The sequence below is a fragment of the Ovis aries genome, chromosome 15 (genome assembly GCF_016772045.2).
Source record: "Ovis aries strain OAR_USU_Benz2616 breed Rambouillet chromosome 15, ARS-UI_Ramb_v3.0, whole genome shotgun sequence".
Lineage (NCBI taxonomy): Eukaryota > Metazoa > Chordata > Mammalia > Artiodactyla > Bovidae > Ovis > Ovis aries.
The window spans coordinates 53,197,276-53,458,610 of NC_056068.1; the positions used below are offsets into that span (position 1 = coordinate 53,197,276).

At 51.2% G+C, this 261,335-nt stretch overlaps 5 protein-coding genes, 1 long non-coding RNA gene and 2 other non-coding genes across 33 annotated transcripts; 4 read left to right on the top strand and 4 right to left on the bottom strand.

Moving 5' to 3' along the window:
• Nucleotides 1-3,772: 3,772 nt before the first annotated feature.
• On the bottom strand, nt 3,773-80,980 carry ARRB1 (arrestin beta 1). 8 transcript variants are annotated; one of them, XM_004016327.6, is made up of 16 exons: nt 80,900-80,980; nt 30,628-30,658; nt 28,790-28,850; nt 25,746-25,790; nt 24,814-25,010; nt 23,464-23,523; nt 22,591-22,658; nt 19,616-19,751; nt 18,546-18,630; nt 18,045-18,117; nt 16,953-17,090; nt 15,550-15,633; nt 14,311-14,334; nt 12,105-12,175; nt 11,257-11,308; nt 3,773-9,953 (listed from the first exon to the last, which is right to left on the bottom strand). In XM_004016327.6, the coding sequence occupies exons 1-16, from the start codon at nt 80,917-80,919 to the stop codon at nt 9,842-9,844; spliced, it is 1,257 nt and encodes a 418-aa protein (XP_004016376.1). In that variant the 5' UTR covers nt 80,920-80,980; the 3' UTR covers nt 3,773-9,841. The 8 variants fall into 8 exon arrangements, with proteins under 8 accessions (XP_004016376.1, XP_011951457.1, XP_011951455.1 ...); XM_012096067.5 differs by lacking the exon at nt 80,900-80,980 and adding an exon at nt 44,256-63,405; XM_012096065.5 differs by lacking the exon at nt 80,900-80,980 and adding an exon at nt 33,503-63,405.
• On the top strand, nt 79,043-107,748 carry LOC121816702 (uncharacterized). Of its 3 annotated transcripts, none has more exons than XR_006056379.2 (3): nt 79,043-79,359; nt 84,359-84,581; nt 96,908-107,748. It is a non-coding gene; the product is annotated as an uncharacterized LOC121816702 (long non-coding RNA). The 3 variants fall into 3 exon arrangements; XR_006056381.2 differs by having other exon boundaries at nt 79,043-79,168; XR_006056380.2 differs by lacking the exon at nt 79,043-79,359 and adding an exon at nt 81,208-82,028.
• A 13,853-nt stretch (nt 107,749-121,601) lies between these two features.
• RPS3 (ribosomal protein S3) lies at nt 121,602-126,252 on the top strand. Its single transcript, XM_004016328.5, has 7 exons — nt 121,602-121,661; nt 122,499-122,629; nt 122,901-122,994; nt 123,876-123,970; nt 125,022-125,209; nt 125,636-125,832; nt 126,181-126,252. Exons 1-6 carry the CDS (start codon nt 121,632-121,634, stop codon nt 125,827-125,829), a joined length of 732 nt encoding a protein of 243 aa, XP_004016377.1. The 5' UTR covers nt 121,602-121,631; the 3' UTR covers nt 125,830-125,832; nt 126,181-126,252.
• LOC114118624 (small nucleolar RNA SNORD15) lies at nt 122,204-122,353 on the top strand. Its single transcript, XR_003591860.1, has one exon. It is a non-coding gene; the product is annotated as a small nucleolar RNA SNORD15 (small nucleolar RNA).
• LOC114118623 (small nucleolar RNA SNORD15) lies at nt 125,385-125,528 on the top strand. The gene has a single exon (XR_003591859.2). It is a non-coding gene; the product is annotated as a small nucleolar RNA SNORD15 (small nucleolar RNA).
• A 609-nt stretch (nt 126,253-126,861) lies between the features above and the next one.
• KLHL35 (kelch like family member 35) lies at nt 126,862-139,895 on the bottom strand. Of its 2 annotated transcripts, XM_015101082.4 has the most exons (8): nt 139,766-139,895; nt 136,340-137,212; nt 135,194-135,378; nt 134,398-134,516; nt 133,356-133,544; nt 131,922-132,110; nt 130,815-130,999; nt 126,862-130,698 (listed from the first exon to the last, which is right to left on the bottom strand). In XM_015101082.4, the coding sequence occupies exons 1-8, from the start codon at nt 139,771-139,773 to the stop codon at nt 130,557-130,559; spliced, it is 1,890 nt and encodes a 629-aa protein (XP_014956568.3). In that variant the 5' UTR covers nt 139,774-139,895; the 3' UTR covers nt 126,862-130,556. The 2 variants fall into 2 exon arrangements, with proteins under 2 accessions (XP_014956568.3, XP_042089179.1); XM_042233245.1 differs by having other exon boundaries at nt 130,674-130,999.
• Nucleotides 139,896-142,138: 2,243 nt separating this feature from the next.
• GDPD5 (glycerophosphodiester phosphodiesterase domain containing 5) lies at nt 142,139-230,362 on the bottom strand. 16 transcript variants are annotated; one of them, XM_042233255.1, is made up of 21 exons: nt 229,600-230,362; nt 207,801-207,901; nt 207,568-207,649; nt 197,663-197,709; nt 195,244-195,331; nt 191,263-191,409; nt 182,856-183,032; nt 169,225-169,328; nt 166,036-166,129; nt 165,109-165,168; nt 159,516-159,614; nt 159,136-159,229; nt 158,615-158,760; nt 154,065-154,147; nt 152,580-152,730; nt 151,818-152,036; nt 151,037-151,194; nt 150,656-150,803; nt 149,386-149,468; nt 146,502-146,614; nt 142,139-143,771 (listed from the first exon to the last, which is right to left on the bottom strand). In XM_042233255.1, the coding sequence occupies exons 7-21, from the start codon at nt 182,970-182,972 to the stop codon at nt 143,623-143,625; spliced, it is 1,818 nt and encodes a 605-aa protein (XP_042089189.1). In that variant the 5' UTR covers nt 182,973-183,032; nt 191,263-191,409; nt 195,244-195,331; nt 197,663-197,709; nt 207,568-207,649; nt 207,801-207,901; nt 229,600-230,362; the 3' UTR covers nt 142,139-143,622. The 16 variants fall into 16 exon arrangements, with proteins under 16 accessions (XP_042089189.1, XP_042089183.1, XP_042089187.1 ...); XM_042233249.1 differs by lacking the exon at nt 207,801-207,901; XM_042233253.1 differs by lacking the exon at nt 197,663-197,709.
• On the bottom strand, nt 216,947-225,156 carry LOC101106881 (small ribosomal subunit protein eS24-like). The gene has a single exon (XM_027979546.3). It carries the CDS (start codon nt 217,531-217,533, stop codon nt 217,138-217,140), a length of 396 nt encoding a protein of 131 aa, XP_027835347.1. The 5' UTR covers nt 217,534-225,156; the 3' UTR covers nt 216,947-217,137.
• Nucleotides 230,363-261,335: the final 30,973 nt, after the last annotated feature.

A 261,335-nucleotide genomic window follows, 5' to 3' on the forward strand; every position in this document is an offset into this window, starting at 1 on the left:
ATGGGAATGCCTGTAGCTTCTCCTCACTTGCTTAACTGCTTCTCATCCTTCAAAAGTCAGTTGAAGGAATGCCTTCTCTAGGAAGCTTGCCTTATTTCCTACCCTACTCACCCCTCCTTAGTGCTCCATGGCATGACATGAGTGCGTGTCAGCCCCCATCCCCAATATCCCTCAACATCAAGTCCAAATCTTTGTCGTCATGCCTTATATTCTTGTGAATTTGTGAGCTCCTTGAAGGAAAGGATTATCTTACTTATCTTTTTGTCCTCAGGATCCAGCATTAGCCCCAGCAAATGGTACAAGCCCTATAAATATTGTTTGTAGTTTGTGAGCTATAAATTGTTTAGTTTACTTTTTTTTTTTGCTTTTTATTGAGATACATATTTGCATAGAGTAAAAATACACTCTTTTCTGGCATACAGTTGATTTTGACAATCAAAATATGAAACAGTTCCATCACCCTCCAAAGTACTTCCTGCTACCCCTATGTAGCCAACCCTTCAGATCAAGTCCAGCCACTGGCTACTAGTGGGCTGTTTTCCATCCCCATAGTTTTGCCTTTTCCAGAATGTCATATAAATAGATGCATATATATTTGTCCTTTTAAGTCTAGCTTCTTTCACTAGCATGATGCTTTTGAGACTCATCCTTATTGTATGTATCACTCATTTTTCATTTTTATTGCTGAGTAGTATTCCATTGTGTAACTATACAATAGTTTATCCATTCACACTAGCTTGAGCATTTGGGATGTTTTAAGCTATGTGTACATCCATTATTTATGTTCACATACAGGTTTTTGCAGGGACAGAACTTTTTATTCTGGGAGTGGAACTTCTAAGTCTTATAATAAGTATCTTTAATAGTGGTAAAGAACCTGCGTGCCAGTGCAGAAGACCTAAGAGTCACAGGTTCAGTTCCTGGGTTAGGAAGATCCCCTGGAGGAGGAAATGACAATTTACTCCAGTATTCTTGCCTGGAGAGTCCCATAGAAAGAGGAGCCTGGCGGGTGACAGTCCATTAGATCGCAGAGTTCAACACAACTGAAGCAACTTAGCACACAAGCAGACATATAAGATTATAACTGCCAAATTGTTCTCCAAAGCATCTGTACCATTCTGTATCCCTACCAGCAGTGTTCCAGTTCCTTCACAGCCTCACCAGCTCTATTTATGGGAAAGAACAATTAGATAGCCTTTGCACCTTTTTGGAAAATCAGTTGATATGTGCTGGCCTATTTCTGGATTCTGGAGTTCATTTCATTAATGTGTCTGTTTTTTCACCAGAACCACCCTGTCTTAATTACTGTAGCTTCACAGTTAAGTCTTGAGATCAGGGAGTAAACAACTCTAATTGTTCTTCCTTTTAAAAATTGCCTGGCTAGTCTAGTTCCTTTATTTTTTCCATATAAATTTTAGGATTACCTTGTCTATATCTGTAAAAAAAGATCCTGCAGAGATCTTGGATTGCACTGAATCTATAGTCAGTTTGGAAAGAATTGCTACCTTAACAATATTGAGTTTTCTAATCCATGAACATTAGTACATGCCTCAATCTGTTTCAGTCTTCTTTCATCAATATTTGCTGGTTTAGAAATGTACATAGTCTGTGCACATATTTTGCTATACTTACACCTAAGTATTTCCATTTTGGTGCTATTGTAGGTGGTATTATCTTTTTATTTGGCATCGTCTTTTAAATTTCAAGATCCAGTTGTTTAATGTTACTATACAGAAGTACAATTGATTTTTGTATATTGAGCATGAATCCTCACTGAAGGCTTCCCGGGCAGTGCAGTGGTAAAGAATTTGCCTGCCAATGCAGGAGACTCAAGAGATGCGGGTTCGATCCCTGGGTTGGGAAGATCCCCTGGAAGAGGAAATAGCAACCTGTTCGAGTATTCTTGCCTGGAAAATCCCATGGGTAGATGAGTCTGGTGGGCTATAGTCCAGGGGGTTGCAAAGAGTCAAACACGACTGAGCTACTGAGCACAGCATGTCCTCATTGATCATTCTTCCTCTTTTTCTGGTTCTTTGTAGGTTAATTTCAGATTGTATCTTGGATTCTGTGAATGTTATATGGTGTAGACTCTGGGTTAATGTTGGGTTTTGTTGTTGCTGTTGTTTTAAGAAGAAATCAACTAATTTAGTTTCAGACCCAAAGTTGTGTCTCACCTTCTGTTGGTGGTGGTTCTAATTTCAACACAAATCCACAAAAGAAGAGAGAAATAAAAGGGAAATTTAAACCATGCAGATTACTTTTCCAAAGTTTTGCTCCTCTGGACCACCTGCCTGCTTTTGTTTGATTTTCAGAGTCATTAGGTAGTTGTGTTTTGTATTTTTGTCCAGAGTTTTTATGTAATCGGTAGGAGAGACAGTTTCTAGTGGACTTTGTCTCCATCAGAATTTGAAACACCTATGCTGAAATTTTTAAAAAGCTAAGAGAAATGAAGTCTCAAAATACCATGAAGACAGTGACAGAAGGAGAAAAGCTCAAAACTAAAGAGACAGTAGTAAACCCCTCTTCCTGTTCAGATGTCAGGGCTCCTAAATGGTCGTATCCAGGCCAATAGGCTTATTTCTGTTTTTTCGATGAGAGATTTAAAGAGCTGGTCATTTGTCTATTTGGTCTCAGGTCTAATCTCCTGATTTTCCCCTGTTCTATATTGCAAGGCATTGACCATTGCAGGCAACATTTCCCCAATTCTGTGAATATTAGCTTCTAATTAAGAGTCTGCCAATAGGAGTGCAGGAGAGAAGAAATCAGAGTATTTCTCCCACTCTCTCTGCTTTGGAAGCATCCCCCGTCCCCCTCCTCCCCCCGCCCCAAGGAACAGAGGTCTTTCTTCTATGGTCTGGATTCACCAGATACCCTCTCCCTCCACATCCCTGCTGGGCTTCCCTGGTCCTTGGCTCAGTAACACCACCTCCTCTCCCTGTCCTTCCACCCTACAGGCGGTAGTCATTTCCTATTGCACCTGGGTTGCCCTTTTCAACTCTTGCAACATTTTTATAACCAGTTTCTTTGTAAATACTGGCATAGACTTTGTTTATCTGGACTTGGACTGACACAGTCCATGAGGGAGGGCAGAATCAAAGCTCTAGCTCCTGTCTCCTGACTCACACGTCAGCCTTTCCACCACCCTTCTCTAGCTGGAAGAGAGAGTCAGAGGAAATAGACCAGCTTCTGGCCAACCAGGAGGGCAATGCACTGATCTAAACTACACATTATTTTACAGGAGTGTACAAAAAAAATTGTTTCACATATATGACCAATTTCCTAGAATTATCATCTTGTAATCCAGCAGCACCTTCCTTTCGTATGAATACACTATCCTGTCATTTAGGACTCTGAATCTTCCTCACCTGTACCACCACTCCTCCAGGAGTTCTTTTGAAACAGGCAGTGGGTAAGTCATAAAAAATCCAAGTGACTTTGGGGAGATCCAACAGAGCAGAAAAGACCTCAACGAGAACCAGGCTGGGACTGGGGCAGGACTCCAGCTGAAGAGGCCAGAAATGCCGAAGAGAAGATGGGATGGCTTTATCCTAGGAGCAAAGCAGGAGTCACAGGATCCAGTGGTGTCTGAGACGGGTCAGCTCACCAGGCCCTAAGGCTGCTATGTGGCAGTGAGGGGAGGAGAAGCCGTGAGGAGCCCGGTTGGAGTGGGAGCTAACACCAGACCCAGCCAGTCCAGGGCAGCCGGACAGCATTTTCTGGCCTATGTCCTGCCGTGGGCTTATGAGACAGAAATAAAAGCACAGTCGGCATCTGTCACAAAAGACCTTTAATGGTCTCCTACTTATGGTTCTTTTGTTCGTTTGTCCTGTTAAGAGTCGATAAACTGTAATAACTTATCTGACATAATAAGGAATGCCACAGGTACAACAGATGAACCTGGAAGATGGCCCAGAAATAAGGGTATCACGAAAGAATCACTCAGCAGAAGGACCACAGACCTGGAGACCAGTCTCACACCGGCTCCCACTGGGAAGGAAGAGGCAGCCCCCTCCCCCAGCAACTGTGGCTAGACCCCAACACTGAGCAGAAATGCTCCAGGAAGATGGTCATCCTACACGGATCCCAAGTGCTCTTGGATCTGCAGAGCAGGCCATGATGCATCCTGAGTTTGTGAGTCCCCCTCCATACCCACCTCTCCCATGACCCTTGCAGTAATCCCTTTGAGGCGGGCAAAGCCTGACACTATCTCCACCTTACACAAGCGGGAACTGACGTCAGGACCTCAAGAGCACACTTGGACTGAACACAGAATAGCACTTGGCACTTTTCCTCCCATGCCACGTGGCTTGCTGTGTCCTAAGTCTCACATTTTCACCTGGGATTCCCTGGGTGGGGGCCAGGCAGGATTCTGTGTCAAGGGCTGGTCCAGGTCTCCCTAAAGTGCCCCCCTCTCAGTCAGCCCTGGTGAGGGACCTGGGCAGAGGGGCAGGCCAGCAAGAAGAGAATTCAGGGGATGGCAGGTAGGGGGACCAGCCTCTCTTCAGGGACCCGCCTGTAGCCCACACACTCAGTTGATTGCAAATGTGGGAACAAATCCTATTAGAATTGCTTCAGGGAGATTTGCTGCTTAAAGGGCATCTGGAGGAATCCTGCCTTCATAGGAGGGACTTTGGTCATAAAGTCGTCCCGCAGCATTTCTTTTTTGAAATCTGGACTTTCCTCCACCTGGCTGTATATTAAAGAGGACCCCAACTCTATTTTCTCTTCCTATCACACTGCTCCTCTCTCATCTCATGGGCCCAGGTCAGGAAAGTCAGGTGTCACACTGGGGCACAGACACAAGTCCTGGGGTGGGACTGGGCCTCTTTGCTTCATTCACGGTCCCCCACACTGCCTGGGAAAATATCAGGGACAAGACCCATCCTCACAGCACCAGGCCCCCGCCCAAGTCAAACCCAGGCCAGAGCTTCAGTGGGGGTGAGCTACAAAACCATCAAATGTTTGCATGTTTATTACATGTGTGTACGTGTATGTCTGTGTGTGTGAATAAGCAAATGCTTGGGCCTGGGTCTGTGATGCAAGTTCCAATACGAAGATACTTTGAAAAGCAAGAATAGAACCTGTGCTTGCTGGTCTAGGATCAAACCTCAGAATGGTGGTTTGAAGTTTTTTTTTTTTCAAGAGAAGTTTGAAGGTGAAACCTTGATAGGCAAGACAGATAAAAGAAGAGTTGTTCTGGTGGAAGTAGGAATGAGGGGGTGAGGAGGGCTGGAGACATAGCCTTTGCCTCCACCCCATCTTCCCACCTTAGCAGCCCCTGACAGAGCTCTGTGGAATACAGGGGTTCCACAGCACTTGGTTAGAAAACAAGTGCTTCAGAGTCTATGGATCATGGGTCCCGGGGACCTGTGCTTTGACTTCCCTTTTGGGGTGAAGAGTTGGAAGAGAGTGATGGGTGGTGGAGGGAGAGGATGCTCCCCCTTCAATGGGCCTCTCCCTGGAGCCACTGTGCAGTGGGCCTGCAGGGGAGTGGTAGAGGTGGGGATCCTGCTCCACAGTTAGGCCCCTGCAGTCCTGGAAGGAGGACAAGCGGTGGAGCTGCCTGGGCCAGGAGAACAAACTGCCAGGCCCAAGGCAGGCTTCCGCGTGAGGGTGGGGAGAGTCTGGTTTGGTCCATGTTGACTTTAAAAACATCAGAACGATTATAGGCCTATGTCCAAAGGACCCTAGGAGAGTTCAAGACTGGGGCCTAATGCCTTCCTCCAGGATGGGTGGAGGATGCTCAGTCCCCAGTCGCTGGCAGGAGGGAAGCTGCCTCTGTGGGCTGCTGAAACCACCAGGGATGAGTCAGCTGGGACTCAGATCTCAAGAGTTAAGAGGCCTGGGCTTTCCTCGAGCCCAAATCCCTCCCATGTGTCACCAAGAAGTGACAATTGGCAGCTCTGGTTGATCCTGGAGGGAGCCTGACACTTTGAAGGGGCAGGCAATTTCTATTCCACCTCACCCTTGGGGTTCTTCAGCAGGGTAGTTGGGGGTTCAGCCCCTCTAAGCCTGGGGGCTGGAGGCTCTTCCTAACCTGGGATCTGATCCAAGCCTTCTTGGCCTCTGAAACCAAGATGTACCCAGCTCCCCAATCACTGACACTATCCATGTCTCTCTGTTTTGGTTGCTGGGATCACAGCCTGAGGGGGCAGGCATTCCTGAACAGTGTCTGAATTTCTTTCTCAGCTGGCTCATCAAAGCCAAACTGGCCTCCTCTCATTCTGGTTGACCTCTGCCTAAGTGAGACGGGAGCAAGAGATGGAGGGGGTGGGTGGGAGGGCTCAACTGGCACCACACTTCTTGTGTGACCCACGGCCTGAGCAGCCATTTGCAGATTACAGAGCTGATTTTCATCTCCTTTGGGCCTCACAAGTCCCTTGAGTTGGGCGGGAAAGAAATGACAGTCCCATTTTACAGTTACAGAAACCAAGCCCAGGGGGTTGAATGAGACATTCAAGGCTCCTCGGCTGCGTAGAGACAGCCAGTGGGGAGAGGCATCGTGGACTTCTGGGCCAGGGTACTCTTCACTGCACCATATGGTACCAGCTTGTCAGTAATCCCCCAGCGAACCAAGACCCAGGTGAGCTCACCTTGCCGGTCTGGGCTCTGAGACCGAGGAGGCCGGTGGAGTCCAGCCAAAGAACTCAGTCCTTATCTTCACAAGGACTGCACTCCTCTCTTGGTTGGGAAGGTGAGGAAGTCCAGCTGACTCTCTGCCTGTAGACTTTCACTCAGGTCATGCTCTTTCTTCCTGCCCAGACTGCTATCTACATGCCACCCACTGCAAAATCTCAGTGTGCAGAGATGTGATCAGCACAGGTCACAAATGTGTGGACAGAGAGCGCCAGGACTGTGGGCTGGTGCCTGGAGCTGAGTGGGGCTCCCCACCCTGTTTCATTCCAGGGGTTCACCGGGACAGGCTGACTCCAGATGGAGAGGGGCCCTGCAGAGAAGGGGCTGCAGGATTGGGTGGGGTATGGAGACAACCAGAGGCTTGGAAAGATAATCTGGGCCTTTCTCAGGAAGCAGCCTGTGTGTTCACTGTGCTGCCATGCATGGGTATGCAGGAGGGCACTCAGCTCAGGGACATGTGGGGCTGAACTCCAGCCTGTGACCACTTGGGAAGCTGCGCATTCCTAAGGGGGTTGAATCCACCTGGAAGAGGCACTGTTTCTAACTCACATCAAGGCACCGTACGGGCTAGCAGCAACCATGGAGCCCTGAAAGCAATGGCCCCTCATTACTTCCCCTGTAACTTCCCCTTGACCACTTTCTGAGGCCAGGGGCTGGGACTGACCCAACTGCGTCTCCAGTGCTTAGCACCAAGTGGAGAAGTTGTCAACCAAGCATGGTTAAGCCAAGTGAACTTGACCACTGCTCTTCTGTAGTCCTGGGCCCAAAGAGGAAATAAAAGGTTAAATAGGCCCATGATGCTTTTTGCAGCTGGAAAATTTCAGTTCAGCACTGTGATAAACCCAAAATGGTCAGTGTGATTTTGAGGTGGAAGGAGATTAAGAAACCAGCCTGACAAAGCTTTTGTGTGACTGCGTTAGGGACATGGAGAAAGGTCTATTTGTAGGTAAGTGATCACCACATATCCTAAAGGGTCTTGTACCAGCCCCAAAGGTTCCAGAAGGCAACCCTGAAGAGCGTATGCTTGCCACACCTTGTTCCAACAGTTCATTAACTCTCCAGCTGCCCAATGAGGTACAAACTGTCCAGCAAGCTCTGGGAGGGACTGGATGCAGCTGGGACCCTAGGATTGACTGGGGGAGTGCGACTGTCCCAAGCTGGCTTGTTTCTGACCTAGTGTGGGGGTCCCTGGAGTGAGATTCAGCAGGGAAGGGCGGGGGTGCAGTGCCAGGCATATGAACTGGGTAATTTCACCATGGAAAAGGGTTGCAAAGTCCATCCCAGGAGGGGCTGAACTGAAGAGCTGAGATCCAGCTTATATAATAAAACTTGGCCATCTGCCTTTTCACAAGTATGGGACACAGACAGAAAGGAGGAAGAGATCCCCTTGCCCTGCTAATCAATACATCTGCTTGGATATGAGGCAAACTTCAGGACATCCAAAGAGGGTGTGAAGTAGTACCGTGTCTATCGCAAGCTCTCCTCCCCTCCCCCTGCCACGCCTCAGCAAATACAAGCAAATACAATACCTTCTGTAATACTTGGTCCCTAGGGCCAAGCGGCTCATGCTAACTACAGCCACAGCTTGACATCAGGCAACCCTTCACCCTGGCCCAGTCTAGGGACCTTAGAAGGGCCCTTCTTCGGCCTGGAGTGGGTGTAGGGTGGTGGTGCTAGGTGCTGTCTATTGCCCCACCACCCCTCGGGTTCAGTGATCCTCACTGGTGGCAGACAGACCAGAATCAGTGGTTCTGGCTCCACCCACCAGACCAGAAACTCTAATGCTCACAAATTCTTGGAGGCAGAGCTGGGAGGGCCCCTTGTGATCATCTGCTCGAACCCCTTGGTTTTCTAGGTGAAGTACTGAGGCCCAGAGACGGAAAGGAACTTGCCCAAAGTCACACAGCAGTGAGCATCAAAGGTCAGAGAAAAACAGTTAACTTTTAACACTTTCTGCCTCATCGTCTGCCTGCCCCGTTGCCCTGGAAGTATGCCCCATGTCCTAATCACACCAACATCAGCCCATGGGTACTGTACACCCATGACAGTGGGAATCACTGTGTGTGTGTGTGTGTGTGAGTGTGTGTGTATTGGCGGGGGGTGGTCATCAGCTCCCCAAGGAAACAAAAGAGTCCCTCTTCCTTTTAGGTAAGGACAACTCAGTGGACCTTGCTACCTTCTATGGAAGGACCCCCTTTGACTGTGGGCACGGTGGTCTCAGGGGCTCTCTTCCAGTCCAGCCCTGGAGACCTGCAAGGGCAGGAAGACATTGGTGGCCTCAATCGTTCTGGCCCTTCAGTCTTGCTTCCCACCAGATCGCTGATCCCTCTTAAGGAAGGGAGCTGGGCAGACTCTCATCTTCTCACCCCACCCCCATCTCATAGTCACCCTTCAGGACACCTCCTCAAGACCTTGGTGCTTTCCGAAGGCCCCTCCCTTCTCTCTGTCGCACTCTGTGCATATCTGCGGATGACACACAGGCAAGATACAGGCAGCTAGGATATTACATCCTGATGATACTGACATAGACTCGGGCTACTTCACACGACTTGCCTTAGACTAGGTAACTGCAGGTAAGAAAGTCAGCCCAACTGCTTTGCTCCATTCCTGGGGTCTACAAACCTTCACCAAGGTCACTGTCAGTCACAGAGGGACGGGGGCAGGGACGAGGGAGGAAGAAGACAGGTGTTTGGTGGGTCCGAACTTCGAGCAAAACTGTGTGGAAAATCTATCCATGGGCCTGTCCCCTCCCAACCAGAGGAGGGTGGCCTTCAAAGCGGTCATGTTTTAGCTGCCAGAACTGTATTCATCACCCGGGACAGTGGCCTCATCCTCTCACGTGTCTTGAGCCTCCATCCCCACCCCGCCAAGCCCTTGTGCCCCATCTTCCCCTTTCTGCTCCCCATCCCAAGTCAAATTCTAAGGCCAGAGCCGTGCTGGCCTGTCTAGGGGTCAACAGGAAAAGAGGAGGGATGGAGAAGTGATGCGGTGAGAGGGTGAGGGTGTTGCCTGTGGCCCAGTTGGCATGGTGATGGGGGCCAATCCTGAGGCCAGGGGTTCCCATCGTGACCTGGAAGACCGCTGGGCCCCCTGGTAGAAACTGGAAGAACAAAGGGGAGGGGGAGTCAGGACAGGAAGAAGACGAACAAGCATCCTAGCGCATGAGAGTGGACCTGGAGCTGCCCGGAGGGAGGGCGGCTCCAGTCTATCTGTCGTTGAGCCGCGGAGAGCCGGTACCATCCTCCTCTTCCTCCTTGTCATCCTTCATGCCTTTTAGTCTCTGGCGGGCAAAGTCCTCAAACACAATGTCGTCATCGCTGGTGGGAAAGACAAGGAAAACAGGCGTGTTTGCAGGGCAGGGAGAGGAGGTTTACTCAGAGGGGTCGGAGGGCCTGCACAGCCCAGCAGGACCCAGAGGCCGGCCTCTGGGACTGGTCTTGGATAGAAAGGCCTGCCAGGCCAGCACATCTGGATGCCCATCAATGACAGTGGGACCAGCCAGTTGCAGAAATACCAGAGGGAGGCCTGAGTTTGCTAAGGGCTGGAAATCGACCCAGCTCTTGAGAAGCTGGGGTTCAGGCACACATCAAATTGTGGGTGGGGGCGGGGAGTGAGGCAGGGTTAGGGCCAGAGGAGGAACTTATTTCCACAAAGAGGCCAGGCCGACAGCAGTTTCACAGCATATTCTGAGTCCCCCAAGAACACGCCCCCACCCAAGAACTACCCTCAGGAAGCATTCCTGTTTTCTGAGAAAACCCCAAAGGCCCTTTCTCCAAGGAAATGTCAGCTCACATTCTACCCTGAGGGATATTGGATACACAGGGTCTGTGGGGGCTGGGGTGGGGGCTAGGCAAAGCCCAATAAGGGTGGGGAGCAGAAAAAATATGAGTGGAGAAAGAGGGTGCCTGAGAGGGGTTCCAGAGGGGCTGCCTCTAAGAACAGTGAGCTCCCTTCTACTAATAAAACATGTCCACATGGGCCCACTCTCCAGGCCCCAGCCCCACAGAATTCAGCCAACTGCACGGGGTATCCTCCATGGGCTGACTTAAGACCCGACACATCTCCTAGAGGACAAAGGAAGCATAGATTTGGAGCTGGAGCGAGAAAGCTGCTTGGACCTGGAGGTGGTTCATGTTTGCCCAGGTCCTCCCCTCTGGCCACTGTCCTGTGAGGTGACAGCCTTTGACCACAGGGCCATCCATACTGGTCCTCACGAGTCAGAAACAAGAAGATCCCCAGAACCTTCCCCACCCCACAGCCTGATTCCACTGGCTGGACACCAGCCAAGTAGGAGGGTCCCAGCCCAGGGCCACAAACCAGCCCTGTGACAGCCGAGCAGGTGCTGTGGATGGACGAATGGACTGACGGACTGACGGACGTGCAAGGACGAGGGAGGAAGACAGACCCCACCAAGGCAGGAGGAAGAGGAACAGGCACCGAGGGTCCTTCAAGTCACATGCAGGCAAGCGGGTTGCTGAAGAGGCGAGCAGAGGCAGCTCTCAGCAGATGGGTTAGACCACTGCTCCTCGGGGTTAATTAGCATAAATGCATATAACCAGGCAGCCCCGCCCACCTCCCAAGGCCCACCCCGCCCATGTCTGCAGGCAGGGTTCTGCTTACTTGGTGTCAAGTTCTATGAGATTGGTATCTACTGGCGTCTCGTGCTCTGGAACTAAACACAGGGCAGATGACCGCCCACGGGTTACTGGCGAGTGAGTGAGGGGGCAGGTGGGCACAGGTCCTCACCCCGGGACAACTAAGCTAAGGTAGGGGAGGGAAAGGAAAAAGCGGGAGTGAGGAAGCCAGGGCTGGTCCCTGGTCTCAGAAACACCTCAAATCAGCTTAAATGCAGGGAGGAGGGTCCAGGGAGAGCCAAGGAGGGCCAGGGAGCAGCACCAGGGGAAGGGAAAATCTCTGGACCCTGCTCTTTTTGGCATGTCTCCAACACAACTGAGATTCCTTTGTTGCATGCCTGACTCACTAACTCTAATATAACTATTTACTCACATTTTCACATCTCTGAACTTGCGGTTTGTTTTACAGTCATTGGCATGTCATAGTTTAATTATGGGGACATTTTTCTTTCTTTGTAGTACGTGCTACAATGTCTCTTTTGACTGAAACAGTCTTAGGTTTAATGAAATATGACCAATCTGGTATCACTTGGAAATATCACCGGGATGGTGTGCCCAGATATCATCCTATCCATGCAGACCATTCAACTGTCCCTGGATGCGCGAGACAAGGGCTCCTGACATGGCCCTTCCCACCACCCTCACCACCCCCAGCCCACAGAGAACAGAGCCAGACCTTTCTGTCTACTGGGGAGTCAGATACAAATAGGAGTGTGGGCCTCACAAAAGATCCTGTGAACTGGGGAAGAGGGGTGACCCTGGGCTGAAGGCTGACTCAGTGAGAGGCGGGGTGACAGGGAAACCCTATCCCAAGAACCCACAGATTCTGCTTACCTTCCCGATGTGAGGGTTCCTCTTTGGGCTTGGGGTGCATTAGGGTGAAAGGCAGTTCCACGGCCACATCGCTGGAAGAGACCCAGACAGGTTGAACCTTGAGTCCAATCCCAGACTCAATGCCCCATCAGTCTGAGGACTGGGAAAGGTTTTGTGATCAGAGGAGGTAGCTCTGGACCAAGTGGCAGGAAATCCCCGGTCCCACCAGTCTCTGAGCATCAGCCTATCTGGGATACCTCTTCTGGCTCCTGAAAGAAGTGGAAAGTTCCCCTTTCCCGAGAAGGCTCCTTGAATTCCCATGAGCTGGGAGGTGGCACGGGGCAGTGAGCATGCTTACCGGGTGGCTCCAGAGGGGCCCCAAGATCCTCCAATGGTCACAGCCCAGCCTCCCCTGCCACTGCCCTTCTCAATTTCCTGATTGAAACTCCTCCCACCCTCACTCTCCTATCTCTCAGCATCTCCAGGGGGGCCTATGACAGTGCCCCCTGCAACCTAGATGATGTACTGCTGAGGGCAGTTTAATCAAATTCAAGCTGGATGGGACCCAGGTCTCAGTTGTCTACACAGAGTTGTCTACACTGTGCTCAGAGACTTGAAGCCCTATGGGGGTGGAAGGGTGGAAGAGGTGGTGCTACTGGCTAGTGCTTCTGACCAGGCTTCTCCGCCCTTGGCCCTGATTGACAGAATAATAACAAGAACAGATACTGACAGGGTGCTGACTTTACACCAAGCAGTACTCTAGAGTCACTCTTTTTAATCTTCACAACAACCCTACTATTATACCCAATGTACAGATTGGGAAACTGAGACCAAGGAGAAAACATACCTTGTCCAAGGCTCTACAGCTATTAAAAGAAAGTGACAGGCTGAGGATTCTGACTCCCTAATTCACACCCTTAACCCTGCGTGATAACAACTCAGAACTGAGAAGGTGATTCCACCCACCCTCTCTCTCCACTCTGGACAAGAGCAGTCTGGAAACCTCCTCTACTCTGCAGGGAAGTGTCACCCTACGAGGCCCTGTCAACCTGAGCACCTCCAGGCACATCACCTTGCTGACTTTGCTGCCAGGGCCGAGTTGAGGGGAGGATGGGGCAAGGGATGAAGTGGTCAGGGGAACCAACCATACAACCAGGAAGGGATGTTCCCCTAGCCCCTCTATTCACTGAGGAGCAGTTTACATCTTTAAGTCTCACTGAGCTCACCTAGAAAACAGTGCTAACTCTACTCACCTTCTAGAACCACTTCCAGGAGGTAAGGTAGGTAAAAGGCTTGGTTAAACTGTGAGGCTTGTGCCTGCCAGAGTCATGACTTCCCCTCAACAGGGACATGGAGGTTTCATAAAGCTATTGAAACAATGTGGCTTTTTTGTTTGACTTTGGTTTTGTTTTTTGCTTCCATAGAGGACAGCTTCTTCAGTTCACTTGGAAAAGTGAGCTATCAGAATGGAAGCTGGTGGAAGATTGAGACTGCCATTCGGAATATGGATGGAAGAATGTGGACCTTAACCTTCCTTCCACCAGGTGACAAGCAATCATGGGCAGGGAGTGTGTCTGATTCCTCTCTGGGACCTCAGTCTCCCTCATAAGGCTAGGCTCAAGTCCGGGTTCAAGAACTCCTTACTGAATTAGAGTGAATCAAGTTGAATTGAATTAATTTCACTTCTCCGAACAGACTAAGGTTTCTTGGGATGAGCAATATTAGCTTCCTGGGACAGGAGGAAGCAAAGCCACTGGGTTTGGGGCACATGAATTTGTGGAAAATGCATGTGGATCCAGCTGGTTCCAAGGAGTCTTGTCTACAGAAGCAGAGCTCCTCAGGACTTCTTAGCAACACTCAGCCAGCAGTTAGTTCTCATTCATGTAGAAGGGTTTGAAAGCCACGAAGCCCGAGTTTATCCAAAACATCCTGTAAAACAGACTGACTGGGGGCCACTCCCAGATCACCGAAGCCCACTTTGCTGTCTGCAAAGGTCCTTGTCACTTGGATGGGATGGAAGAGCAGGGCAAGGTTTGAAAGGAGAAACCGCACCCCCCCAGCCCCTCCGGAGAGAGTCCTAGTCCCCATACGTGCCTGAGCCTGGCAATCAAAAAACTGAGTGCTAAGCGTCCTTCCTACCCAGGGCCCATGGCTCTGGACAGTCAGGACAATGCTCTCTGGGCCCTTCAGGAAGGTGGGTTGATCAGGTTGAAGGGAGGGGCTTTACCTGGATGCAAGATCTCCCAACAGGCTGGGTGGGTCAGAGGAGGCGGAAGAAGTGGTCAGGAGAGAGTTCAGAGAGGAAGAAAACAGAAAGCAAGTTCATTCACCACACTTTGGGGTAGATTAGACCCAGGGACACACTCCACCCACCCCAGGTATAACCGCTCATCAGGGATATACAGAAGTGGTGTGAGCCCTGCCAGGGGGACTGAACAGGCCCGGTTCAGCCAAACTCCCTGCGAGGGCAGCCCCACGGTCCTCATCTGTAAAGGAGACACACAAGTTCAGCCCTGTGCTGCCAGCTCTGGGGAAGCTGGGGCTATCCAATGGCAGAAGGAAGTACTTTAGGATGCCCTGAGGATGCCTCAAGAAGGAGCCTGAGGCACAAGACCCCAGGGTCTTGCAAGAGTCAGAGGACACAGGATTTGAGATCTGCAATTCTGAGATGTCCTGTAATACATCGCCAGTATTATACACCACCACCACAGGAGGCATTTTCTAAAAATAAAGGAGACCTGATATCTAATGCTACTAGCTTTCCAATCTTTTCAAAGAAATTTATGAATTTAAAAAAATCCCTCTGACAAATTAGAAATCCTAATTCTAGGTTGACAGCAACCTATTGGCTCAGTATATGGGGAAAAGCGCGAGTTCTTTCTGGGCTTCCACCCGGCTCTGCTCTGATCAGGGAATATGTTTGGTTTACTGTCGTTACCCCAGCACCCAGCCTGTGACCTGAGGTTAGAGAAGGAGATTTGGGGAAATGTGTGGGGAACTGTTTTGGCCTCTGTTTCCCTGTCTGTAAAATGGGACAGTCAGAGCACCCTCAACCCAGCTCTGGGATTCTGAGCTCCTTGAGCCGCTTCCCCAGCAGATCACCCTGGGCATAAGTGGGGGTATGGTGGGTGCTGTGCCCTGAGATGTGATGAGGGGCACAGCACCCCTTGGAAACCCCACAGCACAGACTCAGGAAGTTCCCGCCACCTCCCATGTGCCCAGACCAGGGACGGGGAAGAGGAGGAGGAGTTAAAAGAGGAGGATGAAGAAAAGGGGGAGGAGAGAAAGAGGGGAGGGAAAGAGAGGGGCTGAAAGCCTCTGAAGCAGAAAGGGAAAAGGGTGGAGGAGAAGGAAGAGGAACAAGGCAAGATCCGGCAAGCAGGCAGAATGGGGCACTGGGTGTGGCCGTCAGGGACCTTCCCGCCCACCGTTTGGGGGCTGGGCTGGGCTGGGCTGGAGCACTCACCCACCACGAGACACCACCAGCTTCACCTTCACTTTGTAGGAAACAATGATGCCCAGGATCTCCCGGTTGGCTCCTTCCCTCAACCTGCAAGGCGAAGTAGGGAAGCCGGTTCATGGGTCTTGTGAGACACGGCAGGATGGGGTGAGCCAGGGCAGCACCACAGGTCCCTCTCCTGACCACTCAGCCACCAGGTGCAGGCGGAGCCCGGTGTGTGAGAAAGGCGAGGCCTGCCCTTGCGGAGCAAGAACTCAGAGCGCTGGGCCCCAAGTCTGGCTGTGCTGCGCTGGGAACCAGCTCCTTCCCTCCCAGAGCCGAGTCCCAGCAAGGAGGTGAGGGGTGGGCTCTTCCTGCAGGGTGGCTTCCCTTTCTCTTGCTGCTGGCAGAGAGGAGAGGGCAGTGGGCAGACGAAGGGAGGGGAGCCTGCACAGGGAAAGACCCTGCAGGAGGTGGTGCGCTCACTAGGTGTTGAAGGCAACTAGGATTTGAGTCAGGGAAGAAAAGGGAAGTGGGTAGCACATGCAAGGGCGGGTGAGACAGCGTATGGACTAGAATCGGGAGCAGAAGTGCTGCAGAGGTGGGTCAGGCCCCAAGAAGGGCCAGACCTCAGCAGGCAGGGCAAGAGGGGTCCTCATAACCCCCGGTGTCCATTAGAGCAGGGTGGCCTCAGAGAGGCAGTGGTGATCTTGGGGTAAGATCCCTGGGATCCCTTCCTTCCAAGACACCTCCACATGTGGTTGAGCCCAGCTCACCACCCTCATCTCTCTGGACTCCCAGACCCTGTCCTCATTCATCCTCTCCTCCCAGGACCCTTCCAGAAGCCCCTCCTGCCCTTCCTTCCTTCTTTCCATCCTTCCTTCTTTCCATCCTTCCTTCCAGCCTTGCTCTGCCTCAGGGACGCACTCTATCCAGCTGAAGACACGACCAGGTCAGGAGCAGCTGCCTCCTGCACAAAGCCTCTCCATGTCACCCTCCCCAGGGCAAGGCACTGACTAAGGGTGCCGGGTGGAGTGGTCCATCGTGTTCTCTGGGTGCCCCTGGAGAGGGGTGGGATTGGGCGACAGCTTCCCTGGCAGTTCAAGCTCATGAGGACGGGCCCTGGCCAATGGTCAGGGAGAGGGTAGCCTGAGCCTGTGCTGGCCCTGCTGGGACCAAGGTGGGTGTGGATCCATTTGGGGGAGGATGGTAAAGAATCTGCCTCCAACTCAGAAGACCCGGCTTTGATCCCTGGGTGGGGAAGATCCCCTGGAGGAGGGCACGACAACCCACTCCAGTGTTCTTGCCTGGAAAATCCCACAGACAGAGGAGCCTGGCAGGCTGCAGTCCATGGGGTCACAAAGAGTCAGACACGACTGAGCGACTAACACACAGTGGGGAGCCTGGGACTAGGGAGGGTGGGTCCTCACAGGGTGCTGGAGGCCAGGTTTGTGTCCTCGTGTTTGAGCTTCCCATCCAGGGCGAGGCCCCGCTTCTCTCGATTGTTGGCCAGGAAGGGGGTCAGCGTGTAGACTTTGCAGAACGTAGAGCTGGGTGCCACTGTGTCACTGGAAAGAAGGGGACTAGTGTGGAGATGCCCCCAGAGCCACCCCCAGCCTCACCCCCGGCCCACCCAGGACACAGAGCCCAGCCCTGCTCTAAGCCTCCCTCCCCTGTGAAGGGCCCACCCTTAGGACCAGCTCTGGCAGGGAGACCACTGCCACCCAAAAGGGGACATCTCTGCTCCACATGCAAACAACAGGGACTCTGAGGTGATCCATCAGCTTCATTCGTGGTTTCTAAGCAGCTGCAAGTTTTTAAAAATTCATTGTACTGTTTGGCCCTGTGCTGTATGACTAGGATAATTTTTTTTAGTGGAGAGAGTGTGGCCTGTTTTTCCCCTAACGTATTACTATGAAAAAATTTCAAACATATAGGAAAACTGAAAGAATTGTGCAGTGATCACTCACCTCCTAAGTTCTACAGTGAAGACCTTACTTGCTGTATCTCATCTCTGTCCATCGTGTGTAAGGTGTTTGGGTTGTTCAGTTTTTACCTACTTTTGCTCCACCCCGCAACCCCTTTTCAACAATAAGAGAGCTGGGGTGCAGCAAGCCTTGGAGCCCCAGCTGCCACTGGCCAGCCCTGTGAGGTTGAGCAAGTCACATCTCTCTGCCCCCACTTCCTTCTCTGCACACTGGGGGCAGCGGCAACCCCAATTCAGAAGGCTCCAGGCAATCTAGGTTTCCACAGCCCCACTCCTCGCAGATTCACTAGCTCTTATTTTGCATTCTAGTTTTAGTGGGTCTTTACCCTGACTGAAGCATGTATTTCCTTGTAGCTAAACCAAGTGGCTGGGTGGTTTTTAAAAAAGCTATTCAGGGCCAACTACGCTGAGCAGCAAGTCTAAGGCCAGACCCTCTGCGAGGTGGAGAAGAGCTACTGGACCTGTAACTGGACCCAGGGCTTCTCTTTTCCCCAGCTGTTTCCACCCGTCCAAGGCTGGGCTTGTGCTCACTTACTCAGCCTCTTCCATGGCCACAGGGCACTTGTACTGGGCTGTGTTGAACAGACAGATGTCTGCATACTGGCGCACTGCAGAGAAAGAAGGAAACGAGGTGGGTGAGTCCAGGGGTCCCAGGCTCTCTGAGTTAGGATGTTCAGCCCCAGCTAACAGCCAGAGGCCACCAGGAGTTTCTGCAGGAGATGGACCCCATCCTCCACCCAAAGGGCAGCCTGAACAGGCCCACTTCCTTCCATAACCAAAAATCTCCCCCTCAAGGACAGCTCTGTCGAGGGAACTTAGAAGAAGGGCTTCAACAGGAAACTCATTACCTGGCCAGTAAGCAGCCTGCGTTACCAGCCTCAAAAGCCTTACCCTTCAGCGTAGAGCAGGCCTTAGTCTTCCCTTCAGGCTAGTAGTTATTTACAGGGCTGTTAGCAAAGAGAGAGCCTTCGGCTGCCCCCAACCTCTGGAAGGAGTCCCCTTGCCCGTCCCCTGGACTGGCCCTCTGCCTGGGTACCCGAGATCTTGATCTTCTTCACTGTCTTGTTGGTGTTGTTGGTGACATGGACATTGACGCTGATGGGTTCTCCATGGTAGTAGATCTGGGAGGTGGAAGAAGTAGCCAGGGAGAGGGGAAAGATTCCAAAGCTTTAGATGAAGGGGAGGGAAATGAGGCCCCACACACATTTCCTGGGGTTCCCCAGGCCTTGGCCACTCTGACATTGGCCCCAAGCTCATCAGTCACTTCCCACTGATGCTAAGCCACCAGGCATGTTAGACTTAAGTTCCTCTGTGGACCTTGAAAGATAATTGAATTAGAAGGTAATAATTCTAGGCTCTGGGCTTCCCTGGTGGCTCAGATGGTAAAGAATCCATCTGCAATGCGGGAGACCTGGGTTGGGAAGATCCCCTGGAGGAGGGCATGGAAACCCACTCCAGTATTCTTGCCTGGAGAATCCCCATGGACAGAGGAGCCTGGTGGGCTACAGTCCACGGGGTCGCAAAGAGTTGGACATGACTGAGTGACTAAGCACACTACAATCCTGGGTTCCAGTCCTGGGTTGGTCACCAAAAGTAATGATAACAGTAATACTAACAATAATAAAGATGAGAGTGGTAAGGCCTTGGACAGGCTATCTAAGCCTCGGTTTCCCCCGCTGTCCATTGGAGGGGCTGGAGTAAGTGATACATCAAGTCCCTGGCTCTGAAACCTCACTGAAGCCTCAATTTGTATCTCGGCCCAAGCACTTGCCTTCACTGTGCCCCCAAGAGGGAGAGGGGGTGCTCACACTTCAAAGGGGGATGGGGATGCAGGGAGACGGCCAGGACCCAGGACTCTTCAGAAGGCACACTGACTTCTGAAGTCAACCGCATCCTTCAGGCTCATGCCCCTCCTCTGTCACCCCTTCAGTCCCCAGAGGCTTCCCCAAATCTCCCAAGGAGGTCTCAGCTTCCCTGAGTGCTGTGGTCCTCGGGCTAGAGCCAGAAGCTCCCACCTGGGGAATCCCAGAGGGTGTGAGAGAGCTGGGATCTAAGGCTCCAGTCCTGGGAGGGCAGCCCCACCCATGCCAAGCCCCAACCTCCTACCTCCTTGTCCAGGGAGGCCTCCAGATGCAAGGGCTTGTCCGACATGAGGAACTGCCTGGTGGTCTCCGCCGTGGGCTGGGGGCCAGGCCTCTCTGGGGCATACTGAACCTTCCGGATGACCAGGCGCACAGAATTCCTAGTGGACGTGGGCAGAGCAAACGATGACCAGAGTCCCCCGCCTCCATCCCCTTCCCTTGTGACCCTCACATCTTTCTCTTGCTCAGGAGATCGCCATGGTTCTCATCTCCTTGGACTCCAGTCCAAACTGCAGACGTTGGCATAGCGCCCTGTTACCAGCTGGTCCCACTCCAACCTCCTCCATCCTGGGAGTCCCTAGCATCCTCTAGATCCTCACTCTCACGCTTGATGGTCCCTCTAGCACTATTTCTGAAGCTTTGCATACCTTGGGTCACAACCTATAACACTCTCTTCTGGCTTCTGCCCTCATTTGCTTCCTTCTGCAAGGCTCAGCCAAACACCTGTTCTTCCAGGAAACTTCCTGGATCCATCCACTCTGATCTTTTCCTGGTCTGAACTCCCACCACATCAGAGGCCAAGCCATCCCATGGCAGTACTGTGTGTGGATCTGTGTTTTGGTAGCCAGCAGGATGCTTCCCGGGTGGCTAGTTGATAAAGAATCCACCTGCAATGCAGGAGACCTGGGTTCGATTCCTGGGTCAGGAAAATTCCCCTGCAGAAGGATCTTGCCTGGAAGATTCCATGTATTCTTGCCTGGAAGATTCCAGTACTCTTGCCTGGAAAATTCCATGGACAGAGGAGCCTGGTGGGCTACAGTCTATGGCGTCACAAAGACTCGGACATGACTTAGCAACTAAACCACCACCAGCAGGATGCTAAGAAAGAGTACTTTCCGCATCCCTTATGTCGCTAATGGTATGAGCCCTTTAAGGGAGGGGTTCCCAACCTCTGGTATCTAATGCCTGATGATCAAAGGAGGAGCTTATGTAAAAGTAATGGGAAAATAGTGCACAATAAATGCAACGTACTTGAATCATCCCCAAACCATCCCCCACCCACCCACCCACCCACCGTGGTCCATGGAAAAATTGTCTTCCTGTTCAGAAATCTGTTCAGCCAGAAACCAGTTCCTGGCTCCACAAAGGTTGGGGACTCCTGTTTTAAGGACAGAAGTTTTTGTCTAAATTGTTCATTACTGTATTCTCAGTATCTAAGACAGTGCTGGCTACCGTATAATAAATGCTTACCCAATAGCTATTAAATAAAAATATACACAGGGGACAAGAGCCCCAGGAAGATACGAGGGCATGGAGAGGTGATGGAATTCAGTGACGGGCGTGTGGATTCCATTAGGGGAAGGGAGGCCAGTACAGAGAATAAAGACGCAGTGAGAGGATGGACACTCAGAGACGAGGTGGGGCTCAATGAACATGATGGGCTCAGGGAGGAAACGGGCCAGGAAGATTTGGTGAGGGGATGGGGACTCAGTCAGGTGGTGTCCCAGCATTCCCATCTCTCAAATAAGCCACCTCCATTTCCCACAGCTGGATAACCAAGGTTGAAGTCCTTGCTCTTGGACTTCCCTGGCAGTGCAGTGGTTAAGACTTTGCCTTCCAACGCAGGAGGTGTAGGTTTGATGCCCAGTTGGGGAGCTAAGATCCTACATGTTTCACGGCCAAAAAACCAAAACATAAAACACAGGCAATATTGTAACAAATTCAATAAAGTCTTTAGAGATGATCTACATAAAAAAGAAATCATTTTTTTAAAGCCCTAATTCTCCCCATACTGATTATATGACCTTGAGTAAATGAACCTCTGTGCCTCAGTCTCCTCATCTGTAAAATGGTGATGATAGCAGGACTGACTTCTTAGGGTTGCTGTGAGGATTAAATTAGTTTGTACATGTTCATCACATTGAACTGTGTCTGATGCCTAATAAACTGGTAAGTGTGAGTTGCTCTATCATTATTAGTAAATTCTGGTGTGGACTTAAAATGTCAAATTGGCAATAGGTTGAGAGTGCTGGCTCTCAATGTTGCCTCCCCTTCCTTGCTCTAGGTAGGCTACTTAGCACAACCTACACCCCTCTTCCTTTCTCTTGGTCGCAAGTCTTAAGAAGAAACGGGGAACAGAGAAGCAAGGGACAAAGGTCCCATCTCCCTACACGCTGTAAGTTGTCCAACTGGAGTTGGAGAGGTGCAATGCATCATATGACCACCAGGTGGCAAACTCAGCCCACTCCCTACGAGGATGCTGCGTCCTCTGGAAGCCTGCAGCAGGACGCAGAGTTGGGGACCCTGGTCAGCCTTGCCAGGAGGCAAAGCAAAAACCCGACCCCGAGAGGGGCAGGTATGAGAGCAGGGTTGGGCAGCTCACCCTATAAATCAGGGCCAGCTATTTCTGGCTGCTAGCCTGGTCTGTCTGTCTGCCCAGGGCTGTGTCTCTCCAGGAAAATGCTTCCCTCTTTGAGACATGGCAGACCTCCTCTGTCTGCCCTGGGTGGGTTCACTTTCTCCACTTCCCTTCCCTTCCCTTCCATTGACACCCCTTACCCCACCCCCACAACCTCCTGCTGATGACCTCCCAGGAGAACTGGGAAATGGGGGTCCAAGCTGGCCGGGAAACATCTTGCTCACTGTTTAAAACAATCTGAATTTCAGATTTTTTTCCAAAACAAAATTAAAGGACATGCAGTCTGGAGAGGAAGAGATTAGAAGCAGGGCGATAAGGGAAGCGGGTACAGTGATGCAAAGGAAAAAGTGCTGAGGCCTGAGTCAGGGTAATGGAGCCACCTCCCCCAGGAAGCCCTCCCCACCTGCCAGCCTTCCCCAGTGCCCTTGGAGTTTCCAAGGCTGGAATGCAAGGCCCCTCCTCTCCCACTTCCAGGCATTGTTACTTCTGTCTTCCTCCAACTGAACCGTGCCTGTCCTGTCTCCCTCCCTCTGCCAGCAGGCAGCCCGCACCCACACGGATAGAAGCTGCACCCTCCTCACCGCTTGTGGATCTTCTCCTCCAGGTTCTCCGCACAGAAGGCTTTCACTTCGTAGTCCACACCGCAGGCCTGCAGGGGAGGGTCGCTGACCTCAGTGGAGAGGGCCGGCTCCACTGAGCATGGCCTACCCACCCTCTCATTTAAGAAGGCCGCTGGATGCGAATATCAGGTCCCCAGGCCTGATGCCCTCGTCTGAGTAGGAGCCCTGCACTCAGCCTGTGCGGAGCTGCCTCCCTCATCTGACCCTCCCACAGAGCAGCTCCCTGACCAGCTGGGCTCCAGAGTCCTGGCTGTCTGGGGGGCACTGTCCTCAATAAGGCAGTTGCCCAGAAATAACAACAAGCTTTCAGCAGCCCTATATAGGACCACCCCCACCCCCAACCATATAGACCCTGCCCTGGGCACCCCTTCAGCATCTTGCCCTACCCTTTGGACCAGATGATGAGGTACATCCCACCACATCCATTTCACAGATGAGGAAACAGGCTCCGAGCTCCGAGGCCTGGAACACTCGTGGGGTCACCTATGTCCGAGCCTCAGTTTCCCCACCTGTGAGACAGTGATGACTGCACCTCCACACAGGGTTTGTGAGGCCGGACGGTTTGCCAGAGAACATTCTGCAGCCAACACCGAGGCCAGCGAGAGTGACTTGGGAGAGGCCCTGGGCACATAACTGAGTGTAGGGGATGAGGGTGATGCCATTATGTGCCGCCCTGTCTGAAAAGACTGCTTATCTGAGGTGGGATCAGCCTAGCTTACACACAAGGAGGCTTCTATAGGGAGCATTCCAGCACCCTCCAGACAGAGAGAGAGCTGGGGACCTGGGGACACAGTGTCCTGAACCCAGAGAGATGCTCCCTCGGGGATGACCCACCTTCCCTGTATCTTCAGGTCCCGGCTGCAACGTCACAGAGCATGGGAGGTTCGGAGGGATCTGTTAAGAGGACAGAGACACCTGTCACATTCACCGCTGACCTCCCCATGCCTCCCACCCCCACACACATTCATCAGACCTGGGCCCCTAAGGACTGACCACGTCCCTTCCATCAGACTAGGCAATTCACAGGACAGACCATGTTTACCCCATCAGAACATGCTAAGCTATGCCTCATGTTACACTAGAGGCCCCTGCAATAAAGCCAAGGATTTCAGTGCATCGCAGCCCCCCCAGAACAAGAGCTGAAAAGGTCTTTCTACGATGTGCACTGTTGTAGGTAGAATAATGGCCCCCTGAAGATGTTCACATTCTAATCTCCAAAACCTGTGATAATGTTACCTAAAAGGGCAAAAGGGTCTTACAGTGTAATTTGGTGAAGCATCCTGAGATGGGGAGATTACCCTGGATTAGCCAGGTGGGCCCACCATAATCACAGTGTTTTAGCAGCGAAAGCAGCATCACAGTGATGGGATTCGAGAAAGACTGGACCGGCCATTGCTGGCTTTGAAGATGGAAAAGGGCTGGGTCAGGGGCCAAAGAATGTGAGCAGTTTCTAGCAGCAGGAAAAGGCAAGGAAGCAGTTTCTATCCCAGAGCTCCAGAGAGAATGCAGCCCTGCTGACACTTGATTTTAGCCCATGAAAGCTGTTTTTGACTTCCGACCTTCAGAACTGTAAAATAACACATTTGTATTCTAATTGGCAGGTTTAATTACTGCTAGGTTTGCAAGGGTTCATTACAGCAGCCATCATATGTCTATAACAGAGAGGATGGCTCCTTATCCTCTCTCCTCTGACTTGCACAGTCAGGGGATTTCACTGAATCACAGAATCAGAGTCTGAGAAACAGGAGGTCTGAAAATCCAGAATCCTGGAGTGGAAAGGCGGCTGCGCAGGGAAATCCAGTACTTGCCGTTCTTGTTTGGGAGTTGGGTTGAAGCAGGGTTAGTGGGCAGCCAGTATGAAGGAGGAGACAGCCTTGCAGTGACCCGGGGGCCAGAAAGGACTTCTTTCTCTGCAGCATCCCCCTCGACCCCTCCTTCTCCCACTGATGACCTGGACTTGGGAGGGTCTGGGTAGCAGTGCAGAGGTAAGGGTGACACCTCTGGCAGCGGCCAGAGAAGAGACACTTACCAGGCAGCATAAGTGCCAGTGCCCTGGCCCCAGGGTACACTGGGGAGACTGCATGGCCTGGAGCTGCTGCCCCAGCTGCCCCCGTGTGCCTGCCCAGAGGGCTTGCTAGAGGTGATGCTTCTGGAATGGGGCCCCAGGGGCTGGCAGTCCCTGACCTCAAAGGTGAAAGGGTAGGCATGCTCGCCCAGCTTCTTGATGAGGCGCTCCTGCAGCCGGGTCAGGGGCTTCTTGTCCTCCGGGGCCGGCGGGAAAGACTGCACGTTGGCCACAAACAGGTCCTTGCGAAAGGTCAAGCCCAGGACATCCAGGTCCTCCCGGCCGTAGCGGAAGGCGCAGGTCAGCGTCACATAGACTGTGGGAGCAAGGGGGTGCTGAGGAGGGGCCAAGAAGGGTAGCAAACATGCCCCCCACCCAGAGTGCCAGCTGCAGCCTGGGAACTGGCTCCCTTGCCAGTCTCTCGGAGGCACACATCTGTCCCAGAGCTCCTGCAGGGAGGGCAGTGCTGCCCTTGGGACAAGGGTGTCAGGTGCCTGGCCCAGGGAGGAGGCGAGGGCTGACTGCTGGATGGGTTCCTTCCTTCTCTATCCCCACTGCAGTCCACGGCGTGTGTGCAGAGGGCCTGACAGGGTCAATGGGGGCCTGGAAGAAGCACGCTGGGGAAGATTAGAGGGCAGGGAAACCAGTGCTAGGTGGTGTCTGGAAGGCCCAGTGTCTTGTTCCACCCAACCCCCATCTCCCGTCTTCCTGCTGACCTTAGACAACCCCTTGACTGCCTCAGGAATAAGTCTTCTCTTCTGTACAATAAGACCCTGCCTCCTGCTCCGTTTGCATCCCCAAGCCTTGCAACAGTCACGATGGGCTGATGTAAAAGGGCTCAGACATGGAAAGGGTCTCCTAAAGTGGGTACAGGTGGGGCTGCCCCATGGGGCCGGAGCACCTGCTCTGATGCCGACTGGAGCCGTCATGGGAAGAACCAGTGGGGAGGGGCAGGGATGGGCTTGTTGCCTCTCTTATTGCCAGTATTCTGCCAGAGAGTCACAAAGGCCCCAGGCTGGAGGTCAGGCTGGGGGCAGGGGCCACAGCTCACCTCTCCTCTCCTTGAGATACTCCGGATCCACAAGAACCACTCCATCTGGAGGAAGGACAGGGAATGAGCAGACATGACCTCAAACTTCTGAGCCCCAAAAAGTGAAGTGAAGTCGCTCAGTCATGTCCGACTCTTTGTGATCCCAAGGACTGTAGCCCCCACGCTCTTCCATCCATGGGATTTTCCAGGCAAGAATACTGGAGTGCGTTGCCATTTCCTTCTCCAGGGGATCTTCCTGACCCAGGGATCGAACCCAGGTCTCCCGCACTATAGGCAGATGCTTTGCCATCTGAGTCACCAGGGAAGTCTGAGCCCCAAACACCATGTTAAATTCAAACCCAACCATTTGTCTGTTCACAAGCATCATGAGGGCTCCCCCGGTGGCACAGTGGCGAAGAATCCGCATGCCAAGGCAGGAGACACGGGTTAGACCCCTAATCCGGGAAGACCCTACATGCTGCAGCGCTGCTAAGCCTGTGTGCCACAGCTACTAAGCCTACGCTCCAGAGCCTGGGAGCCGCAACTACTGCGCCCTCACACTGGACATACTAAAACCCGAGCACCCCAGAGCCCATGCTCTGCAACAAGAAAACCACCACCACGAGAAGTCCGAGCATCGCAGCTGCAGAGCGGCCCAAGCTCCCTGCAGCTAGAGAAAAGGCCAAACGGCAACGAAGACCCAGCACAGCCAAAAATAAATAAAATCATTATAAACAAAACAAAAGCATCATGACAGAAATGGGAAGGCCAGCAGCCAGTGAATGTTACCACCATGCCCCCTCCACCCATTGACCCAGGCTGGCCTGATAAACCCAGCTCACGACTATAGGCAGGTTATTTAACTTCTCTTTCTTCATCTGTTAGTCAGAATAAGAAGATGAGTTCAAAACCCCAGTATCAGGTATACTGTGGAATTCAGAAGTTTTGAATTATAGAAAGGCCATGTGGTCCCTCTTCTGTATCTTCTCTAATGCCTTCTGCCAGCTCTGGGGCAGCATCCCTTGCCTAGCCCATTAAAATCTCTGCAGGGAAACTATTTGCACCAAGAGGTTAACTAAGGCATCAGTCACCTCCCATCAGTCCAGGCCAGGCTGCCACTAAATGAATTCTGTGTCAAACTCATGAACAATTAGGTGCTCTCAGGGCTTCTGGATTTAGGATTTGCAGACCTGCAGTACCCACCTCATAGGGCTCCTGCGAGGACTAAATGAATTAACACGTTTAAAGTATTAGCCGGTACCTGGCACATGCGACCATGGAGAATGTCCCAAGGCCTGACCTTGAGAGTACAGAGTCCAGTTGAAGACAAAGGATGCTCTCTCTGCTCAATGATGTAAGGGAGAAGTTTTTCTCACTGTGGGTCATTTGATCAACTTGGTATGACGCCCCAGGACTCACTGGGATCTACAGGGTCTAGCACAGGGCCTGGCATGAAGTAGGTGCTCTGTGAACACTGGCTGAATGGTGCTCAGGGTGCCCACGTGTACTAGGGGAGCCAGATCCCTCCTGCCCTTCTCCCCAGACCCCGTGATGCCCAGCCCCCGTGACCCCGTTACTATTCTTAAAGGCTAATGGGTGTGAACAGCCCTGGCCTCAGACAGCCCATAGGAAACTGCCTTGGCCACAGGTGAGCAGGCCACAGGTGAACACAGGGATGTTTGCTCCCCGCCTCCAAATTCATGGGGGAGATGGAAATGGCAGAGAGGCTGGTGAGCTTCAGAGAGCACCCGACAGGCTGGGAGGAAAAGTAGGGCTGTCTGGCTTCAGGCCAGGAAGGGAAGGACTCAGAGTAGAGCTGGACACTGCAGCCCACAGCCTGCAGAGCGACCCCAGGGACTTGCCAGGCCTCCCGCCCCAAGGTCACAAAGACCTTCCTCCTAGCGAGCTGACACCTGGCTCTCTGCTCCATCTGCTCCCACCTGGGCTCTGGAACCACACATCTGTCCTGCCCTCTTGGCCCCAGGACAGCTCCCAGGCCACATTTCCTGTGAACTTTTCCCCCAAGCAACACATCCCACTTTCTTCATCTGGACTTAGCCTCCTGCGGTTTCCAGGACCCAGCCTCCCAACCTGTCACCTTCTTTGGTCTCACCTGGGTTTGTTCATGTCCCTCTTCAATCATTTAACCTCTCTGGGTCTCACTGTCCACATCTGTAAATTAGGGTTAATCCTAGGCCTCCCTCCCTCAAACAAATTGTAGGAAGAGACAACGAGATTGAGGTTCTTTAAGGAAAGCTACAGTTTTTAGAATCCTAACCGGAGGTGATTTTGCCCCCCAAAGGGATATCTGGCAATGTCTGAAAACATTTCTGATTGCCATGCTGGGATGGGGGGCCTCCCAGTGTCTGATGGGTAGAGGCCAGGAATGCTGCCAAGCATCTTTCAACACATGGGATGGCCCTGCCAGCAAATGATCCAATCCAAAACCTCAGGAGTGCTGAGGCTGAGAGAAGCCCTGAAGTGGAAAAAGTCCTTGGAAGGTGCCTTCAGCCACAGCCCAGCCTCCTGGTAAGAACCCCATGTCAGTGAAGACAGCCTCCATTTCACAAGCCCCTAGGTTTTCTCTCCATCTCCCCACCCTTTGCCATCAGAAGGGAGCAGAACGAAGTATCTGTGGAGCCAGACTGCCCAGGTTTGAATCCAGGCTCCTCAATCTACTAGCTCTGGGACCTGGAGGAAGTCACTTAACCTCTCTGTGCTTGGGATGGTAATAATAGTAGTTCCCCCAGTGTTGGGTACACAGTTAAGCCTCATGCTAAGTGGCGGCTGCGGTCATCAACATCCTCATCGTCCTTATCGTCAGGATGCTTGCCCCACTTCCTACCTCTGCCCTTCCCACAACGTCCTTTCACAGGCCCCTCGGCTGAAGAGGAAAGCAGCTGCTTGGTTAGTCTTTGCTGACTAGAGCCAAAAGCCACACACATCCTATTCTTGGCACCAGGCCCCTCTGGAGACCTGCAGGATATTCCTGGGCCACTTCAACCTGCCCTTTTCTGGGAGGGGTCAGGCCACCGCTCCCTGCCCCCCGGCCTCCAGGGACTCACCCACGGGCTCCACGAGGTCGATGTGGTCCACAAAGTCCCGCTTTCCCAGATAGACGGTGAGCTGGGGAAGAAAGGTACAGAAGGCGTTAGCAGCTGTGGGCCCCTGCCCTGGAGGAGACCCTGGAAGCTGCCCCTGAACTCCCTGGACCCAACCCTAACCCTCATCATCGAAATCCTAACTGGATGTGGACCTGATCCCCAGTCCTAATACTAGGAATAACAAGGCCTTGTATAAATTTTAAAGCACCTGTTTATCCCAAAACCCTGCAAAGCAGCTCTTGCTCCCATTTTGCAGATGAGGACACTGAGGCCTGCAGGGACCTTCACATCAAGCACCACTGAGTGTGGAGTGGCAGCAGCAAAGGTGCTTGCTGAGCGGGAGTGCTGGGCGCATCCCTGAGAGGAGGGGGGACCCTGAGCAGGGCCAGTGGCACCGGGAGGTGAGGGGGCTCTGAACACTGAGCTCTGAGTGTTCCCCGCCTCTGTGCAGCCTGCAGGGATCCACGCAAACAAGGACTTGTTCTCCAAGGCTGTGAGCCTGTGCCCTGCTGGTTGCCAGCCTTCAGGGGAGAACCCCAGAGCTAGAATCCAGGGCGTCATTCCAGATGGTCTGTGCTCCTCCACAATGCCTCCACGCTGACAACTGACCCTCCATCAGATTTCTGTCTCCACAGCCACGCCTGACAGGATTATGCACCAGCTCCTTGGTTATCTACTGCCTGGAGCTCCCACAGCTGGGACCTTTCTCCCCACCGCAGCCAGACTGGTCACCCTAAAACGCAAATCTAACCATGGAAGTCTGGTCTGAAAACACTCTGATGGTTCCTCAGTGTCCAGAAGCAAGAAGACAACCACATTCCATTCCAAATGTCAACTCTGATTGATTGGTAGGGGCTGCCTGGGGCCCTGGGCTGAGAAGAACCCAAGATGGAATATCACCTCAACAGGAAAAGGTGGCCAGTGATTGGTGATGTCTGCTGTAGGCACAGAAGGGGGATGTGAGCACACACAAGGATGTCATCTGCCAGCCTGGGCCAGGAGTCCAATCTTCTGAGCCCAACTCCAAGGCTCCAGGACCCAGCTCGGCCAGCCCCCCACCTCAGCTCCTGCTCCCTCTGCTCCTGCTTGGCACCCAGATGCCCTGTGATTTATCTTCATGCCTCGTATGCTCTTTTCCTCCCTACCTTGCCTGGGAGTGCATCTCTCCCCAGGAAAACCATCCCTGACCACCCAGGCTGGGTCTACAGCCCCCATGTACCCCCCTATCGCACACTTGCACTTTATATTGATCAGTTTTTCTATGTCTGCCTTCCCCATCTGGCTGTGCCTTATTTTTATCTCAGTATACCCTACTCCAATTCCCACAGGCTCAGCCCAGACCTGACATGGAATGATGTCAGTCATACCCATTTGCTGACCTGCGAGGAAATCAGGATAGGGCCTGAGGCTGTGTTAAGAAAGAGAGTGGGGTGGGCCCTGGGAGCTGCCCCAGATAATAGGGCTCAGTAGAGGCTCCAGGGGCCGCTCATGCCAAAGGACTAGGTTTCCCTGAGGCCCTTGGCACTGGCTCTAATTATTGCACTCACAAGGCAAGGCAGCCTCTCTGGGATAGGCTGTGTTTCCCCATACCAGAGTAGGGGTGCCCTAAAGTCCAGGGGGGTTATAGTGGCCCCCCTCAGTTTGCTGAGAGTGTCCCTGTCACTGTAGCTGAGGGAGGACAGGGCTGTGTCTCCTCCTCAGAAAGGATGTGCCAGTCTTTCACGGCAGTAAAGATGCCCAAGAAAGAAGGAGAGTTTGGGGGACAGAGAGGAGCCGGGGTGGGGCTGCCACAGACTCACCTTTCCATTGGGGCTTGCCTTCTTGAACACCCTGGGGAGAGAAAGAGTGGGAAGGTCAGGTTAGCATATTCCGCCCTGGGGGAAGGTGCCTGCAGGGCATCTCTCAGCAGGACCAGAACAAGGGGCCTGGAGTGACTTGCAGGCTCCATACAAGCGCTGAGAGCCGGAACAGTGCCCAGCACCATTGGGTCTCCCCATCTCCACCATTCTGAGACACCGCGCCTGCCTTCATAGCTCCCCTGGGTGCCCTTGACAGCTCCCTTGGTCTATTCCTCACCCAGCAGGTGGAGGGAGTCTTCAAAGACAGGTCAGACCACCCCAGCTCATGCAGAGGCACAGCCTTGTGTGTCTGCCCGCCTCCTTTACCTCTCAGCATCACCTCTCCCACTCCCCTCCCGTCCCCTCCAGCCACAAGCCTGCTTGCCTTTCCTCCAACACAGCAAGGCACTCCTTGCCTCAGCAGTCAGTCCCTTTTCCCTGGGACGCTCTCCCTGCATAGATCCGCCTGCATCCGCTGGCCCAGCCCCGCACCTTATGTGATGAAGCTTCACCCTGCACCCCAGGAATGCCAGAGCTCTCGCTGTACTTGCCCTTCTCCCACAGCACTCACCGCCCCCTAACCCACTGCACAGCTGACTCTGGGGTTACATGTACCCGTCTACTAGCTCCACAAGGGCAGGAGTCTTTGTCTCTCGTCCTGTGTTGCATCCCAAGCCCCTAGAATGGCACATCTGGTAGGTATTCGATACACCTGTGTTCATGAATGGCAGGAAGCCAGCAGCCAGTAAATATTAGTCGAGAATACGAATGAATGACTTAGGGGAGGAAGCAACTGAAGCACGAAGCCAGGAAGGGAGCGGATGTGCCTGGGATGGCACAGCAGAGCACAGGACTCGGAGTCAGGCAGAGGTGGTCCCCTGCAGCTCCTCCTGGTCTCTCCCTGAGCCTGGTCTGGGAGTCCCTCGCCTGTCCCCCATCATCCAGCCCCAGAACTGCTCTGAGGAATGTTGAGAGGGGAGAGAATAAAGGCAGAGACAGAGGGTGTTAGAGGAGGGCAGGGAGGGAAGGAGGGAGAGGAAAGGGATGCTGGCCCTGGAGTGTGACAGTAAAAGACGGAATGAGAGATCATAAAACAAACAAACAAGAGAGGAAGAGATAGTCACGGAGAGAGAGAGCAGACACAGAGCCGCAAAGCAGCCACTAACAGGGGCAGGAGGTCCAGCAGGCCTCCAGGGCAAGGCGGGGTGAGGCCCCAAGTGTCAGCAAGTCCTCCCAGAAGGAGACTGAGGTTGTGGCTCTGTGCTGCCTCCATAGCACTGTCCCCCATCACTCCCACCCCTTACTTCTGGGGCCCAAGGGGTCACTGATGGGTCTGAGCTTGGCTTGCAAATAGGAGCCTAGCATATCCCTCCCCCACTTCCCCTAGGAGTTCTGGGTTTTCTCCTCCTCGTAAATATTTATCATTGTTTGGAGTGTGAAGATGCCACACTGGGGCATAATAACTACCAAAGTGAGAAAAACAATACAGATGACATGATTTGAACCAACAACTCCCAAACTAAGGCTGGACCTGCAGAGGAGACCAGGGAAGTGACATGCCACCGAAATCCCTGCTGCTTCCAGAAGCCTCAGTCCATCCCTTGGGAGCCCCGGGTCAGAGGGAAAGGAGAGGCCACAAACGCCTGAGGCCACAAAGAACTGAGTCAGGAGAAGCCATCCCAGTGACCCCTGAGAGGGACTAGGGGCACCCTGGTGACAAGAGGCCGGTGGGGGGGGGGGGGGGGGGGCAGCTAGGAGGAGTGATAGAGAAACAGGGAAGGGAGGCGGGAAGGAATTAACACTTAAAAGAAGAGGGAACTAGCATTAGTTGCGTGCCCAATTAATTACTTCTCATTACAGCACTGTGAAGTGAGCATTATAATTCTCATTTTACGGATGATACACTTAAGGTTCAGAGAGATGTAGGAATTTTCCCAGAAGCACACAGCAAGCAAAGGGCTAACAAGTCAGGATTCAGACCCAGTTCTGCCTGGCTGCCTTCTGACAGTATACAAGGAGATAGGTAATTTTATGTTCAACCCCGCTGCTTTCCTAAAGCAGGTGTTTTCATCAGCATCAAGAATAACAAAAAAGAGAGGAATTGAGGACAGGAGGAGGGGGACACAATGAAAGAGTGAGTAAGGGGCAAGGAGGCGAGTGAAGGCAGGAAGCCCGGCCGGCCCAGCACTGGGGGACGTACCACTGCTAACTCAGTCCCAGGCCACACTCTCTGGGAGCAGGATGCTGATGGCTTCCTCAGGCAACAAAAGCAGCAGCTGCCCGTGCCCTCTAGGCTTGTACACCCTTGTCATGGTCATTTCTCTGAGTATTTTCCCCAGAACACTGCTGTGGATCCTTCCACAATCCCATTTCAGAGATGAGAAAACCAAGGCTCAAAGAGGTGAATGATGGCTGCTTGTCTCCAAAGCCTGTGTCCTTTCCACTCTATCCCACAGCCAAACCATCCCTGAAACAACTCCACTGGCTTCCTGACCCCAACACTGTCAGAGAAAAAGGCCCGTGTAGGGGTGCTTCCAGCTCACCAGGACCCCACCTGTGCAGCACCTCACAGATGGCTTCTGCCTGTCCTCTTGGGAGAACAAACACAAACATGCAAGACTGAAGCCAAAGGCAAACTTGGGACTGTGGGATGCCTGGGTTTGGTTCATCCCCAAGTCCCATCAGTGCCCCGCAAGCCTGATCCTCAGAGCCAAAGCTGGGTCTCCTACAAGAAATGCCAGCAGCGTTCTAGCTGAGTAAGGCTCCCTGGAGACAAGGAATAGAAACCCACCACGCAGAACTCAAGAAAAGGAGACAGTAAAGAAAAAAACCTCACGGGAAGGATATGCAGGCAGGACGCGCGGGGGCTGGAGCCAGGAACGGGGAAGCCATCCGCCCCTCAGGCAGCGCCTCTCTGTCTCCACCTTTCCCCCTGGAGACGCACGTTCTCCTGCCTGCGCTGCTCTCCTTGCGGCTGCTCCATTGTCTCTGTGGACCAACTCTCTCTGCTTACTCAGGGCTTTTCTGCCCCTCCATCATTTTGGCTTCCATGTGGCTCTCACTCTGACCCTGTTTCTACTCTGCCTCTGATCTGCTTCCCACTGTTAACTGGCTGAATGGCCCAATTCCAAATTCCCAGGAGAGGAATTTGATTGGTCAGTTTTGGTCATGTGTCCCACGCCTGGGCCAATCAGCTAGGTGAAGGGTGTGTCATGTAGCTCTTCAGGCATGGTCAGAGTAGGGTCGGTAGAGCAATGTGTTTCAAACCAGGGGCCACAATCCATTTGTTGACACTGAAATCAACTTATAGAACTGTCACTAGCACTTTTGCTGTTGTTGAATGAAATAGAAGATATAAGAATAAGGTGCAGATGGCAAGTAGTAGATATTATTGTATTTACCAATATTCCATCCCTTCTAAGGCTGGGCATATGTGTGGATCAAATTTCTCTTGTGAAGTTAGATATGCCCATACAGCTTGCTCTGGCCAACGAAATAGGAACAGAAATGCCATATGTCACTTCCAGCCAGAAGTATTTAAGGGCTGGTGCATGATGACCCCATGCTGTTTATATTCATTTTCTATGGAAGCTACAATAAATTATCACAAACTTAGTGGCCTACAACAGCATAACCTTAGTACCCTACAGTGTTAAGTTCAGAAGTTCACTAGGTTAAAATCACGGGGCTTCCCAGGTAGCTCAGGGGTTAAAAAAAATCTGCCTGCCAATGCAAGAAATGCAGGAGATGGTGATTTGACTCGGGGTGGGGAAGATCCCCTGGAGGAGGAAATGGCAACCCCCTCCAGTATTCCTCTATGACTGAGCAACTGAGCATGCACGCACAGGTTAAAATCAAGGTGTTGGCAGGGCTGCATTCCTTTCCAGAAGCTCTAGGAGTAAATGTGTTTTCTTGCCCTTTCCATCATCATTCCATGTCTCAAGGCCTCTTCCTCCATCTTCAAAGCCAGCAACACCAGGTTAGGTTCTTATCACATTGCATCACTTTGACCTCCTCTTCTGCCTCCCTCTTCCACATTTAGAGATCCACTGCATGAATACATGCAGCTCCCTACTTTAAGATCCACTGATTTTAGGAAACTCAATTCCATCTGCACCTATAATTCCCCTTTGCCAAATGATATAACATATTCAAAGGTTCCAAGGATTAGGATGTAAACATTGTTGGCGGGGTGGGCGGTGGGGGGGTTCTTCTGCCTACCGTGGCCTCTTTCCTCTGTCATTGAAACCAGCAATGATCTGGATGGGGAAGCCTTTAGAGACTAAATTCCAGGGCTCTCCTGCTAAATGACAGACAGCATGAGAGAAACTTCTTGAGCCACTAAGGTTTGGGGGTTATTTGTAACTACAGCAGACCAGCTTCTCCTAATGTTTTAAAAATTTAAGTATCATTTAGTAAAATTTCTGTTTCAGGTGAACTGAGTTACAATGTAAAATGAACACCATGGTACAAATTTTTAAATGTTTAAAAAGCATGCCTAAAACAAACATGCTCTATCAGTGTCTGTGCAGCCTGTTAGATCCTATTTTCTGATTCTGCTGCTTTTCTGTGAGCTACCAGTCCTCCCAAATATCTACTTGTGCCTGTAGGGAGAAGCCTGCATCATGAGGGACCCAGAACAAAGTACCTTCCTGGATAGATTACCCAACATTCAAGAGTTTATCATTTTGTACAGTACAGCTAAACAATGGGATATTGCATAGCACTGAAATTATGCTTGCATCTTTCATAACACGGGGAAATGCTTATGATAGAATATTAAGCAGAAATCAGCAATCAAAACAATATGTTTGGCATGAGCTCAAATTTATACTCAATAAATATCCAAAAGAAAGAAGGAGAAGACTGGAGGTTGTTAAGATGGCTACACTCCTCAAACTTATCTATGAATTCAATGCAATACCTATAAAAATTCCAGCTGGATTTTTTGCATTAATTGACAGGCTGATCCTAAAATTCATATGGAAATATAATAGTGAAGACAATCTTTTTTAAATATAATTTTTATTGTAATTATTTGCTTGAGTGTCTCTCTCACTTTGCCCTCTTTTTTCGTCTGTTTTGTTCTGGCGATTTCTTGAGGCATTGTGGATCTTAGTTCCCTGACCAAGGATCCAACCCGTGTCCCCCGCAGCGGAAGAGCAGAATCCTAACTACTGAACCACCAGGGAAGTCCCAAGACAATCTTGGGGGGAAAAAAAAAAACAACAAAGTTGGAAGACTCAGACTTCCAAATTCAAAATTTACTACAAAGATACAGTAACCAAGACTGTGTGATCTTGGCATAAAGACAGACATAGAAATCAATGGAACAAAATTGAGAGTCCAGAATTAAGCCCATATATTTACAGTCAATTGATTTTTAACAAGGGAACAAAGAGAAGACAAAGGAGATAAAATAGTCTTTTCAATGAATGATTCCTGGACAACTGGATATTCATATGCAAAAAAATAAACCCCACAACCTCACACCAGTTCCGTCCCTGAATGGGGAACTAAGATCTCACATGATGCGAGGCCCAGCAAAAGAAAGAAAGAGAGAAAAGGGAAAAGCTATAAAACTCTTAGAAGAACACATATATATAAATCTACATGACCTTGGATAAGGCAATGGTCTCTTAGACATGACATCAAAAGCACAGGCAACTAAAAAAAAAGTAGATAATTGATCTTTATCAAAATAAAAAATTTTGGAGTTTCAGAGGTCACTATCAAGAAAGTGAAAAAACAATCCACAGAATGGAGCAAATATTTTCCAATCATGTATCTAGTAAGAGTCTAGTATCCAGGATATATAAAGATCCTATTATGATTCAACAACAAACAGGTGAATAACTTGATTAAAATCAAGCAATGAGTTTGAATAGTCATTTCTTCAAAGAAGGTATACAAGTGGCCAGTAAGCACATAAAAAGATGATTAGTTACTGGGGAAATGCAAATTGAAGCCACAACAAGGGTATTCCCTGGTGGTCCAGTGGTTAGGATTCTGCGTTTCCACTGTCAAGGACCCCAGTTCGATCCCTGGTCAGGGAACTCAGATCCCACAAGCTATGAAGCATGGCCAAACAAACAAAAAAGCCACAGTGAGGTATTTCATACCCAGTAGGAGACCTATAATAATAATTTTAAAAAAAGGACAATAAGCCTGTGTTATCAAGGATGTGGAGAAACAGGAACCCTCACGCTTTGCTGGTGGTTAGCAAAGGGGTGCAGTCACTGTGGCAAACAGTCTGGCAGTTCCGCTCAACAACACTGAGCTAACATATGACCCATCAATTCCATTCCTAGGTAGAGACTCAAGAGAACTGAAAATGATGTCCACACACACAAAAATGTTCATAGTGGCATTATGCATAACAGTCATATGCCACCAACTGCTGAATGTGTTTTTTATCTGTGGCATATGTATTCAATGGAATATTATTCAACCATAAACAGGAAGGGATGAAGCACTGATTCATGCTACAACATGGATGAACCTTGAAAGGATCAACATTATATTTTAAGTGAAAGAAGCCAGACACAGAAAGCCATATGTTGTTTGATCCCATTTATTTGAAATGTCCAGAACGGGCAACTACACAGAGACAGAAAGCAGTTTGGTGGTTTCCAGAGGCTGGTGGGAGGTGGGATGGGAAGTGATTGCCAATGGGTAGGAGTTTCTTTTTGGGGTGCTGAAAACTCTGGAATTAGTGGTGATGGTTATACAACCTTGTGAAAATACTAAAAACCACTAAAACTGCAAATACTATGGTATGTAAGTTATATCTCAGTTTTAAAAACAAACCCAATAAATGAGTATAAGGAAAGGAAATATGCCCAAATATTAACAGGGGTTAAGGGATATTCCATCCGTCCACCCACTCACTCCTTTATATCCCTTATTTTTCCATGTTGTACAGTGAGCACCAATTACTTCATAAAGATGCACGGCTTCCCTAACAAGATACGTCTCCAGTCTTAATGAAAAAATATCGCAAGTGAAGTAGAGAAAATACGGATCCTATCATTCTGAATGGATGTTAGAATCTCTGATATTGCAACTTTGCAATCCAGAGTCCATGTCTCTGATTCCTCAGACCCTTCCCCAGACCTGCTGTGTCAGCTGTTACAACTGTGTGCCGTGCCTTCTCCTCAGTGTTCTCCTTCTCCAGGAAGCCTTCTCTGACTTCCCCAAATTGGGATTAGATGTACCCTGACTCCCACACCCGGTGCGTCCCCATCACAGCATTTACACACTGTAAAAGTCTGTTTACTAGCCCTGTGTTCCCTTACAACTGGATCCCTGGGGGCACAGCACGATGCCTGGGCCACAGGAAGTGCTCAGTAAATAAATACAGGTGGAATGCTGTCCAGTGAATGCCCTAAGAGGGAATTAGTCACGAATGAGGATGAATGAAGTTTCAAAAGATGGTGGTAAGGATCCTTTGCCCCGGGTGAGTGGACTCCACAGATTTCTCTATGCTTCTCTTTGGCTGTCAGATCAACAGGCACTGGGTTTAGAAAATACTTCACAGGGGCAGGGTCTCAGCCAGCATCAGGGTGAGCCAGGAAGACAACTGATACACCCAAATGGGCCTCTGCTCAGCTCTGACCAATGGCTCTTCCATTTATCATTCCCTTACCCAGTAAACAGTCACACACTCCTACCACTGCCAGGCTCTGCAGGCACCAAGATGAATAATTCATGGTCACTGCTGACAAAAAACTGTGGTATAGCCAAGTGAGACAAACCCATCAACCACAACGGCCACCACGCATTAAGCTTTCACTGTAAGCCAGGTGCTTTGCTAAGAACTTCAGCATATTAAGATATTATTCCATCTAAACATTCCCATTTTTCAAAGGAGAAACCTGAGATTCAGAAACCCTAAATAGCTTAAAGTCTCAAAGCCAGTACCAGAAAACTCATACAGGAGAGAAACCCTATGAATGGGCCACCTATGGGAAATCATTTAGCCAAACATGTCTTACACAACATCAGAAAATTCATCCGAAGGAGATTATCCACGAATGCGGATTCACTGCCAGAGAATTGAGAGAGCACTGGCAACAATTCAAGCCTTTGTGAGCATCCGAAAATTCATGCTACGAGTACAGTGAATGTGGGGAAAACTTCAGATAGTAATCTCAATCGGCAACAGAAATCTCTTCCAGGAGAGGAATCAGGTGCCAGTCACTGCTCTAAGTGTGTCTTAAATATGAACTCACTTGTTTTTCCGACAACATTTGAGAAGGTATGGTTGTAATCCCATTTCTCAGATGAGGAAACTGAGACACAGAGAGTCTAAGTCATTTACTCAAGGCCACAGAGCTAGTAAGGGGCACAGCTAGATACTGAAACCCAGGCAGTCTCACTCCAGAGATGACACTTTTCAGCATTCACAATACTACGCTATAGATGGGATTGTGTGGTTCTGTCTGGGGGACCAGGAAAGGCTTCGAGGAAGGCAGTATCAATGAGGGGGATCTTCAAGAACACACACAGGTATGGAAGAGGTGACGGCACTGCTCGTGGAGGCCTGGGGAGGGCAGCTGAGTCCACTCAGTGTTTGGGAGATAGTGGGCAATCTGAAGTACGTCCCAAGTGCCTAGGAAGGGTACCAGGGAGGAGTACGGGCCTGAGAAGGGTCCACTCCCCTCCCTGCTAGTCACAGAGCACCTCCAGACCCCAGGCCCCGGGCTAGGTGTGCAGGGTCTCGAATGCCAGACTAAGGAACTCAGACCATATCCAGAAAGCAAAAAGAGCCATAGACACCTAGTGGGGAGAATGGCTGGGGCTGTCTCTTGGACGCAGAGATGCCATAACCCCACCCCTTTCCCTATCCCTGCCCCTGATGGCAGTCATGGTCAGCTGGGCAGGGTGGGGGCCTGCAAGGGGGCGTTCGCCCTCAGGTACACCCGCCCTACATTCTGACCCACTTTCCTGGGTGTGAGAACAGCCATCAGGGAGCAGGGAGGTGTGAGGAGCAGGTGGCTGTGGCAGCAAAGAGGTTTCTAGGGCCCTTATCACACTCTCCCTGGTAGTGGGGTTATTTGTGTACAGGCTGCTCTGCTCTTCCAGGACTGAACAGCCCTCCCTGCTTCGGAACACTGCCTTCCTGTTTACCCACCATCAGCGCACCTGCTTCTCAGGACAGCCCAGGAGAGGGGCAGGAGGCAGGAAGATAGGAAAGGTCACCCCTGTTTCACAGATTTGGGGAGCGTGCAGCCCGCTTTATTTCCCAGATGGAGAAACTGAAGCCCAAGGGCGAGAAGAATCTTGCACCCAGGCCAGGAGACTAAGGCCCAGAGAGACTGGTGTGCCCAGAGTCGCAGACCAGGAGGAGAGCCCCAGGCTGCTGGTTCTCTGGGCACAGGCCCGAGGGATGACGGGCAGTGGATGGGGGTCTGGCCAAGTCAGACTTCTCACAGGCTCCGAGGCATATAGCTATTGCTTCAGCCTCCTGCCCACATTCATGTGTCCACTTTTCTAGCCATGATCCGTATTTGTGAATACTTTCAGGAGCTGCAGAGTGAGGGAGGAGAAGAGCCACCAGGTGGCCACGGAGGTGGGGTCGGGGGGTAAGCTTCTTAAAGAAGCCTGGCCCATTTTCTAGTAATCCATAAAACCAGAGGTCCGAAAATCAAAGGCTAATAAAAATTTCACCAAGCAGGCCGACAGCTGGATCCCAGAGAGCCCACAGACCACACCTGAATGCTGTCCCGCCTTCTCGGGGGTCGAGAGGCAGGAAGGGAAGGGTGCTGGCAGAGGAAACAGTGTGGATGCTGAAGCAAGCAGACCCCGCCTGGGTCCTGCGTGACCTTGACTTTCGCTCCCTCTCTGAAGCATGCTTTCAGTTGTCTGGAAAATGGGGTTGATGTCTACCCCACAGGTGAAGGCGTATACAAAGCCTTGGGACCTAGTAGGGAATGATAAAGGAAAGCAGATGTCGTTGGTACGGTGATAACTATTGTTATTATCACTCTGCCTTCCCTCCAGAGCCCAGTGGAGAGTTCTTGCCCAGATGTCCCTTAGGTGGGTCAGGATGGTTATGTTACCTCCTTTGGAGAGAGAGAAGATTTTTTAGTTGGCTGTCTCCCTTCCTGTCTCAGATAGAAAACAGCAGTTTATGATATTCTTTTCCTAGTTTAGACCCTCACATTCCAGAAATCTCCAGGGACACACCCTGCTATTCCCTCTCTCTGCAACAGCCTTTCCACCCGTTCCCCTACTGCAGTCCCTCCCATCCTTCCTGCTAAATACCACCTCATTCAAGAAGCCTTCCCTGACTGCTTCAGCTTAAAGTGGCCTTGCCCTGACCCCTTCCTCCTTCCCTCTTGCCACTTATCTTGGCTACTCCCCTCCTTGCTTTTTGATTATTTTTGTTTTTCCAATCTTTGAGCCTGACACTGTTCTTACCTCCAGGAGATATAGGCCCCTGTGTCCTGTCTCCAGGGCATCTACACTCTGGAGCAGGGGAAGAGACAGAGAGATCCTCCACCAAGAAACAGAACCCTCTGTTAGAAGCACAGCAGGGGAGTGGGATGATTCAGTGTATGGTGTGCCCAGCTCGGCTCCAGGCACACAACTTCCGTCCTACACACACACACACACACACACACACACACACACACACACTCTCTCTCCAGGCACACAACCACCATCCTACACACACACACACACACACACACACACACAGTCTCCCTTCCCCTCCTCCACTCTGTCCGTGTCCCCTCAGCACCCACACAAGCCTGCACATCTCCGCTCCCCAGTGGACAGCATGGAGCTGATATACTGACAAACTCCAGAGAGCAGAAACCCCTTTCTCCATCATCTTCCTTGGTATATAATTGGTGCTGAGTAAATATTTTGAATGAATGAATAAACAAATAAACAAAAGCCGACTGCTGAGCTTGAAGATGGGTAAAAGCAGTACCTGAGCCTAGAGGCGAATCAGAGGCGGACAGCCTGGCCACCAGAATGAGACATGGGTGTGCGCGACCTTAACAGGAGCACCTTCCATGCAGGGCGGCCCCAGACCTGCAGCAGCCATGATCTTCCCTGTGGGAAGACTTTATCCAAAATTTTATTTGCTTGAGGCTTTTGGGGGGACAGAGCTGTTTGTCTGTTTGCTTGTTTTTCCAATTTGAACATATGAACTTTTGGGAAAGAGCATATTATATTAAAACTAAATATTAATTCAGAAGTATTACTTTCCTCACCATTCTCACATTTCATGGAACATCAGAACAATTTAGCACAGTGGTGGATCTCCAACGCTTCATCAACCACTCTGGGGACCAGTCAGGGGCTGAGAGCCCTCCGCAGTCAGAGAGCCCTCTGTCCAGACTGACAGCTACAGCTTAGGGTAGCGGCTCTTTCCAGAGAAAGAATTGCGGAGAGAAAAACCTAGGCCTTCTATTTAGCCAGACACAGTGGTCATGATGTGCTGAAACTGGCTGGTACAGGCTCATTCAGAGCCAACTGTCACACTTGTAGGAATTCTGTCATCTAGTTGTTAAACACAGCCACTGCCAATGGCTGTCTACTGGGGTTTATATAACTATCCACTGGGTTAAATTTGCTCCCCCAGGGGACATATGGCTGTGCCTGGAGACATCTGGATGGTCATGACTTGGGGGAGGGGTGCTACTGGTGTCTAGCGGGTGGAGGTTAGGGATGCTGTGCGTGTAATGAAGCCCAGCCCCCTCCCTGCCCCCAACAAAGAACCTCAAGGCCAAATGTTAACCGTGCTGATGGCGAGACAGCCTGAACCAAGATTACAATTAAATAAACTATATTAAAAACAGAGAGGGGGAGGCTTCCCTGGTGGTCTGGTGGTTAAGAATCCGCCTGCCAACGCAGGGGACACGGGTTCCACCCCTGGTCTGGGAAGATCCCACATCCCACGGGGCAACGAAGCCCAGGGGCCAGAGCTACTGAGCCTGTGCTCTACGGCCCAGGAGCTGCAACTACTGCAGCCCCGGTGCCCACAGCCTGTGCTTGGCAACGAGAGAAGCCACCACAACAAAGAGGAGCCCCTGCTCGCCGTAACTAGAGGAAGCACTTGCCCAGCAACAGAGACCCAGTGCAGCCAAAAACAATAAATAAATATGAAAAATATTTTAAAAATCAAGGGAAGACATACTCAAAACTTACCACTTACTATCTGTTATTTTACTGAATTTTACTATAAAGATGGAGACCCACTGTGCATCTCCTCCCAACTCCATGTTCAGGATCATCACATTAGTAGGGTGAAGGCCTTGGTGGGAGAATCTACACCACGGAAACTGGCAAACGCCATAAGCCCCCCCACCCCCCTTTTTCTGGACGGCCAGTTGTTACCAGTGCACCGCTGGGGGCGACCTGAGTAGAGAAGGGAAATCCACAGGTCTGGTGGACGCTTCTGAGTTTTCAGCCCAAGCAGATGACTCAGCACCAGCCTCCCATATGCACTGCGGAACAAGGATCTGAATGTGGCCACATGGACAAACTCTACACATCACACACACACACACCACGCACACTATGCCCACAACACACACACAAAGACACACATAGCCCACACACATCTACAGACAACACACCTATGTAAAGCACACCACATTATGCTCACACGCCATGCACACCTGCACCACACACACACCATGTATGCTTCACACCTCATACCACATGTACATCCCACACACACCAATACTAAGCACACTCCATGTGCACACCGGCATCACCCGCCCCATACACACGTCATCTACAGCTCTCGCAACATAAACCACATACGCACCACACAAAAACACAAGCCAGCAGGGGACTAACTGAAACCATGAGAACGAGAGAAGGTCAAGCTGGAACTTCCACGGCGATCCAGCGGTTAAGACTCCACACTGCCACCGTAGAGGCCGTGGGTTCGATCCCTGGTCAGGAAACAAAGATCCCGCATACCTCACCGTGAGGCCAAAAAGAAAAGAGGATGCCAGTCTGACTGACCACCTTCTTTGATGTCTAGCACCTCTGCAGTATTTACTGCCTCCTCATCCAGTGGCCCGTCTTTCCCACAGACCCCTACACCTAGCCTGCCAAAGCAAAGGTCTCGACACCCCCCACGAGCACCATGCAGGGACCCCATCCCAGGCCCGTCTCTCTTGGCCACTGGAGCCCTGGCTGAGCGGTCGCCCATCCCAGCCCTGTACGGAGCTCTCTGCTGCAGCCTCTGGGGCCTGGCCTCCGCCCCCTCCCAGGACCCATGACAAGCAGTTCCCTTGGTGACTCTACCCACCCGCCCACTTTAGCTGCCACCGGATGCTGTTAAGCCAAACCTCCGTCTCCAGCCAGACCCACTCTGACCCCACAGCCACTAGCCTTGGGACATGCGTACTCCAATGTCCCCAGATTCTTCAGACAAGTCCCAAACAGACTTCCTGTCTGCCCACACCTGTTCCTCGCCTACACTGTCCCCGCCCACCCCAGAGGTCAGCACACAGGAAGTGCTCAAGGTGAATCCCAGAGATAAGGGAATGCACTATGTAAATCCTATAAAGAGATGACAAAACAAACTTCCTCATGAGGCAGATAGGAAGTCTTACCCCATTTTACAGAAGAGAGCACTGAGTCTCGGTGGAATTAAGGGACCAGCCCAGGAGCAGAAGCTGAGGCAGGCTGGGGGCTGTGTGGGGAGGAGGGAGGTCGTGGAAGACCCCAGCGCAGGGGGCTGCAGGCAGCCGCAGCAGGCCAGAGCAGGCCCAGCAGGATCCAGGATAGGCTCTCCCCAGCCCCGAGTGAGTGGGTTAGGTACAAAGAAAAGGAAAAGGCGTTCCTGATACGCGTCCTGTTTCCTCTTCTCTGGGCTTCTTAGGTCTTGGAGGGCGGATGTCTCTGGGCTCAGAGCGCTCAGCCGGCCCACAGACAGGCAGAAGGTGAGAGTCTCCCAGGCTCTTCCCACCCCAGCAGTTTAGCCTGCAGGCAGACAGGGGCTCCCGAGTGACCCTCGAGTTTTGCTTTCCAGCCGGGAGGAGGGTGCCCGCTTACCCCCAGTAAGTACTCATCACAGCTAGCCACCTCCTTCCATCAGACTGTCACATGGGAAGCCTCCGGTGGCAGCTGAAGTGGCGGGTGGGTAGAGTCACCAAGGGAACTGCTTGTCACCTGTACTTGCTAGGGGAGCCCCTCTGGGAAGAAGCACCCCCTTCTTCCCTGCCCCACAGCAGCCTAGCCCAGTATTCTGCCCAGCTCTCTCTGTGGCTCTTGCCTGTCGACCAGGGCTCCCCATGAATCAGGCCAGGAAGGCAGGGAGCAAAGGCAGAAGCCGTCAAATGGGGCTTCTTGAGTGAGAGAACAAGATGAACCTCCCCCATCAGAGAGACAAGGGGCCTTCCTGAGGACAGAGGTCGTATCTCCTCTATCAGATAAGAATTCCCTGGGGAAGAAAGTAGCCCCGACTCCTCCATCAGATAGGAGGCCCCTGCAGACAAAGTTAATGCCTCCACCCTCAGATAAGGTGCTGCCGGAAGGCAAAAGGGCTATGTCCCTTCAGTAAGATAAGAACTCCCAGGAAACAGAAGCCACATTCACCTCCCCACCAGCCCCGCCCTCCATCAGACTGGTGCCTCTCCTGAATAAGACCATGCCTCCTCCATCTGACTATAAACCCCAGAGGGCAGAGAACGCCCTGTCTGCTGCCTCCTCAGCAGTTTTCAAAACAGACTTCATTTCAGTCTGAGACACAGAGAAGGACTTCCTCCTAGGGCAGAATTGGGGGAAGTCTCGCCCACATCTTCTCTTGCGCAAGACCCCATGCCAACTTCCCATTCATGCCCATGACTGAAAGGAAACCGTTCTGCCATCCTTAAGACAGCTGTGTGTCTGGGCAAAGGCCAGCATCTGTCTGTTTCAGTCAGGAATGTTGACTTCTTGAGAGATGGTGATGGAGCCGACTGGGAGAGCCTTGACAAGAGGATGCCCAAGACAGGCTGTGCCCCCAGATCTGGGTGGAAGTGACCAGATGTGTGGGCTGGATAGATCTATGCTCCTGACTCTGCCATGAAACGGGCAAATCTTTTCCCTATGTGGCCACTAACACTCCCCATCCATTTCCAAACTCTGTCGGCACCCACTGCTGGCTAAAGTGGCAGGAGGCAACAGGGAGGAGCGATGGATATCACTGCCCTTCCCCAAGGGCCGCCCCTGAGCCTAGTGCAAGTTGCCTCTGTGATCATCTTCCCTACGCGTGCCAGCTCCAGGGAGCTGCTATTAGTTAGCATCGATCCACAAAGTACTTTGCCGACACTTTTTATGAACTCAGCCTCACCCGGAGCCCTGGGGGCTAGAAGCAAAAGGCAGAAACCGAACAGGAAGCCCAAGTCCCTGGGCAGAGCCAGGAGCAGCTGAGCCCCAAGATCAAGACCCAGACAAGCCCAGGACCAGCCAGTACTTAGTGACTGTTAGCTGAAGAGTATTGGCTGAAAAGCAACCTGACTGGATTTAGTAACTGTATCTGGGTATATTTTCTTATAAAGAAATAGTAGTATTTTCAATATAACATATTGTTATTGTTATTTAGTTGCTAAGTCGTGGCTGACTTAGCAACTAAATAACTTCTGCAACCCCATGATTTCCCAGGCAATACTGGAGTGGATTGCCATTTCCCTCCCCAGGGGATCTTCCCCAACCAGGGATCAAACCCATGTCTCCTGCATTACAGGCAGATTTTTTTTTACCACTGACCCACCTGGTCAGGTGCTATTCTAAATATTATATTTAACTCATTTAATCCTCACAAGCACCCTGTAAGGTAGGTACTCTCATTCCCCACTCTATATATGATGAAACACAGAGAAATTAAATTACTTTCTCAAAGTCACAGAGCAGAAATAAGAAATATAAGCAGTTCAAACCATCTACTTGATATATGAGGAAGTAAAAATAGAGTAACAACACTTCTGGGTTTTAAAAGAATTAGATACTGTTGAAAGAAACAATTTATCCTAAGTGTGCTCCAAACCAAATACTTTCATTATTGGTCATCCTGCGGTATAGTTCCAATGTAAGAGGTTCTCTGAAATAGCTGTATTACAGATATAAAATGTGCACCTGTCATCTCAAAATCATGAAGAAGTTACCCTTCTTTTGAAACTTTTAACTGAGTAGTTTTATTAAACTTGAGAAAACAAACCCCAAAAACCACAATAACAATATTTTAAGATTTATCATGTATTTTTTGTCATATGCTAAGTATTTGATCTATTCCTCCTGTTTAATCTTGAGGACAACTCAAGTAGGGAAAAAGCATTATTCCTTCTAGGGGCCCTTTACCAAGCCTCCAGGCTGAGTGTACTATCTCATACACCTCCTGTGCGGGCGTGATCCAGTGGGAGTTTGCCCCCCAGGATGGGAGCTACTCCAGGGCAGGGAGGACTGTGCGCAAACAAGGGGCAACATAAAGGAGTTATGGGCTGGGGTTAGGCAGGCCTGCTGCCTCATCAGCCTGTGCTTCAGCCATCTAGTGTTCAGTGAGGCGCTGGCACACAGTTAGAGCTCTGTCAGTGGTGATGATACTTACCATCATCACTATCCCCCACAAGAAACACACTCGCTGGGAGGCCCTGGACAGGTCCCTGATGGACAGGGTTCAGCTGGATCACTGGCTCTCAGTGAGGGTCACATTACCTCGTATGGGTCTGGGCAGCAGAGAGGAGGTGATGGGTATGAAGAGTTTCTGGGAGGCCAGAGTGCTGGGCAGAGACCAAGGCCTGGTATTACTGAGCATTTTTAAGACATGCATTTCCATTATTTCCAAGAAGAGAGTAATTGGGAACAGATCTCTACCATGGCACTTCATGGCTCCTCACCTCACCTATCCTCACCTAGGTAAGACCACCTCCAGGGTGTGGAGGGGAATGAATGGGCTGATGTCTGCCTATGCCTGGAACATAAGCCAAGTTCACCGCATGGTAGGACTAGGGCACTGAGAGGCACCAGAAGTGCCAGGATGAACAAGGCTGTCCAGGGCTCTGGGGAGACAGCGGAAGACAGAAAGGAGGTGGAGGCACCTTTGGCCACCATGCCGCATCTCCCAACATGTATCCGCCCTCTCTGTGTATCTGGTGGGCCTGAGGCACTGGGATATGAGCCTGCTGGGGATCCTGGAGTGTGAGTGAAAGCTGCTCAGTCATGTCCAGCTGTTTGTGACCCCATGGACTATACAGTCCACGGAATTCTCCAGGCCAGAATACTGGAATGGGTAGTCTTCCCCTTCTCCATGGGATCTTCCCAACCCAGGGATCAAACCCAGGTCTCCCACATTGCAAGCAGATTCTTTACCAGCTGAGCCACAAGGGAAGCCCAAGAATACTGGAGTGGGTAGCCTATTCCTTCTCCAGCAGATCTTCCCGACCTAGGAATTGAACTGGGGTCTCCTGTATTGCAGGCGGACTGTTTACCAACTGACCTATGAGGGCAGCCTAGAGTGTGGTAGGTGAGCTTATGGAATACGCTCCTTAGGGCCTAAACAGCCTCTCCCCCTCCGTTGGCTCAGGTTTCACTCTCTTCCGGAAAAGTCATGGCCAACATGGCCCTTTGGTATCCTGATTATGTCTAGGAGGTCCTGGGCAGCAGGCATGAGTATGTGCATCACAGAAAGTGAAGGGCTCTTATGCATGGATGAATGGCCACCTGCTTTGAGCAGAGTCCCTGAATCTGACTTGAGTCCATCGTGGCAATCTGCTTGATTCTAAGGACTGGACTGTCACGTGGGGACTTTGCCAAGGCCAGACTCCAGGAGGTCAGCTCCCCAGCGCCTTCACCATCCTGCCTCTGCTCTACCACAGCCACTGTGGCCTTGAGAACTGGAGGGGCCGTGGCGAATGCACTTCCTGCAAACAGCGGGGGAGGCCCACTGTGAACAACTATCCTTGCATAAGGCACCCACAGAGGGTTAGAGAGACGGTAACTCGGGGCAGGGAGCAGCTTCGTGTTCCCCAGGGGGACAGGGGGCTGCTGAGAGAGCTACAAAGAGCAGGTGACACTGGAGCTAGGACTTGAAGGGTAATTAAGCATTTGCCAGGTCGTCAAGGTGCAGAAGAGAGAACGTCAAAGTGATGTGCGTATGCACGGAGTCACACATCCTTATATAGCAGAGTGTACATTTCAAAAATCACCATCTCATTTGAGTCTCTCAAATCCCCTAATGGTGTTATTACCCCCCTGACACACACACACACACCCACACCCACACATGCAAATAAGAAAAGAGAAGTGCAGTGAAGGCAGATGATGAACCAAAAGGTGACCAATTTCTGGGCAGAGGGAAGGGGCGGGATGTATGCTGGCTGAAATGGCCCTCTTCTCAGGAAGGAGAAGGTATTCCTCTCTGGCAGCAATCTCTCACTTGCAGTTCCTGCTGGCCTGTGGCATCCCCCTCCCATCGCCAGCATACATACACACTCCCCCGGACCCCAGGGCCTCTCAGGAGGGGCAGCTGGTAGACACACGGAGCAGCACGGGCCGGGGCTTCAGCGGAGGAGGCTGAGGAAGGGCTGGCAGTTCTCCAAGGCTCGGCCAGGAGGCCCGGCCTCACCCTCTCCCACTCCCCCTGAGTGCTGATAACCTCAGCTCTCCCTCTGTAGATCTCTGCCCTTCTCTCCAAGCAGCTGCCGCCAGCCTCTCCCTCCCCTCCCTCCACCCATCGCCCTCCCCAGGGAGCAGTGAGCTCAGCCTTTCCCATCAGCCATCCCTGGGAATGATGGGAAATGCTCAGCAGGCCAGGAACTGAAAGGAGGCCTGCCTCCGAGAGGGAGGGGAGAAGGGAAGCTTTTCTGAGGGCTGTCGGGGAGCATCCTCAATTCTGCTGCTTCCTATGAATCCCGGGCTAAGGGTGCAGTCTGCCTGACCATAAAACACGCTCGATAGAAGGTGGGATCCAACTGCTACAATGGGCCTCTTTTTACAGCTGGGGAGCCAGAGGCCCAGAGAGAGGACTGAAGAAAATGTGTCTAGGGACTGACTGCCATGTCCCAGGTACTGTTTGATCCTTTCACATTTCTCGTCTCATTTAATCCTCATAGCTACCCTGCAAGGAAGTGACAGGCTGGATCATGGCCCCCTGAGATGCTCACATCTCAATCCCTGGAGCTGTGAAGCTGTTACCCTACATGGTAAAAGAAACTGTGCAGACATGATGTTAGTTAAGGATCTGGAGATGGGGAGACAACCCTGCTTTATCTGGGTGGACCCAGTGTAATCACAAAGGTCCTTGTAAGCAGGAGGCAGGAGGGTCAGAGGGAGAAAAGGCAAGGTGAGGATGATGGAAGCAGTGAGAGAAACTGGAAGATGCTGTGCTAATGGCTTTAAGATGGAAGATGGGGCCAGAAGCCAAGAAATGCAGGCAGCTTCCAGAAGCTAGAAGAGGCAAAAGAATGGATGCTCCCCTGGAGCCTCCAGAAGGAACGCAGCCCTGTGATAGGACTCTGACATCCAGAACTATAAGAGGATAAATGTATGTTGTATTAGGTAAAATTTATGGTAATTTGTTACAGGAGCAAAAGAAGACTAACAAAATAGGTAACCCCATTCCCATTTTGCAGATGAGGAAACTGAGGCTCAGAGAAGGCACGTAATGTTCCCAGGTTCTGCATGCTTCCCTCCATACCACACTGGGTTACCGAGCATCTCATGAGCTCTTAAGGCTGGGAGCCCCCTGGTCAGGGCACCAAGGCTAGGAGAGAGTTTGAGGAGGAGGCAGAGGTCTGTTGCTTGTAGCGTCAAGACCAAGGACAGAGGAGAGATCTGGGGAAGGTAAAGCCCTGCCTGAAAGGGGCTGCATTGTGACTGGGGGCTTCTGGGGCCGGTGGACGAGTCCTACCCTGCCCCAAACTGGGAAGCAGGCAGGCATGTGACGCAGAGGAAGGGCCCTGGCTATAAAGCTGGGCTCGGGGAGCTAAGTGTCTTCAGGATTAACAGAGATGAGATGAAATCCCCCCATTATCTCTCTTTGATCTTGAAAAAATCCTTAGGAGAAGGTTCCATATCCTTCTTCCTACATTACTGGTGTGAAAAAGGAGGTCCTAGGGTTTCGTGACTGGCCCAAGTTCTCACAGCGGCTAAGAGTAGAATCTGGGTGTTCATAATGTCCCATATAACAAAAAGCATCAAACCATGATGAACGGCTTTGAATGCTGCATGCCTGACACTGTGTTAACTATCATTGGCATTTTTCTCAGTCATGCTAGACACAGACTTGATCAAGTCCTTTCTCTGCCTCAAACCCCTTAACTGCTCCCCACAAGCCCTTCACAATCTGGCCCCTGCTCAGCCCTCCAACCCTTACTCCACCACACTCCCTTGCACCCCCATATCTTGCAACCACACTGTCGGTCAGTCCTCTGGAGCCATCAAACTTTTTCCCAGTCCCACAGGGTTAGGCACCCCTGCCCCCTCTGCTCCAGGCCACTTGTGGTAGAGAAACCACGGGTCCTGGCCATTCCTACTCCTCCCTGTGGGTAAGAGACAGAGAACAGGGCCAGGGGTCAGGATGACAGGCCTGGGAGGCTACAGCTTAGAGGGCATGGGTAAGCTGGTATTATTCCACACAGTAAAGAAACAGCAGCCTGGAAGTGTGTGGCAGAACTCCCCTGGGGACAGGCCCTCCCAGAGACACAGACCATAGGCCACTGCAGCTGAAGGAGCCTCTAAGAATGGCGGGTCCCATCCTTCAGGGCACAGAAAAGTCTGGACTTGACCCCAGTTTCACAGTGTGTCACTATGAAGTAGGAGGCAAAGCTTTGGGGTCTGCCACTCACTAGCTGGGTGAGCCTGGCCAAGGAGAGAGTCGCTCTGGTCCTCCCCTCTGAAACACGAATGACAGTGCCTTTCTCCCTGAGCGCACAGGAAGCGCCTGGTCCTGTGAGGACGGCGATAAATGAAAGCTGTGTTCACTGCTGAGAGAGCAGGACCTGAACTCAGGATGCCCATAGGGGAGCTCACTCCCTCTCTGTGACACAGCTGGTGGGTCTGATTTAACCTGGGAGAGCACTGGAGAGGTGGGCGCTCAGCTGGCTCCAAAGCCACTGCTTCTGGGCCCCCAATGCTGGTCAGTCCTTGATCATCTCCAGAAATGGGCTTGTCAGCCTCATCTGTCTTACAGTTAAAGAAAGGCTCCCCCAGGTGAGCTAGCTTAGGCTAGAGGGGCTCCTAATTAAAAACCTGGGCTTCCCTGTGGTCCAGTAGTTGGGACTCCACATTGCCAATGCAGGGAGCACGTGTTCAATCCCTGGTCAAGGAACAAGCATCCCACATGCCATGCAGCTCCGTCAAAAGATTAAAAAACAAAACAAACAGCAAAACCAGGGCTCCCACTTGCACACGGGCAGAGGGAAACAGGAATCAACTCTGTACTGAGTGCTTCCTGCCGGTGGTGCTGCGGTGGGGCTTATGTGTGTTCATCTCACTAGACCATCACCACTGCCCACCCAGAGGGGATTAGGAGGCCCATCTACTGAAGAGGGAGCAGAGGTTTCCGAAGGGTGAAGAACCTGGCCTGTGGCACCAGCCGGCAAAGCCACGTTCCCACTCTGCTCCAGGAGGCCTCTGGGCAAGGGTCCATCTCTACTACAAATTATTGAGGTTCTAGGGCCTCTGTGAAGGGAAGAGACCCAGACTGGGAGATGCGGCCCCACAGCAGCCTCCTGCTCCACCCACAGCCTCTGCGGCCCATGTCCACCCTGCAGCCCTCTCACCTCACCTCAGCCTCCCCAGAGACCTGTGGTTAAAAACTGTGAAAATACCACAACACTGTCCAGCCCCACACCAAGTTCTCATCCAATCCAGCTCAGATTTTTGCTCATCTGGCACTTCCTCAGCTTCCCAGGTGATGTTAGTGGTAAAGAACCCGCCTGCCAATGCAGGAGACGTAAGAGGCATGGATTTGATCCCTGGATCAGGAAGATCCCCTGGAGGAGGGCATGGCAACCCACTCCAGCATTCCTGCCTGGAGAATCCCACAGACGGAGGAGCCTGGCAGGCCACAGTGCATGGGGCCCAAAGAGTCAGACACGGCTGAAGCAACTTATCACACATGCACATGGAAAGCCTTTGGGGACCCCCAACTAGGGCGGATCCCCCCCAGCACCCCCAGAGCACTCTCACAGCATTCATCTCTTGTGTCTGGGTCCCTGCTCCAGCCCGGAAGCCCCATTGAGCCAAAGACAGTGTATGTTTGCTATCATGGCATCTCCAGAGGTGCGGGCCACGTGGCCTCTGGAAGTTACCCCATACAAGCCCGGGCCAGGCCCCACGCCAGTCACACTTAATCCTCACCATCACTCTGGGCAGTGGAGATTATCACTCCCCTGTACAGATGAGGACAAGGACGCTCAAGAAGGAAGTGACTTCCCCAAGGACACCCTGCTAACCTGGAACGTGCTAGGTCCAGCTTTAATAATCTGTGGTCCAAAGTGCAAAGTGAAAACGCAGGGCCCCTTGTTCAGATTTCAAGACAGAGACAGAAGCGCATGAAACCAATCAGAGGTCCTCCTGAATTCAGGGCCCTGAGTGAAGGCACAGGCTACACACCCCGGAAGCTGGCCCCTCGGGCACCCATGTGCTCTGACTCCAGGCCCAAAGCCAGGGTCCTCCCACTGAAAGGCCCTTGGGCATCAGACAGTGGTTCTTACACTTGAATATACGTTCAGAATCACCTGGGAAGCTTGCTGAAAACCAGCTTGCTGAGCTCCACCTCCAGGATTCCCATTCAGTAGGTGAGAGGTGGGCCTGGGAATCTGCATTTCTAACCACTGCCTTTCTAGAGGTGATGTTGCCAAAGCTGGTGCTGTGGCCTGAGCACAAAACCACTACCCTAAGGAATGCATACATAACTGGGGCGTTTTGAATCCAGGGCCTCCAGGAAGGAGAGGTTTCAGGTGAGTTATCAGGGCTGAGGGTGTCCAGTATCCTTCAAATCATCCTCAGGCCTCAGTCTAAAGGCCCAGCTCTGCTAAGAAGGAGAAGAGGATGGGGAGGACAGGGAGAAGCAAGGAGGAAAAAAGGAAAGCTTTGCACAGGTTACTTTGTTAATTGTTGTAACAATCTTGAGAGGTAGCATCTATTATCTTTATTGTAGAGGAAACGGCAGCGTAAAGAAATCAACAATTTGCCCAGGGTCATAGCCAGGAAGTTATGGACACCACAACTGAACCTAGTTCTAGCTTACGAGTTGTCACAAAGCCTGCTTCAATCAGCTGGCCCTGATGTGTTCTAATCTCACGACCAACTTGGCCCAAGGGAGCAGAGCCAGTAGCCTTGGTTAGAGTCATACAGTCCCAACCGCTGAATAACTCTGACAAGCCCTGGCAACCCCCAGGGCCCTCCACACATGGTGCCCTTCAAGGCCAGGCCTAAAGCACAGACCTGGGACCCAGCCGAAGGGGCCAACTTCTAACAGCATTTCAGCAGGTCAGGGTGCCCACTCCCAGACTGAAGGTTCCTCCCATATCCAGGCCCTTTTCCCCAGTCTCCTCTCTGGTCACTTACGCACACTCTAAGCCCTAGATCACACACCACCTGTCCTAGGATTTGCACAGGCTGTGTTCCTTCTTCCTGGAATGTGCCTGCCGGTGTGTCCAACTCCTATCCATCCTTCAAAACCCCAGGTCATCTCTGCCTCCTCTGAGAAGTCCTCCCTAAGCACCATCCTGCCACCTTCTGCTTCCCTAGCTGCTTGCCAAACATTCATTCTACAAATATTTACTGAGCATCTGCCCTGCTGCAGGCACAGTGCAAGGTGCTAGGAGGCAAACGCCAGACCACGCTCCATGAGGTCAGGATACAGGTCTGCTTTACCCCATGAGCCTCTGCCAGGGGGGCAGACAGGGCAGGGGCTGGGTGAGCAGAGAGGGTTCTCCAGGGAGTGATGTCAGCGCAGCCGGAGATTTGGAAACGTGAGGACATGAGAAGTAGTACAAACTCTACACTCCAGGCCCCTGCCAAGTTGTGGGGAGCAGCTCCCCAATGCCCTTGGCAAAGCAGCACAAAACTACTACCAAATGAACGTAAGACATGCTATGAGCCTCTGTGCCAAGGGGCTGTGCTGGCTGTGGGCTCCCCAGGAAATCAAAGAGAGGGAGAAGGGATGAACCCCAAGCAGGAGGCAGCCCTGTTGGGCCCCTCTGCCTCCTCCACCAGGAGATGTGGGCTTTCAACAGTGGAGGGAGGAGGAGGCAAGGGTGCCCTCCCTCTGATGTCCTTGCCCTGTGGACCCCTCCTCTGGGGGAGGAAGGTATTAAGGGCACACTCTGGAAAGCCACAGCCCGCAGAAGCCCCAGGCAGGAGAGGGATGGCTGCGGCCTGCCCAGGGAGGGGAGAGGCTGGAGTGGAGCCAGGCTGGCAGAGGAAACATCTTGAGAGGCAGGAGGGAGGAAGGGAGGAGGAATGAGAAAGGAGGAAAGAGCCAGACATGCAAACACCTCCGCCTCCTCTTTCCAACCAAAACAGAATCCCCAGCAGACTGAGACCTGTGGGGAAGGAGACAAGAAATGAAGCTGGGGCCTCAGAGGGGCGGGTGGCTGGGAAGGCGCCCAGGGGCTGGAGCCTCTGGAAGTTCAGTAGCCCTGTGAAGCACGGGGTAGGGGCGGGGGAAGCCCCCTCCATCACCAGAGCCCACCCAGCTCTGTGCCGCAGGAGCCAAGGCTCAGGGAGGAAGGGGATGGGGACTCGACCTGGTCACTTCTATTGCTCCTTCAAGGACCACTCAGGTACCAACTTTTCCCAAAGCCCCTGTGCTCCACCCCACCTCCCTGGGCTAGGCTGGGCTCCAACCCCAGACAGAACACAAACTCAGAAAGTACTGTGCTGCAAAACTGATCTGATGGGGGAGTCCAGGCCCAGTCCTTAGAAGGCCCACAGCCTGGTGGGAAACCCAGGGAATTCAAAGGAGGGAACAGTCCCAGGCCGTGGGGTGGCTCTGGACTCCCAGACGACCAGGACCTGGCAAGCACCTGGGGCCAGTCCACAGAACCTAAGGGAGGTCTTTTCCTCTAACAGGACACATGGCTGGGATGGGAGTCAGGACGGAGGAAGAGGGAGGCATCATCTCTAACACACAGCTCCATGACACGCACGGGCACACACACACACACACACACACACGCTCAGCACCAAGAGCTGAGGGGTTTCCAGGGACCTGGGCTCTGGGCCTTGGACAAATCAATCCCCTGATGTCTCCAGGTCTCTCCACTCCCTCACCTGTACCATGGGGGCGCCTGTCCCCCACCCCTTCCTCCCAGGGAAGGATAGACCTCCAAGTGGGTGAGAACTGAGGCCTCTGGTATGGCTTCAGCACTTAGGAGAGAACCTTACCCCCACCCCACTCCACCCCATCCCTGCCGGCACCCTCCTTCCTCAGGCCTCCACCCGTGGTACAGAGCCTGGGAGACAGAGGCTGCAGACAGAAGAGGAGGCGCCCTGGCGCCCAAGGGGAAGAGTGGCCCCAGAGCAGGTCCACCTTCCGTCTGGGGGCCCTTCTCTCCTTCCTCTCTCTCTGCTGGAGGAAAGCCCCGCCTCCCCACACACCCTCGCCAGCAATGCGATGATCTGCGTCTGGGTTTCCCCTCATCTGACTGACTCTAAGCTGCTGGAATGCAGGGGTTTTCTTTCATTCATGTTTCTTTTATTTATTTATTTATTTTTTTGGCCACACTGAACAGCATGTGGGGTTTCAGGTCCCCAACTAGTGACTGAACCAGAGCCCCCTGCATTGGAAGAAGGAGTCTTAACCACTGGGCCACCAGGGCAGTCCCTCATTCACTTTTTTATCACAGCGAACTAATCCGCCTCAGCTGAAACCTTCACTCACTAGAGGACATCAGTCAAACGACTCCCCCTCCCTCAGCCTATTTCCTCTTCTAAAAAGAGGGGACAATAGGGCTTATCCCATAGGATTGTTCTGAGGAATAAGTGTGCTTAGCACCTGCTTCCCAGTAATACATATTTTGTTGGTGTTGTTAAGTTGCTCAGTCGTGTCTGACTCTTTTGTAATCCCACGGACTGTAGCCCACCAGGCTCCTCTGTCCCTGGGATTTCCCAGACAAGAATACTGGAATGGGTTGCCATTTCCTTCTCCAGGGGCTCTTCCCCACCCAGTGATCGAACCCACCCCCATCTCCTACACTACAGGTGAGTTCTTTACCACTGAGCCACGAGGGAAACCCTAATGCATGTCAGCTCTCAGTATTAATCCTCGTAATCTACAGATATTCAGCAAACCCCCTGTTGTGTGTAAGATGCTACTGGCCACAGTGACTAGGGCAGATCCACGCAACGGCCCCCACCTGTATGAAGTTTCCCTCTGGTGGGAAAGGCAGCGGGGCTTTGTGTTGCCCAACTCTGGGAGGGTGCACAGCACAGGCCATGGTGCCTACGGCATCCCCTGTACGTGTGCAACACAACAGCCCGCAAGAAAGACAGCAAACAAAGGGGCCAATAGTACACACTGACTCTCGGGCTCCATGCTGTCAGGGGCAGGCCTCCACCAGTGTAGGATACACGCCCATCAGCCTGAGAAAGTCAAGGCTTCCCTAGCAAGTGACAGGTGATTTAGGAGCTGAATAAGAAGCAGTGATGTAATTCTGAAGGGGGCCAGGGTGGGATGCTGCACTGAACCAAAATGAAACAAAAAAACCTTCAGTGGGAAGGCTCTGGGGGAGGAAGGCGCTGAGGGAGACCGGTAGGTGAGGCCAGCAGGGGCAGGGCAGCAGGTGGCCTCGGTCAGGAGGTGGATTTCACTGTCGTAGTGATCAGACAGCGGCAGGGTTTCAGTGAGGAACAGACGTTCTGCAGCTGTACTTTAATGAGCTTGCTTCGGCCACTGGCTGGAGACTGGAGGGCAGAGAGGCCATAACGCACACAGGGAGACTAGTAAAGGGGCGGAATTAATAAGGAGGCTGCCCCAGGTTCAGGTCCCGGATCTGCCATTTATTTGCTACAAGAGAGATCGCAACAGCATCTGCTTCCTTGGGTGGTTGTGAGGATTAAGTATTTTTAATATACCTTTTGGCCATGCAGTACATAAGATCTTAGTTCCATAACCAGGGATTGAACCAGAGTTCCTTGCCTTGGAAAGAGGCTTCTTAACCACTGGAGCACCAAGGAAGTCCCTGTTGTAAGGACGATACAAGCGATTTCGTGTGTGTAAAGAGCTTTGGACAATACCTGGCTCATGGAGAGTGCTATAGTTGATATTATTCATCTATAGTTGATATTATTCATCCAGGTGAATTGATAGTTGATATTATTCATCCAGGTGAGAAATGAAGGTGGCCTAGGTTAGAGAGGCAGCCATGAGAGAGAAAGAGTGGGACAAGGCCAGACGCGAGGGATAAGATCACCAGGTCTCGCTGGAAGCACTCAGTGGCCACAGCCCCATGCCAGCTGCAACCACAGGAGAGGCCCTGAGCTAGAACTGGCCAGCTGAACTCTCCCCATCTTCATGACCCATGGAAACCGGGAGATAAAGAGATGAATGTTGTTGCTTGAGCTACTAAGTTATCGGGTGATTAGTTATGTAGCTAACGATAATAGGAACATCTCCTGTTGAGAGTTACCTAGAGGGAAACTCCTTTCCCCCAGAGGGAAGAAGGTGGCACTTAGGGGCAGGGAAGGAAGAGGTGGTGGCGTGAGCCTGGGGCCTCTGAGGCCTCCAGCATTCTGCCCTCCAGAAGCGGTCGGATGACTCTAAAGCTAATCATTCCGACATTATTTACCATAGCAAAAAACCGGAAATAACGTAAATGCCAAATAAGGCGATGGTTCAATAAACTGCTGAGCAGTCACATGAGGAACTCTTATGTGTCATTAACAAACACGGATATTAGGATAAGTTAATGACACGGGAAATGCTGAAGGAAAAAAGCAGTAATCCAAATGTCATACACAGCTTAAGCACAACTGTGTCTGAACACAGGTTCATGCATGCACACGAGGATACACACAAAATAGCGAGGATCGCAAAGACCAAAAACAAATTGTTTTGTAAAGTTCTAAGTCACAAGATTACGGATGCTTGCGATCTTCTTGTCCAAATGTGAAGCATTTTGTGTTTTTAAAATAATTCCCGAATGATAAATGTCAGCTCTTTTAAATGACCCCTCAAAACTCTGGTCACTCCCGTCTCTAGGATGGCAGCCTGGTGAGGCTGGTGAGGGTAAGGACTGTCACCTGCTTTGGTCATGCTGGTGTCCCAGTGTTAGAACAGTGCCAGGGACGTGGCAGGCACTCAGCCAGCATTTGCTGAATGAGGGAGTGAATGAATGGCACATATCAGAGGCAAGGCGTCTCTGTGAGCACAAAGCAGCCTCTCTCATCAGCCCTCGGGCAGGAACCAGGTCCCACCCCACTCTGTCCCCAGGGTTCAGCACAGGGCCTGGCACAGAGCAAAGACCGATGAATGAACGAAGGGCTGAACAAAACGAACCTTCTGGCAAAGAAACCCTCCCTGATCACAGTGTGCCGAGCTCTGCAGGGCCGGCAACCGTGTCTATGAGAATGAGATGCCTGTGTCTGTGAGAAATAAGGGGAATACGAATACATCGGGGCTTTCCAAGACCCAGAGAGCCTGGCTTGGCCTGGCTCTGCCCCTCCCCTCCTCTCCTAGTTCAGCTGCCTGCTTGGTACCTCCTTCCACCACCAGGGGGGCAGTTCTGGAAGGCCCGACTCAAGATACTCAAGACATAGCTTTGTTTTTAAAAGGAAACTGAGACAGCAAGCTCCTTCCTGGAAGGACTTTTCTGTCCTTCTGCCCTGAGACAACCTCAGTGACAAGCATCTGGGAAGGGAAAACAACAGTGGAGACCGGGCTGGGATGGGGGGCAGAGGGCAGGTGGCTGGAGAGCCAGGGACGGTAGGGGGTGGTGGGGAGGGATCCAGATGTTGGAGGATGAGAAGGGGGAACAAGCACTCAGCAAGATTTTGCTGGGGGTGAATGGGAGTGCAAGTGGCCAGGTGATTGTGTGTGTGTGTGTGTGTGTGTGTGTGTGTGTGTGTGTGTGTGTGTGTGTGCGTGTTGGTTGTCCCAGTGAGGGGGTAGGGCATATGACCGTGCAGAGGTGATAGACTGTGGATGGCAACAGAAGAGGTGCCCACAGGGTGGCAGCGAGAATCAGATGGTTTGAGTCTAGGAGAGCTCTGGTCAGACTCTGCCTGAGTGATTACTGGGGGGTAGGGAATACTGATGGGGGCTGGTCATACCCAAAAGTGGGCAGGAGCCCAGTCCTTGAAGGTTGAAGCTCAGGAAGTACCACCTGTCCCCCCACTCCCTGCCAACCCCTACTGCCCCAGAGGGCAGCCCAAAAAAAGGCTGTCTATTTTTTATAAATTAAATCTCAGCAGATGTGACACCTTAGGCCCATCCCAAAGACAGGCTGGTGAACTATGTGACTCAGAGGTTTGGAGGCCACAAGAGGCTGAGAGCAATCCCAGGGCACGGCCAGCCTGTCCTCCTCTTTGACAGGTAGAGGAACTGAGGTCCCGGCAAGCCCTCCCTCCAAGTCCAAGGCGCGAGCCCCCAAACCCAGGGGGAGTTTTCAGGAGGAGACCTGTCTGATCCCAGGGGAGACAGTGCCTGCTTAGGCAGCTCCGGAGAAGTGGGAAGTGATGAACAATTTTCATTAACAGCTGAAGCTGCAGGCTCGGCCGGACGGGAGGGAGCTCCTGAGAGCCGACCCTGAGTCACGCTCACAGCTGTGTCCCCAGAATGCAGCCCCGGAGCCTGGCTCAGCAGGGGTGCTCAATAAATGAACAAATAAATAAAAATGTGAATGAGCCATAATAAACGTAGCTAACACTTATGCAGACCTTACTTTGTGCCAAGCACTATTCTAAGCGCTTCACAAATATTAACTAGTTTAATGCTCAAGAAAACTGCTAAGCTTTCCATTATAAAAGATTTCAGTTCAGTTCAGTGGCTCAGTCATGTCCGACTCTTTGCGACCCCATGGACTGCAGCACACCAGGATTCCCTGTCCATCACCAACTCAGAGCTTGCTCAAACTCATGTCCATCAAGTCAGTGATGCCATCCAACTATCTCATCCTCTGTCGTCCCCTTCTCCTCCTGCCTTCAATCTTTCCCAGCATCAGGGTCTTTTCCAAGGAGTCAGTTCTTCTCATCAAGTGGCCAAAGTATTGGAGCTTCAGCTTCAGCATCAGTCCTTCCAGTGAATATTCAGGACTGATCATAAAAGATTTAGATTGCCATAATAAAAACTTAATGATTCCCGTTTTCCAGAGGGGAGACTGAAACAAAGAGGGGTTGAATAACCCGCCCAAGGACACATCTTTGCCCCCAACCATTCTTATTCTGGAACCTTGGGTCCTAATCAGGCTCCCAAAGTGCCGCCCACTGGACACCTTTCCCGTCACAGCACCCCCCCACCCATCCTTTCTCCGGCAGCCTCACCCCTGAACACCCATATCTCATCTCCAGGGCCTCCTCCTCACAATGCTGCTTTTATTATTAGCAATTAAAACAATAATTTATTGAGGTGAAATTCACATAACAAAATTTACCAGCTTGAAGTCAACAATTAGCAGTATTTACTGCAGTCACAACGCTGTGCAGAACTACCACCTCTACTCCAGATCCAAAACACTTCCACCACTCCACACTAAAATCCGTCACTCTCGAGTGGTTTCTTCTCCCAGCCGCCCCTCCTCCCAGGCCCCAGCAACCACCAATGTCGGCTTTCTGGGTCTATGGACGTATCTATTCTGGACATTTCATATAAATGAAATCACACAATATGTGACCTTTGTGTCTGGCTTCTTTCACATAGCACAATGTTTCCAAGGTTCATGTTGCAGCATGCATCAGTACTTCATTCCTTTTTTCGACTGAATGATGCTCCGTGGTATAGACAGACCTCAATTTGTTTACCCACGCATACACTGATGATCATTAGGGCCACTGGTTTCCACTTTTTGTCCGCTGTGAATAGTCACTCGCTGCCTTTTGAGCCTCACCACAGCCCTGAGGGTGAGGACTATTGTTTCGCCTCAGTTCCCAGAAGGTCCATTCCCGGGAGAGAGAGTGCCATGGGCTGAAGCCCCCTGCCTCCCAGATCACAGTGTCCTTCCTACGTGTCCCATCAGCTGGTCACTTCTCCCCCAGGTCACACGTTTCCTGGGCATTGGTTACCACACATCAGGCTCTGGGCCAGGATTAGGCAACATGCAATGGATGGCTCAGCCTGGGCCCTAGTCTCCACCGTGACCTGAAGCCAAGGGGTTCCAGGATCCAGGCACGCTATATCCAAAACAGGTACCCTTTCCTCCCTGGTCTCAGCTCTCCTCTCTGCAAAGACAGAAGATGGCCCCCGGCAGAAGGCTCCAGAGAGCTGCATGGTGGGGCTGTGGAGGGGAGCAGGAACTGCTGGGCTGGAAGAGGGGCCTTTAGAAAACACAGAACTCACAGTCCCTCCATGGGGCAGGGCCGGGGGATCAGGAGAGCAAGGAGGGCTTCCCTTGCCAATCAGCCATTTCCCTCTCAGACATAAACAAGGGACCCTGCTATTCCTGGAGATAAACCTTTTCTGAGGTTTCTCAGCCCAAAGGCAGGGGGCCAAGGTTCTGGGATTCCACATTCCAGGTTGGGATAAGGAGGCTGACCTTAGAGGCTACTTCCATTGGAGCCATCTCTTGGCATAAGATGAGGTGGTTATGACCACTAGAGACTCAGAGAGGCCGCCCCCTTCCTAGCCCTCCAAGAAACCTCCTTCAGCCAAAGCTGGTCTGTTAATGGGACATCCTGAGGGAGTTTCCAGCATTCACTGGGGACCAACAGTCTCAGCCCAGTCACTAAGAGTCACCACCGCCTCTTCACGGCCCCTTCACGCGCAACAGGGGCCGACACAAACACGATGAATGAATGACCAATCGATCAAATGAATATTCATTCCCTCAGTGCTTTCCCACTGTTGTCCTCTCGTCTCTAGTCTATTGCTCTACACAGCTGCTATGGGAACCCTCAGATCCTGCCCCTCCTGCACGCTGTGTGTCCTTGGTCAAATTCCTTAATTTCCATGAGCCTCAATTTCTTCCATATTTCTTCATCTGCAAACAGGGACTCTACTTGTGGGGTCCTGAGGAAGATTAAAAGAGAAGGCAGATGCCCAGCACCTCAAAGGCTAAGGTAGGGGCCCAGGAAAAGCTGCTGAAGGAAAGCTGTTTCTCTTTAGCCCCACCCCTCACCCCATCCCAGCCCTCCCAACCCTAATCCTCTAACCATTCTCTGCTCTTGAGGCTGGAAGAAGGAGCCTAGCCCCTGGGCCGGCCCCTGGCTGGATGTAAATGTTTATGCCAAGCCCAGCCTCCCAGGGACAAGTTATTTGCTTGGCTAGTAATTAATTGCAGAAGGCCCAGTTGGGTAATAAACTCTACTGGGGAAACATAAACAGTTTGCACAGAGCTCCAAATCCATTGTGAGACCAGTGCAGAGGGTCTGTGAGGAATGGAATGTTCTCCCCAGTCTCCTCCCAGCCAGAGGCAGTGAGGTCACTGAAGGTCAGAAATGGGAGGACCCTTGGAGATCATTTTAAAAACAGGAACTGATGTGATGGAGTCCTTCCCTTGCTCCAGGCCCAGCTGATCACTTGATTATCTGGGACCACCATTATGCTCACGTTAGAGATGAGGAAATTGAAGCTGAAAGAAGCAGGAAGACTTGCCCCAGCTGGAAAGGGGTTGGGCTGGGAGGGATACCAAGCCTGAGCTCAGAGAAGGGAAAGAAAAGGACAGCCAACAAAAATGTATGTGTGTCCCCTGTGCCAGGCACTAGGACCTGGGGACACAGCTCCCGTGGCCCCTTGTATTCCAGTGGGAAGAGATGGATCTTAAAGGCTGACCAAAGACTGGTTTGATTACATGAGTGCTAAGTGCTTGGGAGAAAAGAAGACAAAGCCTCCAGAGCAGAGGAGTCCAGCAAGTTACAAGCAGCCACTCAAGCTCTGCAGAGCAGATTCCACACAGTAGGCCTCGGCAGGAGCACACAGTGGATGTGCACTGAGTTTCCAGCTAAAACTTAGCCCTCTTTTCTTGCGGCCAGTGCAGCTTCTTGCCAACCAATTCAAAGTGCATTGAAGGTGCTGTGCCAGGGCTGGAGCATAAAGGTGGATGAACTAAACACAACAGATGCCCCCGGGGAGTTCGCAGCCCAACTGAGGGCACTCTCAAAAGGGTAAAGGATGGAGTGCAAGATAGGATGATGAGGTTCACGGGGCAGAAGAGAGGGACAATCTGCATTTATTGAGTACCTACTGTGTGCCAGGCACTGTGCTTAGCCTACATTATCTCATTTAGGCCTTACAGCAACCCCGGGGTGTTGGGGGAGGATATTATCACCTCCATTTGGGCAGAGGGTGGGGGAAGCATTATGGCTTGCCTCTTGCAGGATCTTAGTTCCCCGACCAGGGATCAAACCCGGCCCCTGGTAATGAAAGTGCCAAGCCCGAACCAGCGGACTGTGAGGAAATTCCCTTATCAACCCTATTTTGAAGATGAGAAAACTGAGGTTCATAAAAATTATACATAATTGTCTCAAGGTCACAGACATAACAAGCAGTAAGGGTGGGATCTGAAGCCTGGCCTGACACCAAAACCCATGTTCTTTCCTCATAGCTCCCGCCTGAGCTCCTCCTTCCCCCACTCCCTGAAAGGGGCACTGAGGTTGGAAGTTGGAAGGGACAGGATGCAACCACCACTCAGCCACCTTTCCCCAAATCTGCAGGGGGAAGCAATGCACCCTGCCGGCCTACCTTCCTTTCTGAGCAGGAAAGGTCAGCTCAGCCCACACAGGCAGCTTTTCTCAGGCACAAACTCAGCTAGGCACCTCACCACCACCACCTCCCCTGCACCTGTGGGAAAGGACAGTCCAGACTTCCACCCTGCCCTCCCACACAAAAGGGCCACTCAGTTGACAAAGAGAGCTGTACTTCACAGCTTATAAACCCTTTAGCCCCTCTTAGCTCATCTGACCACCACCCCCTGCCCCCACAGCCTGCATCCCCAGAGCCCAGCACCAGGCATCGTACAGTGCAGGTGAATCTGACAGCTAGCAACGCTATCCCAACAGAAGGGATGGGCTCCCCGCATCATGTCCATCCAGCTTCTGCCAACATTTACTGAGCTCCCATGACAACCTTTCCGCAGCCTTTTCTGGTAAGAGCTATGCCCATTTCACAGATGAGTAAGGTTGAGGGCAGAGAGACCTTTCCAGTCTGTTACTGACAGCAAGCAAGAGCTATGAGCTTGTTGTTGTTCAGTCACTAAGTCATGTCCGACTCTCCGCAAAGCCTGGATGGACTGCAGCACACCAGGCTCCTCTGTCCTCCGCTGTCTCCCAGAGTTTGCTCAAATTCATGTCCATTGAGTCAGTGATGCTATCTAACCATCTCATCCTCTGCCGCCCCCTTCTCCTTCTCCTATGAGCTTGGCCTGGCCCAGAACTGGCTCTCCCAGACGTCTTTCAGGTCCTGCCTCAGCAGAGAGGGCTTTAAGTGATGACCAGGTCCACAGTGGGATGAGAACTCCCTGAGGACGTGCAGTGACGTGACACCAACCTCCTGGCACAAAGGACTCCTGGTCAGAGCAGGGGGAGATCCAGGCTTGAAAGAGACTGAAGCTCATGTAGTTTGGAAGCTCTCTTATAAAAAACAAAAATATCTTCTTCCTTTTGCACATTTCTCAAGCCCTCTGAGCCCGTGGACACATTGCTGGGCCTTGGAAACGGCCCTGGAGCGTGAAGGCCTGAAGTTGAAGCGGCACCAGCCTCACGGTGAATCCGCCTCTGGGCTGGAGGAAGGGCCCAGAGGCGATCTGAGCACAACCCGCCTTCACAAAGGCCCTGCCTCCAGCCCAACAGACAGACGAGGCTCCGGAACATTCCTTCTTCTTGTCCCGCGTCCTGCTGCTACTAAACCCTGCCGTGTCTGTCTAGCCATCTCTCTCCTGCCATGGTTCAGAAGGAGCAGAGCCACCCGAGCACAGGGGCTGACACAGGGTTTGTGTGGTCACATGGACAGCAGTGCCAAGGCACACCCCAGAGGGCCCCTCTACGCCTAGTGGGCAGGGCCTGCCTCCACCTGCAGCTGGAACCCCGGGGCCGGCAGAGGCAGCTCTTCTGAGACCCCCTCCTCCCCAAATACTTAAAGGCTATGACATGGCTGACAAGTGTTCCCACCTCCTACATCCCACTGGGCCCACACGGCAGTCCTGCAAGTTACAGAGCCAGTTTTAGTGTCCCCATTTATAGACGTGGACAACCAACACCACCAGTTATGCACATACTGGGCTTCCCAGGTGGCGCTAGAGGTTAAGAACCCACCTGCCAATGCAGGAGACACAAGGGACACGAGTTTGATCCCTGAGTCAGGAAGATCCCGTGGAGGAGGGCGTGGCAACCCACTCCAGTATCCTTGCCTGGAGAATTCCATGGACAGAGGAGCCTGGCAGGCTACAGTCCATAGGGTTGCAATGAGTCGGACACAACTGAAGCATCTAAGCACAGCGCAGCACATGTGCATAGTAGTGTTAGACACACCACAGAGACTTCTACAAGTGACATCCCTCAAACGCCCTGGCAGGAGCGGCTGCCTCCCCAAGGAACAGGTGGGGAAGTGGAGGCCCCACTCTCTCTGGGCCTGAGCTGGCGAATGGGGCTGCAGCCCTGCTCTCCCACCTCCAGGCCCAGGCCTCCACTTCATCTGGAGTGGACATTTCAGAAGGCAGTGGACAGACTGGTCAAACAGGGCAGGTGGAGGAGCCACAGCCTCCAGCTTCAAAGGCAATGGAGAAACTAGGAGCTCATGACAGACTCGCCGAGTGAAAGTGGCTTCAATGACTGCCTTCTCCCTGGATGAGTCTGACGAAGAGCACGTGGGTCTTGGAAGCCGGAAACCCACTTGAAAGCAACAACTACAGACTCAGGGCCTCTGTGTTCCCTGCAGAGCAGTAGAGGGCCCTGTGCCCGCCTCCCACCTTCTACCTGCTGGGCCTTCTAGACCCTTCACAAGATCACTTCTCGTGCCACAAGCCAGCCACTTAATGCAGGCTTTTGCTCTCCAAGTCCTGACTCTGTCCCTCATGATTTATTCATCCATATACCCATATTCTTGGAGAAGGAAATGGCACCCCACTCCAGTACTCTTGCCTGGAAAATCCCATGGAGGGAGGAGCCTGGTAGGCTGCAGTCCATGGGGTCCCTAAGAGTCGGACCTGAGTGAGCGACTTCACTTTCACTTTTCACTTTCATGCATTGGAGAAGGAAATGGCAACCCACTCCAGTGTTCTTGTCTGGAGAATCCCAGGGATGGGGGAGCCTAGTGGGCTGCCGTCTATGGGGTCGCACAGAGTCGGACACGACTGAAGCGACTTAGCAGCAGCATATCCATATTCTACAAACCCTTATGGAGACCATGGTATAGGGTGACCAACTAACGGTCTCCATTCACCCAGGACTGAGAGTTTTCCCTAGCTGTGGGACTGAGACAGAGCAAGAAAACTGGGATAGTTGATCACTCTAATGTACTGTGTGCCTGGTCCTGTGCTGGGCAGAGAGGACACACTGGACACGTTCCCCACCCTCAGGAAGCCTGCAGTCTGAGAGCAGTGCTCGCTCCATGATGGACCACTGTCAAAGGCACTTGTGCAGCTCCTCATACACATTACAAAGTGCAACCTTACTGGGAGTGTGTTATTACCTCCATGGTGTGCATAGGAAGGGCTTCCCTGTTGGCTCAGTGGTAAAGAATATGCCTGCAGGGTAGCAGACCCAGGAGACACAGGTTTGATCCCTGGGTCAGCAAGACCCCCTGCAGAACAGCATGGCAACCCACTCCAGAATTCTTGTCTGGAGAATCCCATGGACAGAGGAGCCTGGAAGGCTACAGTCCATGTGGTTGCAAAGAGTCAGACACAACTAAGGCAACTTCACATGCACGCATGCATAGGAAAACTAAGGTTTAGAAAAATGATGTGACCAGTCCTCAAGTCCTGGAGCTATAAGTGACGTGCCAAGACTTGGACTCCAACAAGACAGATAAAGGGAAGGACAGGCTCCAGCATGAACATTAAGACAGAAAAATACAAAGACATGTTTTATTTCATCAGTTTTTGTAGCCCTAGTGTTTGGCATCTCCTCGAGGTTCAGAAAATGTATATGGAAGGAAGGGAGGAAGGAGGTATATACCTATTTAATCATCTCTAGGCTAGGAGATCTCAACCCTTAGTAGAAAATGTATGCATTTCCCTTTCCACAGTTTCAGCTGTTTGCTTTCAGTCAGGCTCAGGAGGGAAGTGAGAAGAAGGAAAGAGTGCTTCTCCTTCAGGTCAGCAGCCCAGGGTTCACTTCCTCCAGAGAATTTTCCTTGACTCACTCCTTACCCAATACCCAATTTTGGCCCCCATTTCTTTGAGTATAACAGCTGTGTGTGTGTGTGTGTGTGTGTGTGTGTGTGTGCGCGTGTGTGTGAGTGTGCTGCTTGTACTCCGTTTCAATGCACTTCTGCAAACCCAGACCTTACCCAGGTTGGTCTCACGCACATCAGGAACTGGAGGTCCACTAGGTACCAGACACATGCCTGCCCTCTAGCACTGGCAATTGACATGCCAGTAGCCAATTACAACACAATGCTCTGTCTTGGAAACCTATAAGGCTCCAAGGGAGCATGGAGGAGCGCACTGACTCTGCCTGGGCAGTGAACACAGAGTGAAGGGAAGGTGTCGTGTCCAAGCACACAGTAGGTACTCAATGCAGCTCAACTGCACTGCATTTAGCTGAACTGCACTGAGCTCAGGTTCAACCTCAAGATACAAGGGAGATTTCACCAGGCAGGAGAGGAATGCATAAGAGACTGGCTTGAACAGACACGTATGTGTAGAAAAAGTACAAAGGCTGTGGGGAAAGATCCAAAAAAGTCAGTGTAGCCAGAAAGCTAGCTGTGTGGTGGGGAGAATCAGGATAGCAGCCTGAGAGGAAAAGGCCTCCAGTGCCATTGGAAGAATACGACCTTCTCACAGGAAACAGAGGAAACAGATCGGTGTTTTCTTTGGCCGTGCCACGCAGCATGCAGGATCTTCCCTGACTGAGGATCAAACCTGCGCCCCCTGCATTGGGAGTGTGGAAATCTTAACCGGTGAACCACCATGGAAGTCTCTGATTGGTTTTTAAGCTGGGGAAGGACCGGGTCAGATGCGAATTTCAGAATGAGAGGAGGGTTTGAGGGGTTTAGACCAAGCAGAAGACCACTGCAATAGTCCATGCCGGATGTGGGGGTTGGACTGAGCTGGTGGCTGTGGAATGGGGAGAAGAAGGGCACTTTGGTGATGGAACCATGCAGCTATCCATCACCATCAGGCTGAGTGCCCTCAGGGTTAGGAGAGGGTTTCTTTTCTCCATGGAGTTCGGAACCTTCCCCACCACCACCCCACCTCTACCATCCGATGAAAACTCATCTGTGCCAGGGCTCAGTTTAGGACTGGGTCATGGCTCTTCGTTCGAAAGTTCTACTAAAAAACTTTATTATTAATTTTTTTGGCAAAGTTGACTCTGCAAAGTTGTGAGCATCAGAGATGGCCGAAATGTTTCAGGTATGCCTAGCAACTGAACTGAACTGAGGGAGTCGCTGCTGCCAAAGTGAACACTCTGAATAATATGAAAAATGAATATGTGCATATTAACCATTCCATTATGCCGTTGTGATCATCTCTGTCATTTTTAGGATATTAAAATCTGTTTCAAAAAGAGAATGTTCTCCTTACTGAGTTTAAAAATGCTTCCAGGTTTCTTCCACTGCCCTGGAGCTATAGAGACCCATAATAAAATCAACCTCCTAATGTGCTGGGTGCTTTCATTAGCATAGATACAGAAAGGATGGAAACTTTATGCCCAGAGGCGGAAAAACTCAGCACACAGACACAAAACTACTGATATGGAGGGAAGGTGAGAACCCCAAGAGCTTCCTCTCTCTACCACGCCACTACTTGGCCTCCGTGTTCCCAGATACGGCCCTTGGAGCTGCAGACACGTGCCCCATCCCCACCCTATGACCCCCCAAGGGTAGAGCTGTTTCTCATAAGACATGGTTTCTCTGCTCTTTCATGTCCATCCTCCTCTGGGAACAGTCATCAGACCTCTGCAGGGTCTTCTCAGCTGGAGTGAAGCCTTTGCCCCCCCAACCCCCGCCCACCACCAGAGGAGACCCAGGTAGCTCCTGGTTTCCATGGAGGGCTTGCTGAGCCTGGTGTCTCCTCTTACACCTGCCCCATTTCTTCTGTTCAGGCTCGAACACTCACTCTGATGTCACGTGGCAGAACTTTCATTTTTCACCCCAGATTTTGTGTCCTCCAGCAGTACCACCACACCCTTACTGACAGCAGAGGAAGTTAAGTGTCTGACTCGGGTGCCTGGCGCATAGTGGGTGCTCAAGTTCTGATGAAGGAAGTCAGTCCCCACTGAGAACATCAGTCACAGGCACCGCCAAGACAAGCGTCACTTCTGGTTCAAGTCAAACTCACCCTCCTAAGCTGGCTGCTATGACCTCCCTGCTTCTGCGGAGCTGCCTTTAACTCTTTTCCACTGGGCTTGCTCTGCCCTGGCTGTAAATGAATGGGCTTGCTCTGCCCCTGGTATAATCGAATTCCCATCACCCCACTTCTGACAGCATTCCGGTATGATCTCTTCCCTCTTCCCCAGTGATAGGAGCAGCACGAGGGTGGAGACCTGTCTGTTTCCTCCTCATACCTCAAGGGCCCAGCGCGGGCCTGCAGTGTGGCAGGTACTCACAGGGTGTCTGTCCACAGGAACCTGCTTGGGAGGGCAGGGTTGGGGGCGGGGGCACTGACCAGGAAGGGCATAAACCAAGGGCATAAAGCCCTTTTTTACCAACTGTAAAAAAGCTTAGCCCAGAGGAATCCCCATGCTTCCTGTCATGAGGTCCCTGACACCCCAGAACCCAGGACAGCCAGGCCCCAGTCTGTGAGAAAGGGCATGGTCTTAGCAGCGAGATAGGAGCAGAGCCGCCTCGTAAGTCAGCTGCCCACTGGGAGAGACACGCCACGGCGGGGCCAGGGGCAGAGTGGGTGGGCAGACGGCTTCAGGAACATGCCTTGAGTGGAGGTCTGGGCCTGGCACCCAGTAAGTGCTGGGGAAATGTTTGTGGAACTGAGTTGAACAAACTGGAAAATGCTGATTATCCGTTCCTCTAGCTGCAGAGAGGTCAGCTTCCCTCCGGGGCACTTTGCAGGCAAATTATCTCAGGACACAGCCTGTTTCCTCTAATGAGGCTTCTCCCCTTTGCAGCTCTTCCCCCAGGAGCATGGGAAGGGGAGCAGTGCGCAGAGCCGACCCGGAGCCTGCAGGCGGACAGCGCATGCAGCTCTCCTCCCGAGATGGTGTGGGCAGCGCCTATCACTGCCCTCGGCAGGGGCACGGTCTCAATGACCTCTTGGGCCCGGGGAATCAAAGCAAAGCAGCAAAGCAGCAGCTCCCGAGGCCTCTCTGGGGAGAATGGAAGAAGGAAGCAGGGAGTCCGGCTGAGTTATGTAACCAGCTTCCTTGGAGTCAGAGGCCCTGGCTTGTCACAGCCCAGCACTGCGGGGAGGGGTGCGGGGAGGCCGAGGCGGCTTTGGTCCCCTCCTTTGCTGCCTCTCCTCCAGACCTCACAGACCTCCAAGGCAGGCACTGCCTTCCAAGTGCCCCGGCTTCAAGCAGGCACCTCCCGCTAGGGGTTGAGAACCAGGAAGGGCTGTTGTCTGAGTGTGTGAAACAGAGGTCTGCTGGCTTCCCTGGCAGAAAATCAGGGCCTTGGCTCTATACCCGGCCCCTGGGGGTGGGGATAAAGGAGAGAAGCCTGGGACCCTCTGTGACGCCCTCTCCTGCCCCCAGCTTCCTGACCCCCAAGCTCTCCCCACTTCCCCATAGAGAACCCACCATAAATGAGGGGCCAAAAGGGAGGGGGGCCCCATCTGCCCCAGCACCAACTGCTCCACCCTCCCCTCCCTTGGGCAATCTCACTTCCCTTTCCAGCCATCATCTGACCTTCTCCTCCTGCCCAGCACAGCCCCCCCGCCCCCGCACACCCAGCAGAGCACACAGTCCTGGGCAGGACAGGAAGGGGGAGGGGATGCAGGAGAGAGGAGGCAGAAAGAAAAGCTTGAGTCCACTGCCAGTGTTAAGAGTCACAATGACTTTTATCAAATCCCTACCCTCTCTACCCATAGCAACTACTTGCAATAGAGGATATTATTATCTTTATTTCATAAATGAGAAAACTGACACCCAGAGAGTTTAAGACCCTCACCAAAGGTCACGGAGCAATACTGCTAGAAAACAAAGCCAAGTCTCTGTGATTCTGAGATCCATAGTCCAGACCTGTGGCTTTACCTTCAGGGAACCCCATTCCTACACTCGTAGGGTGCTTCTTGGGATATTTCTAGACTGTTGGAAAAGACACTGCACAACCTTCAACGGTCACTCGCCGAGGACACTAGTTTGGGAGCCACGGGACAGTCAGGAGAACAGAGCAGGGACGAGGGCATGACAGAGGCCGAGGACTTGCCCAATGCCATCTACGTCCTTCCCTCGTGATTAACCTACAGAGCCTCAGTCTCAGGCTGGGTCAGTCCCAAGCAGCCGCTTTCAGAAGACAGGACTGCGAGAGGCCAAGCTACTGGGCAGAAACACAGTCTGCTGTTGACGCCTCCTCCCCTGCAAGCTGTTGAACCGAATCAAAGGGTTCCAGGGACCTTCCAAGCCAACGCTTTTGCTGCTTGACACACGGAGAAACTGAGGTCCAAAGAGGAAAAGCAGTTCGTCCATGATGTCACAGCAACAGTGACCAAGTGGGATCCCTGCCTCCCAGACCAGATGGCTGCTCTGATTCATCTCATTCGAGTGCGGCCCCCAGACAGCACCCTCTCTCATCTGGCTGTCCCTCTCCCTGCCTGCCCCCCACCCTCTCTCCCCATTGCCTGCTTCTTTTCCCAGCTCAGCTCAGCAGGCCGGGTGTCTGAACTCTCCCTGCGTGGAGCATCCCTCTGCTTCCCACGACTCTTCACCACCCCTCTTTCTCCTGTCTGCTGGACCGAGAAGCAGTGTTCGGGTGGTTTAATTAGCTGATTATGACCGCAGCCTGCTGGATCCGGTGCCCAGAACTCTGTCCTCAGTAATTAGGTGGGTTCTGAGTACTTGCCCAGTGGGAAGCCGTGGGGGAGAACTGTGCTCTGCCAGCAGGCCGAGGGAGGGCTCTCCAGGTGCATAAACAGCTCCTTGACCACCGCTGGGTCATCAGAAGCATGGTCCCCTCCTCATGTCAGGTCAAACCACACTGGACATACTGTAGCCAGATTCAGATGTCCATCCTAAAGGGTGATGGACTACCCAGACCCAGGAGAGGCTCCATCAATGTCTGAGGATGGGTGTGGGGAACAGAGCCCACCCTCTCCAACCGGCCAGGAAGTGATGGCTGGGCACGTGTTGAGGAAGTAGAATTTGGACAAGCAGAGAGAAGAAAGGATAACATTCTTGATGGTGGGAGCAGGAGGAGCAAAGGGCCCAGAGGTTGGAATGAGCCACCGACCCCTTCGCCAGGTTGCCTGAACACACATTCTCCTAGCAAAGGTAAAGCCGTCATCCTGTGCCTTCCGTCCTTTGGATTACAGAGAATAATTGAAAGCCTGTGACTCTGGGCCATCGTTAGACATTTCAGAATCAGCAATGGTGTCCTTCTGTCCTCACCCACCACACTGCCCTCCCCAAGTGTATCTTTTCTCGGTGGAACACCTACATTAGCCTCCTTCACTGAACAAATATTTATGGAGCTCCAGGTCTACACAGGTGCAAAGGGACAACAGACTTGGGCCAAGTGCCCTTGGTCTCACACAAAGGACATCATGAGTGTGCAAATAACCAGGACCTACAAAGAGACAGAGGCATGAATGCCAAAAGAAAGAGAGAGAGAATTAATATACAGTTAAAAAAAAAAAGTCACAAGGCACTTGGAGATCAGTGAGGGCTTCCTAAAGGAGGAGGTCATGAGTGATCCATGAGTGATCCAGGCTTTGAAGGACAGGAAGGGCATTGTGAACCAACCTCACTTGTGCCAGGGGCATATCTCCTAGCTGTACCTATTTTAACTCATTTAATCCTTAAGACAACCTATAAGGCAAACATCATTACTACCCCATTTTATAAGTGAGGGAGTTTCAGCAGAGAAGAGGTTAAATAGCCACCAGAGGTTGCCAGGCTGGGAAGTGGCAAGCTGGCATTTGAAACCAGGAAATCTGGTTCTTCCTAGAGCCTAACCACTATGCTAATAAGCCTTTAATATATGCTAATCAGATCACAGAGGAGGCTGTGGGCACCTGAGGAGGGCATGGCCTGGGCAGAGAAAATGAAATGTCCCAGGACCTGCCTGCCTGCCAGTTCCTGCAGGTGCTTTGAGGGGTGGAAGGCTGCTGAGGCAACGACCTGATCCCACAGGGAAGAACGCAACCCACAGCCATCTAGGCCCAGCTCCCCAGTGATCTCAGTCCCACTGCTGTGTGACAGAGGCCTGAACTGCCCACTCCCCCATTTCTGTCCTCCAGAAGGAAGGTCACCCCCAAACCCACAACCAGCACACAGGAAACACTGACTCCAGGAGAAGAGCTTCATACCCTCTGGCTGATCTGACTTCCATAGGGACAACAAGTTTCAGAGAGGGTGAATGTTGTGCCCAAGGTCACACAGCACTGAGAAAGCATTAGAGCGAATCTCTGACCCTCCTGGGATGGCACAGCCTAGCAGTCCACTCCCCACCCCTTCTGTGGTCCTCTGCCAAAAAGCATCCACGCCCACTGATTATAATGGCTGGGAGGGAAGAGGGCGAGGCTGCAAAACGATGAGGATGACCAGTTTGGGGCCAGAGTCTCAGGGCCAGGATGAAGGGAGCACCTGCCTTGTGTGGGGCCACATTCATTCACCTTCTGGGCCTCGGAGAGCACCTGCAGAGAGAGGCTGGAGCCAGCATCACCACCAAACCACTCAGACCTTGAGTAAGGAGTCCTGCCTCCTGCTGCCCAGACAGGACCCCAGCACCCCCACCCCCACCCCTGCTCCAGATCCCTCTCGGGTTACAGGAGGACCCCCTGGCTATGGTCTCAGCCAGGCCAGACCCAGCCCCAGGCAGGGGAACAGCAACTCCAGGGCTGTGGTGGATTCGATCACACAGAACTCCAGGACCTGTCTGGTCTGATCCCTGGGGCTGGGCCTCCCAGGGGCCTCATCTGGCACTGGGTCTCTTGGGAAGGAACAAGCAGTTCCTCTCAAGTGGGACTAAAGACGGGGCCAGGTCCAGGAAGGGGGTGGGGGGTGCGTCTCCAGAGAGATGGCCCTGCCAGGGCCCCTTGGGAGGGAGGGGGGAGGGGGCTGGGACAACAGTGTCCTTTGTTCCCCTCGCTAAAGCAGCCACCCTGTCTTGTCCCACCCCCTCTGTTCTATATCCCCCTACTAGGACTCAAGCCACCCCCAGGGTAGGACCCATCCTGCACATAGGAGGGAAGGATGATGCTCAGGACCCATCAGGGTCCCTGTTCTAATCCCAGCAGGGCTTATCTTGAAGACATGTCCCACCCCCAGAAGTCCCCTGCCTGATGTTGGAGTCAAGGCTCCCACCTGCAGAAGCCTGTCCAATGGGGGAGAACCAGGCTTCACTTGCAGGAAGCCCATTCTGATAGGAGTGGTACTCTTCTCCTTCAGGACTTCTCAATCTGATGGAGGCGTCCCCAGCACCAGGTCTCATCTAGGAAATATGGCTTCCATCCTCAGCATTCCCTAATGGGAAAGACCTAGGGAGCCCCTGGGCTGACAGCAGAGGCAAGAAGGGAGGAAGCAATTCAGTCCAGCCAACACATCCCCGCCAGGCATCTCCTATGTACCAGATCCAGAGCTGGACAATGAATGAGCCAACAGGAAACAGAAATAGCCCCAAATCACAAGGAGCTCACCAACTGGGGAACAAAGACACGTGAGGTATGAAAACCTGAGTAGAAAGTGCCTTGAAACCTACCCACTTCAGCACCCAGACCCCACTCGCCATGGCTGCTGCCTCCCTCCTCACCTGCACGTGGACCTAGGCGCTTCCTTTTGTTCAGAATACCTAAGCCTTCCACATGCCCCAGGACCCAGTTCAGGGGGCATCTTCTCCCAGGAAGCCTTTCTCAAGGCCCTTTGCCCAGTTCAGCATGGCCCCTCTCTCTGGAGCCAGCACAGACATTCCCTGCTGTGACCATCTCACACCTCTGCAGTGTCCCTACCAGTCCTCAGCTGAGCCTCACCCCCCAGGTCCCCACACCCAGAGCCCCCAGTGTCCCCGGCCCAGGGCCTCACACCCTTCTTCCAAGAGGCTCCCTACCAGCTCCAAGCAGAGAAAAACAAGGTCCTTCCCTACTCTCCTCTGCCCATTGTGGCCCAGCTCTGCCCTCATAGCTCCATCAAAACCCCTCTCAACAAGGTACCAGCCACTGCCTTCTGCCTAAATGCCAGGGGTCTTTCCCAGTTCCACCCTCTCCTGGTCCTTCCCTGCCCCGTGGCTCCCAGGACACAGCCTCCCCTGTTCCTTTCCTTCTCCTCCCTCCACCCTTACACACACGTGCTCTCCAAAGCCTCAAATGCCCCCAGCCACCCTCTCTTCAAACTCTATATCCTTCTCCCTGTGCCATGTCATCCACAATTGCCAAGTCAAATACCATCTCTAAACTGAAGACTCTCATAATGCTTGCCTCCCATGTCCATCCCTACCCTGAGATCTGGACCCATCTATGCAGAAGACCCCCGATATCTTCAACTTCCAGCCTGGCTGCCTGTCAAGCTGCCGCCTACTGCAGGTCTCCTTAGATGGCCTGCATAGTCACTGCAGAGGATGGCCTGGCAGAAGCCAGAGGCCACTCAGGGTGTGCTGACTCCCGGCCTGTTATTCTTCCATTGCTGCATCCCCAGTGTATGGCACACCCTCAACTCAGGACCCCTGAACCCATGCCAGTGGGAGGCTTCAACCCTGGGCAAGGAGGCCCAAGCTCAGAAGGAACACAGCTGTGGAGAGGTCTGAAGTCCAGAGGCGAGCCTAGAGCCAGGGATCAGACGATGGGTCAGGCTCAATGCTTCCACTCCCAGCAGTCCCATAAGTGACCCTGGCCAAAGCCACAGGACTTCCCCCATGTTCCAGCCAAGATGGGTCACACAGAGCTTAACCACCGAGACCACAGCCAAGTTTCACAGACAGCTGGTGATTACGTGTCCCCATCACACCCACCCTCCTTCCTTGCCAAAAAAGAAGAGTTCATAAACATCTGTAGAAAAGGAAATGTCACTCCATCCCATTGTCTCTCGGGAAGTCCTTCTTATTGTCTAACTTTGATCCTTTACATTGCCAGTTGAGTTGGTAGGAATAGGGAGAAACAGAAGGGATGCTTGACTTGAGAATGGGGCTGCCAGCGAGGTTGGGGAGGTCACCTGTGAGCCAGACAATCCCCTCCTTCTGGGTGAAAGCACAGAGCTGCAAGGCAGATAGGCCTGGGTTCAAAAGCTCATTGAATGAATGGCAGTGCACAAACTACTTAATCTCTCCTAGTCTGTTTCCTGGTAGAGAAAATGTCCTTGCACTAATAGAATCAGAGGGAGGACCATAAGATCACGCATGTAAACCTGGCACACATCAGGCACCAGACGAGTACGGCTAATGGACTCTATCTCCTTGTTCATCTTTCTCAGCTCCATTCTTGCCACAGCCTTAATTCAAATCTCACTTTCTCCCAGGCTCCTCCTCAGCCTCCCCACTGGGCTCCCTGCATCCAGGCCTGCCCCTCTTTCAGTTCAGTTCAGTCGCTCAGTCTTGTCTGACTCTTTGCGACCTCATGGACTGCAGCACATCAGGCTTCCCTGTCCATCACCAACTCCCAGGGCTCGCTCAAACTCATGTCCATCGAGTCGGTGATGCCATCCAACCATCTCGTCCTCTGTCATCCCCTTCTCCTGCCTTCAATCTTTCCCAGAATCAGGGTCTTTTCCAATAAGTCAGTTTTTCACATCAGGTAGCCAAAGGCCCCTTGCCACTGCCAGCGGCATCCCTCTGCAACACAAATCTGCTCCCATCCTTGCCCTCCCCACACTCCTCTCTGAATCACCAGGGTCTTCAGGAGAAAACGTCTCCTTAGCTTGACATCCCAGGCTGTTGATAACCAGCCTGTGTTCACTCTCACCCGTCACCCTAGCCCAACCCATAGGCGGCACATGTTGCCTCTTGTCTCCAAACCCTGTCACATTCCTCACCCCACGTTAGGAATGACGTCCTCAGCCCCACCTTCTTGCTCCAATGCCATCTCCTTCTCAGGAAAGCATCCCTCACCATGCCCCCTGCCAAAACTGTGTTGGGGACTCCTCCTTTGGCCTCCCACAGCACATGTCACCCTGTGAGATAATCACTCGCTCTGCTCTCAGTCTTTTGGAAACCGAGTAGAGCCATTCATCTCTGAACCACCAGCCCCAGCACTCAGTCAGTGTTTGCAGAATGGCTGTCTGATCGCTCCGTGAGCGCTTGTTAGAAGAGTCAGCACACTACCTGTATCCTATCCTATCCAGATATTCTCTCCTCCCCTCTTTCCCCCCGACCCTGGAACTTCCTCAGGCCCAGTGACTGTTTCTGATTCATTCTCGTTGTCACTTTCACGTGGGGGTGGCGAATCTATGTGCAGAATGGACGCACGACTCCTGACCCTTCAAGTATTAGACATTTGCCGTCTCCTTATCTAAGTCAGAGACAAAGTAGAATCCCATGCTTTACAGAAAAAGGCAAGGCACGGCCTATTATTGATTGTCTTTCGCTTTCAAATTACTCAGGAAATCTGTCTGGAAGGGAGAGGGAGGCCTCCTGGGACTACAGGGGAGCCCGGGAGAGAGAATGGGGCCACCATCCCATGGACTACAGCCAGGTCTAAGCACCAGGCTTCCAGCAGCACTTCCTCCCCTGCCAGGTGTATTCAGAAAACACAGGGAGGGTCCTGAAAATGTTAGGTATGGATAGCTACGATTTACAGGTGGGAAAGCTAAGGTCCTCAAGCTCCCAGTGACTTAGAGACACAGCAGGGAAGTCATGGAAAATACCTAGCTCCAGAGATAGGGTCTCCAACAGGTGCCCACCCTGCTGACAACCTATGCCAGCAGGAGAGCAATGACACTTCCCCCCAGTCACAGAGAGGCCAACCAAGGCCCAGGAGGGGCTGAGTCACCCTGATGGCGAAGCAGCACAAGAGGGACGACGGGGAGGGGGAAGGGCTTCTGGCTCCCTGCAGGGAGAGAAGTCCCACCTCCATGATCAGGAAGATACTGTCACTGGGGCACCTGGACATTGTGGAAGAGATTCACACATGCTCCTCTGAGGACAAAGACCTGGGTCCCGGGTCAGCCGACTGCAAGCGGGCTAGCCATCAAGGTGAATGCAGATGCCTCGCCATCTTCTGCAGCCTCCACCACCAGCTGGGCCTCCACCCACAGAGCCAGCCATCAAACCCGGACCTCAAACCAGGGTCCACAAGGGGCTTGACAGTGCCCAACCGTGAGCTCCAGAGAAACGGATCAAGTAGACTCCAGCTTCTGGCCCCTCTTGACCTTAAGCAAGTCAGGGTAACCTCTCTAAGCTCTGGTTCCTTCTCGGGAAAACAGGAAGAGCAAAGTTAACCTCCTCGCAGAGCGGGCAGGAGGCAGTTTTTAAACCTTCAGAGCACAAGTTATCTCTGAGCCTCGGTTTCTTCTTCTAGAAAATGGAGCTAATCTCTGCACAATTTTTCTCAGGTTGTTGAGAGCGAGTGTCAGACAGCAGAGTGTTACACTGCTTTATCAGTGGTCCCAAAATATGATGGGCACGGGGGCTCTTTCTATGAGCTCTGTGGGGAAGGAATGGGTCTTGCCCACCTTTGTACCCCACCTTATGCCTCATACATGTCAGGTGCTCTGTAAATAGTTATTGGAAGTAAGGAGAGAGTAGGGCAGGGCATAGACAAAGAACAGACTGGGGAGAAGTGGGGTACAAAGACAGAAGGGGGTAAAGGAAGAAGAGAATGAATAAGAGGGTTCATGTCGAAGGGGTAAGAGGAGATATGGGAGAAACGTCTATCTGAACTGAAGGGAGCTGGTGGAGCGAAAGGGCGGATCTAGGGTGACAAAGATGCCTGCCTGACAGGGGCTTGTCCTGGACCCCAGCGCCCCTCCCTTTTCTGTCCCAGTTTCCCATTTCAGAGGCAGACCTCTCCCTTTCTGCGCCAGGGCAGGCTCCTAGGGAGACCCAAGCCCCCTCTCCCCACCCTCCTGCCAGAGGAGATCTGCAGCCCTTGGGGAGGTCAGAGGGAAGGGAGGCATTTTTCCCAGGCTCCAGGGGGCCTCCCACGAGGTGTGGTGTGTGCATTTCCACTTCTCCACTTGTGGGGACTGGAGTGAGTGTGTCAGAGGCCCACTGGGCTGTTGGCATGCGATCCAGGGTGTCTGTCTGGGCATTAGTCTGATGTGTGTCTGCGGGGGTCCGCTCTAGTGTGGTCTTTTGAACGCTTTGCTGGTGACAGACACGCCAACATAAGTGTTCCTGTTGGTAAGGGAGACAGCAGGGTGTCTCAGTGACAGTGTTTGTTACCATTTGCCTAAGTGTATGTATCAGGGTAGGTCAACATGTGTACACGAGCATGAAGGTGTGTTAGCGCTGGTATGTGTTGGAGTGTGACCTGTGTGTGCCCCCCCACACAAGAACGTGTCAGCAAGAATGTACTGATGAGTGTGTACCAGTGAGTGTGTGACAGTGTCACTGGATGTGCTGACATGTGGCAGTCAATGTCAGTGCGTGCCAAAACAGAGCGCCCGTGGATGAGCGTGCCTGTGTGTCCATGAGCGTGTGCCATTGTGTGTCAGCCTGCCCCCTGCGTGCCTGAGCCGGGTAGCCAGTGCTGGGTGTCAGCGAATGAGTGCGTGCGCGTGTGTCTCCGCGGCCAGGTCCCCGCGCCCCCAGCCCTGCCGGCGACCACACGGGAGACCTCGGGTGGAGCAGAGCCGAGAGCCGCGGAGCCAGAGGCGGCGGGGTGGCTGCGCACGCACAGCCGGGACACGGACTAGGACCCCCTCCCGCGCCCTCGCCCGGCTCGCCCCCACGCGCGCCGGACCGGCCGCCGCCCGCACTCACCGCGTCCCTTTGTCGCCCATGGTCCGAGGCGGCCGCGGGGAGGTCCGCGGCGTCAGCGCCCAGGCTGGAAAATCCCCGGCCGACAGGAGGGGCGCGGGCCAGCCGGTTCCCGGCTCCTGCTCCGCCTCCTCCGCGCTCCGGGCCGCCGCCCCCGCCCGGTCCCGCCGCGCCGCACAGCGCCCGCCGCGGCAGGGGCGGGGAGCCGGGGAGCCGGGGAGCCCAGCACCCGAGCGGGGAGGGCCCGCGGGGCCGGTGTGCGCGTGTGTGCGCGCCGCCCAGCCAGCCGCTGGGCAGGGCTCAGGCGCGTCAGGGCCCGGAGGTCGGCGTTCAAGGTCCACACGGGTGCTGCCCCGCGTGTGTGTGTGTACGTGAGGGCGCACGCTGGATGGGTATACGTGCGCGTGTATGAACGCGAGGGTGCGGGTGCGTGTGCACCGCTGTGTGCGCTGCCGAATGGGGTGCGTTCGCCTGGCTGGAGAGGGGTGCTCGTCTTTGTGCAGCGTGCGTGTGTGCAGGCGCGCTCCCCTGCGCACGCCGCGGGGCGGCTGGGGGGCAGCCTTGGCGTGTGCGGGGGCGTGGACGCCGAAGGTGCGCCTGCAACCCCAGGGCGGAGCTCCAGGCGGTTCCCCGGGTCGGGTGGGGGGTCGGTGGGAAACAGGGGGCCTGCGGTGGCGTTCGCCCGACGCCCCACCCTACCCGCACCCCACCTCCCCGCCCTTCTGGAGCGAGAACACCCTACCACACCACAGGGACAGGAAGAAGGGGCTCAGGGGGCTGGCGCAGGCAGTGTCAGCGGTGGGGAACTGATGAGGGTGGGAGGGGACCCGAGGCGAGCCGGGGTAGCTGTGGTGACGGCCCGGAAGAGGAAGCATGGTGAAAAGAGGAGATAAGGAAGGGGGCCTAGGCCTGGCCGGCTGTGGCCTGGGAGGCTGACCTGGCTGAGTTGCATAAGGGAAGAGTCCCTACCTAGCTAGCTTCATGGCCTGTTGTGGGTGACCCTGGACCCCAGCCCTCTCAGAGCCAGTCTACAAACATGTGAAGTGGGATATTAACACCAGCTTGCGGAATCGTCCCTAGAAGTTCGCTGGCCTACCCTGAATGCCTGACGCACAGTAGGCATCCAGTGAATGTAAGCATGTCCTTTTGCAGGCTTCTCTGGTGTTCTGCAAAATCCTGCCTGGGACCCTGCTTTGTCTGAGATCCATTCCCCCTTTGCAGGTGGTGGAAGCGTGTGAGGTCCTTCCCACCCCCTCACTGCTGGGATTTGGCTAATTGACCTTGTTAGAGCCCTAATATTGGTATATTAATGGGAGGAAAGGAAGCTATCATTTACTCTGATGTGATTGTGGGTCTGTAAACATCTCCTGTAATTATGCTCAGAAGCAGTTACCTATGCTGTTTATACATAATTGGGAAAGGATATCCCAGTACAATCACTATAATTGTGTTCAGATGGGCAGATGGTTGAGGAGGGGCCCCGTTGATGGGCAGACGGCGTGGTCCAGAGTCTGGGCAATGTTAGGAATTGGGAGAGTTGGATTAAGGCCCAGAACCTCCCTCCTGGCCTTGGCCTCTGGGCTTCGCCCTCACTCCCACAGGGGAAGGAGAGGAAGCCACCTGCTGTTTCTGCTGAGGTTGGGGACTTGAGAGAAGCATGCCAGAGTCCAGCATGATGACAGGAGGCTTATCAAGTGAGCCAGAGGGGACTTTAACCACTTTGGAGGGGCCAGGTCCACCCATTCTCTGCATCCATTTCCCCACCTAGAAAACATCGGTTCAGCCCTACCAAATGATTTCCAGGGCCTCTCCTCATGATGATGCCTAAGGCACCTGGATTTTAAAATTCAGCCAAAGTCTGCATTTGACGCAATAAGTCTTTGTGTTTAGTTAACTATGAAGCATAAGATCATAATGTTACATGGGGCTTCGCTGGTGGTCCGGAGTTTAAGAATCCACCTTGCAATGCAGGGGACACCAATGTGATGCCCGGTCTGGGACGATCCCACTTGCCATAGGGTAACTAAGCCCTTGCACCACAACTACGGAAGCCTGTGCACCGAGAGCCCACGCTCCACAGCAAGAGAAGCCATTGCAATGGGAAGCCAGTGCGCCCCAACTAGAGAGTAGCCCCTACTCTCTGCAGCTAGAGAAAGCCCATGCCCAGCGTAAAGACTAAGCACAGCCAAAAATAAACACATATATATATATATATGCATTTAAAAAGATAATGTTCTAAATTACTTCCAAGTAAAACAGTCCAGAAAGATGTATCAGATGGTTTCAGGTAACTCCTGAAAGAGCTCCCACATAGCTCTTCCGAGCTCAGTATAGAAAACATGGCTTTAACGTTCTAGGGACATTGAACGTTACAGGGTTTCAAGTACATCCCCCTCTCCACTAACCTATAAACATCATGAGGGGGGTGTATGGGTACCTGGGACTACTTGATGCTCACATTTCTATGAGATCGACATTCTTTTCCTTTTTAAAAAAAATGATATGAGCAAACTGATACTTGGAAAAACTAAGTATTTTCGCCAAATCCATTGCCTCCTCTGAACCTTGGCCTCTGATTCCTCCTCGCCACTGTGTGAGTGCATCTTCAGTCACTTCAGTCATGTCCGCCTCTTTGTGACCCTGTGGACTGTAGCCACCAGGCTCCTCTGTCCATGGGATTCTCCAGCTAGAATACTGGAGTGGGCTGCTGTGGCCTGCTCCAGGGGATCTTCCCGAACCAGGGATTGAACCCGCGTCTCCTGCATTGGCAGGTGAGGTCTTTACCACTAGCACTACCTGGGAAGCCCTCTGCTCCTAGCCCTCCCTAAAGTGAAACTAATATTGGTAGAGTCAGAATCTGGCCCTTGATTCACTCTTGATTCAGTAACTGTTTATTGAATGTGCCATGCATGGTTCTAGGAATCTACAAATCATGGTCAGTAAGACAAATGAAACTGTCATTTCAGTGAGGGTTCCTACTGAGAGAAGAGTTTACTTGTCAGGACCTTTGGATAATATAGTTATTCCTAGCAGAATTAAAATTGATAAAAATGTAGAAGTAGTGATGTGGAGGAGACCTCTATAAATATAAAAAGTCTGATTTCAGGCAGTGATAGGTGTTATAAAGGAAATAAAAGTGATAAAACAAAGAGTGATGAAGGCAACTGTCCTAAGAAAAAGGTTCTTCAAGGAGAGGACCTCTGGAAGGAGATCTGTAGCTGAGGACTCAGCCGTGTGTATCGTATGGGGAGAGCCAGGAGAAGAGCCACCCAGGCAGAGGGAGCAGCAAGTACAGAAGCTGGGCTTTCCTGAAGCACAGGAGCAAGGACAGGGTACCTGGGTTTCTGTGAATAGGGAAGAGTGGTGGGGATTGTGCAGGGCTTGTCTCCGAGGCTGAGGAGTCTGCGGAGCCAGTGGAGGACTTAGGAGATGAATGACTGTGTCTGATTTACATTCTTAAAGGTCACTGGCTGTTGGATGGAGATGTTTTGGAGCAAGACAGGAGCAGAGGCGGGGCATCCCATTATTGGACCAGGTCAGAGAGAACTGCTGGTTGGCCTAAGGTGACGCAGCAGAAATGAAGAGAAGTAAAGGGGTTCATCTATGTTTGGAGGTAAAGTCAACAGCTCCTGCTGCAGGATGGACTGTGGACAGTGGATGGTCCAGGAATGCGCTGAGATTTGAGGTGGGTCTGCTTGTTCCACACTCCATGCAGCCCACCTCCCCACACATTTCTCCAAGGGCGCTGATGCTTGAGAGGACTGGAGGCCCCCTTCCTTCCTCTTTTAGTTTATTTGTAATATATCTTCTGCTTGAAAACCAGAGTGAGTTTTCTAAAGGGTAGATAGATTCGGTAACTGAGGTGGTCATCTCCAGGTATGTCCCAACTTGGGCCAGTCACATCCCTGAAATTTATTACTCACAATAATTTTTTTTTTATCAAGGAGAGAGGGAGGGAGAGATGGAAGGAGGGAGAGAAGGGAAGGGATGAGAAGAGAGAAAAGAACTATTCTTGGTTTATAGATGAGAAAACAAATGCTCTGGGAGGAAAAGCGTCTAAGCCAAGGACATAACAAATAAAATAGCTGCAGCTCACACCTAAAACCTCTGCTTAGCTGGTCAGGTAGCTGAAGGTCAGACTGAATAAAGTGTGAGTGGGTCGGTGGGTGGATGAGTTTTCAGCTCCCTCCTCAACAAAGGATGTGAGGCTGACTGGTACACACCTTTGAGGTCTTAAAGGTGGATAAACTTTTCACCTAATGAGCTTCCCTACCTCTGCCCCGAGCAGAAATCTGCATCTCATCTTTGACACCTCTATTTCCCCCACTCAATCCATGTCAAGCTAGTCCTCTACTTCTGCCTCCTAAGTGTCTCCCAGTAAGCCTGAGATGTAGGCAGGAGCAAGACCATGCTGATCCTCGAGGGTTGTGTTAAGGAATTTGGTCTTTATCCAAAGATCAATAAGGAAGCTTTGAAAGATTTTAAACAGAGCAGTGACATGCTCAGACATGTGTTTTGAGGAGATGGCTCTGGGTGCTCTATGAAATGTGGATTGGACATGGGCCAGAGGGATGTGGAGGGGGAGATCAATTAGGAGGCAGTGTCAGCCATTTAGGGAGGAATGATAACTGCATTCCAGGGAGAGGACACGCAACAGCTGCAAAGCCAGAAGGGAGGAAGGAAAGGGCATGACACTGGAAGGATTCAGATGGATCTCTGGCCAAAACACAGAGAAGGGAGAGGAGCTGCAAAGGAGGATGGGGGCCATATCCTGAGGAAGCAGGCTTACAGATGGGTCAGCTCCCCAATAAAACAGCAGGGGCTGTTACATTTGTCTAACAAGATCTGCAGATTGTCCAACAAGATTGCTTTGTGGTGAGATTATGATGGAGGACAATTCAAACTTCCTTTTTTTAAAATTTAAAGATATTTTATTTTTGGCTGCTCTGGGTCTGCATTGCTGTGCACAGGCTTTCTTTAGTTGCAGCAAGTGGGGGCTGCTCTCTACTTGTGGTGCTAGGCTTCAGTGCAGTGGCTTCTCTTGTTTCAGAGCACGGGCTGCAGGGCGCTGGCTCAGTAGTTGTGGTACACGAGCATAGTTGCCCTCTTGGCATGTGGAGTCTTCCTGGAACAGAGATAGGCCCTGTGTCTCCTTCACTGGCAGGCAGATTTCCAACCACTGGACCACCATGGAAGTCCTCAAGGTTCTTACTTATGATCATAGAAACCAATTCTGATTGATTTACTTATACAGTGAGCTTATTGGCAAGACAGTCATGTAGCTCCCACTGCTGAATGATGGATTCCACAACTTATATCCCCACTATTGCCACAGCCACATCTAGCCCTCTTGCTGCCTTAGAAACAAAATATGGCTACTTCCACCTCTGTCTCTAGATGGATTCTTAGCTGGCTCTGCTTCTTTGAGTCAAAGTCCCCCATGCATCTGATTGGCTGAGCCTAGTCATGTGCCCTTGCCTTAAGTCATGTGATCCCCCCTTGCTATAAGGACACTGAGAAACTGTGCAGTTGGCATTTGTGATCCCATACTGCAAGGCAGGATTTCCCTTACTCCAGTACCCAAAAAGGGGAGGATTCCCCAAACAGGAGTAAGGAGTTTCGAAGCTGAGTAGCCAAAAAAATACAATTATCTGCTTTACTGTGAAATACAGTAGAAGGAACTTCCTCAACTTAATAAAGAAAAACTTTGAAGAGCTTACAATTAACATGACACTAAAGTTGAAATACTTACTGAATGCTTTCCCTGTAAGATCAGGAATAAGGCAAGGCTTTCAGTCCTCACTTCTATTAAACTCGATACAAGAGATCCTATCTATCACAATAGGAATAAAAAGAAATAAAAGGCACAGAGATTGGGAAGAAGTAAGTGGAGCTGTCTATATTTGCAGATGATATGGTTGTTAGCATAAAAATACTACGGAATGTACAAACAGCTACTGGAATTAATAAATGAAGTCAATATATAAAAATCAGTTGTGTTTCCGTATACTAGCCGGAAAGAACTGGAAATGGAATTAAGAATTCTGTTTACAAGAGTATTGAAAAACATAAAATCCTTATGCATAAATATAACAAAAGACATTCTAGATCTTTACCTTTCACTGAAAAGCATAAAACATTGTCTAGAGAAATTAAAAGAGATCTAAATAATCAGGGGCGGAGGCCGTGATGAGCTACCACATGCCTGAACGTCCAACGAGCGGTGGCTGTGCGGGTGCAGGAGGGCCTAGGGGAGCTACTCCACATTCAAGGTCAGGAGGGGCGGCAGTGAGGAAATAGCCCTCGTCCAAGTTAAGGAGCAGTGGTTGTGCTTTGCTGGAGCATCCGTGAAGAGATACCCCACGACCAAGGTAAGAGAAACCCAAGTAAGACAGTAGGTGTTGCGAGAGGGCATCAGAGGGCAGACACTTTGAAACTATAATCACAGAAAACTAGCCAATCTGATCACATGGACCACAGCCTTGTCTAACTCAGTGAAACTAAGCCATGCTGTGTGGAGCCACCAAGACAGACAGGTCATGGTGGAGAGGTCTGACAGAATGTGGTCCACTGGAGAAGGGAATGGCAAACCACTTCAGTATTCTTGCCTTGAGAACCCCATGAACAATATGAACAGGCAAAATGATAGGATACTGAAAGAGGAACTCCCCAGGTCAGTAGGTGCCCAATATGCTACTGGAGATCAGTGGAGAAATAACTCCAGAAAGAATGAAGGGATGGGGCCAAAGCAAAAACAATACCCAATTGTGGATGTGACTGGTGATAGAAGCAAGGTCCAATGCTATAAAGAGCAATATTGCATAGGAACTTGGAATGTTAGGTCCATGAATCAAGGCAAATCAGAAGTGGTCAAACAGGAGATGGCAAGAGTGAACATTGATATTGTAGGAATCAGTGAACTAAAATGGACTGGAATGGGTGAATTTAACTCAGATGACCATTATATCTACTATTGTGGGCAAGAATCCCTTAGAAGAAATGGAGTAGCCATCATGGTCAACAAAAGAGGCTGAAATGCAGTACTTGGATGCAATCTCAAAAACGACAGAATGATCTCTGTTTGTTTCCAAGGCAAACCATTCAATATCATGGTAATCCAAGTCTATGCCCTGACCAATAATGCTGAAGAAGCTGAAGTTGAACTGTTCTATGAAGATCTACAAGACCTTTTAGAACTAACACCCAAAAGAGATGTCCTTTTCATTATAGGGGACTGGAATGCAAAAGTAGGAAGTCAGGAAACACCTGGAGTAACAGGCAAATTTGGCCTTGGAGTACAGAATGAAGCAGGGCAAAGGCTAATAGAATTTTGCAAAGAGAATATACTGGTCATAGCAAACATCCTCTTCCAACAACGCAAGAGTAGAGTCTACACATGGATATCACCAGATGGTCAACACCGAAATCAGATTGATTATATTCTTTTCAGCCAAAGATGAAGAAGCTCTATACAGTCAGCAAAAACAAGACTGGGAGCTGACTGTGACTCAGATCATGAACTCCTTATTGCCAAATTCAGACTTAAATTGAAGAAAGTAGGGAAAACCTCTAGACCATTCGGGTATGACCTAAATCAAATCCATTATGATTATACAGTGGAAGTGAGAAATAGATTTAAAGGACTAGATCTGATAGACAGAGTGCCTGATGGACAGAGGTTCATGACATTGTACAGGAGACAGGGATCAAGACCATCCTCAAGAAAAAGAAATGCAAAAAAGCAAAATGGCTTTCTGAGGAGGCCTTACAAATAGCTGTGTAAAGAAGAGAAGTGAAAAGCAAAGGAGAAAAGGAAAGATATAAGCATCTCAATGCAGAGTTTCAAAGAACAGCAAGGAGAGATAAGAAAGCCTTCCTTAGCGATCAATGCAAAGAAATAGAGGAAAACAACAGAATGGGAAAGACTAGAGATCTCTTCAAGAAAATTAGAGATACCAAGGGAACATTTCATGCAAAGAAGGGCTCGATCAAGGGCAGAAATGGTATAGACCGAACAGAAGCAGAAGATATTAAGAAGAGGTGGCAAGAATACACAGAAGAACTGTACAAAAAAGATTTTCATGACCTGGTTAATCACGATGGTGTGATCACTAATCTAGAGCCAGACATCCTGGAATGTGAAGTCAAGTGGGTCTTAGGAAGCATCACTACAAACAAAGCTAGTGGAGGTAATGGAATTCCAGTTGAGCTATTTCAAATCCTGAAAGATGATACTGTGAAAGTGCTGCACTCAATATGCCAGCAAATTGGGAAAGTTCAGCAGTGGCCACAGGACTGGAAAAGGTGAGTTTTCCTGCCAATCCCAAAGAAAGGCAATGCCAAAGAATGCTCAAACTACTGCACAATTGCACTCGTCTCACATGCTAGTAAAGTAATGCTCAAAATTCTCCAAGCCAGGCTTCAGCAATACGTGCACTGTGAACTTCCAGATGTTCAAGCTGGCTTTAGAAAAGGCAGAGAAACCAGAGATCAAATTGCCAACATCCGCTGGATCATGGAAAAAGCAAGAGAGTTCTAGAAAAACACCTATTTCTGTTTTATTGACTATGCCAAAGCCTTTGACTGTGTGGATCACAATAAACTGTGGAGAATTCTGAAAGAGATGGGAATACCGACCACCTGACCTGCCTCTTGAGAAATCTGTATGCAGGTCAGGAAGCAACAGTTAGAACTGGACATGGAACAACAGACTGGTTCCAAATAGGAAAGGAGCACATGAAGGCTGTATATTATCACCCTGCTTATCTAACTTCTATGCAGAGTACATCATGAGAAACGCTGGGCTGGAAGAAGCACAAGCTGGCATCAAGATTGCCGGGGGAAATATCAATAACCTCAGATATGCAGATGACACCACCCTTATGGCAGAAAGTGAAGAGGAACTAAAGAACCTCTTGATGAAAGTGAAAGAGGAGAGTGAAAAAGTTGGCTTGAAGCTCAACATTCAGAAAACTAAGATCATGGCGTCTGGTCCATCACTTCATGGCAAATAGATGGGGAAACAGTGAAAACAGTGTCAGACTTTATTTTTTTGTGCTCCAAAATCACTGCAGATGGTGATTGCAGCCATGAAATTAAAAGACGCTTACTCCTTGGAAGGAAAATTATGACCAACCTAGATCGCATATTGAAAAGCAGAGACATTGCTTTGCCAACAAAGGTCCGTCTAGTCAAGGCTATGGTTTTTCCAGTGGTCATGTATGGATGTGAGAGTTGGACTGTGAAGAAAGCTGAGCGCCGAAGAATCGATGCTTTTGAACTGTGGTGTTGGAGAAGACTCTTGAGAGTCCCTTGGACTGCAAGGAGATCCAACCAGTCCATTCTAAAGGAGATCAGTCCTGGGTGTTCATTGGAAGGACTGATGCTGAAGCTGAAACTCCAGTACTTTGGCCACCTGATGCGAAGAGTTGACTCACTGGAAAAGATCCTGATGCTGGGAGGGATTAGGGGCAAGAGGAGAAGGGGACAACAGAGGATGAGATGGCTGGATGGCATCACCGACTCAATGGACATGAGTTTGGGTGAACTCCGGGAGTTGGTGATGGACAGGGAGGCCTGGCGTGCTGTGATTCATGGGGTCGCAAAGAGTCGGACACGACTGAGCAACTGAGCTGAACTGAACTGAAGGTGGGTGAAAAGTATGATTGCTTTAATTTGCATTTCCCTTTTTTAAGGTTTTTTTTTTTCCAGCTATACTGAGATACAGGTGAAATATGACGCTGTGTAAGGAAGGTGATGACGTGGCAACTGTATATATTGCAAAATGGTTACCATAGTGAGATCAGCCACATAGTTACCGTGTGTGTGTGTGAGTGTGTGTGTGTGTGAGTGTGTGTGTGTGTGAGTGTGTGTGTGTGAGCGAACTTCTAGGACTTACTCTCAGTCAGACATGACTGAGCAACTGAACTGAACTGAAATAAAGGAAGAAACATACCAAATTGATGGCTTAGAAGACATTGCTAGGCTCCCCCAAAAAATCAATCTATAATTCCATATAATCCAAATCAAAATCCCAATAAGCTTTTCTTTTTTAATAGGCGTTTATGTGAGAAATTTATATGGAAAAAACTAAATCCATCTTGGGGGAAAAAAGAGACAAAGTTGGAGACCCACACCCATGACTTCAAAACCTAATATAAAGCTATAATCATGAACATGTAACAGTCCTGGTACAAGGACAGACAGATAAATTAAGGGAAGGGAAATAAGGCCACAAATCAATTGTCGACATCCCCTTATGGATTGTAAACTTCATATTTGTATCTGAATTTGTTTGGTCCCTTGATTTGTCTTCAGAGTCTAAATAGGGCAGAGTTAATGATTGTAATGTAACAACAGCCAGATTGTAGTACATAGTAGATGCCCGATAAATAATTATTAAATAAGTGCATTTTAGGGAATGAAGTGGGAGTAGCAATCTGGTCTCCTTCCAAGGTCAAACTGTTCTCCGTCAGACATGCAGTTTTGGAGGCAAAGAAACTACTGTACCTTAATCTACTCCACACCGCCTCTCCTAGCTCCATTCCTTGGAGAATGGAATTGTATTTCTTCACCTTAGCCATCCAGAAATCAGAATCACCAGCTCCTGGAGCTCCACCCTGCCTACTCTACTGCTGCAGACCCTCCAAAGTTCAGGAAGCAGATCATGCTGTCAGCTCTAGAGGTGACACCCACAAGTCCTGGACTCCTTGGTCTCCTCCAGTAGAACACAGACTCAGAAGAAGTGACAGGTGAAGCTAGAAATCACCCCCTTAGAAAGGGTGACCAAATGTCTAGGTTTGCCTAGGACAGAGAGTTTTCTTGAGACAAAGGACTTTCCATTTTAAAACCAGGATGTGCTTGTGTGTATGCTAAGTTGCTTCAGTCGTGTGCGATTCTTTGCAACCCCATGGACTGTTGCCTGTCAGGCTCCTCTGTCCATGGGATTCTCCAGGCAAGAACCCTGGAATGGGTTTCCATGCCCTCCTTCAGGGGATCTTTCTGACCCAGGGATTGAACCCACATCTCTTATGTTTCCTGCATTGGCAGGTGGGTTCTTTACCACTATTAAAACCAGGATGTGTTGTTCAGTCGCCAAGGAATGTCCAACTCGTGTAACCCCATTGACTGCAGCACACCAGGCTTCTGTGTCCTTCACCATCTCCCAGAGTTTGCCCGAGTTCATCTCCAATGAATCAGTGATGCCATCCAACCGTCTCACCTTCTGTTGCCCTCTTCTCCTTCTGCCTTCAATCTTGCCCAGCATTGGAGTCTTTTCCAATGAGTCAACTGTTCACATTAGATGGCCAAAGTATTGGAGCTTCAGCTTTAGCATCAGTCCTTTCAAAGAGTGTTCAGTGTTGATTTCCTTTAAGATTGACTGATTTGATCTGTTTGCTTTCCAAGGGACTCTCAAGAGTCTTCTCCAGCACCACAGTTTAAAAGCATCACTTCTTTGGCACTCTGCCTTGTTGGTAGTCCAAGATTTTGTTGTTATTCAATCACTCAGTGGTGTCCAACTCTTTATGATCTCATGGACTGCAGCACACCAGGCTTCCCTGTCCTTCACCATCTCCTGGAGCTTGCTCAAACTCATGTCCATTGAGTCAGTGATGCATACAACCGTCTCATTTTCTGTCATCCCCTTCTCTCCTGCCTTCAATCTCTCCCAGCATTAGGGTCTTTTCTAATGACTGGGGTCTTCATAGTCCAGGACACTGGTGGGCAAACAAGAAGAGTTGGTCACCATACCTCCCAGGATTCCTGCCTCAACCTTCCTCATCCTGAAAAGGGAAGTCAAATGGACTATACCCTTCCCATGGTGGGGAATACCCCTCTAGGGCCAGCAGTCTACTGTAAGGATCGATTTACATTTCAAGAACAAATATGGAGGCATGTCCCCAGCTCCAAAGCAGAGCCTGAAGCTCAGCAAGTGCTAGGTAAGCTGTTGGATGGACGAACATACTAGAAAAGCAGAGGAAAGGGACCCTGCCTCTGGGAACACGTCTACCCAAGCTGGGCTGTGTTCTGTAGCCATAGTTTGCACAGGACCAGCCTCATCCAGACCTATCATTTCCCTTCCCACCCTGCACATTCCATCAGAGACCCAGCTTTTGAACCAGTGTTCAACATTTACATACATTTATATTATGTTTATGAAGCATTGTTTTATAAAAGCAACATATATTTTTAATACTTTAATACAGAATGTTACTAAGAAAAGTCTCCATCTTACTCCACACCATCCCACCCAGCTGTAGGCCTCCTCTTTAGAGGAAACCAGTGGGAATTCCCTGGCAGGTCCAGTGGTCAGGACTCTGCTTTCATTGCCATGTCCATGTGACCAAAAAATAAAACTAAAAAATAAAAATGAAACCAGCAAGATTTTTTTGATTTGAGATGTGGTGGCTTTACCATCACTGAATTCATCAAATCTAATTAATGTGCATATACTTCTATTTCTTGATTTATCAACTGGATTAATATTCATTGACCCCTCCATCATGAAAAAAAAATGAAGACATTTGCTCACTTACACTACTGCTATCTTCCAGTTTTTTCCATGTTTTGTTAGTTATAGGGCTAGTTTATTCTGTTCATTACTGCTTTAAGCTCAATGAATCTTTATTTCCACTTTCATCTACTTTGGCTATATCCTATGATTTCTACTATGTAAAATGAAGAAATTAGCCCCTGTACTCTGCTCCACCTCTCTTCAACCCCCAGCTTCTGATTCTGACTATAGCTATTACTTTGACATTCTCAAGAGTTAAAACTACCATGCTGCTGCTGCTAAGTCGCTTCAGTCATGTCCGACTCTGTGCGACCCCAGAGACGGCAGCCTACGAGGCTCCCCCGTCCCTGGGATTCTCCAGGCAAGAACACTGGAGTGGGTTGCCATTTCCTTATCCAATGCATTAAAGTGAAAGTGAAGTTGCTCAGTCGTGTCCGACTTTTCGCGACCCCACAGACTGCAGCCTACCAGGCTCCTCCGTCCATGGAATTTACCAAGCAAGAGTACTGGAGTGGGGTGCCATTGCCTTCTCCTTAACCATAATTAACTCTTCTGTGCTTTACCTAGAGAGTAATTCTGATCATTTAAATCCAATAAACAGCATTTACAACCTTATGATTAGAAATAAATTCTAGGGAATTCTCTGGCAGTCCAGTGGTTAAGATTCAGCACTTTCACTGCCAAGGGACTGGGTTCAGTCTGGTCAGGGAACTAAAATCCCACAAGCTCTGTGTCATGGCCAAATAAAGAAAGAAAGAAACTCTAATTTGACATTATGTTGGATCTATTAAACAAGAAAAGGCTGTTAGTAAAAAGAATCAGAAAACAGGAAAGAGTTCTGGGAAATGAAATATATGATTGCCAAGATAAAAAATATGATTTAGAAATCTAGAAACTAGTGCCGGAAAGTAAGGAAGTGCTTAAATAAATAGGATGGGGTGTGTCAAAGGGACATAGGAACCAGCCTGAAAGAGCTCTCAATAGCCAGAGCTGGGATAATTTGAGCAACAAAATAGTGGAGTACTAGAGTGTAATCCAGAGTATAACATAAATACACACACACACACACACACAAAAACATAAATACACAAAGCCCATGCTGGTCTAAATAAGTGATTGAATAAATAAATACGTGGAGAGAAGGGACAAATCTTCCTTACGGAAAAATTCCAAATAATGTATGTGGACCCTCCCCTCCAGACAGAGCTTAATTGGCTCTCTGCCTCTGGACTTAGTGACTCACTGCCAAAGAAGAAAGCGTGGAAAAGGAAAAATTAGTAAGTTCACACTGGACAAATCTGACAAACTAATCAAGTGATCAAGGGTACCATCACCAGCTGATTGCATGTGGTGAGAGGGGCAACTCATCCCAGTCATCATGAGAAAAAAGTCCAAATTGAGGGACATTCTACAAAATATCTGACAAATACTCTTTAATACTTTCAAAGTAACACAACAACAAAACAAACTAACAGAGACGAAAAGCAAGGAAAGACTGAGAAAGTATCCCAGAGGAGACTCAGGAGACAGGATAACAAAGTACAGTGGTATGTTGGATTGAGTCCTAGAACAGAAAAAGGATAGCGGAAAAGCTGTTGGAATTCTAATAAGATCTAACAAAGATTTGGAGAAACAAGAACAAAAATAAATAAATGAAACTACATGAACTAAAAGGCTTTTGCACAGCAAAAGCAACTATCAACAAAAAAAAGAACAGACTGCCAGATGGGAGAAGACATTTGCAAATGGTATATTCGATAAGGTGTTAATATCCAAAAAACACAAATGCCTAGAACTCAACATCAGAAAAACAAGCAACCCAATTGAAAATGAGCAGAGGATCGGAACAGATGTTTTTCCAAAGAAGACATACAGATGGTCAACAAATACATGAAAAGGTGATTGTCGCTAATCATGGAAATGCAAATCAAAACCACAACGAAATATCATCTCACAACTATCAGAATGGCAGTTATCAGAAAGACAACAAATAACAAATTTTTCGAGGATGTAGAGAAAGGAGACTCCTCTGTGCACTGTTGGTGGGAATGTAAATTGGTGCAGCCACTATGCAAAACAGTATGGCGATTCGCCCCCCCCCACCAAATTAAAAATAGAATTACCATTTGATCCAGCAATTCCACTCCTGGGTGTTTATCCAAATAAAATGGAAATACTAATTTGAAAAAATATACACACCCTTGTGTTCAATGCCTCTTTATTTATAATAACCAAGATATGGATGCAATCCAAGTGTCCATCGATAGATGAATGGATAAAAAAGATGTCACACACATAGAATGGAAACCCAGCCATAAAAATGAATGAAATCTTGCCATCGAGGATGCCATGAATGGACTTGGAGGGTATTATGCTAAGTGAAATCAGTCAGACAGCCAAAGGCAAATACTGTATGATTTCACGTATATGTGGAATCTAAAAAGCAAAGCAAATGCGCAAACATAACTAAACAGAAGCAGAGTTGTAGATACAGAAAACAAATGGATTGTTGCCAGAAGGGAGGAGAGTGGTAAGAGAAGGGAAACTGGTGAGGGGAGATTTAGGGCCACACACTTCTATTTGCCAAATAAATAAGTCAAGAATTATGCAATATCTTTGTATGATGACAGACAGTAGCTAGACTTATTATGCTGCACATTTCAAAACATATAGAAATTCTGAATCACTATGTTGCATAAGAAGAACTAACATGGTGTTGTAGGTCAGTTATACTTCATATAAAAGGAGACCAAGACTTCCCTCGTGGTACAGTGGTTAAGAATCCACCTGCCAATGCGAGGAACACAGGTGTGATCCCTGGTCTGGTCTGGGCAGTTAAGCCAGTGCATCACAACTGTTGAGCCCACGTGCAGCAACTACTGAGGCCTGTGCGCCCTAGAGCCCGTGCTCTACAACAAGTGAAGCCACAAGATTAAGTCTGTGTACCGCAACTGGAGAGTAGCCCCTGCTCTCCGCAACTAGAGAAAGCCCGCGTATAGCAAAGAAGACACAGCACAGCCATAAACAGATTATTAAATAAATAAAAGAGATCAGGTTTGTGGTTACCAGAGGTGGAGGGTTAGAGGAGGGAGAATTAGATGAAGGTTACCAAAAGGTACAAACTTCCAGTTATAAATAATTAATAGGGATATAATGTAAAACATAATACATATAGTTAACACTGCTGTATGTTTCATATGAAAGTTAAGAGAGCAAATCCTAGGAGTTTTCATCACAAGGAAAAAATTATTTTCTACTTCTTTAATCTTGCCTCTGTATGAGATGATAGAAGTTCACTAAACTTACTGCGGCAATCATTTCATGATATATGTAAGTTAAATCATTATGCTGAACATCTTCAACTTATGCAATGCTACATGTCAATTATATTTCAGTAAAACAGAAGGAAAAAAAATTGAAAGCGGAGGATAATATCATGGCCATAGGTTTTATATTTCTATTTGTTTTTGCTAAGGATTATTTTATATTTTTTTCAGGTTTCTTCCCACTGTTAAGCCCACGGTATCTTAGACTATCAAAGGTATCAAGGGCAAAAGATGCTGCTTTCCCGCCACCTGGAAATCTTGGAATGTTCTTGTTTTTAATCATCATTTGAGAGTTTTCTTTCTATGTAAATTAATCAAATGACATATTTATGGTGTCAGAAACATGATTTGCAATTGGAATTGCATTTTATTTCAGTTAATGAAAATGAGTTAATCTTGATATATTCTTTAAAAAAACCTGAAGTTTAGGTAATAGTAATAAATGAATGTTAATATGTTTATTTTGATGTACTATGGTAATGTAAGATGCTGATTTTATTTTTTTAATATTTATTTATTTGACTGTGCTGTGTCTTAGTTGCTGCAAGATGCTAATTTTAGAGGAAGCTGGGTGAAGGGTAATGGGAACTCTCTGTATTATCTTTGCGACTTCTGTATGAATCTAAAATTACTCCAAAGTAAAAAGTTTATTTTAAAAATGCTTAGAAGCAAAAGCCACAGGGTTCTCTAAGAATATAAACACAAAAAAGAATTTTTTTTAACTAAGGGGGGAAAATCGAATCATAGATCATTTCAAGAGGCCTGATATTTTTCTAATGAGAAAAACAGAAACGAGAAGACCAAAGCAAGAAAACAATCAGAAAAATAATAGAAGGGAAATTCTCAGAGCGACGAAAACAAAAAATCCCAAACCACCTTTAGATTAAAAGTGCCTGTTGACGGGAATTCTCTGATAGTCCAGTGGTTAAGACTCTGGTTAGGTGCTTTCACTGACAGGGCCTGTCTTCAATCCCTGGTCAGGGAACTCAGATTCTATAAGTCATGCTGTGCAGCCAAAAAAAAAAAAAAAAAATCCGAGTGCTGAACAGAATCAAAGGGAAAAAAACACACGCAGCTTTGGGATCATGTTTTCAAACAGCCTAATACCTTCTGAAACATAAAAACAAACAAGCAGGTTTTATGTAAGGAAGTAGAGATCAAGCTGGCATTGGGCTTCTCTGAAGCTAGCAACTATGAAATGACCTGTAAAGTTCTGAGGGAAATGAGTTTGAACTAACTTCATTAAGAGACAGTCGTAGAGGGCTTCCTTGGTGGCCCAGTGGTAAAGAATCCACCTGCCAAAGCAGGAGACACAAGTTTGATCCCTGGTCCGGGAAAATCCCATATGCTGAGGAGAAACTAAGCCTGCGCTCCAGAGCCCACACAACGGCTGAAGCCCAGGTGCCCTAGAGCCTGCGCTCTGCAGCAAGAGGAGCTGCCGCAGTGAGAAGCCTGAGCACCACCAGCTAGAGAGCAGCCCCTGCTCCCTACAGCGAGAGGAAAGCCCGTGCAGCAGTGAAGACCCAGTGCAAGCAAACTAAATTAACAAATTTTTTAAAGTCAGCAATAGTGGCAAAATAGACTTTCACGTCCCATGCATTCATGCTGAAAAAAGTTACTTGAGTTTGTAGTTCAGAAAAATGAAAAAGGAAGATATGATTTACTGCTTTGATTCTCAAAGTATAGTTCCAGAAGCAGCTTCTGGCAATATGTCAGATATGCAAATTCTCAGGACCCACCCCTGATCTATTGAATCAGAAATTCTGGGGGCGGGTCCCAGTGATCTGTGTTTAACAAGTCCTTCTGGGGGATTCTGGCCCATGCTCAAGACTGAGAACCACTGGAGTGGTGGACAGTCCTCTCAAATCCCCTCCACTGGCCTGGTACACCCATTGCCTCTGCTGTGAGTTGCTACACAAAGGCCTCCTTGTCTCAAGGGAGAATGAACTCCAGCATCTGCAGCCAAGAATACTTCCTTGCTTAGCTCTCTTCCCTTCCTCTATGCTGGAGATGGTGGTTAACTGAGAGAATGGTCTCAATTTCACCGGAATTCTTGTATCAGGCTTTGCTTTTGGGGAGCCTGACCTAACACACTCAGTATCCAAGAGACAACAAAACTAATCCAGACACACATTGAAAAGAAATCCCAGATGATAACTGTTTGCCTAGAAGTACTTGCTTAAAATTAGAACAGGAAAACAGAAGGTTCGGAAAATGTCTTCAAAAGGTCTTCAAGAATGAAGTGAATTCCTGTCAATAGATAGTACTATTAAGAAGTTACAAGCTCTGAGTCACATGATAAAGAAGGCACTTGTCTCTTCTCTCCTAAAGGAACAGGAAAGGTGCCAAGAAACTCCAGGAAAAACATAAAACTATACCAGAAAATTGTGATTCAAATATGAAGGAAAAAAAAGTGTAACATGATTTTAAGCAATTGATGTATAAGGGAAGTATTTGAACTGAAGATACGAAATAGTCTACTTGGAGGCCTTATTTTACCTTTATGGAATAATTCTAATATATGCAAAAGCAAGGAAAAAAATAGCAAAAAGGAACATCTACCCATCACTCAGTGTCAACAATGAACAAGATCTGCTTCATCTTAAATATTCAGTCAGTTTTCGAATTTCCCTAAATGTCTCATACTAAGTGCATGCTAAGTCACTTGAGTCGTATCCAACTCTTTAGGACCCTGAGGCCCACCAGGCTCCTCTGTCCATGGGATTTTCAAAAAAGAATACTGGAGTGGGTTGCCATGTCCTCCTCCAGGGGATCTTCCCAACTCAGGGATCGAACCTGTGTCTCCTGCAGCTCCTGCATTGGGCAGGGGAGTTCTTTACCACTAGCGCCACCTGGGAAGCCCTAATGTCTGGTAACTTTTCTTTTTTATAATTGTCTTGCTTGAATCAGCATCCAGACTACTTGTTGAATTTAGTTTCTGTGTCTCCTGACTCTCCCCCGGGCTCCAGGGGACCCTCCACTTAGGACGACAACAATTCAGGGACTTGAAGTGACACCTGGTTCTCTAACGATCCAGTCACCGTCTCAAATGTGCAGGGATTGTTTTATTCCCGCTTTAAGGTCAAATTTCTTGTTTTAATCACTATTATCTTATGAAATAGTCACTGGGTAGTCTTCAAGTTCAGGCTACTTCAAGCTCTCTCAAATCATCAGTTTCTTTAGAGTCAAAAGAATCTCACATTTCTTTCAACCATAAAGGACCTTTGGTTGGTGGTCCCGTCCATATAGAAATCTGAGCTCCCCCATTCCAGCATAAACACTGCGGCAGGTGTCTAGCCTAGAAATCTTCTGGACCTTTCTGTTTACCAAAGTTTATTAGGAACGCCCCTGGTTACACATGCTGTGAATACTCGAGTGCCAGATATGATTAAAGATGTTCAAACAATGCTCTAATTTATAAGTGAACTCCTCAGAAAATCCAGAAAGTTCAGGTTCAAAGACAAAAGGTATTTGGAGCTGCTGTCTCGGATCCCAGATTTTGTTGCAAACAGCCCATTTGACCATGAAGATGAAGGTGGGGCCTGCCCTGGGGCACACAGATTCGTGTTATGGAATCTTCTGTCTCTGGCCCAACCCTGGGCCATGAGTTCTGGAATTTACCCCTTCCCTCCTCTTTATTGGGGTGGTTGGGCATAGGAGGGGCTGGAAGAACAGGCAGGGCTGGAACATGAGATGGAGGCGCTTTGAACTTAGGTGCCCAAGACCTCACGGCTTCTAAGTTGCCAGGCCAGAGTGTGAACCCAGGTTAGTCTGGCTTCATATTTTAACCCCTTCTTCCTTCCCACACCCATGGAAACTGGGAGCCAATAGGAAAAGTCCTCGTGGGACTAGGGGCTTCCCCAAGAGGCCCAAAGGGAATCAGAATGGCCAAGTTTCCTGCAGTTAAACAGTTAGCTTAGACTAATATCAACAGACACACCTAGAAATGTGAAACCAACTAACAAAAGTGGTCCTTTTAACAGATGAGGGAAATCAGGGAATTTTTCAGGTCAACCTCTTCACCGTTGCCATAGAGCCCTGGGTGCTCAAATATTAACTGCTAATTGGGGGGATGGGGGCAGGGCAAGTGGCTATCTTGAACATGCCAGAAGCTGAGTCCCTGCCTGCAAGGAGACTTGCTGAGTGCTCTCTCCCGAAGAATGATGAGACCTGCCAGCAGCCACAATTTTCACCATGCTCTCATCATCTATTCTCATGGCTGGCACAGAGCCAGGCACCAAAGACACACTCACGGACTTCCCTGGTGGTACCATGAATTGGAACCCGCCTGCCAATGTAGGAGGACTTCCCTGGGGGCTCAGACAGTAAAGCATCTGTCTACAATGCGGGAGACCCAGATTCGATCCCTGGGTTGGGAAGATCCTCTAGAGAAGGAAATGGCACCCCACTCCAGTACTATTGCCTGGAAAAATCCCATGGACGGAGGAGCCTGGTAGGCTACAGTCCATGGGGTCGCAGAGAGTTGGACATGACTGAGAAACTTCACTTTGCCAGTGTAGGGTACAGGGTACAGGGGTTTGATCCCTAGTCCAGGAAGATTCCACATGCCTCGGAGCAACTAACCCTGGGTGCTGCAGGTACTGAAACCTGTGCACCTAGAGTCCATTCTCCACAACAAGAGAAGCCACCTCAATGAGAAGCCTGTGCACCGCAGCTAGAGAGTGGCTCCCACTTGCCACAACTAGAGGAGGCCTGAGTGCAGAACCAGAGCCCCAGTGCAACCAAAGATAAACAATTTTTAACATACACACTCACTCCATGAATGAACTTCACTTTTGAACCTTAGCCGACTCTGTCTGCCGCTTGATAATTCTTCAAGTGTTTGTGTATATTATTGGAAACTAATTGTGTATATTATTAGAAAAGAAAACTGGAAATTCCCTGGAGGTCCAGTGGTTAGGATGCCATGTTTCCACTGCCAGGTTCGATCCCTGGTCAGGGAACTAAGACCACACAAACCATGCAGCGCCAAAAAAAGAGAAAAAGAAAAAGAAAACTGTAGTCAGGAAAGGGAATTTAGAGGCGAAATGATGCATGCTACTTAGTAGATATACTTTTTAAAGCTTTCCTGGGTAAAGTAGAGGAAGCAGAGGAGAGAACAACCAACCTTGGGACAGCATCTCTCTGTATTTGCCGAGGGAAAGACTTTCACTTTCTGGAGGGGATGTGGGACCGGCAGGGACAATGTGCTGTGTCCAAAGGTCTCCAACCCTGAGTTCGGGAAAGAGGCCTACTCTAGAATGGCCGTCAGGAGCGAATCTTCAGGTTTCCAGAAATGGGTTCATTCGTTTGCTCAAAATGTGCTTATTGAGCACCTACAAGGTGTCAAGCTTTGTTTCAAGCACTAAGGATATAGCAGTGAACAAAAGTTTAAAAATATCTGCCCTGTCATGGAGCTTATTCTAGACATGAGAGCAATTTTTTAAAAAATGTGAGATGTAAACGCATTTACCCCTTGATCCAGCAAGCCCACTTTTGAGACTTTAGCCTAGAGCTTCATCCATACAATGAAATGATGCAGGCACAAGTTTATTCATCGCACTGATATTTCGCAATAGCAAAAGATTGGGCACAACTCTGAATCTTGAACCATGTGAATATATTATCCATTCCAACCAAAATATTTTAGAAATTCAATAGAGGCTTTATGAGATGATGACAGATGTGTTATGGAGAAAAATTAAGTAGGGAAAGAATTAGATAAAGCTGGAAGGGCTGTGGCTATTTTGATTGTCAGGGAAGGCTTAACAGAGAAGATAACATTGGAGTAACAACTTAAAGGAGATGAGGATGTATTGAGAAAGTGTTCCAGGCAGAGGCAACCGCAGATGCAAAGGCCCTGAGGTTGAACCTGTCTGGCATTCAAGGAACAGCAAGGAGCCCAGCTGGGTTGGAGCAGAGTGGTCCAGGAGCAGAGGGTGAACCAGCATTGCCACCCCAGGTGCTCTGAGTCTGAGGGACTGTGTCTGTGGGGGACCCTCAAGCTGGAAGACGCCTTTCTCATGCTGACCCTGTGGATCTTGTCTGCTGGTGAATATTCGTCATAAACTATGATGCCCATAACTGTGCTGGCAAGTGCCCTCAATGTCCCCCATCTTTGTCTCCAGCTCACCGGCCCCCTCGGTACTGTGTTGCTTGGTACACTTCTTCTTGGGAACTGTTTTCTCCCCTGGCCCTCCAGGTGATGTCAACTCCTACCTACCTCTCTGCCCATTTCTTCTAAGCCTCCTTGCTGCCCCTAAACACGGAGGCTCCCAGGCTCTGTCCTCACCCTACTCTCTCTCTTACGACTCTTGCCACACCACACCCCACCAGGGCTTCTGCTTGCCTTTCTCACCCCAGCCCAGACCCATGACTTCTGCTTCTTGAACCTCTACCCCAAATGTCCCCAGCATCTTGGACTCTGCCTATGTCCAGACCTGGATTCACCACTCGCTGATCACCCTGCACCCTCCCAGACCAGTCAGGCTGGTCCTCTGGGTGCCCTCTCCTGACAGCACTGACTACACCCCCTGCCTGCCCCCTCCATATCTGCACCTGGTCCCACCTGGGCAGAGACCAGTTCGGCCTGATGGCTGACACTTACCCAGCACCTAGTGTGGCTCCTGGCGCAAGTGAACACTCAATAAATGAACTTCATCAAATAACAGGACAGTCTTACCCACTGCTTCCAGGTTCTGAATCTGCACCCTCTCTCAGTGACCCCCGCCAGGCCCAGTGGGCCCGCCGCCAGGGTATCCAAACCCAGAGTGGAGGAGGCCCTGTGAAGCTGCCCGCAAAGTGACTGCAGACCCAGCTGTGCCTCCTCAGCAGTTTCGAACCCCAAGAGGCCCTTGACACCTGCCCACTGGAGGTTCAGTGTTGTTTTCTGGGTCTCAGTGACTTCTGCTTTTTGGGGGACAGAGTGAATAGGCTGTGGTGACCCTTGGGGGGGCACCGTTTGAGTCAGAGGAGGAGGGAGAAGCAGAATCAGGAGCTGAAGGGCCCAGCTAGCACCCAAGATGCCTTAGTGGTACCTATGAACACTGCCTCCAGCAGTGAGATCCGAGATGAGATTTTAAGCCCCATGGAGCAAGCTCCTTCATGTCTGACATCCATGGCAGGGGCTCAACAGAGAACCATCCCTTCACCCCACACCTAGGTTGCCAGATAAAATACATGCTGCCCAGGTAAATCTGGGTTCCGATAGACGATAATTTTTCAGTATAAGTGTGTCCCCATTCATTATGTCCTCTAGGACACACTTATACTAAAAAAATACTTGTTTATCTGAAAGACAAATTCAAACTTAACTGGTGGTCCTCTATTTTTATTAGCTAAATCTAACAACCCTACCCCCACGTGACATTTGGCCATGTCCAGGAGACATTGTGGGTGTCACAACTGCAGAGGGATGGGGGTGTTGTGGGGTGTTGCTCAATATTCCATAGTGCACAGGACAACCAAAAGTTATCCAGATCAAAATGTCAACAGTGTTGAGGCTGAGAAACTGGCCTCTGGATCCCAGAGCACACAGAACTCCCCACCCCACCCCCACCCATACCCCTTGCCCACATGGCTTCCTTCCCTCAGACCATTAAGTGATGTGAAGGGGGACTCACGGACCTGCCACAGATGTCAACCAATGCCAAGTTACAAGGTTATGGGGAAAATGGAATACAAAATTGTGTAACTTCTCAACATAGATCAGGGGTGAACTATGGAGAAAGAAACACACAATTGAGGGAAAATGTCTAACACGTTCGGGAGGTTTACCTTAGGCAACAGAGCTGTTTCTTCCCCTCTGTTTCTTTTCTCTTTCACCCCTCATTTCCTGAGAACCATGTTTGTAAAATATTTTTAACTTTTTTTTTTGGTCTGTGTCACACAGCTTGCAGAATCTTAATTCCCCAACCAGGGACTGAATCCATGTCCTCAGCAGTAAAAGCACAGAGTCCTAATCACCACCAGGAAATTCCCAAAACATTTTAAACTTTTAAACCTTTTATGTAATTATACAAGTAAGGCATGAATACATTCTCTTTGGATTGAAAAGAAATTGGAGATAGTGCAGCGAGGCCAGTCTCCTCTCACCCGCAGTCTGGCCCCAGTGCCCTGCAGAGGTAACTGCTGCACGGGGCTGATGCTGAGCTCGGGTAGAGACACAGCTCCACCTTTGGCTTTGAACTGACCCTGGAAAATAGGATGGTGCCCGCATAGGGCAAATAATAGGTACGGCCAAGTTGTTTTAAAGTTGGCTGTTTCATTTTACTCAGCCACCAACAAGGTGTGACAGGACTGGTATGAGCCAGCACTTGAGACCAGACTTGAAAATGCTTGCCAATAAGCCTGGCTCCAAATAGGGAAAGGAGCACGTCAAGGCTGTATATTGTCACCCTGCTTATGTAACTTCTATGCAGAGTACATCACGAGAAACGCTGGGCTGGAAGAAGCACAAGCTGGCATCAAGATTGCTGGGAGAAATATCAATAACTTCAGATATGCAGATGACACCACCCTTCTGGCAGAAAGTGAAGAGGAACTAAAAAGCCTCTTGATGAAAGTGAAAGAGGAGAGTGAAAAAGTTGGCTTAAAGCTCAACATTCAGAAAACGAAGATCATGGCATCTGGTCCCATCACTTCATGGCAAATAGAAGGGGAAGCAATGGAAACAGTGTCAGACTTTATTTTTTTGTGCTCTAAAATCACTGCAGATGGTGATTGCAGCCATAAAATTAAAAGACGCTTACTCCTTGGAAGGAAAGTTATGACCAACCTAGATCGCATATTCAAAAGCTGAGACATTACTTTGCCAACAAAGGTCCAACAAAGGTCCATCTAGTCAAGGCTATGGTTTTTCCAGTGGTCATGTATGGATGTGAGAGTTGGACTGTGAAGAAAGCTGAGTGCCGAAGAATCGATGCTTTTGAACTGTGGTGTTGGAGAAGACTCTTGAGAGTCCCTTGGACTGCAAGGAGATCCAACCCGTCCATTCTAAAGGAGATCAGTCCTGGGTGTTCATTGGAAGGACTGATGCTGAAGCTGAAACTCCAGTACTTTGGCCACCTGATGCGAAGATTTAACTCATTGTAAAAGACCCTGATGCTGGGAGGGATTGGGGGCAGGAGGAGAAGGGGACGACAGAGGATGAGATGGCTGGATGACATCACCAACTCGATGGACATGAGTTTGGGTAAACTCCAGGAGATGGTGATGGACAGGGAGGCCTGGCATGCTGTGATTCATGGGGTCGCAAAGAGTCAGACACAACTGAGCGACTGAACTGAACTGAACTGAACTGAAGATGGGTGAAAAGTATGATTGCCTTGTTTTAATTTGCATTTCCCTTTTTTAAGGATTTTTTCCAGCTATACTGAGATACAGGTGAAATATGACGCTGTGTAAGGAAGGTGATGATGTGGCAACTGTATATATTGCAAAATGGTTACCATAGTGAGATCAGCCACATAGTTACCTTGTGTGTGTGAGCGAACTTCTAGGACTTACTCTCTTAGCAACTTTCAAGTATGTGATACAGAATTGTTAACTATAGTTATCACGCTGTACATCACATCCCCAGCACTTTTTCATCTTCCGACCAGAAGTTTGTACCCTCTGACCAACCTCTCCTCGATTCCCCCCTTCCCCCTAGCTTCTGACAACCACCTTTCTGTGAGTTTGGACTTTTTGTTTTTTAGATTTCACATATAAGTAAGATCTGTCTGGGGAAGGGCATGGCAACTCACTCCAGTATTCTTGCCTGGAGAATCCCCATGGACAGAGGAGCCTGGTGGGCTACAGTCTATGGGGTTGCAGAGTCCAACACGACCGAGTAACTAAATGCACACACAGATAAGTGAGATCACACAATATCGGTCTTTCTCTGTTTGGCTTATTTCACTTAGCATAATGCACTCAAAATTCATTTATTTTGTCACAAATGGCAGAATTTTCTTCTTTTTATGACTGAAATATATGTATGCATGTATGCATATCTTCTTTATTTGTCCATCGATAGACACTTAGGTTATTTCCTTGTCTTAGCTATTGTTAATAAGGCTGCAGGGAACATGGGCTTACAGATATTTCTTTGAGAGAGTGTTTTCATTTCCTTCAGATTTATCCCCAAAAGTGGATTGCTGAATCATATGGTAGTTCTATTTTTAAGCATTTGAGGAACCTCCATACTGTTTTCCAGAATGACTGTACCAATTTACATTCTCACCAGCTTTGCACAAAAGTTCCCTTTTTCCACATCCTCTCTAACACTCATTATTTATTGTCTTTTTGTTGATAGCCATTTTGACAGGTGTGAGGTGATATCTCATTGTGGTTTTGATTTGCATTTCCCTGATGATTAGTGATGTTGAACATCTTTTCATTGATATGTTTGCCATTTGTATATCATTTTTAGAGAAATATTAACACCAAGACTGAATTTCTTCAGGTGTTAGCTTCTATTTTTAGTGAAAATTTTAATTGATATACATGCACATCATATAGCATTCAAAAAGGAGTAGTCAGTGAGAAGCCAGCCTACTTCCCATGTCTGAAGCCCAGCCCTGCAGCCTTATTATCTGGAATTCCTCCCAGAGGTACTCATTTCACATATAAGCACTCACACATACAACATTTCCTTTTAGTTTTTGCATTCTGCACTCTGAACATTTTCCACATTCTTCTGCACTTCTCTCTCTTTTTGGAAAGTGGTTCCTCCAACTGTACATAGAGCCATGTCATTCTTGTTCATGACGGTATTATATCCTCTCTGATGGATATATTACAATTTGTTTAAACAGCTTGCTCGCATTTGACAATTAGGTAGCTCCCAACCTTTTCCTTCAATGACTTTCTTGTGCATATATAATTTCTCACATATGGGAGAACTTAATTTGCCGAATTTGTAGGTTGGTGCGAATGTAATCGCTGTTTTTGCATTGTTAAAATTTGCTGTTTGATATTGGAATACATTCTTAAATAAATGTGGTTATGTTATACATCATTTTAATGCACATTTCTCGCTTTTTGTTTTTTTGCTGAATATTTATTACTTGCTGTTTATATTTATTTTAAACTATGGAAATGATGTTACACAAAAAGCAGATTTGAACTATTTTCTAATTTGAGTTACAACTCACAACATCAGCAACACATTTGGCCCAGTAACTGCTAACAAACCTACAGTGCAGCGGTGGTTCAAGAAATTTTGCAAAGAAGTGGAGAGCCTTGAAGATGAGAAGTGCAGTGGCTGGCCATCAGAAATTGACAATGACCAGTTGAAAGCAATTATCGAAGCTGATTCTCTTACAACTACACAAGAAGATGCCAGAGAACTCAACATCAACCATTCTATGGTCATTCAGCATTTGAAGCAAATTGGAAAGGTGAAAACGCTTGATGAGTGAGTGCCTCATGAAGAATAAAGTCACTCAGTTGTGTCTGACTCTTTGCAGCCTCGTGGACTATACAGTCCATGGAATTCTCCAGGCCAGAATACTGGAGTGGGCAGCCTTTCCCTTCTCAAGGGGATCTTCCGGACCCAGGGATTGAACACAGGTCTCCCATATTGCAGGTGGATTCTTTACCAACTGAGCCACTAAGGAAGCCTAGAGTGCCTCATGCTGCTGCTGCTGCTGCTGCTGCTAAGTCACTTCAGTCGTGTCCGATTCAGTGTGACCCCACACAGGCTCCCCCATCCCTGGGATTCTCCAGGCAAGAACACTGGAGTGGGTTGCCATTTCCTTCTCCAATGCATGAAAGTGAAAAGTGAAAGTGAAGTCGCTCAGACATGAGCTGACTGCAAATCAAAAAAATCGTCATTTTGAAAGGCGTCTTATCTTATTCTTTGCAGCAGCAACGAACTATTTCTTGATCGAGTTGTGACATGTGACAAAAGCTGGATTTTATACCACAATCGGCCATAACCAGCTCAGTGGCTGAACCGAGAAGAAGCTCCAAAGTGCTTCCCAAAGCCAAACTTGCACCAAAAAAAGTCATGGTCACTGTTTCGTAGTCTGCCGCCAGTCTGATCCACTGCAGCTTTCTGAATCCCAGCAAAACCATTACATCTGAGATGTATGCTCAGCAGATCAATGAGATGCACTGGAAACTGCGATGCCTCAAGCCAGCATTGGTCAATAGCAAGGGGCCAATTTTTCTCCAGGACAACACCCGATGGCATGTTACACAACCAATGCCTCAAAAGTTGAATGAATTGGGCTACAAAGTTTTTGCCTCATCCACCACATTCACCTGACCTCTAGCACTGACTAGCACCTCCAACTGACTAGCGCTTCAGGATCTTGACAACTTTTTGCAGGGAAAAGGCTTTCACAACCAGGAGGAGGCAGAAAATTCTTTCCAAGAGTTTGTTGAATCCCAAAGCTTGGATTTTTAACCTACAGTAGTAAACAAACATTTCTCATTGTCAAAAATGTATTGATTGTAATGGTTCTTATTTTGATTAATAGAGATGTGCTTGAACCTAGTTGTAATGATTTAAAATTCACTACCTGAAACCACAATTACTTTCACACCAACCTGGTATATAATTCCCTAGAAGTGGAATTGCTAGGTCAAAGGGCAGTGTATTTGATGAGTTTCAGGTTGTAACCAAGTTGCCTTCCATATCAATTTACTGTTATGCCATTTTATGCTTGTAAGGAAACTAATGTATGTTTTAATTCAGAGAAACATATAGCACAGTCATTGTCTTTGATGATAAGAAACCAACATTCAGAAAACATCCACTATATATCAGGAACCCTTTTTGATAAAAGCACTCATGACACCTCTGAAGCAAGTGAATTTAAGATTTTTGTTTAAGGTACCGAGGGCATGGCAATCCACTCCAATACTCTTGCCTGGAGAATCCCCATGGGCAGAGGAGCGTGGTGGGCTACAGTCCATGGGGTTGCAAAGAGTCGGACACGACTGAGTAACGAAGCACAAGCACAGCACCAACTAAGGAGGCAGCAGAGCCAGAAATCAGACTTGTCCAGCTCCTTACCCTGGGCCTGGGCCTCGTCACCAGGCAGGAGGCTGACGCCCTGGTATGAGGAACTAGATTCCAGCATAACTTGTGATGTCACGTGACAGGTGACTAGAGTATGACCCAAACACTTCTGGGAACACACGCTAAGGAGTGAGGCTGGGCTAGGGGAAAGGGCTTTACAGAGGAAAGAGCACCAGGCAGAAACCTGTATGGGAGGTGCTTTCAGGGAAGGAGGAGGGCGCTGTAGGTCAAGGCTGTAGACTGGACCAGGAGGGGTCCTTGGTCTGATTCTCACCCTGGGACACTACTGGAATCCTTAGAAGGCCCTCATCCTGCATAAGATACGTACCTGGGAGAAATTAAATATCAATAGTCATGAGTGGCTGTTGAACCCTTGAAATGTGGCTAGTCCAAAAGGAGAGGTGCTATAATAACTAGAAAATACACATCGAATTTTAAAAATTTAATACCAAAAAATTTTTGTAAATTATTGCTTTACAGTGCTGTGTTGGTTTCTGCTGTATAGCAAACATTTTTTAAGTAAGCTATCTATAATTTTTATATTAATCACATGTTGAAATGATAACAGTTTGGATACATGAGGGTAAATTTTAAAATGTTAAAATCAACGTCACTTGTTCCTTTTTTTCGTGTGTAAAGTGGCTACTGGAAAACTCGCACATTGTGTTTCTATTGGACAGTGCTGGTCCATAACCTTCCTTTAGGCCCCTGCCTCCCTTCCCCTGCAGAAGAAGCTGTGGGGTCAGTGGTGAGGGTGGGGACGGCTGGGTGGTTCATGTGCTCGGCCTGCCCACTAGGCTTTTTCATTTGGATTTTCTCCACATCTGGGCTTCTCCGATGTAAAGAATCCTTAGGGTAAAGGATCCGCCTGCACTGCAGGAGACCACAAGAGACACGGGTTCTATCCCTGCGTCCGGAAGATTCCCCCGGAAGAGGAAATGGCAACTCGCTCCAGGATTCTTGCCTGGAAAATGCCATGGACAGAGGAGCCTGCGGTCCATAGGGCCGCAGATAGGAGGACAAGACTGAGGAATTAATCGTCTTTGCGTCCACTTCTGGGCAGCCGCTGGGTTTCCCGTGACCGGCCGGGCTCACTGTGCTCTGCCGCCCTCTAGCGGCTCCTTTCCCAGCTGTTCTGCTCTTCAGCGCCATCCTTCGAAATACTGTGCTGGAGTTTGGTATTCTGAAACACTTCGTGGTCCCATTTATTTCACTCACCTACCATCCTGTTTTTATTTTAATTAATTCAAAGTCTTTTCACAGAAGTAATTTAAGAACTATTCTGATCCCTTGTTGTTTAGTTGCTCAGTTTTGTCCGATTCTTTGTGATCCCTTGGACTGTAGCCCCCCAGGCTCCTCTGTCCATGGAATTTCTCAGGCAAGAATACTGGAGTGGGTTGCCATTTCCTTCTCCAGGGGCTCTTCCCAACCCTGGGATGGAACCCACATCTCCTGCATTGGCAGGCAGATACCAACTGAGCCACCAGGAAAGCCCATTCTGGTCCCTAGTTACTGTCTTCTCAATAGGCCTAGGGCTTCCCTGGTGGCTCAGACAGTAAAGAATTTGCCTGCAATGTGGGAGACCTGGGTTCGATCCCTGAATTGGGAAGATCTCCTGGAGGAGGGCATGGCAATCCACTCCAATATTCTTGCCTGGAGAATCCCCATGGACAGAGGAGCCTGGCGGGCTACAAATCCATAGGGTCACAAAGACTGTCTAAGCACAGCACACACAACAGGTCTCAATGTCACTAAAATGGAGGCATCACCAACTTCTCTTAATTTCTCCAGTTGTGGCTTTTTAATGGTGGAAAATTATCAGTAATGTCTGGAAAGTGATATTGCCTAATTCTTTAAATTCCTGTATATTAATAAGTAATTTTATTTAGAGGGATACGATTTCAGCATTAGAAGACACTTTCGTTTGTTGGTAAAATGAATTAATAGTGTGGTAAATAGGTTAACCTGCATGCTAAGGATTATTGGGCAATAATGGCCTATAAAGTACTTAGCATGGTGCCTGGTACATTAGAAGCTCTTGATACATGTAATTATTAGTGTGTGAAATTCCTTGTTGTTTACGTAAGCAGCAATCTTTGAAGAGTGTTGTGGTTAGAAGCACTTGAGCCCCTGCATGCTAAGATCCTGGTTCAGACTCTTCCTGATGAGCAAACAAGGGGTAATGGAAAAGAACTATAAGTTTCAACAGGTCACTGAACTAGAAAAACACCTGGCTGGTTTGGGATCTTCCTGGAAAATCACTCATCTGAGTCAGAGCTGAGTTAAGTCAGCCAACCAGGGCAAGAAGAATGGAAGGGGATGAGGTTGTGGATCCACTCCACAGGGAACTCTGGATTTTCCAGGGTTGTGCCGAATGGAAATATATATAAGATCAAGGAGAAAGTTAAACAATATGTAAATGCATCTGTTCAAGAAAAACGTGTCTATCTTTAAAATGGAAAATTGTGAGTTCGAATCACTGTGGCATTTATATTCCTATGGATATATTTAAAAGAATGACTAACTGCTTTATTTTTAAGAGTTGACATTATGATGATACTGGAAATTATAATCTTTCTGAATTTGTTTATACTTAGAATGAAAAGTTCTACCTATACTTAGGATGAAAAGTTCTGCGTAACTTGGAATGGAGAAAGGAAAACTGCATCCTTCAAACTCTTGTAGAGAGAATGTGAGCACAGAAAAATGAAGATCAGCACTCTGGCTGTATAACTCAGCAGTGGGATTGCTGGGATCTGGGGGCCCACAACCAACATTCCTCAGGATACCAAACTTTCCAAGGCAGCTGTGCAAATTTACATTCCCCCCACCAGCAGTGGAGATGAGTTCCACTACTCCCAGTTCTCCCCAGCTCACTGGCTGTGTGGAGGCCTGCAACGTTCATGAAGCAGACATGGCCACTGTCTCTCTGGGGAAGCACAAGGCTCAGTAGAGGTAACAAGAGCCTGGACCCTTTCTGGGGCTTCTGAGCCTGTGAAATCAGAGTCTGGAGAGCTAGATCAAAGAGTTCTAATGACTTCTCTCTACAAAAGCCCAAAGCACTTGTTGCTATAGACAGGCAGCCAGCCCAGCATTGTATCCCAGTGATGGCTTCATGCCAGGCCTTGGCTCCTGCCCACTCCCTTTATCTCTGAGCTAACCAGTCACCCGTTCATACGGCCTGGCTCTGGGCAGGAAGCTAGGCAGTTGGCAGCACTGACTTGTTACCATCTTGGTCCTATCCTCCAGTCACCTCAGTGGAGTCACGGTAAATTCAGCCCTAACGTATGAACTCCACTAGTCAAATCCTGGGAAGCCAGCCTCTGGCCGCTTTTTTTTTTTTTTTTTCGCGGAGAATGCTCACCTCCCAGTTATGTACTGTCCCATATTCTCAGCCCCTTGCACAAGGTTAACCAAAAATGCCCAGTTGCCCAGACAAAAGGGTGGAGAGTGTCTGAGGCGGGGAGCAGCAGCTCCACCCCCACCCACTCCACCCCTCCCCTCCCCTCCCCTCTCCTTTATTGGGAAAGGTGATCAAGGCCCTGTAGTTGTCAGTTGTGGCCGTCAGAGGGCAAAGTATGCAGCACTTTGGGAGAGCCGATTTAGGAATGATGGTTTCCACTTTCCAAAATCAAACTAGACAAACTTACTGTCTCTGCGTACTCCAGCTGTGTTCGCCGTCCTTGAGCTGAGTTTGGTAGCATCCCCTCAGGAAAGGTCTTTTTAACCTGCCTGCCTACCCCCTGCCCTCTCCCTCCTATCCCTTACTGGCCATGGGGCAGGTCCCTGTTGCCGCAGTCCTCGGGCTCCACCTCCCCAGACCAGGAAGAAGCCTGATGAGTTAGGAACTCCTTGGCCTTTTTCTCTCCCTTGGCCATGTCTTTCTGCTTCCGCTGCCTGATCTCTGACCCAATTTTTCCCATATCATTCTTTTAAGGAAGACTTCTCTGCCCCATACATTATAGTCTGGTCTTTCTACCCATAGCAAATATATTTGTGCCTGGTGTGCGTGAAAGGAATTGGTGTGTCATGGCCTTCTACAAAGAGCAGAGGTGTGGGCCTGCATGTTAGTGTTAGCAAGTTGACTCACCCTAACCAAAAACATTGAAGATTAGCATCAACCTAAGTGCCAAGTTGTTTATTTACACTAAAAGCAGTGATAATCTGTCCCACTTAATGAACACTTTCCACATTCTAGGCACTATGCAGAGTGCTTTAAAGACACCATTTATTCAGTCACAGAAATCCAGGAGGTTAATGGTCATTTCTTCCCTTTCAAAGCAAGGAGTCCGAGACTCAGAAAGGTTAAGTGACTTGCCTGAGATCACAAAGCTTGTAAGTGGTAGCAGTGGGACATGAAACAGAATGAGCTGGCTTCATCATTTCTGCACCCTCCTGCTCCCTGACCAAGCTGTCCACTCCTGGGGACCCTCCTGGCAGGACGCCAGCATCCTTCAGTGGCGCCCATGCATTGCAGTGATCCCGTCTGTGTGGCGCTGCAGGTGTACATCATTCGTCACAGAGCATCTTACTGCCTGGAGAGAGACCGGGAAACACGTGTCCCGAAATGTTTACGCTGCTTCACCAAAAGAGTGGCGAATTTATTTGCTTCTCTATCTTTTCAATTTTTTATGAATGTGTTTTATTTTTTTACATCAGAAGCTATTTTCATAATGCTGGGGGAGTCCTTCTTTTGCTCTCATTCATTCTGACTTACGTGTCTGCCTAAGTGTTGGGTGTCCTGTAAACCTCACTTCAAGGGTTGGAGCTCTGTGACATCGTCTCCAACACTCCGCCCTCCTCAGTGCCCTGTTGTCCCTACCTTGACACTTATGATGCTTATCACACTTACTTATCTGTATCCCCAGCACCCAGCCCCAACTCTGAGTTTCTGGAGGGCAGGAGCTGTGCCAGATTCAATGTCCCCATGATCTGATATGGACAGTGGATCCAAGTAGTAGTAACTAATGCTGTTTCAGCACTTACTGAAATGGAGCAGGACCCTATTACCTTTGCCCCTCAGGTCCTCACCCTGCCTTTTGTCTATGGAAAAACTTTAGCCAAAAAATAAGTTTAATCAGAGAAGTGAGGAAATGATGAAACAAAGGAAAATCGTCTAACAAGACTAAATAGTAATAGTTGAGTCATTAAGCATAGTCAAGGATCTTTAGCTCCTCTTCAAGGGCTATAGATAATATTCTGAGCCTTTGAGCTGTCTCACAGCGACTGAAACCCCCACCAGGTGGAAGAAGTTAACTACGTGATGACCAGGCTGTAGCCCAGATATAAACTGCCATGACTACGAGAATTGGGCTCAGAGAAACGGGAACAAACAGATCCTGGAACTAAAGACTCACTGTACTTAAAACAATGAAGATGACCCTGATCAGGGCCCTGCAAGACCAATTTCAAGATGACTTTTAAAGCTGACTGTGCTGTTTCTGAATGTAGCTCCCTTCCTTCATCTATAAAAGTTCTTGCCCACTGATTGTCAGTGGTGGGAAGTCTTTGGATGGGAGGCTGCCCTCCCCATAGGTTGCCAGCCTCCAAAGTAAAGCAAACTTTCATTTCCACCAGACTTGCCTCTTTGTTGGCTTTTGAGTGTCAAGCAGCCAAACCCCAACTTTCAGTAACACTATTATGTTCCACTACTATGTTTACTATGTACTAAGTATTAAATACTTTGCCTGTGTTGATTAATTTAATCTCACAACCATCCTATGGGTGGGTTAGAGATTATTTCCATCCCATTTAATTTTAATTTTTATATTTTGGCCACCCTGTGTGGCATGTAGGATCTAAGTTTCTTGATCAGGCACTGAACCCACACTTCCTGCAGTGGAAGTGCCGAGCCTTAACCACTAGACCACCAGGGGACTCATTTTATAGAAGAAAAAGGTCCTGTGGATATGGGAGAGGGCGCTGTGACAGTCTCACTTCTCTAGCTTCAGGAACAAAGCTGAATTCTGCCTGAAGGGCCTCCTCCACCCTAGCTCCTGTCCAGAGCTGATCTGGGTCAGAGTAGGATTTCAGGAATTTGCATGAAACAGTTCTGAATTTCCCAGCATCCCAAGCAAACAGGAAAACAAGATTGGCACATAATTCAGCTGTAAATCTGGGAAATAAGTGCCTACACTCTGCCACTGTGCCTAATCTCATGGAAAGAGAGAAGTAAGACGTCATTGATTTCTGGGGTTGAAGGGATTAGGGCAGCACTATCCAAAGGAAATATAAATCATGAGTGGAAGCCACATATGTAACTAAATTTTCTAATAGCCACTTGAAAAAAAAAAGCAAAAGAAACAGATGAGCTTAATTTTAACAGCATATTTTATTTAACTCAGTGGAGACCTGGGTTCAATCCCTGGGTCAGGAAGATCCCCTGGAGAAGGGGATGGCAACCCACTCCAGTCTTGTTGCCTGGGAAATCCCATGAACAGAGGAGCCTGGCAGGCTACAGTCCATGAGGTTACAAGAGTTGGACACAACTTAGCGACTAAACCACCACCATCATCTAAAAATTACTGCTTCACCATGTAACTAATATGAAAATTATTAATAAGATGGTCTTTTAAAAACATATTTTGAAATCTGGAGTAAGTTTACACTTACGGCACTTTTCCACTTAGACCAGCCACATTTCAAGTGCTCAATAGCCCTGTGAGGCCAGTGACTGCCAGGTGGGACCATATAGATTTATAGTCTGATTAGAAGAATAAACTTTTCTTTATTCTGAGCTTCCAGAAGAAAGGATTATAGGATTTGGCGTTGGAGGTTGGGACAGTCACAATGTCTCACAAGTGGCCACATGATCAGAAATCCATAGCTTTATGTGGCCCTTCCATTTTTTCCCATTTTTATACATTTAAAATTTTACCAGTGGGACTTCCCTGAGGGTCTAGTGGTTAAGACTCTGTGCTCCCAATACAGGGGATATAGGTGTGATCCCTGGCCAGGGAAGATCCTTCATGCCTTGTGGTGTGCCCCAAAAATAAAAAAATAAATTTCACAAATGATACATGAAAATATTCTTATAAGAAAAGTCAAGCAATAAATTGCCCCTAAACCTTCTCCAATACTATTCCAGATCCTCCTGTATATTTATATGTATATCCATTTTATTTTATTGTATATATTACACAGTCTATATTGTTTTGCAAAAAGTTTGGTCACATGGTGATATTTCTTGGTGCTCTTGTCACGTACATACACAGATTCACCTCATTCTTTTTAAGCACTGCATAATATCCCATAACCATTGTTTTACTGAAGGGCTGTCAGATTGTTTTAAATTTGTATTTTCACTGTTATTAGTAGTACCATAATAAGCACTCTTGCACCACTTTCATTTACATTTGTGTGTTTTTCTGAGTAGATAAAAATGAACATATTTGTTGGGCCAAAGGGAATCAACCTCTTAAGTGAGAGTAGGAGGTACCACCAAGATGCCTTCACAAAGAAAACGAAGATTACACCCCAACTCCAGGGTGAGGTTGTGCTCTTTCTCACACTCTTCTGTGCATTGGATCTTATTTTTCTTGTACATAGCGGTATACGGTAAAGAATCTGTCTGCAATACAGAACTGGGTTCGATTCCTGGGTCGAGAAGATCCCCTGAAGAAGGGAATGGCAACCCACTCCAGTATTCTTGCCTGGAGAATTCCATGGACAGAGGAGACTGGCAGGCTACAGTCCATGTGGGTAACAAAGAGTCAGACACAACTGAGAGACTAATACTTTCCCTTTTTTTTTTCCAGGGGTATCAGTAGTGTGAGCATTTTAGAAATGATACAAAACAGTAAATTTTAAAAACTCCTGGGGACTTCCTTGGTGATCCAGGGGTAAGGATCCGATGCTTCCACTGCTGTCCGCCCAGCTTCCATCCCTGATTGGGGAACTAAGATCCCACAAGCCACACAGCGAGGCCAAATAAAACAAAATAATGAAAACTATTTTGAAATTTATTCTGTAATATTGTTCTATTGATAGTCAGAGACTCAGTTCCAGGTTCAGAGTGAGTCACTGATGAATTTTATTCAAATCATTGAAAATGTGATGGAATCATCATATTTCACTTGAAGGTGTTACTATCTAAAGTACTTGATGACTGGGACGTCCCTGGTGATCCAATGGTTGGAAATCCGCCTGACAATGCAGGGGACATGGTTTTGATCCCTGGTCTCAGAGGATTCCATGCGCCTTGGAGCAACTAAGCCTATTCATTGCAACTGCTAAAGCCTGAGCACCTAGAGCCTGGGCTCTGCAGCAAGAGAAGCCACAGCGATGAGAAGCCTGAGCACCACAGTGAAGAGTAGCCCCTGCTCACTGCAACTAGAGAAAGGCCATGCACAGCAGCAGAGACCAGCGCAGCCCAAATAAGTAAACAAAAGAGCGATGACCAAATAGCGTGGATATTATCCTCAAACAGCAATCCCTTAAGAGGGGCTCTAGTAGAGACTGATGTAGCCTCTCTCTGTGAATCCAGTGTTCCCTCAGGATTCGCACAGATCCCTGGTTCTCTTATTGAACACTAGGAAAAGTTGTTGGCTTATTCAGGGGTCTTGTAGAAAAAAAAATATAAGTGACTGAACACTCAGCCCAGCTAGATGCTCACCCTCAGGTAAGAGCAGGCCCTCAGGGAAGCAAGACCTACACAGCCTGGTTAAGCAGAAGGGCTCTTCAGTTCTCCATCTCACATGCTCAGGGAGCAGGGAGGCAGGCACACCCAGGTTCACTTGAGTTCTCTCCTCCTTTTTTGCCAAGCTCCTCTAGTTGGATCCACATATGCGAAATGCTTTCTATGAGATTCCACTGGGCTGGTCTTTAAGTAACTACACTATTCTCCAAAACTGTGGGCTATATTCATTCAACCAGGCATGCCTTACCTTTGATTTCTAGGAATTTCAGGACAAGACTTGTGTGGCCCTCACAGATACATCGCCCTTTCTTCACAGTTCCAGGTACACTTCTGTGGCATGATCGGCCAAACTGAGTAAACCCTGTTTACATTTTGGATATTTGGGAAGAGATTAACAACTCACTCTAACAGTCCCAACATTTTTTTTTTTTTTTGGCTTCACTGTGGGGCATGCCTTGTCTTAGCTCCCTGACTAGGGATGGAACCTGCACCCCTGCAGTGGAAGCACAGAGTCTTAACCACTGGATCACCAGGGAAGTCCCAAAGTCAGATATCTTTTCTTTTTTGGGCCATGTCGAGCAGCTTGTGGGATCTTAGTTCCTTGATCAGCAATTGAACCCGGGCCCTTGGGAGAAAGCAGAGTCCTAACTACTGGACAACCAGGATATTCCCTATTTTTAATAAGAATTCAGTGTATTGTGACTACTATTATTTTTACAGTGTGATTTTGAGTGATATAATGTCTTCTTATAATAGATAAAGAGGAAGGCATCATGATAAAGGCTTCCTTCATGGGCTTTCTCCTAGGACCGGAGGAGAATACCCAGGAAGGCATCCTCTTGCGTCATTGGGAAGGGGCAGGAGATGAACTACCATGGAGACTCCAGAGGTGGTGTTTACATCAAAGAATTCTCCATGGTCTGATCCTTAGCTTTGAGTCTCCACAACTTGGTTTTGTGAGTATCTCAGTAAGATGCAAGGATATTTATATGAGCCACACTACTAAGAACTGATCTAAAACCAGAATTTGTTAATTAATTTCTTTGATAATCAAACTTTGATTGACACTGGGCCTGAGCCAGGCCATATCCTAGACTCTGGGTGTAATGAACAAAATAGACTTGGTCTCTGCACTTAGGAAGTTTACGGTCTAGTAAGAGAAACACATAAATAGGCCATTCCAACCCAGTGAGGTGAGTGTGCTAGTTACGGGAACAACTAGAAGAGGCCCAATTCTAGAGGAAGTGACAGAGGGAGATGACATGGAGAAAAAGCCTATTCCTGATTTCCTTACCTCAGTGAGGGTTGTCACTAAGCATCTAGCCGTGACGTCATTTTCAATTCTCCCCTCAACCTCAGTCCATCACCAAGGTACATTAGATCCACAGCAAGTTTCTTTGGTTCATCCATTTCTTTCCATCTTCCCTGGTCCCTCTGTACAGAGTCCCCCCAGAACTCTGTTAAGGCCACGATAATAGGATCAGAGCATCTCAGCATCAGAGGTGTTTCAGTTGGCTTCTAGGACCAGACAACCAGTGAGCGAAGCTGTCAGGAACCGTGGCACATTGGAAAACCCTTTCCCATATAACGGGAAAGGAGAGTGCTGGTATGAGGAAATGTGGGGCCACAATTTTGCTAGATATTTCTATATTTTTAAGAAAAATGTAAAACAGTTTTATAAAGAAATTTTCTAATTTTTTAAATAGAAACAAACTTCAGATTGAAAATAAAAGTGTTCGTCACAAGGAAACTTTTTCTCTTTTTTCAATTTATTTTTGTATCTATATAAGATGATGGATGTTAACTGAATCTCTTGTGGTAATCATTTCATGATATGTGAATCAAGCCATTATGTTGTATGCCTTAAACTTATACATTGATGTATGTCAATTATTTCTCAGTAAAACTGGAAAAAAAAAAAAAAAAAAACTGTTGGGAAAATTTAAGGCGTGAAGTGTCCTGATGCCTGAAAGTAACTTTGAAATGTATCAAAAGATGCACTGTTGGGTGGATAGAGGCAAGGATAAATATCTGATAAAGCAAATACAGAAAAAAATGTTAATTGCAGCACCTAAGGGATGCATATATAGGTGTACACTGTATAGTTCTTCCAACTTTTCTGTATGTTTGAAATTTTTTGTAATAAAATCTGCGAGGGGAGATTTTTTTTAATTGAAAAAGAATTGCGAGCCATTATCGTAACTTCTGTTACAAGCTGTAACATACTTTATGAACGTGAGGTAGAGGTAATGAATTAATAATATAAAGTCCTAAAACAGTCCTTAGAATATTTAATACATATTATATATATATTATCAGTTTGCAACAGAGGAAGTGGACACAAATTGGAAGAGATAGGTGCCTCAGTGAATTTCTCTGAGGGCTTTCAGCCCAAAAGTGCTTTTACTTTTTTTCATTAAAGAATAAAGTTAGCAGATAAGTGTGTGTTTATACTTGGTTTTAAACTGATGAGAACTGGGCTCTAATTAAACTGATGAGAACTGGACTCTAAACTTCCCTGAATTTTTAAAGCTCTGATTGAGATATTGGCTCCTCTGTCTATGGGATTCTCCAGGCAAGAAAACTGGAGTGGGTTGCCATGCCCTCCTCCAGTGGATCTTCCTGACCTGGAGATCGACCCCTCATCCCTATGATCGACCCCTCACCACTCTCTCTCCTCCATTTGCAGGCGGGTTCTTTACCGCTAGTGCCACCTGGAAAGCCCAGGTTTCTGGATATTGTTGTTGTTCAGTCGCTCAGTTGTGTCCAACTCTTTGCGACCCCATGGGCTGCAGCACGCCGGGTTTCCCTGTCCATCGCCATCTCCCGGAGCTTGCTCAAACTCATGTCCATTGAGTCGGTGATGCCATCCAACTGTCTCATCCTTTGTGTCCTGCCCTTCTCCTCCTGACTTTAGTCTTTCTGAAGGCAGTATCAGGGTCTTTTCCAATGAGTCAGCTCTTTGCATCAGATGGCCAAAGTATTGGAGCTTCAGCTTCAGCATCAGTCCTTCCAATGAATACTGAGGATTGATTTCCTTTCTTCCCCAACACCTCACAGTTCAAAAGCATCAACCCTTGGACCGCGCTTTTCTCTTTCCTTTTACCAAAGTGAAAACTACACTTCCCATGAGCGCTCACAGGCGTCGACGTCGCGCAGTTCTTTGTCGTCGCACAGCGCCCTTTATACGCACTTCCGCCCGCTTGCCACTTCCTTTCCTTTCGGCGGCTCGCGTCGGCAAGATGGCCGTGCAAATTTCCAAAAAGAGGAAGGTGAGATCCCGGGGCCCGGTTGCAGGGAAGTGGCGTTTCGCGGGTCAGGAGCCTTTCTGGGTGCTATTGCGAGACTTATAGCTCTTCGCTATGCCCGGGGCAGCGGCCGGACTGTGTCGCTTTCCCGTGGGCTGCGGATGGCGGTGGATTGAGCGCAGGCCCGTGGCTGCTGAGAACGGTATGGCTGGGATAGGAGAGAAGGATTTCTGCCGGTTCCGGGCGGAGAGCAGAGATGAGCACTGAGGGCTCCTCCTGCCGTGGAGGAGCGCTTGTGAGCCTTTCTTAGTCAGTAGTTAGTAAAGTTACTAAATGTGATGTTTTGAATGCATGAGCCTTTCCCTCATCGAATGGTAGCTTTGAGAAAGGGAGGTAGCAGTGTTCGCTTGCCTTCTTCCTAGGCTTGTCTGGGTGCAGGCTTCTGACCCCAAGGACCTCAGTTTGGAAGGTTACTGACAATTTCTTGTTCTATCTTGGGGTCAAGGAAACGTTCTGGGGAAATAGAGGGAAGGGACCTGGGGGAAACGGTTTGATTATTTAAAACCCTTCAATGAAGAGGAGATGACGAGTCTGACTGGAGGTGTTCTCTTTGTCCAGGTGACCCCTACCCTGTGCCGCGTTCTGTGGCACAGTTTTAAGGGCCTGGGTCAAAGTTAACTTCCAAAAGATGACTTAGAGGCATTTGTCTGAGAAGGGTTGCTATGTTTTCTCTGGAACAAGGCAAAATAATTAATGATGGGTCGTTGGTTGGAGGTGTTGAATCTTGATTAGGGTTGCATTGACTGGGCTAGAAACCTGAGCCCATGTCCAGATCCTCATTTTCATTTTGCTTTTGGTTAGTTTGTCGCTGATGGCATCTTCAAAGCTGAACTGAACGAGTTTCTCACTCGGGAGCTGGCCGAAGATGGGTACTCTGGAGTTGAGGTCCGAGTTACACCAACCAGGACAGAGATCATCATCTTGGCCACCAGGTGAAAAATTCATTTTTCTGGCCATCACCTGTAATTGTTGTCTGCACTAAGGTGATTTCTTCTGTAAACGTAGCAGAACAACAGTTGAGTCATCGTGAATGAGTTTTTAAGCTGCATTTAAAAAAAAGATAATCTCTTAGTTCTTGTCATCCAAAATTTATGCTTTCTTGTGTCAGATGAATTAGATTTTTACTACCACACGTGTGCAAGGTTTAAAATTACATCTGTAATGTTATGAGAGCTGTGAATTGTCACTCTTCATTTTCCCCAGGACACAGAATGTACTTGGTGAGAAGGGCCGGCGGATCCGGGAATTGACTGCTGTGGTTCAGAAGAGATTCGGCTTCCCTGAAGGCAGTGTAGAGGTGAGTGATCCTGGCTTGTGCCAGAGGCTACTCTGGAGCTAGAAATGGCTCTTCAGGATGGTGCTGTGCTGTGCTTTGTCGCTCAGTCGTGTCCAACTCTTTGTGACCCCCATGGCCCCAAGGCTTCTCTGTCCATGGGGAGTCTTCCAGGCAAGAATTCTGGAGCTGGTTGCCATGCCCTCCTCCAGGGGATCTTCCCAACCAAGCGATTGAACCCAGGTCTCCCCACATTGCAGGCGGATTCTTTACCATCTGAGCCACCAGGGAAGCCCTCTTTAGGATGGTACTTCTGAAAACTCATATTATCACCCTGAAAGCTTACTTGTGATCAGTGAGTATTACAAATGGATTGGTATTTTGTTGAAGGTCTTTTAATAAGCAGTTGGCAGCAGTTTATACCTATCTTGGAATTAGTAATGATACATAGGAGAGGTTGGCTGCCCATTGATCTCCATGATTTGGCTGTGGAAAGAGGTGGGGGTGGGAGAAAAATGAGGAATGGTTCAGTTCAGTCTGCGTCCCTGAGTGTTTGTTAGATGTGGGCATTAGAAGTGCTTTAATACTTGGGTAGTACAGTGAAGGGCTTCCCAGGTGGCTTACTGGTAAGGAATCTGCGTGCCAATGTAGGAGACGCGGGTTCAGTCCCTGAGTCAGGAAGATCTGGAGGAGGGCATGGTAACCTTCACCAGTATTCTTGCCTGGAGAAGAAGAGGACCCTGGTGGGCTGTAGCCAATGGGGTTGCACACTCATCCACTAAATGAGAACAAATAGAGTGATACATAGAGGGGTGTCTGCTTGAATCATGAATGTGCTGATTTTTAGTTGAAAACGGTGGTGATGAGTGTAACAAGTTTAAGAATGTGCCTTGTTTTCTTTAAAGCTTTATGCTGAAAAGGTAGCCACAAGAGGACTGTGTGCCATTGCCCAGGCAGAGTCTCTGCGTTACAAGCTCCTAGGAGGCCTTGCTGTGCGGAGGTAAGAGTCCTTATGAATTGTGTCCTTTCGTGAATCAGTATATCAGCTATTTTGTTAATTTAGTAAGTGGACTCTGGACAGGCTCAGCTAGTCTCTGAGGGCTTTAACAATAAGACATTGTCAATCCATGTTGCAGCCTAGTTAGAAAGACTAGTAAAGACAAGTGTTTAAAAAAGCGAGTGGTGTTAGTAGAGCACGGTGGGAGTATGAATGTAGGATGGGGGTGGGGAATGGTTTGGGTTCATGTTGAAGTCATTCACATACATTGTGTGGTGGTAACTCTGGGGATTCAAGAGAGAAGACTCATTGCTGAGAAGAGAGCTTAAAATCTAGTCAGGTATGCCCAGTAGGTATTTATAGATAGTGATGTGAGGAACAGAGGACATGAGGTGGTTAGATTGGCCCCGGAGCTGGGCTTGCTGATAAGATTTCAGCTGGCAGTTCCTTGAGTAATTTCACTACTTGGAGTAAATAAAATGCCTTGCTTGGGTGTTGGGAATTCATTAATCCTTAATGCAGAACCTTGGGAGGTTTTTCAACAGAGGAGGGATGTGAAAGCTGTGCTGTAGACAGGTTCCCATGGGAGGAATGCTGTAGGCAAGGATGTGCAGAAGACTGCATACCCGGTTTGACTGCCATCTCCACCACGTACAATGGTGATAAGTTTGGTGCCTGGGCCAGCATCAGTGTTGCCAGTAAGAATTGATGAGAAATAAACATTGTCCGTTTCCAACCCAGACTCACTGAATTGGGGAGTGAGGGTTGGGGAGACAGCCCAGCAAGCTGTCTTCATAAGACCTCCAGGTGAATTTTGCACACAGTGAAGTTTGAGTGGTTCATTTTGACCTTGAGACGATTCTGTAGTGTTCAGCCAAGTTTGGAAAGCGCTTGATTAGAAGGAACTTGATGTCAAGCTCTGGTCACACTTACTCACATTAAAGGAACATTGAAAGTGTTCAAGTGCAGACTGAGTTCTGTTTTGAAGGAGGGTGGGGTTGGGTGGGCATGTCTGGTGATGTCACATGGCGCTCTGTCTCTTGTGCTCCCAAAGGGCCTGCTATGGTGTGCTGCGGTTCATCATGGAGAGTGGGGCCAAAGGCTGCGAGGTCGTAGTGTCTGGGAAACTTCGAGGACAGAGGGCTAAATCCATGAAGTTTGTGGATGGCCTCATGATCCACAGTGGGGACCCTGTTAACTACTATGTTGACACCGCCGTGCGCCATGTGCTGCTCAGACAGGGTGAGTAGCCAGGAGTGCTTGGTGCAGTGGGCCTGAATGGGTAGACGTGGTTTTACATATGCTCTCCAGTGTTTGGGGAATCTGGAATGTAGTGGAACATGTTTGTTCTCTTTGGGCTCATTGTTTGCTTCATTGAAGAGAGTTGGTTTGTCCTTGTCTCAGCCACTGGTGTACCCTTCCATGATGATATGATGACGAGTCAGAAAAGGCACGTTCTGCTCTCGGTCCTTGTCGGTGCCACGTTCTGTGGCACTGTGCATGGGTTCCTTTTGCAAAGTGTCCTGTTCATTGATTGATTAGAGGCATTTGTCTGAGAAGGGGCCAGACACAGGATGCTTGAGTAACCTGTTCTTCTCTTCCTTCTGCTCTGTTGTGTAGTGGGGGGCAGTGGAACTATAGGTAGGTCTTAACTGTGGCATCTTCTAGGTGTGCTGGGCATCAAGGTAAAGATCATGCTGCCTTGGGACCCAACTGGTAAGATTGGCCCTAAGAAGCCTCTGCCTGATCATGTGAGCATTGTGGAACCCAAAGATGAAATACTGCCCACCACTCCCATCTCTGAACAGAAGGGTGGGAAGCCAGAGCCGCCTGCCATGCCCCAGCCGGTACCCACAGCATAATAGGTATGTCTGTAAGGGCCTCTTGGGGCATAATGGAACAGTATTCCACCTAGTGAATAAAAAGGTTACACTTGCTTTACATGAGAGGACTCAGATTGGAGCCAGGGATTCATTTAGCCCTGGTATTCTTTTGGGAAGAGTGTTTGCACTGTCTTCTTTAGTTCAAAAGTTTCAGGTCACTCTTACTAGTAATTAGCTGTTCCTCCCACAATCCGTTAAAATGGTGACAGGCCTCACCTATGCCTAGTGCCTGTTGTGGTTTGTTCCTAGATATTCTGTGTGTATTAATTTCCATGCAAACCCGATACTCAGGTGAATTTTCTGTTCTTACTGTACTTTGTTTGCTTTTAGGTCTCCTTGGCCGCTGGATCTGGAGTCTGAATGTTGCTCTGCAAAGACCTTGAATAAAATCTTTTTAAAAGACCTGTGGCCTACCAGACTCTGCATCTAGGATTCAGGCTGAGGGTCATGTCACCCCGTGGGAGCATTGCTTGATCGATTCTTAGGACTGCCTGGTTCACAGTGTTTCTGTGCTTTCCTTAAAAATCCTGTTGGTTTCAGTGTGGGGAGAGGGGCAGAATGAGAGAACCCAAGCGGAAGTAACCAAACCCTGTCCTTGTGGGGAGTAAATCTGGTGATGGTGAAGGCTGATAATATATTAACAGGACAGCACCTTGATTGCCTCAACTTGAAATTCAGGGTTAAAGGAAAGCAAATGCTGAAGAGCCTGATGTTCAGAAGTAGGTTCACCTAAGCATTATAGAGCTGTGATCAGAATCTACATCTCTGTGTCCTTGTTCTCTTAACCATTATCCTCTAGGAAAGTATAAAGGGTACTTAACTACCGTTCAGTCTGATGATTTAAGAGTTTTATACTGATATGTGGAGAAGGCAATGGCACCCCACTTCAGTACTGTTGCCTGGAAAATCCCATGATGGAGGAGCCTGGTAGGCTGTAGTCCATGGGGTTGCTAAGAGTCAGACATGACTGAGCGACTTCCCTTTCACTTTTCACTTCCATGCATTGGAGAAGGAAATGGCAACCCACTCCAGTGTTCTTGCCTTGGAGAACCCCAGGGATGGGGGAACCTGGTGGGGTGCTGTCTATGGTATCGCACAGAGTCAGACAGACACGACTGAAGCGACTTAGCAGCAGCAGCAACATACTGGTATGTATTTATAAGAAACTGGATTGTCTTCATTTATTCAGGTGAGACTCGTGAGGGACAGGCTGGCATGAAAATCCTACAAGACTAAGGGTAGTGAATTATGTTGACAGCATACTGACATCTGTGTTGTCCCCTTTTTAACAGAGCATTGGATGTTTCTACTGTCTAGACGGTAATACCTTAGTTGTTTTTGTCAGTGTTAGTGGAATTGAAACCATGTCTCAGTGGTAAAAGTACTCCCCTCTAGAATTCTCCAACCACTGGAATAGCTGTTGTGTTAATCACTGTTTACTGTGTTCCATGGAATGGGCTCATGTATGTATATTTCATCTTGTGGCTAGGAACTAGAGCCTGAATACCAAAACATTCCCGTTACTTGGTGGTCGCACATGTCCAGGAGTGAGTCCTTTCTCAAGCTGAAGTAAGTTTTCTGTAAAGGGTCGAGAGAGGTGGTTGCTGAAAATTGTAGTGTTTGAGCTGAGCTGAGTGAGCTGAGCTGAGGTGTCGGAAAAGACTTAAGAGTCTGTTCGACTGCAAGGAGATCAAAGCAGTCAATCCTAAAACAAATCAGTCCTGAATATTCATTGGAAGGACTGATGGTAAAGTTCCAATGCTTTGGCCACCTGATGCTGGGAAAGATTGAAGGCAGGTTAAGGGGAGGACAGGATGAGATGGTTGAATGGCATCACCAAGTTGATGGATGAGTTTGAGTAAGCTCTGGAAGTTGGTGACGGACAGGGAAGCCTGGCATGCTGCAGTCCACGGGGTCACAAAAGTCAGACGTGACTAACAGTCAACATTTTCTATGTCAGAAGGTAATTTTTTTCTATTTTCGCCCTCAGGAACAAGATTTTTACATTTCATGAAAGTTTTATTTCTTCTTTAACAAGTACAGTAGTACCTGCACATGCACATCCCTTATTTGCAGCGGATACACCTCAGGCCCTCCAGGGGTGCCTGATACAGCAGATGGGAAACTGTACACTAAGTTTTTTCCTACACTAATGGGTGGGTAAATACACAGCATAGATACATTTTAGACTTTTGAATCCAAGACTTCCTTGGTGGTATAGTGGGTAAGAATCCACCTGCCAATTAGGGGACATGGGTTTGATCCCTTATCCAGGAAATTTTACATGCTGCAGAGCAGCTAAACCTGTGCACCACAACCGCTGAAGCCCTCATGCCTGGAGCCTGTGCCCCACAAGAGAGACCACTGCAAGGCACTGCAACTAGAGAAGGCTGGGTGCAGCAACAAAGACCCAGGGCAACCGTCAATGGAAAAGAACCCAGTGAGTCCATAGAGGGATTGTGTGATAGCGAGTTTTATTTTGTTGTGTATGAAGTAAATGAAGTCTTCCTAGTTCCTCTGAAGCCCACTAAGAAGTCCAGTTATGTAGCTTACTGAATGATAACAATTCACATTTGGCAGGCAATCTGGGAACCCAGAGAGCCGGGGGACCCTGTATATATGGTCTAACCAGTGGTTCTAGGACATTAGGACACGTGGCTGTGGCTGTCACCTATTGCTTGTGTTCCTGTGAGCCTCTCCAGGGGTAAGCACTATGTCTCCCCTCGTCAAGTTCCAAGTCCATAAGATCAGGGACAATACCCTGTCTGGGGTGGAGGGTGTTAGGTCTGCCCAGGCCTGACACCCCCCTCAACAGCAGGAAAGAGCATTGGCACTTGGCATAAGCAAGCACTGGGGCAAATGGCCGTCATGGGAGAAACTGGGCAGTCTGCCTAGCTAGACAGAACTGTTAGGCCTGGGGAAGATGCCCATGTCTCTGGGGAAAGCTTGCCCTGGCTTTTACCTGGGTAGGCAATAGAGCACCTTCTTTGCCTTGTTCTGGTGTTTTCCACTGGGTGGGAGCAGGCAGGCTCTGAAGCTAGGCCTCTATCCCACTGCCCTCCCCTTTTGCCATTATCAGCATGTCCAGATGGTCACAGGGTCCCTAATCTGGGATAATCGGAGGGTAGGAGCTCAGCTGGGACCCAGGCCTTTGTGCTGGGTGTGATGGGCCAGCCCCAGCTGGAGAGAGCATGCAGACAGGGCCCTGGGGCTTTGGAAGATGGAGAACAGCATGGGGCTGCCCTGTACTGAAGGGGATAGAGGAGCAGATGATAGCTCTTCAAAAGGCAATCTGAGTGCAAATAAGGGGAGTCCCAGATGGGGCCTGCCAGCTCTGCTGGGCCTTGCCTCAGAATCTGTGGCATCCATCCTTTGTTCCCTCTTTATCCTCCACTGGGCTCACCCCTCCCGACCCGACAGTTTTATGTTGCTGCCCCAGAGCCCCAGCCAACCCAGCTATTTATAATGGCATCAAGAGCTTGTGACCCCCGTTTATGCTGGGGCGGTGGCACGTCCAGATGCAGAGCTGGACTCATTGGTGTCTCAGAGGCCTGTGGCACTGGTGCCCACTACCCTGGGCTTCCAGTTTGCTGTGAGCCTTGACCCCAAGTCTGCTCAGGGTTCTGCAACTGTCTTTGTTTTGTTTCAGCTTCTTTCATGAATGGAGGAGCCCCACCTTGGCCCAGGCTTATAGCAGTGAGCCTGGGTTTGGAATCTGTTTTTAACACCTTTATCCCAGAGTCTGAATCTAAAAGCTTGAGCTTCTGCCTTGTGTTTTACAGTTCTGTTTCTGGTCCTCAGACATGTTTGCTTACTTATGAGCTTATGCCTCTTTTTAGTTGTCTGATTTTTAATTTTATCTATCACTGAAAGTGTTAGTTGCTCAATCATGTCTGACTCTGTGACTCCATGGATTGTAGCCTGCCAGGCTCCTTTGTCCATGGAATTCTCCAGGCAAGAATACTGGAATGGGCTGCCATTTCCTTCTCCAGGGAATCATCCCAGCCCAGGGATCGAACCCTGGGTCTCCTGCATTGCAGGCAGATTATTTACCATCTGAGCTAGCAGGGCTAGGTGGTTAAATTGGAGAGGATGGTTTAGAAAGGGAGAAGCATTCTGACCAGAAGTTCCTCTTAGATTCTGAAGCTTCATGAAATCTGTGGGCTATATATTCTGCCTTCTACTAAGTATGTGGCCTTGGAAGAGCCTTCTTATCTTACAGATATTAGTAACTAGCTGACTAAAAGTTTTTTTTTTTTTTTGAACTGTTGATAATCTGAAATATGGGCTTCCCAGTTGGCTCTAGTAGTAAAGAACCCACATCTCTTCTGCAAGAGACATAGGAGATGCAGGTTCGATCCCTAGGTCTGGAAGATGCCCTGGAGGAGGGCATGGCAACCTACTCCAGTATTCTTGTCTGGAGAATCCCACTGACAGAGCCTGGTGGGCTACAGTCCATAGGGTCACAGAGGGTTGGACACGACAGAAGTGACTTAGCACAATTTGAAACAAGAATAGTGACTATGCCTGGGAGGAACGTGGGAAGGGATGGATTGGGAAATAGGGGGACCTACAAAGGCATTTGTAATGATCTATTTCTTAGGTTGTGGGAACACAGATATTTATTAGAATTCTTAAACTGTACAAAATATATTTCTTTTTATGCATGAAATATTTCATGATTCTTTAAAATGTCCATACTGTTATTACAAAGGTAAATGAAGTAACATGAAGTGCTGAAGTGCTTTGTAAAGAGTCATAGCAGGGAGCAGATATTGGGCATTACTTCTCCAGGCAAAGGAGGCTTGAGCTGGAATACAGACTCGACCTTTGAAGAAGGTTTTATTTCTACAAGAAAAGGGGCAGTAAGTTAAGATGCTGTTTACATGGAGGTGTCATAAGGGGAGCAGTGGTGAGCCTGAGTTCTCCCTCCCCTCCCACCTCCTGCCTCAAGTATGAGTCACCTGCCCAGGCTCTGGACGATGGTGACGCAGCCATGGGAGCTCGTGCAGCGCTGCAGGGACGGCTGGGCCTCCACCTGCCCACTGCTGGGGTCAAAGGTGAAGACCCTGTCGGTGCTTTCCCCGTGATCATCCCGCCCGCCGAGGATGTGGACTTTCCCATCACACACAGTCACGCCACAGCTTTCCTGGGTGGACAGACAAAAAGACAATTAGCTATGTGGTCCAGCCAGGGGCTCCCTCTGTCCCTAACTGGCTAGGCCAGACAACAAAACCTTGACCCACAGAGTATGAGCAGACAGTCTGGATGGTAGAGAAGTAGGAATTGGATGGACCTGACTTCAAGCTCTGGCCTGACCTTTACTAAATGAATGACCTTAGACAAGTCATTTCACCTCTCTGGGCCTCAGTTTCCTCACCTGCCAAGTAAGAATAACAGTACCTTCTTCATAACGTTCCTTTAACTTAATGAGAAAGCACATAAAGCATTTTACGTAGTGCCTGGATTATAGTAAGCACTCCAATAACAGTAATTACCACCACCACCATCTTCGGATCTCAGAGAAGCCAGAAATCTTAGGCTCCTAGAATTATTGGAGATCAGAACTGCAAGGACCACCAATCCATCCACATCCCTAGATACTCTCAGGAGCTTTGGAGAGGAAACAGAACAGTGAGGAGGGGCAAGGAATGCAGAGGCAGAGCATCCGAGGGCCGAGCACCTCCCTTCTCTAACACCAGTGAGGCAAGGGAACTCAGCAAGGCCCCTCTCTGCCTCCTTCCTCCTCCCACAAGAAGCTACCTACAGAGCAGGAGAGACTGCAGGGCCATTGAGACCAAGCTCCCCGTCCAAAGCTACAGCACTTCGGGGCTGGGATTCCAGGTTCTGCCTCAAGTGGCGTTGCTGGTGGCCTCAACCTCTCTAAGGCCAGTCTTCCTACCTTTGAAGCCCAAGGCTGATTATCATTGTAAGGACTAAACTAGAGAACATGTAAAACCACCTAACGTGGAGTCAGACTCACTACCTCTGAGATCCAGATCCTTAGAAGTGAGTCTCTACCCTCCTCAATGGAACCAGTGCCAGGGCTGTACCCAGGAGCCTCCACTCACCACAGGGCTGGGGAGGACAGCTGCCTCCCCCCAGACATCTGTGCCAGGGTCGTAGGTGAAGATTTTGCTCATAAGGCCACCAACCACATAGATGGTGTTCTCCAGGGAGACAGCGTCAAGGCACCGCTGTGAGAAGGGAGCCGGTGACCGCAGGCTCCACCGGTCCTCCTTAGAATCAAAGCACTGCACCTGAGGGGCAGGAGTGGCAGTGGTGAGGCCTCAGCCCCTAACTGCCCTGCTGCCCACACCTCTCACTTCTCTCTGTTGGGGGCGCTCATTCAGCACATTTGCCTATGTCCACCAGTTCTGAGCCTGGGTCCCTCCCCGCAAGTGTGCTCTGCCTGGTTCCACATTCTAGCCCCTCTCCCTGGACTCCTGTTGTCAAAAGTTTTCTCATCTTTCAAGGTCCAGGAAGAGGTCTGTGTCCCAGGAGGTAGAAGTACTGCCTGCATTAGCGCTGTAGAGGGTTCTCAGAGTAGGTCCCCTATGGAGATGCATTCCTGGCTGCACAAACTGTCAACCCTCTTTCTCCTTTCTGGTGTGCTGAGGTCGTGACAAGGTTCCAGCTGGGGTGTCTTGCCGCCCCCATTCCTATAGCTGTCTATAGGCCTCCTAGGCCCACAGGTGTTTATGCCCTCCACAATTTCTGAATGTTCGAACTGCTGCACAAGAAGGTGCTAAAGGGCATTCCCCTAGCCAGCCCAGGAAGCACACCAGGAAGGTGTGTGGGAGTGTAACTTTAGTGAGAGGCCTAGTTTTGGAAAGTTAGATCTTAGGGCCACATTCCTGTGAGGCCATCAGGGCAGGGAGGAAGCTGCCACAATGTTTTGTTCACAAAAAGCCTAAATGTACAAAATTTGTACATTTTTTGATAGATGGAGAATTTGATAGACTATGATTCAGCCACCCAGTAGACTATTACACAGACATCGAAATGATAGCTGTGAAGAGTTTCTAAGCATGTAGGAAGTACTTATACTTTGAAGAAGAAAAAGCAGGATAGAAAATTTTACTAGTGGAATGTAAAATTGAAACAGAAAAGCAAAAGTTAATTCAGAGGAAGCCTGGAAGGCAATGTACCAAATATTAATAGCAGTAGTTATCCTTACCTGATGAGATTATGGTTTCTATTTCTGTTTTCTAAATTTGCAATAATAAGTGTATTATATTTTCGAATGGAGGAAGAGCATTTTAACTACCATTGCCCTCACTTAAGTTTTTAAATCTTTGAAACCCATATGGCCCCAGGCCAAACATTCAGGTCCAGACCTACTGTGTGACCTTGGAGTCCTTTTTCTGAATTCATTTCCTTGCCTGAAATATGGGGAGGATGACTCAGTGCTGTCGATTAAATCAAGAAAATGGACAAAGACATGAAAGAGGTAGCTTTGCTCCGGGCACGCAGCAGGCCTCCCCCGCGCTCTGCTGGCCCACCTTGTTGGTGCTGACGCCATCCTGCCCAGCGCCCCCGATCACGTAGAGCCGGCCGGCGCAGGGGGCCACAGCGGCTGAGCTTACTGCCTCGGGGAGCGGGGCCACGGACGCCCAGGTGTTGGAGAAGGGATCGTAGCGTTCCACGCTGCGCAGTCGACGCAGGCCATCGAAGCCGCCCACTACGAACAGCTGTGGACGAGGAGGTCACCTTGAGTCAGGGCTGCCTGCATCTCCGCCCCACAGCCGCAGGCTGGGTGTGGAGAAACTGTCCCACCCAGGGAGCATCCCAGCTCCTGGCTCCGCCTCTGCCCCGGCCATTACTGATCCTCCCTTAGATTTTCCTCTATTAATGCGGACTGGTTTCTAGGATGGGTATTGAATGTGGATAGTGAAGTCGCTCAGTCGTTTCCGACTCTTTGCGACCCCATGGACTGTAGCCCACCAGCCTCCTCCGTCCATGGGATTCTCCAGGCAAGAATACTGGAGTGGGTTGCCATTTCCTTCTCCAGGGGATCTTCCTGACCCGGGGATCAAACCCAGGTTTCCTGCAATGCAGGCAGACGGTTTAACCTCTGAGCCACCAGGGAAGCCCAAATGTGGATAAGATCTGCAAAATAACTGGCACCAAGTTAATGCTTATGGACAGCTATAGAAATACTATAAAAATAGCTAGTAATTTCTTAAAGGTTTACCACCTAACTTCACTGACCCATTTTATTTGTATTTCTGAACTTGGGGTGTAACTTAAAGATAATTGGCAGTTGTTTTTTTTTTTTTTTTGGTTGGTCTTAAGTGGCAGAGTCAAGATTCAAACCTAGGTTCTTTGACCCCAGAGCCCACACCCTTGACCTCCTGACTACCAGACTGTACTGTCATTGCTATTTTTATTAGCATTACCATTATTAAGCAACTTGGAGCAAGTTCTTTTTCTTTTAGGTGCCCTAGATCCCTTCTTAAAAAGAGAGGATCCTAGAGGGCCCTCCCCGAGAAGGCTGCAGATCTCTGCCTTGGGCCCAGGGTGGCAGCGGCGAGGCACCCCTACCTGCCCCTGCACCACCGCCATCTTGTGTCTCCACCGGCCCCTGCGCAGCGAGGCCACTTTGATCCAGGTGTGCAGATGGGAGCTGAACATCCACACATCACGGCTGTTGATGTGGCCTCCTAGGGGGAGAGAAGCAGCTGTTGTCCCCAGGCCCTCTTGCTATCCCCTATCCCCAGGGCACTCCGGGAGAGCAAGGGCTGTGTTTTATTCTCTGAATCTCTAGGGCCCAAATCTCAGGGAGGGCACAGTCCACTGGAATCAAATCGATCTTTGCCATTGTGCCATGACAACAGGGAAATTGTTGACTCCCTATAAAATTGTGTTGTCATGGGAATTAACTAATATAAGCTGCTTAGCATAATGCACAGCACATGGTGGGCTAGATAAAGAGAAGTGGCTAATACTAATCTGAATTGAAGTAAACACTGCTGAATAAGGGTGGAGTCACACCAGCGATTGGCTCTGCAGTACCTCTACAGCATGGTGGTGGTGGTGTAGTCCCTAAGTCGGGCCCCATGGACTGCAGCCCACCAGGCTCCGCTGTCCATGGGATTTTCCAGGCAAGAATACTGGAGTGGATCGCCATTTCCTTCTCCAGAGGATCTTCCTGACCCAGAGATCGAACCCAGGTCTCCTGCATTGCAGGCAGATTCTTTACCGACTGAGCTATGAGGGAAGCCCACCTCTACAGTATCAACAACTGTAGGTTATCAAAAGGATCTGGTTGGAGGAAAAACAGAGGGCACGAAATGATGAGCCAATCCTGTGGGACTCCATTTATGGCCTCCACCCTCACCAGAAACATAGATGTCATTGCGGAGAGTACACGTTGCAAACTCTGAGCGAGCATAGCCGGGCAAGCTGGGCAGCGGGGTCCAGCGCCGGCTGTCTGGATGGTAGGCGTCGGTGAAGGGCAGCTTCAGGAGCCCCTTTCGGTCGCAACCACCGATGACCACGATCATTTCAGCTAGGTCCATGAATCTGGCAGGGGGACAAACCCAATGCTGGTTAAGCTACACCCAAGTTTCAGCCTTTTCACCCTCTCATCGACTGCACTATGTGGTCCTGCTCCCCTTCTGCTCCCCATCCTCCCCATGTTGGACTCTACCACTTTCAACCTCCCCTCTGGCTATTGAGGGGAAGAGGATCATTACTCCTGACCCCATGTTGCTGATCTCTAAGTTACAGGAAAAGAATGCTTACAAAGCCCTCACCTTTACTTAGAAAAGTTATCTTGTTTCATCGACTTTGGCTTTCCAAAGGTTATATAGCTGAAAGTAACAGAGCTAGAATTCAAGCCCATTCTCTTTACCTCCATCGGGGAGTAATTTTGCCATGTCCCTCCTCCTATAACCATACCGTCTCCTAAACCCATCATCCCCTAATCACGAAATCCATTGAACCAAGGTATACACCCTTTTAGCAAAGCATTCTCCCCTCCCACTGACCCCTCAGACTTCTGACTCCACCAGAATTATTAAACCCTTTAGCCAGTTCCTACCTAATTCCTTTGACAAATACTGAACATCTTGTACTCTTGTTCCAGGCCCTGAGCTTACTGTTGGAGATACATTGATGACTAAGACAGACTGTCCCTTATTCCTTCGAGAGCGACAGACCATCCTGACTACTCCACCCAAAGTCTTTGGTCTGATGTTCCAGGGGTGGGAGTATGCCTCTTTCATTTTTCCCCAGCCTATTTTAACCCCTTACTAGACCGCGCTCCCTGAGGTTAAAGGGTGTCTCCAAATCACTCCGGAGACTACACGGGACAGTTTGTACATGAGAATTTTTCAAGGACCCAGAATCAAGCCTATGAAATGTCTGTTGAGTGTATGACAATCTCATTCAAGAGGCGTGATCAAGTGATAGGATTAAAGGACGGTGGAGGATTGTGCGAGCGGCTGAAGAATGCCTGAGTAAGGCAGGGCGGGAGGCATACCTCCGCGGCCGGGCTCGAAGTGCGCTAGACTCGCGGCCCAGGATGAAACAGGCGCGGGCCTCTAGAAGCAGCGGGCGGCACTCGCTGCAGGCCTGCAGCAACTCATCGGCCTCCACCTTCTCCAGGAAGTAGGCGGGCGCCAGAAGGGGCAGTCGCACGTGCTCCAGCAGGCGCCGCAGCTGGCCGCGGCGGGCCGGCGCGTCGTGGCGCACCCAGCGCATGGCCGCCTCGAACACGGCCTCCTCATGCGCCACGCCCAGCGCCGGGTCTGCCAGCAGCGCTGCCACCTCGTCAGGCGTCAGCTCCAAGAAGTCAGCGTGGCGCGCCACTTCGGCGAACGCCTGGCGCAGCACGCGGCCGCAGCGCTCAGCCAGAGAGGCGAGGGAGAAGGCGGCGGCCACGCGGCGCAGCGCCAGGCTGTTAGCGGCGCGCAGGCGACCCTCGAGGAAGCGCGCGCAGGCCTCACGCAGGCCCGCCACGCCCAGCCGCTCAGCCAGCGCCAGCACCGCGGCCGCCTCGTCCTCGGCGCGCAACCGCACGCCCGCGCAGTACACGTAGTCGAGCACTACGGCCAGGGCCGTCGCCACCGCTGTCCCGGCGGGGCCTGGCGCCTCGGGCACCACGGGCACCACGGCCAGACCACGCTCTGGCCGCTCGGCCGCGAACAAGCTGCGGAAGTAGGCACTGCCCGCGCTAAGCGCCGCGCGGTGGCACGGGAAGTCGCGGCCGCCGGCTCGCAGCACCACGTCGGTGAGGATGCCGCTCCGCCGGTACGCGTTCAGGGTCTGCAGGACACGCTGCGCGTGGCAGGACCCCGCGCATGGCGCCTCGGAGCCCCACTCCGACTCCTCCAACACCGGGCCGTTCAGCATCCTGCCGGGCAAAAAACACAGTCAGCGTCGGCAAACCCACCTGGCTGGGGCCCTGCTAGAGGACAAGAGGCCCCTCTTCCATCATTCCTTCTTTAGTTCGCTAGTTTACCCAGGCAGGTGCACACGATCTTAACATGTGTTTCCCCCAGTCATGCAACCGCACTCCCTTCCATATACCCATCGAGATTCCAAATGGCCTCAAAGAGCTGGTCCCTGCTTACCCAACAAGCTAGACCCGTAGTTGTACCATCTCCAACCCCACTTACCCACTTCAGCCATATTGCTCTTCCTGTGCTTCAGGCTCGCTAAGCTTTTCCCTGTCAGTCTCAGCGGGAGACAGATGGCATACTTTTAACGGGTAATTTAAGAAGACTCTAATAAAGGGAGGATTTACAAAAGCATAGGCCGTGCTTTGGGACTCCTGCAAAGGATAAAGCAATGCCGCGTGGCTACCAACAGCCAGGAGACTTTACCTCCCAAGGTCTAAAGGCAGAGGGCTGGGAGGTTATTGGGAACTATACAAAATACCTGTATGAGAGCCCTCTGACAGGAGCTGCAGCCTTTGGTCAAGGAATTCTGGTGACCTCACAAAGATCCAGTATGTTTGGGGGAAGTAGGCGCTAACCCCCTCTCCTCATCCCATCTGCTCGCCTAGGGATCTCTGTAGGTGCTCCCCATTAACCACACGCTGATTATTCTAGTTAATATCTGCCCCTCCCCCAAGAGTACAGGATCTGGCCCATAGTGGGTGCTCAGTTAGTGCCTGCTCAAGGTCGAGTGAATATATTGAGCTGGTGTTTATTCTGTGAAAGGCAGTGAACAAGATTGTCCCTGCTCTCCTGGAGCTTCCATTGAGGTGGGATCCCCTGAGGAAATACAGAGCATTAGGGGATCTAAGAAGGGGCACTGCACCCAGTTGGAGGGGAGTCAGGGAAGGCATCCTTGAGAAGAGACAGAAGAAGAGATAGAATTAGCCAGGTGAAGGAAAAGGAGTGGGAGGGAGGAAGTCTCCAGCTGAGGGAACAGCCTGTGCAAAGACCCAGAGGAAAAGAAGGCATGAGGTTAAGAGCCCGGCCTGGGAGGGAAGTTGACCCTCTTTCTGGTAAGTTCTCTGTTCTCTAGGAAGCCCTGTGGCGGGTGGTGGGAACACTGGCTCTAAGGACTAATCCAGGTGCCGATCCTGCCTCTGCCACTGACTCGCTCACTGTGCGACCTGTGCAACACCTGCCCTTTAGTTTCCTCATGTGAAACAGGGTCATAAATGCCTCCCTTGTGCAGTGGTGTGACCTGGTGACTGTTAAATGGAATGTATGAGAAGTGCTAGGTTTATAGTACCAACTGAACAAATGTTTCCTTACATACTTTTACCCGGGAGGAAGGGAGCACATCACATGTTAGTTGCTTTTATGTACATAATTTCATTTGATCCTCAAAAACCTGAAGTTTCTTCAGACTCTTCCTTTTCTTTTTTAAGTTTGTCATGAGGAAGCAGTCACATAGATAGAACCTGCCCTTCAGAGGTTGCTGTGAGGGTCAAAGGAGGGGTGTCTGTGAAAGCATTCTGTAGCCTGAAGGGCTGTAACGAATTGCTTATAATTTGGCCATTATGAACATGCAGCCTCTGCTTCCATACCTCCAGGGACAGGGGGCTCACTCCTTTATGTGGCCACTTACTCTAGGGGAGCAGACGTCTGCTCTCTGCTCCTTGTCCTTCCCTCCATTCTCCTGATCCCAGCTGCCATGCCTCCTCTGAGCCTGCTTTGCCCTGGGAGTCAGAGCTTGCTTAGTAGTCAGTCTGGCTTTCACTGTTTATGCCTGGGCCATCCTTGCTAGTGGATCCCCTGTCTTAGCATCAAAAGAAATGAGCTCCATGGTGGGCAGGGTCCCAGCAAATTAACTACTTTGCCCAAGTAGAGGGGCTGAGCCCTGAACGCACTCTGCATGCCCCGTGGCTCAGCCACACTTGCCAAAGTGGGGGCATGTCTCAGGAGCAGCCCGGGACACTGGCAGGAGCTGGGAGGGGTCATGGGAGCACGCTGCCCTCATTCTGTTCTCCACTGGTTGAGAAGGCAGCCACACTCTGAGCTAAGATCCAAGAAGGCAGATCTCATCAGCGTCAGGAAGGACTACTCTCTGCAGAGACGTCCTGGCACAAGGGGAGAGGGAGGGAGTCCCCTTGGGGGAAGTGCAGCAGTGTTTTTTCATTCATTCTCCTACTGTTTACGGCACTGGCACTTAGAACACACTGACACATCAGACCGAGTTTCCACCCTAGGGATTTCCCGTCTGGGGGCTGAAGAATGCCCCGCTGGAACATGAAAGGTAGGGTTCCCTGGGCAGGGCTTGATTCAGTTTTCTCTCATCCCAGCTAAGATTCTAGGTACCTCAAACTGAGGGTCCTAACACAGACTGAGGTACCCAGCCCTTAGAAATTGACATGTCACCCTCTTTTTCACACTCACACCCACACCTACACACACACACTCAGACTTGTAGACACCACACAGCCAGGGCAGCGCTGCTGCCTAAGTCCCCAGTTGTACCTGGCACTTACCTGGCCATGACCTCTCCTGGGCACTCTGCAGCTGCTGCTCCTGCACTGACCACTCCTGTTTGTCCTGCCGCCTGCACCCCTGACAGCCTGGGTGCAATGTCCCTGCCACTCTGCCTGGACTCCCGCTCAGGCTCAGCTGCAGGAGGACAAAGGGGATGGACGCTGGTCGGTGGGGGGGGGAGTGGGGGGGAGGGGAGAGTTAAGGGGGAAGGGGAGGAGGGGACACTGGGCTTTTGTTCTGCTCTTGGACCAGCCCTGGGAGGGGGAGAAGGAGGAGCTGGGAGTAGGTGTAGGATTGACTGTGCAACTCTGGGATCCATGTGCCCAGATTGGGGGTGATCTGGCGCTGGTTGTGCCCTTGAGTGATACGTGGATGTGAGGGTGTGTGTGTGCGTGCAGGTGTTCCAGGGTACTTGTATGTGCGTGTGGGAGTGCATGGGGATGTGGTGACCGTGTGGCACTGGGGCAGATGTGACTAAGAATGCACCTGCGCAGCTTAGAGGTCTAGGTTTTCCTCCTGCCTCTGTGACTGTGCAGTGTCTGTGTTCCTGCTTTACAGCAGACATGTCATTGTGGGACTTTGTGTATCTGGTTACAGGCATTGCATGTCCCTGTCTTTGTCTGCATCTCTGTGTGATTGTTCATCTCTGTGACAGGGGTGTGTCTGCATACAACAGGGGGCTGTGTCTCATGGACTGTGTGTGTGGACAGCGTATGGTCCCTGGCTCTGTGGCATGGTATGAGCTGAGATGGCTTTCACTCAACAGTGTACCCACCTTTGGAGTACAGTCAGGCAGGCGTGGTGGGTGTGGGGGAGAGAACAAGGCAGCTCTGGGCCAGCCTGGAGTCCTGGAGCCAGAGAGAGGTGGCGCCCTGGGTTGGTGTCTGATCATTTGCTGCCTCTATGCAGGGCCATTGGGCCTGGTGTCTTTGGGGCAGGCAAGGGGGGGGTTGCCTTCATGGAAGAGGGCAGCAGACTCTGGGGAGGTTGCCTGGACAAGAACCTGGATGGGGCAGGACACCTGGGACCTGGCCCTGGCTCTGCCGGGATTCTGCGTGCAGCTCCAGGTGGATAACTGCCCAACCCTTAGCCTTGGTTCTTCATTTCAGCAGGATTGGTAGTCTAGTTGTGGTTCCGGCTTCGTCTTACCAGGGTGCTGTGAAATCAAGAGGGGTTTGTGAAAGCCATGTGCCATGTGGAGTGGAGTGGGTGAAACTGGGATCCTGTTGGAACCCGCCCCAGCAACGCTCAGGCTGGCTGAGTTAGTGGAAGGAATTGTAATGGGAGGGGTCAATGGCTAAGCGTGTGCCCTGAGGCCTGGGGGAGTCTGTTCCAGGGACTCTGCTCCAGGGAATGGTGTATCCTGCTTCCCCCTAAGAAAGGATTGTACATGGCTCCATGTTAAAGGATGTGAGAGATTCGGGCACCATTTTACTGGGGACAGAGGGTCCAGAGAGGGCACTGGAGGGTGTGGGTAGCCTGGACAGCCTGGACAGGCCTCACCCAGTAAGGTCCAAGGTAGCAAGAGAGGAGTGGGTCTGTGGAGATGGCTGGAGGGAGGGGCCCTGTCTCCTGTTTCCCTGTGAAGGGCAGTCAGGCTGTCCTCCACAGACAGGGGGAGGTTACGAAGAGGGCACTGGGAAGGTGGGCTTCCCAGTAACCCCCCAGGTCAAGGGACAGGAGCCAGGGTTGAGCACAGGCTCAGCTGAGGGTGGAGAGGGGCCCAGCCATCTGCCTAGAGGGGGGACGGCCTCCATCTTCCCGTTGTTTGGGGTGAGGGGAGGCAGCCAGACTGCCTCTGTGTTGGGGGGTGCAGGGGTCCAGTGTAGGGCCCTGGTGAGAGTGGGCTGCTGACTGGCTGTTCCACTCAGCACTCCCAGGCCCTTCTCCCTGCTCCTGCAGGCTCTAGGTTAACTCAAGTTGCCCAGCTGTGGCCAGGAGCCTGGAACATGCTGCCCAGTGGACCTAGAGGCACTGACTGGACAGGGAGGGGCTGGCATGAAAGACTGATTCCACTTTCCTGGGCAGGCCTGCCAGACACTGGAGAGGAGGTTACTGGGGTGTTTGCGTAGGGCAGTGTGCCCCACTGCTGACCCAGACAGTCCAGGTTTCACTCACACTTCCTCATGCCCAGGGAAAGCTGGAGCTGACCTCTGCCCCAGGAAGGGAGCACTTGGCAGATGTTTGAAAAGGGGAAAGGAGGGAGAGTCCCCCAACAGTTTCCAGAGGGACGGTCCTAGAGGTTAGTGTGGGGGCCCAGTCTGGTTTCCAACATTGGGAGGAATTTTTCTTTTCTTTTTCTGAATGAAGCCTCCAGAGCCCAAGAATTTTATTCAGCAGGCCCCCATTTGGAGAAGAGACATAGCCCTTGGTTCCCACGAAGCACCATGTTTATTTAATGCAGGCTGGAACTGGGGTTCAGCCTCCCCATTCCCCCTTAGGACACACCCAAGACCATGCAGACTCTTAGGACAAATATGGGAGTTACAGACATCTTCCCAGGGCGGGCAGGGAGCAGGTGTCCAAGGACTGAAAGACAAGGACATCTGTGATCCCAGGGGCTGTATTTTGGCTTTCAGCCCAGGTGCCCCCCTGTGCCAGGAATGGGAGTGGGCTTCTTCAGTCAAAGCCAAACCTCTGCCATCAGGGAGAGGCATCTCCTGACTAAGGGCCTGTTCCTCCATAGGCCAGGAGCTCAGAAACCCTTCATGTGACTGCTAGTCCCACTGGCCAGTCCTACAGTGGGCCCAGGAGCCCGCCCTCTCTGCCTTACCGTTCCCAGCTGGTTACAGAAGGTCCACAGCCAGGGTGGGGTCCTAGCTCTGCTGTACTAAGCTATGTGGCCAGGGATGGTCACTTTGCCTCTCCAAGACTGTCTCCCCCACCACAGGATGGGGACACTGGCCCCCCCAAACCCAGGACTCTTAAGGAAGCAAGCCCTAGTGCCACGTGAGGCGGAGAAGGGGCCCACCACTCTGCCTCTCTCCCATTCACTCCCGAGAATGGCTCTTCCTCAGTCATGGGACCTGAATCCCAAACCCTGCAGGCTCTGTCCCCACCCTCCCACTGATAATTCAGAGATGAGACGTGTCAAGATGGCAGCTTTAATCATCCTGCCCAAGGCCCCTCAGGCTCCCTCCACTGCAGGCCTCCTTGGTCATACACCCACCATCAACCACGCCTGAACACTTTTCCCAGGTGGCCGTGCTCTTGGCCACTGGCGTGGGAACCTGAGGTCATGTCAGTCTGTGGATCTCCTGGGTGTGGATCAAGCAGCCCTGAGCCTGCTCTTGCCATCTCCAGCGGCTCCTGGGGGACACGGCCAGCATCGGCGGGAGGCTGGGTGGGGAGGACAAGCGTCCCCACCACTGGAGCAGGCATTCCTCCTGGGCCGAGCTTCCTTGTGCTTTGAGACTGACGGAGGAGCGGAGGTGCCGGGGCAGAGGCCCAGCCCAGCCTCTTGAGGCAGGAGAATCACCGAGAAGGCGGTTTCCTCACAGCACGGACAGGAGAACAGACACATGTGGGCACACGCGGGCGCCACGTCCTCTGCTGCTGCAGCGGGCATGGCACAGCCCAGTGACCCCCCAAAGCTTCCAGGTAAGGATGCCAAGGAGGGCCTCAGGGAGTCGACCAGGCCCCGGGCCCTGGGCCCCAAACTTCCCAGAAAACGGAGCCCCAGGCCTGCAGGGGCATCTGAGAGGCTAGAGGGGAGCCCCTCCAAGAGAGGCCGTGGCTGACAAGGGGCCAGAGCCTATGAGGAGGCTGTGGAGTCAGCGCCCCGAGCATGCTCCTGCCAGCTCTGTGCGCTTCTCTTGTCTCCACACGAGGTACAGCTGGACAGACGGGTCTTCAGCTAACGCCCACTCCGGTCTGTGAGGGTCTTGGCACGGCTGCCGCTCCCCCGAGGGGCCACCGGGGCGGTGGCGCTGTCAGCATACGTGTCGTAACTGTTGTCCGAACATACGGAGAGCTCATCGGAGACCTCCATGCCATCGCTGATCTCTGTTGGGCCACAGGGAGGCAAGATGTGAGTGCAGGGAGGAGAGGGGGCACATAAGGAGGACTGGCAGATGCGGTGGGGAGGCGTGGCCTGTAGCAACTCCCGAGCAGGCACTTGGAGGCTGATGCAACCTCAGGTTTCAGGTGTGGTACTGGTGTGTGAGTCTGGCATTCAAGGCCCTTCTCAGTCTCTGCAAACACTCTGGTTGCGCCTCATTCTCCTCTCCCCTGGAACTCTACCCTCAAGCCACAGAAAACTACCTGCACCCTCCTGAGCGTGGCACCGGCGTGTTTACTCTCCCTGGGGCTTTGCACACATTGGCCTATCTCCTGGGCACGACCCCCCAACATCACCTCCTTTTCTTAAAACCTGGCTAAATTCTTCTCATTTCTGTTACTGCTCCCAGGCTGGGAGGGGGCCTCCTCACCCTGCCCCCTGCTGCTCCCCCTGCTCCATCACCATCTGTGACCCCCTTCAGCCGGAGCACTTCAAGGACACGGATGAGGCCTGGGCATCAGTGTTCCCAGTGCCTGGTGCAGTGCTGGACGCACAGCAGAGCCTCAGAAAAGGTCTGCTGAGGGCAGCGAAGCCTCCCCAAGGGGACTCCAGGTGCCTGGGTGGGGCTGACGGTCCCTAGAGAGGACTTCTCAACCAGGAATGGGCAGAGGGTAAGACCTGTGGTTGATTCCTCAGGGCCAGCACCCAGAAGATGCTAAGTGAATGGCCTTTGGCACTGCAGGAAAGGTGAGGGGTGGGGTGCAGGATCTGACAGGCCTAAGTGCTGGCCTGCCTTCCATTCATTCTACCCACCCCTTCTGGCTTCTCGGAGTCAGGTACAGTGCAGGAGCCTGAGGATCCCAGACGCCCTGTTCTGGCTCCTCCTTCCAGGAGCTCCTCAGTGTTGCCAGAGAGCTGTGGAACACTAGGGTAGGCCCTCCAACCCAGCTCTGGTGCTCAGGGAAGGCTCCCAGGAGGAGGGTTTTGAGTGAGGGTAGGAGGAGTCGAGCATCCCAGAGGCAAGAATCTGCATATCCTTAGCACCCGGAGCAGTGCCTGCCACGCCTTGAAAGAAGGGTGAATGGAGTGACTGAATGAGTGGACGTTCACACAGTCGTTGGAGCCAGCCCCCCCTAAAACCACAACCACCCACTCTGGGTCCAGGTTCATTCAAGCAGCATTTAGCAAGCACCCCTCTGGGCCAGGCATGGCACTAACCCTCACAAGTACTCTGTGAGGGAAACCTCGCCCATTTTACAGATGAGATGTCTGAGGCTGAGGTAGGTTAGGTAACACATTCTTGTTCACACAGCGAGGGGCGTAAGCTGGGCTTTGAATCCAGGGCCATCTGGCTTGTAAATACCTCCCAGATCTCTCCTTTCCCATTTCCATGCCCACGATTCCCATCTGAATTATTGGTTTCCTTGCTTTCAGCTTCCCATTCTAACCTACCACCCTCCACACTTGTTAGGGATTGAATTGTGGGGACTTCCCTGGCAGTCCAGTGGTTAGGTCTCCATGCTTCCACTGCAGGGGGGCATGGGTTCAATTCCTGGTCAGGGAACTAAGATCCCATAAGCTGTGTGGTGTGCCCACCCCCCAAAAAGAGGTTGAATTGTGTTCCCCTCAAATTCCTATATTCCTACACTCCGCATGTGACTCTCTCTGGTAATAAGGTCACAGCAGATGTAATTAGTTAAGGTGATGTCGTTAGAGCGGACTGGTGTCCTTGCAAAGGAGAGCTTCAAACACAGAGATGCATTCGCGAGGCAAGGGGAGAGGCCAGGACCAGATTTTTCCCTCACAGCCCTGTTGACACCTTGATCGTGGACTCAGCATTCCCAACTGTGAGACGATACATCTCTGTTTTTAAGCCACCTTTAAGCCATCTCTGTTCTAAGCGCGTGGTACTTTGTTACAGCCCTACTGTAACAAAGGCAAACCTATCTGTGACCCTCCTCTGCTTCCAGAACAAAGCTCAAGCTCCTGACCACACACTCAGGCCCAAGTGCCTCCCCAGTGCCACCTTGGGGTGAACCAGCCAGAGGCACTCCCTTCAAGCCATGCGGAGTGACCTGGAGTTCTTGGTGCCCAGCAAGTAGGCATTCCTCGCTGCCTCTGAACACATGCTGTTCCTGCCTGGAGTGCCCTTCCTTCCCTCTGCTTGCGCAGTCCTCACCTCAAACCCATCAGCCAGGCCCCTCCTATCATTCCTTTCCATTTCAATGACATCACTCCTCACAAAGTGGGCCTGAAGCCTTCCTCACTGTCCCAGGCAGTGCTGAACCCCTCTCCTCCTTGCATCCCCATCTGTTATATCTAATTCTCCATGTATTTGTTTGTACAGCTGCTTCCTCCTTCAGTCTGGGAATGTCAACAGGCAGCAAGCAGGGGGGGAAATCAACATTTGTGGGGTTCCTGTATGAACCAGGCATATGGCAGGATGGACCTTCAAAGCAGACTCCTCCCCCAACCCCAGCATGTCACCCTAGCCCACCACCCCTGGGGCTGACACTGAGCCACAGGACCTGGAGCTGATGGCTGCAGGTGGAGGGGTGCGTGTGTGTGCTTCCGTGTCATTGTGACATGAAGCCAGGTGGGTATACGTATGTCTGTGCCATGTGCCTGTCTGTGCATGCTGCATGTGAAATATGTGTACACACACCCGTGTGAACCTGCAGGGTGCAGAGAACAGAGCCCAGAGCCTGTCTCAACCTGTCTGTGGAGTTGCACACCTGAGAAGATGAGCTTCTCCTTCATGATGCTGACGTCTCGGCTGGTCCGGCGCACTGCGGCACTCAGCATGATCTGCTCGGGGTTGTAGCTCCGGATGCCACCCAGGCGCCACCTGCAGAGACGGCCCCGTGGGCATCAGGTCCTTCCCCACCCTTCCTTGGAGCAGGGATCATGCCCACTTCCACAGACTCTCTGGAACTGGCCCGAGAGACCAGCAGGAATCTTGTCTGACTGTATAGAATCTGTGGGGAATCTGAAGCCCAGAGAAGGGCAGAGCTGGGGCCTGATCAGAGTCCACCGACTCTCAGCCATGGCTCTCCAGCCCTCTTACCTCCAGAACCCTACATCCGCTCCCCTTGCCCAGGAGGATGCTTAGGGGTTGGTTAGTTATGTCTCAGGTGTCCCCAATTATACACCTGGCTCTCTTTGGATAGGACAAATTTGGGGGGTGCAGGCTTAACAGGCATGACTGATGACCTGCCCTGGGGTACAAACCAATCCTGGGGAGTCCCAGCTAATGTCACCTATAGCTCCACCATCAGGACCAGGCTGAGTGAAGCCAGTGAGGAACCCCAGAGAGGAAGTAAAGGAAAGGAAGGAGGAGAGGGGAGACAGCGGGGATCTTGTCTTCATGGGGGATCAAGGCAAGGGTGCTGGAGTGACTTGGGGTGGGGCCTGCTGCTGCTCCATTCTTACAGCCCTGGAAGAGTGGGGGTGCATATCCCCTAACAGGAAGGGGCAGGCTGGAGTGTTATCCCTCTAACAGCTGGCGCAAGGTGGGAGCAAAATTGATTGAATGGGTTGAGGTGGGGCTGATGGGGTGTGCAGGGACCAGGTGGAGCCAGGAGAACTGTTTCTTTGGTCCAGCCCAGAGCACAGTTTTGATTGTTACAGTTCCTCTGAATTAGTCTCAAATCCCTGGCCTCCAAACAGAGATTTTTCCTGCAATCTAAGAGAGAAGGACTCACTGGACCCCCACCCACACTCAGGGAAGCGGGGGGTCAGCTTGGAAACAAAACCCAACTCCCCCGGGGCCCTAAGCCCGGCTGGAGCGGTTGGACGGAGCCCAGATTCCACGAGAAATCAATTGTTTCCAGATGGGATCAGCGCAGCCGAAATGGACAGACAGATGGACAGGCAGACAGGTGGGTGAAGAGAGCAGACAGACATGGGGAAAGCAGGAGGCAGAGGGGAAGGCAGCCTGCGCTCTGGCCGGGCTGGCCACCCTACACGCGCTCAAGAACAGTAGCAGGGTCTCATTTATCACTGCGTGCCTGGCACCAACCCCCATGCCTGCTGTGTGGTGGGTGCTATAAGGAGTGTTGCGTGAATGAAGGAAAAAATGAGGCCCACGGGGAAATGATCTGCTCCCCCAGCGTCCTCTCCTCCATCAGGCCTCGCCTGACCCCCAGGAAGACAATCATGTTGCCCTGACAGTATCTCGAGTGGCCCAGCATGCCCACGGAGCACCCTGGGGCTCCGGGCAGAAGACCCGACTCTTTGCCACAGGCCCAGCACAGCACCAGCCAGCACGGGAGGACATCTGCCCACGGAGAGGATGGTGGAAATTCCAGGTAAACGGCCCTTCTCTGGGCTCAGCCCCACCGTCAGGGAGCCCAGGGCTCCTCTTCCTAGAAGCTGGTCAGTGAAGGTGCCTGACCTAGGAGGCACCTGCCCAAGGGGGACTTCTCATCTTGAAAATCAACATTAAACCCAGGAGGGAAGTGTCAGGCCCGGGTCTCTGCAGCAAGGTACATCTAGGACAGGAAGCTCAACCACTGGGGTCTCCTCCCAGGGGAAAGCTGGGAAGATGGTGCATATAGGGGAGAGGGGGAGGGTCAGCGTCAAGAGACAGAAAGTGAAAGAGATAAGAGAGAAAGGTAAACAGAGTGAGCAGTGGAAAAGGCAAACGGAGACGGGAGGGCAGCAGGTGGGCAGGGAGAGACAGAACTTGGTAAGCTGTGCTCCGGGCGTTGGGAAGGCCTCGCCCAAAGTGCCAGGCTGTGGCGGGAGGTGCGGGGGGGTTTTGCCCAGGTAGAACCCCCTCCACAGAGGGAGACACTTCGGTGCTGAGAGATGTCAGGTCAGCAACCTGCAAGGAAATGTCTGCGGGAGGAAGAGAGAGCAGGGGGACACACACGAAGATGGAGAGAGAGCGGGAGGGCTGCAGGGGAGACAAGGGGAGTGAGGAAAGGGAGGAGGTTTCAGGCAGGGCCAGGGCCTGGGAGGGGGACCTGGGCCTAGGGCTCCGCGAGAGGCAGGCTTTCAGACGGAAGTGGAGAAGGGGGTGGTGAGGAAGAGGGAGAAAGAGGAACAGGAGGAGGAGGACCACACCAGAATTACCTGATCAAGTGATAGCTGTGAGATGCCAAGAGTGCAGCAGAGAGAGGGGAGGGGGAGAGAGGAGGGACATGCGCCGGATCAGAGCGGTATGGGGCAGAGAGAGAACGTCAGTCAAGAGTAAAACCCCCCTCCCCAGGACCAGCCCACTCCCACTGCGACCACCACCCCAGCTGTCGTCCTGAAGGGTGGGGGGGAGCTGGCACGGGAACTGTGGGAACCCAGGCCCTGGGTGACACGGGGGCAGTGGGGAGACCAGCCCAGAGAGGAGCTGAAACTCACCAAGGAGTTTACACAGCAAATCTCCACCCAGCCTGGCTCTGGGCTCCCTGCTGGGTGCTCATTCCAGAAGCCACTGGGCTCTGGCTGAGGGGGACGGGCTGGGGGCCACTGGGAGGCCTCCTTCTCCCCTTAACAGGGCGGTCTGGTCAGGATGCCTCCCGGCCAAGGGCTCAAGAGGATGGGACCCCACCCTCTGGCTGGGGTGGGGACTGGCCTGTCTTGGGCAGGGAAGACCACGGAAGGCGGTCGGGGCCTACTCACTTCTGGAGTACGAAGATGCCAATGATGAGGGTGAAGGAGATCAGGTCGGCGGTGACCCACATGAGACAGTACTCGTCCGGAGGCTGTGGACAGATGGCCCGTGGCCAGCTTCCAGTCATGCTTGGTCCAGACCAGGGCTCCAGACCAAGGGCCCATGGGCAGGAGGACCACATGTCACCCTCAGACAGGGGCAGAGGAGGACTTGGAGGGGCTTGGGGTTTGTGTGTGTGGGTGTGTAGGATAAAAGAGAGCCACGCAGTAGTCAGAGTAGAGGTGGTGGTGTGTGCTAACCCTAGAGGATTTATGTGCTTAAGGGAGCTTAATGCGAGAGTCAAAATATGAAAGACAAACAGCTGAGTGAGAGGCTGTGACGTGACGAGCGGGTGCACAGGTGAGTGTGGGTGGATGTGGCACCATGTGGATGGGAGGGTACGTGTCATTGTAGGCTGTGGAGTGTGGGAGCTTCTCCTCCAGGGGGCCAGGGAGGTGCCTAGGAAGGCAAAGCCTGCAGAGCCAGGCCCCACAGCCCCGTGATCTCAGGGGAGCTGTGGAAGAGGGGCAGGCACGGGCCAGATGCACTTTCTGCTGTTGGTCAGCTCCCATGGCCTGGAAATTAGTGTGCTCGTAGCTGCTGCCGCCACGTCAGTTATTTCATCTCATTCCGAGCTGAGCCTTTGGAGATTTTCAAGGACAATGGGCGGGTGGATAAAGATAACCACCCAAATCCTAGATGATTCACTGACACTGGCAATGTCTTAGCCATAATGAGACCCTCCATCTGCCTTTCATGACTTCAGGGAAGTGGCAGTGGGGGCAGTGGATGGAGGTCAAGGGCTCCCCAAGACCCCTGGTTGGCAGAGCTGAGACTAGCACTCGGGCCAGTCTTCAGCTGCTCGACCAGTTGAAATCTGGTTTCATTGGCTATACTCTCTGAGCAGATTTCAGTGTCTCCTATTCTTGCCCTCATGTTGCCCTCTCTTCTCAATTACTTTCCTTCCTTTAAAACAAAATGTAATAATCCTCAAAACCAAAAAAAAACTCATTGTTTATTTCTCTAGGGCTCTTGGTGTTTTTCCCATTTGGCTCAGGCCCAGGTTCCTCCCACCTCCCAGAATCTCCTGACCTTAGGTCAGAAGATTCTTCCTCATGTCCCCCTAAGTGTTCCCTCCACCCCTAACACCTCACCAGAGACAGCCGCAGGTGTGGAGCCTGCTCCCCACTCCTGGGAGTCACAGGTAGCTATCAGACCCCCAGTAATCCTCCAACTCACCATGATCCAGAGTGGGGAAGGCACCTGGGACAAGGTGTGGGAGTTGTCGGAGGTGACGGATGGGACGCCTGCGCACCACAGCAGGGAGAAGAGCCACGGGGCATTGACCGTGTACAGGTTCACACTCAGGTTCCAGGACGCATAGTCCCTGTGGGGCAGCGACAGAGGCCGGTCAGCCCTTGGGCCTGTGCGGGAAGCCTGTAAAGCTTGGTCCTTCACACCCCCATACCATGCTCACAACTGGTGGAAGGAACCTCTGCTCCCAGAGGGCCAAGCTCACACACAAGCCCAGGTCTGCCCGATGCTCTCCACCTCTCCTCTCTGAGCCCAGAGCCCGCGTGTCCAGTCCTCTGGGTGAGCCTGGCTGGGTAGGGTAGGCACCTGAGCTCCTGGCGGGACACCTGAGTGTATCGCAGGTTCAGCCGCTGGATGTGGCCTCTCCTCAAGCTGGCGGCCGCCTCCTTGGAGCCTGACACCTGCTGGAAGCCGGGAGCCACCTTTTGCACGAAGGGCCTCTGCCTGTTGGGCAGCCACAGGACCTGCAGGCAGGAGAGAGGCAGCCTCTGATTTCTCTTCTATAAATGGGGAATGGTGTCTGTCCCTCCTGGAGCACCTGGAAGGGTTAAAAGAGGCGGGACCTGGCACACAGTGAAAGCCTACAGGTAATAAGGTGGTCCTCTGGACCATCTCCAGAGGATGTGGTCCCAGCCAAGGCTAGGAACTGCTCCGGCGACACCTCAGGGAGTTTTCCCTCCAGACCCTAGTCAGGACAAGATCGATAACCCCCCAAATGTCCACTACTCTGCACATGGACAACAGCGTCTGCTGTGCTGCCATAGTTGGTATCAGATTCTTTTGATTCCCAAGTATTACACCCCGAGGATGTGGGCAGCAGTTCACGGGAGTACTGTGTTCCCCAGAACCTGGCCCTGCTCCTGCCCTTTGTATATTTTAAAGGACCTCTTTGTTTCCTTCTTGTCCCGAGGGTGAACCCTGTCAGGAAGGTGTGGGGCATGCTACCCTCATTTTACTAATGTAGAAACTCGAGGTATGGAGAGGAGTTTATAGCTGGAACTAAACTCCAGGCAGGCCTGGTCTCCCTGCGGCCAGGGGCGGGGCGGGGCTCCCCAGGGGCGGGGCTCCGTGCGCTTCCAGGCCTCACCTGGTGCTGGGGGAAGCCTGAGTGCAGAAGGGCCTCCAGCGTGATGTTGAGGAAGCTGCCGCGGTAGGGGTGCTCCCGCGGCGGGTCATGCAGGTTGAGCAGCAGCGTGGCATTGCCCTTGGCCAGCTCCAAGAGCTCCACTAGTCGGCAGATGGACTGGTTTTGGGCCTCCCTGTGGTCGGAGGGTGACAGGGAGCTGGCTGTCCAGAACGGGTCCGTCTATCAGAGATAGGGACACACACGGTGGCCTCACCAGTCCTATGGGGCCTCCACATGCCTTCCTGGCTATGGAACTTGGAGACCCCTGAGCTGCCAGTGTCTGCTGGTGTGTGCAAGTCAGGCAAACTGAAGGCTGTGGCCCCATGGGGACTCTAGATTAACCCAACCTTAACCTCTCTATCCCAGTCTGCTTACCAAAAGAATTATCTGCTTGGAACATTTCCCAGACCCCAGTACGTTTCTCCTTTAGTACCATTTCAGATCAGAGAACCGACTTTGTCTAGTTTTACAGTGTTAACAGTTTTAACTATTACTATCACCATCAACTTTTTCTGGTGTTGAGGGGCAGAACCAGAACAGGCAGTGACAGCCATGATATCTGGGCCGCAGTGGCATGAGCCAAGGAGGCCGCCAGCCAGCCTGGCTGTGAGTCAAGGAAGCTGGGCGTGTGAGGGTCGCCTGAGTGGCAGGCGGCCCCCGGTCCTCTCTGTGGAGTCCCGCCCATGCTTTCCATGCCTAGGACTGGGACAGGTGCTGCCAGACCTTCAGGAACCACTGGCCGGCGTTGAGCTTCTGCAGGATGGTCCAGTTGAGCATGGAGGCGGGCCTGCGGGCGAGCTCCGGGAACTCCTCCTCCACGTTGGTGGTGCGCCGCAGGGTGGCGTCGTGCATGAGGAAGGGCACCCCATCCAGGCTGCGGGAGGGTGGGGCCACGGAGTCACTGCCCACCCAGGTTCCTCACCTGCTCGTCCCACTCTTTCCTGCCCACCCACTTAAACCAGCCTACCAAAGGGCTCAGGAAGGCTCTGCCCCTCTTTGGCCTCAGGTGTCCTGACTGCACAGGGAAGTCAGTGGACTGATAGGCGACTCCCTCTGGCTCTGAGGGTCAGACAGGGGTGGGGACGGCTGAGGAGGGAGGGCTGGGCCTATTAGCAACCTTGGAAGGCAGGTGCTATCTCATTTGATAATGGGGAGACTGAGGCTGGAGACAGAAGTATCTTAACTCAAGGCCTACCAGCCAGTGAGTGGTGGAACCTGGGTTAGAACCCAGTCCACGTGATGCCATATGAGAAGAGGGAATATGCAGGCTCCTTTGACAAATTCCATCCCACTATCACCGTGGTCTCCCCCACTGCTGGCCATAAGCCCCGTAAGGTGCCTAAGTATGGAACAGTAAAAGGCCCCTGTGCTGCCTATCCTCAAGACATTTTTCTACCATCTGCTAGGAAGAGTTGATAAACACACAATGCCAAAATGTCTACAATGGGAGTGGAGTCTTCATACTGTGGTACCCTAATTCAATACCCTGCCCCCTCCCCTCCTCAGAGATGATGTCATCAGATTGGTATGGATTCTTCTTGCCCTTTATATAAATATTAATACATACTTATTTATCTACATGTAGAAAATGTATCAATCAGTTTTATCTGGTCTTTAAAAATATAACTGACATCACTGTGAATGGATCACTCAGGAACTTGCTGATTTCACTCATCAGAGTGTTTGTGCTCCATCTTGCTGAGCCATACAGATCTAATATTTCCATTAAGTGGATCAGTGGCAGGACTCCAGGTCCCTACCTCCACTCTGCTTGAACCAAGAGAGTGTTTTGTTCTCTACATATTTTATATCCTGGAGTATGGCACAGGGGGATTCCCAGGTGGTGCCAGTGGTAAAGCACCTGCCTGTCCGTGCAGAGGACATAAGGAACATGGGCTGGGAAGCTCCCCTGGAGGAGGGCATGGCAACCCACTCCAGCATTCTTGCCTGGAGAATCCCCATAGACAGAGGAGCCTGGCGGGCTACAGTCCACGGGGTCACAGAGAGTCAGACACGACTGAAGCAGCTTAGCGCACACACGCACAGCGCGTGCTTACTTGCATAGACATGGTGCCTGCCCTGCAGTGGGCAACACAAGCCTCCACTCTCCCATCCCCAAGACTCTGGGACCAGAGGTTTCTCCAGAGACCTGGATGTGGATGCATCGAGGAGGGGAAGAGGTGCTGTCCTCCCAATCCGCACACCTACCTTATGGTGACATCAGCCTGGAGTCCATACAGCTTCTGCTCTAGGGCCTTCCTGAAGGACATCAGTGTGTGCTCTGGGGCCAGCTGAGGGGGAAGGTGGTGGTGAGGGGAAAGCCAGGTTTTAGCTGGTGTGCCCCTCCCCAGCCAACAAAAGTCTTCCATGCCGGGAGGCTGGGCAGGCCTGGTTCTAATCCCCCTCCTTCAAGCAGTAGCTGTGGGGCCCTGGGCATTCTCTGAAGCTCAGTTTCCTTATCTGTTAAACCATGCCTGTCTCACAGATTTGGGGGGGGGTAGGGAAACAGGGGTGGTTAGTGTTGATGAATATAAATGTGGAGGTCAGAGGATATTTTTACAGTCTTCTGCCTCTATATAGGCTGGGGCTGAGCTGAATGCCAAGTTTCCTCCTGTTTATACTTGGAGTCTGGGTAGAGATACCCAAGGGAGAGGAGAGGGTAGATAGCATGGCACAGTTTCAGTAGGGTGACCAGTTTCCTCACCTATACAGACATGAAAACACCATCTCTTAGACTGTTATTAAAAGCCCCAAGCCTGTTGCCTGATATCCAGTAAATGCTTAATAAATGACAGCTGTTACCCTACAGCATCTATATCAGAAAATCCTAGTCTTAGTCCTGACTGTCCTTAACTAGCTTTGTGGCCTTTGGTGCATCTCTTTATCCTATAGGCCTTGGTTTCCCCATTTGCTCCTTGAGGGTATAAGCATAGTGTTCTCTGAGGGTCCTTCTAGTTGGGGGAGTTGGGGGTGTTGGGGGTCTGAGTCTCCCTCCCTAGTTTAGTTTGATGATCTTGTCATACCCTTTTCTGCCACTAGGCGTCAGCACCATACCAAGGGTTGTGCTAGGACCGAGCGCAGTGTAGGATGGAAGACTGGGAAGACTTCAGGCAGTGAAGATGGATGGAAAGTGCTCCCATGGCTCATCCCTTTCTCACCAAGACATGCTCATTCCCATCTTTGCTCCCTGTGGCCATATTTTTCCCATTTCCCAGCACATAACACACTCCCCTCTTCTGGAAAGCAGCCTGGTGTGGCAAAGGCTTTGGAGCTGAGGTGGAACAATTCTCCTTCCCAGTCACCGACCTGGGCCATCACTTCCCCTTCTGGACCTCAGTTTCTTTAGCTGTCAAGTGGGTTAATGTTATCAAGCTCATAGATGAGGTAACAGATGTCAGCAGTCTCTGAAAGGTGTGCTTCTTTCTTCCCCTTTCTGCAGGGCAGAGGGGCCTTGGGGGAGGGGCTACCTGTTTCCCAGTTAAGGGGGCTGTGTAGGACCCCACAGAGGCCCCTAAGGGGAGGTGTGGACTTGGTGGAGTTCCTACTCAATCACTTCCAAATGCCCTGGTGCCAGGCCTCCCACAAATGACCACCGGAGAGGTACTGGCAGGAGGTAGACAGTGGGTAGACAAAAAGAGCATAGCAGTGGCTATGGAGACTCTTGGGGACAGAGGAAGTGTTTGGGCGGGGCCTAGTCTCTTTTCTGGAGGCTTTTAAAACTCAGGTCTCTCTAGGTTAGGTGCTGATTTCCTGGAGAAAGAGGGTTCTCACTGCCTTAGGCCGAAATGCAGATGGGGTGTATTGTCAGAAATGTGCGAGTGTGGGGTGGTCGGCACAGACTCATGGTGGACCACTGTGCTTCAGAGGCTCAACTCTGGAGTCAGTCTGACCAAATATTACAGTATGCACACACGCACACAGGTCCCCCCAACAGGAATGACACCCAGATACCATCTCCAAGACAGGGAGGGGCACTTGGACTTACCACACATAGATGTGTGAACCCCCCCAGGCCAATGTATACAGGTGCAGACACTGATACTCACGCATTCACAGTGACACAAGAGTTGTGTCAAGACACCTATACCAGCCTCTTAAGGAGCGCCGCTAGGATGCAATCAGCCAGATGCACAATGGGGAAATTCTACAGGACAAATGACTCAGTTTCTTCAACAAATAAACATATGGGGGAAAAGGGAAGAAGATTATTATAGACTAAAAGATACTTATGGAGAAGGACACGGCAACCCACTCCAGTATTCTTGCCTGGAGAATCCCATGGACAGAGAAGCCTGATGGACTATATAGTCCATAGAGTCACACGATTGAAGCAACTTAGCACAAAAGATACTTAGCTCAGCTGGTAATGAATCCACCTGCAATGTAGAAAATGCTGGTTCGATTCCTGGGTTAGGAAGATCCCCTGGAGAAGGGAAAGGTTACCCACTCCAGTATTCTGACCTGGAGAATTCCATGGACTGTACAGTCCATGGGGTCACAAAGAGTTGGACACGACTGAGCAACTTTCACTTGGCTTTCACCTACAGAAAGACATTTTAGAGACAGTAAAGGAACGCTGAGCGCTGATTCAGTATTAGATAGTATTAGGGGATAAACATGAGTTTGGTTAGGTGTAATAGTGGCATTGCGGCCGTGGTTCCATTTTTAAAGTCTTTATGCATTAGCGATACACCCTGAAGTAAGTATGGGTAAAATGATACACTGTTTGGGATTTGCTTTCAAATATTAAAGTGGGGGGAAGAGAGAGGGGAAAGAAAAATCAGGGAAATGGATGAAACAAGAATGGCAAAATATTGCAAAATATTGCTAAGTGAAGGTGCTATTGGATTCATTATACTATTCATTCCACTTCTGCTAAAAAAAACAACCTGCACAAGGCCATCTCGCTCCTTCCCTTTGCCCCCTCCTTCCTGCCTCAGCATGCCTTCTTGTCCTGTGGCCTCCAGAGCAGGTGGGATGAGTAATAGGGGCCATGGAAAGAAGAGCAGCTATAACCTGGGGCCCTGCTTCCTGGAAGGCTGTGCTTCTAATTTATCCTCACAAAAGCCAGCAGCAGGGAGGCTTGGAGGAGATCAGCAACCCCCTGAGACACATGGGCAGCATGTGGCAAAACTGGACCCCCAAATCCAGATCCCTCTGATAGGAAACGATGGCCTTCCCAGCTGGCTGCCTCCAGGTGCTGAGAGCAAACAGCACAGGGTGTGATGGGAGGACACCAGGCTCCAACTCAGGGGCACAGGTCTCAGCCTTATCTAGGAAATGGGCACAATAATACCCCCATATGCAGGGGGTGTAGGACCTTCAGGGTGATTTGCAGCCCCGTAAGACTCGACACCTCCTTTAAATGCTTCCTTTGTGAGGCTCCCTTAACTACCCTGAAATTCGGTGACACAGTGGACCTCCCAAAGACCCTCACCACCAAGAAAAAGCTCTCAAGAGCCCTCAAACGCCCTCTGGTGGTGAAGAGAGGTACTGCCTCTGTTGAGAACTGCATTTCAAGGCTTCCGTAGGTGGGGAAACCCAACCTAAGGAAGCAGGAGGGCTTGCCCAAGGAAACAGGAAAGTGTAACTCTTACTTTCTGTAAGCCAGGCTCATATCTAGGCACATCACACATGCTAACAGACTCCTGCTCTTCGTGGCCCTATGGTGCAGGCACTCCCATCATCCCGGGGTAATAGATGGGGAAAACAGGTCCAGTGAAGATGGAATTGGTCCTGACTCCCACAGCTGCCAAGGTGCCTGGAAGCCTGGCTCCGGACCATACTCACTGTTTTGAAGGGGAGGGCCTACTGTGGGGTCACAGGGGTGACAGAGAAGGAGCAGGTGCTGTCTCTGATGCCTTCCTCCCCTGTTTTACCCTGGTGCAAATGTTTTCCTTTAGCAGTGGGCTTGGGGCTGCGCCCAGCTCTCCTGCCCACAGGAGGGTTTTCCTATTGCTTCATCCCGGCCCTGGGAGCCTGCTCCCCTCCCCACAACCAGCATCTCTCTCTCTTGGGTCTTCCTAACCCACAGCCTCACAATGTCTTTCCAGGGCCCTCAGGATAAAAGTGAAATCTTTTAAGCAAGATGCCTTCAGGACTTGATCCCACGCATGGATGTGAGAGGTGGACTGTGAAGAGGGCTGAGCGCCCAAGAATTGATGCGTTTGAACTGTGGTGTTGGAGAAGATTCTTGAGAGTCCGTTGGACTGCAAGGAGATCCAACCAGTCCATTCTGAAGGAGATCAGCCCTGGGATTTCTTTGGAAGGAATGATGCTAAAGCTGAAGCTCCAGTACTTTGGCCACCTCATGCAAAGAGGTGACTCATTGGAAAAGACTCTGATGCTGGGAGGGATTGGAGGCAGGAGGAGAAGGGGACGACAGAGGATGAGATGGCTGGATGGCATCACGGACTCGATGGATGTGAGTCTGAGTGAACTCCGGGAGATGGTGATGGACAGGGAGGCCTGGTGTGCTGCGGTTCATGGGGTCGCAAAGAGTCGGACACGACTGAGCGACTGAACTGAACTGAACTGAAATTCTCTAGTCTTTACACCAATCCTTTCCATATACCACCCCCCACCCCCACCACACACACATCATCACCAAGAAGGGCTAAAAATCGTTGCTATTATTATTATACCCATTTCCCTGCCAGCTCCTCCCTGCAAGGAGATAGATTTTTACCTGTCTCCCTCTGGAATGGCAGCTCTGCCCACCCCTCACCCAGTCTTTAGGGCCCACAAGTGGCACTCACCATGGGGGCCCCGCGGTGGCCGATGAGGGCAGGTTTGGGGCCCAGGTCCTTTTTCTCCATGATGCAGGGAGAGGAGATGGTGAGAGGGGCCAGGTAGAGGGCGAATACCACGGTGAAGAAGGTTCCGAGAATGGCTATCTGGGAGGCTGCAGACATGGGCACAACCGTGAGCCCCAGGCAGCAGGGCAGGGCATGCCAGAGCCCTCCTCCCTCCACCGATCTGGACCCTGACACTTTGAGGGGGACCCTGCACCAAGAAGACTCCTCATTCTTGCTGCAAAAGTGAACCCGGCCTCTAACTCACACACAGATGTAGAGACACAGAGGAGGGAACATGCAAGGCTGAGGCTGTCACCTCTGCGCAACCTGCAGGCCACTCTGAACTAGGACTTGCCATGCTAAGAGCAAGGGCCCCACCGCATCCCCAGGTTGCCCAGGTACCGTCCAGGTGGGGGCAGGGCAAGCTGGCCTTGGTGTTTGGAGCACATGGGTGGGGACAAGTCCTGCCCAGTCATACTTACAGGATCGCTCTGCACGGGCAAACTGTCCTGCCACAATCCAGGAGAGCGCTGTGACAGCCACCAGGGCCCCCACGTGCAGGAACGGTGCTGTGCCCTTGGGTACAGGAAGGGACAAGGGAGACTGTCAGCTCCCAGCCATGCCCAGACCCAGCATCCTCCCGGCCTATCTCTATCCGTGGGGCAGGCAGCTGTCTCTATTTTTCAGCGGAGGACACTGGGACCCTGGGTGCTAGAATCCTCCCCGTCTCTGAGTTGTTCTGTGATGTGGACCCTTACCCCGCCTTCTGGACTTCAGTCTGGAGGAATGGGAGTGACCTAAAGGCGCTGTCTTGTTCTGAGGGTCCTGGGGAACCAGCCTGTGGGCTCCCACCCCCACTCACCTGCAGGGAGATGAGGAGCACCTCCCACTCGTCCTCCCACAGCTGGGCCACAGCCGACATGGCCACCACGGCAGCTACCAGGATGGCCACCAGCCCGATCTATAGGGGATGAACCACCAGACGGTCAGGGGGCTGCCAGAGCCTGGACAGCCCAAGGGTCCCCCGTATGCGGGGGAGGGAGAGCGGAGGTGGAGAGACAGAGGGAGGGGCCGAGACACGGACGGGGAGAGTGGAGCGTGCGGGAGAGGCCAACCTGGCAGGGCAGTGAGAGACGGAGGCAGGAGGAGGCAGGTGGGCGGGCCCGGCGAAGAAGGGACAGGAGGGTGGAGAGAAGACAGGTGGTCTGGGCTGGGACATGGCCCCAGGGCTGGGACATGGCCCCAGGGCTCAGGCCCCAGGGGAGGGAAGACACTCAGCAATCGGGGCCTCCCCATGTCCAGCAGGTCCCATTCCAGGCCTTGCCCGCCCTCCCAGCCACCTTTCACCCTGCGTGATGGCTGAAGATATCAAGGCTCCCCTGGAGCTGGGGCGAAGGGTGACTTGCCCAGGTCACAGGGCAGGAGGCTGAGGAGCTGGGTCCTGTGCAGGAGCCTGATAGCCAGTCCAACCTCCCCTCGGCCTTCAGGTGGGAGCAAGCAGAGGGGAGGCAGGGGGCGGCCCTGTGCGCCCTGCCACCAAGGCGCCTCTCAGTCCCAGCCTCCTGGCTTCTAGCCTCTGACGAGTTAGAAAGTAAGGAGCGGAGCTCTGACGGAACCTTTATGGGACAGAAAGCTGTGGGGACAGACGCGATCTGACATGTGTCCCATAAAACAAGATGCTTCCCCACACTAAGCGATGCCTAGCTTCTGGTTATTTAGCCCCCAGGGTCCCTGCCTTGGGCCCTGGATCTATATCTCGGCACCACCAGGCTGGTCTTGTAAAACTCAGGTCATGCCTTCACCCTGAAGCCTTCCACAGCCCCCCAGCTCCACAAAGCGCCAGCCAGGACCACCACCTCTGACTCCCTACTGCCTGCTCCCAGTGGTTCTCTGTGCCAACAGAGCTCTCGCCCTCTTTCTCTCCCTACAGTGCCTTTTCTGGCAGTGGCAGCAGCATTCCCAGAGCCCTCCAACAACCAAACAGGCTCTAAATTGAGTTTCTGGCTCGTGAGAGCAAAAACGGCAGCTGATCCATCTTCGTTCCCTGCCAAGCAGGGAAGATTCATTCTTGTCTGGGATTAAGGTTTCCTTTGGAGGTTTGTCGTTCTGGCCCATCAGCCTGGAAACAAATGTTCTAATAAGAAGCAGTAATAAGGCTGAAATGGGTAGGAACCCTTATGGACTGTGACAGGCCGGCCCAGAAGACATGGGAATAAGAGGTATGAAGGTGCGTGGAGGGCCCAAGTGTGCCCTGGGTCTGTGGTGGGCCCCGTCGCTTTCCCCTCATGTTTATCCTTGGGAAAGCCCAGTCAGGATGTCATCGTCTTCATTTTACACATAGGAAAATGGGGCTCGGAGAGCAGAAGGGTTTGCTTGGTCATGTAGCTTAGACGGGGCAGAGTCAGAAGCAACCCCCATTTTGCCTGTCTTGGAGGTCAGGCTCTTTCTGGGGATCTGCCCTCACAGTGAAGTGGAGGGAGGCCCGGGGAGCATCCTCTCGACCCCCCACCCCAACACGCAGGCTCCCTGCCCCCAGCTCCAGGCACAGCAAGCATCTCTGGAGGGTCACTCCCTGAGCGTGTTTTATAACTGCTAGTGGAAATACTTGTGATAAAACTGATTTCCCAGGATCCTAATGCAATGAAAATCTTTATCCTCTCTGAACTCGGCAGTTGTCATAGTGGCAACCATTATGCAGCATTCCTGCAGTGGTCAGCGCCTGTGGGATTCGCCACACACACTGTGTCCTGAAGCCACGGAAACAGCACTGATTCCTAACAGCTAGACTGCTGTTCCTCAAGTCTGACTGCAAAGGATAAATCCCACCCAGAAAGTGGGGAAAGCCCAGGGGAAGCCTCGGAGAAAGTGGCCTTTGGTTTTTTGTGCTGGAGGCACTGCAGTTCATGATAACTGTTAGAGGGATGGAGGATACAGGAGGTACGTCCATTCATTCACTGAGTCCTGCCTGGGTGCTGGGACCTGGGAGGAGTTGGAAACCAGCCTTGCCAACACGTTGGCCTCTTGGGAAGGTGATTAGAATCTGGGTTCTGTGTGGTTTAAGTCACAGATGGTTGGCCCGGGGTTCAGGGACCCACTCATGTCACATTCCATGGTGACTGTGCCTAATGGTGTGGTTACCCTCTCAGAGCATGTTTCCTGAGCTGCAGACATGGGGAGAGTGAGCACCTGCCTGAGAGGGGTTTGGAAAGATACGTGAGAACACGCAAGTGAAATGCTCAGCACCATGGCTGACAGCAAAATAACCAGTGCTTACTAAATGTTGTGTCAGCTGCTCAGACGTGTCCTACTCTTTGAAGACAAATGTCAGTAACATAATTTTTAAAAGTGGGCATGGGTTTCCCTGGTGGCTCAGTGGTAAGGGATCTGTCAGTTAATGTAGGAGATACAGGAGTCGTGAGTTCGATCCCTGGGTTGGGAAGCTCCCCTGGAGAAGGAAATGGCAACCTACTCCATTATTCTTGCCTGGCAAATCTCATGGACAGAGGAGCCTAGAGGGCTATAGTCCATGGAGTTGCAAAGAGTCACACAACTTAGCACCTAAACAACAATGGCAGCATCAAAAAGAATGAAATAATGCCATTTGCAGAAACACAGATGGACCTAGAGATTGTCAAACTGAGTGGAGTCAGAGACAAATTTCACATGATGTCACTTATATGTGGGATCTAAAAATCAAAATGGTACAAATGAACGTATTTACAAAATAGAGTCACAGATATAGAAAACAAACTTATGGTTACCAAGGGGGAAAGGGGTGTGAGGAATAAATTGGGAGATTGGGATTGAGATATATATATACACACTACTATATATAAAATAGGTAACGAATAAGAACCTACTGTATAGGTCGGTTCTTATACAGGGAACTATAGTCAGTATTCTGTAATGACCTATGTGGGAAACAATCGGAAAGGAGGAGACATGTCTAACTGAATCGCGTGGCTGTACATCTGAAACTAACACAGCATTGCAAATCAACTAAAAAAAACTACACCGAGGTACCATTGTCACCCACCGGGAATGGCAAAGCCCGGAAATGCCTGAACACTTTATGGGCAAGGGTGGCTTTATAGGCACAATCATGTATTTTTGCTTGTGCGGGCTCAGTCGTGTCGGACTCTTTGTGACCCCTTGGACTGAAGCCCGCCAGCCTCCTCCGTCCATGAGATTTCTCAGGCAAGAATACTGGAGGGGGTTGCCATTACCACCTCCAGGGGATCTTCCTGACCCAGGGATCGAACCCACATCTCCTGCGTTACAGGTGGATTCTTTTACTGTTGAATCACCAGGGAAGCCCATACATAAACTATACTGCAAAAAAAAAAAAAAAAAAAAAAAGCTACCAAAAAAATGTTAAGATGCAAAATGAGGGTATAATAGGCTACCACTTGTGTTCAAAGAAAAAGGAATGTGTGTGTATGTGTGTGTACATACACACATCTGCATGTGCCTAAAATATCTCTGGAAAAATAATGGGGAGATTTACATTTTGTACTTCTTTTGTAATGTTGAACCGTGTCAATGTACTAACGGGCAAAAGTTAGTTAAAGCAACCCCCGCTCCACAAATAAGAATTCCTTAAAATCTTAGAATAAAACTATAGAGTCTTGCAAACAGAGAAGTAGAATTTCCAGCCCCTACTTGACTACTGAGCCCCAGGGAGCTCCTTCCCTCCTGGTGCAGTGAATCCAGCTAAGCATCAGCTGGAAGGACGTTCCTCATGCTGAGATCTCTTGGGAGGGATCAGAGGGGAGAGGAAGGCAGGGCTGGCACCCTAGGAGCTGGCACCGGTGCAGACGAAGGGATCTGAGCCCCTGCCCCCAGGAGAAGACTCCCTGCGCTGCACTGCTTCCCTGGCTGGCTTGAGCCTCCAGATGCCTCTCTGCTGGGATCAAGCAGGTGTGCCCTGGCCTGCTGAGAGCCAGGCAGGCCCCAGAGGAGGGGGCCGCGGTGTGCACCAGCCCCACCTGGGGTGCCCGCAGTAGTCGTCCTTTCAAGTGTCAGCTTTGCAGCTGGGAAAAGAAAGTCCCTCACAGAGAAGGCTTCAGAAGTGCAGAAGAGATCTTAGGAAAGAGTGATGAGCAAGAGGAAGGTGGGAGGCGACCAGAGACGGCTCACTGCTCTTTATCCCTCCAGGACTTTAGTCACCTGGGTCTGACTCCCCAGCCCCAGACCCTGGAGGCATGCCTGGATGCCCACAGGCACCTCCCACTGCACGCAGGCCAAGTGGAGCTCACCACATCCTTCTTCCAGTTCCCGTTCTATATCCTTTTAGCTGGAAGTGAGCCCCTCCCTCAGAGTCACTCTGGACCCATCTCACGGGCTCATGATTATTCCTGGACATTTCTGCCTCTTCCTGAATGGCCAGCCCATGGAGTCAGGCTCTGGGGAAAGAGAGGTGGCCTGGCCCTCTCTCTGGGGCCCTGGTGCTCCTGGGAGGGAGGGCCTCTCTCTGGGTCAGTTCTGTGCCACTCCTGAGCCCACTGGGGTCTCAGAAAGAGCAGGAGGCATCAGCCATGTGCATTCCACACCACGTGTGCCATGAACGGTGAGCCAGAGAGTCGAGGCTCTGGAGTGTATGATGCCTCTTTGCTTTGGGTCCAGCCCTGCATGGGGCACTGGGGACACAGAGATGGAAAGTCAGTTCTGGTCTCTGCACAGAGCTCCTAGACTAGGGAGGGTTGGGGCCAGGCAGCCAGATGGAAATGGACAATGAGATGTCAGGACTGTGGCCAGGGAGCCTTAGGGGACTGGGGGAGCCTGAGAAGCTTTGTGTAGGTGGGAGGAAAACCAAGGAAGGGTCCAAAAGAGAGAGAAAGGGAGGCAGGAGTGAAAACATACAGCAGAGAAGAGCCAGGCGTGCTGGGAGGGCCTGAGATGTCTCGTGTGGCAGAAGCCAAGGGTGATGGTCCCATGACAGCAGTTGCTAGAGGTCAGCAAGGGGCCAACCTGCTCAGGGCCTTCATGTCTGGAGGGAGGGCTTGGATCATCCTGGGAGTGATGGAAGCTGTGGGAAGGGCTTTAAACTGGGAGTCATATCACTGAATCAGAGTTTTAAGATGAGCTCACTGAAGAGAAAGAGAGGATGAGACTTAAGTCAGAGCCAGCCAGAGAGCTGGAGCTGTGACCTACGCTGGTTAACCACACGGCTGTGGATCTAGGAGCCTGGACTCTCCACTTATTAAGTTGGAAACCTTGGGCAAGTTACTTAAGCTCTTTGTACCTCAGTTTTCCCAACTGCAAAATGGGATGATAACAGCACCTATGCTGTAGGGCTGCTGAGGGGCTAAATGAGTAAATACAGTCCAGTGTTAGCTCCTAGAACAATTATAACCATGATCCAGGGGAGGGAAGATGTGTCCGGGCCCTTCCTCTGCAGCTATGGCCTCCAGCCTCTCCCCTCCTCCCTGAGTCCCTGCGGAGGCAGCCCTTACCTTGTGAAGCCAGTGCAGGTTCATCTGTTGCCCCACGGCGATGTGGCATAGTGCCAGGACCTGAGGGAGGGCCCAGAAGGCAAGAGTCAGGCATCACGTGTGACCCAGGTTCCTGCCAGTTCCCCAGACACCCTGCTCCCCACGGCTCTCCAGGCCCGGCTCAAGCAGTCAGCTAACCAGCAAACCATTTTCATGCCCAGCCCTGCTCAGCCCTGCCTGAGCCTGGCCTCCTTCCAGGTTATTTCAGGTTCCTCCAGGTTCCTTCTCCTCTAGGGTTTTTCCCTCAAGAGCTCATTGGGCCCTGCTACACTTGGGCTGCCTAATTCATGTTTCGGGAGTTCCAGGACCCAGGATTCTGAAGAAGACTTGAGCCTGTCCCCCAGGAGCCTGGAGAGTTGTTGTGATGCTCACTCACTAGGGTAAAGAATCTGCTTGCAATGCAGGAGACCTGGGTTTGATCCCTGGGTCAGGAAGATGCCCTGGAGAAAGGAATGGCAATCCACTCCAGTATTCTTGCCTGGAAAATTCCATGAACAGAGGAGACCGGTGGGCTATAGTCCATGGGGTCACAAAGAGTTGGACATGACTGAGCAGGTAACACACCCAGGAGCTCCCAGGCCAGCCTGGGGACTGAGTTGAGTCTGAAGCAGCACAGTGTTGGAAGCAAGGACCAAAGCAGAAGTTCTTGGAAGAGGAAGTCTGCAGAGGGGCCTGACAGTGGGATGCCCTCACAGGGTCAGGGGAAAACATGCCAGAACGGGGCAAAGCAAGAGGACCTCCCACCTTGAAGGAACTGAGCCTCAGAGGTCTGGAGAAAAGCTAGCCATCCTCCTCAAACCAGGGTGGGGCCCTCCATCAGCCCGGCACAGGCCAGGTCTCCCTTCCCCTGAGAACAGGGCCACCTCCCTCTGAGACAGCCCCACGTACCTGGAGGCCAGCGATGTAAGTGAAGGCAGCTGCTGTGGTCATGAGGATGGGCACGGACCAGTCACTCCAGTAGCCCATGCGGTTGTAGAGGTACCTGCCAGGAGGAGAAGGGGCAGGGGTCAGACCTCCACCAGGGAGCCTGGATGCTCCCTGGGGCCTGCCAGCTCTCAGCTCTCAGGCGGCCTGCTCAGGTGCTAGACTCTGGCCCTTCAGGGAGGAGGTCACTGCTTCCCTGGTCATCGGTCAGCCTGTGGAGGGCTCTGGGGGGACACCTGGGCGTGGAAGAAACATAAACAAGAAAACAATTTCCCTTAATTCTACTGCCCAGAAGTAACCATCACCAAAACTCTGCTGCCTTCTTCCGGTGGGTGCCCCGCTCTGCTTATATATTTTTGTAAACAGCAAAGCCAAGACCCCACTGTGTATAGCACAGGGGTCAGAGTTCAGGCTTTGGAGGGAGGCACTCGCAGATTCAAATCCCCTGGCTTACAGGATGCTGGGGAGGTGACAGACTCCCCTGATGCTAAGATGCTATTGATTGTGACATTCATCTCAGTTTCAACGTCAGCGTTTGAAAAGATGAGGTCTTAGCATTGATGACATGTGACACCTGACTTCCCCGCACCTTAGTTTCTTCATCTACAGGGTAGAATAACAAAGTGCCCTTCCTAAGGATTCCTGAGGATGCAGTTTATGTGAGGAACAAGGTAAGTACTCAACTCTCTGCTTCTCATTAACAAAAGCATTCACTGATGTCAGTAAAAGCCTGAGGAAATGGGATTTTTCTCAGAGTCATGCGGTTTTCTGTTGCACTAATGTACTGCATGAAGCCAACTTCCTACTAATGACAATTAATAGTTTCCAATTATTCACTATTATAAATGAAAACAAAAACTCTTTGGCACATACCTTTCTGCATTACCAATTATTTCCTTAGGAGAGACTCCTACAGATGGAATCACAGGGCCAAAGGGAATGAGCTGTTTTTAGGGCTCCTGTTAGAGCCTGATAAGTTGCTCTCCAGAAAGACTGAACCACCCACATCCTCCCTGTACAAGTGGGGAAACTGAGGCTCAGAGAAGGCAGCAAGCAACGTGCACAGGGTCATCAGAGAAAATGAGCCGGCACCAGGCAGCTTCAGGCCTGCTACCCTCCTGGGGCTGGGAGGACTGCAGGAAGACACCATGGGGTGGGTACCTGCTCTCCCCTGGCCCTCACCCTCGGAATTCGAGGGCAAGTTTAGTCAAGGCGAAACTGAGGCCCAAGAAAAGGCAGCCCCCGGCCCTGGTAACTACTCCTGCAAAGCACCTGGCTCCACGCGCCTCTCCCTTTTGGGAGGGACCCCCCGCCCCCAATTCCCTGTTGACAGTAACAGCCCAGCCAGTCCCTCCCTGGCTTTCCCCATTCAGCCCTGACCACCCAGGTCTTGCTCGCCTCTTCTTACTGCATGAGCTATCCCTGGAGGCTCTCTGTACTCTGAGGACCAGGCCAGGGGCTCCTGAATCCCAGCACAACTCCAGGAAACCAGAAGACTGGCTGAGGGAGCTGCAGGTCCCCAGACCCTCCCCAAGCACAGGCAGGCCTTCCCTCTGCGGCCTCCCCAGTATGGCAGCATCCGTCCTCTGCTTGAGCTGCCCAGTGAGGGGGAGCTCAGTCTCTGGGCAGAGCGGGGTGGCCCCGTGGGCCACGTGATACAGTCAGGTAGTTTAAGTCCCTGTCTCAGATCTGACTGCATCCTGCTGTGTGACTACAGAGAGGATACTTAACCTTGCTGAGCCCCAGTCTCCCGGACTGTCCTAATATGTGCACTTGGCACTAACTGGTTGTATGGCCACGGGGGAGTCCTCTCCCTCTCCGGCCCTCAGCTGCTCCTTCTGTACATGACAGGGTGGGCTACCACTGGGGCAGCAGCCCTGCAGCTCAGCAGAGCCATCCAAGGGCCTCAGGGAAGGGCCATAGGGGAAGGCTCCCACTTGCCCACAGCAGTGCCTGTGCTTTGGATACCTGTGCGGATGAATAATTTATTTATGGCATTTAATAAAGGCCAGAGGCCACCTCTGGGACTCGGCTGGGGCCCCAGCTCATCTCACCGGGCTGGGGCAGGGCAGCAGCCTGTCCTTTATTGAGATCATTAATCACAGAAGCACAGCCTGGTGCCATGCAGAGGGGAGCGAATGCCAGACTCCATGAACTGAGTCTTAGAATCACTACAAAATCCTCGAACCACAGCCCATCAGAAGCCCAGAGTCCAGAAATGGTAAATTCTAACATCACGACCACCTTCCAGCTGGAGATTCAGCCTCCCGGGAAGCGACCTCGGGTTTAGGGGAGCCTGGAGCCCTCTCACATCCATCATCTCATTTGTCCTCAGAAAGACCTGCTATCTGCTAGCACTCTGCTATCCCATTTTACAGAGGAGGACACCAAGCCTGAGAGAGGACTCACAGTCCTGTGCCCATGGTCACACTGAGCTGAACTTCTAACCAAGAGGAAAAGGCAGCACCGGAGGGGCAGGGAGCACCAGCTGCCAAGCCCGAACTCTGCCCTCAACGGGTAGTCTGAACTTGGGCCTCAGTTTCCACACCTGTCAGTGGGCAAGTTCCTACTGGAGCCAGGTGACCTTCCCTTCCTCCGTGCCATCCACTGTTTGACAAAGGCAGGCCGTGGGGGAGCAAGGGCAGGGGGTGAAGGATAGATGCCCTTGTGCACCCATCCCCAGACATGTCCTTGGACCTGAGGCTGCTGCCCACAAGGGACCCTGAGCTTTCCCAGAACCACAACATCTGCCAGCCCGGCCCACGGCCCTGCTCAGGGAGGCAGGAGGCCTGGGGTCGGGGACCACCTCCTCTGCTGAGGCCTTGGTTTCTTTGGGCCTTGGAGTCCTTGTCCACAAGGGGTCCAGAGGTCCTAGCTCCCAGCCGAGCCCCTGCCCTGTCTTACATCCCTATTTCCATGATAGCAGCAGCAGGAAAGAGTTCCCTGTTCTCCCCAGCTGGTCTCAGCTCCCCTAAGCGTCTGTTCTCTCAGAGGATTACGCCCTCAAAGGTTACACAGAGAGCTGGTGGCCACTGGTGGCCAGGCCCTGAGAACCAGCCTGGGAGAGAGGTTCAAACCCATCCCTCACCCTGGACCCCAGTCTCAGCCACCAGATGCCCAGGCCCCAAGCCCCGCCCCCTGGTCCCCACTCACCAGTTGAATTCATCGTAGTCATTGTGGACCTCCCACCAGAAGTAGAGCCAGGTGAGCGTGAGGCCGAAGGTGAAGGTCAGGAGCAGGAACCAGAGGCGCTCCCACTGCAGGGGCGGACCGAGGGCAGGGGTCAGCGGGGGCAAGGCTGGCCCTCGGGCCACCATTGCCCAGAACGTTCCCACCCCTCCCCCGTGGCAGCCCCACCACCAGGCTGGGTGCACAAGGGCACCTATCCTTCACCCCCTGCCCTCGCTCCCTCATGGCCTGCCTTTGCCAAACAGTGGAAGGCATGGAGGAGGGGAAGTTCCCCTGGCTCCAGTAGGAACTCGCCCACTGACAGGTGTGGAAAGTGAGGCCCAAGTTCAGACTACCAGCTGGGGGCAGAGTTGGGGCGTGTTAGCCAGTACTCTCTGCCCCTCTTCACATGGGTGGGGACTTGAGGCTCAGAGAGGAGAGTGACCTGACCAACATCACCAAGCCCGGTGTCACAAAATGATGGGGAACCAGGGCAGGGTCGGGGGTCCACCCCAGAGCTGGGCCCTTAGTGCTGCAGCCTGACGCCCTTCCAGTGTGCGCCTGTCTCCAGGACCAAAGGCCACATCTGCCTGAGCCTTCACACTGGGAGGGTGATCCCGGGTCCGATGGGCCACATTCCTCACCTCCACCCCTGCTATACCAAGGCCCAGAGAGGTGAAGCAACTTGCTCAAGTCACACAGCAAGTTAGAGAAGGATTAGAGAGCAGTGCCCCAGCCTCTAGACTTGAAGAAATGCGGCATTCTACCACCCCCACCAGGGGTCAGCCCCTCTCTCTCACGGGGCCCGGGGGTGGGGGTGGGGGCAGTTTGTGTGTGGGGTGGATGGAGGGGGTCCTGCTGACGCCACCTCTGCTGCTTCCCCCAGAGGTCTGCAGGCACTTCCGGCTGGGCCCTCGGGTGTACCCCTGCTTCCATCCGTCCCCTTATCTCAGAGGCACAGCAAGCTTGGAACATCCTGCTCTCTGGGAAACTGCTGAGATCATGAGCACAAACAACAGCTCAGAGGGGAAGTCAGTGCAGGAGAGACCCAAGACCACCCCCCACCTTGAGAGGCTGGAGGGCTTGGAGGAGCTCAGTGTCTCTCATCCAGCCACTGCCCGGGCCCCCTGCAGCTTTGCTGGCATCGCTGATCCTTCCTGCACCGCACAGCCAGCTTGGAGCTACAGTTCTAAGACCGGTTTAACCTCTCGATGTCTCTGTCTAGAAAGCAAGCCCTATCAGGTCCACCGGACAACCCTCTTCCTCCTCCTCAAGGCCTTCCCCATCCCAGCAGGGATTCCATCTCCTCAGAGCTCCCATAACTGTGGCAGCCCTGTCGGTTATGACACAACCCCTGCAGTTCTAGAACTGTCCCACTGTATGTCAGGGACTCACCCCCACCCCCGCTATACTGTAACCACCTTGACCTCTGGGTGGTCTTCATATTCCTAGGGTGAGTGGCAACTTAAGATAGATTTGATAGTGAGATGCAGATGAGAAAAGACTCCTCCGATGCTGGCATGAGTATGCCCACCCAGGAGAGATTTCACTCTGGGGTTACCAACTTACTACCCCCTCCAAAGAGGAGCCCTTGGTATTCTGTGTACGCCGAGCCAGCAGTAGTGAGCGGCCCTCTGTCCACAGAGATCACTATCCCTCAGTAGGTATGAGGCCTCTGGCTAGAGGACAAGGTTCTGAGAAGGGCCTGGCTGAGGGGGGAGCCTCGGCCGATGATGAGTCCTGTCCCAGGCCAGCAGCATGGAGGTCAGTAGGTGGTGGGAATCAGGGGGATAGTGTCAGGGACAGTGACAGGGAGAGAACCGGCCACAGGTGCTGGGAGGGGTTGTCCTTGGTGACACGTGACACAGGACCCAGTGACAATTCTGACAGGAGATCAGGAAGACTGTGGGTGTCAGGAGGGCCCACAGTGGACAGGGGTCCTGAGTGCTAAGGGTCACTGTTCTCACTGGGCTGGATCTCAATGGGGCAGGAAGGATGGGGCAAGAATGAGGGGTACCCCCTCCCTACCCCTGGAAACCCACAACGAAGGACTAGGAACCCCATTATTGGAACAAGGCACGAGCTGGGGTTGGGGGCCTCCCAAGGCTGACAGTACTGGGAGCTGAAAGCCAGAGGTCCTATGGCCACAGGGAGCCTGTAGATGGGGGTGAAGAGGCTCTGTGCACAGCAGGTCACTCAGAACAATCAGAGGAAAAAACCGAATGGCAGGGGCTGGAAGAAAGGGGAGGGAAGGCCAGGAGCTCGGGGAGGAAGTGGCCTAGGGAGAAGTTCCACTGACAAAGAGGCTCCAGTGGCACGACTGGTCCTTGTCTGGGCAGGTTATAGGGGAGGGGCCTGAGCCAGCCCCGCCCCTGACAAGCCAGCCTGGCTCTGCTCCAGGGCGGTTCAGCCACTGGCCCTCCATCACCTCCCACTGTCTGCACAATGCCCGGGTATGTATCCCCATCTCAGAGCAAACAAAGATCCCAAGTCTCGGAGAAGGGCAGCCACACATACAGGCTGAGCAAATTGTAGAGCCCCCGCGCTAAGAGGCGCCACTCACATCATGGTCAACACCACTGACGTGCATGTTTGTCATGACAAATTTTCCAGCAGGTAATGGTCAAAAGCCCTGCGGAAGGGGCACCCTTTGCTTATTTGCACAAAGGCTCAAAGTGGGTAAGTGGTAGTGAGTCAGAGGTTGAGCAACGTATACAAGGTGACCAAGTAGAGGAGGAGTGGAGGTAGGAGGCAACCCTCAGCAGCTCTCTTGGGAACCAGCCCTGCATAGCTCTCCTCGAAACCCACCTCTGCCCTCTGGGACACAAGTGTGATGATCCCAAACCCAGCTCAGCTCCCTGAGATTCCTTTCTCCTCTCTCGCTGGGGCCCATCCCCTGGGCCAAGCCTTCTTCTCCTTCAGGAATTCCTCCCATCCCTGCAGCCCCCAAGACCTCCCTTTCTTTTTCCTTTTTCTTTTTGGCCCCACTGCATGGCACGCGGGATCTTAGTTCCCTGACCAGGGATCAAACCCATGACCCCTGTATTGGCAGTGCAGTCTTAACCACTGGACCACCGGGGAAGTCCCAGGACATCCCTTTCTTCACTGCTTCTGCACAGACTCTTGGTACCCACCAACTTGACCTGGAAAGAAGCCAGGCTCAAGAGGGAGACAGACCTGGCTCTGCCACTTGGGTAAAAGTTACCACTGAGCCTTGGTTTCCTCCCCTGTAAAAAGGGAATAGCATCCGTACTCTGGAGGGGTGATGTTAAATGAAGTGATGTACGTCAAGCGGTACACAGTAGGTGCATAATAAGGGGCAGTTAGTTCACTGGGCTGTGGACTCCTGCGCAGGGATGGCTGAGGTATCTGTGCACCCTGGCCCACAGCCCTTGGAGGACCATGGTGCTCAGACACGCTGTGAGGAACAGAAGACGGTGTGGATGCAGGGAGGCCTCAGGGCCACCAGTGGACAAGGACATCATACAACCCTGGGTTTATCCTCAGGCGAAGCCCAGGGGCCCCTGGGATCCAAGGGAAGGAACTCCCATTGTGACACCCCAGCCCCTTCCCTTCCAAGTCTAGCAGCTGCCTGAGAGCAGGACAAAGGTCAGGTGATTCCTTACGGGCTAGAGGCACAGGGAAGTGGCTGAGAGCAGCCCGGGAAGGGGAAGGGTGAGCTCTGGCTGCGGACGGGCAGGTGGCTCCCTCCCTGCACAGGGGTGGCTGTGGGGGAGCGTCCCAGAGGCCCCGGCCCCATCCTGTCTCCTCCACTCTCGCCCCCACCCTCCTCCATCCCACACCTGGCCTCAGCGCACCAATTTTCCCTGCTGGTTGTCACGTCTTCTCCTCATCCCTCTTATCTCTGTCCCGCCTGCAGCCTTCTGCATTCAGAGGAGACCATGCGTGCGGAAACAGCTTATCAGCAGCTGGGCTCACAGGGTCACACAGCGCTGCAGCCACAGACCCCAGCCCGTGCAGGACGTGTGAGTGCAGGCCATGCTGCTGCCGGGTGCTGCCCACCCGACTGCCCTGGGCCAGAGCTCTACACACAGACACTGCTGTGGGTGCACCCCGGGGGTCCCCAACATCTGGGGCACCTCCAAATAGAACCCGGAGCCTGAAATCTGCATCAGGATGGCACCTGAGTGGGAGCCGCCTCCCTGCCCTTGGTGCTACCATGGACTTCAGACTCACACTTGGAGGCAGAGCTGTCTGGCAGGACTCCTATTCCCTGCATGTCCCTCGGGACAGAGACTGCTTCTGCGGCCCCCAGGACAGGAGAGCCCCTGCCTCGGCTCCCACGGCTCCAGGGATGGGTACTCCTGTCTGCATGCTGCTTGGCCCTCCTCTGGGCTGAGGGTTCTCCCTTCTGAGACAGTGGCCGGACAGAGTCCTGTAACACTCGGTGAGAGTCCCAGACAGGCTGATACTAAATGGTGGCCTTGGAGAAGACACTCCTTTATCCTCCCTGAGCACCGACTTCTTATTCTGTAAAATGGGGACGGCAGCGTTGGACAGAAGTGCCTGGCAATGACAGGGTGTCAGGAGTTGCTTTTCTTGCCTCCATCCCTCCCGAAGTCTGCTCCTCAGCTGCTGCCCTGCCGCCGGTTCTCTGATACCACCCAGAACAAGTCCAGCCAAAGGGCAGGAACACTGGGGTCAAATGACCAGGGCACGGGGCAATATAATCAAGAGCTGGGTTTTCATTCCCTGCCCTCCTACTGCTAGCTGTGTGGCTGTGGGCCAATTGCTCAGAACCTCACTCAATCCCCAGCTTCCTCGTCTATTCCTGAAGATGACATCACCTCTACCTCATGGGAGGGCTGCCAGGCCTGAATGTGACTACAGATGTAAGCTGTAAGTCGCCAAATCCGCGATCATTCCTATAATTATCATTTCATGTCTGACAGCCCTTTAATTATGTGAAGACAGTGATCAAGTCTTCCCCGCCCCCTGCTCTACATCAAATTTCCCCAGCTGCTTACAGCCAAGCAGATCACCCCTTCCCAGCCCAGGGCAGGTGCCACGGTCAGGGGGACGCAGAGGTCAGGCTCAGTTCTGCAGGTTGCAGTCCTAGAAGCCGGCACAGATGAAGGAAGAAGACCCTGATCTGGCACAGCAGCTGCCCCATCTGGGCTCACAGAACCATGTGGCCGCCCCGGAAGACAGCCTTGCAAGAGCACGTCATAAAGCTGGGGGTGGGGCACTCCTAGCAGCCCTCTACCTGCTCCATCACATCTCATCCTCTCCATAGCTCTGCAAAGCAGTAGGAACAGTCAGAGGAAAGGGAGGGGAGGGGAAGTGGGCGGCCCAAGGTCACAAGGGGCAAACGTGAGCCAGAGTTCACACCCAGGTCTGGGTGCCGCCAGCTTCTTCAACTATCCCAAAGCAACAAGAAGCAGGACCTGTAATTATCCTTGTCTGACCAAGGAGGAAAGTCATAGGCAGTGCCAGAGGAGGAGCCTTGGGATTTCAGCATTAGAGATTTCAGAGATCATCCTGCCTCATCCGCTAAAGGTCCAATTAAGAACAGGAGAAAACTGAGACCCAAAGACAGGGAATGGCCTGGAAGGATGGACACAGGATGAATGCCAAGTAAATCAGTACACAGAAAGGTCGGAGAATTCAACAGATGCTATTGGGACATCTGGACATCCTTTTGTGTGTGTGTGTGTGTGTGTGTGTGTGTGTGTGTGTGTGTGTGTGTGTATAAAATTAGACTCCTATCTTACACCTCACACCAAACTAAATCCCAGCATCCCCCTCACATCTGAGCCACTACTCTCTTCCAGTCATTCTACACACATATTGAGCCCTGGACACTGGGAGATAAAGCCTGGACTCCACACTGAGCAACCTGCACAGAAGACTGACCAGCCAGGAGGCAACTCGGGTCCTAGAAACCAGGATGGTGAATGGGGCAAGCATGGGCTGCTACAGAGCACACTGCCAGTTATGGGGGCAGGGATGGTATGGAGGGCTTCCTGGAAAGCTGAAAGGAACAGGCTTTTTGGAATGACAGGGTAAGGGAGGGTGTGGAAGGTGCAAAGGCACAGAACCTGGTGGCTTTTGTTTGGCATAACTGGCTTCTGGCAGGTTTACAAAAGCTTTGTCAGGACTTCCCTGATGGTCCTGTGGCTAAGACTCCGAGTTCCTATTGCAGGGTGCCCAGGTTAGATCCCAGGTTGGGTAACTAGATCCCAGATGCCACAGCTAAGAGGTCACATGCTGCGACTAAAGATACCATCTGCTGCAACTAAATAAACAAATATTGGTGCAGCCAAATAAATAAGTATTGAAAAAAATCACTAAATATCAAAATGAAATTTCAAAAAGTTTCCTCTATGTAAGAGTATTAACTTTCATATAGATTATCTATTTTTTCTTATTTTATCAGTTGACTTTAATTTTGGTTTTCATGCTTTTTATATAAAAAATTAAATTTTTATGCAGTCAAATCTATCCCTCTTTCCCTTTATAGGCTTTTACCTTTGGTATCCTGTTTAAGGAAGGTGCCTTGTGATTATATATTTAGCTCATATTTTACACTGATAATTTCTCATTGTTGACACTTAAATCTGTAGTTCACCTATCCATCTATAGCTCCGTATGTGTGTATACGTGTATGGAGAGAGGTTTGAAAGCCTTTCCTCTAAGGCATGAAGATGAGAATCTCTTTTACTTTCTATCTTCCTGAGTTGTTTGAATTTTCTCAATATGTTCTTCCTAAATAGAAAAAAAAAAAAAGCTTAAAAAAAGAAAAAAACATGCTTTAATCCATCTGGAATTTCTTTTGATTTGAGGTAAGAGGCAGGGATCTAATTTTACTTTCACCAAATGGATACTTCAGCTGTCCCCGTTCAGTTTGTCATCTCTGCAATAATTTCCACGATCGTCTACCACACAGCACACACTCAGATGTGTGTGGGCTGTTTCTAGGTTTTCTAGTCTGTGTTCCCGTGTACTGGTTCCGCCTGGCACGGCTCCTTCCGCGTGGCTGAGCTCTGCTCCGGATGCCCCTCTTGTGGTCCTGCCTCGGCTTCCAGACAGAGTCCAGCTGTGAATTTAGCACTACGCATCCCTGTGCAGAGGCTGGACAGCGACTGAGGGGTGCCTCTCCGCTGAGTCCGTCCACCTGCAGGCTACACCTGGGGCACACGGGCTCCTCCCATCATCAGCCCATTTCATCCTCATCGAGTTCCTAATGGGGAGATGGGTGAATGTCAGCTGGGAAGGGTGTGGGGAGCTCCCAGAAGAGAGAGCTGGGCAGCCCTAGCAGGATTACTCTGGCTCTGACCCAGGAGATTTGGGGGAGGGGGCAGCCTGGGAAGGGTTGAGCTGGATGGCAGCATTAGGGCGAAGAAGGGAAAGGGATTAAAATCCCCACCCCCAGCCAGCTCCTGACAGTGTAAGAGGCTGGATTTATCTTTCTGGCTACAGAGAGCTGGGCAATTAGGCCTCTGCCCTCACTTCTGCCGGGGAGCACTCAGAATGGCTCATTAGGCAGGAGAATGAAACCCGGCTCAGCCTGGAGCACCCGCTCCCTCCAGACCATTCTGGGGGTTGCATTCGTCAGTGTGGAGACAGGAGAGCAAGAGCTGGGGGGCCCTTCGGAGGGATTATCCCTAGGCCCGGCAGAGGGCGCTGCCGAGGCCACAGCCTCTTGCGGATGCCCATCACCTCCCACCCCATCCATGCTCCCTAGGCACTCAAGGTGGTCATGGAGGTCATGAACAAGAGCTTAATTGTCTCTGCCCTGGAGTGTGGCATGACTACGCCAGGCACCCCTTCAGTGTGGTTTAGGGAGAGGGGGGCGGTGTGTGAGGTGGGGAGTGGGGTGGTTCCTGAAGGCCAGAGACAGCCTGGCTTTAATTACAGCGATAAATCCTCAGCTCCCCACACTGCAACAGCCTCGGCCAGCCTCTCCTCTCTCTCTCTCTCATGGATGCAATAATATCATCGCCCATTTTCTTATCCTCATGGCAACCCTGGAGGGTTCACAGGATTAAATGGGTCTTATCATCTCCAGTTTAGACCTGGGAGAGCTGAAGCTCAGAGGGCTCCTTTCTGACCTGCTGAGTCCCTTTCCCCCAAAGCACTGGAGTAGGGAACAGCCATCCTTTAAAAGTTGGTAGGGAGGACACGTTTCCCCCTATTGGAACAGTGGTCTGTCCTGTGCAGGCATCTGTTATCTAACTGGACCTGTGGGGCATGGGTTTGTACCTCCACCTAATTCACAAGCAAGCTGAGGCCCAGAAGGGGTGAGTGACCTTTGCCTCAGGTCACTCACTCTGTCGCTGGAGAACACAGGGTAGAGTTCAGGCTACAGCCCCTTAGCCAGGTGCATCTGGCTGACTCTAATCACACCCCTGAACCCATTCCCAAGGCTGCTTCCTCCAGGGAGCCCACCTTGATTCCTGAGTGAGAGCCATTCTTCCTTGCCCTGTATGCCTGTCAGAGGCCCACAGGGTGTAATAGGACAGGAAGGCATGGAGCTGGGAGACTCACCGGCTCCTCCTACCTACTGGCAGAGCCTGACCCCAGCCCCAAGCGTGGGCTGGGAGGTCCCTTGGCTGGGTTAGCACTGCTCCCTGCCAGCCACAGCCAGGGGCACTGGAACGCAGTGTGTGCCCACACTCTCCAGACCACCCAGTGCTCCTTGGGGTGCTCACTCGGGACTCATCGGGGATCTAGCTTGCCCACCCTAACTGCTTTCCTCACTTGCTCTTCAACTCACCTGCTCAGTCATCCTCCCCCTCCGTGCCCAAGGCCCTCCTCTGAGAAACAGTCACCACCCACCTGGGCGGCCCAGGGCTCCGGGTGCTGCTGCAGGAGTCCAGGGGAAGGAGAGGGGGACGAGGCCTGACCCCTTTGTTTGAAGTGGAGACTTCTTAGAGGAAGAGACATTTGCGATGAGCTTTGAGGGGCAGAGACCAGAGAGAAGGCATTCCAGGCAAGGGGGTCAGTGGAGCAGAGGGCAGAGCTGGAGGGGGTGAGGTAGGCTACCCTGGGTGTGCAGGTGAGAGGGGCCGATGGATTCCTCCCCCAGAGGCTGTCTTCCTGCCATGGTGGGAGGGGCTCCCATCGGAAGAGGCAGGCAGTGGCAGGCCCAGGGAAGGGGATTTATTTTGTCTGTGTTCTTCCTCCACTATACTATTCCTGGACTCTACTGAGACCGCGGCCCCTCTCATGCACCCCTGGGCATAGCATGGACTCCTGAGCCCAGGAACGGCCTCATCCAGCCAGGTAGAAATCATGGGATGACGGGAGGCATCATCAAAACTCTTTTGCAGCCAGTCAGCTGATGACACTGTCTAGGTGTCTCTAGAATCCCTCCCTTAGCTGCTGCTTTGTGGACACCTCCCCCTAGTTGAAGCCTCAGCCTTCTCTCTGGTTCCCTGCCCTCCCCACCTCCACTCAAGGTCGCTCAGCACTTTCTCCATGATGGAACCAGAGTGGTCCTTGCACAGTCTGAGTCCGACTGGGCCCCCACCTCCCAGGATGGAGCGCAGGCTCAGGTCCCCTTGGCCACCCGCCTCTCCTCCTCACATCAAGAGCTGCACTAGGCCAAATTGCTTTCAGTTCTCAAACACAAGACACTCAGCTGCAGTAATACGCAGCTGCCCTGCCTTCCCCACGCTGGCATGACATGACAGCTGATTCTCTCTGACACCAGCTCAGACAAGCTTTCCTGCCCAGGATGTCCCTGGGCATTGACAGTGATCACCCTGGGTGGTCTGGACCTCAGTTCTGGTCTGCTCCCCACCCACCCGGGAGCCCTTCGGGGGAGGGGAGGCACCAGGTTTGATATACTCAGGGCAGGTGTCAGGACAGGTTCATTGATTGACCAATGCATCCCAGACAAGACTGGAGTGAACAGGGGAGAAGGCACAGGGCTGGGGCAGCAAGCAGGGGCAGTGCAAGCCGTGCCTTCAACTCCTGGGCTTGAATAAATCACTTCCTCTTCCTGGAGCCTCATCCATACAATGGAGGACGGCAGAAAAGCTTGGAGCACCCTTGAAAAGGCAAATGTAGAAGTGCAAGACTGTCACTGTCTGTCTCCTTCAATGTCTCAGACGGAAGTTCCTCCAGGCCTCTGACCTATATCCCTCTTGTGACAGTGAATCTGGTCTTGACACTGTACTGCCTCCCGCGGACGCCGAGTCTTCAGGGGGCCCTGTGGGGATGGCCTGAGAACCGTCTTCTGTCCTATCCCATCCTTAATTGGCAATATTAGAGTAATGAGTCACAGACAACAACCAATTAATTACCCCAGTTATAAAAAGCTTCTGCTTCCCCTTCCTAGCTGTCGAGTGAGCTGGCCTCCTGCTGCCAGGCTCCTCCACTCCCTCGGTGTTGGCAGGCGGGAGAAGATGTCATTTCACCTCTCTGGTCCTCAGTTTCCTGTTTCCTTATTTGTCAAGTGTGTGTCCTGGGGGGAGGGTTGGAGGAGGTGGGAATGTGGAAGAGGGGCAGGAAGGAAGAACAGCCTGGATGGAGAGGAGGGGCAGCCTTCCCAGGCTCCCAGCCCCCCTCCTGCATCTCCAGGATCTACCCCAAGACTGCAGGGTCAGCTCTTAACCAGGGAAGCACGGAAGGTGCCTAGTCTGGCATTCCAGCCACTCGTCAACTTGTCCCAGATGCTCCTGGTCCTGTGCTCTTTCTATCAGGCAGCCTCCCAAGTCCTCTCCATTCCCCTTTTTCTCCTTGAGGGAGGGAAGGGACAGGCCAAGCTGACTCCATCTTGAAAAAGAAGGAAACTCCATCTTGCACTTTCAGTGAGCTTTGGACCATGTGCCTGGGAGCCATGGGGATAACATACCTAACTGGTCTCCCGGACTGATAAACACCAGATTCCATACCAAGATTTCCCGTCGCCAAAAAGAATGTAATACTCCCCTATGTAGTCAATCACCTTTGTAATCTTTATGGCACCCATTGGTGTAGGCTACAATGTATAATCAGCTGACCCTTCTGATTATGAATCATGGCTGTAACCTGATTGTATCTCCCTTTAACACTTTCCAAGCTAGGTTTAAGGAATTTGGGGATGTGGGCTTGAGCAGTACACTTAAAGGCATATAAGGTTTTCAACAAAAGTCGGTTGGGGTCCCTGGCTAAAGAGGAAACTCTGCCTCGGATGTGCTGGTGTAATAAACTGCACTCCACTATCCACGTCGTCCTTCTGAGTGAGTTTGTTTCCCAAAGCGTTTGGCTATAACATCCTTGAAAGCTCTCCTTTAAACATACCCAGACTCAAAACAGGCCTGTCTTCCTGGCAGCCTCCAACTCTTGAGACTCTTGCTGCAAATCTATCATGGACTCCAGGTGGGACAGGGCTTCAAGCCTTGATTTCTCCATCCATAATCAGGGCACAACAATTAAACATGCCCCACGGGGTGTTTGCCATGCTCCACCAAGGAACTTGACCCTAGGTTTCCCTGACTTGGAGACACAAGAGGCTCCCCCAAGAGGTTCTGAGGGGGAAACAGGGGTGGGGGTGGTGGTAAAGGGTGCCCAAAGGAGGAGGGGAAGGTGGGGATGAGAACCGAAGCTGGACCCCCTTCTGCTGGCCGAGGCCTCTCCTCCACCCCCTAGACCCCAGGGGTTCTCCTTCACCCCCCAGCCTGCTCTCCCAGGGCTCACTCTGGGCCTCCAACTGTTCAACAAAACTTAGGTTACAGCTTCTCTGCACCAGCCCGAGTCTGAGATACCGGTCCTTCACTGCATCAGGCCAGGAGCCCATCACAGTCCTGGGGAGGGGCTGAGAGAAGAGAGTGGGCTGAGGTGGGAACCCAGGAAGTGGGTGGGGAAGCAGGAGCTGACTGGGGAGGGGTGGGGTGGGTGGGAAGGCTCGGGTTGCCTGAGGTGAGCTCAACCCTTTTTGCAGAGGCCCTGCTACCTGGAGCTGCTGCAAACCCTCTCCCCTCTCGCCGCCAAGCTGGCTCCTGGCCTGCAGCCTCCTGCCATTGCCCCATACCTGGCACCCAGGCCTTGGCATCTATGGAACCTACACCGCTTGGGCCCCCAGTCAGCTCAAAACTGGCCTCACCCACCACTTCCCCCAGTCTGGGCTCTGTGCTAGCCCCAGCCAAGACCCATCACTTCCTGACTCCACACAGTCTGTGACTGGCTGGCCCTGGGCCCACCAAGAGGTGTGAGGTCTCCCAGGAGAGCGGCTTCCTCCAGTGTCTGATGGCCAAGTGCTTCCTTCTTAGGAGGCCAGCCATCCTTCTCCTCCCTTCCTCAGCCTCAGCTGTCTTCCCACTCCACCCCGGCCCCACTGAGAGTGCTTGATCCACACCATATGGACCAGATCTGAGCTCTGCCCCTCACCAGCTCTGCGACCTTGGCCTGGTCACAACGTCCCTGGCTGTTGCCCCAGGTGGGAAGTGGTAGTGATGACATCTAGCTCATGGGCTTGGGAGCAACAGGGGTGGCTCCATGTCCAAGCTCAGCTTAGCACCCAGCACACAGACAGACACACCTGGGTGCCAGCAAACTGTGAGCTCCTGCCTTCCTGACACGTGGAGGCCCTGCTGTCTTCTGTCCACTGTCTCCAGAAGAACAGAGCTCAGAGCAAAGCAGAGAAGACGGCCAGCCTGCCCTGGGCAGGGCCGTCCTCTCCCTTGCCTCAGTTGGGTGTACTGTCTCCTGTGTGCTTGAGTGGGGACATGGCAGTGAATCAGGCCAGGTGCCCACCAGGTGGTACCTGCTTCTCACCACTTGAGGGTGATGAGCCCAGGTTCCTGGGTGAATCTAGCACTCTGTCCCCTCGTCCCTACCATCACAGGCAGGGAAGGAAGGCACACAGGAGGACAAGCTTTTCCAACCTCCACATGCAGGTAGCCCAGTGATGCTTGACCTCTGACCTCCGCCCCTGGTCACTCCAGCCTGTTTTCGGACTGGCTGATTTTGGAGGCTGGCCTCTTTGTTCAGACAAGCAGGAGGGAGGAGAAAGTTGTTTTTCAGGCAGCAAAGCTCTTAGATAAACACCATTTATCTCTCTCTCCATTCCCTCCTGAAGGAACTGGGTTCCTTCAGAGAAGAAACTAGATCCATTGGCTGACAGCATCCCAGGGACGGAAGTGCAGTGTGGGGTCTGGCCTGGGGAGCCGGACACTGAAGAAGGCTTTCTGTATCCGGCTGAGCACCTGCTGCCAGCCCTGGCAGGCGTGTGTGGCTCAGGTGACTGGGCCCTGGTGCCAGCCCATGGCCCTGCCAGCTCCCAGGCTCCTGATGGCCTGGCCCAGCTCCCCACCCTCCCCTCTGGCCACCTGCCTGCTTGCCTGCCCATCGGGATCCGCCAGGAAGCTGAGAACTTCTGCTCACCTAGGGGGGACACCTCCCTCTTGGAGCAGCCCACCCTGCCCAGGGCTCCACGAGCAACCCAGCTCCCCCACTGTCAGGGGGGCGCCAACAACTGGCTATACCCATGACAGGGTGGCCTACTGCCTTGCCCACCTACTCAGGTAGATTTGGGAACTTCCACAGGCCCACTGTACGGAAGGAGAAAACTAAAACCAGAAGGCCACAGCAGCAGAGCGACAGAGCTGAGGCCCGCCGCCCCCGCCCCGCCCTTGTCCTTTGGGGCCTGCCCCAGCACAGCTCACCGGAGTGGTGTCATCATGAGAACGCTGGTAGCGCTTCCAGCGGCAGCCGTAGATGCCCGTGAGGCAGGAGAGGCACAGCTGCGGCTCATAGTACTGCAGGGGCTGGTGTCTCACCATGCTCGTGCCCGCGGCCCTGGCGCCCTGCCTTCAGGCGCCCATGGAGGCCCCCAGCTGGTCCTGTGGGAGGAAGTACAGGTCTGTGAGGCTAGGCAGGGCCGGGGACTCAGTCTGCACACAGCAAGTGTCTCTGTAGCCCAGGTCAGGGAGGGTCAGCCTCCGCTCAGAGCCCTGGTGGGTCCTTGGCTCACCTGGAGTCAGAGGCCCATCCTTCGCAGCCCCCTGCCACCCACCCAGGACCTAACCAACCAACAGAAATCCCCTAACCCATTAGCTGTCACTCCCCTACTCCCATGCCCTGGCGACCTGACCTACTTTCTGTCTCCATGGAGCTGCCCATTCTGGACATTTCACATAAACTGAATCATATGATATATGGCCTTGTATGTTTTGCTTTTTTCACTTAATGTTTTCAAGGTTCATCCACGTTATAGCATGAATCAGTACTGCATTTCTTATGACTGGGAACTATTTAGTTGTTCCGCTATATCCATTCATCAGTTGATACACATTTGGGTTGTTACTTTTCGGTTATCATGAAAACTCTGCTATGAACACATTTTTGTGTGTATTTTTATTTCTCTTGAGTACCTACTTTGGGATGGGGTAGCTAGGTCATATGATAACTCTATGTCTAACTTTTTGAAGAACTGCCAACAGCTGTTTTTCAAAGCTGCTGTACGATTTTACATTCTCAAAGTACGGTCATTATCATCCCCATTTTACAGGTGAGAATTCTCAAGCACAGAAAGGTCTAGCCATTTGCCAAAGGTCACACAGCAGAGTCTGGCAGTCTGGCTTTAACTCGAGGGCTAGAAAACTGTAAGTGAAAGTGTGAGTCAGTAAGTCGTGTCCAACTCTTCGTGACTCCATGGACTGTATAGCCCACCAGCCTTCTCTGTCCATGGAATTCTCCAGGCAAGAATACTGGAGTGGGCTGCCATTTCCTTCTCCAACTCATGACCAAATCCAACCAGCCACACATTTTTACACAGCCCACAAGTTAAGAGCGGTTTTCACATTTTTTAATAGTTGGGAGGAAAAAAGCCAAAACAAAAATATATTTTGATCTGCGAAAATCATATAAGAGTCAAATTTCAGAGTCCATACATAAAATGTTTTATTGGAGACAGCACTCCTCCTTCATTTATGCATTGTCTACGGCTGCTTTGACTATAACTGCAGAGTTATGACAGAGACCACAGGGCCCACAAAGCCTACAGTACTTACTGTCTGGCCCTTTACAGGGAAAGCCTGCTGACCCTGCCACCACAGGGCACAGTGGCTCATGACGAGGGATCATAAGCGCAGCGTGTGGTGGAGAGAGGAAAGGGTGCCGTGGGCACTTAATAGGGACAGGAGGGTCAGGGCATGCTTCCCAGAGACGGCGCTGAGTGGAGGCCTGCAGGATGAGCTCCCTCTCTCCCTCTGAAGCTCCCTCCCTTCCCCAGGGGCACTGGGCTTCAGGCCTACCACTGACTTCCACGTCTGGGCCTTACTCAGGGCTTCTGCCCAACACCACACCACCCCCACTCCCCAAGTGCTAACCTTAGCACAGGGATTATAGCCTCCACTGCAAGTGCAGGGATGAATTAGGAGCTTGCTGGGAATATTGACTGACCTGCAGCCGCCTAAGTGCTGGGAATTGTCTGGTGCAGCCTGTGCCCATGTCTCCTTGGGGAGGCATGTGGACACAGAACAGATGCTGGGGGCTCTCTGAGCTGAGCCGAGTCCAGGGCTCAAGGCAACAGTATTGGATGGGGATGCTGCTGCAGTCAGCTTAGCTCCCATGGGGTTTGGGAGGCCGGCAGGGGTGTCCTTTATTCCTCTCCAGAAGGAGTGTGTCAGGGTAGGAATTCCCTGGTGGTCCACCAGTTAGGACTTGATGCTTTCACTGACAAGGGCCTGGGTCCAGTCCCTGATGGAGGAACTGAGATCCCACAAGCCACGCAGCGCAACCAAAAAAAAAAAAAAAAAAATAGGAGTGTGTACTCATATACAGACTCCCACTTCCACAGCCTTCCAGAGGAGGTAAAAGAGCAAAATCCATAGCCAGGGAACCACATCTTACCCTGTGCATCCCCAAATGAGGACCTCTACTGTCAGGTTGGCCATCACACTTTCCCCAGGAATGGGGGAGGCAGCTGGTATATGTAGAAAGAGGACTGGATTCACCCTGCCTTGGCCAATGATTTGCCCTGTAGCCAGAGCCACTCAGGGCTCTTCCCTGAGCCTTGGTTGAAGCTTTTGTCTTGACTTCCGAAAAAACGTCAGATGCCTGGGGGGGAGGGAGGGCCGGTGGCAGCGGGGCGCACGGCTGCAATGACAGGGCTACAGCAGGTGGGCACTCTGCACGCAGGAGCCCTGCCCTCACATTCCTTTCCCAGGACCCCTCAACCCCAGGACCGATTCCCATGTGTCCTCTGCTCCCCCACACCCCACAACTGAGCATTACAACCCACCCAGGAATGGAATTTCCATTTCAAGTCTGGAAAAGAGGGAAATAGAACTGCCTGCACCCAGGTCTCAGCCCAGGACTTGGCTGACCGGGGCTCTTGGAACTGTTCCCCTCTCACCCCCCACCTGCCGTGAATTTTCATTCTATTCATAACTGCAGGGGTATCTCTGAGAGGTAAACTTCTTTTTCCTTTACACATTTTCCTGGGGCCATCAAGATCCCCAGTGGCTCCTTGCTCTCTCCAGGGGGGCCACCCAGACCCACACTGGCATAGTGACCACCTCACCACCCCCAACGTGTCTGTAACATCCTTCAGGGCCTTTTTCTCACCAGCCCTTTGGCCGCTGCCCAGGTCTCATTTCTCCCCTGGGTGGGGAATCCCTGCGGTAGGCCTGGCCTGGCCAATCTAAGCTCTCACCTGCAGCCAGAGAGCTTCCTAAAAGACAAATGACCAGGATCTGGCTCCTCCAGCCTCACCACTCCAGAACTTGCTGTCCCTTCATCTGGCTAATGCCTCCTGACGCTTCGAGTCTCCGCTCAGATGTTACCTCCTCTGGGGAGCCTTCCCTGAGACCCAGGTTGGGTGAGAGGGCTCCAGGAGTCCCTCCTCCCTCCTGGGCTGCCTGTGGGAGCACAGATGACACACCTGCCTCCCCCAGGGAACAACCTGAGTTACTCCCGTTTCCCCAGTGGCTAGCACAAGGCAGTCCTGGGGGCTTCCTGGACTGTACTTCTGAAAAGGCCCGAAAGTTCTGCCAACAGAGACATGCTGCCCAGACCCTGAATGGTTGGGACAAGTCCCCAGAGACCAGATTCTCCACATCTGTCCCGCTCCTGCCGAGACTAATGGCATCACTTCCCATTTTTGGTTCTCCAAGTCACCTCCCAGGGCTGCTGCTATCAGCCAAGTTCCAAAGAAATCTCCAGCTTGGAGCCCTGCCAGCTCTGGGACAAGAGAAAGCCTCACCTCTTAACCTGAACTTCCACAGCATCCCTTTTGCACAGGGAAGGGAGTCAGGAGGGAGATGGAGTGAGTGTCTGCTATGGAGTGGGTGAAGGATGTTGGCGGTAGGCATACCTCCAGGGGCCTTGCCCACCCTTATACCCTGGGAATGTACCTCACCCACTCCTTGGCTCTTCATCCCTCCCCCCGACTGGCCGGCTGCCAGGCCCTCACTGCCCCCAGACCCTGCTGCCTCCGGTCTCAGGTCTGCGCGCTCTCCTGACAGTGGAAAGACTCTCAAGCCCGGTGTCAGTGCCTGGCTATCAGCCTGGTCTCCTTCTACTGAGTTGCTGTGTGACCTTGGAGACTTATTTTACCTATCTGAGGAATGGGCACTAGATAGAACAGCACAAAAAGGACCCAAGGTTACAATAAAAAGGAATAAGACACTGATACATGCCATTAATACAGGGTGAATGAATCCTGACAACATCATGCTAAAGGGAAAGAAGCCAGTGACGGAAGGTAGAGCGGGTGGCTTGCAGGGCACCATGCCGAGCACTGTGCCCGTGTCATCTTCTGATGACAACTGTCCAAAGTAGAGCTTGACAGTCTTCTTTTACAGGTTAGAAATATGGGTTCCAGGTGAATGGAGGAATAGGGTTCATCCCGATAATGAAATATTCAGTTCAGTTCAGTTCAGTCGCTCTGTTGTGTCCACTCTTTGCGACCCTATGAATTGCAGCATGCCAGGCCTCCCTGTCCATCACCAACTCCCAGAGTTCACTCAAATTCATGTCCATCGAGTCGGTGATGCCATCCAGTCATCTCATCCTCTGTCATCCCCTTCTCCTCCTGCCCCCAATCCCTCCCAGCATCAGGGTCTTTTCCAATGAGTCAGCTCTTCCCATGAGGTGGCCAAAGTACTGGTGTTTCAGCTTTAGCATCATTCTTTCCAAAGAAATCCCAGGGCTGATCTCCTTTAGGATGGACTGGTTGGATCTCCTTGCAGTCCAAGGGACTCTCAAGAGTCTGCTCCAGCACCACAGTTCAAAAGCATCAATTCTTCAGAGCTCAGCTTTCTTCATAGTCCAACTCTCACATCCGTACATGACTACTGGAAAAACCATAGCCTTGACTAGATGGACCTTTGTTGGCAAAGTAATGTCTCTGCTTTTCAATATGCTATCTGGGTTGGTCATAACTTTCCTTCCAAGGAGTAAGTGTCTTTTAATTTCATGGCTGCAATCACCATCTGCAGTGATTTTAGAGCCCCAGCAGTAAAAATAAATGCGGGAGACCCGGGTTTGATCCCTGGGTTGGGAAGATCTCCAATATTCTTGCCTGGAGAATTCCATGGACAGAGGAGCCTGGCAGGCTATAGTCCATAGCGTCCAAAAGAGTCAGACATGACTGAGCACTTTCACTTTTCACAAAAAGAAATGAGCTATCAAGCCATAAAAATACATGAAGGGACCTTAAAAGCATATTGTTCAGTGACAAAAGTCAATGAGAGAAGGCTACACACTGTATGATTTCAACCATGTGACATTCAAGAAAAGGTAAAACCACGGAAGTGGTAAATGGGTTAGTGGTTGCCAGGGGTTGGAAGTGGAGTGTGCAGGTAGATTTTTAGAGCAGTGAAACTATTTCGTATGATACTATAAAGATGGATACATGTCATTACACAATTGTCAAACCACACAGTATATATAACACAAAGAGTGAACCCTAATGTAGACTGTGGACTTCAGTTAATAATATGGTATCTACACTGGCTCATCAGTTATAGCAAATGAACCCCCCTAAGATATTAATACAGGGAAAATTGTGGGGTAGGGGAGAGTACGTAGGAACTCTGCATTTTCTAGTCAATTTTTAAAAACTCTCACCAGGGATTCCCTGGTGGCTCAGATGGTAAAGAGTCTGACTGCAATGTGGGAGACCTGGGTTCAGTCCCTGGGTCAGTGAGATCCTTTGGAGAAGGAAATGGCAATCCACTCCAGTATTCATGTGTAGAAAATCCCAATAGATATGAATGGAGGTGATGGAATTTCAGTTGAGCTATTTCAAATCCTGAAAGATGATGCTGTGGAAGTGCTGCACTCAATATGCCAGCAAATTGGGAAAACTCAGCAGTGGCCACAGGACTGGAAAAGGTCAGTTTTCATTCCAATCCCAAAGAAAGGCAATGCCAAAGAATGCTCAAACTACCACACAATTGCACTCATCTCACATGCTAGTAAAGTAATGCTCAAAATTCTCCAAGCCAGGCTTCAGCAATACGTGAACCGTGAACTTCCTGATGTTCAAGCTGGTTTTAGAAAAGGCAGAGGAACCAGAGATCAAATTGCCAACATCCGCTGGATCATGGAAAAAGCAAGAGAGTTCCAGAAAAACATCTATTTCTGCTTTATTGACTATGCCAAAGCCTTTGACTGTGTGGATCACAATAAACTGTGGAAAATTCTGAAAGAGATGGGAACACCAGACCACCTGACCTGCCTCTTGAGAAATCTGTATGCAGGTCAGGAAGCAACAGTTAAAACTGGACATGGAACAACAGACTGGTTCCAAATAGGAAAAGGAGTACATCAAGGCTGTATATTGTCACCCTGCTTATTTAAATTATATGCAGAGGACATCATGAGAAATGCTGGACTGGAAGAAACACAAGCTGGAATCAAGATTGCTGGGAGAAATGTCACAAACCTGAGATATGCAGATGACACCACCCTTATGGCAGAAAGTGAAGAGGAACTAAAAAGCCTCTTGATGAAAGTGAAAGAGGAGAGTGAAAAAGTTGGCTTAAAGCTCAACATTCAGAAAACAAAGATCATGGCATTCGGTCTCATCACTTCATGGGAAATAGATGGGGAAACAGCGGAAACAGTGTCAGACTTTATTGTTTTGGGGTTCCAAAATCACTGCAGATCGTGACTGCAGCCATGAAATTAAACGATGCTTACTCCTTGGAAGGAAAGTTATGACCAACCTAGATAGTATATTCAAAATCAGGGACATTACTTTGCCGACTAAGGTCCGTCTAGTCAAGGCTATGGTTTTCCAGTAGTCATGTATGGATGTGAGGGTTGGACTGTGAAGAAAGCTGAGCACCGAAGAATTGATGCTTTTGAACTGTGGTGTTGGAGAAGACTCTTGAGAGTCCCTTGGACTGCAAGGAGATCCAACCAGTCCATCCTGAAGGAGATCAGCGCTGGGATTTCTTTGGAAGGAATGATGCTAAAGCTGAAACTCCAGTACTTTGGCCACATCATGGGAAGAGTTGACTCACTGGAAAAGACTTTGATGCTGGGAGGGATTGGGGGCAGGAGGAGAAGGGGATGACAGAGGATGAGATAGCTGGATGACATCACTGACTCGATGAACGTAAATCTGAGCGAACTCTGGGAGTTGGTGATGGACAGGGAGGCCTGGCGTGCTGCGATTCATTAACTGAACTGAAGTTAAAAAAAATAAATAAGAAATTTAAAACTCTCACCAAAAAAATCATCTAATAATTAAATATGTATATATGCTAAGTTGCTTCGTCTTGTCTGACTCTTAGCAACCCTGTAGATTGTAGCCCACCAGGCAAGAATACTGGTGTGGGTTGCCCTAGCCTTCTCCAGGGGATCTTCCCAACCCAGGGACTGAACCTGCGTCTCCTGTGCCTCCTGCATTGCAGAGAGATTCTTTACCGCTGAACCACAGGGGAAGTCCAATAATTAAACATACATGCATTTAATTTAAATATCTATATCGATTGATCGATAGATAGCTAGATCAATAAATCCAGTCCTAAGAGATTACATGATTCAGCCAAGACCAAACAGCTAACGGTGGAGAAGATAGTATTTGCAGCCAGGGCTGCCAAGTCTAAAGCCCAGTCTTTCCAAGGCACCAGCCTTAGAGGGTCTGTCTGTCCTTATTTCTACCGCCCTCTATGTCTATGACAGCCACAGCATGTGTCACTGAAAGCTGCACCTCAAAGGGCCAAGTTCAATGTTTTGGTTGGCACCAGGGCAGCAGGGGCACAGAGTGGGGCCAAGAACTCTGGGGAGGAGAGAGGACTCCCCCATCCCACCCCCACCATGGGCTCAGGGCTGGGGGAGGCAGAGACTTGACGTCCCCCTCCAGCAGCCTTCCAGCCCCCAGGGAAGGAGGCAGGGCATACGCATGGAGAAGGAACCATCACCCTTTCTCCTTGACTATGGCTGCCCTCGTGGAGTGTCAACCCCAGCCCAGCCCAGCCCCAGGGCTGGTGGGCGGAAACTGAGCTCAGTCACCAGCAGGCTGGGTGACCTCCACAAGCCTCTGGCCTCAGCTTTCCTGTCTGTATCAGGGGAGGGTCTAAACCACATCCGATGATCTCTAGGGGACTTTTTAACACTCAGCTTCTAAAACCTTTTAACCACCTGCTCTCTCCTCATTCTCAGGAGATAAGCAGAGATGGGGTTGCTCCAGGAGGATGGAAGGACAAATTTCCCAGTCCTTCCTTGTCTGGTCTGATGGGGAAGAGCCTCCTCCAACCCCAGGAACCACGGTTGGAAGTCAGCAGCCCGCCCCTGACTGGAGCAGTCAAGATCAGGATGAAAGCTGCAGGCAGGCCTGTGACAAGGGGAGAAGCCTGGTCATCCTGGGCCCCATCTCTGCCCAGGGGCTGCCACTATCTTCGACAGGAACCCAGGTATAGATAACCATGGCCTAGATAACTCACAGTGACGACTCCACACCTGACTTAGAGTGAAACCCAAGGGGTAAACGGCACAAGGCAGTGGGGACTCCTCCCTATAGTGCTTGGGGAACATGGCCCTGGAGCAAGACCAGGGCCTCCCTGTGGTCCTTCCTCGCTGCATGCCCATCCCCTGTTCCCAATGCAGCTGTACCTGGGAAGCCACCTTAGGTCAGGGCCACTCCGTCCATCTACTCATCTCAGTGCAGCAGCCCCTCCTCCAGGAACCCAGCCCCAGGTCATGGTCTCTTCTGGACCCACAACTCTTGTGCTTCCTCCAGCAGCACTGCAGGGCAGCTTCCTGGAGAGGGTGGATATCACGAGAACTCAGAAATAAGGGATGACTTCTAGCACAAGAGGGGTCTTGCTAGGCGGACAGCATAGGGAAAGCGTGGTGGCAGGGAGGGTGAGCAGGGCCTCTTCCAGGACTGAGGGCTCCAGCAGGAAGTTAAACCCCATGTCGGTTTCATCTGGTGGTGACCGTGGGGTCTGCTGCCAACAGTAGCCTCCCAGGCCACTGGGGCCCTAGGGGGCCAGCAGCAAGGCATCCCCAGACAGCTCAACAGCTGGGCTGTTTCTCCAAACAACCCACCAAACCCACAGAACAAGTCCCCGGCCACAGAGCTGCAGCTGGAGATGGGGGAGCCGAGCAGATTCCAGGCTCCTCCCCACAGCTCGCCTGTGCTTAGCTTTTGAGGAATGCTCAAAGTCACTATCTTCCCCATTGCCCGGGCCTCGTCAGATGGCTTAAACTGAGAGATGTGGGCTGCCACATCTCACTGTGTGGCCCTGGGCAAGTCACTCTATTTCTCTGGGCCTCAGAGAAAGCCCTAGATTCTAATGAAATCAGCAAAGAGGCAGACAGAGGGCAGGAAGGAAGTCTGTCACTGAAGCAGCTGCCAGTGGGGAGGGGCAGGGGCAGGAGGGCCTGGGAAGGAGGCCTGGTGGGCCAGCATACTCCCCCCCACTCCACCCCTGTCATGACCACTCATTCTTTGGGAGGAAAGCTACTGGTGGCTTAGGCTGGGGCTCAACAGGAGCCATCAAAGAATCAACCACACCCTAATTAGGGTCACTATTAATCTCTTTTCATCGTGGTGCCAGGGCCTCCTGTTTACCCAACACTTTGTCCCAGAAGATTTCTGATGGCTCTTCCTCCAGGGGAATTCCCAGCAGGCTGGCTTCACCCCAAATGTGGGTGCTTCTGCCCCTCCTATAGGGAGTGCTCCCTGTTTTTCCTCCTTTCTCAGAACCACAGTCTCTGGAATTATCTGTTCCATACCCAAGGCTCTCTAGCTCATGCAGTAAATGTTTCAGAAGCCTCTGCAATGCTGGGACCCAAGAGAGATGTACAGAGAATCAGGTGGCTCCTCCTTTCAAGGAGACAACCTCATCAGAGCAACAGCAACTATGATTATAACCACACACACAGCACTTTACAGTGTACAAAGTCTCCACACACATCGTCTCACTGAAGCGTGGCCCCAACTTCACGGGCAAGTACCAGATCCTCATTTTATGGACGAGGAAGTTGAGGCTGCTAGAGGGTAGAACAGGTTTGCTGAGCTGCATCCTTGGTTGAGGCCCTTGAGGGACTGACTTGCATGCTTGGGGCCTGGTGGGCCAGCAGCCCCCTGTCATGGGAGTTCATTCTTTGGGAGGAAAGCTTAGGGTAGCTGAATGGGGGCCAAGCTCAGGACCTTGCCCAGGACCCTTGGGTTCCCTTGGCACAGAAAGGACCTCTCCTTGGTCTTTCTTTCCCCAAATCAGGGCTGTGGGCTGGGCTGAGCAGTCACCAGGAACAGCCCACATACTCTCTAACAAGAGTCTTAGAATCGCCTCCCCCAAGGCTCGTACAATCACAGAATCCTGGTGCAATCCAACAGGGATCTCAAAACTAGCCCTGGATTTCAGACTATGACAGTCATCAAATGTCAGCACCAGGGAAGACCTGGAGCTATTCCCTCCAGCCTTCCATCCCTGCAGAAATACCCTGTACAGCTGGTGGTGGTTTCCCAGCAGACTGGCCTGCATGGGCTTGTATATGCCTCTAGACAGGCCCCTCCCTCCCTGGAGGGCCGACAGGTTCCTCTTTAAACGAGAACAGAAGGTAGGCCCTCTTAAGAGGGGCAGCCTGCCCCCAGCCACCCTCTCCCCCAGCAGCAGTGACAGGTTCCCCAGGAGCAGACAGAGTGAGCATGGGCCAGCCTGGGGCCTGGTGAAGCGAGACTTCCCCAGTCTCTCCTCCCTCCCCGGTGGACGCCCCAGTCCCTCCCAGGCGCCCAGTGATTCAGTCACAGGAACCAGGCTGGCTTTTTCCGATGCCTCTCCCTGAGTCTCTGGAAGGAGGGAGCCCTGAACAGGAGGAGGGCAGGCGGAAGCGGAGTCTGGCGGAGACAGGCCCTGAGCAAACTTGTCTCTGCCCGGTTTTTGCTCCCTGAGGGAATGGTGAGCAATGATTTATTTTATTTATTTATGCAAAATAGCAGAGTTATTATACAAACAGGCTTCCGAAGCAGGCCCTGGGGATGGGAGGAGAAGCAAGTCCTGCCATTTTAGGAATCTCTCTTGCTTCTTTCCCCTCACGCCTACCTGTCTCGCCTCACCTGCCCCTGCGCCTCCTCACACGACTGTGCTCCAAGCAACACAGCACCTCGCAGTCTTCCCTGCTCCCCCAAGCCTTTGCCAGTGCTGGGCCCTCTGCCAGGAGTGCCTCCGGCCCCCGCCCCAAATTCCGTCCATCTTAACAAATGCACTCTGGACAAAGCCTGGTCTGATCCCCCCTGCAGAAGCCCATTGCTTCCTTCTTTGTCCTCCCATCACCAGGCAGAGCTCTTGAGACATGATCACAGGCCTCTGTGCATGGTAATTATCTGTTTCCGTGGCTGCCTGGCCCGCCAGGCCAAGAGCCTCCCCAGGTGGAGATTTCTCATCCATCTGGCCCAGCTTTCCTGAAGAGTCTGCAGATGATATCTGTGACCCTGCAGGAGACAGGGACACGAGCTCCCCCAGGCCCCCTTCCCTGCTAGAGGAATCACTGCACAGCAGACCCATGTTCTTGCACGAGGTCAGCAGCAAGGAAGCTCCTGTTTGCACCGGTTAAATGTGCAAACGAAGGAACGAAGGACCATATCGGAGGCTCTTAAACCACCCAACCGCAGAGCCACTTCTGAGCCTGCTCCCAATTCTGCCTCTGAATAATAATTAGCCTTTTCCCTATTTACAGAAAAAATTAAGTTACTAAAAAAAGTCTCAAGTATTTTCTCCCACAGTTTTTTCTGAACCCTCTGCTATGTGTTCCAGGTCTAGTACAAGACGACCTCAGACTTAGCACAGAATACTGATTTCCTCACTGCCACCTGCATCTCTCCCCATCACAGCGCTCCAAGAGGAGCACAAGCTGGGCTACTTCCAGGCAAGTCTGAGAACCTGGGGCCTAAGCTTCTCTTCCCCTCTTTCAGACAGCCAGGTTTCCTTTCTGACCTTGCTCAAATGCTGAGGAGGAAAGCCCTAGGGGTTGGCTGGCCCAGGAAACCCTGATGGTTCATGCTCCTTCCATGATTCAGGCCTCTAATTCCACCATTTACCATTCATTCCTTTGGCTGACGCATCACTTTCTCCAGGATTCGTTCTTAAAAATACAAATCTCCCCTGGAAATGGGAATCCATCAGACCTCTAAACTGAAAGTCAAGGAAACTCAGTTTAATGCTTGGCTCTAGAGAGGCAATAAATCATAAGGGTTAGGAATGTGCACCCAGAGCCAGCCTGCTGAGTTTGGAACCCAGTTCTACCACTTACTAACTCAGCAGGTTCCTTAATGCCTCACACCTCAGCCTCCTTATCTGTGAAATGGAGATAATAGCACCAGCCTCATGGGCTGTTGTGAGAATTAAATGAGCTAATACCTATAAGGTGCTTTTAGGTAAGTATCTAGTCCACTGCAGAGAGCAACAGATATTATTTTTTTCTTTCTTGCCTATAAAATGGAATAATAATTCTTATTTCCCCTTTTTCCATGAACTGCAGCTCACCACTCCCATGAGAGTGAACATCATTCTGGAACCCAGTGGGCTGTTCTCTGAAGCTTGCCTCCAACTCCTTTCTGCCTGCCTCCTTCTTTGTTTTTTCCTTTACCTGGAAGAAGGTACCAGCGGCTATGAGCTGGGCTCCTGGGGGAGGGGGTCTTGTCCATGGAGGTGGTGATGTCACTTCAGTGGGAGAGCTGAGGGGACAAACCCAGTCAGATCACACATACGTCCATGCTGCCTCTCCCCTCCCCCGGGCCCTTAGTGAGCCCCAACCCTGCGCCCACCCTGTGCTGGGTATGGGGACCAGGGATGGGCTGCATCCAGTTCCTGTTCTAGGGAAGCCGCCAAGTGGGTGGGGGAGCCCGCGTGATCTGGTGGTGGACTGTGAGATCCCACACAAGCACCTCCACACGTGCTACCCACAAACTGGCCCTAACCCAGTACAGCCTGCTCCCGGAACCACCCTTGCCCCCACCAGGACCCACAGAAACATGATCTAAGGCACAGCCACCCCGGGGTGAAACCTGGGGTTGCGTCTGGCTCCTGGGAGGCAGAGGCCCGTTTGTGCTGCCCTGAGACGCGCTTTTTTGGAGGTAGACGCCAAACCAGCTGTTCTAAGGCAGCCGCTGAGGGAGGGCTGGGTGGGCTGGAGGTGGGATCTGGAGCACCGCAACGATGCGGCTGACTTCTGACTCACACACTGCTTCCCCCATCGCCAGCTCCTTCAGCCCTCCTGCCCAGGAACTGGGAGGGGAGATGACTTGGTAGTGACAGGCCATGGAGCGAGGAGAAGGGGTGCTGGGTCAGCACCACAGGCTTTGGAGGATGCTGCCACACTGCCCAGTAGGCGACACTGAGGCTGGTGGGGCCAGAGGTCTGCCTACGTCACCCAGGGAGTCAGAGCCAGAGCCAGGGTGGGACCCAGGGCAGGGGCAGCTCAAGCTGGGGTCCAGCCCAACACCAAGCCGACATGAGGAGCTTCTCCAACCCAGTCGGGGCCTGGAGCCACATACCAGCTAGAAGCACTGCCAAGACTCAGCCTTGGATGAGAGGGGGGACAGAACTGGGCTCCTAGACAGCTTTGAAATGACATCCAGCTACTGGGAGATGGACTCCTGGTGTGCCCCGAGTCCTCCTCCACTTCCAGCCCCCAGGTTTCTCAAAGAGGCCTGAATGCACTGCAATTTACAGTTTATAAAACACTTAATTTCTTCATCTCTCACAATGATCCTAAGGCCTAAGTGACAGGGATATAAATAAGCAGGGCTTCTCAAACAAATCACCTAGGGATCTTGTTGAAAGGCAGCCCAACTCAGTAGGTCTAGGCTGGGGGCTGAGATTCTACTCCTTTTTTTTTTTTTTTTTTTAAATAAGCTCTTAGGTGATGCTGATGCCACAGGTCCAGGGACCACAATTTAAGTAGCAAGAACATAGTTGGTAACGGCACACACGCTAGGGTCAGACTGCTTAAGTTAAAATATTGGCTCTTTCTTTGTGACCTTGGGCAAGTTACTTAACCTCTCTGGGCCTCAATCTCCTTATGTATAAAACAATAATCATCATAATAAAACCTACCCCATAGGGTTGATGTGAGGGTTAAATTATGTAAATTGCTTAAAGTGATGATTATCATTTCAAATTTTAAAATGGAGGCTCTGAGAGATGGACACACTCAGCAAGGGGGCGGAGGCAGGATTCAAACCCGTATCTGTTAAATATAAATCCTGCAATAACAATTTGCCACAACATGTCACAGCCATCAAGCCCTCCACCATCAGACAGACATGGATATTGAAGCCTGGAGAGCAGCCAGGAGTTGATAAGGTCACTAGAAAGTTGATTCAGAAATTCAAGTCCATGACCCCTGACCTACTGCTCTTTCCATCACACCTCACTGGCCTGCAAGACAGAGAAAGTATCCCAAGTTCCCCCTGTGGGGGTCCCAGCTCCACTGGGCAGCGGGCACCTGAAAACCTGATGTGTGTAGGAGAGGCTGCACGTGGAGGCTGCCCTTGTGCTCACCGTAGCTTGAGTTGTCCCTCACTCTCAGAGCCCTGCCTGCCAGGCTGGACGAGAACGGTCTAGCATCCCCCTTCCATCACCCATCTTCTGCACCCATTCTGTGGCACTTCTTCATTTCAGGGTCACCCAGCCCGGGGAGCAGGCAAGGAAGGAGGCAGGCCAGGCCCATCTCCACCCCCACCTTGCTTCCCAGCACGGGGCCAGCGGGAGCCTGTGAGTCACTTGAAGGAAGTGCCTGGCCCCAACAGGAAGTGGCTCTTCTAACAGAACCCTCATCCCCCAACAGAAGCTCCCTGCGGCAGGTGCTGATGAAGGAAGACTCTCCCCAGGCAGAGTCTGATGAAGGAAGGGAAGTTGACTGGGACAAAGCGACACCTATTCAGATCTTAACTGAAACTCAAATGCAACACCCATTGTCTGCACTGGGAAACCCGGTCAGAGAGCTTCTCTGCTGTGTGATATTATGTAGACCAGTGTGCCTCTCTGAGGCTCAACTCTCTCACCTGGAGGATCACAGGGTTGTACTGCAAGACCGCTATGGCCCGATATTCTACAATGAAATGAAGGATCGGAGGATGTGAATATAGGTTTTAAATAAATGAAGAAAAGCTTATATGAAAGAGATGAAACAGTGGCCGCCAATACCTAGATTCAAGCTCCAGGTGTGGTGTAAGCACTGTCATCTATCTATCGTTAGCACAGGGCAGGGATCTCGTTGGCAAGAAGGCGTCTCCTGCATCACCCTTAGGCTCAAGGAAGAAGGGTCATTGCCTTGAGCCCCACACATCACAAACACATGCTTGCAAATACATTACAGACCATACAGGAGCTTCTGTCACACATCATCCACGGGACCGCAAGCCTAATCTGCTCTCCTAACACTGCTCAGGCCCCAGAGACACTCTTCATCCCTTGGGTTTGCGGAACCAAAGGTGACTCTGTCCAGATGAAGGTCTGAGGGAGGCACAATTGCTGACAGGGTTGAGAGTAGGGTAGAGGGAGGGAAGGGGAGGGAAAGAGGATGCTACTGGCAGGAGGAAGGGGACTAAGTGGCAAGAATGCTTGTGGGGGGGCAGACAAATCAAACTTGTCTGATCCTTTCGGAGAGCGGCAACTTCTTACATAACAAAATATCCATTTCCCAGTAATGCTGAGCATCCTCTTTTTTTTTTTTTTGGCTTGTCTCCCTGTTGCAATTTGTGGTTCTAAAAGTACTCATGAATTAGTGTGGTATTCACAATAAATGCACATGGCAGCTGAGAAACATCTTACAGTATTTAACAATTCATATTACTCAGATTAATGTAACACGAAATGTGATACTAATTCTTTACAACTAGATGGACATTAAACACAAAAATGAATAGTTTCATTACAAATGAATAGTTTCATTTTTATAAAATTTTCAAAACTTTGAATTACTATATCATATATATTTAAATAATTATTTTTAAATTAGAGATTCATTAATTATGATGCATATAGTTTTAATTTCCTAGATAATTTCAAGGAATAAAATAATTTTTGAAAATATAAAATTTCCTTTCTTTATGTTTAATTTACATTTTTTATGGAAATTATTCAAATTCTGTATACATTAAATATAACTGCATTTTATTTTTGATCCTTTAGATTACTATCATCAATATACAATTTTCAAATGACGTGAAAATCTTGATTATAACAATTATAGTGATCTTGCTAACATAAAGACAACAAAGTATATTTTATGAAATAAATAACATTTGAAATATGTCTTATTACTCATCCAAATTTCCACCAGCCCACCAACAGAACACCTGGATGTGTAAGAACAACTGTCCTTGAAATTTGGTTCCTTTCAGTCATATAAAACCATAACTTTACAAAGCGGGACAACGAAACTATCTTACTCAATAGTTTCTTGGTTTGTTCTGTAACCTCCCGATATATGACACTGTGTGGCCCCCATTTGTACTTCTGTCCTGGGCCCGGAAAAGTCTAGACCAGAGCTATCTGTTGACTCCCTGCCCACCAGCTCACTTCTGTGGGGCTCAGGCCACTTGAGCTGGTGGCTCCTCCTCGCTGAGGATCAGCTGGGTGGTGAAGTCAGCCTTGTCCTCCTAAGTCTGCCTTTTAGAAAGTGCTCCTCACATGAAAGGTCCCCATGCTTAGATGTCGGCCTTATTTCCGGAGCTGACTCATACATCCTCAAGGGCCGAGGCCATGACTTGAGGGCCATCTCCCACAGACCCGGTACTCTTTAAAGTCCCTTACATTCCAGCCCCATATGCAAAGGGACCTGGATAGGAGGGCCCAGCTGCTGCTGGTTCACCAGGCTGGGAGTGCCCACTGGCTCAGACTGAGGGAATGACCTGTGGACTCCACCACTGGTTTTCTCCTTCTCTGCACTCACCTCAGCTTACTTTTACCCATGACCCCCTCCTGTCCCCTCACTCTGGGCCTACCGGTCACAGTGACCCACTCTGGGCTAAAGCCACCAGTATGCACCCTCAGCTCCCTGACATCTGAGCTGACAACTCTCCCTGTTCCCGGCCCTCCACCTTCCCAGCATCTTTCATGAAGAGCTTCCAGAAGGCAGGACCTGGGTTCTAAAGGGGGGAAGGTTGAGGAACCTGCTGGAGAGTAAAAGTTGGGAGACCTGGGTTCTGGGTGTGGCCGGGCCACTGAAAGGCAGGTCGGTCTCATCTCTAAGCTCAGGGTCTTCATTTGTCAGATGGAGATGCCACAACTCAACCCAGATGGCCTTGTGGGATTTAGGGGAGACCCAGTGAGCAGGACCTGACTGGGCTTTGTAAACTGCAAACTTCCGAACCATGCGATGGGGCCTCGTTCATCTCCTGTGTTTCCTACTTGGCCTTCCCTCTGTGAAGACACCGTCCACCATTTATGGAGGGCTGCCACGGCTTTGCATGAGGCCGACATTCCCTGTCTGTCCTCTCACTTAGCCCTCTTAACCTCGCATTACAGCACATTCTACAGATGCCAAAGCAGAGGCTCAAGAGGGTTTAGGTCTCCTGCTCAAGGGCACAGCTAAGCAAGCGGCAGAGCCAGGATTCATACTTTATCTGACTCCCAAGCGTCTAGACAACACAAATCCAGTCACCAACACATATTTCCTGAGCTTTCCAGTGTGCCCCGGGAGGCCTGGGCCAGAGGGCCAGGGGGGCCTTGGCAGCGGATCAAACCCACCCTCCAGCCTAGCCTAGGCAGAATAAGCAGACTTGTTTCCCCTGCACCCACCAGTCGTCAGCCCCTCCTGCCTGCTCCTGGGACCAGGCACTTCAGGCCACCACCTCCTCTGGGGCCTCCACCCTATGTCCACCTTCACCCCTAGGGTCTGCAGGTCCCCCAAGCTTCAGGATGGGGGCGCAGCTTTGCAGCAGACTAGACATTAAGCCCGGTGAATCAGGATCCTGCCCATCTGAGCATGGAACCTCTTACATCATATGTGGTACGAGGGGCTAATTGACTAAACAGCAGTGACTGACCACTCTGGTGTCTGGCTCAGTTCATCCTGGCCACTAGGAGGTTGGCTCAGGTTTCAAATCAGACTGGAGCTGGTAGGGACCACAGCAGAGCTGGTCAAGGTGCTCAGATAAACAGGCATGGGAGGCTGGGGGAAGTGGATCCTGGCCCTCTCACCTTCTCCCTTTGTTATACGAGCAGAAGCAAATCATTCACCTCTCAGGGTATGAATCAAGCAGGGATTAACCATGCTGAAACCATCTGCTTTTAGGTGGGCGTGTATAAAACTTTGATGAGAAACAGGGGGCACTGCAGCTCAGAGAAGGCAGGTGACTTGTCCAAGGTCACACAACAGGTGAAAGAGTCAAACTAGAATCCAGACCTGTCATGCTCTGTGGAGTTAGACCCCCAAAGGCCAGAGTGGAGAGGCCAGCTTAGGGTAACATCCCTTTATCACAGGTGCAGGAGAACGACTGGGACAAGTTCCATCAGGGCTGACCCAGGCTGACATCACCAGTTAAAGCCATCAAAGTCAGAGGCCTGGGCGCACCACTTCTGTTTATTTGTTCCTGGGATACGCTGACCCACACGAGTTCCACGAGCCATCCCTGAGCACTTCCTATGGAAAAAGTCCAGTAGACACAGCCGAGTGAGTGGGCTGGGCTGGGAAGAAAAGCCAACTTCAATTCAGGTGGGGGATGGGCCCCTGGGCCTCAACTTCCTCCCTGGTGCTCAGGGCTCCATGGCTCTGTGCAACCTCCCGGTCATCCCCAGCCCCCGCTGCAGTGCAGCTGGGGCTGGAGGTGGGGGTGGCACAGAGGCAGACTTTTCTAGAAGGGGTGACATCAGGGCATCAGACCAGCCCTGGCAGGGCTAGAGCCACTTCCTGAAGTCAAGCAGTCAGGGAGAGTTCTGGGGCACTCTGAGGGATCTACCTCTGGGTGCTGAGGGACAGGGACTGTGCCTGGGGCTGGGGGCAGAAGAGAGGCACAGGGCAGCTCTCAGAAGATCCTGCTGACCACATGATCCCGGAGCACCCACTCTGCACCCTTTCTAACAGGCGGGAAGAGCTGACACTTAACAGTGCTTCCTCAGAGCCAGGTTGTGCCTGGAGAACTCTGCCTCTCTTGTCCCCATGCACATCCCTGAGACCCCTTCACCATCCTGGGTCTCTGTTCCTCCTGAGAGCCAGCACCTGGGGAGACGTGTGGGTGAACTGCCATCAGAACTGCCGAAATCCCCTCTCCTGTGGGCACAGCCACCCCTCAGGGGTCCTTTACCAGGGACCCCCCCCGGGCGAGGTCTAAGTTTTACAGCGACCTCGCCCCTGGCAGCCAGCTCTCGGGGCTCAGCCAAGTTCCCCTCCCAGGGGCTTGGCTTGAAGTCACGCTCTTGCTGCTCCTTCTGTTTCTGGTTCCACTTTTCTTATTCTCTTAGTAATTCCCAACCCTTTCCTCTTCCCCCAGAAAACTTCCTAGTAACTCAGTTTCACATGAATTTGTGTCTCACAGTTTGCTTCTGGATTCCCCAACCCCAGACAGTTATGAGGTAGGTGCCATTCATTTTCCCATTTCAGAGATGAGGCTATGTAGCTCAGAGACTGTCAAAGACATCCAGGTGGCAGACAGCAGAACACAGGCTTGAAGTGAGCTCAGTCAGTTCAGTCGCTCAGTCGTGTCTGACTCTTTGTGACCCCATGAATCGCAGCATGCCAGGCCTCCCTGTCCATCACCAACTCCTGGAGTTCACTCAGACTCACGTCCATCGAGTCCATGATGTCATCCAGCCATCTCATCCTCGGTCGTCCCCTTCTCCTCCTGCCCCCAATCCCTCCCAGCATCAGAGTCTTTTCCAATGAGTCAACTCTTCGCATGAGGTGGCCAAAGTACTAGAGTTTCAGCTTTAGCATCACTCCTTCCAATGAACACCCAGGGCTGATCTCCTTTAGAATGGACTGGTTGGATCTCCTTGCAGTCCAAGGGACTCTCAAGAGTCTTCTCCAACACCGCAGTTCAAAAGCATCAATTCTTTGGCGCTCAGCTTTCATCACAGTCCAACCCTCACATCCATACATGACTACTGGAAAACCATAGCCTTGACTAGACGGACCTTTGCTGGCAAAGTAATGTCTCTGCTTTTGAATATGCTATCTGGGTTGGTCATAACTTTCCTTCCAAGGAGTAAATGTCTTTTAATTTCATGGCTGCAATCACCATCTGCAGTGATTTTGGAGCCCCAAAAAATAAAGTCTGACACTGTTTCCACTGTTTCCCATCTATTTCCCATGAAGTGATGGGACCAGATGCCATGATCTTCGTTTTCTGAATGTTGAGCTTTAAGCCAACTTTTTTACTCTCCTCTTTCACTTTCATCAAGAGGCTTTTTAGTTCCTCTTCACTTTCTGCCATAAGGGTGGTGTCATCTACATATCTGAGGTTACAGGCCCCTGCAAAGCCTGAACACTGACCTCTCCTGTCCACCATCAGTATCATCTGAGTCTATTTACATCCCTCCTGACCATCTGAGCTAATCTTTCTTTTTATTTTTTTACTGGAAGGAAAGCAGGAGAATATGAAGATGATCCAAGGGGGATGACTAAGTCCTTAGATTCTTGTCGTTGGCACAGATCCTGTTTTGGTCAATCCTTGTGAATCAGGGCGGGTCTGACATTCTGGGAATGCAGGAAGACTTCAAACCAACTTCATGAAAACAAGTTGTAAAAATACTGGCCGCCACTCAAAGCGGCCTGCTGATGAGCTTGGCTCCACAGAGCAGGGTTGAACAAGTTCACGAGAAGGGAGCACACAGCAGGAAAGACTTAGGTTAGATCCAGAGGAAGGACTTCCCAGTAACTGGGAGCTGGTCCAGGGATGGGGTTGGTCATGGACCCTTGGAAGCAAGCTAATCAATGTCCTGATCTTCCCAGGCCTTGCTGGTTTGAAGCATCTATGAAGTCACTTTAGTGAGCAATGGAGACGAAACAATGTGAGGCCAACCCCGCACAGTCCTAAGCTTCAACCATTAACCTGGGACCTGGTTTACCAGGATGTTCTGAGTTTGTAGGGTTTCTGCCTCCTAGGAGGTCAAAAGTACTCACAGGGGACTTCCCTGGTGGTCCAGTGGTTAGGACTGTGCTGGTGGGGGGCCCAGCTTCGACCCCTAGTTGGGGAGCTAAGATTCCATGAGCTGCACAATGAGGCAAAAAAAAAAAAAGTATCTGTGGGTAAGGACCCCCAATCCTCCCCACACCCAGTGTGGATGGAGGCCCTGGGGCTGGCAGAACCCAGGACGGCACCAGGCTGCCACCTGGCCACCTCCTCTGCCCCTGCTGTCTGCAGCCAGCCCTCTGGGTAGAGACACCTCCTCCGGGAGCCTCCCAGTACTGCCCTCAATCTTTCCCAGGATTAGAGTCTTTTCCAATGAGTCAGTTCTTCACATCAGATGGCCAAAGTATTAGAGCTTCAGCATCAGTTCTTCCAATGAATATTCAGGGTTGATTTCCTTTAGGATTGACTGGTTTGATCTCCTTGTCCCCTTTTAGACGCATTCTAACCCGTCTGCTTTTACAAGGAGGTGTCACATGGGCCATGCAAATGCATACACATAGACATACAAAAATACACCAAGAGTGCATTCCCAGGCAAATACTTATAGGTACTCAGCACCAGCACACGGGCTTGCAGAAGTACATGCAGATGCACAGACAGGCCCCATAGACACAGCTTCCTGGAAGCAGCATGGACTAGGACCGCTATCTCCTTTGGAGTACCAGCCTCGCTGGGCATTATGGGCTCTAGGAGTCAAGGTTGGCTTGGCAAGGGCTCAGGGCTGGATCTCACAGCTGCAGCTCAGGGACTTGGGGAAGGCCAGACCCCAGAGAACCACTATCTGCCTCAGTTCTTCCTTCCCTCTTAGTTTCCACAAACTCTTCCTCCAGGAAGCCCTCCCTTATCACATCCTTCCTCTCAGTGCTAGGGGGAGGAGGCTGCCCCCCAGAGGGGACAGCACCCCAATCTTCCCCTTGGACACTTTCTCATATACAGGGGAGGGCTGCACAGCTCAATCACAGCTCAGAGCTTTCAGGATCAAGGTCCCCTCCTTTTTCAGCCTTAGCCCTGCCATGCCTCCAAATCTTAGCTCAAGCGTCCCATCTGAGTAACCCCTGGCAGCTTCCCTTCCACGTGCAGCCCCAGCATCAGAAAGATAAGAGGTCAGCATGTGGGGCTCATCTAATCCGTAAGACAACCCAGCTGGGGCCAGTGTTCTCACGCTTTTTTTTTTTTACAGATGAGAAAACCACAGCTTAGAGAGACGAGGTGACGCAGGGCCATACAGCTGCTAAGACTTTCTTTTTTTTCCTTGAAATCATATTCCCAGCCATGAGCGCCCTCAGGAGGGATGCATTGGCCTCAGAGGCAGATGGGGAGTGGCAAGTGGACAGCCTGGCAGGGAGGAGCCCCCAGGACCACCGAACGTGGCCACAGCCACTTGCAGGGCAAGCGTGGGTTCCTCCATTCACTTGCTATGGGATGTGGAGCAAATCAGCAGGGCTCAGCTTCCCCATCTGTGACGTAAGCAGGGCTGGGGACCACGACCCTCAGGGTCAGTTCCATTTGGACCCGGCAATGTGGCAGAGGGGGAAGGGGAGACAATGCGGGGTGCAGGGGCTGTTCTCCATGAGGGCGTGGGGACAGAGGAGGTGGCCACTGGATATTCTCTGGCCCTGCCAGCTGCCAGGATCCTTCAGAACCCTCCTCCAAAGTAATCATCTTCCCAGAGGGTGGCAACCTTCTACTTTCCTCTGCAGGAGAGCCAATCTAAGCAGAGACTAAACGGCAAAGTATCCAATATACTGGGCTTCCCAGGTGGCTCAGGGGTAAAAATCCACCTGTCAAGGCAACAGACGCAGGAAACACGGGTTCAATCCTGGGTTGGAAAGATCTCCTGGAGAAGAAAATGGCAACCCACTCCAGTATTCTTGCCTAAAGGATCCCATGGACAGAGGAGCCTGGTGGGGTACAGTCCATGGGGTTGCCGAGTCGGACACGACTGAACGACTGAGCACGTATGCACACACGCATCCAGTATACTGGAAGGGGTGGGAAAGCAAGCCGGGTGGGTGTGCACAGCACATGCAAAGCTGATGCAAACACCCCAGGCAAACACTTGGGTATGAGTCCCCTCATTCCTGTCCTCTCTCCCTACAGCTCCGCCCCAGTCATGCTGATGTCAGCTCAGAAGCAGCTCCTCCAAGGGGCACTCCAGCCCCATACTTCACCCAAGTGCTCCCTGGGACCCATAGCATCAAACAAACCCTTTATGTTGGATTGGCCAAATGGCAAAACCCAAACAAACTTTTTGGCCAACCCAATAGTGAACTCTTCTCAACTCGGCCTCAATTCACCATCCTGGCCTCCCACACATGGGAGCCCCAGCCAAGTGGGGCTAAGTCCCTGCCCCAGGGACTCCACTCTCCAGCTCCACACCTTTACACAGCCAGTTCCCTCTGCATGGAATGCCTTCCCACTAGCCTCGGCTTGTTGAACTCCTATAGATCCCTCAGTACCTAAATGGGAAATACTGCCAGTTAGCAGGAGTCAGGTCCTAAAGTCAGCATATCACGAGTAATTGCATCTGGTCAAAATCACCCTTGACTATGTATAGCTACCATTTGTTTACAATGCCTAGGCTTTGTTCTAGATATTTCCTGTGTTTTGATTCATCTTACTCTTACACTTCTGGCAGACTGTATTTCCAAAGACATTGGCACTAATAACTCCCAGCCCACACACTCTCCTTAGAACTCTGACACTCTTACCATGGAGAGGTGGGGTCTACGTTATTACCCCCGACTTGAATCTGGGAGGGCTAGCACTGATGGCTAAAGTAACACTACAAGATTTCCAAGGCCAGGTCATCAAATGGGATGCATACTGTGGGGAAGCACAGATGAGCTCAGAGAGCAACAAAGGCCAGAGACCACATGGGGAGCCTTGAGCCAGAACTGCTCAGCAGAGCCCATCTTAAATCCTGAGCTATAGAAACTGTGCAGTAATCAAGTGATTGTTCTTACATAAAGTCACTATGTTTGGGAGTGATTTATTATATAACAGTAGTAACTAGAACATCATTATCTCCTCTTAAAAGCAGAAAAATCTGAGGCACTGAGAGGTTAAGCAACTTGCCCAAGGTCACAGAGCTAGCAACCAGCAGACCAGGATTTGAACCCAGGGAGTTTAGCCTGAGTCCACACTATTCACTGCCATGCCATACTAAGGGCCTGCAAGGTCTGACTGGTCTCCAGGCTCACAGCAGGCCTCAGGTTGTGGCTGCGGAATAAACGACTGAGAGAAGGGATGAGCAAAGAATAGCCGAGTGAGTGTGAATGAAAGCAGAGCAAGCTCCCAGGTGCAAGGCAAGGGCCTTAGATGAGCCCAAGCCATGCAAATGAGTTGGACATGACCCCCTTGTCACCTGGAGAAGGCGGTGATGAGGAAAGCCTGGCAGATGCCACCCACCTCTGCCCTTCATGGATGAGCCTGAGATGCCTGCCTCCCTGCTCCCCACCTCCCTCAGCCCTGCACGCTGCAGGATCAATCCTGGAGAGTCAGTGCCTCCTAAGAACAAGAGCTGTGGATCCTGGAGCCTGCAATGGGAAGGTGCCAGGCTGGGAGGCGGGAGAGCTTATTTTTACCCTGGCATGACCAAGGCCTAGCTGTGTGAACTTGGACAAGTCCCTGACCTTCTCTGGTCCCAGGTGCTCTCCAATGACACTGTTGTTTTAACTTGTTATTTTGTGTTGGGGTATAGCCAATTAACAATGTTATGATAGTTTCAGGTGAACAGCAAAGGGACTCAGCCATACGTATACATGGATCCATTCTCCTCCAAATTCCCCTCCCATCCAGGCCACCTCCAGTGACATTGTTCTAAGACTCACCAGATGCTGAGTTGGTCTGGTGGATGGAGGTTGAGGTGAACTTCAGTATGTGGGTCCTACAAACCCCCAAAGGGATCTGTGCCTAGGAGGAAAGCAGATAACAAGACTGAATCCCCCTACCACTCACTGGTGGCTCTCCACATGCTGGGGCATTTTCTTGTGCACCATTTCTAATCCTTGCAGCAATTTAATCTGGTATAATATCAAGTGACCAATAGCAATAGCAGACTTACCGCTCAACTGTTGCTGGAAACCAGGAATCCAACCCAGGCTCATTCAACCTCAAAACTCCTGCTCTTTCCACAGCAGCAAGAGACAGGAGCAACCTAAGGATCTATTGACAAACAAATTGATGAACAAAATGTGGTATATATATACTATGGGCTGTTATTTGGCTTTAAAAAGGAAGAAAACCTTATCCCATGCTACAACGTGAATGAACCATGAGGACATTATGTCAAGTGAAATAAGCCAATCACAACAAGACAAACACTGCATGATTCCACTTATATGAGGTATTTACAGGAATCAAATTCATAGAAACAGAAAGGAGAATGGTGGTTGCCAAGGGCTGGTGGGAGGATGAGGAGTTATTATTTAGTGGGTATAGAGTTTCAGGTGTTTGAGATGAAAACATTCTAGAGACCTGCTGTGCAACATGTGAATACAGTTAAGACTATCAACAGTATTCTTAAAAATGATTAAGATAGTATGTTTTAAGTTATGTGTTTTTTTGAACCACAATCCCACTCTTGGGTTAGATAGGGAGATTAGGAGAGGTTTTAGAGGGGAGAGTCCGGGCAGGCTTCATGGAAGAGGGGACTTTTGAGTTGGGCAGGGTTGGGGCAAGCATAGATGAGTCTGGGGCATACAGCAAAGGCTCGGGGCCTTTGGCCTTTGCCTTCCTGACTCTCAGGATCCAGCTGAGATCCCCAGCCCACTCCAGGCCCCCATGATCTCCACACAGATGTAGCACCCCACAGGGGAACAAGCCTTGGCCTGGCCTGAAGAAACACCTACTATATGTTTCCAGGCCCACTTACTTCATGACCTCAGGCCATCCCTGTTCTTCAGGGGCCTCAGTTCTCCCATCTGTACAATCAGAAGGTTACCCAGAATTCCTTCCAGTTCTCACTGGGAATAATCTGTGAGAGGGAGGGGAGGTGGGAGGTACCAGTGACCTGCCAAGAAGGGCACCAGGACACTACTGGTCAAAAGAGCAAGAATCAGAAGCTGCAGTCTTGGAACTTCCCTGGTGGTCCAGCGGCTAAGACTCCAAGCTCCCAATGCAGGGGGCCCGGGTTCAATACCTGTTCAGGGAACTAGATTCCACATGCCGCAACTAAGATTTGGTATAGTCAAATACACAAATATATTAAAATTTTAAAAAGAAGCAGCAGCCTCATGATCCTGCCCTAGGCAGCCTTTGCCCACTTCAAAGAGGAAGGGGTTAGGTCATTCCAGCTCTACACACAGGGGCCAGTGCCTGCTATGCTGTGATAGGATCACAATCCCACCTCTCAATCCAGTACAAGAGTGACACATTTGCGCTGAGAGATAGAGCCCCTCCATGCCCAGGGCTCTCTCCAAGAACCCCGACTCTCACCCCTCCCCTAACTCAGGAATCCTTTGTCCCCAGAACAGACAAGGTGGGATGGTCCCTGGCCCCAATCCCAGCTCTACCAAGTACTACCTGGGCCTCAGTGTCCTCGTCTGCATTTCGGGGACACAGATACCTCCTCTGTGAGGGTCAGAGAGGGCAAGGACACAAAACGCTGTGTCCAAGGTCTGGCATACAGTAGGTGCTTAATAAATGGCCACCATCATCAGCTCTCTTTGCAGACGATGCCATTTTCATTGATCTGTTTGTTCCTTTCAGAGGCTGGTTTGTTTGTCTGAATTCTTCCCAGAAGAGATGTTCCTGAGCGTTCCTAGGGGAACGCTGAGTGATGCTCCCCAGCCAACTGCAGGGAGGAGAAGGGAGGAGCAAAGAGCTTCGCCTGATGGAAAGTCAAATCATCACCACGTGGAAATGGAAGGGAACTCCCAGGGAAGCCCACTGGCTGCCCCAGCACCTTTAACTCACCTTCTCCCTCTCTCACCCAGAGGCGACTCACGGTAGCCTCAGATCCTGCTTCCTAAGCTCTCTGAGGCCTGGCTGAGAGGCCTGATATGATCAGGCTGCTACTTAAATCGCACAAAGCCTTCTATTCTTAGCTGAGCAGCGCCGAGCTCCCTCCCAGTTGCCTGTCAGTGCTACCAGCCCTTGGTGTAGGGGCCTGGGGTCAGTCATGACCACAAGGAGGTGGCGGGCAGCCTGGTGACCTGACTCAAGCCTGAGGCCTGCATGAGGGCTCCCTGACCCTGGATGACCAGGGGTCCACAGAGGGGTTGCCTGGGCTAGAGGGAGATGTGAATCAGAGGATCTGTGAGGTTACTTCTGCGTCTAGTCTGCTTCTTAAAGTCTTGATTTCAAACAGCCAAGATTCTAGGGTTCCATGATTCAGTGCTTCCAAGAGTTGGGGACAGAAAGATTCCATGGTTCTAAATGACCAAGTTTCCAAGGTGCTGTTGAAGATCTGAGGCTGGGCTTAGAGTATGCCCTCCCCACCCTTCCCTTTAAGAGGCAGAGGATGGCTGGCTCCATCCTGATCCTGGAGTCCCCGGCAAGAGCATCACATACAGCCCACTGGACTCAGCGCTGGGATCTGCAATACTCCCCAGCCCCCCCAGATCTGCTGGGCACAAGAGTTCCTAGGGAACTTCCTCCTAGGGAAAGGAGGTGGGGACGGGCCGGAGCTGCCCTGAGGCCCACCATCACCAGACACTGCTGGACAGGGCGTCCACTATCAGTGTCTGCCCTGGGCCAGCAGGACCAGCAAACACCTGTCAGACAGGTCTGGAAAGGCTAGGTGACCTGTCCAAGGTCAAAGCTGGGACGTGGAGGAGCCAGGGTGAGAACTCCAGGCCTGGCTGGCTTCAGAGATCATTCCTCAACTCACACTGCTTCATGTTAGCTCACAGCTTCCTGGGTCCACCTTCCCCAACATGCTCTTTCAGATGCAAAACTGAGGCCCAGAGAGAAAAAGGTCAAGTGCTCAAAGGCACAGGGAATTGGTAACAGAGCCAAGCAGGACTGTTCCCACTGACTGTCCCCCATGCCCTGACCGGGTCCCTGCCATTGATCCTTCTCTAAATCCTCTCTTTCTGCCCACCCGGAACCAGGCTTCAGGGGCAGAGCTGTGTCCTGCTCTCCGTCGCCAGCACAGCAACTGCTCCATCAGGTCATCTAAGGGACGAGCTGAGAATCAGGGGATGGGATGGTGGGTCATGACCTCATGCCCAAAGCTGGCCAGCTAAGCACAAGGAGTGACAAGGTCTGGCGAGTGCTGACCCAGTGTTGGTCAGTTCACAGGGGCATTTGTCAGAAATACTCAGAGGCTAATTAACCAGCTGTCCCATTAAGGAAAGCAAACGAGGCTTCACTGAGCTGGCGTCACAGAGCCTGCTGGTCACCAGAACAGGGAACAAACACAGCCTTGGCTTTCTGAGCCACTGGCCTGCACCCACTATGTATCAGTGGTGCTTTTTGCTTTCCAATAGAGTGTGTTTTTTCTTTTATTTTTTTTTGACTGTTCCAGGTCTTTGTTGCAACATGAGGGATCTTTAGCTGTGGCATGGAAACTCTTAGTTGAGGCATGTGGGATCTAGTTCCCTGACTAGCGCTTGAACTCAGGTTCCCTGCATTGGGAGCACAGGCTTTGCCACTCTACCACCAGGGAAGTCCTTCAATAGAGTTGTATAGGTAATTCCACAATGCTGAGAGTTAGGCGTTCTTTAACTTTCTTCTACAGGAACAAGGAGGTCAGGGACTCGCCCTAGACCACTGGCAAGAACGCAGAGTCAGGGCTGCCCCATCCCAGAGAGAATGCCCAGGTGACTCAGAGCCTCCCCTGCTGGGCTCATGAGTGGAGAATGTATCTAAGCTGCACTGATCATTTTATGGCGCTTAAGAGAAATTTCCTCTTTCCTGCTTAGAGAGAGATCACAGACCAAGTATCTAAAAAACCAATTGCTTTGTTCTGGGCTAGAACTAAATTTTTCTGCAAATCAGTGGTCTACTAAGTACCTGGCACCAGAAGGCGTCCCTCCTGCTGGGTAGTTTGATTTGACCTCACACCAATCTCAAAAGCTTTATAGCCTAGGCCGAGCCTCAGACTGGCCATGTCACAGACTCAAGGTTGCACACATAAGGGGTGGAGCTGGGACAAGAATCCAGGTGTGTCAGGGCTTTTTAAGCCAGAGGGGTGGGAGAGAATAGATATTTATGTCCACTGGGCTCTCTTTTCAATAAACTCCTTAAGTCTATGCTGCCCCCTCGCTATATCCTTCTTCCTGCCCGCCCCCTCCCCTGCCCCCAACCCTGTGCCAATGGAAGCGGAGGGAACATCTGTGATGCCTGTTGTCTACCTCCAACCCCCAGCCCTGGAGGGGCCGGAATACCATCTGGGAGCCACTCAGGAACAAGGGCACTGAGAGGGACCCTCAGAGCTCTTGGGGAATGGAGGCTGGGTACAGCCCAGCCCTACACTTCTGCACCCCCACACTGGACAGGTGGCTTTGACCAAGCACTGTGTGTGACAGGCTGCAGGGCCCCCAGATTGGAAATAAAGCAGCAGCCACACCAGAGACCTGAGTTGCTCCCACTGACACCTCCTGGGAAGCAGAGGGGAGGGAGGGTGACAGTCTTGTTCTGCCCTCGGGGACACAGGCCAGAGTCCCCCAGATAAGACAAGCCTGTTGGATCCAGTCTGTGAGCAGAACAGAAAAGTTGAGGAGGGAGCGTTCCTGACACATGCCCCACCCTTTCCCAGGGGCCAGACTCAACACTCTGCAGGCCTCTGGGGTGCAGCTGGGAGGGGTGGTGTCTGGTCCCAGGACCTAGCATTGCTTTTCCTCCTGTCGGAAGGCACACATACACAGGAGTGCAAACACGCAGGCCTGGCCTGCCTGTGCAACATGTACATAATTCATGGGCTCCGGTCGCTTTGGCCTGGATAAAGTATACCCGACAGAAGTCTGCAGGGAGATTAGCGAGTGGCCACCCGGGAGCACTTCTGGGAAAGGGGTGAGTCCCCAGAGGGCTGGGGGATTGTGGGCAGTGAGGGTCAGTTTACTATATGCTTTCACAAGTTTTATCTCATTGAATCTTCATAGAAGCCCAGTGTGGGAGTTACTATTGCTCCCATTTTACGGATGAGGAAACTGAGGCTCAGAAGTCAAGTAGCTTACCCATTTTCACACAGAAGGAAGAAGCAGAGCTCCCTATCCTGCACCAAGCTGCTTCATGCAGGCAACCCACAACCCCTGCCTAGCTCAACTCCCCTCTGCCACCCAGTTTGGGTCCTTAGAAGAGCCATCAGTGAGGACACCATGGCACTTCATCCTGAGCTCAGCAGACTGGATGCTGAAAGGAAGAGAGAATGAGGACTGAATTCCTCCAGCCAAGTCAGCCTGACCTCTGCCCTGGCAAATGTCTGGCCCATGCCCTGCTAGGGCTTCCCAGGAGACTTCAAAGCTGGGGGAGAAACAGTCTGGTCCTCCCCTGCACACATGCCAAGAATTCCCAAGAGCCCTTCAGAGCTGGAAGGGACATGCTAGGTGACCTTGAGCCCAACCATGAGCATGAGCAACTCAAGGTCCAGAGCAGGAAAGGACTTGTCCAAGATCCCATGATGGAAGAGTCCAGTCAGTCCACAAACCTCCAGGTGGGCAGCGGCCAGGTGCTGGGGACACTGGGATGAACGGCTTGGCCCTCAAGGTGCTCCCACTCAGCTGGTATTCGGACCCTTGTGAACTGCCCAGCCAGCTTCTCCAGCCCCAGCTCCAATGTCCCACCTCTCCTCCCTCTGCCTCCATCACCCCAGGCTCTACACAGGGTCCAGAAGGTGTAACTTACCGGGTTGCCACCTCTGTACCTGTGCTTCAGGCTGTTGCCTTTCCAAGAATGTCCTTCCTGGCTGGCCAGAGCCTGTCTACCCCTCCAACCCCCAGGCGACCTGCTTTTCTGTGCAGAGACTAACCCCAGATTCCTGAGCCCAGCTCAGCCCAACGGAGCCCAGGGGAAGTGCTCCTTCCCTCTTCTGAGCCTCCCCTCACTCCTGACAACATCAAGGAACTCCTGTGTGAAAATGGGTAAGCAACTTGACTTCTGAGCCTCAGTTTCCTCATCTGTAATATGGGAGCAATATTAACTCTGTCTAGGGTAAATGTTCTTGGAACTATCTCCCTCACCCACCTCTGGGCCAGCAACTACAGAGCCACTGAACTCAGCAGTAGCTGCATCACCCACTGACCTCCCACAAAGACCCCTAACAATAAAAAACAAAAGCAAAAACACTTCTTTCTTTTAGGGCTAGTATTTATCTTTCTTTAAAAACCCTTAGCGGGCACAAGGAAATGAAATGAAAGGTTCTTAGTCAGATGCATCTTGGCATTTCCAAACGCTGGCTGTGCGCCTGGCACCCAGAAGACATCTGAGAGATGTGTGTTTGGTGGATGAAAGAATCAAAATATCTCCACCATTCTCTTCCTCCTGTTGCCTGAAACTCCACCATTATTACCAATTCTTTCCTGGGGCCAAATGGTCCTCCCGCAGATCCTCTCTCAAAAGGCCAGCTGCCCGGGGCAGAAACAAGCTCTAGCTGAAGCCTTCTGTGCCAAATTGGAAAGTGATGGTATACAGATCAGCTCTCCCCTGTGTTTTCTCCAGGCTATCAGCCCCCAGACTCTGCTCTGCGACAAAGCAGCCACATGTTCAGGCAAGCTTGGGAAAGGCTGGTGGCACCTGTGCCACAGGTTGGGGATCTCTCGTGCATATCAACACAGTAAAGGCCCTGAGAAGTCCTGTTTTGAGCTATGTGACCTTACATTTCCCAAATCTATGCGTCCTGGGACCCAGAACCATCCCAGGGAATCAGGGCTCCGCAGAGCACAGTCCAGGCAGTGTGGACCAGATGGTGGGCCCAAGCCGACTGCAGGACTAGTATGTGTGCTAAAGGCAAGCCCACACTCCCCGCAGGCCAATCCAGAGGCAGATGATCCTGCCCCAGCTTTGTGACAGAAGCAGTAAATGAATGGGGCATCACAGGGCTTGCAAACAGAGCACAGGAGAGGGAAGAGGTAACAGGCCAGGCTGGAGACCTGAATTCCCACTGCACTTCTGTGCTCACTGCTGACCACTGGGCAAGGGACCTCCTCCAGCTGAGCTGAGTTTCCACTGTCTGCAAAACAGAGATAATGCTATTCTCAGGGCTGCTGCAGGCAAAGGTGGATTATAAAGTCCTGTGCTGTGTACACCATGATATACCTGTGTGTGCTCCTGGGAGGGTGTGGTCATGCCTTGATTGATCACAAGCCACTGCAGAGGTCCTCAATCAGGATGGATAGATGATGGATGCAAGACCCAGGGACAAAAATTTCTAGTAGAATAGCCACGAGTGAATGAATCAATGAGGCAATTCTAATAAGCTCAATTGTCCCATTTCTCAGTCCCCAACTGGTAGAAGCAGCAAATTAGGAAATACACACAGGGGCAAGAGGGGAGGAAAAAGAGGTGCTAGACCATTGGAGGCAGATCTGTGGGCAGCAAATAAAGGGTCAGGGAGAGAAGAGTCAGGAACCTACAAAGGCAGAAACTGTTGTTGAACAAGTGAGCAGTCCTGGCTCATGGGGTGCAGGAAACCTGTGGGGTCTCAGCTGGTCTTGGCTCTTCGAGCAAAGCAGTCAGTGTTCACAGTGTTCACCATCCCAAGAAGTTAACCATGTGGACCTTGTGCAGGGAAAGGAAGACATCACTCCTTTTCGAAAAGGTTTCCAACCCAAACTATTAGACGGATGTTTTAAAAGGGAACAGGGAGCAGGAGGAAGCCTCAGGGCCACAAGCCTTAGCTGCCTGAAAAAATAGGCTCGGATGGTAAAGAATCTGCCTGCAATGCAGTAAGACCTGGGTTTGATCCCTAGGTCAGGAGGATCCCCTGGAGAAGGGAATGGCAACCCACTCCAGTATCTCTGCCTGGAAAATTTCATGGACAGAGGAGCTTGGCGAGCTACAGTCCATGGGATTGGAAAGAGTCGGACATGACTGCAACTAACACTTTACATTTTTATACCAGCTCATCAACATATTCATGCACAGAACAAACTACTTTTTTTTTCTTTTTTTCTTCTTTTCTTTGGGGATCTTAGCTCCCTGGGGATGGAACCCATCCCCCAGCAGTGGAAGCACAGAATTTTAAGCACTGGACTGCCAGGCAAGTCCTGACATTTTGAAAGTGCCTATTGTGTGCCAGGTAAGTGCTGTTAGGCGCTGGGGGGAAGGCCTCGTCGGACAGTGTAACACATTGAAGACCTGGATAGACTAATGAAGTGTTGGGTCACTTGAGGATAGTGAAGGAGGTGTTGGAGAAAAAAGCCACAGACAGGAATTCTGGAGGACCAAGCTAAATCACCATGTGACCTCAGGCAAGTGACCTTCCTTCTTTGAGCCTCCACATTCCCATCCAAAAAGTGGGGCAGATTAAAAACAAAAAAATTACTTAAAGTACTACTCTGCACCAGTGGTTACAGATCTTATCTAATGCACACAGCCAGCAAGACAGCTGCTGCTATTTGTGGTGGGGAATGATTGTCCCTTTTGCAGATGAGCAAATCGAGGCTCAGCTGGTTACTCACATGCCTGAGGGCAGAGAGTTGGCGGGAGCCAGAATTAAAATCTAGGTTTGCCTGACTCCAGAGCTCCCCTTCTCTGGCCCTTGCAAGCAAGTCCCACGCTGCCTCGCACAGATGGCCGCTAAGGTTCGGTGACATCACAAATAGCAAACTGCTTCATAAAAGCTAAACTATCCTGTGACCAAAACCAAAGAGAAATCAGTCTGGAATCTCCAGGAAAACAAACACTGAAGTTCACAGGAGCATTGAGAACTAGCTGCAACCCAGAACTCCTGGGTACCTGATCCCTCTACCTCCTTGACCAACTTCTTCCCAGGAAAACGGCAGTCCCAGGAGCCCTGGGCAACCTCCCACAGCCCATGCAGTGCCCTCCCAGACTGGAAATGGCCTCACGCACGACAACCCTTGTGGTCCTCCTCTGCTGAGGACCTAGATGCCCTGGCCTGGTGTGAGTCGGGGTAGAGGCTGGACAGTCAAGAGCCCCGCAGCTCCTTGGCGCCAGTGACAAGCCAGTCACCTCATCTCTCTTAGCCTTGAGTTTCCCCACCCACAAAAGAGGGATTAAAGCAGACAGACCTCACGTGGGAAAGGATCTGCTCGGAGGAGGGACTCGACAAATATAACTGACCTTTTGTGGGATGAGTTTAACTGGGTGGGTAGAAGGAAATCCAGGCTCTCAAAATCCCTGTTTGAGGAGGCAGGCGCTGCCCTACCCACCAGGAATCCCTCCACCCCCACTCTCTGTCTATTTTTGTTGTTGTTGTTGTTAAAGGTCTTAGTTTATTCTCTCTTTCATGAAAAATCTGCACAATCACCACAGATACAGTCACTGCAGAATCTTTACGCCTTTTTGCCAGCACCAACGTTGGCCTTTGCAGTCCCCCTGACTTTCTTCATTCTGTTCTTGCGCTCCATTCGCTGTTTCCTTGAGGTCTTTTTCTTCTCATACAGGCCATGTCTTGCAAGCCTATGTTTGGGCTCATTCTTCTTCGCGTAATCCAAGGAATCGTAAATCATGCTGAAGCCAGTTGTCTTGCCACCACCCAAATGAGTTCTGAATCCAAATGCAAAGATGACATCTGGTGTGGTCTTGTACATTTTGGCCAGTTTTTCCCGAATTTCTGTTTTAGGTACTGTTGCCTTTCCAGGGTGAAGAACACCGATGACCATTTGTTTCCGCTGAAGCAGTCGGTTGGTCATGAACTTCCTAGTCCGGATAGTTACTGTGTCGTTCATGATGGCGGGTGATCTTCAAGCAGCCAGGGAGGACCCTGTCTAACCTTAAACGTGCCCCGGCCTGAGAGGTGAGCTTAGCTCCTACCACCACTGCCATCAGCAGGACCCTAATTTGCTGACTTCCCAGGGTGGTGGGAGCCCAGGTAAATGAGAAAGAGAAGGGGGGGCTTCAGCTGAACTGCACCCATCTTTACTGGAGACATCTGGGACCCTGGGCACAGACATCCTCATAGACCTACTGTGGCCCAGAGAGGCTGCTAACTGGCTTCCGGCCACACAGCAAGTCAGGAGTCAAGTGGGTGCTGGGACCCATGCCTTCGAGACCTAGCCCAGAGCACTCTCCACTACTCCTGGGTCCCCGTTTTGGAGCATGGATAAAACCCAGAGAGGAAGAACAGTGAAAACAGTCAAGATGAGGCACCCACACCCACATCATGCTGGTCAGTAGGCTCTGGCCATTGACAACTGGGCTCCCAAGACAGAGGTTGGAAACCAACACCCAGTTGCTCTGCTGTTCCCTGCCTCACTCACTGTAGGTACTGACGGGCACATTTCTGTACAGAAAGGGCTTAGCCTGCTTCTGCACGGGCCTCAACAAAAGGAAGGCGGTTCCAATTGCAGCTTAGTGGACTTAAGTTAGACACAAGAAAGAACTTCCTGAGGCAGCATTAGAAATGGACAGTGCAGGTAGAAAGGAAACAGGATGAAAGTGGTTGTGGAGTCTCTTCTAAAATACAAGATGCTTGGACTTCCCTGATGGTCCAGTGGTTAGAGTCTGCCTTGCAATGCAGGGGACACAGGTTGGACGCCCAGCCAGGGAACTAAGAATCACATGACTTGGAGCAACTAAGCCCAAATGCCACATCTAGAGAGAGTCCATTTGTCGCAATGAAAGATCCGCATGGTGCAAGGAAGATCCCAAGGAGCCAAATAAATACATATTTTCTTAAAATACAAGATGCTATCTCATCCATCAGGGCTTCCCAGGTGGCAATAGTGGTGAAGAACCCGCCCACCAACACAGGAGACATGAGAGATGCGGGTTCGATCCCTGGGTCGGGAAGACCCCCTGGAGGAGGGCATGGCAACCCACTCCAGTGTTCTTGCCTGGAGAAGCCCATGGATAGAGGGGCCCGGCAGGCTACGGTCCAGGGGATCGCAAAGAGTTGGACAGGACTGAAGTGACTTAACACGCATGCACGCATCCCATCCATGAATTTATTTTAGCTTCAAAACAGACCTGGAAGGTAAGTGTGGCTACCCTTTGCTTCTGCTTACCCTTACTTTCTAGGTGGGCAACTGAGGCTCAGAAAGTGTAAGTAACTTACCCAATGTCTTCAAAGCTCTAAAGAGGCAGAGCTGGGCTGCAAAGCCAGGACTGACACGGCAGCCGGTTGAGATCAAGGCACGACCACACCCACCCCTGGCATCTCGCTGCTCCTCCTCAGCCTCAGACGCTGGAGATTTCCATCCGGGAGAAGAGGGAGTGCTCAGTGGTGGCCAGCTATTAAGGAGAGGGCTCTGCATTCTAGGACTGCCCTGCTGTCCCCACAACGCCACGCCCCAAAGGCCTCCAGACACTTTCCACGCAATATGGCCCAATACATCTTCCGTCTGACTATGCACCTGAGCTCATCTGACACCAGCCTCCCCGTAGCCTTTGCCTGACTCCTGAGATAAGGCTGTCCCTGGTAAGACCACCCTGGAAGCTACCTGCAGCCTGATCTAGGGGGAAGAGGCATGGGCCAGGGTGAGCCCCGAGGTCCCTGCCTCCTCTGCAGCAACAAGTGAAAGGGAGGCCTGGCTCCTCCAGCCGCGCTCAGCAATCTCCGAGTCACTGCCGGGCCCTGGGAGGGCTTAGCCCTGTTCCACTGCTGGGGAAACAGAGGGCCAGAGCAGCCAGGCCACTTGCCCACAGTCAAAGAATAAGAAATAATTCAATAAGAAACTGAGCAGGGATTCAAACCCATGTCTGTCTGATTCCAGAAGTCCTGTGTGTCACCAGAGCATCATTCCACCCCGGAGCATCACTCTACCCCAGAGTGTCTTCCTTGCACTCTGCTTGCTGCAGCCCCTAGGGCCACGCCTCCGTGCCTTATGCTTCCTCTTCCTAGAACACCCTTCCCACCCAATTCAGACCAGTAGAGTTCCTAGCCTATCTTTTTAAGATTCATTTCAAATGCCTCCTTTTCCATGAAGCCCCCCGGCTTCTCTCATTCTCTTCTGAGCTCCTGTGTTTTTGCTTGTATCCTGCTCAGAGCAGCCTGCCCTGCCCTGTGAGGAAGAGACTTGACCCACACCCTAACCATTCCCTGCCACCCCAGCCTTGGGGCTTCTCCAGGGTGGTGACACCCAAGTCTTCTTCCTCCCAGCTCTTCATGCAGACTTGGTGGTGGAACTTGGGGACATCTCATCCAACTGCTTTTATTTTTTTTTTTCTGACAAATAAGCCATTTATTCGCAAGCAGAAAAAAACCAAATATCCATTTTGATTTTCAAAACACCCTGGACATCCTCTTAGAGCATTTATCACATTAAATCAGTTATTTGATTACGGTCATCCCTCGGTATCTGCGGGGGGACTGGCGACTGCTCTCAGACACTGAGCCTTAATAGAATGAGGCCACTTCTCACAGGACGTGATTTGCAGAGGAGGACCTGGGGAGGGGGGAGGTAACTGACAGATAAGTGTCCACAACGGGGTCAGGCCGTGGGGAATGGGCACAGGCCTCGTCACCGGGGCAGAGTCTAGACTGAGGGCGGTGACAGTCCCCATCCTCTCATTAAAGGTCCAGCCACATCGTGAGTACTGGGCTCCCACTGTCTTATTTGTGATAATGGTAAAGACCGTTATTTCCTGGGCACTTCCTGCTCACCAGGCACCGTCCCAAGCACTTTGCATTCATTCACCCATCAATCTTCACAACAACCCTCTGAGGTACTCTCTGCTAATCCCAGTTCAAAGACGAGGAAACCCAGGCACAGGGAGGTTAAGGGACACAGCAGTTAATCCCCCAGCCATATTACGGCAGAGTCAGGATTTCAGGAGAAAGTCGGTTTTAGAGCCTGTGTTCTAACCACTATTCCATGCTTCCTGACCAAAAGGGACAGAGACACACGCTGAAAACTCACAGCTAGGTCCTCTGAGGACCAGTGGCAGCAGAGCTGGGCCAAGTGGTGGGGATGGTGGCCAGGGGCCTGAGCACCAGTCTCAAAGGGGTGCTCAGGCACTGCTGGTGAGGCAGAAATAGAAAGATGGGTGCCCCTAGCACTCCTCTCGGAGAGGATTGTGGAAGATGGGATGCTCTGGGGTGGGGGCTGAGATTCCTTTTGAAAGGGATAAACTCAAGCATCAAAGATGAGCCTTAAACTGCATCCCTTGGAGGGTGAGTCCAACGCACCTCATAGGTTTTGCCTGAAAGCCTTGCGTTTGTTGTTTGCCTCTCTGGGCCCAGCCCACTGCGCGTCGGGGCCTCTGGAGGCTGAGGTGTTGAGTTATCTGCTGTTGGTTTCTGGGAGGTTCACCCACTGGGAAACCCCAGTGGGAGACTGGAGGAAGGGAGTGGAAATTTTATTCCACCACTGGGGCTCCTGGGTTACCTGGGTCTCTCTCCTGCAGGACAGAGCCTCTCTCCTGATAGCTGACCACTTCCTCCTGGGGCACCTGCAGCCCTGGGCAGGAACCGGCCCCCTGCAGCTGTGCTCCCTTTGCTGCTTTGCCACACCACGTTGTCTGAGCAGCTCATTCTGGGCTCATACACCCTACCTTGCTGGGCCAGAGCAGAGGAGACCAGGTACTGTTGCCAGTGACCCCTTTTTGCAGTCTTTCTTTCCCCCTCAGAGCCCCTTCTAAATGTGCATGAAACAAATGATTACATAATAGGGGTCTGCAGAGGGGCATGTTATAAGTGTGCAGACCTCTGCTCTCTCAGCCTGGGCCAGCACTCAGAGCAGGTTGGGAGCAGGGAGCAGGACTGGGCCATGAAGGCAGGAGGCAGAGTTCAGTGAGGACAGCCGTGGCCGGTGTGAGCACTCATGACACGGTAGGCACTGTGTACTATACACCAGGCACTTCATTCACTTCTCAGAACCTCCCCAAGGAGGTTGCACATCCTATTTGCGCATTTTACAGAAGAGAATACTGGTGCTCAAAAAGCAAAGCTGAAATGACTCTCCCAGGGTTGTATTTCCAGTAAGTGACAAAGCCAGGGCACAAAAGCGACTTTCTCTGCTTCTGAAACCCATCCTGGTAACCACCCTGAAATAATTTTCTTGGATTGGCTTTCAACAGAGGCAGCTGACTTAAATGGGGTCAATTATTGGTGAGGGCCACACAGAGGCCTCCAATGTCTCCCCAGTACCCTCCCCGAGATGGAAAAAAAAAAAAAAGAAAAAAGAAAAAAAACCTCTGGCATTCTTTAGTTCTCCCAGGTGGGACGGAGGCCTCAAGCAGGCGGTGCAACTGGGTGTCCGGGTTGGAAAAACAAGCAGATTCAGACAAGGCTTCATTGTTAAGGAGAGCTTGACTCTTGGGCCATTAAAACAAAACCAAGCAAGACAAAATGCTTGCTGCCTTGTCTTATCTCTTAGAGAGAAGGGGGATGGGAAGGGCCCCAAGACTGGGTGCTGATCTCACCCCACGCCAGCCTCCATCTCCGAGACCCAGCTTCAGGTGGCTGGGCCAGTAGAAGGAGCAGCGCAGGGGGAGCCCAGGGAGCCCATTATCCAGAGTCCAGCAGGCTCCGCCACTGTCTGTGACCTTCGACTGCACACTGCTGGCATGGCCAGTGCCGCACTGGTGCCTCCTGCACGTGGCCCCATTTGGTCTCCACAGTCCTTTCAGAGAGAGACGTTATTTCTGTTTCCAGATGAGGACATTGAGGCTCAGAGAAGATACTCAAGCAGGGATCAGAGGGGTGTTGGAATCTAGGTTTATCAGACTGCAAAGTCTTTCCAGTCCCTGTTTCTCCAGGGAGGGCAATACCCTGGAAGCAAAGAGCTCCTTGTCTCGGGGATGTACGGGTATCACCTGGGGGTGCGGTAGGAGGCGCGCTGCAGAGGGTGGCCAGGTGGTTCTCAATCTCGGTTGTGCTTTGACATCACCTGGGGAGCTTTAAAAACTACTGTTGTGTAGGTCTTGCCCCAGGAGTGGGGACCAGGCAGGCCTTTTAAAAGTTTCTGCAGTGATTCTAGTGTATGCAGCAAATTTGAGAGCCATGGGCCCAGATGTTCACTATGACCTCTTCTACCCTACACCTTATAAAGGAAAGAAGGGCTTTGTTACTCTGACCTCATTTTACAAGAGAGGCAAAAACCAGGCAAAACAGAAGGGCCAAGGTCATGTGGGCCCATCAGGGCCCATCAGCTGTGAGTGCAGGCAGCGTGAGGGGACCCTGACTTTAGGGTGCCTCTGGGGTGAACTTTTTAAAAGATAGTTGGGGGGGTCCTGGCTGCTTTGTTAGTGGAAGAAAAGTTTCTCTTTGAGCCTCCAGGGTAGGAGGGTGAGGCAAATTCTTCAAGGCCTTTTTTTCTTTTACATAGAGTTCACTCATTCAAAAGCTAAACAGCTGTAGGATTAATGCTGGAAGACCACCTCTGCCGGTGGGCGTGCTTTGGGAGCAAGAAGATAAAAGAACTCCAAGCAAGGCCTGTTTATTCTTTTCCATTGGAGATTTGGTCCCAAGCCTGGGAAGAGCTGAGGCTCTCAGACCTCGGCCCACACTTCCTCCCACCTGCCTCCTTGGTGCCCTCCAGGAGGATGTCACAGGTGGCGAGATAGCATGGGGCAGGGGTAAGATGGAGGCCTGTGGAGTCCAGCAGACCCAGGGTCTGCCCAGGCAGGGACTCCTCCTGGACAGGAACCACTCCTCTCTGAGCCTGTGCCTACTGTTGCCCGCACAGTGATACCAGGGTGTGTGTGCATGCGTGTTAAGTGATACTTTTCAATGCAGCTCCAGGAGCACCACCTTCAGGAAGCCTTTCCAGACTCCGCCTCTTCCCTGCACTGAACAAACCCAGCCCCTGGCCTCCTCCTCCACATTGTGTGTTGCCACTGCTTGTGTTCTCCCCTCCTGAAGAGGCCGCATATTCATTCATTATCCAGGGCAGCTGCCCTATGCCTGGGACTCATTCCCTATGTCCATGCTGAGCACCTATTCTTTCAGACTCCAGAAGATGCTCAAGATACAGGCAACAACAGCACATATGCACTGAGTGCTTATTATGTGCCAGGCATTTTTCTGAGCGTGTTACATGAATAATGCATTTAATCCTCGCCACAACTATAACTGTCCCCATTTTACAGATGGCAAAACTGAAACCCAGAGAGGTTAAATCACTTGCCCAAGTCACATGGCTAGAAAGTGTGCACTTGGGCTGTGATCTGAGAATTGCCCTCTAACCATCCACAGATGTCCATGGGATCGGCCCCCGCCTTGGGAGCTCAGTATTCACAATTTGGAGGTTTTGTATCTGTGTTTACTTGTTGAATGTCTGTTCCCCCCACGGACCAAAATCGCCAGTCATGTTATGTTTTGTAATATGTAATCATGTGTGTGTGCAGAGAGAGAGGGAGACCAAATGAACACTGCTTCCCTTAAAGGAAGGATTCGTTCTGCTCAGCATCTGCTACCTGGACTCCAGACGGCTCCTCCCAACTGGGTCATTCCTGCTGTGAAGGTCTGGGAAGGACCAGGTCCCTGGACATCCCTCCTGGTCCTGACCTCTGCCTGGAACTTGGCCTACCTACTGGGAGGGTGGGGGGAATGGCAGTTCTCCAAATCGGATGATCTGCCAGAGTCCTCCCCAGGTGGCAAAGCCTCCTCCTGGGCGAAGCCCTCCCTGCTGCTTGGCACACCCTCCCTCCCAGCCTCAGTGGCTGGGCTCTTCCATCAGCTTCTTACTGAGTCACTTGATCGTGAAGCAACTGTGGGGACAGGCAAGGGGCCTCATGCTGACAGAGTCTGTGTGTCAGGCCTGGCACTTGCCTGCCATTGTCTCATTTAACCCCTGCAACACTGTGATTACTGGCGCCGTTTTATAGAGAAGGAAACAGAGGCACAAAGATTGAGTAACTTGCCTAAGGGGCAGCTTGTACTGTCTCTCCTGGGACGGGGTAGAGGCACCCACTCTGTGCCAGGCACTCTGGGAGCAGCGGGAGAATTGAGTGGCAGAGAATCTGCTTCTGACTGGCTAGCAAAGGAAGCAGACCTACATAAACCCAATCCACAGACCACAGCAGGCAAGTAAGGGCTATCGATCTGTAGAGGAGGAGTCCTGGAAGCTTCTAGAAGGAGACACCTTCAGGCCTGGCTCGCTTCCTCATTGTTCCACCCCCACGACCACCACAGGAAGAAGGGCAAGCCTTGGCTGACAAAGTTCTGGTGCCCCGTGGGTCCTGCCCTGGAGGCCGCAAAGGGAGGAGAGGCAGCTGCTCAGCCAGCTGCCCTGCCAGTGACCCCACTGTGACCAGGCCCGCCTGCCTCCAGCCCTGCCAACCCGGCCTGGCCCAGCCAGCTCCCAATCACAGGGTCGTCTCGGCGCAGTTAATGACCATGCTCCAGCAGCCCAGGCTGCCTCCCTCCTTCAGAGGGAGGAGGCAGCGGCTAACTACAGAGCCTGCTGGTCCAGACAGCGCCTGGGCCAAAAATCACAGCCGCCCATAGTACCACATCCTCTGGCTCTGATGCTGTGGTCTCCTCCCCTACCTTCCAGGGTCACAAAGGACACTGCAGAAGGCTGGAGCTCTGGAAGCTCGGATACTCCACTCCCCTCCCCATAGACCTGGGGAAACAGGACCACAGACGGGTCTGATTCACCCCAAGTCATACAGCCAGCCAGTGCAGGGTCCAGGGCCCCCTGCTCAGCCCAGCACTGCCCTTCCCTAGCCCTGGGAAGAAGGACCCTTTCCAGGCTTTTCACATGTGCAGTTTGCTCTCGAGGTACTTGGGTGGAGTTGAAGAGGCAGGACATCTAAGAGCTGCTGTGCTGTCTGCTCAGTCTCAGATAACAGCGCACTCCTGACTTCTCCCACCATCTAGCTGTGTGACCTTGGGCAAGACAAGGAGCCTTTCTGAGCCCTAGTTTCTGAGGCATAACAGTAGCTTCCTCCCAGAGTTGTGAATGAGAGGGTCTATAAAACAGCACCGTGTCTAGCTCAGAACAAGTACTCAAGAGCATTAGCAATTGCTCATATCACCATCACAGTAGTAGTAAATGAGTATGTGGATGCATATTACCAACTGTAAAGTGGGATGCAATGGTAGGAATTGTTTATACTATTACTATGAAGTGTGAAAGATTTAGAGGCAGTGTGACCAGAGGCTTGGGTAATCCAGGAATGTTTCTCGGTGGGGGGTGAGTGGGTGGGGGGAATTTATGTTCTGAATTGGGTCTTGACTGATGGGGAAGTGGGCAGAGCAGAGGATGGTATGGGTAATGGGGAAGAAAAGTGAAAGTGTTAGTTACTCAGTGTCTGACTCTCTGCGACCCCATGGTCTGGCCATGAACTTCTCCGGGCAAGAATACTGGAGTGGATTGCCATTCCCTTCTCCAGGGGATCTTCCTGACTCAGGGATCAAACCTGGGTCTCTTGCGTTGCAGGCAGATTCTCTACCATTTGAGCTATCAGGGAAGCCCATGGATGATGGGAGGAACCCCATAAACAAAGGGGCCACACACGATGTGTTTAGGAAACAGTGGTGAGCAATGACCAGGGGTCCATGCAGTGGCTTTGGTGGGCAAGACCTTGAATGCACGAAGAGGTCTAGTCTCCATCTTACTGGTAAGAAGGAGTCACAGAGGGTTCTCAATGGGGCCCTGTAATGCTTTCTGCAGTGTGAATCCTGTCTGGCATTCAAGGGTCTCCACCGTCTGGCCACCCACTCCACTTATTCACACCCCTCTCTGACTCCACAGATTCATCACCACTCTAAGTTCTCCCCACCTCCCTGCTTATTACACCGGCTCATCTTTCTCGCCATTAGACCACCTTGTGGCTCACATTCACAGTGAGGCACTCTTTCATTAAATGCCTATCAGGCTATCTTTATGTATATGACCTCACAGTTACCTGTAGCTAACCTCATTTTACAGAGGAGGGAGCAGAGGCCTGGCTGGGCAGGTGCCTTGCTCACAGTCACACAATAAGTAAGTGGCACAGCCAGAATTCAACCTTGAGCTGATGTTAGGACTGCTATTCTCTACAGCAAGTTGCCTCTAGCCCCTGTCTAGACACCTTTCTCCTTGATAAAGCCTTCTGGGTTACTCTGGTCCCCAAGAGCCTCTCCCAGCCACCCCTCCTGACCCATTTGGCATCAGGGGCCCAACAGCTTGATACTTGTTCGTCTAGCTTGGTTTCCATTGTTTCCTGCAGGCCCACCTTGCTCCCTTTAAGAGAGCTGGAGTTGATAACAGGGCACTCTTTTCCTGTCGCCCCTTTCTGCCGTATCTAAGACTTGATCTAGCACTGACAGGGACAACCTGCATCCTCTGGTGGGGTTCAGAAACCCAGCTGAACACAGAGCAATCAATTTCTCCAAGCTGCCTCCCAGCAAGGGTAGCCATAAATTATTTACTGCACCTTTGTGGCTAGGGAGGCCAGACAATGGGACAGAGGGAATGAACACCCACTCCCCCCGACCCTGAAGGGAGCCACCAGCCCTGAGGTGAGGGGTCAGAACCCAAAGCCCCCTTTGCCAGGGCCCCCAAGCAGATTCAAAAGGGTTATAGGATGAAGGCGGTGGCCCAGAGGTGCCTGACCCTTACAGCTGAGCAAATCCAGGTCTGTGAACCTGCAACAGTAGCCTCCATTCCTACCCAAGGCAAGTCTGAGAATTTCTCTGGCTTTCCTGGTCAAAAATTCAAGCTTCCTTTTCTTACAGGGAAGGAGATAGCTATCTGGCCACGTGCTGTATATTTATATCTCATTTAAACCTCACAACAACCTTGTAAAAGAGGAGTTCTAATTCACAGAGAAGCAGCTGGGGCTCAGAGGAGTGAAGTGACTTGCCCAACACCACATGGCCAGTGGGAGGAATCAGAGCAGATTTCTGCTGCCTGGTGTGACTCACTGCTGTCTGCCCGTGCACTCAGCCCGCCCCATTGAGTGCTAGTCCCCACAATCCCTTCTCCATCCGGACACCTTCCAGGGCATCTGGTACGCAGTCAGCACTCAGTTCCTGAAGCAAACTCAAAGGCTCTGTGCAGATGGTTTGACCTCTCTGAGCCTCAGTTTCCCACACAAGGTAGCCATTAGCAACAAGCCCTGTCTCGGCAAACACCACTCTTTAGCACTTCACAGTCGGCTGGAAGAGAGGGCCCTATTCTCTGAGCAGGTAACATATCACCTGCCTTGACTCCAGTTTACAGGTGAGGCGTGGAGCCACGGATGCATCCAAGAGGCCCCTGGGGGGCACCCCAGCCTCTTCTGCCTCACTCTGTGTTCCAGATCCTTTCTACTCCACCATGAAATGAGATCACAGGCGTGAGATTATCTCACCAAAGAGGAGCTTTGTTTAGATGCGGGATTATTATGAGCATTTAAACCCCCAGGGAAGGTAGGGGCTGGGAATCCCAAGCCCCTCCAATCACTTTCTCTTCCAGTTCCCCTAAACACTCACCCTCAGAGACTGAGAGCTTCCTGTCTTCAGCTGACCGCTCCACCCTCCCCTACCTCCCAGGGGCTTTCCAAGGTGGTTTCCCCTCAACTCTAGGAAGCTGGGCACAGCAGGGGTTAACTAGTCCCAGCCAAGGCCACCAGGGCTCTTATTGAGGCTACGTTCCCTCCCTACCAAGAACAAGAGCCCACGGAGTCCACGCCAAGCACTCTTTCACAACATCCCTCTCCATGCACAACCCCAGGAGGCAACAGGACCCCTGCCTGGGAATCCGGCCCCTGGGACTGTGCCCTTCGCCCCGGCAGCCCCAACCCTGGGAACCTGTGCAAACCCCTGCCCTCACGGACCAGAGGTGTCTTGCAGGTTCCCCTGACTCGGAGAGGCTGCGGTCAGACGTCAGGTCTGGGCCAGAGGCTGTGGGGCTGCTGGTCTGTCTCAAGCCCCAGCACCAACCACATGGATTCTCACAACAGCCTCATATGTGGTCACTGAGACCTTACATCAGGGGTGGGAAAACCCCAGCCACCCATCCAGAAGACGCTAACCAGGGAAGCGGAGTGGATGCCTTGCAGGATGTTTGCAAAGGTTTTTCTCAAGTGTAATTCTGGCTCAACCTGTCACTTGCTTTAGGACCTCAACAATTGGTACCCCCTTGTCCCCAGGCCTCAGTGTCCCCCTTTCCAATGTTAAGCATGTGCCCCGGGTGAGTGCTGAGGGCCTCATCTCCTTCAGCTCTGATAGGCTTTGACTTGGGGACCTCTATGGTGTGTTCTCCTAGCAGATAAGCAGCGTCTCAGGACCTCCTAGCCTCTTAGAGACGCTGGATCCTGGCACACAGGGGACGGGGCAGTTGTCAGGGAGGGAAGCTGTGAAACTGGTAAGCTTCCCAATTCTGCTCTCAACTCTGGGTCACCTTTCCTGGGAGGTGACATGACAGCGGGGTGGGAGGGAAAGAGGCCAGGAGAGACCACCTCCCAGCCTGAGGATCAGCTCTCCGCTGGCCCGGTGGCCCCACCTTGACCCCTCCCCCCCACCTCCTGCCTGGCAGCTATGCACTTCCTTTCTTTTCCTCTCCATTCTCTGCTCCTCTCCCTCTCCAGCCTAACACTCCTCCCCAGTCTCAGCACCAGGCTAAAAAAGAGCAGGGTCAATCAACCCTGATGAACCTCAGTTTCCCCATCTGTAAGCGCTCTTAACAGCACACAACACCTTTCATCACACGCAGTGGGAGTGAGCCATTTGAGGGATCCTTTGCGCAAGGGTGGGGCGCGGACCCGCACACAATGGGCGCTCAATAAGTGCCCGTTTTCTCCCCTTTTCTCCTCCCTTTCCCGCGCCCCACTCCTAGCCAGTTCCAGCTGCAGCTTACGCCCCTTGCACACCCGCAGGTGGCCCCGGAGCTGCCAGGATGGGGTCGGAGGCCGCCTTTGCTCGGCATCCGGGCTCTCACCTGCAGCTCTCGGCTCTCTCTTGTGTTCTCTTCGGGGCAAGCGTTCAGCCCCCTCGTCTGGGCGGCAGGAAGGTGGCAGCTTCGACTCGCAGCACCAACCCAGTCTGGCTCAGTCTGACTGTCCAGCCCTCCTGGGACCCCTCACAGGGATCTGGACCAGGCCGGGGCTTCCTGGACTTTCGCACGGATCCCAAGTCCGAAGTACCGTATCAGAGGAGGCAGAAGGTCCGGGTTTCGGGGAACCAGAGTCTGGAGGCGTCCGGACTCCTTTGCACTCAATCAGGGGGTTGGGGTGCACCCCGCCTTAACCCTGGCAGGAGGGCTGGGGGCTCCGACACACACTACAGAAAGGCTGCGAGCGAGCTCGTAACCCTGGAGCCGTATGGTGGGCGAGGAGCGTCCCGTCCCGGTGCACTGGATCTGGGTCGGGGGCTCGGGGCGTCCGGGCTACACGCCCCGGACGGCGGAGCAGGGAGCGTCCCGCCGGAACCCCGGGCTGGGGCAGGCGGGGCAGGGCAGGGCGCCGGCGAGGAGCGCGGAGCCGCGGCGGCCGGAGCCTGCGGGGAAGTCTTTCTAGGTCCGGACTCGTCTGGCTCTGCAATATGGGGCGGTCCACGGCGCGGCAGCTGACTCCAGAGCTCCGGGCCGCGGCTATACTTCCTCCTCTTTCCTCGGCTCGCTCGCTGCTCGCTCAGTCCCGCGCCGCAGCCGCCGCCACCGCCGCTGTCATCCCCGCCGCCCACCCCCACTGGAGCTGCAGTCTGAGCCGGAGCTGAGCAGAGCCGGGGTAGCGCCGCTCAGTGCCCGAGCGCCTGCCAGCACGGCCCCTCCCGAGTAGGGGCGGGACCAGTATGAGGCCCCGCCCACCCGAGCTACAAGCAAGGGGCGGGGCGAGCTCCAGATTCCGCCCCTACCCCCACCCGGCTCAGGTCCCGCGCCGTCGGGCAGCTGGAGCCAATCCGAGAGCGGGAAAAGAGCGGAACTCAGCCGAACGTGGACTCTACCTCGGAGAGGGCGGGGCCGAAGCGGAGAGGTGCAGCAGCAGACTGGACAAGGGAGGGCACGGTGGGGTTTAAAAGAGCTGAGCTGAGGGAGAGGGGAACCTGGGGACCCGGATGGAAGTAGGAGTGGGCAGCGCTGGTTTATCTGAGACCGAGAGTAGGACAGTCAAGGGGTAGGAACAGGGGTCGGGGTGGGAAAAGGAACAGGATGGAAACTAGGGTAGTTAGCCTGGGGCGAGTGGAGTCCTCAGGAATAGTGAAGCCCTCGAGACTGGTGGGATACAGCTTCACAGCATCCTTCTCCCTCTCTGGCTTCTAAGGCTCAGCGTGAGATGAACTTGGATACCGTGAAATATTCAGGTTTCTGGAAGCAATGAAAAATAAGTTTTTGAAAATAAAGAGCGGGTCTTTCTTTAACATTTCCTCCTTCCCAGAGCCCATCTGCGGGGGAGGGGGACGGAATGGGGGGCGTCGTTGTTAGTTTTAAAAATAAGAAGCTAAAAGCAGAGGTTAGGTAGGGACAGCACACAGACATCTCAGTAGTACTGTTTCTGACCTGTGCTCCCACCCCATCCATCCCCCAGAGCCTTGGAGTTGGAGCTGTGTCTGACTTATCTCTGGGCACTAGGTTCCCCGTACAGGGCGAGGCACAGAGCTGGTCTTGCAGGGTTTTGATGTATAATTGACTGAGTGTTGAACGTCCAGCAGGGGCCATGTAAAAGCCATTAATTGGCCTGGGGAGGGAAAGGATGGAGGCTACAGAGTACAGGTTTTCTGTAAGCTTCACCACCAACCTTGTGCTGTAGGTACGCCATTTCACTGATGAGGCCACAAAGGCAGAGAGATGTCACCAAGTGATGTTCCCAAGACCATATAGCTGGCACAGGATTCCTTCCACTCATCACTGTCACATTCTAGGGCAAAGCTATGTGGCTCTAAACAGGTTACTTGATACCTCTTGAGCCTCTGGTGCCTCAACTGTAAAAGGGAAATAAAGATGTTGCTATTTAGCAAGGACTGGACAGGCAGCAGGCTTCAGAGGATGGAGGGAAGGTCTTCTGGCAGAGGAAATAGCATGTGCAAAAGCATGGAGTCTGAAAGAACTCCTCTGGGGATCCCTTGCCTATTCTGAGGGGATTAGGAGAGGTTTCCCTCAGGGAGTGACAAGCAGACTCAGCCCAGAAATAGAGCCTGGTAGGCTGCAGTCCATGGGGTCGCTAAGAGTTGGACACGACTGAGCAACTTCACTTTCACTTTTCACTTTCATGCATTGGAGAAGGAAATGGCAACCCACTCCAGTGTTCTTGCCTGGAGAATCCCAGGGACGGGGGAGCCTCATGGGCTGAGGTCTATGGGGTCGCACAGAGTTGGACACGACTGAAGCGACTTAGCAGCAGTAGCAGCAGCAGCTTAGGAGGGAACCCTGGGGAACGGACAGTGCTCCATCTTTGTAAAGGCCAGCCTGGACTAAATGCTGGAAGTGGGGGAGAGCACTGCTCTGTTGAATCCAGACAAGTTCAGGGTAGTTGGTGCTCGTAGAGAAGGAGCAGGAGAATGGATGGAAGAAGCAGATGGAGCTAGACAGGAGCAGGAGAATACTTTTTCCTTTTTTTCTCTTTCTTTGGCTGCACTGTGATCTCAGTTCCCCAACCAGGGATCAAGGCCAGACCCCCACAGTGAAAGCACTAAAGCATAACCCTGGACCACCAGGGAATTCCCCAGACTTTTTTTCTAAGGGCCAAGAACTCTATTAGAGTCTTGCTTCTGGCCCTGAACCCAACAGGTTTTTGCTGAGGCCCCAGCCCTGAAGCCCCTGATTCTTCTCTCACTGGTTATCAGAGGGGAGTCCTGGGATGTTTTAAAGCCAGGTCTTGATATGGGAAAGACAGATAGGGAAGCCAGATACCATGAAAACATTTAAAGCCCACAAGAGGCAGATGGTATGAAGAGTTGGAGTCCTCTGTGAGGCCTGGACCCAGAGCTCTGCCCCATCCCTCTTCAGAGTACACCTTAGAGTCTGGCTGGAGGAACAAGGAAAAGGGTGAGCAGAGGCTGAAGTCCAAGCTGTGTGTGGAAGTGAGGGGCGGGGGGAGAAGCAGGTGTTCTCTCCTAGCCAGGCCCAGGGGTAGGGGGTGGGGAGGTTGGCCCCAGGAAGCTAACACTGGTGGCTGTGGCTGGAGGGTTTGCAAGCTATTTTGCTAAGAAACCTTGTGACTGCTCCCTCTGCTCAGAACCTTCTGTGGTTCCCAGTTGCCAGCATGATCAAGACCTAGTTCCCTAGCCTGGTGTTCTGGTCCCTCTGTTGCTGCTCTCTGCCAACCCCACCGGCTTTACCTCCCAATCACTCCCCTCTCCCCTCACACCACACTTCTCTCAGCTTCATCTATAAGCAGGATACGTCTCTCCCTTCATGTGGTTGCTCCTGCTTGTCTGGGAGCCATGTTCTCCCTTCCTCCTGAGTTAATTCCTATTTCCCTGCTGACCTGAAGGGAAGAAGCTTTGGGGCAAATGCCCATCTGTCCTCCTCGTTGCTGTATTCCCAGAGCCTAGTATAGTCTGGCACGTAGTATGTGCTCAGTAAATAATTGTTGAATGAATGCTCAGTCTTTCAAATCAAGAGTCTCCTCCTCTGAGAAGCCTTCCTTGGATGCTCATAGGAAGTCCACCTTCAGTCTGGAATGGCTTGGCTTGAAGGCTGCGTAATCAGGTATTTCATGTCTAGTTGGACCCACTGCGTCAGCAGTACCTCTGAGGCTGTGTGCCCCCATGCACCAGCACCCAGCAGAGAGCCTGGCACCCTTGTGAGACCTCAGCATTGGGAGATGAATGAGGCTCTCACAAAGCTGTTCTCTGGCCGCCCCTGCTGTGAGAGTCTCCAGAGTGGGGTCAGATGAGCAGAATGCCTGCATGAAAAGGAGGCTTTCAGCACAGACCCTCCATGATCCTTGAGGCCCCAGAGACAAGTGCCCAAGGTCAGCAGGAGGGGCGCAGCACACAGGACTCAGACGCCCACAGTTGCCCTCTAACTCCCCTCTCCGGGGAGGAAGTCTCCCGACCCAGGAGAATCAGGCCTTTCTGCAGCCAGAGAGGCTCACGACACGTGACAGAGGCACGGTCACAGTCACGGTGGCTTGTCTGAGGGTGATTGAATCTGAGCCCCCGGGGCTGACAGGAAAGGAGAGCCTTGTCAGCCTGGTGCCTGCTCCAAGGACTTCACCCTCCTCACACTCTTCTTTTTTTCGGCTGTGTCTTTTGGCATGCAGGATCTTAGTTCCCCGACCAGGGGTCGAACTGTGCCCCCTGCCTCTTAACCACTGGACTGCCAGGGAAGTCCCCCTTCCCACATTCTTCTGAACTTTACTTTCTTCTGCAGTTTCAACTGTGTTGCAAGCGCCTTCCCAGTTGCAATACAAATAAACATTCACTTTGATGCTTACATTTACATTAAAAATTCCACATTTTTCCCCTTGGTAGGGTGCCCCATGAGACCTGCTTTCAGTACACCGCTCCTGTGCGCCCACCGTGTGCAGGCACTGCGCTTGGTTCGGGGAGACACCACCCTCCTGCAGCTCACTGTCTGGTGTGGGATCAGCAGGCTCAGCTGAACTAGTTCACGCTCACAATACATCCTGCTTTCCTGCCTCTGCCAGCCTGGAACCCTTTCCCCAGGTCTCCCGCCTGCACGCGCCCCACTTGGCCACTGGACTTTGCTTCATCCCCCAAGGCCCAGGACGCAAGTTGACCTCTCTGAGAAGCCTGCCCGACTCCCCTAGCGGGGAGCACAGCATCATCAAACGGAGCTGGTGATGCTGCAGGCTCTTTGTGCCTCTCCTGGGGCTCTGATCTACTTAGATGTTGGCTGTTTATGGGTCGGTTTTCTCACTGGAGTGTGAGCTTCTAGAGGGCAAAGAATGGAATCTTGTTTCTCTGTGCCCCCTGCCTGTGCTCATTCCACATTTACCAATAGTTCTTCCTAAAAAGAAAGAAAGAGTACTAAAAATAAAATTTTACTTATTTTTTCCTATTTATGTATTAATATATTTATGTATTATTCCTATTTTATTTAATTTTTTTGGCCACACCATGCATCATCTGGGATCTTAGTTCCCCAACCAGGGATCAAACCCCAAACCCCTGCATTGGAAGCACAGAGCTTTAACCGCTGAACAGCCAGGCAAGTCTCTTACCAATAATTCTTAGGCTGGATGAAGTCTCAGATGAAATATTGGGCATCCAGGGATATGACAGTCAGGGAGGGACCGCCTGAACATCAAGGAATCCCAGTCCCAGGCTGTCTGTAGTAGCCACGTGTACAGAGTGTGCCTTGACCGTGGAGGAGGTTGCGTGATTCAGTGGGGGCGAGGGGAGCAGGGGGTTTGAGGTGGGTTCACTGAGAAGGTGACACTTGAGGTAGAGGGGACGTTGAGCCCAAAAGCATGAAAGTGGAAACTAACAGGTGATGGGTGAGGAGTTCAGTGCGTTTGGAGGAGCAGGAATGACACAGGAAGGAAGAAATTGAGGGCACAGCTAGAGCACAGACTCTGGACCCACATGGCCAGGGTTTGAAGTCCGGCTCTGCCATCACCAACTCACCATTGCTCTGCGCCCCGGTCCCGCATCTGTACAGTGAGGCTTATACAACTACCTACATTGTAGTCTATCTGGGATTAAAAAGAGTTAACTTCTATCAAAGCTTAGGGTAGTGTTGGTACATGATAAGCCTCACTGTGAGTGTCTGATAAACAGGATGGAGCTGGAGGGGCCAGCAGAGGCCGTGTTAGGTGGGGCTGTGAGTTTGGCCTTTATATCCAGAGGGCACCAGAACATTAGCAGAGGGGGAATGTCACTCCTCCCAGCCTGTGAACACCCAGCTGGCCCCCAGCCGTGCCTGCTGCTCCTCTTCCCCAGCCTTCCGGTGCCCTCAGTGGCCCTATGGCATCAGTCGACTTATATCGAAAGTCTCACTTATAGTGAGACGGCAGGGGCTAGGGCCACCCCCACCCTGACATACAGGAAGAAACGTTGTTGTTGTTCAGTCGCTGAGTCATGTCTAACTCTTTGCAACCCCATGGACTGTAGCATGTCAGGCTCCCCTGTCCTTCACTATCTCCCGGAGTCTGCTCAGATTCATCTCCGTTGAGTTGGTGATATTATCTAACCATCCTATCCTCAGTGGTAAATAATCCGCCTGACAATGCAGGAGATGCCAGTTCGATCCCTGGGTTGGGAAGATTTCCTGGAGAAGGAAATGGCGACCCATTCCAGTATTCTTGCCTGGGAAATCCCATGGACAGAGGATCCTGGTGGGCTACAGTCCATGGGGTGAAAAAGGATTGGACACGACTTAGTGATTGAATAACAGCAGAGCCTGTATTACACTGAATGGCCTGCCTTGTTATGCTCAGTATCTGATATGATAGTGAATATGTTGAACCTAAGATCATTGCCAGATCTAGAGAAAATTCTCTGACTTGTTGAGGAAAGTTTATGGCCCAATTAATTGCCAAAGGTGGTCAAGGAGGGGCCCAGGTCCCATGGGCAGGGCCTTGTATCCAGGCCCTGGCTGGGCTGAACGGACGTTGGGACTGGATCCAAAGGTGTATTGAGTGGAGAATGGGCGAGAGGGACAAAGTCCGGTGCCAGAACTGGAGGTGAAGTTGGACATAGGGCACTTGAGGCCTGAAGCAACAGACTCCGCCGGAGCCAGACACGCATCCTGGCCTGGGCATCACCCACTCTATGTCTAGGCTTCTCCATGAGTGAAGTGGAGATGAGAAGAGTGGCCCCTTGAAGCTGAAGCAGATGGAAGGAGAGGCGGCAGGGGGACTTGTCACATTTGTCACTGAGTTTGGTTTCTCTGCTGAGGGCAGAGGGGATCCCTGGGGAGGGTCTAAGCGGGGGTAACAAGATCGAGTTTGCTCTTCCGAGCTTGCACTGGTCACTGTCTGGAGAAGAGATGGAAGCAAGGAGGCTGGCTGGGGACTGTTTTGAGAGTCCGGGTGACAAGGAGAGAGGAGGGTCCGATTTGGGCCCCTGTTGTGGGGCAGGGGTGGGAGGTCAGGAACACTTTGGGGAAAGGGGGGAGAGGCAGGCCACTGATGGTGTCTCTGAAGGGCAAAGGAGAGAGAGCGTGAGAGGGATCCAGAGCTCAGGAGAGGGGCTGGGCCCGAGGTTACAGCCTGAGACAGGGAGGAGAGGGTCAGCGGCCCCACGGAAGGAGTGTGAAACTCACGGCGAGAGGGTTGGGCAGGGAATGGGGCCCAGGAAAGAGCCAGAGAGGGACTGGTCAGAGAAGGGAGGAGGGAACGGGGGAATCAAACACTGAGAGGAGAGTGAGCAGAAGGGAGAGGTTAGCAGGGCCAGAAGGAAGCATCCTGCGGTCAGTGGCTGGGACTGAGGGTGGTCCAGGGTGGGGGTCGGGGTGGGAACTGAGACAGGAGGAGGGGTGTGTTTGAAGTTGGTGTGGGCACCCTCCCAGGGTAGCTGTGGAGGGTGCATACTTGGGTAGCAGCTGGAGGAGGAGGCAGGGATGGAGGCTTTTAGAGATGCAAGGAGGAGGTAACGGGTAAGGGTAGCGAGGCAGGCAGTGGCCTGAGATGCAGGAGAGGCAGCTTTCCTTTACTTCTGGGACTGGGAGGACCCGAGTCAGGGTGGGGCAGCTGAGGAAGGTCAGGGCTAGGGTCTCACGTGAAGCAGGGGGCAAGGTGAGGGCCAAATGGAGCAGCCAAGGGAGTGGCATGAAGCCGGGAGCCTTGATGTGAGAAGTGAGGAAAACACTTGCCTGAGATGGAAGCCGGAAATCTGTGGGTTGGGGGCGGCTTCGGGGGATGCTTGTGTCAAGTAAGAAATGACACCAGGCCCCCTTCTCGTTCTCCTGGATCCGTGCACAGGCTCCAGGCTCTTCTTTATTTATTAATATTTCTGGCCGCCCTGAGTCTTCATCGCTCTGTGTGGGCTTTCTCTAGTTGCGGTGAGCAGGGGGCTACTCTCCACTTGTGGCGTGCAGGCTTCTCTTGCCGCGGAGCACCAGCTCTAGGGTGAGGGAGCTTCAGGAGTTGTGGTGCACAGGCTTAGTTGCTCCAGGGCATGTGGGATCTTCCTGAACCAGGGATCAAATCCCTGAATTGGCAGGCAGGACTCAACCACTGGACCACCAGGGAAGTCCCTCAGGCTCCAGTCTTGAAAGTGCAGGGAAGTTCAGGGCCCTCTCTGACCCCAGATCCTGTGGGCTCTGTTCTTTCCACCAGGCCTTGCCACCAGCAGATGAGAATATCCATGATCATGCCAAGCTCATCTCTACCCGTACCTCCTGATGCTCTCAAGTGGGGGGTGTCTGGGTTGGCTCCACCACCACCAACTGTCAGGGGCTCTTACCCATGGGACCATGAACTCCTTGTGAGATTTACTTTCGCATCTCTAGTACAGGGTGTGAGTTCAGTTCAGTTCAGTCACTCAGTTGTGTCTGACTCTTTGTGATCCCATGGACTGCAGCATGCCAGGCTTCCCTGTCCATCACCAGCTCCTGGAGTTTACTCAGACTCAAGTCCATCGAGTCAGTGATGCCATCCAACCGTCTCATCCTCTGTCATCCCCTTCTCCTCCCACCTTCAATCTTTCCCAGCATCAGGTGGCCAAAATACTGGAGTTTCAGCTTCAGCATCAGTCCTTCCAATGAATATTCAGGACTGATTTCCTTTATGAATGACACCCAACAAACCGGCACACAATACCCTTCACTAAACAAAGGCAAAAAAGGGATACCTTCATTTGGCTGCCTCTGCTGCCCCCTACTGTATAATCCTTGTTGGTGCAGAACAATAATCCTAACCACTAACACTAGTACCAAACAGGACTGAACTGAACTGAACACTAGTGCTCTGGTTCTCAAACTTTTTGGTCTCAGGACCATTTTTCACACCCATAGAGCTTTATTTATATGGCTTGTATCGATATTTACAGTATTATAAATTTAAACTGAGACATTTAAAATACTTAAGTGATTAATTTAAAATTATAATAACAACCTTAGTAAATGTTAACATATTTTAATGAAAAATAACTACATTTTCCAAAACAAAAAATGAGTGGCATTGCTTCCTATATTTACAAAAAATGTTACTGGATGGCCCAATAGAAGACAGTTGGATTCTCATAACTGCTTCTGCTTTCGGTCACGCAATATATTGTTTTGTTGAAGTTTACAAAGAAAATACAGGCTCAAACTGATATGAATTAGAAAGGGAAGGAATATTTTAATGGCCTTTTCAAATAATTGTGGCTATTACTTGATACTAAGTTAAACTTGATGTATTTCTTGAAGTTCTGTTACTATTAAAATCTGAAACCATATCAATGAGATTTTCTTACTCAGTTACATTAAAATCCATTGGTCTCTTTTGCATGTATCTTTTACCATGAGTGATTCTGTGAAAGCACGCAATGGCCATTTGGGGAAAAAATAGTTCACCAAGTCATGCAGATATTTCAAATACTGATAAATTTCAATATATAATATTAAACATCAAATTCATTACTATAACCACCAATCTCATCAGAAAAGTCTTTAAATTTTTGGAAGCTATAAAGCTCACAGTTGGTGAACACAAGCTTTCCAAAATTCTAATTTTTATCTGAGAGCTTGAGTTTTATTATTAGCATCAAGTACTGTCAGTTTACCTTGAAATGACAGATTTTATTCATTTTTGAGAAAAATGTCCTCCAAATACTCAAGTTTGCATAACCATAATTTATGTCAATATTTCTTTCAAGGAAAAATGGTGTCCCATGAAAATAGTGGCTAGTTTAGCTCACAATTCAAACCTCACAAATGCTGTTTCTGGAGAAAACTATTGTGTTTGGGTCTACAGAAGGAGGGCTTTACCATTTTGTCACACATGATCCTTAAAAGATATGCATTTAAGAGTCAATATATAGTAAATTAAATAAATTTTATTGCTTCATCAATGACTTTTTCTTTCTTTCTTTCTTTTTTTTTTGTCCATGCTACGGGGCGTCTTAGTTCCCTGACCAAGGATGGAACCCAGACCCTCAGCAGTGACAGCATAGACTCTTAACCACTCGACCACCAGAGAATTTCCAACAAACTTTATACATTTATTTGTATACAAATTTCTTTTTATACATTTTATTTGCTTATTCTCATTGTGGTGGGTTCTCTTGCTGTGGAGCATGAACTCTAGCGCACACAGGCCTTAGTAGTTATGGCTCACCAGCTTAGTTGCCCTGAATCATGTGGCATCTTCCCAGACCAGGGACCGAACCCACATCCCCTGCGTTGGCAGGCAGATTCTTTCTCACTGGACCACCAGAGAAGTCTCCATGAGAGACTTTCTTGACTGACACTGGCAGGGATTTGCTGGGAGGGTGTGGTGGCAGAGAGTTTGAATGGCTACTAATAGAACGTGGAGCCACTTCTCTGATTTGTGCTGAGATGCCAGCAGTTTTTACCACCATTGTTTTTGCCTCGTCTGTGAGATGTCATCCCAGTGAAAAGACAAATGACGCTTCAGGATCATTACGAAAAGAGTTTGGATCTTAAGACCACTCCCCTGCCTGGAGAAGGGTCTGCTTTGGAGCGTGTTATGCACTTGGTCCAAGCATTTTACTCTTTAAAAAAATATATATTGTGGTAAAATAGACATAACATAAAGTTTACATTTTAACCATTTTAAAGTACGCAGTTCAGTGACATTAAGCACCTTCCCTTCCCCATCTCTGTAGCAAGCCCCAGAGTCCACCTGGTTGCCCAGGCCAGATCCCCAAAGCCAGTCATTCATGGAACTCAGAAAGGGGGACTCCAGAGTTACTGGAATTTCCATCCTCCCAGCTCTGGAGTTTCTGTCTCTTAAACACCTAAACATCTTTCTTTTTATTTATTTGGCTGCACCGGGCCTCAGTTGCAGCACGTGGGTCTAGTTCTCTGACCAGGGATCAGTCCCAGGCCCCTGCATTGGGAGTGCAGGGTCTTAGCCACTGGACCACCAGGGAGGTCCCTAAACACCTTTCCAACCATTCCTTGACCCTGTGGCTCCCATAATCACGCCCCTGCAGGCTGGGTCCCAGCATCTCAGCCTCCTCACTGCTCTGCCTACCTCCTCTCTTGCCCTCTCCACCTCACCTCCCACTCCATCTAACTCAGATCTGACCACACCAGTCCCTTGATTAAAACTCTCCTTTGGCCCCCTCAATCCTGGGCACCTGCTGAACCCTCTACATGAAATGCCTTCTTCCCTGGCCAACCTGGAAGACCTAGCTCTAGCTTTGCCTCCTCCTAGGAGCCTCCCTCAGGCTGTAAGTAGGCCGGTGGTCTGTGAATGGAGAGAAGGAAGGAAGAATTAGATAGGACGAGCCTCGGGCTGCAGGGCAGCTCCAAGAGAGTCCTGCCAGCGTGGTGGGAAGACCGGAGCACGAGTTACCTGTTAGAGGAAACACCCTATTGGTCAGAAATCGCCAGGCCCTTGTTTTCCTGCCCAGCCACTGGTGGGAATTGCCCAGGAAGGATGTGACCTCATCACAACCACTGCTATAGATCCCCAAGGGGCTGCAGCAGGAGGCTGTTGCTAAGAACACCCTACCCTACAAGCTTTCTCTGTTTAACTTTTTTTTTAAATTTTAATGTATTTATTTTGCCTGTGCCAAGTCTTAGTTGCAACATGCAGCATCTTTAGCTGTGTGTGGGATCTAGCTCTCTGACCTGGGTACCCTGCATTGGGAGTGCAGAGTCTTAGCCACTGCACCACCAGGGAGGTCTCACAAGCTCTCTCTTGAAGGGAGAGCTGAGCAGTACGCCTCCAAGACTTGACCGACGCTTGAGGTTGGAAAGAACGCAGCAGCTCTAGGCCAGCAGCTGCCACATTTCACATGAGCAAAGTGAGACGTGGTGAGGGCACCTGATTTTCCCCAAGTCCCCCAGCTGGTCAGCCAATATGCAACCCAGGGAGCTCTGCCGTTACATCTGCGCCCTTCAGTCTCACAGCTGCCTCCAAGTCAAACTGGACTTCAAGTGTTGCTGCGGGGAGACTGGCAGGGTGTGGCTTCAGACAGGGCTCGCGAGTCACCCCCTCGTGGAAGCGCCTCTGTGCTCCCACAGGCCCCTGGGTTTCCCTCCATCCTCTCATTTGCCAGCCACTTCTGTGGATGGCAGCGCAGGTATCTGCTTCTACTCGGCCACACCCAGCACCTGGCACAGGGCCGGGTACATTATGGTCCACACAGTGGTGGTCAGTCGTCATGACCCCTGCCCTATTGTCCTCTTGGACAGCCCAAACCTCCTGCTCAGGGAGAGTAACTTCTTCACTCATTCATTGCTCCCTCCCTTTAAATTCATGTATGTTGAGTGATATATATTCTTTAAATTCATGTATATTGAGTGATTGGGCCTCCCCCATGGCTCAGTGGGTAAAGAATCCGCCTTCAATGCAGGAGACACACTTGGATTCTAGTCCTGGGTCAGGAAGCTTCCCTAGAGGAGGGTGTTCTTGCCTGGAGAATCCCATGGACCGAGTAGCCTGGTGGGCTATAGTCCAAAGGGTCGCAAAGAATAGAACATGACTGAGCGGCTAGGCATGAATTCTTAACCTCTGGACCACCAGGGAAACCCAGTTCTAATGTTCTAATATAGTAGCAAATATCTCTGCTTTCATGAAATTTACTTTTCAGTACAGGGACATAGACAATAGTTAAAAAAGAAAGAGAGGTATATATTAGATGGGATACATTCTTTGGATAAAAGAAGGGACAGCACAGACAGAGAAGAGTAGGAAGTATTGGTGAGGGGGTTACCACCTTACACAGAGTAGTCAGGGAAGGTGACATTTGAGTGAAAATCTGAAGCAGAGGACGGGTACAGAGAGCCCCGAGGTGGGACGTACCTGGTCTATTCAAGCCAGGAGGCCAACAGGGCTGGGGTGGAGGGAGTGACGGCAGGGGCGGGGGGGGGGGGGGGGGGGGGGGGGGCAGATGTAAATGATGATGTGCAATGTCACTGAGATTAAATCACGAAGCATCTCGAGCCCATGGTGAGGAATTTGACTTTTACTCCATTTGAAATGAAAAAGGCACTGCAGATTTCCAAGCAGAGGGTGTCCTCATGTGCCTTGTGAGTTAAATAGACCAAGGGGCAGAGGGTAGAAGCAGGGGGAGAGGAAAGTGGCATCAGATAAGAGGATCGGGGCAACAGCAGGGCAGTGAAGTAATCAGACGCTGGGCTGTCCTTGGGAGGTATAACCACCGGATTTCCTAGTGAATGGAATGTTGGTTGTGAGAGAAAGGACAGAGTCAGCTATGACCCCGAGTGTTTGAGCGAACCCCTCCATGGCTGGTGCTGCCAGGATCTGACACGGAGGAAGGCGACAACATGAGCAGATGTAGGGGCAGATCAGCACTCAAGCTCGGATATACGAGTTCTCAGGTGTCTCTTAGACATCCAGGTGGAGATGTTAGGCAAACAGCTGGGCTTGCATGTCTGGGGGCTGAGAGAAGTCTGGAAACTGGGGAGCTGCTGCTGGTTTCTCCTCTTCCGTAGGTATGGGAGTCCTGGAGCTCAGTTTTGAGGCTTCTCTTCTCCAGAGGAGCCCTTTCCTTATCAAGCTCATCCAATCGCAAGACTTTAAATACCTTCTCTGTGTCTACAGCTCCCGTAGATGTGATGGCTGGGGCTCTAGCCACCCTCTGGGTCTTTAAAGATACGGGTCACACCCTAGGGTTGGAGGAGCTATGAGCTAAGGAGCCTGAAATCCTGAGAATGTAGCAGAGCAGTGCCCGCATGCCACCCTTGAACCATCTATTTCCAGACTTTTATAGGAGAGAGAAAAAAACTCTCTTGTTGAAGCCAAAATGATTCTGTTGCTTGTGTGTGTGTGCTAAGTCGCTTCAGTCGTGTCTGACTCTGTGCGACCCTATGGACTGTACGTAGCCTGTCAGGCTCCTCTGCCCATGGGATTCTCCAGGCAAGAATACTGGAGCCATGCCCTTCTCCACGGGATCTTCCCAACCCAAGGGTCAAACCTGTGTCTCTATGTATGCTGCATCGGCAGGCAGGTTCTTTACCACTAGCGCCACCTGGGAAGCCCTCTGTTATTTATAATTGAACTTAATCCTGCAACAATACCTCCCATTTTCTGTGTTGTCCCATGTTCATCCTCACAGAGGGCCTGTCGAATGGATGCTACACATCTCATTTTAGAGAAGAGGAAAGGGGGCTCAGGGATTTTAGGCAAGTGGCTAGTGCAAAGCCAAAGCAGATTCAAGCCCTGGGCACCCTGACTCCTGACCCTACTCTGTCTACCAGCCCCTGGGACCACAACCAGGCTGACCTCCCTGTGTGCACTAACATGGTCTGGATTTCTCAGGTCCTTCATCCAGGGCCTGGAAGCATCAGATGAGCAGGAGGAGCCGTCATGGGGTCAGAGCTGTTGCAGGGTGACAGCTGTCCTTCTTTTAACACTGGAAGTCCCATATCCCTCGATCATGGGCAAACCCAGACAGGTGGTCACCCCAGAGCTCTGGTCCAGCCAGGACCCATTACCACCTCTGTGGGCACACAGACCTTGAGCCATTACAACCTTCTCATTACCAGGTGTTTATTCCCTCCTCATCCCTGAGCTCTGGGAGCTTCCTGAGCTGGGACCTTGGCTGGGAGTGTCCCCACCACTCAGAACAGTGCCAGACACAAAGTAGGTGCTCAATAAATCATTCTGGAGCCTTTCCTCCTCCCACTCCTCTGTGGCATCCTAGACAGCATCTCTTCTTTGGGCATCAGCTGAAGCTGATACTCAGCCCTCCACCCAAGGCTGCAGGCAGGTCCTGCTCACAGGACCCCACCCCAGGGCACTGGGCAGAGGCAGAATTACTGCACAGAACACCGGAGCACATGGAGCCAAGAGTCTGACTCAGTGCTCCAAATGGGAAATGGCTGTTATCATACAAGCAGTGGTAGGGAGACACCCCGAGGAAAGTTTTGAGGATGATGTGTGAGCATCCTCAGTCACTCAGTTGTGTCTGACTCTTTGCGATCCCATGGACTGCAGCCTGCCAGGCTCCTCTGTCCATGAAAGTTTCCAGGCAAGAATACTGAAGTCGGTTGCCGTTTCCTACTCTAGGAATCTTCCCGACTCAAGGATCGAACCCACGTCTCCTGCATCTCCTGCATTGGCAGATGGATTCTTTACCACTGAACCACCTGGGAAACCCTTTGAGGATGACATGGGCAGGCATTTGGGAAACTTCATTTTGCTCTGTGGAAGGTGGGACAGAAAGGGTGGGAATGAAGGAGCAAGACAGTGAGGAGACAGTTCCTGGAATCTGAAGAGACGGGATGAAGGTTTGATTCCTCTGGGAAGGAAGCAATGGGGAGTATGAAAGATGGGGGAGCTGGGAAAACTTAGAGACACAGCTCAGCTGCTGGTGGTCTGACCCCTCCCACCTTTGAGTTCTGGGTCCTTCCTAGGACTAAATACCTGTGCAAAACGAAGATGTGGGGCTCCATGTCCAAAAATTATTAAGAATTTCAAGAAAGAAGTTGCAAATATTGCACCAGACATATTTACATTAACTCATTGTTCATCTGAAATTCAGCTTTAACTAGGAGTCTTGTACTTTAGCTGGCAACTCTACCTGATGCATCCTGGTGTCTCCTCCATTACTTGGGGCTCCTAGGAAAAGGAACGTCAAACTTTAGCCTGCATCATAATCACCTGGAAGGCTTGTTAAAATAGATTTCTAGGCTCCACTCAAGAGTTTTTGAATCACATAGGCCTGGGGTGGAGCCCCAAAATTTCATTTTTAACAAGTTCCAAGGTGATGCTGATGCTGTTGGTCCTGGGTATACATTCCGAGACTCGCAGTTCAGGTTCCGTTTCTCTGCTGAAGCCCGTAGTCTCCAGAAAAGTGCAGTGACAAAAATGACCACCAGAGGGAGCAAAAGGCACTCACTGTCTTGGAATTGAGCTTAGACCTTCGCTGAGCATTTGCTCTGTGCCTGACCATGTCCAGGGCCCTGGCTGTGATGAAAATACGGGTCAGGCTCAGTGTCTGCTCTTGAAAAGCTCAGGGTCCGGTTAGGGAGAAAGAGGTGTTAACTGGCAATTGGTGCAGAGGGTGCTGGGAGCACAGAGCAGTGGGTTCTTGCTGTTCTGAGAACATGCCTAATTTGTTCTAGCCTTGGGGCCCTTACACATGAAGTTCCTTCTGCTTGGAATGCTCTCCTCCACTCTAAGGCTTTTGGAGGTGTGGCTTCGTTGGCAGGCGAAGAGTGACTCCCAAAGATGTCTGGGTCCGGATTCCTGGGTATGTTTTAACTGCCATGGTATAGGGCACTTGGCAGATGTGATGGGTCTTGAGATAGATTGCCTGGAGGCCCTGTGTAACCACAGAGGTCCTGTGGGAGCATAGAAAAGGCTGGGGGAAGTCAGGCCTGAGCCATGAGACGGGTCACCTAGGAGGGAAGAAGAGGAGTAAGGGCATTCTGCAAACAGGAATCCACAAGTGCAAGGCCATTCAGGCTGGAAAAAATCAGGTGTTCTCAAGAACAAGTACAGAGGTGGGGAACAGAGTTGGAGGTGAACACTTGGCCAGGCTGGTGAGGGATTAGTTGGACCCTGAGGGTCTCAGGGAGCTTCAGGAGGATTCAACTGATGGTATGTTAGACCTTCACTGTTGACCCTCCGGCAATGGTGTGCAGGAGCAAAGACCAGAGACAGGGAAGCTAGTGAAGAGGCTGCTGCAACGGTCCAGGAAGAGGTGATAAGACAAAGCAAGAATGACAACAGTCTCATTCATTCATTCATTCATTCCATGTATTTACGGGACAACTTCTCTGATCCAAACCCTGGGCTGGGTACTGGGACTTGCTGGACTTCTCAGAGAGTTTACAACCTAACAGGAAAGGCCACCAACCAACAGTGCATGGCACAGTTAGCCAGCTGGTGATAGCCGCGGTCCCTGAGGTATCGGGAACCCAAATGGCAGAGTCTGGGCAGAAGTGGGAGTGGGGGGCATCTCCTAGGAGAGCCTCTGACCTGGGCATCCTAACCTTGTGAGCACAGATGCCTCATTCAGCCAAACTCTGATGCCCTCCCCTCTGCAGCCCAGAGCTAACAATATGGCCATTGAAGGCGGCTGCCACCACTCGAGGTCCAGCCTTTCCTGCCCCCTCCCGCCCTCGGCCACACAATCCTTGCCTTCAGCAGGGAAGAAAGAGCAGGATTATATGTAGGTAGCAGGGGCTGGGCCCACTCCTCCACCAAAGTCAGTCTAGCCCCCAGCTTCAGGTGGGCACCGGGTTGGCACGTTCCTCAAACACCCAAGGCTCTTATGCTAAGCATGTGAAGGATCACCCAGCAAGAAGCAGGGGGAGAGAGGAGATGACCTTCAGTGCTGAGAGGAGGCTCTTTAAGGGCTGTCTTGGCTGCTCAGGATTCCTGGAACATACCACATTCATCTGCAAGGGTGAGACTGGCCCCACGGATGAAATGAATTAAAGTCAGGCTACCTGGAGCACTGCTCTCTGGAAGGCTGGCCTCCTTGCTATTCTGAGGACATGCCTCATTTGTTCTAGCCTTGGGGTTTTGCACATGTAGTTCCCTCTGTTAGGGATGCTCTCCTCCACTCGAAGGCTTTCAGGGGTTTAACTTTATTGGTAGGCAGGAGAGTGACTCCCAAAGATGTCTGGGTCCTGATCCCTGCATATATTTTGGCTGCCATGGTAAAGGGCACTTGGCAGATGTGATTAAATGATGGGTCTTGAGATAGAGAGATTACCTGGTGGCCCTGTGTAAACACAAAGGTCCTCATATGAGTGAGGAGGGGACAGGGGTCAGAGACAGAGATGTGATGACGGAAGCAGAGATCAGACGAAGGGGCAGTTGTGAAGATGATACACTCCTGGCGTTGAGCATGGAGGAAGGGGCCTTGGGTCAAGGAGTGCAGGCAGCTTCCTAGAAACTGGAAAGGACAAGAAACAGACTTGCCCCAGAGCTTCCAGAAGCAACACAGCCCTGCTGATCCATTCTAGTGTTCTGACATCCAGAACTATAAGAAGATACACCTTTACTGTTTTAAGTCACTAAGTTTATGGTAATTTGTTGCAGCAGCAATAGGAAACCAGTACAGCTTCTCATCATTCAGGCCCTGCGGTAAAGTACTCAGCTCCCTGCCTGCAGCCACCGGCTTTGGTTTCTTCATAGCGTTTACCTTTATCTGGAATGATCAGATCTGTTTCTGAGTGTATAGCCTGCCTCCTCCAGCTGCATATGCGTCTCCCCAAGAGCAAGGTCCTTTTTGTTCCCTCCTTTGTCCTTGCACCCTGAGTCCTTATGAATATTGGTTGCATGAAAGAAGGAATAAATAAAATAAAAGGCTTAAGGGACTTTCCTGGTGGTCCAATGGCTAAGGCTCCACACCCCCAATCGGGGCACGGTGGGGGGGTGCCCAGGTTCAGTCCCCAGTCAGGGAACTAAATCCACATACTGCAAATAAGACCTGATGCAGCACCCCCTCCAAAGAAATAACAGGCTTAATATGCTCTCTCCCTCTTGTGCACATTGAAGGCAAGGGCGGGGAGAAGCTGTGACTGGCGGGGGAAGGCTATGAAAAGGCAGAAGGGGTCTTGAGAGCTTGGAGGATGGAAGGAGGGGTATGGAGGGTGGGAGACTGGATCCCTGGATGTCCATGGGCGCTGCAGGGTCCCTAACACAGAACTCGTGCATGAACTTTCTAGTGGACGCGGCTCTCTAGTTTCAAATTCAGCACATTTTTCTTTTGACCCTCAACCTGGAACACAGGCTGCTGAAAGGAACCATTGCTCTCACTTTGCAGATGGGGGCATGGAGTCTCTGGACAGTGATTTGACAGTGGGAAGACACCCAGGTGCATCTCTGGCAAGGGATCATGGGATCTGAGAGGTGCCTGAGGCTGTCCTGTCCCCTCTCCCTCCCAACACAGGCCCCACAGGCTTCCAGCTGCTGGACAGCCCTCTTTCTAGTTGTCTGACGCCCTTTCCTTCTCATCTGCTCTCAAAGCTGGACCAGGGAGAGGTGAGTGAGGCATTCACCCTGGCTGCAAATTAAAAGGGGCACCCCAAACCTCAATAATTAAAAAAATCTTCTCATGCAATGTTTAAAAAAAATCAAAATTAATACTAAAAAATCCATGATGAATAAAATATCAACATTTTAAATAAGTAGTTTTGTTTTTCGCTTATCAGGCTCCAACATAACTTGACATGGTATTGTTTTATTCTTATCCAGGCCTGGCTACACGTTGTGTGGGGCCCCTGCTTCAAAATTTATTCTGAATTTCAAGATGGCAACCAAGTCCAGTACTCTGTCACACTGCACAGGTTGTACGCCCATGAAGTTGGCCCTGATCCTGTCTTTATTAAAATGTTGATATTTTGTTCATCATCTTTTTTTTTTTAACATTGACTTCTAAAAATATTGCTTGAAAATATTACTTATCTTTATTCCTGTGGCTTTTGTGCACCTGGGGAGAGCCCCTCCCTTTTTTCACCCTCCCCAAGCTTTCTCTGCTTGATGTGAGCTCCTTCTTCGCCCCAGGCGGCCTCCTCCAGGAAGTCTTCCCTGCTTTCCCATCCCTGCATAGTCTCTGGCAGCCCTCTGCCTTCTCCCCTGTGTCACAGCCCAGATCACCCTATGTGGGCTCTGTTGCTTAAGGATGGGGAGAAGATTTGATTTGTTTCCATGTTCCCAGCACAGGGCCTGGCTCAGAAGAGTTGCTCCGGAAAAACTGGTTTTCAGTGAAAATGAGTGACCCGAGGAGTATGGAATTCTATGTCAACAGGATACCTTTGTCAAGTCCTTCTGTCTTGAGAAGGACCTTAGTAAACCCCCCTGGAAATGCTCAGTGGTGGCAGAGCCAGCTGTGTGGACGCTGGGCCTGCTGGTCCCCCACACCCCTCCCCCGAGACACTGCGGGAGACCCAGCCCCATTCCAGGTGGCAGGGCAGACCTCTGGCAGGAGGCGGGTATGGACCAGTGCTGTTGGCATGGAGGAAGGCAGTGTGCGCCCACAATTGGGACTTCGCTATCGGGGCAACCTCGTCTCTGGCCTGTGATGGCCCCTGCCTGTGGCCTGTCACTGACCCATTGTGCTCTGTACAAGCCACGCTGAGCTGCTGGGTGGCACCTGGCCTCAGGGGCTCATGGTTTTGCTCCTATAACCAGGCTTCTTGCCCTGTTCCTGGGACCAAGCTTGCCTAGATTTATAGCTGAGACCCTTTCTGACACTCAGCCCCATTCCTGCCAGTCTTTCAGGGCAGGGCTTCTGAGTCAGGGAGTTTGAGGGAACTGCCTACGTGTCCCTGAGCTTGAAGCCTATCCCTTTAGATCAGGGGTCCCCAACCTCTGGGCCACGGACCAGTACCTCCTGAGATCACCAGCAGCATTAGATTAGAAAATAAAGTGCAGAAGAAATGTCATGTATTTGAATCAAACTGAAACCGTCCCCCAACTCCTGGTCTGTGGAAAAACTGTTTTCCATGAAATTGGTCCCTGGTGCCAAAAAGGTTGGGGACCCCTGCTGTAAATCACCAACTGTATCCTGGGGCCCCATCGCACCTGGCCGTCACTTGTCCAAATCCCCCTTCTTTGTGGGCCTGACCCTGGGGCCTGGGCAGAGTTAACAAAGAGGAGGCATGTAGCAGCCTGGGACAGCTCTGAGGGGTGTCAGTGATGCTAGTCTGAGATTCCTCAGTTGGCTGCAGTAAACAGAACCTGGACCCAAGCAGGGAAACCTGGCTTCAAATCCAGGCTCTATCATTCCTGGGCTTTTTGAGGCTCAGTTTCTTGACTTGCAAATTAGGAGTTAAAATGCCTGCCTCTTAGCAGGGATATGGGAGTTAACAGAGAATGCAAGAGTTCCCTGTACAAAGTCAAAGTGTTAGTTACTCAGTCGTGTCTGACTCTTTGTGACCCCATGGACCCCAGAGAACCCACCAGGCTCCTCTGTCCATGAATTCTCCAGGCAGGAATACTGGAGTGGGTTGCCATTTCCTTCTCCACGGATGTTCTCAACCCAGGGATCAAACCCAGGTCTCCTGCATTGCAGGCAGATTCTTTACCATCTGAGCCACATGGAAGTGGCTCCCTGCACAAAGCAGGCATCAATAAATGATAATTCCCTTTCTCCTGTGCCAAGTTTGAGTGCCCAGACTGGTCAGCTGTGCCTCTGGTGACCCCCACCCCTGCTCCAGCTCCCAAGCCTTGAGTTCTTTTCCACAACTTTCTGTCTTGGCAAAAGAGATGGGGAAGCTGAGGTTCAGAGGGATCAGGGACTTGCCCAAAGTCACATACAGCATCAGAGGCTTAGCACAGACTGAAACCCCGGGGCCTGATGCTCGTCTAGCCTGGGCTCCCATCTCCCTATCTGGCCTGGAGAACGCGGAGCCTGAGAAGGACATCTAAGCAGCAGCATCCTCTGGGGCCCCTCCCCCACCTCAGGCACCGGCAGAGAGCCCAGGGCTCTTGGTGCTTCCATGAAAGGCGTATTTCCCTCCTGAGTCAGAGCAGACCCAGAACAGACAGCTCCAGCCTGCCCTGAGAGCCGGCCCCTGCTCTCCCCGCTGGAACCTCTGGGCAGTGGCCAGCACAGCTGCATCCCCTCGGCAGGGCCTGCAACGATAGGCCCACGTTGCATCAGCTGGTCCTGTCCCTGAGCCGGCTCCTGCCCGCCAGCCAATGGGGTCCAGCCGAGTGTACAGATCCCGGCTCTGACCAACTCCACCCGCCACGGAATCACCGCATGGTCTGGTCCTCCCTCGGCTTTCTCTGTGAGGGAGGAGGGGATGGAGGGCATCATCGTGGCTCTATTGCGTCCAGCATGGCCTTCCTCCCTGTATACCCAGGCCCTGCCAACTCCTCCTTGATTCTCCCTCCTGAAGGTGGCAGGGATTCCCCACTCTGCCTGGCAGGGCCTGTTTCTCCCCAGCCTCTGTTCTTCTCCCCCTCTGCGCCTGCCCTCCCCGACACTGACCATCCCACAGCATCCGTCACTCTCCTGTACCCTGACTCCCAACTGTCCTCTCCAGCCTGGCTTCGGCCAGACTCACCAATGCTATGGCCTCCTGGGTGCCTCCAGTCTGCAGACCGCGGAGTTCATTGCTTCCGCCTAGAGTCTCCATCTCAGAGAGGACCTGCAGACCCAGGCCAGACCCCTGGGAGCCCCCCTGCCTCCTTCTCCCTGGCCCGCCATGCCCCAGTCCACTGCTGGATGCTCTTAGCCCCGTGGCCCCTCCCTGGATCCAGGCATCAGCATCTTCTTTTTCTTTTAATTTTTTATTTTCCATTGAGATATTGGCAATTAACAATGTTGTGATAGTTTTAGAGGAACAGTGAAGGGACTCAGCCATACATATACATGTATCCATTCTCCTCAAACTCCCTTCCCATCCAAGATGCCACATAAGGTGAAGCAAAGTTCCAAGGACACACCAGCGTTTTGTGCTGGGTTATTGTGACATTTTCCTCTCGAGCCTCCCTCTGACCCTCTCCGCTCACCAGATACAGAACTCTTTAAACACTCCAATATGACCTTGTCACTGTCCTACTAAATTCCCTTCCGGTGGGGGTCTCCCAAGCTCCTGTGAGACTGGCCTGGCCATTTTCTGCAGCTTTGCACTTCTGTTCCAGGTGGCATTAGTGGTAAAGAACCCGCCTGCTAATGCAGGAGACATAAGAGGTGAGTTTGATCCCTGGGTCGGGAAGATCCCCTGGAGGAAAGCATGACAACCTGTTCCAGTATTCTTGCCCTGAGAATCCCACAGACAGAGGAGCCTGGGGGCTATAGTCCACCGGGTCGCACAGAATCATTCACGACTAAAGCGGCTCAGCACACGCTCCTGTCCCCATATGTGGTCACCTTTGTCAGGACGCTTTTGCCTGCTCTGGCTGCGTGCCATGAAAGCCTGGTACAGTTCAGCTTATTCTAGCCTGAGGCCAAAAGCTTGTGGGGGTAGAAAACGCCTGGCTCCCCAGCCTCCCAGCTTCCATAGAGCTGCAACAAGGGGGCCGAGCCTGGGCCCTGTCACAGCGCCTACTCAGGCATGGCTTCAGACCTAGCTTGATCTCCCACTAAATGTTGCTTGTCTATTTACTTTGTTGTTGCTGTTTAGTTGCTAAGTCACGTCCAGTTCTTCGCAACCCCACGGACTGTAGCCCACCAGGCTTCTCTGTCCATGGGATTTCCCAGGCAAGAATACTGGAGTGGGTTGCCATTTCCTCCTCCAGCGGATCTTCCCAATTCAGGGATTAAACCCATGTCTCCTGCATTGGCAGGCAGATACTTTACCACTGAGCCATCAGGGAAACCCTCTATTTACTGATAGCTAAAAACTGATTATAAAAGTAATATATGCTATTGAAAAAATTCAGAGAAACAGAGAATTGAAAACAGAAACATAAGGTATTTCCATCTCCAAAGATAAACAGTATTAAGTCATTTAAGAGTATTTCCTTCTGGCCTTTTTAAATGAATATTATGCATCTCTCTCTCTACTTTTTAAATGCACATTCATTGAGAAATGCGCTTCCCTGGTGGCTCAGCTTGTAAAGAATCTGCCTGCAATGTGGGAGACCTGGGTTCGATCTCTGGGTTGGGGAGATCCACTGGAGAAGGGAACGGCTACCCACCCCAGTATTCTGGCCTGGAGAATTCCATGGGATTGCAAAGAGTCGGACATGACTGAGCGACTTTCACTTTCATTGAGAAAAAAGCTCCAAAGAGTAGAAATGGTTGAAAAATCAGATGGAAATTACCTAATAACAGAAGTTGACTTTTTGGTGAAATGTGAACACTCTTTCACAGTTCTGTGCCTCTCTGCATATAGAATTTTCATAAACATGCTGTTTTATAAGCTGTTCCATTTTTTATCCACCAGTCCATTAAGCTCTCTTCTTCTGCTTAAGGATTAACATGGCTTCCACCTTTATTTCGGCTGCCAGTTTTCCTCCCTTACTGACATTGTCTCTAATTCTGATCTCACTCTTACAAATGAGGCCAGGGCTTCCCAGATGGGTCAGTGGGTAAAGAATCTGCCTGCAGTACAGGAGATGCCCTGGATTGGGAAGATCCCCTGGAGGAGGGCATGGCAACCCATTCCAGTATTCTTGCCTGGAGAATTCCATGGACAGAGGAGCCTGTCGGGCTACAGTTCTTGGGGTCACAAAGAGTCAGACATGACTTAGCACGCACAAATAAGGCCATAATGAACATTCTTGTACATGTATCTACACTCAAGTTTTTTAAAAATAATTTCCTTATACTATGTTCCTTAAAATTGTTTTTTTCTCCCCAAAGAACAAATAAAAAAGATACAAATAAACTTATTAACAAGACAGAACTAGACCCACAGACATAGAAAACAAATTTATGGTTACCAGGGGAAAAGGCAGGGGATAAATTAGGAGGTTGGGATGCACACATATCTACTACTATATGTATATTGTAAAATAGATAGCTAACAAGGACCTATTGTGTAGCACAGGGAACTGTATCCAATATTTTGCAAAAATCTACAAGGGAAAAAATCTGAGAAAGAATGTATATTCCATACACATATGTGTGTGTGTTCAGTTGCTCAATACTGTCTGATTCTTCGTGATCCCATGGACTGTAGTCCCTGCGAGGCTACTCTGCCTGCTCCAGGCAAGAATTATGGAGTAGTATCCATCCCCTTCTCCAGGAGATCTTCCCAACCCAGGGGTTCTTGCTTTGCAGGTGGATTCTTTATCATCTGAACCACCCGGGAAACCTGCATCCCTATACACATCTCACTGAATCACTGTGCTGTACACCTGATACTAACATGACATTGTAAATCAACTATGCTTCAATATAGTTATTTTTTTAATAAAAATTTTTTAAAGAACAAATAAAACTTTAACATTTGTGAATAGGAAATGCATTCACGTAGCCTCCGAATTCATACCGGATGGCAGACAGCCTTACCCCTCCCCCTCTCCCTCTCACATCCAGTCCTTCCCCGGCCATCAAGGAGTGTTACCAGTTTCTACCTGACTACTGGGACTGTCTGTACTGATCTAAGTAACACTTGCCTTCACTTCAGCTCTGAGATCAGAATCAACATCAAGACATAAATTACTTCCTCACTTTTTATTTCTCCTGGTCTTCCCACCTCCTACTGATGGAAAGTAAGGTTGTTTCCAAGTTTCACAATTGCAAACAATGCTGCAGGGAGTTATTCAGTACTCTGTTTAAAGCTCCCAGTGTAAACTGCCTTCTAGAAAGAGTGTACCCATTTCTCCTCAAGCCAACACCTGGAGGAAACCTTCTTCCTGTTTAAAATGAAATCCCTCAGATGCTTCCAGATCCTGCTCATTTCTTCATGTTACAGGTGAGGAAACAAAGGCACAGAGAGGTGCAGCGGCTTTCCAAGGTCACTGGCTGAGAGGTGGCACCCAGGCTTCCTGACTTCTGGGCTGGGTACTTCCTCCTTTGCTGGGCTGCCACCTCGGCCTCTGTCTCCCCTGAAAGGCCCCATTCCAGCCCTTTGCTACCCTCTTGTGTCTGTGCAAGGCCAGGTGTGAGTGGAAATGACAGGATGGACAGAGCCGGAATGGTCCCAAGTAGCTTCTTAATATTAGGAAGGATTTTTAAATTTTATTTATTTCTTAATTATTTGCCTGCTCTGGGTCCTAGCTGCGGTGTGTGGGATCTAGCTTCTTGACCAGGGGTTGAACCCAGGCCCCCTGCATTGGGAGCATGGAGTCTTGGCCACTGGACCACCAGGGAAGACCAAAGTTAGGAAGGATTTGACCAGGTGATGAAGAGGTGAGCAGAGATCCTAACGTCGTGCAGTTCTCAAAGTGCTCTCCAACTTGCTTCATTTGTTCTTCTCATCATCCTCCAGTCCGTCATTCCTATTTGTCAGAGGTGGGGGCTAGACCACGGGCACAGAGCTAAAACACAGCAGAGCTGGGCCAGGATTCCAGATCTCCTGACCCCCGAGCCAGGGCTTCTCATATTCTATAATGCCAGGATGGCTATACTGGACTGAAGCAGATTAGGGCTGGGAGTGGGGTGGTCAGAGCTCAGGGGCCCTTTTCTGAGTGTCAGAGACCCTAAGACAGGGAAGGCAGCCCTACAGCTGATCTGGGCATCCCTATTGTTACAGTTGCCAGCGTTACCTGGGGGAGAAAAGAAGATCTGGGCACTGGGCAAGTGGGTGGGTAGAGAGGCAACAGGGGAAGGGAAAAGCCAAGAAGGCATGTAATAGCCATGTGACCATGCTACCAAGTCTCCAGCCTGGCAGCTGGAGCCACTTCCATAGGTTGCCAGAGGCGGCCTGGGAGAGGGAGACTGGCAGAAGGAAGAGAGCTCCCAGTCCCAAAGCTGAGCTTTCTTAACAGCATCCTCCCTTGCTCTGGCCCTAAGAAGACAGTCTCTCACCAGGAGCCCCAAGTAGCTGTACTTGCAAACTGGCTTGCCACAAAGGGCCACAAAGGGGCTTGAACTTTCTCCTGGGGCCACTTACTGTTCAGTCACTGAGTCGTGTCCGACTTTTTGCGACCTCATAGACTACAGCACACCAGGCTTCCCTGTCCTTCACCATCTCCCCGAGTTTGTTCAAACTCATGTCCATTGAGTTGATGATGTCATCTAACCATCTCCTCCTCAACCCCCTTCTCCTCCTGCCCTCAATCATTCCCAGCATCAGGGGCTTGTCCAAGGGGGCCACTAGGAGCCACAGAAGGGTTTTGAGCAGGTGCAATGGACAGAGCCCTGGTCTGGCATCAGGGGACCTGTCCTGTGTTCTGCACCTGGCTCATTCCATTTCCCAGTGGGAACTGTATCCCTACCTTGTCGGGTTTTGGACCCGACACACGGTAGACGCTCAAGAAATGTCTTCAGGTTTTGGGGTGAAGGCAGGAGGGAATGTCAACTGGCAGGAGGTGGGGTGCCAAGGAGAAGTCACACTCTCTCATTTTACAACTGGGAACTGAAGCCCAGAGAGGGAAAGTGACTTCCCCAAGGCTTCACAGCTAATAAGGGGTGAAGGAGCCCAGCTCTGCTCTGTGTCCTCCCCTCCTCCCCTTGAGCCTGAGCCTGTGTACAGGTACCTATCAGGCATGTGTGCCACATGTGAGGGCATTTATGTTGCTAAAGAGCTAGGCAGACGTGTGTGCGTGTGGATTGCGTGAAGGGGCCTCAGCGGGCAGGTGGACACACGTGTGCCTGAAGTGTCACGTGCCAGTGGGCATGTCTCCTGGGCGTCCTGTTGGGCGTCAGGCACCAGGAGGACTGTAGGAGGGTCGGGGTGGGGCTTGCTCTGGGAGGAGGAGGGAGGAATCATGTGTCGGCCCACCCCTCACGGGCCTCCCACCCTCCAACGTGGCAGCTCACAGGACAGCCCTTTGGGTCAGAAGGCCCGACACTTAATGAGAGAGCATCAGAGCTTGCAGAAATTGCATTTCCCTGACTCATGCTTGGGACTGCGAGCACATTCTTGGCTTCTGGACAGCATCTCAGAGAACTGCCCGTGGCAGCCCTGGTTTCCCAGGGAGAGGGCCCACCAGGGGCTGGTCACCCCAGCCTTTCTTGGCCACAGTCTGGTCCTCTGTAAAAAGAAGAAAAGGATGACATTTCCTTCCAATTAATGCCCTACAATTAAAAGTAAGATACTGTTTAGGGTGCCTGGCCACAGCATTCAAAGTGCCCCGAGAATGTCACCTCCTTATCCTTTCCCGGCCCCCACTCCCCATCTATCATGGACAAACAACTCAAATCCCAGTTCTAAATGCAACTTGCTATAACGGCTTGAACTTAGCCTCAGTTTCTTGTATTTAAAATGGAGCTATTCATCTTAACCTGAGAGTATTAAATATGATAATATGAACAAACTGGGCGCTTAACATGTTAGTTTCTGTCCTAGAATTCTATAGGGTGAGGACTGCCTGAATCTAGCCACCAGGGCTAAAGACAGCTGTTTCTGCAATACCTGGTGGAACTGGGCCTGCCTACCTGGAAGGCCCAGCTAGAGATGATGTGGGAGAAGGAGGGCTGAGGCCTAGGGCTCGGGCTCTGGTCTAGATCCACCTCTGAACTGCTCTGTGACCTTGGGCAAATTGCTGGCCCTCTCTGGGGCCCAGTTTTCTTTTTCCTTTCTGTACAATATGAATGAAGTTGCATTCTATGGTTTTCTACTTCCTCCTGACCATACCGCTTGGTCCCTAGGATTTCCAGCTGAGCCCCTGTCAGGGTGGGGTGGGGTGGGTGGGCTCCTGCTGGGAGCGGAGACACAGGAGGAACACACACCTGAAATGCTCAAGAGCTTCTCCGCCTTTCAGATTCTTTCCTCCTTCCAAAGAGTGCCTTTCCCAGAAAGTGTAGCCTGGGAGTGTGGGGGAAGGGCTGCAGTCAGCAAGGCCAGGGCTGGGCTCAGAGCTAAGAATACTGTGGCAAAGGCTCTTGAAACTTTTTTGCTGATGTTGGAAATTTAAAGGAGCCGTTGCCTTTCTTTCTTCAGGGAGGTTGCAGGAGGCTGTGATTGGAGTCCAGCTACTCAGGCAGACACTTCCCATCACTCACTCACTGGCCATGGTTCATCGTGTGCCTTTTCTGGGCATACTCTGTGCTGGGTAGTGGGGACTCAGAGGGAGAAGAAATCTCTGCCCATCCAAAATCGCCAGTGACATTCAGGGACATTATAGGGTGATGACACAGAGATAATGCAGCAGAATGCCATAGAGGAAGCTTCTGACCCAGTCTGAGCTAAGGTAGAGTCTAATAAGACTGGGAGAGGGTCTCCAGTGCCCTCCCACAAGCCTCAGCTTCCCTATTTGTATTTGGAGGGCATTGGTCCTTTCTACTCTGACCTTCTAAGGTACTGGGCTTATCTAACAGCATGCGCTTCAGTTGACCCTGACCCCTAGGTGCGGTCCCTGAGAGTTGTAGCACTCAGCTTCCTCCCAGAGTTCTGGTGAGGCCTCGGAGAGCTAAGAGTTTAGAGGAAAGGTATAGAGCAAAGGTAATCTCTGTGGGATTCAGACATCTGGACCTGCCGGTAATCAAGGCAAACATCTCCTTTCTATTAGCTTTGATGGACCCTTAGCTGACTGGCCAGGCTTCCCTTATGGCTCAGCTGGTAAAGACCAAGTGAAGACCAAGTGAAGTCGCTCAGTCGTGTCCGACTCTTTGCAACCTCATGGACTGTAGCCTACCACGTTCCTCCATTCATGGGATTTTCCAGGAAAGAGTACTGGAGTGGATTGCCATTTCCTTCTCCAGAGGATTTTCCCAACCCAGGGATCGAACCCGGGTCTCCTGCATTGTAGGCACACATTTTACCATCTGAGCCATCCGCCTGCAATGTGGGGGACCTGGGTTTGATCCCTGGGTTGGGAAGATCCCCTGGAGAAGGAAAGGTTACCCACTCCAGTATTCTGGCCTGGAGAATTCCATGGACTGTATAGTCCATGGGGTTGCAAAGAGTTGCAAAGGCTGCTGGTGTTCACAGTCTGATTACAAGGACTGTGGGAAATCTTAGATCCCAAGAGCTTTAGCTTTAGAGCTTTCACTCCCGGGCTGCTTTGTGACTTTCACTTCACTAGCTGACTGGTCAGTTACCACCTGAGGTCCAAACTGAGGGTGGGATGGGGGGTGGGCTAGAGGGTGGACGGGCCTGGGACCCAGGTGGTTTCCTCAGTTTCCTCGAATAGCAAGGACTTCTTAAAAGCAATACACAGACGAGGCAAGAGGAAGTACATGAAAACCAGGACAGCCAGGTCAAAGATATGGACACCACCCTGAGGCTGAGAGTTTGTCAATGATCAGACCTGTCCAAAGAAAAGGATACTGGGCTGCCTACGAGGGAGGTGAGCTCCCTGTTCTTGGAGGAGCCTGGGTGCTTGCCTTTTTGGGATTCTTGCCTTTTGGGGTTCAGAGAGGACTTCTGCCTGCGGCTGCAGACAAGAACTCATGACCTCTAAGATGCCTCGCAGTCCAGAGTCCTCAATATTTTTATTCTAAGATTCTTTGACTTTGAGTCTTTAAAAAATTTTATTTATTTGGCTGCATTGGGTCTTAGTTGCAGCACGTGGGACCTTCATTGCATTGTGCACAATCTTTCATTGTGGCCCAAGGACTCTAGTTGCGGCAGGTGGGCTCAATAGTTGAGGGGAGGCATGTTGGATCTCAGTTCCCTGAACAGGGATCGAACCCTTGTTCCCTGCATCACAAGGAGTGTTCTTAACCACTGAACCACCAGGGAAGTCCCTGACTGAGATCCAACATTCTAAGATTCCTTAGATGAATTCAAAGATCCCACAGGAATATCATATTCTGTGCTGACCACCTTAAGATTCTAGTAATCTCTGATTCTTTGACTTTGATTGGAAGAGACTAAAGCTCTTGGGATCTAAGATTTTCCACAGTCCTTGTAATCAGATTGTGGACACCAGCAGCCTAGCAGCCTAAGTCAGACTGAGAAATGAGTCACCACCACCACCTGGCTAGGGTGGCCAGAACAGGCCCTCCCCTCACCTCTGCTGCTAGGGACCCGAATGATTCATCTGCTGAGTGTGGGCCTAAGTTTACTCCCCAAGATCCAGAGATGCACCTGGAATAAGGATACTCAGCACAGTTTGTTGACTGACTGAATGAGTGAGTGAGTGAACTGTCTCTCTATTCTGTCCCTTCCTGTCCATACTGGGCCCATGGGGTTATCTATGATTTCCCTGTTAAAGATTTGGGGTGGGGATGTCCTAAATAATCTGCCTTCTCAAGTTCCCTACTAAGATATGCATACCCTCTTAACAGGGCTTCCCAGGTGGTGCTAGTGATAAAGAACCTGCCTGCCAAGGTAGGAGGCATAAGAGATGTGGGTTTGATCCCTGGGTTGGGAAGATCCCCTGGAGGAGGGCATTCTCTAGTATTCTTTCCTGGAGAATCCCCATGGACAGAGGAGCCTGGCAGGCTACAGTCCATGGGGTCATATAGAGTGGGACATGATTGAAGTGACTTAGCACACACACACGGACCCTCCTAAGAATATTCATCCCAAGGGCAGGGACTTTTTCCTGTTCTTGGCTTCCTCTTCTGCACCTGGAACAGAAATGAATACCCCAGCTTAGCTCAGAGCTCCAGAGGCTATCAGTTGTGGGAGGGCAGGGGAGAGGAGCTGATAGTGAGACCTGTGGGAGGGGACTCAGATAGGGAGGGGGAAGGGATGACCCAGGAGAGAGAGACAGAGACAGACAAGGAAAGGAGGCAACGAATGACATTTCACAAAGGAACTGAGGCCCGGAAAGGAAAGTAACTTCCTTAGGGTCATACAGCATATTACTTAAAGGTCAGCCAGGGTATTCTCCTCGTGCACCCTTTCAGGCCCAGCCAGACTACCTGGTGTTCCCCAGGTGTCTCCAAAACCTTCCTGGGGTAAGGCCAGGTACAGGAACTGGCTGCCACTCTTCCTGTTAAGGTGGTCCCTCAGGTTGAGCTCCAAGGTGTTCAGGATAAACTGAAGACGGAGAAGGGTGCTGCCTCCCAACCTCTGACCACCTCCCCTGAGAGAAAGGAGAGGAGGGGGCTGGCAGGGGGGCCCAATTTCAGTTCGAGAATGGGGGAGTGGATCCTCCTGAAGGCAGATCCGCTGTCGGGTTAGGGGAGCTGGAAGGTGTGAGATCAGGGATAAGCCGGCTTGTGCCAAGAGCCTTGGGGTGTGGCGGCTCCTCTCCAGCGAGG

Excerpts from the sequence above, each read along its gene's own strand:
- RPS3 (XM_004016328.5), top strand. The coding sequence starts at position 121,632 with ATGGCCGTGCAAATTTCCAAAAAGAGGAAG. Across the intron at positions 122,995-123,875 it reads TCCCTGAAGGCAGTGTAGAG|CTTTATGCTGAAAAGGTAGC; the intron begins GTGAGTGATCCT and ends TTTTCTTTAAAG. Across the intron at positions 123,971-125,021 it reads GGAGGCCTTGCTGTGCGGAG|GGCCTGCTATGGTGTGCTGC; the intron begins GTAAGAGTCCTT and ends GTGCTCCCAAAG.
- GDPD5 (XM_042233254.1), bottom strand. The coding sequence starts at position 182,972 with ATGGTGAGACACCAGCCCCTGCAGTACTATGAGCCGCAGCTGTGCCTC. Across the intron at positions 149,469-150,655 it reads CTTCCCCACTCTGGATCATG|CCTCCGGACGAGTACTGTCT; the intron begins GTGAGTTGGAGG and ends ATCTGTCCACAG. Across the intron at positions 143,772-146,501 it reads GGAGAAGCTCATCTTCTCAG|AGATCAGCGATGGCATGGAG; the intron begins GTGTGCAACTCC and ends GTGGCCCAACAG.
- ARRB1 (XM_012096065.5), bottom strand. The coding sequence starts at position 33,558 with ATGGCTTCCCCGTTCCTGGCTCCAGCCCCCGCGCGTCCTGCCTGCATA. Across the intron at positions 30,659-33,502 it reads CCTGCCTGCATATCCTTCCC|GGTGTTCAAGAAGGCAAGCC; the intron begins GTGAGGTTTTTT and ends TTCTCTCCCCAG. Across the intron at positions 23,524-24,813 it reads CCTACCCTTTCACCTTTGAG|ATCCCTCCGAACCTCCCATG; the intron begins GTCAGGGACTGC and ends TCCTCTTAACAG.
- LOC101106881 (XM_027979546.3), bottom strand. The coding sequence starts at position 217,533 with ATGAACGACACAGTAACTATCCGGACTAGGAAGTTCATGACCAACCGA.
- KLHL35 (XM_015101082.4), bottom strand. Across the intron at positions 133,545-134,397 it reads TGGCGGTGGTGCAGGGGCAG|CTGTTCGTAGTGGGCGGCTT; the intron begins GTAGGGGTGCCT and ends CCTCGTCCACAG. Across the intron at positions 132,111-133,355 it reads ATGGCGTCAGCACCAACAAG|GTGCAGTGCTTTGATTCTAA; the intron begins GTGGGCCAGCAG and ends CCTGCCCCTCAG.